This window comes from Martes martes, assembly GCF_963455335.1.
Source record: "Martes martes genome assembly, chromosome: 4".
Taxonomy (NCBI): domain Eukaryota; kingdom Metazoa; phylum Chordata; class Mammalia; order Carnivora; family Mustelidae; genus Martes; species Martes martes.
Window position 1 is genome coordinate 113,737,179 of NC_137891.1, and position 288,358 is coordinate 114,025,536.

The window sequence follows — 288,358 nt, forward strand, 5'->3', positions numbered from 1 at the left end:
AACCAGTAGTATCTACTTATATTTTCTAATTAAAACTCAATGAAACTTTCTTCCCATTTAGAAATTGTTTCCAAAAATGGAGCAAGAAGATCATTATAATGCCAGTGGATAGGAGCTAAGGAAGCCACTTCATACATTTACACAGTTTTATTGAGGGTGACTTACTGATGGGAGGAGGGGGCAGAGAGATCAGGCAGACAACCATGCAGGTACTGTGCAGCTACTCTGCTCAAAGTCTGAAACTTAATCCACAGATTTTATAGAGGAAGTGATGTGCAGAGGTCATTGTGGTGAGGTCAAGGGTTTAACATTTAACAGACCTCGTGCACCATCGGAGGGCCAGAGGGGAAAGAAGGGAAAAGACAACGTTATCTCTGCTGGTTATCTAAGCAACTTTAGGGAAGATCAGAACAAGTCTTCCTTCATTCCATTCAGGGCATACATCCACCTGCAAGGGGCCTGGAACACGTAGCCCAGAGGGAGAGTATTGCATGGACATGAACAAGATGGAGAGCCAAAGATGGAGTAGCATTGTTGGCACTTCTGGGCTAGAATTCTGTTTCGTCCTGTTTTCCATGAAAGAAATAATTTGAGGAAGAATGGAGCTGTAAAATTGTTGAAAATTATTGTTCATTTGATCAAAAACTGAGTTTTGATCTCAATTATGTCGCTACCCACTCTGTAGCTACACCCAGGTGATTGAACCGCCCTGGGGTAAAACACACAACCATGCCAAATGCCCTCATTTTAAATTCATGACTGTGAACTCAAGTAGATTATCGATGATACCTGGTAGTCATACTATATTTCTCTAATGAATTCATTTTTTCACTCCCCTGGACAACTCTTTCATACCTTTTCTTGTCTCCTTAAACTGCCAATATTTTTTCCACCCTCACTCTCAGATGATGACATTTCTTATTTCACCAGGAAATAAGCACAACCGGAAAAGAGTGTCCACAAATTCCCATGAGCCATCCATCTCCATGCTCTCTATCTTTTAACAGTGAGTGCGCTGTCCAGGATGCCGTTTGAGGCGAATTCTTCCCCCTGGCACTAGACTCCATTCCTTCTCACCTATGCCGTGATGTGGATCCTGGAATTCTCCCTCTTCTCCGCTGCACCCTCAGTTTGCCTTCTCTGAGACATCTTTCCCATCAGCATTCAAACACAATGGTATTAATAACAAGGAAAAAATACTTTCTTCAACTACTCCTCCATTTTTCACCTTTCCTTTATACCAAAACCATTCCAAAGTTTTGTCTGTTTTTCTGATTCTACTTTGTTTCCTTAATTTTTTCTTGGACCCACTTTAGTCAGGCTTTTGCCTACACTGTTCCAGCTTATGATCAGCAATGAGTTATATGTTGCTAAATCCTATGGTCATTTCTCTTGACCCATCAATAGCAATTGACTCAGTATTCTTGAAACACTTTTTTTTTCCTCTTGGCTTCCCAGACACTATGCTGTCCTGGCTTCCCTTCCACTTTACCAGCTGCTCTTTCTCAGTCTCTCTCATTAGTTCCTCTTCTGCCCAACTTTTAATTTTCCCCTAGCAAAGAGTTGGTCATTGATCCTCTCCTCTTGTTCATCTATACTCACTCTCTTAATTCAATTTCATGGCTTTAAAAGTATCAGTAAGTCTGATCTCATTTTTAAAAACAAACAAAGGGTAAGTATTCATATACTCAGAAATGAGACCGAAAGGAAATAGGCCAAAAAACCAATGGCGGGAGTGCTTGGGTGGCTCAGTGGGTTAAGCCTCTGCCTTCTGCTCAGGTCATGATCTCAGGGTCCTGGGATCGAGCCCCACATTGGGCTCTCTGCTCAGCAGGGAGCCTGCTTCCTCCTCTCTCTGCCCGCCTCTCTGCCTACTTGCGATCTCTGTCTGTCAAATAAATAAATAAAATCTTTAAAAAGAAAAAAAAAACCAATGGTGATTATCATTTAATCATGAGATTACAAGTGTTTTTAATCTTTGCTTTTCTGTAATCACATTTTACCACAATTAATGTGTAATGTTTCTATAGTCAGGTAAAAAAACGTATTCATGGCTGGAGGCATACAGACTTACCCAATAAACTCTATTGTTATTTTTTTATTGTATTTTGGAATTATTGTTATTATTATTTAAAGATTTTATTTTTAAGTAATCTCTACACACAATGTGCTCAAACTCACAACCCCAAGATCATGCTCTACCGACTGAGCCAGCCAGGTGCCCTATCCAATAAACATTAAAACAGTCTTCTCCCACCCAAAGCATCAGAACATTTTGAAAATAATGAGAAGCATGCAGATTTGAAGCAATCTCTTGGGCCGCCTGGGTGGTTCAGTCGTTAAGCATCTGCCTTCAGCTCAGGTCATGATCCTAGGGTCCTGGGATGGAGTCCCTCATTGGGCTCCCTGCTCAGCGGGAAGCCTGCTTCTCCCTCTCTCACTCCCCCTGCTTGTGTTCACTCTCTCACAGTCTCTCTCTCTGCCAAATAAATTCATAAAATCTTAAAAAAAAAAAAAAAGAAGCAATTTCTTATGGGTGGGAGAGAAGAAGCCTTGGACATCAAAATTATGCCAACTGACTTGCATTATCCAGGAGGGGACCTAATTATATTTTATAAGTGCTGAATCATTGAGAGGGACATTCTCCTGGGGAAGGACAATGAGAAGGTCGAAAGGCTCAAGGATTCCATCCTATCAAGGATCTTAGGCTCTGGAATTTTCTTTGAAGTAGAATAAAAATTCACTGAATGCTTCTGTTCCCTAAAATTGGAATTTCAATAGCATTCTTATTTACAAAATCAGAGTTTTTCTTTAAAATTTTTTTATTATATCATATTTCTAAAAAAAAAGAAAACATCTGTGTGTAATGAAATTCAATGATTAAAACAACAGACTTGAACCTGGAACTTCACTTGGTTACTAAACATTACCAGTACCTTTGCACATATTTGTGCCACTCCTTTCCTGTCCTGTTCGCCTGCCTGTCTCCCCAGAGAAAAAGAACACTAACCTAAATTTATCATTTCCAGATCTATTTTAATAATGGATATTATTATATTATAATAATATATAATAATATAATAATATATTATTGGGTATGCATATTTTCTTAAACAATGTATTATTTAGTTCTTTCTGGAACTTCCTAAAAATAACATCATACCTTATCATGCTTTCTATAAGTTGCTTCTGTAACTCAATATCATGTTTCTAAGGTTCATCCACATTGTTGTATGGAACTGTAATTTGCATTGTTACATAATATCCTATGCGTTAACATTCCATATACATTCACTTATAGAGGATATTTGGTCTGTTTTCAGTTTTTTCTATTACTAACAGTGCTACTATGAACTTTCTCAAACCTGTCTCCCAATACACATGTGTACAAGTTATTCTAGGCCAATAGCTTTTGTGCTTTTTTCATTGCAACCCAAGTAATGAGTACATTTTACTCAGTAATTCAGTATACCTGTATGGCACAGATGGCTCGCTGTTCCTATGCTTCCGTGCTGTAGAGTGACGTGCTGAGAGTTGCCTCTCAGAGGCACTGAGAAGTTTATATTCAAATACTGAGATCTCTGGGGATTAAAATTGATTTCTCTTTTTATCTTTAAGATAGATAAATAAAATTTTTGTTGTTGACTTCTAATTTAACTGCATTTTGTCCAGAGAAAATATTCCATATAATTCCAATTGTTTGAAACTTATTGAGTCATGCCTTATTGACTGAAAAGTCGTCAGGTTTTAGAAATGTGGTCCATGTGTGCTTGAGATGATGAGTATTCTCAAATTATTGGATATAGGTTTCTATCTTTAGGTAATAAATCAAGGTTCTTAATTACTTTGTTTAAATAGAATAATACACATATTTTAAAAGATTTATTTATTTGAGAGTGCGTGTGTGTGTGTACAGAGTTGGGGGAGAAGCAGAAGGCAAAGGAGAAGGAATCTCCAGCAGATTCCCCACTGAGTTTGGAGCCCATCATGGGACTTGATCTGTGGACCCCAAAATCATGACCTGAGCCAAAACCAAGAGCCACTCACCCAAATGAATGAGCCACCCATGCACCCCTGTTTAAATATATTTTTTAAGATTTTATTTATTTGAGAGAGAGAGCAGGGGGAGGGGCACAAGGAGAGGGAGAGCAAGAATCTCTAGGAGACTTCATGCTGAGCTTGGAACCTGATGTGGGGCTTGATCTCACAACACTGAGACCATGACCTGAGCTGAAACCAAGAGTCAGATGCTTAACTGACTAAGCCACCGAGGAACCCCTAAATATATCTTTAAAAATTCTTAAAAGTGAAATGAATTTGCTTTAGAGTATAATTTTATTGAGATAATTGCACATGCAATTGTAAGAAATAATGCAGAGAAATCCCTTCTATGTTTGCCCAGTTTCTCGTAATAACATTTTGCAATACTGCAGTATATCACAACCAGGTTACTAATATTGATAATTTGCCTTTTTTCTATCACTTTAAGCCTTTCCATGTTCTTATATTTCGGGTGTATCTCTTGCAAATAGTTTATCTCAGATTTTATTTCTATTTTGTAATCCAATCTATAACAGGCTAGTTTAACACATTTACATTTACTAAATTAATAACATTCTTACTTGTTTCCAATTTCTACTTTTTCTTTTTCTTTTCTCATATGCTATTTTTCTTCTTTGTCGCCTTTCGTTTTTTACATTAAGGTTTTAAAAAATTGTTAACTTGTATATTATCATATTCCATCTTCTCCCCTTTACTAGTTTGGAAATAGCATAGTCTATTTCTGTTCTTTCAAGGATCACCCTTAAAGCATTCTTAACAATATCCAAAGTTAATATCTTCTTTCCATAACAACATAACGAACTTTGAATACTTCAACTCTGGTCATTCCAACCTGAATGCTGCTATTATTATTATTATTATTAATATTATTTTATCTTTTTCTTAATCCTCCAAATTAGCATGAAACAGATATTTCTTTAGATCTAACTAGATAGTTACCTATATCTTTGCTCATTAGTTCATCTCCCACCTCCCAGCAAAGGATTATTTTTCATCTCTTTTCCTGTTCCTGATCTGAGACCAGCAGCGTTGGCATCACCTGGTAATTACGAGAAATGCAAACTCTTGGGCTCCCTGTGTAGATTTACTCAGTCTACAATATCTGTATTTTATGAAAATACCTTGGTGATTTGTATACACATGAAAGTTTGAGAAGCACTGCCCCAAAGAATTCCCTTTAGAAATTCATGGAATTCTTGTTCACTACGATCTGCCTCACATATCACTTACTTTGTGAAAACTTCTTTGACCACCATGGTATTATTCAAGACTCTTGATTGAGTATGACAGAAACCCAACTCCAGCTACCTCCCCACCACCTCTCCTTGCTCCTCCCTTAGTCTTCCCTGTCATAGTAAATGACAACTCTAAACTTTTAGTTGCCCAGCCCCAAATCCCAGTGTCATCTTTGATTTCTCTCTCTTTATGCCATAGCCAATCTGAAGGGGAATTATGTTGGCTGAAAACATATCCACATTTGCTCACTTCTCATCCTCTTGTTCTTCCCACTCCAGTCCATGCCATCATCATATCTCAATAGCTTCTGACTGGTCACCCCATTTCTACCTTTCCTTAGAGTTGATTCACTGTACAGGAGCCAGATGATGCTTTTAAACAGAAAACATGAGTCAGATCATGTCACTCTGCTTATTTGTCCCATTTAGAGTAAAAGATGGCCAGTTAAGCCCCTTATGTTGTCTGGTTCTGCTCTCTTCCTGATTTCATATCCTAGAATTTTCTATCTGATTCATGCCATTCTAACCACACCACTAGCCTCCTTGTCATTCCTCGGCTTCACTAGGCACATTCCTCCCTCAAAGCTTTTGTACTTGCTTTTCTCTCTGCCTGGGACGTTTGTTGCCAGATGGCTTGCTCTCTAACCACCTTCTTTATGAAGTCTTCCCTGAGTATTCTCCTTAACATAACCCTTCTCCACATTCCCTTTCCCCTTCCCTGTTTCAGTTTTCTCCATACACTTACACCAACCCATACACATTTTTTAATTGCTATTTATGTGTTCAATTTATCATTTCAACTAAGTCAAATCAAGATCCTTTCTCTTCATTCTCCATTCTTCTCTTCCAAGATGATCTAAATTCCTAAGAAGCTTCCTTTTTTTTAATTGTAGAAAAATAGACATAACATGAAGTTTGCCATTTTAGCCATTTTTCAGCATATAATTCAGAGACATTGAGTACCTTCATAATACGGTATAACAATCATGATTATCTCGTTCCAAAACCCTTTCATCACCCCAACCAGAAATTTTGTGTCCTTTTAGCAGTAACTCCTTACTTACCCCTTCCCTGGGCTCTAGTAAACTCCAGTCTACCTTCTGTCTCTATGAATGACTATTCTAGATACCTCATACCAGTGGAATCATACAACAGTTATTCTTTTATGTCTGGGTTACTTCATTTAGCATAATATTTTCAAGGCTCTTCTGCATTCTAGCATGTATCCAAATTTTATCCCCTTTTATGGCTGAATAATATTCAACTGTATGGATATATCATTTTTGGTTTGGTCTCTTGGGTTGTTTTACCTTTTGGCTATTATAAAAAGTACTGCCGTGAACATTGGTGTATCTGTTTGAGTTCCTGTTTCGAATTCCTTTAAGTGGCTTGGAGTAGAATTGCAGGGTCATATGGTAATTTTAGGTATAACTTTTGGAGGGACTGCCAACTGTTTTCCCCAGTTGCATCAGTTTTTACATTCCCACCAGCAATGCACAAGGACTCCAATTTTTTACACATCCTTGCCAACATTTGTGATTTTTTTGCTTTTTTCCTAATGGCAATCACAGTGGGTATAATGTGACATTTCATTATGGTGTTGATTTGCCTTTTCCTAATGATTGATAATATTGTGCATCCTTTCATGTGCTTAGTATACCTTCTTTAGAGAAATGTCTATTTAAGTTTTTTGCTCATTTTTTAATTGGTTTATTTTTGTTTTTGTTGATTTGTAGCAGTTCTTTATATAATCTAGGTATTGATCCTTTATCAGAAATATAATTTGAAAATATTTCTCCCATTCCATGGGTTATTTTTTAACTCTTTTGATAGTGTCTTTTGATGTGCAAACATTTAAAAATTTTAAAAAGATTTTATTTATTTATTTGGCAGAGAGAGACACAGCGAGAGAGGGAACACAGCTGAGGGAGTGGGAGAGGGAGAAACAGGCCTCCTGTGGAGCAGGGAGCCCAATTCGGGGCTTGGTCCCAGGACCCTGGAATCATGACCTGAGCTGAAGGCAGACGCTTAACGGCTGAGCCACCCAGGTGCCCCGCAAACGTTTTAAATTTTGATTATGTCCAATTTATGTGTATGTTCTTTTGTTGTTTATGTTTTTGGTGTCATACTTAAAAATCATTGCCAAATTCAATGTTACAAGGATTTTTCCTTATCTTTAAAATAAGAGTTTAATAGTTTCAGCTCCTGAGTTTAAGTCTTTGATATTTTGGATTAATTTTTCAATGTGGTATAAGGTGAGGATCCAACTTTATTTTTTTGCATGTAGATATTCAGTTTTCCTACTACATATTTTTTACTTATAGTACATATCTGTTTATTGTCTGCTTATTCCCACTATAATTTAAGCTCCATCATGTAGGGTTTGTGTTTGTTTTTGTCACTGATAAGCTAATTATCTATTGCTATTCTATTTATTGCTATTTGTGGTTAAAAAAAAAAAACCCACCCCAAAATTTAGTGCCATAAAACAACAGTAAGCATTTATTATCTCTTAGAGTTTCTTCTTCTTCTTTTTTTTTTTTAAGATTTTATTTTTAACTAATCTCTACACCCAATGTGGAGTTCAAACTCACAACCCTGAGATTAAAAGTCCCACGCTCCACCAACTGAGCCAGCCAGGTGTCCCTCTCTTACAGTTTCTCTGAGTTAGGAATTTGGGAACAGCTTTCTGACTGGTGCTGGCTTAGGGTTTCACATGAGATTCAGACATATGTCCTTTGAAGATGTTCTCTGGGGTGGCTGAACAATCCACTTCCACTATGGCTCAGTGAGTAGCCATCAGGTTTGTCCTCGGTGCTAACGGAATTTTTTCTTCAAAGAGTTCCACACACATGGTGGCTGGCTTCCCCCAAAGCTTTCATTCTAAGAGAACAAGGCAAAAACTCCAGTGTCCTGATGAACTAGCCTGCGAGGTTGTACTCTGTCTCTTTTGCGCTATTTTATTGGTTACACAGACCAGCCCTCATTCAACGTGCGAGGGTCTGTACAAGCACATGAAGAACAGGCAGCAAAAATCACTGGGCCAAAGTAGAGGATGGCTATCACATGTATCTAGAATAGCGCCTGTCAAAATGACCAGGTTTTTGTTTTTGTTTTTGTTTGAAGTTTTTATTTATTTATTTGACAGAGAGAGACACAGTGAGAGAGGGAACACAAGCAGGGGGAGTGGGAGAAGGAGAAGCAGACCTCCCGCCCAGCATAGAGCCTGATGCGGGGCTCAATCCCAGGACCCTGGGATCATGACCTGAGCCGAAGGCAGATGCTCAATGACTGAGCCACCCAGGCCCCCAAAATAACCAGCTTTAGTAAGTATTATATAATGTATATAAGGCTTGGGAAAAGCAGGACTGACTGGAATCAGGGATTCTAATATCTTCAGGATGTTCTCCATCTCATTTTTGTTTCTCTGAATATAGCCTGGGTCTCTGTGTTCATACATTTAGAGCTTCATAATGAGAAGGCAAAGAAAGGGACTTTACTTGTGCAGGTCTGGTTTGAAAAATCCCAGGGCACAACTCTCTCAGACCTACCCCCTTAACGCAGTCAGTGTGGTCTTGGGGTAATATGATTGGTTTAGCTTGTGTCAGGTACCTACACCTATTAATAGAACATGGAAGGGGGTGTGAGCAAATAAAAATAGTACAACTCCTTCGACAGGGTTAGATACTCCCCATTTTGTATGTTTCCACCATAACATATCTCCATATGATAGAATATATCGTTATTGTCTATTTATTTATGTCTGTTTTCTACATCAGACTATATGTTCTTACATTAGAGCCTGAACACCGGTACTACATTTTTGTAACTCTAAACAATATAGGCTTTGTAGTGAAGAGAGACTTATCTTGCATTTTTGCTTTTCTTTTTATTGTCATTGTGACTTTGGATCAGTCTTAGTTTCCTCATCTTGTGAATGGGCCTAATGATGGCTGCCTCACTTGAAAGCACATAATGTTATTGCTGACATGTTGTAGTAAGTGAGGGTGTTAGTTATAGCTCCTCTTCTTAGGAAAGTACTTGACACAACTGTAGATACTTAATATGTTTGTGGTGAATGAATGAATGAATGAATGAGAGTAAATAAATGAAACATTCCTAGTGACTTGCTTGGGATTTACTTGTAAATGAAGATCATAATAGGATTATGGTGAAGATTAAGTGAGAGGATAGATGAAAAGTGCTTCCGAAGCCCAACTCATGGTAAGACTTCTAAAAAATAAGCTATCATTATTAGAGAGGCAATCTTCTAAAATTAACATATCTTATTGGATTTCTTTCAAGAGAATGGGAGAATAATGGAGAATAGAATATGTCCATTTAGCTATTTCTCACAAAGCATATCACTTGCTTCTGTATTTCACAGTAAAATCTCAATTAATAGTCCTGAGTAATACAAATGCAATATCCATTAATAGGACACAATAGCCTGAAGTATTCCAAGAGCCAAAGAGTTAAAAAAAAAACCCAAAAGGTAAATTCTACCAGATTAAGAACATTGTCTAGTGTCGAATTCTAGGATCTGAAACTACTTAATATTTAGCAGCTTCTAGCCCATGCCTCAGAATCAGCACCCCAAATACAACAGTTTATAGACAGCTGTCATTCTGAGACAAGTCAAGTCATTTTTTTAAAAAAGATTTTATTTATTTATTTGATAGAGATCACAAGTAGGCAGAGAGGCAGGCAGAGAGAGAGAGAGAGAGAGGAGGAAGCAGGCTCCCTGCTGAGCTGAGAGCCCGATGGGAAGCGGGGCTTGAGATCATGGGATCATGAACTGAGCCGAAAGCAGAGGCTTTAACCCACTGAGCCACCCAGGCACCCCCAAGTCAAGTCATTTAAGGAAAGAGGGAGAAAGGAAGAAAGGACGGAGGGAAGGTGTGGAGAAAAGGAGAAAGGAAGGAAAGGTGAAAAAAAAAACACCCCCAAATCGATTAGTTTCTCAAAAGACCAAAAAGTGTTGGTTACTGCATTTCTAGTCCCCCACATTCCCAGCTTCCCTTAAAGGTCCTACCTAACAAATGTATAAGGTGGAACCGAAAGGGTGTTAAATGGGTGGATCCCAGTGGCGATGCCATTGTAAACACTCCCTGTGAGTCAGCTATAAATTCAATTCAAATCCCCAGGCTCCGCATCTTCTCTGCTTATCATGGTTACCACCAAAATGACTGCTGCCTTTAGAAATGCTAATGGGAAACAGGTAACTGCCGACAGTGTTTGATTTTATATCAAAACATATAAAAATGTAAGCACTGCAACAGGAAATATTTTGTTACTGAGTTAGGGTTTATATACTTTGCTTAGTCTTCGAAACACAGGAACAGCTTGTTAACACTTCCTCAGTTTTATTTTAAGAATGTTATTGTATTATGGCCATTTGAGGGATTAACAAGAATTTATGGAACATTAGGTTTAATTTCACACCATAAGAAAGGTATTTTAGTAACTGACTTTTTGTAATTCAATACTGTTTCTTTACCTTGCTGTAATTGGCTACTGATTATCTTTTAAGGGTACATTCTCAGAGGAGACCTGAGGAATCCATAAGGCCTTCAAATTTCTCATGTGGAGAGAAAGGACAGCTGAGAAAATGACTGGGTCACCATGGTATTCATTCACAAATTCCATCTGGTGGCAATGTTGAAGGTTGTGTGGTCTTTCAGTGATGACTTCAGCAACCATTGCTTCCCTGTTGTTAGGGGAGCACAGTTCATAATAAAAGCTAAATTAGGGGCACCTGGTTGGCTCAGAGGGTTTAAGCCTCTGCCTTGGGCTCAGGTCATGATCTCAGGGTCCTGGGATCGAGCCCGGCATCTTGGCTCTCTGCTCAGCGGGGAGCCTGCTTCCTCCTCTCGCTCTGCCTAACTCTCTGCCTACTTGTGATCTCCCTGTCAAATAAATAAATTAATTAAGTCTTAAAAATTATTCCAAACTCTCGAGCCAGAGAGCTGGTTCTTTACCACAGCTGTGGCAGATATAGTCTCTACCTGTGCACAAAGAGCCAAGAGATGGCAATAGAATTGTGTGCCTCTTAACAACGTTCTTTTCTAAGATAACAAGTCTAGCAAACAAATGAAATGTGTTAGATGTGAGGTTAAAGCCTTCTTATAACCTCATTACTCTGAGAGGCCACAACTTCGGTGTTCATTGAATTTGGATTCATGTTGTGGAAAGCAATAAGCCAAGTGAAATAGGGTTTCCCTATTTCATCATGAGCCTTTATTTTTCCAAAGCAAGATATTTTGAACATTAGCTGGGAGTCTCAATGGAGTGTTGTTTCTCGTTTTTCTAGAAGAGTGCTGCCAGGAGAACTTTCTGAGAGACGGAAATGTTCTATACCTGTGCTGTCCAAGATAGTAGCCAGTAGCCGCATATGGCTACTACTGAGCCCTTGAAATGTGTGAATGCAAAGGGGAAACTGAAATTTTAATTTAAGTTGAAATGTAAACAATCACATGAGCCTAGTGGCTGCTGTTTGGGACAGTGCAATCCTAGAATGTAACTGAGATGCCCTGGTTCTCTAAGGAAACCCCAAATGCCAGATGCCCAGGGTGAGGGTGGGTGTTGTTCACAAATGGGGTTGACTCCACTGGTGACTTCCTCTTCCGTATACTGGGTAGTTTTTGCCTCTCAGGAGAATACCTCTTTTGCTTTTTATTTCTGTGAGCAATGACTCACATGGCTGACTTATAAAACACCTTTGGCAGTTGAGTGTTCTGAGATTTAACCCTTGCCAGGTTTAGAGAGAATAGAGTTCAGGCCCTCTCCTGTACGGTTGACACAAATCAATGCCAAGGGGGTACAGCATTAGAACATAGAAAACTTTTGAATTGCTAACCGAATTTCCCTCTAATTTAACTTTTTCCAAGCAGGGTGCCACTGCCCACTGCACCCATGCTTCCTCTATTTTGAAGTTTCAGAGTGTGAACAGCAGAGAGGTGGAGAGCTGGAGCAGAGGTGGTGTTGGTGTGAAATTCACACGGGAGAATTTCGCTTACGCAAGTGCTCAAGCTCTTGTGAGAGATCAGAATTAGCTATTTCTCTGTTGGATTGAGCTATTTCAGTGAAAAGTTCAAGTGTAAGCTCTTTCATCAAATAAATCGAGTGAGCAAAGGAAAGGAGTAAACCAGGGAGATTGCTAGAGGGTCAGAGCTAGTGGTATAAGCTTCTCTCCTCAGGCCATTTAAGATAAAATATCTCAGGCATTTAACACAGCAGTGGTTATTTAGGTTATTTGGAATATGTGTGTGTAAATTATATATATATATTTATATACACATATATAAAAATAAGAAGTAGATATCTTGTATACTTACATATACATGTAAGTATGTATATCATGTACGTGTGTGTGTGTGTGTGTGTGTGTGTGTAGGTAGAGACAAGAGCTGACTGAAGTCAGAAGGATGAAAGTTGGAGAAGCTTTCCAGGCACTGAGGAAAACATATGCACAAGCTCTGTGGAGGGAAGAAGATTTGAAGGATCAAAAGAGGCCACTATGGCTGGAAGAGAGACAGCAGGATGGAAGAGACAGCAGTAGTTTTCAAAGTGAGAAGAGGTGGAGAGAAGAGATGCTCAAGGCACCTGACCATGTAGGGCTTGGCTAGTTAGGGGTTTTGTCTAAGAGAATGGGAAGCTAGTAATTGGTTTACCTAGGAAATGACAAGGTCACATACTTTCTGTGTGGTGAAGAGATGAGAGGGGAGCTAGGGCACATATGGGTAAGCCATTGAGAAGACTAGGTTAGGCACTCCTTCACCCTCACCCATGTAGCTTGGACTAAGGTGGTGATGGAGGAGATACAAGAGAATAGATTCAAGGAAAATTTCAGAGCTAAAATCAACAGGATTTGCTGATAGATATACTGTAGGAGGGAAAAGTAGATTTTCAAGATATCTTTTAACTTTCTTATACAAAATGTGTTCCATTTCAATAAAATTGTTGATTGAAGTTAACTTTAAATAACGGCCTGACCTAAAAGTTATGAAAAATTTTGCCTCATAAAATTTCAAGGTTTCAAAGTTTTTTAGCTGGGTGGAGGGCATGGCTCTACTTCCTCTATTTTAGTATTTCCTAAGCCTGTTTTTAAAAAATGGAGAGTTTTTCTTTTTCTGAAATGCTTACTACAGTGGAATCCCTTCCGGAGACTGCAAATTTATATCAGAAAATAACCACGGGCTATCTAATTTCTAGGCAAACAATTTGGAGGTTAATTTTTTTGTGTGTATGCTGATAATTACTCTCATTTTGTAATTTATAAATGTATAATGAAAGTAATTTATACTGCCTTCATTATTTTTCTTGCCCGTTTTTCTTGGTTTTGGACTGGAATTAGTAGATAGTTTCTGTCCCAAACTAAGTACTTCTAAGAATTTCTTCGTTGGTATTGGATGGTTGCCCGGCAGGACTTCATACGTTTGTGCCTATGCTCTGCCCCCTGTCGGACTCCGCACAAACCCAATGCGTCGAGACGACTGAAGGTAGAGGGATATGCAATCACAAGCGCTATTTGCACCTTGATTATTGTTTTTGAGAGTGACCTAGGTCACCTCTCGGGGAGCTCGGAAGGCCTTTCGGAAGCCTGCGCGTCGGCGTCGCGTGCGCGCGGCCTGGGAGGGCCGTGGGCGACGCGGTAGCTCGAGGCCCGCGGCTCCGAGCTGGGGGGTCTTCTCGGGCCCCTGAGGGGGTGTGTCCTGAGCAGCTCTTCCTTGCCAGGGGCGGTCCAAGAGACTGGGGAAGTCTGCAATTTGTAAGGCCGAGGGCTGGCGCTTTGAAAGAGAGGCGGAGGAGGGAGCGGGATTTCCCCGCCCCCGATCCCCACGGCCCAATCCCTTCGGCTTCTCCTTTTCTCAACCGGCCGCCCGGCCCCTAACCTGCTCGAACCCATTATGCGGTAGAGGCAGCTGGTCTCTTTAAGGCCCTGCCGCGCCTGCGCCTTGGGCTTTCCTGACGCGGCGGGTCGGACCCTGTAGGAGCCAGCAGGCGGGCAGGGTAGGGGTCGGGTAGTAGTTAAAGCAGTCGCTGCGCCCGGAGGCGTGCGTGAGGGTCGGTGGCGACTCTGAGCTCTCGAGTGAGCGCGGCGCTCCGGAGCGGGCGGGGAAGGTGGCCCGCGGAGCCGGAGCGGGGCCGAGGCGCTGAGACGCGGCGGCGAGGCTGCCGGCTGGATGGGAAGTTAATGTTTACGGCAGAGTCCATCCAACGTTTCCAAGGTGAGGGGCGCCGCGCCAGGCCGGGCGGGCCGGGAGGCCAGACGAGCTGCGAGCTCGGGTTCTGCGGGGCGCACGACGGGGCCGGGGCGCGGCGGGTGGGGCCGCCACCAAACTTGAGGCACGAGCGGGGCGGGCATGCCCGGCCCCGCCGGGGCCTAAGTTCCCTGAGGCCGCGGCGGCCCGGGACCCTCCTCCCGTGGGCTCTGGGGAGGAAACTCGCCAGCGGGTCTTCCAGGAGAGTCCCCGGGAGGTGGAGAGACCAGGCGGCTTCGGGGGTGCTTCCTCAATAATCCTGTGGCGGGGGGGGTACTGACCTTTCACCCCCACCCTCGAGGCCAGAAGTCCGTTCTCTCTGGGTGTCCTGATGGAGTGAGACCCCCGCCCGCTCCCCTTACTTACAAAGTTGGCGTCTTGATTTGGCCCCCGGGATTCTGCGCAGGGCAGCGCCTCCAGGCAGGTGATGGGCTAGCCAGGTGTGCTAGATGACTCCCAAGGATGCACTTGGAGAGCGTTTGTAACCATCACTGAATCACCTTATGACTAGCGGGGCAAGCCTCAAATTAACCGCAGAATTTCCGGTAGATTGGAGTGTGGTGTTGGTGTTTGCTTTAGAATTGCCGTGATTTCGTTGTGTCTGTCTGTTTTGGGGCATCTTAGATCAAGTCGGTTGTCATCCTTTCACCGAAGAGTTAACCAAAACTTTTGCAATGGTGCCTTTGCTTTTCTCCTATCCATTGCTGTTAGAGGTGACTTTGAAAAGCGTTTTTTTGCAAAGATAATCTTTTCTTTGGTTTACAGTGTAGAACAATAAACTCCTTTCTTCTATGAAAGAAATCCAGTGCTTCTTGAAGTTCAAGAAAAACTGTGGGTTAGTAGTTTTTACCTTTGTTCTGATTACTGACACGTGTTAGTAGCTTTTTTTTTCTTTTCTTTCTTTCTTTTTTGGTTTTTAATTTTATTAGTAAACTTTCTTGAGTTTACCTGAGGCTCCTTTTCTGTTCCAAAGTGCTGGCCCAAGGTCTCTGAGAACTTTGTGTCAAGGAAACTTAGAAAACTTATTGAGGTATAATATACAGAAAAAGTGCACAATCCTAAGAGTGCAGGTAAAGAATTTTAACCGTCACAGATCAAGAAACAGAATATTTCTAGGTTGGGATTTATACCTAGGAGTGGAATTGTTGGTTTGTGAGATATGTGAATGACAAAACTTTAGTTTTAGATACTGTTGAACATTTTCGAAAGTGGTTGAGCTAATTAGCAGGGAATGATAATTCAATTACTCCACATTCTTGCTGCTGCTTGTCAGTTGGAAACATTTTTGCTATTTTGGTAGAGGTGCAGTAATATATTAGTGTGGTTTTATTTTGCATTTTCCTGATGATTGTAGTTTTATCTTTTATTGGCCATTTATATATCTTCTTTTTTGAGATGTCTGAGTCTTATTTTTTTATTTACAGTTTTATGGATAAGAGTTCTTTCTGGAAGGTATGCACACACACACCCCTATCTATAAACTATACATACTTTATCTTTTCTTTTTTTTAAAGATTTTATTTATTTACTTGACACACAGAGAGAGATCACAAGTAGGCAGAGAGGCAGGCAGAGAGAGAAGAGAGGAGGAAGCAGGCTCCCCGCGGAGCAAAGAGCCCGATGTGGGGCTCGATCCCAGGACCCTGGGATCATGACCTGAGCCGAAGGCAGAGGCTTTAACCCACTGAGCCACCCAGGCGCCCCTATACATAATTTATCTTATTCCGCTCTGTCTTTTCACTCTTTTAATGGTTTTTTAAAAAATATTTTATTTATTTATTTGGCAGAGATCACAAGTAGGCAGAGAGGCAGGCAGAGAGAGAGAGAGAGGAGGAAGCAGGCTCCCCATGGAGCAGAGAGCCCAATGCAGGACTTGATCCCAGGACCCTGAGACCATGACCGGAGATGAAGGCAGAGGCTTTAACCCACTGAGCCACCCAGGCGCCCCTTTTTTTGATGGATGAACAATTTTAATTTTAATGAAATATATTTACTGTTTTTCTTTATGAGTACTGCTTTCTGTGGCCTATTTAAGACATTTTGCCTAGCCTAAGAATATGAAGATATTTTCATATGTTTCTTACAGAAGTTTTATTTTGTTTTACTTTCCACATTTAAGATGTACAATTTACAGTAAATTTCAGATGGATTGTAAGGGGTCAATATTCACTTTTAACCAGGTGGATATCTTTTTGACCCAGTACCATTTTTGGAAAATGCCATACTTGTCCCTCTGCACAATGTGGACTTTCATAAATCAGATGACTGTTTAAGTGTGGCTCTGTTTCTGGATACTCTATTCTGTTTTATTGGTCTATTTGTTATCCTTGCACCAGTATCACTGTATTAATTAATGTAACTGTATAATAAACCTTGATATGTGATAGTATAAGGCCTCCAACTTTGTTTTTTAATACTGGGCAGTTCTTGGCTGTTAGCATTTCTGTATAAATTTCAGAATTTTCTTGTCAATTTCAACAAATTTTGGAAATTGGAATTGAATCTATAAATATATCAATTTGGAGAGTATCTTAATATTGGGTTTTCTAGTTTCTGAGCATGGCATATACCTGTATTTATTTAAGGCCTTTTAAAATTTCAATAATTTGGGGGCACCTGGGTGGCTCAGTGGGTTAAAGCCTCTGCCTTCAGCTCAGGTCATGATCCCAGGGTCCTGGGATCGAGCCCCACATCGGGCTCTCTGCTCACCCTCTCTCTCTTCCTGCCTCTCTGCCTACTTGTGATCTCTGTCTGTCAAATAAATAAAATCTTTAAAATTTCAATAATTTGTAGTTTTCTCTGTAAAAGTCTTGGACATCTTTTATTTATTCTTAGGTATTTGAAATTTTTTGGTGTTATTGTAAATGATATTTTAAAATATTTGTGGCCAGTATGTAGAAGTGCAGTCGATCCATGTGTTTAATCTTCATTCAGGACCTAATCCAAATTATACCTTGTATGTTCTACTTTTCCAAGTTGGTTCATTCCTTCTTTCTTTCTTTCTTTTTTTTTTTTTTTGGTGTGGTGTCTAGGACCAATTAAGGAGTTATAGAGTGTTCAGCATATTGACAATCTCCATGTTGCGCCTTTGCTGATACAAAGCTGATTAAAATGCAGCTCCTGCCCTTAAGGGGTTTAGAGTCTAGGAGGGATAAGTAGAAATTCAAGAAGAGACCTTTATCCTCCACTGTAAGTGCTATTATGAAAATTGGTTTGGCAGCATACAAAAAGGACATTTAAATCAAACTGGGCAGGGGTGGGAGTCGGGGAGGTAATCGACTGGCTCCCACTGTTCTGAGGGCTGAGCAGAGGATGTGGCTGTGGGTAGGTAGGGGCTGCTATTCACTATACGTGCTTCTGCTTAATTCTTTGGCTTTCAGCCTTAGCCTCATCCACTCTTTGGAGTCTGGAGTCTCTCCACTTCAGTGTTTCTAGGGAATAAATTTATGAGATGGTATAAATGAAGAGAAACTACAGTGTCTGTATAATACACATTGATGCAGACTTTACATTACTAACCTGTTCTTCAGCCCCATACCTCTCTCCCACTGACCACATACCATCTGGAGACTCCCAACTCTTGAGCCTTCCTGGGGTTTTGTGATTGAGGCATATCAGCTACTTGACCATATATATTCCTTATGCAGGCCTGTAAGTTTGGCTTCATCTCCTCTACCCAATTACATTTTCTTCTCTTTCTCGTTTCATGGATGCCATATCTTATCTGTCTGAGAATGTTAAAGATAGTTTCTTTAAGCTTTCTTTCTTTTTTTTTTTTTTTTAAAGATTTTACTTATTTATTTGACAGAGATTACAAGTAGACAGAGAGGCAGGCAGAGAGAGGAAGGGAAGTAGGCTCCCTGCTGAGCAGAGAGCCCAATTCGGGGCTCAGATCCCAGGACCCTGGGATCATGACCTGAGCTGAAGGCAGAGGCTTTAAACCCACTGAGCCACCCAGGCGCCCCTCTGTAAGCTTTCTTTTCCTTGCATAGTTTGTTTCCTCCAAGTTACTTTTTTTCTGTTTGGTGTAGCCTCAGCAATAAAGGCCCTCCTCAAAGTTTTGATAATCCTTGGTTGGTTGTTTATGAGTGAGAGTGGGCATCTAAAAGTTGATAGGAAGCCCTGAGTTTGTAGGTTGGGCTTACTGACTTTCAGTTTTACTCTAGAATCTGCATAGAACAGTGGTTCTCAATTTTGGTTGCACATTAGAATCACATGGGGGGGGGCTTTAAAAATTCTCTGTTGTGTACTCGTGCGCTCGCGTGCGCACTTGCTCTCTCTCTCTCTCTCTCATACACACACACACACACACACACACACACACACGCTGCTAAACCAAACAGAGCAGAATCTCTGAGGTTAGGACCCAGGTAGCAATATTTTTTAAACAATTAGGTAAGATTGCATTGCAGTTTGATTTTTGTCACGTATATACCTGTGTTACCAGCACAGTATACAGATTATTGTGAAAACCTTAGAAAATTGTTTATATCCCTTTGTTTTTGTCTTCCCCACTCCCCGCCCAGAGGCAACCACTATTCTGATTTCTATCTCCATAGATTAACATCAGTATTTTCTAAAGTTGTCCAGGTGATTCCCTTGTGTGGCCAAGATTGAAGCCATTGGTTTGGGTGGACTGTTTGAAGCTATTACAGTGTCCCTGTCTTTTTGGTCTGGTGGGATTTCCCTGTAAGTCTCTTCCAATTTTTGCTTGGAGGATAGAGGTTTGGTTGCCAATGATCTGAGAACTCAAGAAGGAGGGCTGAATAACGAGCTGTACAACATTTAGTATATAAGATCACATGATTTGCCTCTTTTTCTTGGGATACCTGTGTCTTCTATCATGTATGGTTTATCCTATTGAGAGAATAAATCTCGCATCAGCTGCTACATTGAGGAAGGGCCGCTTAGTAGCTTAGAGGAGAAATGGGGTCTAGGTTTCTAACTGTTCACAGCTTTCACCTGAACCTTTCTTACTTTACTCTCCCCTCTTTGTTCTGGCATCCCTGAGCCTTTTGAGGATTGTATGGTATAAATTGGGCTTGTTCTAAGTTGCCAGCACTGCTGGTTTATAATTTGGCTGTCTTTGACAAAATCAGTTACCACTCCTCCATCTTTTCAGCTTCCAAAATTTTATTGCCATCATCTCTTCCTCCATTCTCCTGTCCTTGTGGTTTATGAGCTAAAAACGAACACAACAACAACATTTTCTTTATCCTTGTTTTAGTAGAGTTTTGGGGAGGGAGGAAAATTAGTTGTATGTGTTCAATCTGCCAACTTAACCTGGAAGTCCATCATCTGCTTTTCTTTATCCAAAAATGTGTTGCCATCTGCTGTTCACTGTTGTATCCTGCTTGGAGGGTTATATCTTTTAAATCTCTTTGTTTTCTCTTAGGCTAAAGTTATACAGTTTAAATTTAACTTCCATTTAAGTTCCATTTAAATTATGTCCATCCTTTTCTGTGCTAAAATGTCCTTTTTCATAAAAAATTTGTGGTGTTTGTTTTCTGTAATGTCCTTATTTGGCAACATAAAAAGCTGGCAGTCCCATTTTACTCTTCAAATTAATTTTTGACAAGTTTTGTGAAATACGAAAGTCTGCTTAACATTGCCCACAATTCCCAGTGGCCTTTTTGCTCCTCCACCAATTATTTTCCTTTTGTTTGCATATAAAATTAAAATATAAATAAAAGATAACATTATCAGTTATTACTATCTATTTTGGTGATTTGCTAGTCCTTCCTCTTGGAAACATGGAGGTTAATTAATGTTTTGTAGATAGAACCTCTTGACTGTGGCCCCATATGTGTTTGCTCAGAAAGGATCATCCCATTTCTCATTATTTAAGATTGCCTGGTGTTGTATTTGTTGCCATTTCCAGCTCTTGTTTTAATAGTATCTTTACTTGAAGAAAGCTCTCCCCTGCCTGTGCAGTTTGCAGTTTATCCCTTAAGTGGCCGAAGTTAATGTGGGTTTAGTGCTTGTTAATTGTTCTTTGAACTAATCCAGCCTTCACAGTTGTACTCTGAAAAGTGTTCCCTGAAGCTGGTCAAACTGGCTATTATCTGGGTCTTCATTGTTGGTTTTGTTATTCATTGTCTTGTGGGTTCATGATTAGGACTCTCCTCTTGAGGAACTGATGGTTCCTGTGTTCTTGGAAGGGACCTTGATGAGAGATAGGAACAGAGCTGGCTTTATTAGCAATCATTGCTCTTTTTTGTTTTTCATAGGAAAGTGCAAGCACTGATGTAAAAGTGAAGTTGGAGATTTTGTCTAACTTTGAGTTGGTGTTTAAATGATTAATTGCTGGGGCACCTGGGTGGCTCAGTGGGTTAAAGCCTCTGCCTTCTGCTCAGGTCATGATCCCAGGGTCCTGGGATCAAGCCCCACATCGGGCTCTGTGCTCCATGGGGAGCCTGCTTCCTCCTCTCTCTCCGCTTGCCTCTCTGCCTACTTGTGATCTCTGTCTGTCAAATAAAAAATAGAATCTTAAAAAAAATGATTAATAGCTGTCTTTTTTTGGCCTGGTGCAGATCTTTTATTATGTCAGAAATGAATCCAGCATTCTCATAGATTATGGTAGTAGGTTTATTAGATTAACATTAGTAGATACTGGATAAAAGCAAACTTGCAATGAACAATTGTGTAATATGATGTTTAAATGAGATACATGAGAGAAAGAAGAAAAATTGATTATCTTCAGGTGTACCAGAAATCAGGATAGTTTAGAAGACATGGTGGTGAGAAGATAGAGCTTTAAGTAAATTGAAAATGAATTTTAGGGAGTAAGCCCATGAGAAGTCTTATGCCTTTGAATGTTTATCTGAAATACATGTAACAGATGAGCATAGAGTTAAAGATTCTACTGCCTTTCTGAAAATGTGGAGAAGCTGCTTTTCTAATGTCAGATGAGCAAGGTTTATAAAGGTTGTCAAGCATGATAGTACATTTCAGTGTAATGTACAGGATTGGAAAAATGAATCAGTAAGTGATCTAGAATTTTAAAGAAGTTACAAAATAAGTTACAATAAGCCATTACAATTATAAGAAGTTACAATAAGCCATTAAGAACCACCAAAGATAACACATATTGAGCATCTCCTATGTGTCAAACATAATGATTTTTATTGGGAAGATAATGGTGATCTATTTTACATAGATAAAATCCTTGCTCTCACAAAATTTACAAACTATGGGAAGGCACAGTTGCTATATTGTTTCTGAGTGAGGTGTAAAAAAAAAAAGGTAATTAAGTGATTAATTTGTCTTAAATCTTGAGGCTTTTTATAACTAGTAAGGGAAAATGCTAAGTGAAGTAGGTTTTGAATCTTAATATTTGCTTTAAAAGTTTTTGGGGTAAATTTATGTATAGTGAAATGCATAGAACTTACCTATACAGTGCAGTGAGTTTTGATAAATGTATATGCCTTTGTGACCCCCCTCCCCCCCCCCCGTAATCCCTCAGGATTCTTTTAGTCAGTTCCTATTGTTCTGTTATTTTTTTTTTCTTTTACCACAGATTAGTTTTCCTTGTTCTTGAACTTCACGTAAAAATAGAATAAATTAATGTGTATTCTTTTCTGTCTGGCTTCTTTTGTTCAACATAATATTTCTGAAATTTAGCTGTTTTAACAGTTTGATTTTAGCTGATTTAACAGTTTTTGTACATACCAGTCGTTTGTTCTTTTTAGTTGGTGTGTACTCCATTGTATTACTATAACATAGTTAATCCATTCTCCCATTTGGCTATTATGAATAAAGGTGTCATGAATGCTTGATTACTGGTCTCTTTATAGACATCCATTTTAATTTCTCTTGGATAAATAACTAGGGGTGAAATTACTGGGTCATGGGGCACATATATATTTAACTTTAGAAGATACTGCTGTACAATTTTCACAAGTGGTTCTATCATTCTATAATCCAATAAGCAGTCTGTGAAAGGTCTACTTAAGTGACAAATCAGAACTGAGCTTCAGAAAGATTATTCTGGTACAGTGGAGCACAGGACTTAAGATAGGGAAAACACACAATAAAGTAATATAGTTGAAAATTAAATGTCTTCTGTTTCAAGACATTGATAGGGTAGGAGAGAATCTTAGGGATTCTAGAGCTATGGTCTGTGGGCTGAGGATAAGAGAGGAATCAGATGACCCCCATGTATCTGTCATAGGCTGCTAAATATCAGTGTGGCAATCATTAATAGATGAAATACAGTTGAAGAGTAGATTTTGGAGGGAAAAGAGGACAATAATTCTGTTTCATTTGTAAGTAGTAATTGGGGGTAAAAGGAGGTAGATGAGATAGCTCTGGGTGTGTGTGTAGTGAGGAGAGACCCAGATTGGAATGGGAATTTTGGGAGCCTTTGACATTAGAGAAATGAGCTGATGAAGAGGAGTCTGCAAAAGAACAGAAGGAGTAGCCACTACAGAAGGAAATACAAATCAGGAAGCTGATTTAACAAACAATATAAATCAGGAAACTGATTTAACAGAAACTATAAGTCAGGAAACTGATTTAACAGAAGTTGAGGACTTTGAAGAAGGAGAAAAGGGCTTGACTGTTGTTACTGTGAGGAAAAAATAAGTATAGCCTTTTTGGAGGTTAATTATATAAATATATATCTCTGTTAAAATTTAAAATATCACTTTTTTTTTTTTTTTTTGAGAGAGTGAGTGCATGTGTGCCCATGCACGGTGGGGTTGGAGGGTGTCAGTGGGGGTGGGGAGGCAGAATGGGTAGTGAGGGGGAGAGGGAGAGAAGGAATATCAAGCAGGCTCCCTGCCTAGTGTGGCGCCTGATACAGGGCTTGATTTCACAGACCTGAGATTATGGCCTCAGCCGAAATCAAGAGTCAGATGCTTAACTCAGTGAGCCACCTAGGTACCCTACATTTCTTCTTCTTCTTCTTTTTTTTTTTTTTTTTCCTTTTTCTTTTTTAAGCAACCTTTACACCTAATTTGGAGCTCTAACTCACAACCCCGAGATCAAGAACTGCACATTTTACCGAATGAACCAGCCAGGCATTATGAAATTTCACATTTCTTGATCTTATAGGTGTGCTTTATGGACTAACTCCTAGAGAAAAACAAATGTGGAAGATGTGTTTCAGAGGTATTCATGGCACCTAGTATATAATAATAAAAAGTTGAAAACAACCTAAATAGCCATCAATAAAGGGTTGTTATAAAAAAATGATAATTTTTATGATAGAATGTTATACAACTAATGTAATATATATATGTTATTTTCCTATTGCTGCTGTACTAAATTAACAGACTTAGCAGCTTAAAACAACAATTTAGTCTCTTACAGTGATGGAGGCCAGAAGTCTGAAGTGTTTTACTGGGCTAAAGTCAAGGTATTGGCAGGGCTGTTTTTAAGGATAGAATCTGTTTTCTTGCTTTTTCCAGCTGTTAAAATTGCATTCCTTGTATTCCCTGCTTTGCATTCTGTGGCCTCTTCCTCCATTTTCTAAGTCAACAGTTTAGGATCTTCACATGGGCCCTATCCAGATAATCCGGATAACCTTCTCATCACAAAATCCTTAACTTAATCCACCAAGCCTCTTTTGCCATTTAAGGTAACATTGGTAGGTTCTGGGTATTATGATGAAGAGCTCTCCAGGAGGCCATTAATCAAGCTACTAAATAAGAACAAGGATAGAAGATCAAGGTGCATTAAAAAAATTCTCAAAAATATGTATAGTATGATCTAAATTTTTGTTAAGTTAAAAAATACATACATTCTTATATGTTAGTATATGTATTTTTTTTTTTTTGAGAAAAGAAATCTTGATGAAGATAGACTCTATTGCTAACAGGCAGTCTTTGAGAATAGGATTACAGAGTATTTAAACTTTTCGTTTTTTTTCTGTGATATTTTAATTCTTAATTAACATGTATTTTCTAATCAGAAAAATCACAATAAAAGGATAGAGTATTATACTGGGTCACATGTTCCAGAGAGATAAACAGAGAGACTCTTGGTGAGTGACTTTGGTAAGTGTGGTTTCAGTAAAATGGTAGGGTAGAAGCCAGATTGCAGTGAAAAAGTAGGAGGTGAGAAAGGGAAGAATGAAAAGCTAAACATCTTTCCAGTTGCTTAATTATGAGGGATGGCAGGATGCTGTGAGACCAGGGATACTTAGAGGGATAAATAAGATCCAGTGAGATTTTTAAATATCACAGAGCAGCATGTTTGAAAGTTGAGAGCTTAAACTGGGAGGGAGAGAGAGATTGTCTGAATTCCAGGATAATTGAAAGAGCCTGAGGTCTTCTGAGTTGATGAAGCAGAAGACCCACTTGCTTAGGGCAGGTGAGACTTAGAGAGGTGTGGCTATGCATAGTAGTTAAGTTTATAATATTTTAGTTTTATTCAGTATTAATCAGATTTTTAAAAAATCCTACATGCTGCTTTGTCATCTTCTGGAAGTCTAAGGTTATTGTGTAACTATGTAAATTTAGTCCTACTAATATACTCTCATTGTTTTGGCTTGTCCCCAAAACTTGTTTGTTTCTGTAGCCTAGCATATGAGTTTCAGAGAGTAAGACCTTAAGTTTTCTAGGTGCAACATTTTGGGATTTTTTTCTGTTATTGAAACTATTGCATTAAAAAAATCTGCTTACATAAGCTTGTATCAATTTTCTGTTGACTCTAGAATATTACAACAGGAAAGCATTGGAGATAACATTCACTTCAACTTTTTTCAAGTTCCTAACAAGGAAAAAGAGTTTAAATAACTTTGGAGGCGCTTAAGTAACTTGTAGAGGCCACATGTATCTTATAAATAGAGCCTGGTACTTTTACCTAGCTAAGATGCTGAAGACCTTTTTAAAATTATTATTTCATTGATACTATATTTGTGCCAGGATTTCCTGATTTTTATATGTATTCTTCTATCCAGTTTTAATTGACATATATTCCCCCCTCATAATTTGATCACTCTTCCTTTATTAATATCAGTGTAATTAAATTAATTAACATGACTAGCATTAAAGCAAAAGTTTTAGGACTTGGCTGTGATCTGTGTATTATTTAACCCATTTGGAGAATTATTTTGAAGATTCTTATTGCCATTTTAGGATTTTTCAGAATGGTGGTAATTCATTTTTATTTCACATTGGGTATGGAGTGACAGCGCTTAACACACTTTTTTAAGAGAGAGCGAGAGAGTACGTGAGCAGGTGGGGGGAGGACAAACTAGGGGGTAGAGAGAGAATCTCAGATTCCATGCCCATTGTGGAGCCCACACAGGGCTCAGCCTCACAACTCTGAGACCATGATCTGAGCTGAAATCAAGAGTCAGACACTAACCAACTGAACCACCCCTTAATGTACTTCTTGACACAGTGCTTGTATATTGTGTATTCTAAATAAAAAATTCATGTAATATATGATTTATTTTAGGAGGTACTTGTTCTGAATTTGTGGTTTTTTCAGACTTCATTGAAACATAGGAAAACTGGTATTTTAGTACATACTCTTGCTGCTGCCAGGAAAAAATTGTGTATGCGGATATATCTTTTTTTTTTTTTTTTATAGTTTTGTGTTTGTAACAATGGAAGGTTGAGGTCAGGGAACAGACTAAGTTCCTTACCCATGAACTTCAGCACCTCAGCTATAGCAATTTTAGATGCAGCTCTGAGAATCCAATTTTTAGTTAGCTAGTACTCTTACTCAGTATATATATATATATATATTTTTTTTTTAAGATTTTATTTATTTATTTGACAGAGATCACAAGTAGGCAGAGGCAGGCAGAGAGAGACAAGGAAGCAGGCTCCCTGCTGAGCAGAGAGCCCGATGCGGGGCTCGATTCCAGGACCCTGAAATCATGACCTGAGCTGAAGACAGAAGCTTTAACCCACTGAGCCACCCAGGCGCCCCACTCAGTGTATTTTAGACAGCATCCTCTCCTCCCAGTCTTAATACAAAAGTATTTTTGAGGAAATTACATTAGTAGTATGGAAGTACAATAAAATATTTTACAGAATAATAATTTCCCCCTTCTGTTAAGAAAAGCAGCCTTATTTTTGTTGACAATCTAGTACAATTCTTTTTTGTTGTTGTTGTTAAAGATTTTATTTATTTATATATTTGACATTTATATATTTATATTTATATTTATGTATTTATTTATATATTTGACACAGAGAGAGAGATATCACAAGAAGGCAGAGGGGCAGGCAGGGGATGGGGGGAAGCAGGCTCTCTGCTAAGCTGAGTCCCAGGACCCTGAGATCATGACCTGAGTGGAAGGCAGAGGTTTAACCCACTGAGCCACCCAGGTGCCCTGAGAATCTAGTACAATTCTGTATTATAAATGATTTCATTATAAGAGTTGATGACTGGAAAAAAAATGTGGCATGATGTAGTAAACAAGCATTTTGCTTTGTCATTTTCATTGTTACTTAACCTCTCTTGGTCTCTTTCTTTACCAGAAAATGTGTAGATCAGATCTACAGATCTGATCTTCCTTATATATTACCTTCCATATAAATTCCATTTGTCCTTTTGGCATTTTTTTAGTCTTCCTTTAATAACATCACAATCACAAAATAATAGCTGCTATTTATATTGAACATAAAACCCATGCCAGCTACTGCTCCAAGTTCTTTACATCTGTTATTTGCATTCCTCATGCCCATGCACAGTAAATATATAAGAAAGATCTGATAGCAAGATTAGTTTCAGTTTTGTATTCAGTTTTGAATTACCAAAATAGCTAGGTGGATTACTAAAACTACCTATAAGATCATTTCCTAATATGTTAGTGTGATTAATGATAGTATCTACCTAATGATTGTTGTTTGATATATTGTGTGTGCTTAAAAATACTATCTTATTCTATGGATGGTTAGGATTGGCATAGTAGCAGGAGAGATTCTAGGTTTGTGTAATATCTTTTATGGATTCTTTGCTGAAGCATATCGCATTAAATAAGACTTCATTTTTTTGGCATGAACAAAACTTAATTCAGATCTATAACTCATGGTAATTTTTGTTATTTGATCAAGATGGTTTAAAGGGGCACTATTTCTTAAGAAATAAGTGTAACCTAGTAATATATGAATTTATAAACAAAAGATATTTTAATACTGGGTAGTAGTTGAAATGGCCAGTAAAAATACTTCATTAATTTTTTTTTTAAGATTTTTAAAATTTACTTGACAGAGAGAGATCACAAGTAAGCAGAGAGGCAGGTAGAGAGAGAGGAAGGGAAGCAGGCTCCCTGCTGAGCAGAGAGCCCGGTGCGGTGCGGTGCCGTGCGGGGCTCGATCCCAGGACTCTGAGATCATGACCTGAGCCGAAGGCAGAGGCTTAACCCACTGAGCCACACAGGTGCCCCTAGAGTTTTGAATATAAGTAAACTTGTATAGTTCTTAGTTTTTAAATGCTAAATGAAGCTAATTCCTCAGGATAATTGCATGCTGTTATCTAGTGCAGTTTTGGATACTTTAAACATTTAAAATGCTAAAATTGAGTGGTTTTGTGTTTGTAACAATGGAACTACTTCATTCACTTGAAATGTTCCAGTCACATAATCTATATCAGCAATACTCAGATGTTTTGCATGGGTTGGAAGAATGTGTGTGTGCGTGTGTGTGGTAACTTTATATGTAGCTTAAGGTATTTCTGAGTTGTCTCTGTACAGTAGAATTAAGGGAATTTAACTAGAAAGCAGTGCACGTGGTACCCTTTAGTAAAGTCCTTTAACAGTGACTATAAATAGAGATTTGCAACTACTAAACCATAAACTCATATAGTTGGAACATTAAATATAAAACATTAGCAATAACCTGACATTTTATATTTAGAAGATTTTTTGAAGAAAACTTAAGTCTGGTAAACAGGTTAGTTGGACTTGGTAGCCTTGGTAAAATTCCATTTCTTCTATTTTCTGTTCATTTTCTTCTTTTTCCTTTAGACACTATTGCCGTAGTTTACAAAATGGGAAGGTTTTCTTCTGTCTGTAGTATTAAAGTCAGGTAAATGTCAAATGTTTCTCCAGGTCTGTCATGCAGATCTGTCCAGTTAATATAAAAAATTAAAGAAGAGGTTTTAATTGATATTTTTGATACTTTTTATACTAGTATAACATGGATTAAAAAAAGATTACATACAGTCTGTAATAGGGCATTTATAAAGAAGGTTGGAATTTTCATGTTTTATATGGACAATTTCATTTTCAAATATAATTTCCATCTCAGTATTTTAGTTAACTTCTTAAATTGGTAATCATATTGGTTGTGGGTAGGCTCTATTCTGTCAAAATCCTTAGGCTCATGACATGTTCAGAGGTACTAGTTTATTACCTTTTATATTCTATAGTTAGTTTTAGCTCACCTTCCTATCAGTGATTTATACTCGTCAAGACATTTTTGTTTGGGGACCAAATGGTTAGTATCCTGGCTCCATCATTTATTAGCTAATGGATCTTGGACAAGTTGTTTAACCTCCACAAACATCAGTAAAACGTGTAGTAGGGTGATTGTGAGGATTGAATAAGCTAATGGATGTAAATCTTCTCACAGTGCTTGGTACATAGTAAAGTATATAGTAGATAATGGTGGTGGCAGCAGTAGTAAGTAGTATATCATTGTATACAAATTTCACTTTTTCGAAATTTAGCTCTAGAGGTAGGAGGGATTAGAGAGAGATGGAAATGCACCATATGCCTACAGAAAATAAATTAACTTGGAAATTTGTCATGTAGACATTTAAAGGAAGGAGACTTGTCAGCAGTGTTGCTCTTATTTCCTGTTTTTTTTTTCCCTTTCACTGTAATATCTGCCTTATTTTTTGATTCCTGTTGAAACCAGTGCTCTATATCTTCCCTTCTTCCATCTCTCTTTAAGAGCTGCTAACTTACATATAATGAAGGACATAGTCTGATATTCTTTATGGATATTTACAGGCTATGTTTTAAAATCTGTGCCCTATATTTATTGATAATACTCAAAATGTGCAAGACATTGCTATTTATAATATTTATTCCCATGTTTAAAGAATTGGAACAATACTTTTTTTATGACATCTGATTTTTATTTTTTAAAGATTTTATTTTAGGGATGCCTAGGTGCCTAAGTTGGTTAAACATCTGCCTTCAGCTCAGGTCATGATCCTAGGGTCTTGGGATTGAGTCCAGCACCGGGGGGGGGGGGGGTCATTGCTCAGCAGGGAACCTGCTTCTCCCTCTGTCTGCTGCTCCCCCTGCTTGTGCTCTCTCTCTCTGACAAATAAATAAATAAAATCTTAAAAAAAATAAAGATTTAATTTTATTTATTTTAGAGAGAGATAGAGAACGCAACGTGGAGGGAAGGGGAGAGAGAACCCCAAGCAAACTCTGCACTGAGCATGGAGCCCTACATGGGGCTTGATCTGAGGACCAGATCATGACCTGAGCCGAAATCAAGACTCAGATGCTTAACTGACTGAGCCACCCAGGCGCCCCTGGAACAATACTTTCTTATAACCTGCTTAAAAAGTTGACGATGTATATTACATTTGTACCAGCCTCAAATCCTACTGGAACAAGGTTGAGTATAAATAATTTTTTTTCTTTTCACACATTTATTCAGTTGAATATCAAGTATTTCATGGGCTCAGAATTCCCAGAACTTTGAAGAATGAAGAGAAGTAACAATGTATACAGGTAAAAGTTAATGATTTTTTGTGTTTACATTGATATAGACTATTTTGAAATTTGAGCAAACATTTTAGAATGTACTTCTAAGTTGGATACCTTGCTGTTTATTTTGGAAGCAAATAAGGAAAGACTTCCCTGGATCCATTTGGCATTATAAATGCTTATACGAAAACCTACTAAAAAAGCATGGTGCTAAAAGTTGGTGAGCTCTGGGATTTGTAATCCTGTATAAGCAGGGTTGTAGTTTAAGTAATGATCCCAGAAATACAATATTCTGTCATTTACCTACCTGCCGGTTTCCCTGTCAATTTATGGATTCCAATGAAACTTACGGTGAAACTTGAGATGCTTGAAATTATCAATTTCAGACTGGAAGTATAGTAGATAATATAAGATGTAGATGGAAGAGCTTGGCTAACTATAGATTTGTCCTTCTCTTTGGTCAGATCAGGTTTTAATTTTGATGTATTTTCTCTTCCCCCCACATCTTACCACCACATAATGAAAGCCAATTTATAACAGTTATTTGTACTTAGTACATCCAATTATCAAGAAAAATTACAAGATATACTAAAAGACAAAAAGGACAGTTTGAAGAGCTAGAGCAGGCATCAAATCTAGACTTAGGTATGGCAGGGATATTGGAATTATCAGACCAAGAAATAATTTAAAATAACTATGATGAAAATAAATACTAAAGCCTCTACATGGATAAAGTAGACAGCATATAAGAAAAGGTAAGGAATGTTAGAGAAATTCTAAGAACCAAAAAGAAATGCTAGAGATCAAAGACATTGTAATATATATTTTTTAAAGATTTTATTTATTTATTTGACAGTCATAGATCTCAAGTAGGCAGAGAGGTAGGCAAAGAGAGAGAGGAGGAAGCAGGCTCCCCATGGAGCAGAGAGCCCAATGCGGGGCCCGATCCCAGGACCCCGGGATCATGACCTGAGCCAAAGGCAGAGGCTTTAACCCACTGATCCACCCAGGCACCCCATACATTGTAATATTGTAACAGAAAAACATTATAACCATTTGGTGGAGTTATTAGTAGACTGGACTACTAATGGCTGAGGAAAGAATCTCTGAGTGTGAGAATAACAATAGAAACTGCTAAAACTGGAAAGAGAAGAAAAAAGGTGGAAAAAACAGACTATTCAATAACTCTGGGACAACTACAAAAGGTGTAACATATGCATAATGACACAAAGCCTATTTTATAATAAAGTGTTGAATATTTCGTGTAATTTATTGAATACTGTAGTGAAAGTGAAAAACAGAACAGTTGTATGGGTGTCGAATGGTTTTAAGTGTATCACTTGTTGTTACTTTCTCTTACGACTGTGCATATGACAGGCAGCTGTGCTCACAAGCGCATTTGTACCACATGTTGGTAAACTGGGAAAAGATCAAAATTTAAAATTCAAGATACAGTTTCAACTGAATGTGTATCTCTTTCACACCATCAGAAAGTTGAAAAATTGTAAGTTAAGCCATTGTAAGTCAGGGACTGTTTGTATAGTAGAGTTACAGGAAAAATGTTAACACACAAAGTCAATTGATTTCCTACGTATATAGGAATGAACAAGTGGGATTCGAAGTTAAAAACACAATACCACTTTTAATAGTATCGCAAAAAATGAAATACCTGTCTATAAATCTAATGAAATTTGTTCAAGGCATGATGTAAATCTAATGAAATAGGTACAAGGTCTACATGAGGAAAACTATGGAATTCTGGTGAATGAAATCAAAGAACTACTAAATAAATGGAGAGATATTCCATGTTTATAGATAGGAATACTCAATATATAAAAAAAGTCAGTTCTTCCCAACTATGTAGATTCAATACAGTCCCAGTCAAAATCCCAGCTAATTATTTTGTGGCTATTGACAAACTGATTGGAAAACATAGGGAGAGGCAGAAGACCCAGAATAATCAACACAGTTTTGTAGGAGAAGAAAGGTGGAAGGCTGATACTACTTGACTTCAAGATACATTCTTAAGCTACAGTAATCAAGACAATAGGATTTGGTGAAAGAATAGGCAAATGGATCAATGGAACAGAGTAGGAAGCCCAGAAATAGACCCATATAAATATAGTCAACTGATTTTCAACAAAGGAGCAAAGGCAATACAGTGGCTAAGACTGTCTTTTCAACAAATGGTACTGGAGCAATTAGGCTTCCACATGCATAAAAATGAACCTAAGTTTAGACTTTACATCCTTCACAAAAATTAATTCAAAATGGATCCAGCACAAAAATGTAAAATGCAAAACTATAAAACTCCTAGGAGATAACAGTAGAAAATCTAGGTGACCTTAGGTTGGTGATGACTTACTAGATGCAACATCAAAGACATTCATAAAAGAATTGATACTTAGACTACACTAAAATTAAAAATTTCTCTCAAGCTACAGACTGGGAGAAAATATTTTCTGAAGACGTATCTGATAGCATACTGTTATCCAAAATATTCAGAGAACTGAAACTCAACATTGAGAACACAACATGATTTAAAAATAGACCAAAGATCTTAACAGATACCTCACCAAAGAAGATCTACAGATGGCAAATAAGCACATGAAAAGATGCTCTACATAATGTGTCATGAGGGAAATGCAGATTAAAACAATGATGAGATACCACTATACTCCTAGTGGAATGAATGGCCAAAATCTAGAACACTGAAATCACCAAATGCTGGTAAGGCTGTAGAACCACAGCAACTCTCATTCATCATTGGTGGGAATGCAAAATGCTACACACAGTTTGGAATACAGTTTGGCAATTTCTTATAAAACTAAATTCAGAAGTTTATATGACTGTAGTTCAGAAGTCCTACTTCTTGGTGTTTACCTAAAGGATTTGAAAAACTATGTCCACACAAAAACCTGCTTTGTTCCTAATTGCTGAAACTTGAACTCAAGATACCTTTCAGCAATTGAATGGATAAATAAACTGGTACATCAAGACAATGGAATAATATTCAGTGCTAAGACAGAATGAGCCATCAAGTTGTGAAAAGACATGGAGGATACTTAAATTCTCCATTCCTTCCTCTACTTTTTTTTTTTTTTAAAGTAGGCTCCACACCAAGTGTGGAGCCCAGTGCAGGGCTTGAACTCACAACCCTGAGATCAGGAGTCAGACGCTTAACTGAGCCACCCAGGCTCCCCTTATATGCTTATTTCTAAGTGATAGAAGCTAGTCTGAAAAGGTTACACACAAGGTGATTCCATTTATGACATTCTGAAAAAGGTGAAACTATGGAGACAGTGAAAAGATAAGTGGTTGCCAGGAGTTGGGGGGAGTGGGGCGAAACAGAGCACAGAAGGATTTTTAGGGCAGTATAGCTACTCTGTGTGGTACTATGATGAGGAATACTTGTCATTACACATTTGTCCAAAACTATAGAATGTACAGCACAAGAGTGTACCCTAATGTAAATGATGGACTTTGGGTGATAATGGTGTGTCATTAGTTTCATCAGTGGTAGCAAATACTCTATCTGGTCAGGTATATTGGTATTGAAGGCTATGTATGTGTGAGGGCAAGGGGATTTGGGAAATCTCTGTACCTTCTACTCAGTTTTGCTGTGAACCTAAAACTATTCTATAAAATAAAGTCTATTTAACACAAAACCAAAACAACCACAGAAATTACAAAAGTATAGGCATACCTCATTTTATTGTGCTTTGCTTCATTGTGTTTGCAGGTACTGTTTTTTTACAAATGGAAGGTTTGTGGTAACCGTGGCTAAGCAAGTCTATTGGCACCATTTTGTCCAACAGCATTTGCTTATTACTTTGTGTATCTGTCACATTTTGGTGATTGTCACAATATTTCAAACCTTTTCATTATTATTTGTCATGGTGATCTGTGATCAGTGATTATAACTTGCTGAAATTTCAGATGGTGAGCATTTTTTAGCAATAAAATATTTTTTAATTATGTATGTGCATTGTTTTCTCAGACATGCTTTTACACACTTAATAGACTACAGTTACAGTGTAAACAACTTTTATATGCTCTGGGAAACCAGAAAATTCATTTGACTCTTTATTGCTGCATTCACTTTATTGCAGTGGTCTGGAACTGAACCCATAATATCTATGAGGTATGCCTGTAGAGGATAGTAAAAAATTTTGAGAATGGAGGTCTTTATTTTTTTTTTTTTAAGATTTTATTTATTTATTTGACAGACAGATCACAAGTAGGCAGAGAGGCAGGCAGAGAGAGGGAGAAGCAGGCTCCCCGCTGAGCAGAGAGCCTGATGCAGGGCTTGATCCCAGGACCCTGGGATCATGACCTGAGCTGAAGGCAGAGGCTTAACCCACTAAGCCACCCAGGTGCCCTGAGAATGGAGGTCTTTAAAACACAAGAGGAAAGTTTTCTCTCTCTGGTTTTATTCCCCTTGCTTAATTTTCATTCTCTTGAGGTGGTTGTAAATAGTTTGATATATAGCCTATCAAAAAATGAAATTATACTGCATGTCCTATTCTTCACCAATAACTGATTGGTTCCATCATATTGGGAATTTCATTTTTTTTTAATGGCTGCATTCTGTTGTATGGTGGTGTCCTAACTTATTTGCTCATTCTTTGATGGACATTGGGGTTATCACCGGTTGTTTGCTATTAGAAATAGTTCTGTGATTAATTTTAGTACATACATCCTTGTTTATTTATTTGGGTAAATAATTCTTTTGGACAGATTCCTGAGTTAGCTTATGTACATGTAAATTTTGTTATATATACTTCCAAATAGTCCTTCAAAACAGCTCTACTAATATATGTGCTCAAAGTAATGCATTTGAAAATACTTTTACTTTTTGCAGAGCATTGATTTTTTTCTTGTAATGAAGTATTCAAACTCAGAAGGTATAAAGAAAAGCGTAATAAATGCCTATATTCCCATCACCTACCTTAACAAAGAAAACAAATGCAATTACAAATGCACTTGTAACCATGGTGCCTCCTCTCTTTCCAAACATAACGTTTTTACACTCATGAATATGTTGTATTTATAAACAATACAACATACAGCCATAAGATGTTACATAAGGTACTTAGCATGGTTCCTGATAACCCCAGCTCCTGATTTACATTCTGTGTAGTTTCCTTCCGCACTAAATAGAACTGATTTGTGGAATCATTAGGTTATTGCAAAAATGAGTGTGACTTAAAATGCAAGGTCATATAAGTTATTACATCTTCTGTGCTCGTTTGTTCTGGGGGAAGCCAGCTGCCACGTTGTGAGGATACTCACCAGCTTTCTAGAGAGGTTCTCATGTGAGGAACTGAAGCCTTCTGCCAATAACCATGTGTAGGAGACATCTTGAAGCAGATCTTCCAGTGCTAGTCAAACCTTCAGAGATGATAGCACTGGCCAAGATCTTATCTGCAACTTTATGATAGGTCCTGAGTAGGATCACTCAGTTAAACTATACCTTAATTCCTGACTTGCAGAAACTGTGAGATGATAAATATTTGGTGTATTTAGCTACTAGATTTGAGGGTAACAGATGAAAGAAAGAGAGAAATATATAGGTAGATGTGGGACACTTGGTCCCATGCTTGTGAATTATTTTCAAGGGAGACCAGGAGGATGAGTATATGGTACTTTTTAGACTTGCATGGGAAATCCCAGAACACTATTGGGGATTCAGATGTTGTGTGGCCAGAAAGAATGATAGTACAGTTGACCCTTGAACAACACGGGACCTAGGGAGTGCTGAACCCCTGCACTGTTGAAAATCCATGTATTACTTTTGACTCCCCCAAAACTTAACTACTGATAGCCTACTGTTGACCAGAAACCTTACTGATAACATAAACAGTTGATTAACATTTTCTGTTATGTATATTCTACATAAAGTAATCTGGAGAAAAGATGATTTTAAGAACATCATAAGGAAGAGAAAATACATTTATAGTACTGTATTGTAAAAAGTCTGTATAAAGTAGATGTATACAGTTCAAACCCGAGTTGTTCAAGGGTCAACTGTAAATGGATTTTCGACTGCATAGGTAGTGTGAGGGTTGGTACTCCTAGCCCCTGTGTTGTTCAAGGGTCAACTGTATATACTTTTCTGTGGCATTTGTCATATTGTAATTGTTTCCATGTTTGTCTCCTCATACTCCATTAGTGGTGAGCTACTTGAGGATAGAACAAGACAGGAACCGTGTGTCTTACTCATCATCCCACTCAATGCCTGGCCCTGTACTTACCCTTATTAAATATTTGTTGAGTGAAATTGATAGAGTTGTATTGGAAGTGAAGAACTGAGAGGGAATATTAAATCCCTGAAGCTGAGGTAGCCAGATTTTTGAGTCATTGTCAGATAGCATGTAAGATCATCTTGTTTCTTCTGAAGAGTAGTCATGGTTAGTTTCTGAACTACTACTTCTACTTTGGCTGTAGGAATTTGGCACTGATTTTGAAGTCATGATATTTGGCTACTTTTTTTTTTTTTTTAAGATTTTATTTATTTATTTGACAGACAGAGTAGGCAGAGAGGCAGGCAGAGAGAGAAGGGGAAGCAGGCTCCCCGCCGAGCAGAGAGCCCGATGCGGGGCTCGATCCCAGGACCCTGGGATCATGACCTGAGCTGAAGGCAGAGGCTTTAACCCACTGAGCCACCCAGGCGCCCCTACTTTTTTTTTTTTTTTTAAGAAAGAAAGAGAGGGTAATGGAGCAACAGAGGGAGAAGGAGAGAAAATCTTAACGAGGCTCCATGCAGAGTCCTATGTACAGCTCATTACCACAATCATAAGATCATGATCTGAGCCGAAATCAAGAGTCTGTGCCTTAACCAGCTGATGCACTCAGGCACTCCAATATTTGACTTTAATATGCTATTGTTCTTTGGAGCTTGGGTTCGAGAATGTTATCTATAGGTTTTAATTTTAGACTCCTAGGCGTATTAACTGAAGTTAAATTTTTTCTTTTCATTTTTCAAAATACAAAAGAATTATTAAGAGACCTATAGGTCTTTTAATTGAGGACTTTGCAGGTATACGTACAGGAGGCATTACTTACCCACCTCCTAATGGATTATTTTTATTTTTGAATTATGGAAGAATAATATATTACCAGCAGAGGGTATTATATCTAATTTTAGAATACCTGGGTTAGTCTTACTTTTAGCATTTATTAGTAAGTGTGAGCCTCTCCGAATTTGTTTTCTATTTGGAAGAATTCTTGATTCTGTTCCATCAACTATAGCACCCCCTGCCCAGTAACAACAGAATGCTAGTCTCTCCAGTCACAGAAGTGGCCCCACTGGTTGCTCAAGTGAAGGTGGATAACACTCATGATTTTTCTTTCTCCTTCACTCTTTACATTCACTTAACCAAAAAGTTAATTTGTGTGGACTTCCATAATATCTTGCATGCATCTGTTTTCTTTGTCTGCATCTATTTTCTTTGTCTCTCCTGCCCCCACAATAGCCTAAACCTTAATTATATCTCACCCATACTTCTGTAATAGTCTTCTCGCTAGTCTCCCTACTTCTGTTTTTTCCTCTGTAATTTGTTGTTTAAAAAGGAGAGTACTCAAAAAAAAAATAAAATAAAAAAAATAAAAAAGGAGAGTACTCTTTTTTTTAAATTTGTCAGAGAGAGCGAGAGCGAGAGTGAGAGAGGAAGCGCACACACGCAGGAGGAGTGGTAGGCAGAGGGAAGGGCAAGCTCCCTGCTGAGTAAGGAGATCCGTGTGGGACTGGATCCCAGGACTCGAGGACCTGCGCCAAAGGCAGATGCTTAACTAACTGAGCCACCCAGGTGTCCCAGAGTTCTCTTTTTGTAAAACAGAAAAGAAAATTTTTCTTTGCATGTTTAAAACCCTTGTGACTGCCAATTCTACTCCAAATAGATTCCAAATTACTTTCTTGTAAGACCCTTAATGATTGGGCATCCATTGCCTTTTCATCTTTCTACACTTCCATTTAAATTACTATGTGTTAGCCATAATTGTCTCCTCTTGGTTCTTCTAACTTGTGTTGTTCGACATGGAGGCCACTAGCCACATGTAACTATTGAACACTTGAGCTGTAGCTAGTCTAAATTGAGATGTGCTGTAAGTGTAAAATACACACTGAATTTCAGACTTAGTATTAAAGAATGTAAAATATTTCGTTAGATATTTGTTGAAATAATGTTTTGGATATGTTTGGGTTAAATAAAATATATAACTTCACTTCCTTTTTACTTTCTCAAGTATAGCTCCTAGAGAATTTAAAATAACTAATGTGGTTTGCATTTGGGGTTAACCTTGTATTTGTATTGGAGAGCCCTTCTCTAACCCACCAAGCTTTTAAATTCCTCATGGACTTTGTACATGTCATTCCCCCCCCCCCATTTTTTTGGCTAGCTCTTTGTACAGGTGGCTGCTGCTTGTTCATCTTCTAGATCTTAAGTTGAATACTGCCTCTTGAGAAAGTCCTTAACCATTCTATCAAATTAAGTTATTGTTTGTTGCCCTTATGTCATATATCTTTTTCCGCATTTGTTTGTTCAGTCTTTTACTTTTAACTAGCTCCATGAGGAGAAAGAACTTGTCTGTTTTGTTTTTGACTATATGTTCATATGTATTCAACACCCAGTAAAGTACTCTTTTAGAGGAGGTTCTGAATAAAGAAATACTTGTTAAATGAGTAATGCTAGACTGTTTTCTTCTCAGATCTGTTTTAAGGATCAGCTTTGTGAAACTATTTTATAAACTACAAAGGTCTGTACCAATTTTATTTGTATGCAGAAAAGCTGAAGAAATTGGTTGTATATCCTTGGAAATTAAGATTTAATTGGATGAAGCAAAATCTGTGAATTTAGCCTGCATTTCAGTGTGTTCTTCAAACTTTGTGTCTAATAGTTGGATGTACTACTCTTGTATTATATTGCCTAGAGTTTTTGAGAGTTGTCGTGTTTTGTAAATAATCTTTAAAAAGCATTACTTCTATTCCTTTCCTTCAGGAGTTTTTTCCTATACTATACTTTTTTTCTTTGTAGGGTTAGTTAGGTATTTTAAATAGTATCAGACCTCAGAAATAACAGGTGCTAAAATATTTGTAAATGAACCCTTGTTCCCTTCAATTTTGGCAGTATATTTTTCTTGGCAATTCCTTAATGTGCTGAGGTTATCAGAATACGGCTCATTATGCTAGTCAGTATTCAGGTATCTCTCTTGCTTAAGTTATGAGTGAAATTCTTTAAGAAATAGTAACATACTGATTTGAGACCATCAGTAACAGCAGAGGTCTGGAGGAGGAGTAGGAATATGATTCTTTGTAAACTGTTAGAGATGGGGACAAGAAACAAGCAAGATTCCAAATATAGTTCTGAAATGTATAGTTAGTTTACGTCTCTGTAAGAAGCAGCTTAGGAGATCTGTTGGGAAGACACGGATGGGCCTTTTTAGTAGTAATCGTAGTAGTAGTAGTAATAGTAGTAATAACAGAGGTAGTAGAGGTAGTAGTATAATAATGGCAAACATTTGAGTGCTTACTATGCCAGGTAGTGTTCTAAGTGTAATAAAATGTTTAATTTTCATGTAAAGCGTATAGGATTGATACGCCCTTTTTTTTTTTTTAAGAGTGTATTCATTTGAGAGAGAGAGTCTGAGAGGGAGAGAAAGTGTGCGTGCCACACTAGAGGGGTGGGGAGGAAGAGAGGGTGAGGGAGAAGCAGACTCCCCTGCCTCTCTCAGGCGGGGGCTCTAATCCCAGGACTCTGGGATCTTGATCTGAGCCAAGGGAGACAATTAACCCATTGAGCCACACTGGCATCCCAATTGATATGCTTATTAATCTACTTTGTCAGAAGAGGGATTGAGGCATTAGCTGGTTAAAGTAAATTGCCTAAGGTCAGACAGCTAGTAAGTGGTAGAAATGCCTAGAACCTGGGTATGGAGTTCATATTGATTCAGCCTAGAATAAAAGAAAAAGTGGCCAAAGATAGATTTGTGGGGACAACATCTGATAGAGCATAGAAAGGATCCAACAAAGGAGAGTCCTGAGAAGTAGAAGGAAAACCCTCAGAACATGTTGTTATAAAAGCCAGGGAAAAGAGAAGAAAAAATGAAAGTAGGAAAATAGCTGCATTTATTGAGTGCTAGGTATATGCCAAATACTTTGTCTACATTTTATTATTATTATCTCTATTTTAGAAATAAGCTGAGGCTTAATATCAGCAGTAAGTAGACATGCTGGAAGTAGAATCTAAGAAAGAGAAGAAATCAAGGAAATATATCATCAAACAAATAAATCAGGAAAACTTCCCAGAACTGAAGTCATGAGTTTCTAAGTTAAAAGAGCCCATCAACGTGCTAAATTAAAAAAAAAAAAAATATTTGCATCAAGGCATTTCATTGCAAACTTCAACTAAGGGACCAAAGAGAAGAGGGAGAAGTTCCGAGACGTGAAGGGAAATAGGATAATTAATGTAAGAGTGGTTTCAGACTCTTCATCAAAAATAATGGAAGGTAAAAGACAACTGAAGGCAGTATCTTCAAAAATCTGAGGGAAAATTATTTCCAATTTGGTTTATAATGCAGCCGTATTTTTAAGTGTTACAGTAGAATAAATATTTTCACATAGGCAGTGTCTTAAATTTACCTTTCAGGAAGCTATGAGAGGAGGTTTCTCACCAAAATTAGAGAATGTATCAAGAAAAAAGAAGAAAGACAAGGGGTTTTGGAAACATTATCCAGTCCAACGAGGGATGAAGGAAATACCTGGATCACAGTGAAGGGAGATCCTCAGTGACAGTTGAGCACCAGGAGTAGCAGGCAACCAGTCCAGAGTAGAGAAGGTCAGAGGGTTTTAAAGTGGTCATGTTCAAAATACAAATTTGATTCGTAATGAAGAGGGTTGTCAAGGATTCCCTGCATCGGAATCTGCTCTGTTATTTTATGGAGCAATTTGTTCATACCTAAGTTTTTCAGAGCATCTTTCTTAATATATAATTCATACACTATACAATTTCCCATTTAAAGTGTACAAGTCAGTGGTTTTCATTACCTCAAAAAGAAACCTTGAACTCTTTAGTTGTAGCTCACTGCCCCTCCACTCTCTGCAGTCCTAAGCAATCACTAATCAACTTTCTTTCTATAGATAATGCCTATTCTGGACATTTCTTATAAACGGAATCATATCTGGTATTTCGTGCCTGGCTTCTTTGACTTAGCATAATGTTTTCAAGATTATCCATGTTAAATCTGTCAGCACTTCATTCCTTTTTATAGCTGTGACCCAAGTTTTTAAAATGTAAATTTAATTACAGACTGCTTTGCCAGTGAACTAAGCTCTTTTGTATATCTTTACTGAAATGTTTCTATTTTTAGTCTCTTAGTGAGAATACAAATATTTATAATAAATAAATAACTTAAAATAAATATAATAAAATATAAATAAATTATATTTATGATTTATCTTATAATGAAAATATTTATAATGAATTAGTTATATCTGTATCACTCAGAAAACAAGATTTTTTTTTAAAGATTTTATTTATTTATTTGACAGACAGAAATCACAGGTAGGCAGAGAGGCAGGCAGAGAGAGAGGGGGAAGCAGGTTCCCCGCTGAGCAGAGAGCCCGATGTGGGGCTCGATCCCAGGACCCTGAGATCATGACCTGAGCCCAAGGCAGAGGCCTATCCCACTGAGCCACCCAGGCGCCCTGAAAACAAGATTTAAAAAAAAAAAGATTTTATTTATTTGTCAGAAACAGCACAGTAGGCAAAGCAGCAGGCAGAGGGAGAGGGAGAAGCAGGTGCCCCACTGAGCAGAGAACCCCATGTGGGGCTTGATCCCAGGACCCTGGGATTATGACCTGAGCCCAAGGCAGATGCTTAACCACATGTCCCAAAAAATAAGACTCTTACTTTAAGAAAATAGCTTACTTGTTAAACAAAAGGCTTTCTTGAAATTCTGATTTCTTGACATTGCTTTAGCATGCTAATCAAAATGCCATTTTAATAGCAGTGGAAAAGTAATGATGTGGTTTAAATGCATTTGACTCTGAGCCACAAATCAATGATAAATTTTCCTAACTGAATTAAATGCTGTTCTCTCAGGCCTCTGAAGCATTAATCTAATTCTCTGGTTCTAATGTCTACTTATATTTCTTAGTGTACTGTGCTTGTGTCTACTTATATCACACTACAGGTATGTAAAAAGATGCTTTTTCTCAACCATCTGAGCCCTTGATCCCCTCAAAAACAAGTTCAGAATGGTGTCTTTGCTAATTATACTTTAATTTCCTGGTTTCATTTCATTTTAAGTCTTGTTAAATATTTTAATTTTGTGAGATAGTATGATATTGTTCCAGGTACTGTAGCTGTATACCAAACCACCATAAAACTTAATAGCTTAAAATAATTGCTTTAGTATTCCGTGGATTCTGCGGGTCAGGGCTTTGGACAGAGCATTAGGAGAAGGGCTTGTCTCTGCTTCAAAAATGCCTGTGAAGCAGAGAAGCTGAGAGGACTTAGAAAGGCTGGGGTTGATTCTTCATCTAGGGTTTGGAATCATTTGATGGTATATTCACCTTCCTGTCCAGTGGTTGATGCTGGGACCCCAGCTGGGCTATTAGCCAGACTGCCTGTACTTGACCTCTCCATGTGGTCCATGTGTGGGCCAGTTTAGGTTTCTCAACAGCTTGGTGTCTGGGTTCCAAGAGTAAGTTCCAGTAATCATTTTTGATATATATTAATTGAGGCAGTCAAAAATCCAAGGAGGTCCAAACCAAGACACATATTTAAAATGGCAAAAAATAGTGATAAAGAGAGAGTTCTAAAATTTGCAAAAGAAAACAGTTACAGACAAGGGAAACCCCATAATACGATCAGTGGATTTTTCAGGAAAAACTTTGCAGGGCCGATGGAAGTGGCATGATATATTCAAAGTGCTGAAAGGAGAAAATCTGCAGCCAAGAATACTCTATCCAGCAAGGCTATCATTTGAAATAGAAGGAGAAATCAAGAGTTTCCTAGGCAAACAAAAACTAAGGGGTTCCTGATCACTAAACCAGTTCTACAAGCAATGTTAAATGGGACTCTTTGAGTGGAAAGGAAAGACCATAAGTAAGAGTAAGAAAAGTAGGAAGCACAAAAGCAGTAAAAATAAGTATGTCTATAAAAACCAGTAAAGGATTTACAAAATAAAAAGATATACAGTATGATACCATATACCTAAAACATGGTGGGGGTTGGGAGGGAGAAGAGTAAAGAATGGGTTCAAACTTAAGTGATCACCAACTTAATATAGACCACTATATGCGGAAGATGTTATATTCAAAGTAGTATCCACAAATTAAATACCAGTTATAGGTATGGAAAAAAGAAGAGAAAGGAACCCAAGTATATCATTAAAGAAAGCCAATTAATCATGAGAGAAGAGAGTAAGGGAAGAGAAGAACAGAGAAGAACTACAAAAAACAACCATGAAGCAAACAACAAAATGGCAATAAATACATAACTACCAATAATTACTCTGAATGTAAATGGACTTAATGCTCCAATCAAAAGATACAGGGTGATGGAATGGATTAAAAAAAAAAAAAACAGTAGAGCAGATCAATGAAACCAGGAGCTGGTTCTTTGAAAAGATCAACAAAATTTATAAGCCTTTAGCTAGACTCATTAAAAAAAAATCAGGAATGAAAGAGGAGAAATAACCAATATCACAGAAATAGAAAGGATCATAAGGGAGTATTATGAAAAATTATATGCCAACATATTGGACAACCTAGAAGAAATGGATCTAGAAACCTACAACTTCTCAAAACTGAATCAGGAAGAAATAGAAAGTTTGAACAGAACCAATGTAGGGCTTGAACTCACAACCCTGAGATAAAGAGTTGCACGCTCTATGGTCTGAGCCAGCCAGGCACCCCCACTCTCATCACTTTTATTCAGCATAGCACTGGAAGTTGTAGCTGTAGCATCATACATGAAGAAAGGAATGAAAGCATTCACATTGGTAAGGAAGAAGTAAAACTGTCACTATTTGTAGAAGACATGATACTATATATAGAAAACCCTAAAGACTCCACCGAAAAACTAGTAGAACTGTTAAAGAAATTCCATAAGGCTGCAGGATACAAGATCAATATTCAGAAATCCTTTGCATTTCTATACACAGATAATGAAGCAGCAGAAAGAGAAATTAGGAAAACAATCCCATCTGTAATTGTACCAATAATAATAAATTTAACCAAGGAGGTGAATGACCTGTACCCTGAGAACTATAAAATATCGATGAAAGAAATTAAAGATGAGATAAACCAATGGAAAGACATTCCATACTCATGAATTGGAAGATACCGATAAATGTCCATATTACCCAAAGTGATCTAGATATTTGCAATCTCTATCAGGATACCAACAGCATTTTTCACAGAACTAGAATAAACAATCTTAAAATTTGGAACCACAAAAGAAACCAAATAGCCACAGCAATCTTGAAAAAGAAAAGCTAGATGTGTCACAATCCCAGATTTCAAGATACACTACAAAGTTACAGTAATCAAAATAGTATGGTGTTGGCACAAAATGCAGTCACACAGAACAATGGAACAGAATGAAGAGCCCAGAAATAAACCCATGATTATGTGGTCATTGATCCTTGACAAAGGACGCAAGAATATGTAATAAGAAAAAGACAGTCTCTTCAGCAAATAATGTTGGGGAAACTGGACAGCTACATGGAAAAGAATGAAACTGGACCACTTTCTTAGACCACACACAAAAATGGGATTAAGGATCTAAATGGGAGACCTAAAACCATAAAAATCCTAGGAGAGAGCACAGGCAGTAATTTCTCTGACATTGGCCATAGCAATATTTTTCTAGATATGTCTCCTGAGGCAAGGGAAACAAAAGCAAGAATAAGCTATTGGAAATACATAAAAATAAAAACCTCTGCACTGCAAAGGATCCAATCAATAAAACTTAAAGACAACTGACAGAATGGGAGAAGATATTTGCAAATGACATATCCAATAAAGGGTTAGTATCCAAAATAGATAAAGAAGTTACACAAATTAGCACACAAATAACATGTAATACAATTAAAAATGAGTGGAAGACATGAAAAGACATTTCTCCAAGGAAGGCGTACAGATGGCCAGCAGACAAATTGAAAGGTCCTCAACATCACCCATCATCAGGGAAATGCAGATCAAAACCACCTCATACCTAACAATGGCTAACATCAAAAACACAAGAAACAAGTGTTAGCAAGGATGTGGAGAAAGGAGTTCTTTTGCAGGGTGGATGGGAATGCAAACTGTCATAACCACAGTGGAAAACTATGGAGTTTCCTCTAAAAATTAAAAATAGGATTCCCATATGCTGCAGTAATCGCACTAATGGGTATTTACTCAAAGAATATGAAAACACTAACTGAAAAGGATATATGCATCCTTATATTGATCGGAGCATTATTTACAGTAGCCAAATTATGGAAGCAGCCCAAGTGTCCATTGATAGATGAATGGATAAAGTAGAGGTGAGATATATCATATATATGATATCTCTCTCTTATATATATATACACATTATATTATACACACATATATCTTATATATACACATTATATAGGTTGTATATATCCTATATATACATTATATAGGATATATATAATATTATTCAGCCATAAAAGGAAGACTTACCATTTGTAAAAACATGGATGGAGCTAGAGAATATAATGCTAAGTGAAATAAGTCAGAGAAAGACAAGTAGCATATGATTTCACTCATATGTGGAATTTTTTTTTAAATTTTACTTATTTATTTGACAGAGATCACAAGTAGATGGAGAGGCAGGCAAAGAGAGAGAGGAGAAAGCAGGCTCCCTGCTGAGCAGAGAGGCCCATATGGGGCTCGATCCCAGGACCCCGGGAACATGACCCGAGCTTAAGGCAGAGGCTTTAACCCACCGAGCCACCCACGTGCCCCTCATATGTGGAATTTAAGAAACAAATGAATAGAGGAAAAAAGGGAGACAAAACAAAAATCAGACTTTTAAGTAGGGCTCTGTGCCCAACATGGGGCCTGAACTCAGGACCCTGAGCTTGAGTGTTACATGCTCTACTGAGTGAACCAGCCAGGCAACCCCCCAAAACAGACTCTTAACTGTAGAGAACAAACTGATAGTTACCAAAGGGGAGGTAGTTGAGGGGTGGGTGAAATAGGTAAAGATGATTAATAAGAGTATACTTGTCTTGATAAGCACTAATATACAGAATTGTTAAGCCACTATAGTGTATACCTGAAACTAATATATCACTCTGTGATAACTACACTGGAATTAAAATAAAAATTAAAAATTAGAAAAGAAATAAAAATAGTCATTTTTGGGAGTTAAGAGCATCCATATAACTTAAAATACAAAGCAATAGAGGAACCATGATTGTTTTTCATTGGAGATGCTATTAAAATATTGTAGTGATATCTAAGATTCCTACTAAACTTTATTATTTTATTAAGATTTTGCTTTTTTTAGAACAGTTTTAGATTCATAACAAGATTGAGTGGAAAGTACAGAGATTTCCCATATACTCCCGGCCCCCTCAACATGCATTCTCCACCAGAGTGGTACATGTGTTATCAGTGATTTACCTACATTGACACATCATAATCACCCAAAATCCTTACTTTACATTAGTGTTCACTCTTAGTGTTTGTTGTGCATTGTATGGATTTGGTCAAGTGTGTAATGACACATATCCATCATGATGGTATTATACAGACTATTTTTACTATACTAAAAATCCTCTGTGCTCTGCCCATTCATCTCTCCCCTATTCCCAACTCCTAGCAACTACTGATCTTTTTACTGTCTCCATTGTTTTGCCTTTTTTGTATCGTTGAAATAATATATTATGAAGTTTCCTGAGATTGACTAAGCCCTTTTACAACTGAGATAATAAGTCACATACCATAAATCCATCCATTCACTTAAAGTGTGTAGTTCAGTGGCATTTAGTCTATTCACAAGGTTGTGTAACCATGACCACAGTCCAATCCCAGAACGTTTTTGTCACTCCAAAAAGAAATCCCATGCACATTAGCAGTCTTTCCCCAGGGCCCTTGAAGCCACTGATCTACTTTCTGTTTCTGGATTTGCCTATTCTGGACATTTTATGTAAATGGAGCCCTGCAATATGTGGTCATTTGTGCCTGATATCTAAGCATTTTTAATGATAGTTTCAACCTTTCCAAAATATGTTCATATTTAAAAATAAATGCATAACCCCTCTATGAGGTAGACAGGAACTTTGTGATGTAATGGCATTGTCAGATTTACTATGTCTTCATGACCTCAGTTTACCATAGAAGATTTAGAGGTGACAGGGTGAAGATTTGGAAAAGTACTGTAGAGTTAAAGGGAAAATAGAACGTGATGGTATATGAAAAATGAATCAGTCCTTTGGGATTTCTAGAACCATGTGTATTAAACTTTATTAAAATGCAACTGCAATGAAATACTTTGGTTATATTTCAGTATTTAACATATGAAGATGAGTTACTGAGCCTTCAGTAGTTCTAGATTGAATCTCGTATCAGCTGAATTTCAGCAAAGTTGAAAGGATGTCAGGATCGTGCTCTTCATTATTCCAGACTCTTTAAATGGAAGCCTGTTGCTACAGTGTGCAGAAGGGGTATGATAAATTTATTTGTTTTAATAAATGAAAGCAAAGTAGGAATCTTTTGCCTTTCCTACAGTTAATTCTAGTAGAGAACTCGTATATAATGGAAATGTGAAATATTAATTTTTAAAAGTTGTAAGCATATTTGAAATTAATGGTTGGTATTAATAAGGGGTAACATTTTTCTGTAAATATATGTGTTAGGTATTCTGTTTACTGTGATTGGGGGATGCAAATTAGTGCAATCCTGATAATTGAATTTGTGGCTGTAATTATATAGAAACGATCAATAGGGTAACAAATCACAATAGGCTATCTTGTGGTATACCATGGCTCTCCTTTCTTTGGTTCCTGTCTGGCTTTTTGCCCTGAGGAGCTGTACTGCTGTTCTCTGCATTGGTGAGGATTTCTTTTGCCTGGAAGCCTAAATGATCTGCCCATTTCTCCTTTTCCTTGGGCCCCATGCTGTATCCTGCTTGTCTTTCTTGGGGATTCTTCCCTCAACAGTAAGAGTCCCCTTGTCCCTTCTATAATACTGTTTCCAAGAGAAGTAAATTCTAAAATATGTTCCTGAAAATGAGAGGTATTCTAAGGTTAATAAAACTTTTGGCCCTTTCAGCACTTGTAATCAAATTTTTGTTTAAGTTCCAGCCTCATATTGAGTTGCTTAACTTTGACCTTAGAATCCCTTTTCCATTTTATCCTTTCCTTACATCAAAGTATCCTGCTGGTTTGAGGGGAGGAAGTGGGGGGCAGAGGGATAGAGAGTCATCTGTGTATTGAGGTGAGGAAAAAAGCCTTGGGTAACCCATGAGGAGAATAGTGATTGCTAAAATTGTCTCAGTGGGGATTATATGCCTTGGTATTTTAATTTCTGTGTGTATGAATTGCTATATATAATTAAGATTAGCTGAGACTATGCTGAATCCGAAAATAATTTGCAGTGCTTTAGCCATTTACCTATGACATAAAATTTAAGATCTTTTCAAAGCACATGAAAGCATGTCAGAGTTTTTAGCCTTAAATATCTAAGTACTTCACAATCAAGGAGCCCTTTTCGTGATAGTTTTTAGAAAATACAGTCCCTTAAAAAGCCTATTAACACCTTATTTTGTAAACTCATTTTAAGAATGTTTAGTTTTATATAGGTATTCAAATATGGCTATTTTTTTAAATTAGTGAAGTGATAATGCCATGTTCAAATATTATTTATGTTTATTTTGTTTTTCATCTGTATTTGTATACATATTTGTATACATATCTCCTTAGGAGATGGGCATAATTTATGGTAACTTAATGGACATATGTATAATTCACTTAATCTTAGAAATAAGGATCTTAATTGTTTTTTAAATTCTGGTTGCCCATTTAAAACAGAAAGTTCTCTTCAACTTCCGACATTTGGTTCTTATAATAGCTGCTTTATTATAGCCATTGGTGGGGATGTCTACTCTTCGTAGGCATCCTGTTCTATTTCAGAATAGTTCTATGTGAAAATTGTGCCTTGCATCTCTCCCACTCTGCTCACTCAACCATTTATCATAATTTTGTTCCTCTAGAAAGAGTCCCTTTTCTACAAAAATACTCTTAGGCTGTTTGGAGGGAGGTGCCACCGGTCTCCTTACATCTTATTTAGGCTAAGCAACCCCAGTTTTTGTTCACTTATTGGTCATGTTACAGCATTTCCCCATCCTCATCACCCAGTGGACATGTTTTAATTCCTTTGCTTTTAAATGTTTTTGACTAAAGAATACATTTTACATCCCAACTAAATATACCCATAAATATATGTACAGATAGTACATAGTTTTAATACATATATGTAAGCTAACAACAATTTCACAAGGCAGTTTATATTTACACTGATATTTTATGTTCTTTTTCATTTTTAAAAATGCAGGTGTTACCTGTCATATTGATTTTATTACTCCGTGATCGATTTTATCCTGTAGTTTGGAAAACACTGTTCTAGTTTGTTCATGTTACAGAACTGAAATATTTTCCAAAAGCCAGGTGTTAGGATAATCGTTGCTAAAGTAGGTTTTGCCTTTATCACCTCAAAGAAAATATTGTGATGGTCATTATTAAGTAAAACTTAACAGGGTTGTCATGTTCTTGGTAATGAATGCAATAAAACTAAAATATATTCAACTTTCATTTTTATCCGTAGGTGGCGACAGACAAGGTTGCAGAAAAGCTGAGTTCTACTCTCTCATGGGTGAAGAACACAGTATCACATACAGTCAGTCAGATGGCCAGTCAGGTGGCAAGTCCATCTGCCTCATTACACACTACATCCTCATCTACCACACTATCTACACCAGCCCTTTCACCATCTTCCCCTTCACAGTTGAGTCCAGACGACTTAGAACTCCTGGCTAAACTGGAGGAACAAAATAGGTGAGTGAAGTTGCTTGGCTTTTCTTTCTTTGCAGTTATATGAGCTCAACTGTCCATTTGTATATATATGCCATAATCAAAATGTACTCATATTGAGTGTTTATTTTCTAGTCTTTGGCTCCTTGTTTATGAAAATTACTTAACAGAAGTATTCAAGTCTTTTTTGGAGGAGTTGGTCTTAAAACTAAAGTTGTACTAAAATTTTCTTCTGGCTCAGATAGCTTTAGAGATTTTTCTTAAGATGGCAAATGCCCTGAATTGTTCCTGAATTTCATAATTTTTTTAAGGCAATAAAACTACCATTTCTTTTCTTTTTTTTAGACTTTATTTATTTATTTGAGAGAGAGCGGGGGAGTGGGAGCGGGAAGGACAGAGAAAGAGAGAGAAGCAGACTGCCTGCTGAGCAGGGGGCCTGATGAGACACGGGGCTTGATCCTAGGACCCTGGAATCATGACCTTGACTGAAGGCAAATAGATGCTTAACTGACTGAGCTACCCAGGTGCCCCTAAAACTACCATTTTTGATTTAAACTCTCAAACTAGTCCCCTTTGGTTAATTTGTAAAGTAATTTAATTTAGGGTAGATACCTAATTTATGGTTTAGAGTGGGAAATCTCTTAATTTATTTAAGAAAGGCAAAGTATCCTTCTCTCTTAATGGGAATGAAATAAAATAGTTGTTATACACACACACACACACACACACATACACACACACATACATACATACATATATACACAGAGAATGTATACTCTGAATCCTGTGTGCACTTCACTATATTATTATCAGAAGCTCTTTTGGCCATCAGCTACAAAAGAATTATTAGAAGAGCCCGTTTGTGTTCAGTCAGGATATATACTACCACTGGCTTTAAGGGTTATAACAGAGACAACTACTTTTTTTTTTTTTTAAGATTTTTTACTTATTTTTCTAATAATAGAGCACAACAGGGGGAGCAACAGACAGAGGGAGAGGGAGAAGCAGATTCCCAACTGAGCAGGGACCCCAATGTGGGGCTCGATCCCAAGACTCTGGGATCATGACCTAAGCCAAAGGCAGACACTTAACCAACTGAGCCACCCAGGCGCCCCACAGAGACAACTTCTAACAGCTTTTTTCATACATAATTGACATAATAAAGTACACATATTTAAGGTGTGCAGTTTGACAGATTTTGACATATGTATGTATCTGTGAAATAATCACCGAACTCAAGAAAATGAACATATCCACTATCCCCTTTCTCATCCCCAGGCAGCCATTAATCGGCTTTCAGTTACTATAGATTAGTTTGCATTTTCTAGAATTTTATAGAAATGGAATAGTGTATACTTTTTTAAAATGGAGTATTTTACTCAGAGTAATTATTTTGAGATTCATCCATGTTGTAGTGTCCATGTGTAGTTCATTTTTTCATTGCTTAGTAATATTCTATTGTATGGATATATCATGTTTGTTCACTTTTTGTTATGAAATGTTGTGAATATTATTTATGTATACAAGCCTTTGTTACATAGATGTATGCTTCATTTCTCCTGGGCGGATACCTAGATTTGGAATGACTGGTTTATATGATAGGTGCACGTTTAACTGTCAAATGGTTTCCAGAGGGCCTGTACTTTTCTCACATTCCCACTATCAGTGTATGAAATTTTTAGTTTGTTTACATCCTTGCTGATACTTGGTATGGTTAGGCTTTAATCTTAGCCATTCTAACAGTTATTGGTATCTTGTATTTTTAATTTGTATTTCTAATGGTGTTGAGCATCTTTTCATGTGCTTATTTGCCATTGATGTGTCTTCTGTTTGAAATTTTTGCCCATTAGAAATTAGGTTATTTGCTTTCTTTCTTCTTTTTTTTTGTTGTTGTTGTTGTTTGCTTTCTTATCATTGTATTTTAAGAGTTGTTTGTATATTTAGGATATGAGTTCTTTATCAGATACATGCTTTTAAAATATTTTTTTCCCAATCTATAGCTTATCATTCTCTTAAATAGTATCTTTTGAAGAATGTAAGTTTTAAATTTTGATGAAGTCCAATTTGAAATTGTTCTTTTATGGATTGCGCTTTTGGGACATTCAAGGTCACACAGCTTGACTCATAATTTCTTACAGAAGTTTTATAGTTTTAAGTTTTATGTTTGTGTCTGATCCATTTTGAGTTAGTTTTGTATATGGAACAAAGTATAGATCAAAATTCATTTTTTGAATATACATATTTAATTGTTCATGTACCACTTGTTGAAAAGCCTATCTTTTACTTCACTTAGGTACTTTTGAGCTTTGGTCAAAAATTAGTTGTTACTGTATGTGTAGGCCTATTTCTAGACTTATTCTATTCCATTGATCTGTTTTCTATCTTAATGCCAAAACACTACTGTTTTGATTACTGTGACTTTATGTCTTGAAATCAGATAGTGTTAATCCTCCAAATAGTTCTCCCATTTGATTATTACTGGAACTTAGCATTCCCATGTGAATTTGGAATCAAGAATTTAGAATTCCCATGTGAATCAAGTTGTTAATTTCCACAAAAATACTTGCTGAGATTTTGATTGGAACTCTATTGCCTCATGTATCCTGCTACCTTGCTAAACTTGTTCTAGTAGGTTATGTTGTTGTGTTTTGATTCCATGAGATTTTTGTATGTAGATGAGCCTGTCATCTGTGAATAAGGTGCTTTTACTTCTTCCTTTACAATCTGGGTGCCTTTGTTTCTCTTTTTTGCCTTACTGCAACTGGCTAGCACCTCAAGTACAAATTTTAGTATAAGTGGTGAACATGCATTGTTGTTTTTCTGATCTTAGGGATAAAGCGTTAGATATGTTAATGGTAGATTTCTGTAGATGGCTTTTATCAGATTGAGGAAGTTTGTTTTTCTTCCTTGTTTGCTTAGAGTTTAAAAGAAATAGGTGTTGGATTTTGTCAAATGCTTTTCTTGCATTTACTGAAATGGTCATATGGTATTCCTCTTATAGTTTAATATAATGAAGTACATTTATTTTTTTTTTATTTTTTATGAATTACATTGATTTTTGAATGTTAAACCAACTTTGCATTCCTGGTATAAACCTGCTTGGCCATGATACATTGTCTTATAAAATATTGTTGGATTTAATCTGCTGAAATTGTATTTAGAATTTTTGCATCTATGTTCATGGTGTATATTGATCTGTAGTTGTCTTGGGATTTTTGACATTTTATGTACTGTCTCTGTCCTTATATTATCTTTTCTAATATAAATGTTTGATGTTGTACATTTATTTTCAAGCCCTGCTTTAGCAATAGCTGTTTAAATTTATTGAGACTTGTTTTATGGTCCTGAATACAGTCTTATTTTGTTAAACATTTTATGTGAATTTGAGAAGAAGGTATATTCAGCTGTTGTTTGGTGGAGTAATTCTATTAACATTGATCAAATAAGTTTGATTGATAATGTTTAAGTCTACTATATCTTTGCTGGTTTTCTGTTTACTTGTGATATCAGATATTGACAGAGGAGTAGTGAAACCTCCAACTATAATTCTGGATTTGTCTGTTTCTCTTTAAATTCCTTTAGTCTTTATTTCATATAATTTGAAGTGTATTATTAAATATATAAACATTTGGATTTGTTATGTCCTCTTGTGAAATGCCTTTTTTATCCCTGGTAATATTGTTTGCTTAGAAATTGACTTTGTAGAATTAATACCTGTTCTTTTGAAGCTGTTTCAAAAAATAGAAATGGAGGGGCGCCTGTGTGGCTCAGTGGGTTAAAGCCTCTGCCTTCGGCTCAGGTCGTTATCCCAGGGTCCTGGGATCGAGCCCCGCATCAGACTCTCTGCTCAGCAGGGAGCCTGCTTCCACCTCTCTCTCTCTGCCTTCTTGTGATCTCTGCCTGTCAAATAAATAAAAATTAAAAAAAAAAAAAAGAAATGGAAGAAAACTTCCAAACTCTTTCTGTGAGGCCAGTATTACCTTGATCCCCAAACTGGACAAAGACCCCACCAAAAGGGAGAACTACAGACCAATATCACTGAGGAACATGGATGCAAAAATTCTCACCAAGATACTAGCCAGTAGGACCCTACAGTACATTAAAAGGATTATTCAACATAAGCAAGTGGGATTTATTCCTGGGCTTCAAGGGTGATTCAACATCTGCAAATCAATCAGTGTGATGCACTACATTAATAAAAGAAAGAAGAAAAGGACAAGAAACATATGATCCTCTCAATAGATGCAGAAAAAGCATTTGACAAAGTACAGCATTCTTTCCTTTTTTTAACTTTTAATTTTTAATTTTTTATAAACATATAATGTATTTTTATCCCCAGGGGTACGGGTCTGTGAATTGCCAGGTTTACACACTTCACAGCACTCACCACAGCACATACCCTCCCCAGTGTCCATAACCCCAACCCCCTCTCCCGACCCCCCTCCCGCCAGCAACCCTCAGTTTGTTTTGTGAGATTAAGAGTCATTTATGGTTTGTCTCCCTCCCGATCCCATCTTGTTTCATTTATTCTTTTCCTACCCCCCAAACCCCCAATGTTGCATCTCCACTTCCTCATATCATGGAGATCATATGATAGTTGTCTTTCTCCAATTGACTTATTTCACTAAGCATGATACCCTCTAGTTCCATCCATGTCGTCGCAAATAGCAAGATTTCATTTCTTTTGATGGCTGCATAGTATTCCATTGTGTATATATACCACATCTTCTTTATCCATTCATCTGTTGATGGACATCTAGGTTCTTTCCATAGTTTGGCTATTGTAGACATTGCTGCTATAAACATTTGGGTGCACGTGCCCCTTCAGATCACTACATTTGTATCTTTAGGGTAAGTACCCAGTAGTGCAGTTGCTGGGTCGTAGGGTAGTTCTATTTTCAACTTTTTGAGGAACCTCCATGCTGTTTTCCAGAGTGGTTGCACCAGCTTGCATTCCCACCAACAGTGTAGGAGGGTTCCCCTTTCTCCACATCCTCACCAGCATCTGTCATTTCTTGTACATTTCTTTGTACATTTCTTATGCAGACTTGTTAATTTTAGCCATTCTGACTGGTGTGAGATGGTATCTCATTGTGGTTTTGATTTGTATTTCCCTGATGCCGAGTGATGTGGAGCATTTTTTCATGTGTCTGTTGGCCAGAAATATGTTGGCCAGAAATGTCTGTTCATGTCCTCTGCCCATTTCTTGATTGGATTATTTGTTCTTTGGGTGTTGAGTTTGCTAAGCTCTTTATAGATTTTTGGATACTAGCCCTTTATCTGATATGTTGTTTGCAAATATCTTCTCCCATTCTCTCAGTTGTCTTTTGGTTTTGTTAACTGTTTCCTTTGCTGTGCAAAAGCTTTTGATCTTGATGAAATCCCAATAGTTCATTTTTGCCCTTGCTTCCCTTGCCTTTGGCGATGTTCCTAGGAAGAAGTTGCTGCGGCTGAGGTTGAAGAGGTTGCTGCCTGTGTTCTTCTCAAGGGTTTTGATGGATTCCTTTCTCATGTTGAGGTCCTTCTTCCATTTTGAGTCTGTTTTTGTTTGTGGTGTAAGGAAATGGTCCAATTTCATTTTTCTGCTTGTGGCTGTCCAATTTTCCCAACACCATTTATTGAAGAGGCTGTCTTTTTTCCATTGGACATTCTTTCCTGCTTTGTCGAAGATTAGTAGACCATAGAGTTGAGGGTCTATTTCTGGGCTCTCTATTCTGTTCCATTGATCTATGTGTCTGTTTTTGTGCCAGTACCATGCTATCTTGATGATGACAGGTTTGTAATAGAGCTTGAAGTCCGAAATTGTGATGCCACCGACTTTGGCTTTCTTTTTCAATATTCCTTTGGCTATTTGAGGTCTTTTCTTGTTCCATGTAAATTTTAGGATTATTTGTTCCATTTCTTTGAAAAAAATGGATGGGATTTTGATAGGGATTGCATTAAATGTGTAGATTGCTTTAGGTAGCATAGACATTTTCACAATATTTGTTCTTCCAATCCAGGAGCATGGAACATTTTTCCATTTCTTTGTGTCTTCCTCAATTTCTTTCATGAGTACTTTATAGTTTTCTGAGTATAGATTCTTAGCCTCTTTGGTTAGTTTTATTCCTAGGTATCTTATAGTTTTGGGTGCAATTGTAAATGGGATGGACTCTTTAATTTCTCTTTCTTCTGTCTTGTTTTTGATGTATAGAAATGCAACTGATTTCTGTGCATTAACTTTATATCCTGACACTTTACTGAATTCCTGTACAAGTTCTAGCAGTTTTGGAGTGGAGCCTTTTGGGTTTTCCACAAATAGTATCACATCATCTGCAAAGAGTGATAGTTTGACTTCTTCTTCGCCGATTTGGATGCCTTTAATTCTTTTTGTTGTCTGATTGCTGAGGCTAGGACTTCTAGTACTGTGTTGAATAGCAGTGGTGATAACGGACATCCCTGCCGTGTTCCTGACCTTAGCGGAAAAGCTTTCAGTTTTTCTCCATTGAGAATGATATATGCGGTGGGTTTTTCATAGATGGCTTTGATAATATTGAGGTATGTGCCCTCTATCCCTATACTTTGAAGAGTTTTGATCAGGAAGTTTTGCTGTACTTTGTCAAATGCTTTTTCAGCATCTATTGAGAGTATCATAGTTCTTGTCAAATAATCCATTCAAAAGAATGGGCAGAAGACATGAACAGACATTTCTATAAAAAAGACATAACAAATGGCTAACAGACACTTGGAGAAATGCTCAATATCACTTGGCATCAGGGAAATCCAGACCAAAACCAAAATGAGATACCACCTCATGGATACTGGTGAGGGTGGAGAGAAAGGGAAACCCTCTCACACTGTTGGTGGGAATGCAAGCTGAGGCAGCCACTCTGGAAAGCAGTTTGGAGGTTCCTCAAAAGGTGAAAATATGACCCAGCAATTGCACTACTAGAGATTTACCCCAAAGATACAAATGTAGTGATCCAAAGGGGCACCTATACCCCAGTGTTGATATCAGCAATGTCCATAATAGCCAAACTATGGAAAGAGCCCAGATGTCCATCGACAAATGAATGGATAAAGAAGATGTGGTATGTATGTATGTATGTGTACACACACACACACACACACACACACACACACACACCCAGGAGTACTACACAGCCATCAACAAAAATGAAATCTTGCCATTTGCAACAATACGGATGGAACTAAAGGGTATTATGTTTAGCGAAATAAATTAATCAGAGAAAGACAATTATCATATGATCTCAGTGATATGTGGAATTTAACAGGATCATGGGGGAAGAGAGGAAAAAATAAAGAGAGAGGGAGACAAACCATGAGAGACTCTTCTTTCTGGCAGGGACTCTTTTTTTTAAATTTAAATTCAGTTAATTAACATACAGTACATTATTAGTTTCAGAGGTAGAGTTCAGTGATTTATCAGTTTTATATAATACCCAGTGCTCATTCCATCTAGTGTCCTCCTTAATCCCCATCACCCAGTTACCCATCCCCCACTTCCTCCCCTCTAGCAAATGCCAGTTTGTTTCCTGATTAAGAGTCCTTATGGGGTGTCTTCCTCTCTGATTTCATCTTATTTTATTTTTCCTGTGTTTCTTTCTTTTACTAACCAGAATCATGTTGTATGTATTGTCCTTTGATGTGCTTGTTGGAGATGGTCTCAGCCTAGCTCACTCCTTTTATTCATTGTACATTTCACAGAATTAGTGTCACTATTTGGGTTGCTTCATTCTGCTGTTATAATTATGTCCACTTTTGTGCACAGACTTGAATACAGGGACCGGAATCTGAGGAGAAGAGTGTCAGTTTGAGTCCTTGTCAATATGAAGTGAAGGCATGTTGACTTGACATTGAGCAGCTGGTAGGCCATGCATGCTGACTTGGGCAGGAGGGCAGCTGGACTGTGAATTTGAGACCCATAGGCTGATAGCATTGTGTGTGACAGGAATATGGATGGTTTTGCTTTTAACTTTTGTTTTTCTGGGAAACTGTCTCTCCTTCTATTCTGAATTAAAGCCTTGCTGGATAGATTATTCTTGGCTATAGATTTTTTTTCCTTTTAGCACTTTGAGTATATCATGCCACTCTCTTCTGGCCTGTGAAGTTTATGCTGAAGAACTCACTGATAGCCTTATGGGGTTTCCCTTGTACGTAACTGCTTTCCCTTCTCTTGCTGCTTTTAAAATTCTTTATCACTACTTTTGGCCATCTTATTTACTTTGCATCTTGGTGCAGACCTCTTTGGTTTGGTTTTGTTGGGGGCTCTCTTTGCCTCCTGGATTTGGATTTCTCTTTCTTTCCCCAGATTCAGAAAGTTTTCAACTATTATTTTTTTAATAAATCTTCTGCCCCCTTTTCTAGCTACTATCCTTCTGGGATCCCTATCATGCGACCATTATGCTTGACAGTGTCGCTGAGTTCCATGAGTCTATTCTCATTTTGAGTATTCCACCCCCCCATCTGCTCTGCTTGATTACTTTCTATTACTCTGTCCTCCAGGTTTTTGATCTGTTGTTTTACTTACTTCCTCTTGTTTGCTATTTATTCCAGGTGGTCCTTTTTTATTTTCATTTAGTGAGTTCAGTATATCTGATTGGTTGTTTTTTAGGTATCCCATCTCCTGGTGGAGGGTCTCATGGATGTCCTGGACTCCTTTCTCAATTCTAGCGAGTATCTTTATGAGCATAAATTTTGTTTTAAATTAAATTCACTATCAGACATATCACTTACCTCCATTTTGTGTAGGTTTCTTGCTATGATTTTGTTCCATTCTTTCATTTGGGACATATTCCTGTATCTCCTCATTTTTGTCTATTGCTCTGTCTCTGTGTGTTAGGAAAGTCAGCTACGTCTCCCATACTTGAAAGTAGTGGCTTTATGAAGAAGAGGTCCTGTAGTGTGCTCAGTACAGTGTCTCCTTTTCACCAGAAAATGGTGCTTCAGAGGTGTCTCCTATGTGTATTGCTACAGGGGTGTCCTACCATTGTGGTGGACCTCTGTTTGCCTTCAGTCCTGTCTTTGATTTGTTCTCTGCCTGTTGTGGGCAGAGTCTGGTACCTGTGTTGTTAGTTGGCTGGCCTGGGGCTGCCTTGGGCTTGAGTTCAGTAAGACCAGATGTTTGCTAGAGATGAAGTGGCACCAAACTGTAGAGCACTTTTCATGTATTGTTCCCTGAGAAGCTTTGTTGGTGGGTGGGGCCTCAGTCAGACTAGCTGCCTCTCCCAGGTGCTGGGCTCACAGACTGGTGTGTGGTTATCTTCCCCTCTCCCTGGAGCAGAATTCAATTTGCAGTGGTGCTGACCATTGTCTGTGGCACTGCTTTGATGGGATCTTGCTAAGAGCAGTCGGAGGGGGTGGATCTGCTTCTCTGAGGCCTCTTGTCTGCGTCCGGCTATGGAGAGTCTGTTCTGCCAGTCTTCGGGTTGCTTTTTTGGGTTATTTATGCCAAAGTAGTTGTTTCTTGGTGGCCATGTGTCAAGAGGTGAGCCAGGGTCCTCCTGCTTTGCCATCTTCCCAACAGCTGTGTTCAACCATAAGAGACTCTTATTAATAGGAAAGAAATTGAAGGTTGCTGGAGGGGAAAGGGCTGGGGGATGGGGTAACTGGGTGATGGATGTCAAGGAGGGCATGTGATGTAATGAGCGCTGGGTATTATATAGGACTAATGAATCCCTGACCTCTACCTCTGAAACTAGTAATACACTATATGTTAAGTAATTGAATTTAAATTAAAAAAAAAAAAAATTCCTCACAGGGAATCCTAAAAAAAAAAAAAAAAAAAAGGAATTGTCCAAGATAAACTTGGTGCACCTGGATGGCATAGTCATTTGGGGGGCCAAGTCTTGGTTTTGGCTCAGGTTGTGATCTTGGCTTGAGATCAAGCCCTGTGTTAGGCTCAGCAGGGAGTCTGCTTGAGCCTCTATCTCTCTCTTTCTTCCTCCCCCCTACCCTACCCATGTTCTTATTTGCATGATCCTCTCTCTCTCTCTAAAAGATAAATAAATCTTAAAAAAGAAATCTGCTTTATCTCATATAGTCATTGTAGCCCTCTTTTGAATAGTGTTAAAATTTTATATATTTTTCAATCCTTCTCTTTTTTCTTTATCCTTCAAGTTTTTCTGCGAGGAAGCACATAGTTGGGTGTTGCTTTTTAAAATATAAACCAACAATCTTTGCCTTTTAATTGGAATATTTAGACCATTAATTTTTTAAAAAATTACACCAACAAAGCTTTATTTCTTCCTTACATTTCATGTTCATCTCAAGCTGCAGATTGAGTACATCTTTGTTCCACACTTCTTCATTCAAGGACCAATGACCTACCCCTGTCCACAAACAATGGGACTTGTAGCAAATGGAAAAGAGATAGAGTGGAAATACTTCAAAGTATCTATTAGGGAGTGATTCACATAACTTCTTCTTAGATTTTATTGGCCAAAGGAAATCACATACCCAGACATTATGGAGTGAAGTGGGAATTACAATCTTCTTGCAGGGATGGATCCGAGAAGATACGTACTTTTTAAAAAAAATTTTTTATTTATTTATTTGACAGAGAGAAATCACAAGTAGGCAGAGAGGCAGGCAATGAGAAAGGGGGAAGTAGGCTCCCCACTGAGCGGAGAACCCTATATGGGGCTCCATCCCAGGACCCCGAGATCATGACCTGAGCTGAAGGCAGAGGCTTAACCCACTGAGTCACTGGTGCCCCGAAGATATGTACTTTATTATTAATATTTCATCTTTTTTTTTATATTATATTATATATTTTTTTTTATATTATATATTACAATATATACATACATACAATATAATATAATATATTATATTATATATATATATTATATATATATATATATATATATATATATTTTTTTTTTATATTATATATTACAGCTTTTTTCCTGTATTTTCATCATAGTGTTACTGTATTTTTAATTTATTCACACACTATAAAATTCATCATTTTGAAGTATACAGATATAGTGGTTTTTGGGTGTATTTACAAAGTTGTGCATCCATTACTACTATCCTATTTCAGGACACTTTTTTTTAAAGATTTTATTTTTATTTATTTGACAGACAGAGATCACAAGTAGGCAGAGAGGCAGGCAGAGAGAGAGGGGGGAAACAGGCTCACCGTTGAGCAGAAAGCCCGATGCGGGGCTCGATTCCAGGACCCTGGGATCACGACCCGAGACAGAGGCAGAGACCCTAACCCACTGAGCCACCCAGGTGCCCCTCAGGACACTTTAATCTCCCCCCCGCCCCCCAAAAGAAAGTATCCATTAGTATCACCTTTTTACCTTCCTTCCAGACACTGGTAATTACTAATCTACTTTTTATCTCTGGGTTTGCCTTTTCTGGACATTCCATTATGGAATCATTCAGTAGGTGGTCTTTTGTGACTGGCTCCTTTCATGTAACATAGTGCTTTCTAGATTTTGAGGAAAATAGGTCATTTTTATTTAATGTGACTATTGATAGATTTATGTTTATATCCATCATTTTGTTTTATATTATTTCCTTTTGATTTTCCTTCCTACTTTTTGACTTAATGGAATATTTTTTAATGATTCTGTTTATTTTATTTTTTGATTTATTAACTATAACTGTTTTTTTTTTTTTTTTTTTTTACTGGTTGCTTTAAGGTCAGTAGTAGATATCTTTAATTTATCACTATCTGCCTTAAAGGGATCTCATAGTATTTCACATGTTGTGTAAGTACTTAGAATAGTACATTTCCATTTCTCCTCTCCAGTCCTTCGTGTTAATTTTTCAAGCATTTTACTTTTATATATGTTGCAAACCCCATGCAATATTACGATATTTGCTTTAAGCCAATTACTTTTTAAAGAGATTGAAATAATAAGAAAAAGTCTCGTGTGTTTGCATATATGGTTTCCATCTTTGGAGCTCTTTGGTTCTTTCTTTAGCTCTAGATTTCCAACTGATAAAATTTTCCTTCTGTCTGAAGGACTTTCTTTAAAAGTTCATATAGTGTGGGACTGCTGTTACATGTTTGAGTCTTTGTTTTGTTTTTCTTTTGATTTTTAAAGATATTTTCTCTGTGTAAAGGTTGACAGTTCTTTTCCCCCCACAGTACTTTAATGATGTTTCATTGATTTCTATCTTGCATTGTTTTCACTGGGAAATCTGACCCTTTCCTTATTTTTGTTCCTGTGTATCTTCCCCCCCGCCCCATCTCTTTTTAAGAGTTTCTTTTTTCTTTATCTCTGGTTCATGCACCTTAATTCTGAGGTGTCTTATTGTGCTTTTTAAAAAAATTAAGTTATGAGAGAGTGTGTGGGTGAGGGAGGGAGCAGAGGGAGAGGGAGACAAGAAGACTGCCCGCTGAGCAGGGAGCCCAAAGCAGGGCTCAGTCCCAGGACCCTGAGATCATGACCTGAGCCAAAACCAAGAGTTGGATACTCAACCGACTGAGCAACCCAGGCGCTCCTGTACTTTTCTTCCTGTTTCTTATATTGGAGTTTTGTTGAACTTCTTGTAAATTTATAGTTTTCTTCAAATTTGGAAACTTTTTGACCATTTTTTTCTTTAAAAGTTTTTGTTGCTTTCCTCCTCTTCAGAGATTCTAATTGCACAAATACTAAGTCCCTTGATGTTGTTCCATAGCTCAGTGAGAATTGTTCATTTTTTGGGAAAGTTTCTACTGCTGTGTATTCAAGTTCACTAATACTGCTTCCTGCCAGGTCTAATTTGCCATTAATCCCATCCAGTGTGTTTTTCATCTCTCACATTGTGGCTTATCTCTAGAAGCTGGAACCAAGTGTTATTTGTATGTCTTAAGTACTTAAATTTCAAACGTACAGAAATATAGTCAAAGTAAATTTTAATGGCCTAATAAGCACTTACAGATAGTGCTAAAGGGAATGAAGTATTTGTAAGTTTCGAATTGATTCTTACATGGAAAAATAGATTGCAAAAAGATAATTTTTGGTGCTGAGTTTTAAGTGACCAGAGTTGAATTTATTTTTATGGTTGTGATCAATAATTATTGTACAACTAAAATATATAAATCACTATATTAAAAATTACTGTGACTGAAGTATGGATATAGATGAACTTTTTTCCAAGTAATTCACAGTTTATTTGGGAATACCAGATGTGCCTTGTGTATATGTTAATATCTAAAGAATAATTACTAGAGTTTGAAGATGCTTAGAAAAGGGGTACCTGGGCGGCTCAGTGGGTTAAATCCTTTGCTTTCGGCTCAGGTCATGATCCCAGGATCCTGGGATTGAGCCCCACATCGGGCTCTCTGCTTGGCAGGGAGCCTGCTTCTCTTCCTCTCTCTCTCTGCCTGCCTCTCTGCCTGCTTGTGATCTCTGTCTGTCAAATAAATAAGTAAAATCTTTAAAAAGAAAAAAGATGCTTAGAAAAGAGGTTTTGACAAGTAAACTTGAAGAAATAAAAGGAGCAGAAGGTTGTCACCCTTGTTCTTGTGTGGATTACTCAAAATCTGTACTCTTTTCAAGTTCACATTTTGAGGCTTTCAGGTTTTTTCTCTTTCTTTTCTTTTCCTTTTTTTTTTTTTTTCTGTCATTAAAACTCAAAATCCATGGGAAAAATTTATGTGTAGACAATGTTCGAATGTAATGACATCTTGTTTTGCTTTAGAACAATCCTGGTGGAAAAACATATCTCTGACTCTAACAAAAAATAAAATGGCAAACACTAGGTCCAGCTTTTCCTCCCCCTGTTCTGCCAACCTGTTAAGTCCAAGGACAAATTATAAGAATAATAACTTATATTTTCTCTGACCACTTCTGTGGTTTATGATGTAGATATGCAAGTTACATAACTAAAGTAAAAAGTACGAGACTCAATTACTACTTGTAACAAGGAATATAAGGAAAACACTTTTATTTAGGCTTTTTTGTTCTTTTCTCCAGATATAGATGAATCTCTGGTTCTGTTACTTAATTCTTTAATTTCAGAAAGTATAAAAATGGCAGTATTTTAGAAAATGATAATTTAAGAAACATGAAAATATCAAAACTCAAACGAACCGTTTTTCTTTCTCATAGTTTTACTGCAATTATAACTTTTAAAATATCAGTGCATGTGGCAACACCAGAAGGATGTGAAGAAATGGTTCAGTACAATATCAAAGATCTTGTTTGATGAAAGTTAATAATTGATAGCCTTAACATTGAAATGGGATACCTATTTTTTTCCTATGTGTTAAATGTGTTTTTCATTTTAAAAATACAAAGGCTTTGGCAGAGATGAATTTAGGAAGGTAAGTTTCAAGTGTGATAGCAGTGCATTTTAATTAAGGAGGGGAAATGTTGCTAATTTAAAAATAAAAAAAAATTTTAAATAATATTTTTATAAACATATAATGTATTATTAGCCCCAGGGGTACCGGTCTGTGAATTGCCAGGTTTACACACTTCACAGGCTAATTTAAATTTTTAATGGGCCATTATTTGTGTGGTTTAAAAGTTTGGCATTGTAACCATGTTTATTTCCTTTTACATTCTTTGCTTTTTAACAGATTTTTGGAGGTGAGGATATGAGATTAAGGAAATGGATAAGTGTTGTTTTAAACTAAAGTAAATGTATTTTATGTATGTTTAAATATAGTAAGCAGGAATCTTTGAAACCTTAATTCATATATCTTTATCCTACCAACATCTGGATCTATATTGTCCAGTTGGTAGCCGTAAGCCAGATGTGGCAGTTGAGCACCTGAAATGTGGCTGGTCTGAATTGTTATGTGCTAGAAAAGTAAAATGTATACCAGATTTTGAAGAGTTGATGTGAGAAAAAGAATATCTCGTTAATTAAATTTTTATTAATGCTGAAATGGTATTTTGGCTATATTTGGTAAAATTATTAAAATTAACTACACTTTTTTTTTTATACTTTGTATGTGGCCTATAGAACATTTAAACTGATAGAAGGGGCTTTCAGTACATTTCTGTTGGGCAGGGCTGATCTAGATGATCTAATTTTCATCTTATGTTTATAATTTTACTACTAAAGCATTATTTTGTTTTCCTGAGGATACTCTCTATAACACAACCAAGAATATTAAGGAATTAAAAAGCTTGGAAGCAAAATAGATCTTTCCAAGTGTCTCTGTTAAAAAGTTCATATATTTTCATTCATAGGAGAGGCCTTTAAGATCTTCACACAAATTCTTTATTTTTCTTTTCATTGAGGATTGTTTTGCATTTTGTATCAGTTGTCTGATTTCCTAAGGAATTTGATGATGTAATTAAGAGAATTTATTGAACTACATTTTCTTTTGCAGCTAGCTTAGCTTCACATGGTGTTCTTAAATTAAGATATCTTAAAAGTTAAATCCGCTATGCTTGTCTGTCTGGAATGTCTACATAAAAGTAATTCCCAAACCATCAATTTCTGGTCAGGATATTTGGGAGGGAGGTGCAAGTCTCCAGTGTTTGCCTTCTCTGAGACCTCATCTTAAAGAAACAGAAGCAAAAGAAAAACCCTCATGCTTTCAGAACTAGAGAGATCCCTGTCATGTAGGCACCCCACTGAGAGTTGTCTCTGAATTGTTTCCTGTGCTAATTCCTTGTGCTTTCTCTTAATTCTCCCCTTTTTGTTTTTTTTCCTCTGAGACTTGAATTTGTGCTTGATGATGTTGATGTGAAAAAGGGTGTGACTACCTTGTGAGTCAGGCAAGTATTTTGTTACTGCTGATCTGCTGTTCTTTTAGCTTGCTAGTTGCTGTTTTTCTCCCAGTACATTCATATCCTGTTTCTTTGATGTAACATTACAAGAGATATTTGAATCCCATGTTTGGAAAGCTGATTCCCCTGCAGTAGTTGCCAGTGCATTTAGCTTTCCAAGTGTTTTTCTTATATAGCAATTTTTTACCTTAGTTTTTCTTAGATCTTTCCTTGGGTCTTTGTAAATTATCTTAGCAGTTTACACATTTCCAAATGGTATGATGACCTGTTGCTGTTGTATCCTGATCTTTTAGTTCTGGTATCCATAGGAAAGTATTATGCTGAGTACAAAAGGGAATTAACAAAATTTACTATGAACTCTTCGCAAGTCGGGTAGTTCCCCATTGTCTGTGGAGGATACATTTCCAAGAATGGCAGTGGATGTCTGCGAATGCAGATAGTACTGAACTATGTATATACTGTTTTTTCTATACATACGTACCTGTGATAAAGTTTAATTTATAAATTGGGCACAGTAAGATTAGCAACAATAACTAATAATACAATAGAACAATTACAGCAATATAGTGTAATAAAAGTTGTGTGAATAAGGTTTCCCTCAAAATATCTTAATGTACTGTTCTCTTGTGGTGCTGTGAGATGGTAAGATGCCTACCAATGAAGTGAGGTGAGTGACCTAGGCATTGTGACATAGCATTAGGTCAGTGTTGACCTTCTGACCATATGTCAGAAGGAGAATCATCTGCTAATGGACCCCATTTGATCGTGGGTAACTGAAACTGCAGGAAAGTGAAGCTGCGGATAAAGGCGGGGGGTGGGACCCTACAGTAATTGCCAAATTTCCATTTGTAGGCTTCACCTCTCTTCTCAGGTTCACACTTGTCTTTTCCATTGCTGTGCTTCTTACCTATACTGATGTCCCCCAAGTACTCCATACTCTCAAATACCCAAAAGAGAACCCATTGTTTTCCTTCTCCTCTACTGTATTTTTCAGTCATAGTATTATTGTGAGAGGCGTTTTCTTTGATGTTCATCAAGTGTGCACTGCCACACACAAGCTACTCCTTTTTTTCTCATATACCCATCATGAAGTACACACTCTGTGGTTTTCCTTAGATAGGTGACCCCTGGTAAGGATAAGGTTCAGTTTTCAGTAGCAAAGATATGGTGAAGTAATCTGCCCCCAAAAATAAAACTCTGTGTTGGCATATTCCCTTGTTCTCAGTTTAGTCACGAGTTCTCTACATTAGGAACTGGAAATGCTTTTTCTCTGCCAAGTCTTCTAAGCTCCTGGAAGCAGCCAAACCTAGTCTTTCTCTATCTTTGATGCTACTTGAAGTGAAGTCTAACTGAAAATTAGCTTTAGCACCCCCATCTCAGATAATGTGGGGCTATAGCCATTTTGAATGCTGTCCTTAGAGTTGGAGCTACTCTAACAAAAACTTGGAGTTGCTTACTTAGACTGAGGGTTATGTATTCTCCAGGCAGTGAAGATCCAAACTCTGATGTCTTAGTCTGACAACATTCTGAGAGATGAATAGATTTGGGCTTGTGAATTACTGTATAGCAGTGGCAGGTTAAAAAATGTCCAGGAGGCCACCCAGACCTGTGGGTAATACCTTTGATTGTAGCATACAATATTCCTGCTTGGGCCAGTATTCTTTTCCTTGAATCTGATAGATTTCTTCTTATATTAGTCATATGGAAATTACGATGGGATGGAAAGGTAGTGTCCTTTTTTGCAATAAATCTGTGCAAGGCCATGAACCCACTTGCTCTGGAAAGAGAAAAGCAAGTACATTTTGAATAGACTTCTCAGTAGTCCAAGGACCTATGAGTAATGCAGTATTACCATTTTCCCAGTTGCTGGCCTGAAGTCTTTGGAAATTGTTGACATTTTCAGGTAGTACACACCCTCTGCTACTGTGTCAGAATATTTCAATTGTATTGAAACTACGTAGCAACCAGTTTAGGAGTCTTCCTGAGTTGTTTCATCACTGTACTTAGCAAAAAGGAATAAAAATACTTGATTCTAACTACACATTCTATAAAGTCTACATTTTCTTTCTTCCCCCCCCCCCCCCAAGATTTTATTTATTTGAGAGAGAGAGAGAGAGAGCATGAGCAGGGGGGAAGAGGCGGAGGTAGAGGGAGAAGTAGACTCCCACTGAGCAGGGAGCCTGATGTGGGGCTTAATCCCAGAACTCTAAGATCGTGACCTGAGCTGAAGGCAGACGCTTAACCAACTGAGCCACCCAGGTGCCCTACGTCTACATTTTCTTAATGAATGTGTAAATTCTTTTCCTGTGTTTCATGACTTGGAAGCTCAGCGGGGAGAGTCTTGACAGCATCAATTCAAGTATTAGTTCTGGAAAATGTTCCAACTCTCTAACAGAAGACTTCTTCATTATACCTGTAGCATTGAAGAAAATTCTAAATTTTATCTTTAGAAAAATCTGAAATTTGCTAGAATGACCAACTATTTAGAAAAGGAAAAAAATGGAATAATGGTCATATTTTCCTTTCTTTACACAATAGATACATTTAGGGGCACCTGGTGGTGTAATCGGTTAAGAGTCTGACTCTTGGTTTCAGCTCAGGTTATGATGTTGGGGTCCTGGGATCCAGCCCCACGTTGGGCTCTGTGCTCAGCATGGAGTCTTCTTGGGATTCTCTCTTTTCCTCTTCCTGTGCCCCTCTGGCTCATGCCATCTCTGTCTCTCAAATAAATAAATCTTAAAAACAAAACGAAACAAAATAAATACATTTAATATATTAAAAAAAGTTCTTTTCAAAATAATAGTCATTATTTTAAAAAAAAGTTTTAAAGGGCTTTCAACAGTAGAAAGCAGTAGTTTCTCACCTAATTGTCACTGCTTTTAGTGTCATTAACCACAGACGGTATTTTCTATAAATTTTTATAAAGTTGATATATAATATGCTATCAGAGAAATGCTCAGTCCTTTTTTTTTTTTTAAAGATTTAATTATTTAATTGACAGAGAAAGAGCACAGGTAAGCAGAGCGGCAGGCAGAGGAGAGAGAGAAGCAGGCTCTTTACTGAGTGGAGAGCCCGATGTGGGGCTCAATCCCAGGACCCCGGAATCATGATCTGAGCTGAAGGCAGCTGCTTAACCAACTGAGCCACCCAGGCACCCCAGAAATGCTCAGTTCTTAAGTATAGTTTGAGTTTTGACAAATTTGTGTATAACCCACATGCCCATTAACACATAGATGATTTTTATCATGTTAGAAAATTCCTGTCATCCCAGAAAATTCCCTTGTGCCCTTTCTAGCAACTTCACCCCACTGAAATTTCTCTTCTGATTTTTATTGTCATCGATATATTTTACCTGTTCTTTTTTAATATAACACTTTTTTGAGCTATAACTCATATACATACAGTTCATCAGTTTAAAGTATACAATTCAGTGTTTTTTCACATATTCAGAGTTGTATAATCATCACTACAAGAGAGCACATGTCTATTAGCTGTCACTGTCCTTTCCTTCTTGCTCCTCTCACTTCTACTCTAGTTCTCAGCAAAAGCTAATCTACTTTTTTAGTTCTAGATATTTTATATAGGAAACCTACAATATGTTTCCTTTTGTGACTTTTTCACTTAGCATGTTTTCAAGGTTTGTTCATGTTGTTGCATGTACCAATATTTTACTCCTTTTCATGACCAAATAATATTCCTTTATATGGCTACATGAGTGTTTTTTAATCCATTTAACAGTTGATGGACATTTGGGTTGTTTCCACTTTATTGGCTAGTATGAATAATGCTGAACATTTGTTGTGTAAGTTGTGTACCTGTCACTCCAGGAAACTGCACGTCCATTAGCAGTCACCCCCTATCCCTTCCTAGGCACAGATTTTCATTTCTCTTGGTTATATACATAGGAGTGGAATTGCTGGTTCACATGATAATTCTTTGTTTAATTATTTGAAGAATTACCATACTGTTTTCCAAAGTGGTTTTACCATTTTACATTCCCATAAGTGGTATCTAAGGGTTCCTATTGTCTCCATTTCTTCACCAACACTTGTTATTATGTTTTTTTGATTACAACCATCCTAGTGGTTGTGAAGTGGTGTGTTATTATGGTTTTGGTTTGCATTTCCCAAATGACTAGTGATGTTGAACAACTTCTTATGTGCTTATTAGCCATTTGTATATCTTTTTTGGGAAAAATGTCTATACTGGTTCTTTGCCCATTTTTTAGTTGGGCTTGTTTATCTTTATCACTGAGTTGTAAGTTTCTTATATGTTCTAGATATAAGTCTTATGGGTTGCCGATATTTTTTCCTATTCTGTGAGTTTTCTTTTCACTTTCTTGATGGCATCCAGGAAGGTGTGAAACATTTTTTTAAATTTTGTTAAGTTCAGTTTGTGTGTGTGTGTGTGTGTGTGTGTGTATAGATTTATTTAGTCACTTGTGCTTTTGGTGTCAAATTTAAGAAGGCTTTACCTAACCCAGAGTCATGAGGACTTACTCCTGTTTTTTCTTCTATATTACACTGTTCTTGAACTTAATATATGCAGAATCATGTAGTATATGCTTTTTTGCATCTGGCTTCTTTCACTCAACCTAACATTTATAAGATTCCTCTGTGTTATTATATGTATCAGCAGTTTGTTTCTTTTTATCGAGGAGTAATATTGCAATGAATAAATATATCATAATTTGATCACTTATTTTTTCTGGATATTTGGTTTGTTTCTGGGTTTTAACTATTATGAATAAAGCTTCTGTGAACAAGTCTTTCTCTTGTTGGATCATATGAAAATGTATTTAGTTCTAAAAGGTGGTTGAAGTATGACATCAGTATATGACAGTTACAATTACTCCCATCCTAGCCAACACTTGTTATGGTCAATCTATAAAATAGTAGTCATTCTACTGTATACATAATTTGATTTTAACTTGCATTTCTCTGACTAATGATGTCCCATTGCTTATTGGCCACTTGATTATCTTGTTTTGTAAAGTATCACTTTCAGTCTCTTACTCATTTAAACAGCTATGTTTTTTGCCTTCTTAATTATTGATTTTAAGAGTTCTCTGTATATTCTGGATACTAATCTTTTGTTAGATACATATGCTGAGAACATTTTTTTCCCAGTCTGTGGCTTACCTTTTCATTTTCTCAGGGGTATCGTTTGAAGAGCAGAGTTTTTAAGTTTGATAAAGTCCACTTTATTTTTTAATCAGTTTTCTCTTTTATGGTTAGTGTTTCCTTGTGTCTCATTAACACATTTTGTCTCCTCCAGGGTTGTAAAGGCTTTTTCCTGTTTTCTTCAAGGAGTTTTAGTAGTTTTAACAATTATATTCATGGCTGTTGTCCATTTGAGTCATTTTTGTATGTCATGTGAGTTAAGTCAGGGACAGTATTTTAAATAACATATCTTTATTTGTAATACTTCATTTATACATTTTTCTTACCGTTCTGTGTATTTGTTTAGTGTTATTTCACTGTCCTCTGAAGATAAACTGCTTTACCCTCTTCTCTAACTCACTCATGATTGTACTTGGCTTTCCTGCTTTTACCAGAAGTTACAGCTTGGCAATTTTTGAGACCTTTCTGACTCTAAAAGCCTTCTGTTTTAAGCACTTTTTAATCTATACTTCCATTATATCTCAAAGTTATATTTAGCTTAGGAAATATAGTTATTTTCTTTTTAACGGCATGTCTCTATTGATGGTAGCACTGTAGTTTAATTACTTGGCATATAGCAAGCACTCAATGAATAATGATCTGAAAGACAGGACTTAGGTTCAAGTTGTTTCAGTAAAGTTTGTTTCTCTATCCCATTTAGAGTTCTGAGGGATTAGACTCATACATAAAAGTATTTACATATATATACTAATTTTTCCATAGGATATATTGTGGACTTACTGAAATAGTATCTAGGGAAAAAACAGTGTTTAAGTAAACATCATTATTTTTTTCTAATAAAGAATATAGCAAATAGTTGGCCCTTAATTAGCTTGGTTGTATAAATTTTTCTGTTTCTATCAATATTTTGGACCTTTTTTATAAATTATTATTGAAATGGAAATGTATTAAATTATCCCATCAATAAGGTTAGAATTTGTTCAATTTATGTTACTACGTTGTATTATTGAATATGATATATTTGGGATTTGAAGTTTTTTTTAATATGGGAATTTTGATTTTATTTCAACTCAGTCAATATTTATTTACTTTGAATCAAGTTAAATGCTCTTAGGGATATAAGGATGAGTAAGTTATAAATCTCCCCATACAAAGGGTGTTTCTATAGTCTGTTTAGTAGAGTTTGGCACATATGTATCTTTTCTTTATTGGTTTTTATTTATCTTAAATTACTACTGGGAGCATTTCTTATATCCTAAGCAGATGACTTTCTCAAGAAATTACTGGAAGTAAATAGTAGCCATGTTAAAAACAAATAGATCTTTTAGGACCCTTATTTGAAATACATGTAATTTACATCTTTATAGTAATGGAGCCACATTTTCTAAGCTTTCTTTATAGACTGTTTCTTTATGAAAGAAATAATGGGTTTGATGTTGTGGTAAGTCATGAAATTGGTCTCCGAAATTATCTTAATTCATCTTTCAACAGATAAGAAAACACAAAGGTGATAGGGCCTTAAGAGTGAAGAAGTGTTAGTTTGAGAGTGCGAACCCAGTGATAAATAACAGCTGTTAGAGGCCTGAGTTTTTGAGAGAGAGCAGGGATTGTGGAGATGGAGTGGGTTAAAGTCCTCCATCTAAAGGAAGAAGCTCTTACTTTGCTATACCTTGTTGTTCCTATGCAGAAATATGGGTCTGGTTTTGCCCTGTCTTTTTATTTTTCAAGAGAATCCCCAGAATTGTAAATAAATATAAATATATATGTATATAAACAAATAAGTGAAATCTTCTAATTTTAATATTAATAATTGTTGAATTTATACAAAACACTGCATGGCCAAATGAAACACTTTGTTTGGGCAGATTTATATATGGGTAGAGAAAAATAAAAAGAGAGAAGGGATTTGTATGATTGTATGGCTCTGCCTTGCTTTTTTCTAGCCCAGGACATATTCTAAACATGTTAGAGTTAGTTCTTTCATAGAATTTTTATACTTGTTCCAACTGTAATTTCTTTTTTCCTGAAGCCCCTTTCCCCAACTATTTTTCTTACCAGATTTCTCCTAATTTGTATTTGTAGTGGAGATGAAGGGAAATTATGATGGGACTAATAGCACTAAAATATTTAACGTAATTTACTGTCAAGTTCTGAAATTGTGGGGCGCCTGGTGACTCAGTCAGTTATGCATCCAACTGTTGGTTTTGGCTCAGCTCATGATTTCAGGGATGTGAGATCAAGCCTTATGTCAGTCTCTGTGCTCAGTGAGAGTGTAGAGTCAGCTTAAGAGTCTTACTTCCTTCCTCTCCCTACCTTGCTGCCTCACCCCAGCTCTCTCTCTCTGTCTCTTAAATAAATAAATAGTCTTTAAAATGTTTTTGAAATTGCTATGCTTAGATGAAAAAAATTATAGCAGTAATTTTATTGATGCCAATCAGATATTATTGAAATTATGCATATTCTAAAACCATGGCTATAGTGAAGCTCTAAATATCATCATTGCTACATCTAGTGTCACTGTGAAATTAGATTTTGAGCAGTTTTTAATTATGTTTTAGATTATTAGAGACGGATAGTAAGTCTTTAAGATCTGTAAATGGGTCAAGAAGAAACAGTGGCTCCTCCCTTGTATCAAGTTCATCAGCCTCTAGCAACCTCAGCCACCTTGAAGAAGATTCTTGGATTCTTTGGGGAAGAATTGTTAATGAATGGGAAGATGTACGCAAAAAGAAGGAAAAGCAAGTTAAGGTATTCATATTCCTTGTTGAAGTTCTTCCTCTTATTCCAAAGGGGCATCAAGGCATGGATTAATAGAAGATTTAAAAAAAAATCAGATTCTAGTACTTTGCAAGTGCTGTAATAAAGAGCTCTACTTTATATGTTTTCATTTATTTGTGCCCATTAAAGTTTTGACTTACAGGTATCAGTTTTTATAGATGCCCCCTAATGGTAGAAATATATAACTGAAAATTATTTTGGAGATTAAATCCTCGCATTTTATACATTCAGGAATGAAGTTGTACCATCTGACATCTTTGAATTATTGGTATTTTACTTTTTTTTGCCTAAAACACCTCTTTGAAGGGTAATGGTTACTGTGCTTTCATTCACAGCTCTGCAGATTATCAGTTACTTCCTTAATAGCTTTAGAGGCCATACTTTGGGAGAAATGTCAAGAATTTATCCATGGGATTGTAGCTCTCTGACCAGAATAGGACACACCCAAGGGCCAAGTCTTAGCCTTGGGTAAAAGGTTCCCTAGTCTTAAGAGTAGCTTTGTGAATTATAAATTTCATAAAGTGTTCTACCCCATTCCAACACCCTCCCCCGTAAGTCTTCTTTGGCTTTTAAGGTAGGAGACTTAAATGGTTCATTTAAAAATTTTTATTTTACTTTTTTATTTTTAGGAGCTTGTTCGTAAAGGGATACCCCACCACTTTAGAGCAATAGTTTGGCAACTTTTATGCAGTGCACAAAGTATGCCAATCAAGGATCAGTATTCAGAACTCCTGAAAATGACCTCACCGTGTGAAAAATTGATCAGAAGGGACATTGCTAGAACTTATCCTGAACACAACTTTTTTAAGGAAAAAGATAGCCTTGGACAGGAGGTTTTATTTAATGTAATGAAGGTAAGTTCTGTTTATTCATTTTTTGAAATGAATTCTCAGAAGATTGAAATTATACATATAATGAAGCATGAACCTTCACCACAATAATGAGTTTCTTTTGCAAAAATTTGTTGTTAGCCTAATTTCTGCTTTATTTTAATATGATGCTACATTACTGTCTAGTTTGGAGAACTTAGAAAAATCCATCACTTTACTTTGTACTTGTTGGTTGAAATCAAATAACCTGTAAATCACTATATACCATAGAACGATCATCTGTGAAAATGGATAATTTATCTTCTGTGAGTTTTACAATCCAGAACAAAATTTTCTGCTTGCTGTGGCCAGCACTGTTAAAATTTCTTAGCCCTTAAAAGTGTTTGCCATTGTAATTTTTTCTTTCAATATTGCCTTTTTTCTTCTCATAATTCCTTTCCCTTTCAACTACCTCTGCGAAATACTAATTTCTTCTTAAACCATTTCAGTTTTTCCAATGCTTTACCATAACCTTACTCTGGTTTTATCTCAGATAAACATGTTTTAAACTTTGTTACTTCACTGAGTACAAATTCCTTTATTTTCTTGTCCTTAGGAGCTGTCAATTTCTAATTGGGAAATTGTCAAAAGAAAATTTTATATAATCATTTACTTTTATATTTATATATTTAATGAGTATTTAATATTTAATTAAATATAAATATTTAATTTTTATTATTAACTATTTAATATTTAAATATTTAAATATAATATAATATTTATAATTATTTATAAATATTTATAAATTTATATAATAAATCATGTACTTTATAAACAATTGTAGGATAACCTGTATAACAGCATGCAAAAGCTTTTGTAAGAAAAATGTTCTTTACTCCACTATGTCATGATTGTTTGGTTTTTAGAGAAGGAAGATATATCATATTAAAGTATTCTGAACGTTTTTTACTTTTTAGGCCTATTCTTTAGTGGATCGTGAGGTTGGTTACTGTCAAGGAAGCGCTTTTATAGTTGGATTGTTGCTTATGCAGGTAAGTTTAGTATAAGTATTCAATGTCTGATTAAGTTCTTTATTGAAGTTGGATTGGAGAATTTAAATATCATCCTTGTTTTTATTGAGCATTAGATAGTGGGAATTTTTCCCTAGGCATAATTTAAATAGGGATATTTAGTTTGCTGTTTAAAATATTAAAAGTGTTGAAAATAACATGTAAACAATAATATCCTGCTACTAAACAAAATTTCAACTTCTTGGTATCTACATTTGGACCATAATATTCCACTAAAGCCTCTATCTACTTTTAAATCTTAACTTATATGTCAATATTTAATAAGAACTCATCTTTTCCGAACCAAGGAGGACATGACTAAAGTGTTGGTATAAAAATCTTACTAATATCATACATCTTTGCAAATTTGCACAGAAATTTTGGTTGTCATAGAGTTGAGAGCTTGTTATGCCTATCTTGGTATAGGCTCTAAAACAGAGGTCCTCAGTTACTCTTACTGTCGCAGAGATAAAACCTATATTTCCATTACAGGCAAATAATTTTGGAGTGGGTTTGGGTGGGATGTTTTCAGAGTCAGGGACAGGGTCATCAATTTATATCTTTGAAGGGAAATGGCAAGTAGTGTTTTCTTTTCACCTTTGTTGAAATTTTTTTCTCAAGTCCATCATACTCTATGTTATTCTCATACTAAAATGTAATCTGAAGAGAAACCTTGGAGATAGCTTGATTTGAGTCATGTATATATATAGGTGCTGGTTTTTGCATCTCAGTACTGCCCTGAATTCTTTGAATGTGGACTAGATTATTTAATCTCTCTCTGAGCTTTAATTAGGTAATACTGTCTACTTTAAGATTCATTGTGAGGTCATATGAGATAATAAATATAAAAACCTATTATGATGTTTGCCACATAGTAGACATGCAATAAAAGTTCAGGGACTTGCCCAAGATCACTTTCTTTGGTAGATAAAAGCGGAGTAGGAATCTGAAACCCTTCCCCTATACTTTCTTCAATTTCCCAACAGTTCTGCCTGAGTTTTAAAGCTCTGTAATAGTCACACTACTTTTCTGAGTAAAAAAACCTGATGTTAGAGACACTGATGTCAGATGTCCATTTCTAGGTGACATTGGATTGTAAATAATAAAAACAAAACTAGATTTGTTAATATCGAGGTATAACGGTTTTGTACAATTGTGATTGTTCTTAATTTGTAATTGGTTAATATTGGTAGGATTTTTACTCTTGAACTCAAGCATTCCTATTATCAGTCCAGTGATTTTTTTTCATAATTCTATGCCTTTTACTTTCATATTAGTTCCAAAATAATCTTTCTGTAGTCATTTCTATTGAGGATTTAAAGAGCAGCTTTTCCTTACCTGAGTTAGGAATCTCATAACAGCAGATCTAGCTCTGTAGGAATCCTCAGGAGAGATCACATTTTCCTTCAGGATACTGTAGGCTTGTAGTGGTACTTTTATTTAGTGATGAATTTACTTAGCTAGTATTCAGTGACAGCTAATACATTACCATAGTAATAATTTTCCAGCCCAGGGTTATAAGCTAGAAAGCACAATGTAGCCAGATTCGAAAGCACCCCGTCTTTGTTTCTAAAGCTTATTCTGTTATACCCTTTGCTGTATTGCCTCTAACAGCTTGGCAACACAACTTGGAGTCTGAGAAAAATTTTTTGCAAAGTTAGCGTAATTAGTGTATGTTGTTTTAAAATAGCTAAAAGTGGGGCACCTGGATGGCTCAGTGGGTTAAAGTCTCTGCCTTCAGCTCAGGTCATGATCTCAGGGTCCTGGGATTGAGCCCTGCATTGGGCTCTCTGCTCAACGGGGAGCCTCCTTCCCTTCCTCTCTCTCTGCCTGCCTCTCTGCCTACTTGTGATCTCTGTCAAATAAATAAATAAAATCTTTAAAAAAAAATAACTAAAATTGCTGGATATATGCTTTGTGTGTGTGTGTGTGTGTGTGTATATATATATATATATTTTTTTTTAGGGTTCATTTGTTTATTTAGAGCTAGGGGAGGGGTGTTTATTTAGAGCTAGGGGAGGGAGAGAGAGCACATGAGAGGGGAGAGGTGAGAGGGAGAAGCAGACTCCCTGCTGAGCAGGGAGCCCATTGTGGGACTCTAATTGATCCCAGGACTCCAGGATCATGACCTGAGCCAAAGGCAGTTGCTTAACCAACTGAGCCATCCAGGTGCCTGCTTTGTGTATATTTTAATACTCCTATAAAATTAGGTATATTTTTGTTCCCATTAGACCTTTGCAAAAGGCATGGATTCTTGTTAAGTCAGTGTCATGGAGAAAGTATGTAGTAGTGCAATTGATGTGAGATTCAAGGGCCCAGATTCTAAAATAAATGAGTGGCTATAAAACAACTAGGTGATTGTTCTTCATATTTATATTTTACTTGGTGTCACACTTTTTCATTTTGTGACCATTGTTTCAATCTTTTTGAGAATGGCCCACTGATTTTTTTTTTTTTCCTTTTGGGCTTTTATTCAATTACTTCAACTTACTTTTAATTTTTTTTAATTTTTTTTTTTTTAAAGATTTTAACTATTTATTTGACAGAGAGAGATCACAAGTAGACAGAGAGGCAGGCGCTGGGGGTGGGGGGGGGAAGCAGGCTCCCTGCTGAGCAGAGAGCCCGATGCGGGACTCGATCCCAGGACCCTGAGATCATGACCTGAGCCGAAGGCAGCAGCGGCTTAACCCACTGAGCCACCCAGGTGCCCCTCAACTTACTTTTTAAAACATACTGTCAGTTCCCATGTCAGTACTATTGCAGAGGAGGAAGAGAATGAAACTTTTTTTGATATGTTCTGAAAAGAAAAATTTCTTATAAGACAAAAAAATTTATTCATTCCCACTGTGACTAGAATGAGGGGTGGTAGGGGCAGAATGCAAAGGGAAAGATAGTGGGAGGAGAAGAGGTTAGAGAAGTAGTAAGGGGTCATGTAATGTAGGATCTTGTAAGGATTTTGGCTTTTACTGAGGATATGAGAAGCCACTAGAGTATTTTGAGCAGTAGAGTAAAATGATCTAATTCATGCTTTGAAAGAATCACTCTGGCAGCTCCACGCTGTATGGGGAATAGACAGTTAGGAAGGAAGCACAGGGAGGTGGCAGAGTGCCCCATGAATAATGTAGGAAAAATACTGGGTTCAAAGCCAACGGCCAGGAAAGAATTCTTGAGATGTCTTTGGTGCAAAAGATGGTTTTATTAAAACACAGGAACGGGACCCATGGGCAGAAAGAGTTGCACTGGGGTCATGAGGAGTGGAGGATTATATACTTTCAAGTTGGGAGGGGTTAGGGATAGTGTAAGTCTCTAAGGAATTTTGGAAATAAGGTTTCCAGAACCTTGAGGGGGCTAGCTTGTTGAAAGTTTTCACATCTCACATAAGGCAAATGTCCACATCCTTTCAGTGGCTTCTAAAACCCTATGTAATTTGGTTCCCTGTATTTCTCCTTCATAACCTAACCGCCACTTGTAGAATTCCTCCTAATTAGTAGTTTCCTATTTGCTGTTCCTTGAACATGCCAATTGTGATTCTACTTCAAGGTCTTGTGTTATTCATTCTCCCAGCACTGTTCTTTCCTCAGTTGCTCCCTTATTTCTTCATTATTCTGTTCAAGTGCTTTCTTATCAAGGGGCTTTCCTTAACCTGCCTACATAAGTAGCAGTATTTTCCAGCATTTCCTGTTACCCTACTCTGTTTTATTTCTGTAGCACTCAAAACCATCTGGCTTACATATTAATTGGTTTATTACGTGTATTGTCTCTCTACCCCCGGTAGGATGTTCAAGTTCCATGAGGGTAAAGTGTTTATTTTGTTCACTGGTCTGTACCCAGAACAACAGAAGTATCTGGCTCTAAATGAATATTGGTTGATTGAATTCATGAGTTGGGCAAGTGAGGCAGTTAGTCTCACAGGATATAAGATTTGTTTGATTTCTCATTCTAAGAATGGGAGATTAAAACCTTTTGATTCCTCCTTCATTGTTCTTAACAGTGTATCACATGGCCACTTAAAACAGTGTTTATATAAAGATAAGGGGTACTTAGTTTAAATAGAATTTAGCTTATTTGTGTATCACAGAACATTAACCTGTTTGCCTTTTTTTCCCCTCCTAATGTAGATGCCAGAAGAAGAAGCTTTCTGTGTATTTGTTAAATTAATGCAAGATTATAGACTTCGTGAACTTTTTAAACCAAGTATGGCAGAATTGGGGCTTTGTATGTACCAGTTTGAATGCATGATACAGGTAAAATTGTAGTGTTAACAAAAAGGCATATTGCCTTTATATTTGCATCATCTTGGTTTGATTGACAACTAAGCAAATTTAATGTTAAAAGCATTATAGCAATTGAAAAATTAGTGTTTTAATCATGTGATCATTTGTTGATTGGTTAACACAATTTAGGCCTACTTTCCAGTTAGATGCTGTTTGCAAGTAGATCACAGTCTGGAACGTGACGGCCGTTTTCATATTCAGACTTAAAGCATTTGTACCAAATCTCTCACAACCACATTGCCTAAATGCATGAGTTTCCTTTTTATGCCTTATTGTATTCTATTGTTATGTAGACTGTGCTGTCATAGGAGCTCATGACATGACACTGACATCCCTTAATTTCCTTTGAGACTTGTCTGTTCTGGTTCTTTCAGTCATTTCTCCTGCCTTTCCCTTTTTATCTCACTCTTTTGCTAGCCTGTAATCTTTTCTTAAAATAAGGCTTTTATGTTGCTAGTTTAAGACTGAGTGTCTAGTGACTGTGTGAGGGTGTATAGAAGAGAAGGAGAGGAATCAAAATAAAGTGAAAAATATTTTTTGGAATATTTTGCCTTTCTGGAGTTAATTTACATATATATGTAGTAGATTAAGATATATATATTATTAACTAATACATATATATTGTATAAATTAGCTTACTGTATTATCCGGTAATATAATGGTGTAAATATTTTCATTTACTTAAATTTCAGTTAGATAAGCAGAACTTCAAGAATATGGGTTAATGATTCAGCTGACATAAGAGCTTTTTACATTTTACAAGTCTCCTTTCCTGGGGCAACCTTACCTATAAGAATTTCAAAATCCTTACTTCTGTATGTGTCAGCGGGGAAAAAGGGATATGCAAAATGTTGGCACATTTTAAAGAAAATAACAAAGTAGGTCTTGAGATGACTCTTAGTTAAATTTTTCTTTCTGAAATGGTAGGATTTTTTAAAAAAGATTTTATTTACTTATTTGAGAGAGCGCACGAGTGCACATGAGGAGTGGGGAGGAGTAGAGGGAAAGGGAGAAGCAGACTCCCTGCTCAGCAGGGAGCTCATTGTGGGACTGGGAGTTCAGACCTGACCTGAGCCACCCAGGCACTCATGTAGGCTTGTTTTTAACCAACCTTAATCTCTCTTGGTTTATTTTCAGTTAATGTGTCATTTTTGTTTTGAATTACTAGAATTGAGGAAGCATCTGTATTTTAGGTGAGATGGTAGGAAGGTAAGGATAGGTAATCAATGGTAGGTAGGTAGCATCTGAAAGTATTTGAGCATAGCATTTGCTTCCTTTAAAAATTTTTTTGGAATAATTGTAGTTTATAGAAAAGTATTGAAAATATCAGACACCCATGTTCCTACCAATATGATCAAACAAATATTAAAGTTTTATTTACTTGTTTTGTTATTTTTATTAATAAATGTTACAGGTACAGACTAAGTTCTAACTCCCCTTCCCTTCCCCTGATACTAACCATCATCCTGAATGTATCAATTTCTGCATCTTAACTTTTCCAAGTGATGCCTGATCTTCGTGTTTGGTATGCGCTTATCTAGTGTACACAGAGTAATCTGGTTTAAAATGGTCAAGTTTACTGTGTTTTAATTAATTCTTTTCTTCTCTTTAGGAGCATCTTCCGGAGCTCTTTGTGCATTTTCAGTCTCAGAGTTTTCATACCTCAATGTATGCATCATCCTGGTTTCTAACGATCTTTCTTACGACTTTTCCATTACCAATTGCAACAAGGATATTTGATATCTTTATGTCTGAGGTAAGCTAATGGGCAGGCTGAGCAAAGGAATTGTTGGGTTAATCATTAGTGCAGGGCAGTGAGAAGAGTAATAAAGGAGATCCATGTGTTCCATACTAAACTACTTACTGGATATTCTCCTTTAAACCTGTAACAACGCTATCAAGTACTGTTAGTACATTTAATAGATGAAAAATGAGGAAGCTGAGACTTAGAGGAAGGTTGAGTAGCTTGTCTGTGGACACACAGCATGTAAATAATGTAGTAACCATTGTTCAAATATAGGCAGTCAAAACCTGGAGCCTACACTCTTTTTTTTTTTTTTTTTTGACAGGCAGAGATCACAAGTAGGCAGAGAGGCAGGCAGAGAGAGAGGAAGGGAAGCAGGCTCCCTGCCAAGGAGAGAGCCCAGTGTGGGGCTTGATCCCAGGACCCTGAGATCATGACCTGAGCACCTCTGCAGAGGCCTTAACCCACTGAGCCACCCAGATGTCCCTGGAGCCTACACTCTTAAACCTCTGTATCACTTCCTGATTGATTCAGTGAGAATTAGTGAAAAGTGAAATTTGCCTTACAGCTAATATTATTGCTCTGCATCTGTTACCAAAAGAGCAAGAAGTAGTGAATATAATTTTCTTCTACTTAATTTTATTGTAGGTAGTCCTTTTAATTGTCATTGTCATGTTGTGATCATCCTTTGTCTTTTGTTCTGTATTTTGGATGAGAAGGTAGGCAGGTAAGGTTAGGTGACAAATGGTAGATAGCACTTGAAAGTGTTATTAATTATTACTAATAATATCTGGCTGGCCCAGCCAGTAGAGCATGTGACTCTTGATCTCAGGGTCGTAGAGCTTACTTAAAAATAAATAAGTAAATACATGAATAGAACATCTTAATCAAACCCAGTATTAATTTTGTTAATTACATCTTGGGAAGATTAGTTTATATTACCTAGTAAATTAGTTTAGTTTGGAGCCAGCAAACTGTGATTTGTGTACTGACCATCTGGTTCAGGTACCAAATCTGTCCTTCCACTTATTTTGTAGTTTTCTTGAAACATAGCCATGCTGATTTGTTGTGTTATCTCTATCTGCTTTTGGTCTTAGTTGGATGTTTATGACAGTAACCACATAACCCACAAAGCCTTTAATATTTGCTATCTGACTCCTTACAAAAAAAGTTTGCCAATTTCTAGTAAGATCCCTAAATGTTTACCTTAGTATTCTTTTGAATGATTAATTTTTGTCAATGGAAGAGTAAAATAAATTTGGCTTTATAAAAATGTTTTTCCACAGGGTTTAGAAATAGTGTTTCGAGTAGGATTAGCACTTCTTCAGATGAATCAGGCAGAACTGATGCAACTTGACATGGAAGGGATGTTACAGGTAGGTCAGTTCATGATTCCTTGAGTGTCTTCAGATTTTACTGTTAATTAGTTAATAATAAATAACTAAGTTTATAATTATAGAAATAACTTTATATAAATGTATTTATATGAATTTATGGTTATATAAATAAGTTTATAGTTAATAATAAATAACTAAAACACTAAGTAGTTCTTGTACTTTTCTTTGATTGTGTTTTATTAGCACTTTCAGAAGGTCATTCCACATCAGTTTGATGGTGGTCCAGACAAATTAATCCAGGCAGCTTACCAAGTCAAATATAACTCAAAAAAAATGAAGAAGTAAGTATTTTATAATTTTGGTGTTTAGTCATGGTTATTTGTTGAAGCATATAGGAGAATAAATAGAAGTATCAAAATAGTCCAGTGATAAGTGCAGTATTCTTCCTCAGTTTATAGAACTATAGCTCTTTATTTGGTGGTACTGGTTTCAATATAACATAAATTTAATGTTGGAATTTCATACGTCTCTTAGTAGTGGTGCTTGGGACCATTATGTATTACCTGTGAAACTCCTCTTTCCCATTCTGCATTGACTGGAATTAGGCACCTGGTAAATGTATAGCTCTGAGTGTGCTGTTATTTTGAAAACCACTTCTGTGGTGTGATCCAACTTCACTGACATTCTTTTCTGCTCAGCCCCAGAGTGTCACTTAAGTTCAGGATTAGCCTAAACAACAAGATAGGCATGAGGCATAGATTGAGAGTTTAAGTTCTTATTTTATTGTGTATTCTTTTCTTTTCTTTTTTAAGATTTTATTTATTTATTTGACAGACAGAGATCACAAGTAGGCATACAGGCAGGCAGAGAGAGAGGAGGAAGCAGGCTCCCCGCTGAGCTGAGAGCCCGATGCGGGGCTCGATCCCAGGACCCTGGGACCATGACCTGAGCCGAAGGCAGAAGCTTTAACCCACTGAGCCATCCACGTGCCCCTGTGTATTATTATTATTATTTTTAGAAGATTTATTTATTTATTTATTTATTTGTCACAGAGAGAGAGAGAGAGAGGAGCGAGAGTGAGCACAAGCAGACAGAGTGGCAGGCAGAGGGAGAAGCAGGCTCCCTGCCGAGCAAGGAGCCCGATGTGGGACTCGATCCCAGGACGCTGGGATCATGACCTGAGCCGAAGGCAGTGGCTTAACCAACTGAGCCACCCATGCGTCCCGATTTTCTAATGAAACTTTTCTTGATATATATTTAATGGAAGTTCAAGGTAACCAGTCTTGGCTCCCAAAGATTAATTTTTTGAAATGTGATAAAGGTATTAAGAATGACAGCTCTTGTTCCTCCAGCTTCCAGTATTTAAACAAATCTTAGCCAGAGGTCATAATTACTATTCCTGACACTACTTTCTGTGGTACAAGATACTTTAAAATGATAACAATACTGTATGCTAACATTTCTCAATGTCTTCACTGCTGTAACATAAAATTCCATTCATATGTAATACATACTCCCATGGATGTTCCTACCCCAGGGAGTATATTAAAATATGATTGATAATTATGTTATTAAAATTAGCTCTAGCAGGACCTGGGTGGCTCATTCTGAGGTTAAGCGTCTGCCTCCGGCTCAGCTCCTGATCTTGGGGTCCTGGGATTGTGCCCTGCATCAGGCTTTCTGCTCTGCAGGGAGTTTGCTTCTCCCTCTGACCCTCCTCCCCACTTGTGCTTGCTCTCTATCTCTCTTTCAAATAAATAAATAAAATCTTAAAAATAAATAAATAAAATTGCTCTAATTTGCAAAAGCAAGCCAATTTATGGGCTTTCACTATTATTAATAAATTACTTGTGAACTTTCTAAATTACATTACACTATGATTTTGAGACATTATTGACCAAAAAGCAATTCTGTTCTATAATTGATAAAACTTTTAGGAGCCATGTCAACTTCCAGCTCTTGGTAAAACCACATTTAAATCACACTAGCCAAAAAAAGAATTTATTTCACTTCAATTACAGAGAACAACATAACTGATTTTCCTTTTGATTTTTATTTATCACCAGTATAATCCCATTTCTGAAATTTTAGTTACTCTATTTACTTTTCAAACTTATGACCCTTTAGTTCTTTCACTTTCATTCTCATACAATGTCTCTGTTCCACTTTAGGATCTCTACTCTGGTGTTAAATAGCCTTCCTCTGATCCAAATAAGTATATCTTGTCTGATGTCTTGGACCCTGTGTTCATGTAGCCAGGTGTTGGAGAAAATTGCATAAACAAATTGCTGGCATTAAGTTCTATCTCTATTGCTACTTCATGTATATTTTTATTGACCTTGGTTAATTCTCCCATTCCCCATGGCGATTATTTCAAACTTTGTCATTTTTCCCAGATTCTGTCCCATTTTGCCCTATCTAACTTTTTGGCAGGTTATTTTGCTTCTTAATTCATCAGCCATCATTTTTCAAGCACTCTGAACTTCTCCTGTGACTTCCAGCTTATAGAGTTAGCCATATTTCTTTTTTTCCCTTTTCAGAATATAGTATATCTATGCCTTTACAGGGTTAATTCAGGATGTTATTTCCATCTCTTGCAGGTCCTTCCTATACTAGCTGTTTCTACTTCTATCTTCATCCCTTCTTTCTGTTTCATTTTCTTCAATGTACAAAGGTATTTTTGAGTTCTGACCTGAAAACAACAAAATAAAACCTACCTCAACATAGCATTTCATTCTTTTATGAAACTCAGTTGTGAAGGAAAGAATAGTTTACTCATTAGCTCCACATCATATTCCATCTGCCATTTTTTTTTCATTCGGGACGTTTTTCAAATATACAGAGAGACACTGGAATAATAAATATCCATATGCTTATCATCAGATTAAACAGTTAATATTCATCTTTTTAAAGTTTTAATTCTGATATAGTTAACACATAGTGTTAGTTCCAGCTAGGCAATATAGTGATTCAACATTAATATTTTGTCATTTACTTCATCTACTTTCAGACCCCTGCTGAATCCTCTCTTTTGTCCACTCCCTACCCCTCACCTCCTGGGTTTTGGATCTACTTTAAGTACTCCAGGATCATGTATTGCATTAATTGTGTCAGATCAATCTCCTTTAATCTCAAGCACTCCCTCCACTCTTCTTGTATGTCTTGACCTTGATATATTTGAAGAGTATAAGCTAGTTATTTTGTGGACGATCCTGTAGTTTGGGTTTTTCTGATATTTCCTCATGAGTAGATTTAGGTTGTACATTTTTGGCAGGTACACCAATGATGTATCTTCTCAATTAATCATGCAGTAGGTATGTGCCGTTGGTTAATCTCAGAATTGATGATGATATCTCTAATCACTGGGTTAATAAGGTGATGTCTGCCAAGCTTAACTACTGTAACATTATTACTTTGTCTTCTATTATTGTTTGTTTCCAGATGCTTTGAGATTATATAATATCTTGTTCTTTACCACACCTTCCCTCACCACTTATGATGATTTACATCCACTTATGATTTTCTCACTCTCTCATTCCTTCTTTATTAATTGGCATTCTACTGTAAGGAAGAGCTTTTCCTTTTTGCTAATATATTTATTCATTTATTTATGTAAGTGTGAATTTGTAGGCTCTTTTTTTATTTGGTGAATTATAATTCATTACTCTCCATTTGTCCCTGCTTTGTCCAGTAGGAGTCCTTTCAAGCTGACTGTTTTGTCCTTTTGACATGTCCCCATGATTCTTTGAGAATTTCCTTATTTTAAGACAACAAAAAGCTCTAGGATCATCTTATGCCTCACCTGCTCCTGCACAGGAGCAAATCATTTCTCCAAAGAGCCTTGATTTCTTTTAGTAAGCCTTTAAAATGCAGCCTGAAGGTAATGTTTAGACACTGAAGCAGTTGGCCTCTGGGAGTGGCATGATCCATATCAACATTGTAAAAATGTCATCCTGGCAATAGTGTGCAGAAAAGATTGAATTATGAAACTGGCAGTAGAGAGAACAATTATGAGTATCCTCTGGTAATTAAGGCAAGGTATAATGAAGGCCTAAAACTGCTGCTAATAAAAGAATGGTGTAGCTCTATAGCTACTTTGAAGTCACTTTGTAGAAACCTTATAAGCACACCTTGGCCCACTGATCAAGTTCAATATATCAATAGTGATATCCTGGTGATAATTTGTACCCTTGATACAAATGATCAAATGAAAATGGGACTGAAAATGGGACTGACTTCTGTGGTCTTCCTCCAAACCTCAATACACTCACAAACACAAGAGAAATCCCAACTGAGGAATATTCTTCAAAATACCTGATCAGTACTCCTCAAACAATCAAGGTCATCAAAAACCTGGAAAGTATTAGAAATTATCACAGCCAAGAGGAGCCTAAGAAGACGTGGCAACTTAATGTAATGTGATTCCCTGGATGGAATCCTAGAATAGGAAAAGGACATTAGACAAAAATTTAGAGATATGAATTTAGTATGGACTGTAGTTAACAGTGTATCAATATTAATTTATTAATTGTTACAAATGTGCTATACTAATGTAAAATGTTAAACATAAGAGAAACTGGGGATAAGGTATATGGGAACTCTATACTCTTTTTACTTATTTTGTAGATGTAAAACTCTTCTCAAAAAACAAAGTTTATTAAAAAACCTCTATCATTGCAGTTGAAGGAGGAATAATGTATTTTAGAGCATTGTTAAGAAGGTTGAATTGAATGTGGTTGGTGACTGAATTGGGAAGCAAGGATTAAATGATGATTTCTGGTATTTTGTTTTAGGTGTATGAGTGAGTAATGATAACATTTATCACCTACACATAACTAAATATTCCCTTCAAAGTAGGCACTAGTGAAGTCTGTAAACTTCCAGCAGTGCAGCCATTGTTCAAAACACTTTGTACCTCTTTAGAGTCTTCTATAAACTTTTTAGGATGTGCTATCCTTGTAGGTATACTAAAGTAAGAGACATGGTAGTACAGCAGTCAAGGGCGTGACCTTAGGCAAGTTTCTCAGTCTTTCTTAGCATCCAAATGGGCATAACAACCTGCATTAAAAAGTCAGATTTGAGGGAGGATTGTGGGAAGATGGAGTAGAGGGCACCAGGAATCTGTCTACCACCAAAAAAACAATTGCAGTAGCAGAATCTGATGGGACTGTTCTGGAACCCTGGGGCTTACTATAAACCTTTGAACTTTTAGGGGAAGCCTTTGATGGTAAATTGTGGTTAATTTGGTCAGTTTTAACTCAGCGCATTAGCACCCCTTAGCACTATCCTCTACCCTTCAGCCTCATGGTAGGCAGCTGTGCTAGTATTTCTTGAGCAACCTTCATGCAGTTGTGGGAACCAGGGTTGGCAAAAATGACCTTGTCTTGTAGATATCAGGGATCTGTGTGCTCTGATCAGTGATTGTTATGCTGTTCCTGATCAGAGGTGCAAGGAAGTGAGCAGCCATTGGTGTTGCACCACTCCCCATTGTTGCAAGTCCCCTCTTCCTCTAGCTGACATAACTGCTAAGAGATTTAAAGGACATCATCCTTTCTCTTACCTTTATTTTTCTTTTTTTTGCCCTTTTGGGAGACGGACAGGAAAGATTGGGACGTTCAAAAAAACTGCATATTTGAGGGAAATGACAAAGTGACTGTGCATGCCCAGGGAAAGTCTCAGAAAAGTCCCGAGACAGTTTACAGCTCAGGTTCATCTTCAGACAAAGGTAGCCTATAACAATCAACAAGACAAAATCAATAACAAAAACCAGCAAGCTCTGAGGAGAGGGGAGACTCTGATTTTTTGTGTTACTACATTACTAGATTCAAATGGCTAGTTTTTTTTTTTTTTAAAGATTTTATTTATTTTTTTGACAGGCAGAGATCACAGGTAGGCAGAGTGGGGAGGGGGGAAGCAGGCTCCCTGCTGAGCAGAGAGTCCGATGTGGGGCTTGATCCCAGGACCCTGGGATCCCACTGAGCCACCCAGGTGCCCCACAAATGTCTAGTTTTTAACAAAAATCACAGGCGTATGGAAAAAAAGAAAAGTATGTCCCAAAGGAAAAGAATATTAACCCTTGAACAACATGGATTTGAACTGTGCTCATCCACTTATATGCAGATTGTTTTTGATAAACGCAGTACAGTATTGCAAATGTATTTTCTCTTATAATTTTCTTAGTAACATTTTCTTTTCTATACTTACATTCATCATAAGATTACGGTATATAATATATACAAAATATATGTTGACTATGCTATTGGTAAGGGCTCCAGTCAACAGTGGTGAACTTTTTAGAGAGTCAAAATTTATACACAGATTTTCAACTGTCCAGGGATGTCAGCACTTCTGATTCTCATGTTGTTCAAGTTCAGGTCTCTCTGAAAGAGACTTGATGGCAGATAAAGTAGACAGAGACTTTAAAAGAAGCTCAAAGAACTAAAGGAAGATATGGGGAAGATTGAGAAAAAGATAGACAAACAAAATGGAAATACCAGTAAAGAGATAGAAAACTTAAAAGGAAACAAAAATTCTGGATCTGAAAAGTTCAGTAACTGAAATGAAAGATTCATAGAGTGATTAAAAAGCAGATTTGAGCAGGCAGATGAATAAGTGAGCTTGAAGACAAAATATTAGAAATTACTGAATTTGAGGAACAAAAAGAAAAAAGATAAAACTGAACAGAGCCTAAGGGGACCAATATACACATTGTGGGAGTCCCAGAAGAGAGAAAGAGTCAAGAGAGACTATCAGGCTGTCTGCTCGGTGGGAAGCCTGCTTCTCCCTCTCCCACTCCTCCTGCTTGTGCTCCCTCTCTCGCTGTGTCTGTCTCTGTCAAATAAATAAATAAAATCTTAAAATAATAAAAAGAAAGATCCTAATTAAGGTAAACACATGGGCAATTATAAAAGCTATTATTTTAACAGTGGGTTGTAACTCCACTTTTTGTTTTCTACATGAATTAAGGTTAATATGTTAAAGAAAACTGGGGTGTCTGGGTGACTTGGTTGAGTGTCTGACTCTTGATTTTGGCTCAGGTCATGATCCCAGGGTTATGGGACCGAGCCCTGTATCGGGTTCTGTGCTCTGGCACAGAGTTTACTTGAGATGCTCTCCCTCTCCTTTCTCCTTCCCCCTCTGTCCCTCTCCCTGCTTGCTTGCTCTCTTCCTATCTCTCCCTCTCAAATAAATAAATGAAATCTTGAAAAAAGAACAATTACTGGTCTCAAAGCAAGTATTAATGTAATTTTTGTTTTTAACTCCAAAGCTTGTTTTCTACATTGTATACTGTATACGTGAAGCTAATATACTGTATACTGTATACGTGATACTGTATATGTGAAGCTAATATAACACTTTGTGTTAACTACACTGGAGTTAAAACTTTAAACATTTAAAAAATATCTTACAAAGTGGTTATGGGGCACCTGGGTGGCTCAGTGGGTTGGGGCCTCTGCCTTCAGCTCAGGTCATGATCTCGGGGTCCTGGGATCGAGCCCCGCATCGGGCTCTCTGCTCAGCGGAGAGCCTGCTTCCTCCTCTCTCTCTGCCTGCCTCTCTGCCTACTTGTGATCTCTGCCTCTGTCAAATAAATAAATAAAATCTTTAAAAAAAAAAAAGTGATTATGGCCAGTGCACATGCACACAAAGACTAAATCACAAAGGAATGGAAAATCAGAGTAGATCTATAACTAGTAAGGTGACTGAATCTATAATCAAAGGTTTCTTAAGAAGAAAATCCCTGGATTTGTTGGCTTTACTGGTGAATTCTACTACACATTTAAAGAACTAATATCTTTTTAAACTTTTTCAAAAATAGAAGGGAATACTTCCTAACTCATTCTATGAGGCCGGTGTTATTACCCTGATACCAAAACCAGATAAGGACAGATAAGAACACTACAAGAAAACTATACATAAATATCCCTAAAAACATTGATGCAAAAGTCCTCACAAAATATTGGTAAACCAAATTCAGCAGTGTACTAAAAAGACTATATACCACTAGCAAATGGGATTTATTCCTAGAATGCAGGGATAATTCAACATACAAAAATTGATCAATGTAATACACCACATTAACAGAATAAAGGGAAAGAAAAGAGGATCATCTCAGTTGACAGATAAAATGTATTTGACAAAATTCAGTATCCTTTCATGATTGAAACACTCAACAGAGAAGGAAAAGAAGGCAACTACCTCAGGGCGCCTGGGTGGCTCAGTGGGTTAAAGCCTCTGCCTTCGGTTCAGGTCATGATCTCAGGGCCCTGGGATCAAGCCCCGCATCGGGCTCTCTGCTCAGCAGGGAGCCTGCTTTCCGCCTCCCCCGCCCCCCCCCCCGTCTGCCTCTCTGCCTACTTGTGATCTCTGTCTGTCAAATAAATAAATACAAATCTTTAAAAAAAAAAAAAGGCAACTACCTCAACATAATAAAAGCCATCCATATATGAAAAACTGACAGTGAGCATTTTACTCAGTGGTGAAAGACTAAAAACTTTCCCTCTAAGGTCAGAAACAAGGCAAGGATCCTTGATATTGCCATTTCTGTTCAACATAGTACTGGAAGTAGCAAAAGAAATAAAGAGGAAAAGAAATAAAAATCCAAATTGGAAAAGAAAAATTAAGATTATCTCAGTTGACAGAGAACATGATCTTTTATGTAGAAAAACCCTCTACAAAAAACAGCTAATGAATGCAGCGAAGTAGTAGGTTACAAAGTCAGCCCACAAAAAGTTAGTTGCATTTCTATACCTTAACAATGAATAACATAGAAGGAATTAAGAAAACTATTCCATTTACAATAGCATCAAAAAGAATAAAATATGGAGAATTAACCAAGGAAGTGAAAGATGTATACAATGAAAACTGCAGACATTTCTGAAAGATATTAAAGAAGCATAAATAAAAGCATATTCTATGTTCATTGATTGGAAGACAATATAATATTGTTAACATATCAGTATTACCCAATATGATCTATGGAGTGAACTGAAGTCTCTCTTAAAATGCTATTTTTTGCAAATATAGAAAACTCCATCCTAAACTTCATTAGTAAACTGAAAGGACCCAAATAGCTAAAACCATCTTGAAAAAGAACCAAAAAGCTGGAGGACTCATACTTCCTGATTTCCAAGCTTACTATAAAGCTATCATAATCAAAACAGGGTACTAGAATAAAGATAGACATCTAGACCAATGGAATAGAACAGCACTCCCAAGAAATAAGCCCTCACATATATGCTCAGATGATTTTTGACAAGGGTGCTAAGACCATTCAGTAGGGAAAGGTCTGTCTTTTCAACAAATGATGCTGGGAAAACTGGATATTCACATGCAGAAAAACAAAGTTGGACCCTTTTTAAATATCATATGCACAATATAAGTCAGAATGGATCAAACATTTAAATGTAAGAACTAAAATAGTAAAACTCTTAGATGAAAACATTGGACAAAAAGCTTGGAATTAGATTTGACAATGACTTTTTGGATTTGACACTAAAGGTTCAAGTAACAAAAGACAAAATAGACAAATTGAACTTTGTGAAAATTTAAAAATTTTGCACATCTAAAGACACTCTCAAAAGTGGGACAAGATACTTACAAAGCATGTATTGGATAAATGATTAATATTCACCGTGTACTGAGAACTCCTAAAATTCAGCAGCAAAAAACACAAGTGGATTCAAAAATTGGCAAAGGACTTGAATAGACATTTCTCCAAAGAAGAAATACAATAAGCACATAAAAAGGTGCTCAACATAGGTATAATATAGGTGAACCTGGGGGACTTTAAGCTGGGTAAAATAAGCTACTTAACAATGGTACAAATACTGTGTGATTCCATATATATGATATACTTAATGTCAGACTTATAGAGACAGAATGTAAAATGGTTGTTTCCAGGACCTGGTAAGAGGAATGGGTTTTCTTATTTAAGGGTATAGAATTTCAGTTGATGAAAAGAACAGAACAATGGACATGATGGTGATGGCTGTACAACATTATAAATGTATTTAATACCGCTGAACTGTGTAGCTAGAAATGGTTATGATGGTAAATTTTGCTATGTGTATTTTATCACAGTAGAAAAAGTTACTGTGAGTTAGGTTTTATATATAGTAAATAATAGGTTTTTCTCCTTTGAGGGAGATTTTTGATTTTTGATAGCTCTAAGTTTTGGGGGCCTAGGTTTTTAGTATTAGGAGTAGTTAAACTTGTTATTAACATTTTGGCCCAGAGTAAGATCTAAAAATTACTTGGTGGGAATAACTTTTGTATGGCCTATAAATTTTTGTAAAGATAATTTTATACTTACAGTAGTATAAATGTAGTACATTGCATTTGTCATTTCTTACTCTTCTATAGTTAGTGACAGTTCTTCAGTTCTTCAGTTTTATCTTTCATGACCTTGATATTTCTGAAGTGAGCCAGTCAATGGGTTTGCTGATTTGAGTTTGATGATTTCTCTTGATTAGATTGAGGATATACATTCTTGGGAAGGATATCATGGAGGTGAGGTACCCTTCTCAGTACATCTTAGCAAGGGGTGCTTGATAGCAATATGTAATATTAGTAGTATTAACCTTGATCAGTTAGCTCGGGTGCTGTCAAGATACTGTAGTACAAATCTACTGTTTTTCCCTTGGTAATATCTAAATATTTTGAGAGATACTTTAAGACTGTGCTTACACTTTTTACCTACTAATTTTAGCTTCCATTGTTTTTTCTTGCCTGCGGGGGTTTTCTTGCTTACGGGGCAATTCTAATGGTGATTTTTAATTTATTTAATTTATTTTTATTATTACTATTTTTTCATGCCGATTTTTTATTTGCCTCATTCTTTCTATGTTCAGGAATCCTTTTATTGGAAAGAGCTGTTCCGGGACACTTGGGTGGCTCAGTCAGTTAAATGTCTGCCTTCGGCTCAGGTCATGATTTCAGAATCCTGGGATTAAGCCCCACATTAAGCTCCCTGCTCATTGGGGAGCCTGCTTCTCCCTCTCCCTATGCTGCTCCTCCTACTTGTTCTGTCTCACTCTGTCAAATACATAAATAAAATCTTTTTTTTTTCATAATAAAATCTTTAAGAATTAAAAAAGAGTTGTTCCTCTTCCCCCATTATAACTTTAACACCATTTTTAGTACTTTTTTTTTTTTTTTTTTAGTTAAAGTGGATTTTAACCATTGTACTTTAAGGAAGAATGGTAGTTCTTTTTATAAGTTTAGGGCTAAATAGAATCTGTAAACTCAGTTCTTAAATGCCTTATATATTTCACTTTCCAAAGTTTGTTTGTTTGTGGTTCTCATTTTTGTTATTTGTGAAATAGTTTTTTAGGTAAGAATCCATGTAATTATTCAGATTATTTTTCTAATATCAAGTATCTCAATTTGTAAGTTGGAGGTACTTACTGGAATTATATTTTGTGTTAATAAATAGGTTTAAATTTTATAATTTAGTAACTGAATAAAAACATATCCTTAATTTTTTTTTTCCTTCTTAGGCTTGAAAAGGAATACACTACAATAAAAACTAAAGAAATGGAAGAGCAAGTCGAAATTAAAGTAAGCATCCCAGGACTTTTTTAAAGTGCCAAACATAAACTTATTAAAGTCAGTCATTTGGTTATGTTGGTATATCTATTTCCTGTAACACATTTAACAGCGATGTTTGTTATTACTTACTGATGAATTTATTTATCATCCCACTACGCTATAGTTAAAAATAGACATTTCAAAATCCAGAATAATGCAACAAGTGGTTTTCATTCTAGTGTGAGAACAGCTGTTTCTAGATTTGTTGGTGGGTCGTCAAGAGAAAATACTTCTACGGGGAAGATAATGACCACTTCATTTAAGCATGTTTTTAAAAATGCGGAGAAGTCTATCTATAATGTACATAGACTAGCAGCAGTGTAGTCTGAGGTACACCAAATAGAGCAAATCACTGCACCAGAACGAATTACGGCTGCCTTAGAGCTTCAGGAAACTTGGGCTAATTCAATTTTCTAATCTCTAAGCAAAGGTTATACTTTTGAACTCTCCACAGGAACCAGGTATATTGCCAGTTTTGAGGGATATATAAATTCCTATGTATACCTTAAAATTTTTATTTGTACCCCCTATAGGTCAGAAGTTCTTAAGTTGAGGATCTTTGGCATTATTCAGCTGGAAGTTAGGGAAAGTTCTATAGGTTTTATGTTGACATTTCAGGATGGAGATAATGAGTAGAAGCAGGAGTTAGTGAAGAAACTCAGTGACTTGCTGATCCAATTTCTTATCTCTTTGTCTGTAATTTTCCCCTTCCAAAAAAACCACAAAAACCCACAAAAAACGTAAAAGAACAAGTTTTGAGTGACTCTCCCCCCCCCTTTTTTTTTTAAGATTTTATTTATTTATTTGACAGAGAGAGAGATCACAAGTAGGCAGAGAGGCAGGCAGAGAGAGAGGAGGAAGCAGGCTCTCCACGGAGCAGAGAGCCCGATGCGGGGCTCGATCCCAGGACCCTGGGATCGTGACCTGAGCCGAAGGCAGAGGCCTTAACCCACTGAGCCACCCAGGCGCCCCTCTCCCCCCCTTTTTTTAAACTCTACATTTGGATGTGTCTGAGTTTTGATTTGAACCTGGCAAGACATTAGATGACCACCTTACTTATGATTATTTAGCCGTGACTTAATCACTTTTGCTATAAAGTATCTCTTCACTACTCACATCTACGGGCCCTTTTTACAAGTAAGGGAATGAGTTTTATGAAATTGGTATTCTTTCTTGCCATGGTCCTTCTCAAAAGCCTCAAGCCTCCTCAGAGAAACTTCTCCTTTGTTTCTGTGTGACCTGTCTCTCGTCTATTTCCCTTTTCTAGATGTTTTATTTTCATTTCTATCAGTATTCCCTATTAATTGGAAATAGATACTTATACATTTTTCAGAGAGAAAGAAAAGACCCTTGTGGTTGTTTGTCCCTCCTTTTTAAAAATTATGTTACCCAACTGCTGCTCTACTATTTGCTTTTCTTTTAGGTACCATGAGTAAGAGTAACATTAAATCATACCCTCCACTTCAACCTACTGAAAGTAGAAAAGTACGTCATCCTGATGAGTGGGGAGAGAGTATGGGTTATCGCATACCACGAATATTCGGAACTGCAAATCAAGAATCTGAGGATGGGAAGCCATCCTGTTCATTTCACCATGCTATGTCATTGCAAAAAAAAAAAAAAAAAATCACAGTTCTATGAACAATCTTTGCTCTTAAAGAAGTTTCTTCTAAAATTAAATCACATGAATAGTAGGAATACCAAGAGGCCTTTTCAGAAAGATCTTTAGCACAATTTAGCTTGTATTTGCAGTTTTTCTGAAACTTCAGTTTTGGGAGAAATTTATGGTTAATATACCTCACAGAATCCTTCTGAATGCCAGCTCCATGTGTCTTGGGAAAAAACAGATGGCACAAAGTGTTTATAGAGATGAAAGTGGGGGGGCGGGGAGAATGAAAGTTCAAAAAGTTAGTATCACATTGGGTAAATAAAATCTGCTGATCTCAAAGGTAGTTTGTTCTTTTTACAAAATTTTGTTTCCACATAGTTTTTTCTTATTCTCAAACCATTTTCATCTCCTTCTTTACCCCTCCTGCCACCGAAAAGGGCAAAGCCATGACCATTTTTGTAGGACTGCACTTTCTTTTTTTTACTTTATATAAGCTTGGGTATGTCTGATTTTTGACTTGGACCTGGCAACTCATCTCAGTCATAATCAGATGACCACTGCATTTACAGATAGCTAGCCATGTATTATTGGAGGCTTTCTCTAAAATGGGAAATGCCACTTCCTTAGTCACACTCTCTTCCCTTCTTTCCAGGGTCCCTTATAAAAACAAGGGAATGAGCTCTCTTAAACTAATGCTTTCTTGCCTTAGTCCTTCTCAAAGCCTTCAGAGAGATAATCTTAAACTGTTTTTTATACAGGCAAATGGTATGACTAACAAATTATTTGATGTTTTGGTGTGGAAGTAAAAAATCTGCCATTGATAAAGTTTCCTTTTTTTTTTTTTTTACTTAAAATTCTAATACCTTTGGGTTGTGGACCTTTTTGTCTGAGAATTATATCTGGAAGCTCCATGATGAAGGTGTAACTTTTAAGTACTTTCCAACCCTTTTCTGAAAGTGTTACAGAAAGATTTTGATAATAATTGTTTTATATGGAGAATCTTACATTTTATTGTGTGAAATTTTTTATTAATAGAAACAGCTTTCTCAGTATCCTTTCCCAATCTATTGATCTTTCAGGTGAGGGTGAGGAGTTAAGAAAAATTAAAGTTATAGTTTATATTAGGGTACCTCACAAATCTTTAAAGAAAACCCTTATTCCCCCATTCTATTTAAGACTGACAGTTGAGCTGATGATCTAACATTTATATTTAAATTTTGTGCTTTGGGATGTAGAGATTTAAGCCCTGCAAATGGGAAGAGTTAGAGATTCTGACTGGTTTTTAGTCAGAAGTTCAATTTTTTTTTTAAATTTAAAAATTATGAAGTGTTCCAGATATGCTGAAAAAGAGAGAATAATATAAAAACACTTGTGTATTCACTGTCTGGTGTAAAAAAGGAAAACATGAGAAATGTTATATGAGTCATCCAGGTGTTACATTTAACAATCAGTATGAAGTGTTAGTATTGACACGTTTATTTAACACTTAATATGTAAGGGGTCATTTACATGTATCGTCTACTTTTTTTCTTTTAATAACCTTATGAAAGGGTTCTTATCCTTGTCTTTTTGAGCTTCAAAAAGCTCAAAAAATATGCTGGTGGTCACATTGCTAGAAAGTGGTGAAAGTCAAGGATTTTGAAATCTGATTTATGTTTTTCTAAGACCCATACATACTCTTCAATGTATACACTGTGCTGCTTTCCAAAAAAGACTTAATACATTGTGATGTAAGAAAGATTCAGATGCCCATTTTTCTGTGGCATCATAAACTTTCAATAAAAAATGAATGGCTGTATAATAATATCCAATGGGGGTGATACAGTAACGTAATTTATTCAAGTCATCCATTTAATAGTTATTTGTAGAACCTACTACTATGTCCAAACACTATTCTAGGCACTTGAAACGTTTTGCAGAAATAGACCAATTTCTGCCCTCATGGAGCTTACATTCTAGTATGGGAGTCAGATAATAAACAGAAAAGTAAAATATATAATATTTTGATGAGGTTGAGTGTTAAACAGAGAAAAGAACACATCTGGGAAGGGAGAGTAAAATGGTGGTATTTGGATTGAAAATTTAGAGAAGTTGACTAGATTACTTTTGAATAAATAGCTAAAGGAAGTTAGCGTGCTAGGTAAATAGATATCTGGACGGAGAGTAGGAATGTGCCTGACGGACAGTCAGGGGTGTGCCCAGGGAGAAATAGTAAGGAAACCATTGTGGATGGGACAGTATACATGATCAGGAAAGTAACAGGAGTTGGCAGTTGTTGAACATGTGACGATTTTGAGTTTGAACCTAGAAAGCCATTTGGGTTTTCAATGGAGGAGAAGGTATGTTGAGAGTAGATTGCAGGGGAAGGAAGACTAATAAAGGCTGATAAAGTACTGCAGGCAACAGATGATGGTGGCTTGGACTGAGGTGGTTAGAAGTGATTGGATTCTGCATAGACTTTAAAGATAAAGCTGACAAGTTGATTGTGGAAATATGAGAGAAATAGGAATTAAGCATTTTGGCTTTAGTAGGGAGAAAGTCAGAGTTCCCAGTACCTGAGATGGGGGAGTCTGCAGGAGGTTCTGCTTTGAGAACGAGTATCAAGAGCCTAGTTTGAGATATTTTAAGAATCAGATGCCGAGGGGATATTCAGAGTAGCTTCTTGAATATTCAGAGTTGAATTTAAGATAGGGCAGGCTCAAAATATAAATTTGGAAGTTATTGGCAGAATGATGATAGTAAAAGCCTTTAGAGTGGATGACATTACTTGGAGAATGAGTGTAGATGAGAGAAGAGAGTTCAAGAATTGAGCCTGATCATAAGCCAACATTTAAGTTAGAAAGATGAGAGCAAAACAGGAGAACACTAAGGAAGTTTAAGTGTCCTAAAGGCACGAGAAAAGAGAGTTTTAGAAAGAGAAGGATTTTTCTGTCAGTGCTAAAGAGTATTCTTGTGAGTTGAGGATGGAGAAATAATCATTGAATTTGTCAGCATGGAGGTAAGCTGGAAAAGAGCAGAGAAATAGTGGGAACTAAAACTTGTTTGAAACTAGAAAAAAATGGAGATAGGGAGTATAGATATCTTTCAGGGAATTTGCTATAAAGAAAAGAGAAATGGGACAGTAGCTTAGAGAGGGTCATGATGTTAAGGGGATTTTGATTTTTTCTTTACTTTTTATTAAGATGGGAAAAATAACTACGTTTTCATGGTGATAACCAAGTAGGAAAAACTGGTGATGTGTGAATGGCAGGGGGTATTTGCTAGGGTCAGCACAGTTAGTTTGGGATTTAGCCCATAGTAGGAGATTAGGTCTCCTAGTGCAGATAGTTAATCCATAAGAACAAGAGAGAACCTAAAATATATGGGAAAAATGTAGGTAAGAGGTAGGATGTAGTTGTGGGAGCTTGCAAAGTTTTGTTCTTACTGCTTCAGTTCTTTCATTGAAATCGGAAACAAGGTTATCATTTGAGAGTGACAGTGGGATGAAGGGATCCTGATTTGAAGAAAGAGGAACAAGTATGAATTAGGGGTCTGAGAGCTCTCGCTCTTCATTTTCTCTTTTCTAATTTTTTTTTCTCTTTTCTAATTTGATAGGTCAAAAGTCTCTCCCTCTTTTTTTTAAGTATGTATCTGTCTTCCTCTTTATGGTTTTCACTTTCAAGTAATAATCGATTTCTTTTTTAAATGAAGAGAGTATAGAAAACTCTCTTCATTTACTCTGGCAAATGTAATTAAAGAGATAGGTACTCAAAAATTAATGAGAATTCAATCAAATGATAGATTTTAGTCATCAATTTTCCTGTGTATCAAAATATCTTAGAAAAAGGGTACCTGAGTGGCTCAGTTGGTTAGGCGACTGTCTTCAGCTCAGGTCATGATCTCAGGGTCCTGGGATTGAGCCCCACATCAGGTTCCCTGTGCTCTGCAGGGAACCTGCTTCTCCCTCTCCCTTTCCCTCTGCCTGCCGCTCCCCCAGCTTGTGCTCTCTCCTTCTCTCACTCTAATAAATAAATAAAATCTTAAAAAACAAATAAATTTAACTTAAAAAATATGTATCTTAGAAAAAGAAATTCCTCTTAAAATAGGAATAAAAACATCTGGGAAATAGGATAGAACCTAATAAATTATCACTGAAAAACTTGGCATAAAGGCATTTAAAGAGGATGAATGAAGAGGAGAGACGAAAAGAACTCTGTGTTAAATAAAGTTATGATTTCCCCCGTCAGATACACATTAACAAATCCAGTCATTTAATTTCTCCTGGTTTTGCAGAGCATTAAAATATTCTAAAGAATAGTTATAAGCAAAAGACAAAAATTGTAAAATAGTATTCATGCCTGGCTTCAAGAATATTATGAGCAATGCTTATCATTAATCAAGTTTTTGGTATTATGCTGTCTCATTAATTCTTCCCATGTCATCGTAGGTTTTATTACTCTAATATTCTAGGTGAGAAAATGTATGGTCTACAATATTGAGTAACAGTAAACATAATGAACAGGTGTTAATTTTGTAGTGAGGATTTGAGCCTAAACCTACCTAACTTCAAAACCCACTGTCTCAACTAATTTACTATACTAGTACTTAAGGTTAGGGGAGGATAAACAAAACAATATAAGGATAGGGGAAATTAGCTCTACCAGACATTAAAGGGGACTACAAAGCTATAATTAACAAAATATTGTGGTGCTAGTCCAAAAAAAAAAAAAAAGATGGAAACACTTGAAATTTAAATAGGTAATCCTGAAATAGTCTTTAATAACTGATAAAATCTATTATATTTATCAATTTATGATGAAATAGATGTCACATAAATGAGGAATTGGTTTATTTAAAAAGTGGTATTCAGACATTTGGGTAGATGTTTGGGGAAGAAACCAATTTAGATTTTTATTTATAGCAAAATTTGAGAAGATTTAAAGGGAATGGAGAGGGAAACTCAGGTAAATGTTTTTAGTTCTAAGTTTTGTAATATTTTAGCATCATTTCTATTGTAACATTAACTATATTTACTCAATTGTCTGAACTTTCTAATAAGTCATTTAGGATAAACAAAATTTTATTTTTTTGGTAAAGTGTGTTAAGAACATTTTGAGAATCACATTTGTTTCTTTGGATTTGCAGATTTTAAAACCATTTAGTAATTGCTTATTTGTCTAGACCACTGTGCTACACATAATAAAATAGCCAAGAAATGAGAAACATTTTCTTCTCAAATTCAAACTATTTTGTAGTCAGAAATCACTAATCAATTTCTTTTTTAAAAATTTTTTTAATAATCGATTTCTAATTATTAAAATATATTCTAAGTGAATAGAATAAGAAAATCTAATTTGCAAATCTTTCTAATAACTCTGATTTATTTGTTCCAACTTGTGATTTACTTAATAAGATATAATAATTCATAGAATCTTTATTTCCTTGGTGTGAGACTTTTTTGTTATATAAACTATATTTTAGTCTTTACTGGAAAAATGATAGTTTGACAATAGAAATTTCTGAGGAAAACTTTTTTTCTTTTTCTTTTTTCTTTTTTTTTTAAGATTTTATTTCTTTGAGAGAGCGCGTGAGAGAGCACGAGATGGGGGAGGGTCAGAGGGAGAAGCAGACTCCCTGCTGAGCAGTGAGCCTGACAAGGGACTCCATCCTGGGTCTAGGATCATGACCTGAGCCGAAGACAGTCACTTAACCAACTGAGCCCCCAAGGGGCCCTTGAGGAAAACATTTTTAAAAGCAGGAATTTAGAGGATGGTAGGGTTGGAAGAAGGCTGGGTTAAGTTCTGGGGTAAATTTGTATAAAAGGTAAGGGAAATTTGAAATTTCAATGATGGCGAAATGGAGAAGTAACTCCAAGGATTCTAAAATGAAGGTATAACATATCAGGATTTATATGAAAATGTTAATGGAATATGCAAGAAGATGACTTTTTTATGTAGAGTGTTTTAGTTTTAATACTTAATAGTAATTTGATAGGGTTTGGGGAGTCAGATATTGAATGGTTAGGTGAAGATTTTTTTAAAAAATCTGGTTTTACTTTCTTTTTTGTCATTTAAAGATTTATTGTATTTGAGAGAGAGAGTGTGGGGGAAGGGGGGAAAGGGGAGAGGGAGAAGAGAGTCTTAAGCAGACTCTGTGCTGAGTGCAGAGCCTAACACGGTACTTGATCTCAGGACCCTGAGATCAGGCCCTGAGCTGAAACCAAGAGTCAGTCTCTTAACCAACTGAGCTACCCAGGCGCCCCAAATCTGGTTTTGCTTTTTGAACTATAAGAAAATACTAGTAATCAGAACTGTTCATTTTTTTAAGTTTGGTATTTTTTAAAAAGTTTTTACTCTTTTTTTGAGTAGGCTCCATGTCCAACATGGAGCTTTGATCTCATGACCTTGAGATCAAGTCCCATACTCTACCGACTGAGTCAGCAAGGTGCCTCCATACAACTCATAAATAATTAATTCAATGAAAACAACTCAATCTTTATATTTTCAGAATGTAAGGAATTTTGTAGCTTTGCATATATAAGGCATAGATGAAGGCTGGTCTAGTTCTGAATATCCTATGAGCTGCATTTTTCAGATTTCTTATTTGTTTATTTGATAAACATTTGAGTACTGTTTGTATAGATAGTATCTGCAGGAGGTAAATGAGTTAGAGTCTTTTCTATCTAATGGGGATGTTAAGACAGATAAGAAAATGCTGATTATGAGTCATGGTAGGTACTTTAAAGAAAGGGGTTATTTCTACATGTACCGTAGCTTATATTTAAAATTCAGTCACAGCTGGAGTGATAAATTTCATTTCCTTTACTATATATTTCCTACTTTGAGCCTGTAGGAGTTTGACAGACAGTAATGTAACCAACCATTCCTTAGCTTTCCTATTTATAAAAGGTGGGATATTTTAAGGATTACGATTTAAGTATCTTTTCCTCAGGAATGCTTGCAAACAAACTCTTTTTTTGTTGTTTCTTTTTTTTCTTTTTTCTTTTTTCCTTTTTTTTTTTTTTGCAGAGGTTACGCACAGAAAATAGACTTTTAAAACAGCGCATTGAAACATTAGAAAAAGTAAGTAAATAACTACTTATGCAAGTTTCTGTTGAATGCACAGTACTATTTTCTGTTTATTTGAATAAAGTTACAAGAAATCTATCATGTCTCCAAAGTGGTGGTATTAACTGCTTAGCTTGCCTAGCTTACTACTTAACTAAATAACTTGTCATTAATACAAATTGATCACTATGAGTCCTTGAGCTTTAAGGTTAAAGTTTTAATTAAGGTTATTATTAGAGTAACATATTGATTTGTTTTCTTTACATATAATCTCTAAAAAGTACATTCTTTAGAGGTAACCTAATTGAGAATTCATTCTATATAGTATTTTAAAAATGACTTTCAAATGTTACCCTGACTTTCTAGCCACATATTAAACGTGTCAGTGATTAAGGCCTAGGATTCCTTTTCGTTTAGTCAGAATGACTGACTGATTTCTCATATATAAATTCACCATGGTGTTGATTTTCAATTAAAATTAAATTAAACATTTGGTTCTCAGACTTACTTTGATACTGCTTATTACCTCTTTCTTCCTTTCTGTTTCATATAAAATAACTGGGCAAATGTGGAAAGTTTTGCATTATTTTTAATATTGTGCTTTTGATGTAATGTCTGTTACAGTCTTGTTCTGATGCTATAAGAAAATATTGAGTAATAAAAGTATAGTCCAAGAGTTTTGGTTTATTAAAAAAACCTGAATTCACAGTCTTTTGGTGTTTGGAAGGGCTTTTTTTTTTTTTTTAAACAAAAGATGAGAGTAAGTAGGTTAATAAATGATATGGTTAAAATCTTCCTTGAAAATCTACAGATCAATATTCAAGAGAGAAAACATGAAGATATGGATAGTTTGGTTATTTGTCTTTTGTTTGAAAGCATCACACCACACACAAGGATAAGATGTTTATTTCATGTCTTTTGGTTGTATAATAATTTCAGGTACATTATATTAAGTCAAAAATAGTTTTCCTGTATTTCCTTCATCTTATTAGAGTTGCTTTGAGAATAATTTTACTCTTTCGGTGACTCTGTAAAAACGTTGAGCTTATTTTAATTAAGTTGTTCTAATTGCATATTGTTTTTTCCACTCAATACTCAGTTTATAATATCTGTCTTCTTAGGTAGTCTTTTATCTTTGGAATGAGCTATTTTCACAGAGAAAATGTTTTTATTTCACTGAACCGTCAGAAAGATAAAGGTGCTGTAGGAAAGTGTTAAGTTTGGATTTTACTTCTAGAAAATTAAGTACCTTTCTACTGGCTTACATAGCCTAGGTCTGTCCTGTAGCACTTCAAATTCTATAAATACTTATGTATCAGTTAAATTCTGTAACCAAAATGTTTAATTATTGAGTTATTGCTATAGTTTATTATGTTGAGCTCATTATTTTCATTTGTCATATTTTCCTTGCTTTGCTTCTTTGGAAGTTACTGTTGTACAAATTGCTGTCACACTTTATAAGTGGAATTGCTTACTCAAATTCCTTCTCCCTTTCCTATAAGTTGTTTGACAATATGGCTGATTCCAAACATGAAGACTTAAAAGTATTCTTTAAAAAGAAGCTATTTGCTTGTCTCAAATGATGAAAAACATCTTGGAATTTGTGTTTGGTCTTCTAGAAGCATATGATTTTCTGAGGTCTATCCTTATTTTGATATATTTTTCTTAAAGGTTAAGAATAATAAACACAGTAAATAGCCTTAAAATCAAATCTAAATATCTATCTTAATTACAATGAAAAGTAGATGGAATTTGGGTATGCTTTGTTTCTTCTTATTCCTAATTTTATGCACCTTTATTTTATTTCTTTCTCTTAAATTTCTATCTGAATTTTTCCTTTTGTAGGAAAGTGCTTCCTTGGCAGATAGATTGATACAGGTATAGTTTTGTTTTTGTTTTTTAGCATTTTCTCTAACTTTACTTCTAAGGAAAGTCCTAAACCTAGAAATTCACATTTTAATGCATGAATTTTACATGCATTTTCCTAGAAATAATTTTTTGGGCTGGTATATATGTGTGTAAACTTAATTTTTGATAACAATGTGTTATCTTGGTTTATTAAACACCTTTTGCACGTTTCAAAGCTAACCTTAAAGTATTTATTCCAAAATGTCAATCAGTGGCTTCTGCGAAATTAACTACTATACATTGAAAATTTTAGTCCTGCATGTACAACTCAGTAATATTGCATGAATTGAATTTTTATTGACTGAACGAAGAATTGTTCTTAAGATTATCAGATAATTTTTTAAATTTAGTTTCCCAAAATTTGCTGGAGCAATAATGAGCTGCTGGTTAATAATTACTTAGGTTGTTCTGTTCTCTGAGGTGTTTTTTTTTTTTTAACATATCACAGTAAATAATTAAATCTCACAAAGGCAGTCTTTCTTGAATCTATCCTAAATTGCTTTACACACACACAAATTATGTCCTAAGGGACAAGTGACAAGAGCCCAGGAGGCTGAGGAAAACTACCTCATAAAACGGGAGTTGGCCACCATCAAACAGCAGAGTGATGAGGCCAGTGCTAAACTGGAGCAAGCTGAAAATACCATCAGGAAGCTCCAGCACCAACAACAATGGGTAAGGAGTCTGGTAGTGCTTTTTCTCACCTTTCTCATCCCCCTTCCCTTTAAGCTTTTTTTTTTTTTTTTTTTTTTTAAGCACAACTTCTGTGCTCTTGTTTTAAGTAATTTTGTTTTCTACTTCAAGTGAATTCTTAATCAGTTTTATATTCTGTAATACTTAGGGGTCTTACTGTTGTCTAAAGACTCTTCATTCTAACATTCTTTCTCTGTCCACACAGTTTTGTTAGAAATAGGTAATATTTTCTTTGCTTACATTATATTTTAAGTAACAGAAAATAAGTGATGTTGGTCTGACCTGCTTCTTAGGTTTTAGAAATCTGTTTCATATTAGTATTTTACCATGGGTAATTTTTGATTCTTAACTCCAGCTAGTTCTTGTTAATTGTGCAGATGAAATATTATCCACCATGAAGAATATATGTAATTATCTCACTAAAGTTTGATAATGTGGGGATTTATGTCTTATGAAAAACTACAGCCTTAACTTCCTACATCAAGACCTCAAATTATGGTTTAAGATATATGTTTACATTTTTTCAAGAGAAGAGAAATTTCAAAATGAAAAAATGAACTTTTAAAAAGTTATGTTAACTAATTTAGGTTACTAAACAGCTATTCTCAGGTATCTTGCAGCTCAGACAGCATTTTCCATTGGCAAATTCAGACTAGTATAATCTTAATCAAGGATATGAGGGCTAAAAAGAAAAGCCAGCTGTTTATTTTTAAAAAGATATTGTTTCTTGTTTCAGTTTTCTGTTCTCAGGAGTTAGACTGTAACAGGAGTAGGCAGAAAAAGTTATGTTAAATCTAGACCTCTATGTGGGTCAGGAAGGCAAATAGAATTACTTCAAAGTTGGACATTACTTTTATTCAGTAAAATTAAGAAACACCATCATAACCTGGCTATGGATATCAGAAAACTGAAAGCAAGAAGAAATTGACAACCGAAAAAAATAATTTTTTTCTATAATGTTAATGAAGATCATTAAGAAAAATGAATAGAAAGGTGGTAAAAGAATATTAAAAAGTTGGGAACACAAATGTTTTGTCCTGCCTTTGTATGAAGTGTCAATATCAAAGCATAAAAAATAGAAGAAACAGAATTGGGGGTTTCTGTTTGGGATTAGGTTAAACTGAGTTATCAGTGTAATGTGCTTTTGTTATAGGGAAAGATAGTAAGTGTTATGTTTTCATTTAGCATAAGCTACAGTCATAATCCATTAGAATCACGAATTACTAGCTTTTTTTGCATGCTTTTTCAAATATTGAGACTTATAGGACATAAAAATAAGAAAGCTTGTTTATGATGAAAAAAGTAAAATGGGCAAGCAAAAATGGCCAGAATGAACTAAAACTTTAGAAAATAAAATATAACAAAAGAATCTCTGTGCTGTTTCAGAGACAAGATAGACTCACATTGTGGAGCTAAAATATAACAAGTAGAATGCAGATCTCTACTTTGATTTTGTTTACATTTTTTTCTCACTTGGCAGACATTCTTCTAAACTGGAATAAAATGTAAAACAAACATATAAAGCAGTGATGTACAAAACAGGCAAAAGTAACAGAGCCTTGGTTAAATTTCTAACTTCAAAGCAAATGCGTATTTCTAGATAATAAAATAATTTGCAAAATACAGGAATACAGGAATATTATTGTCTTTAAAGGATTTTAGAAAATAAGAGATACTGGAGACTTTGAGGTGGGCAAAACATAGCACTTTAAATAATAATGTTTAGATATCTGAAAAAAGAACCAGTGACTTTGATGATGCTTCATTTAAAATTCCTAGAACATCTGGTTTGTAAACAATTGGAAAAGTGACTTTTACTCTTTAAAAGGGAATTTACTATGTATAAGTCAAAACTGACTTTGTTTCTGCAGTAAAGAAAAACTTTAGAACGCCGTAAGTGTAGTTTTAAAAGTAATTTGTTAGGTACTCTCATAGTATCTTTCTGGTTAAGGTAGAGAAATATAGATGAAAATAGTAAATTTAATTGGTTTTATATATGATTAACTATGTCAAGAGGTTATCCATGTTGAAGCAAAAATACATCAGAGATGTCTTTGTCTCCTAAACCTATGTTCCAAGTATTTTAATGTTATTAAACCCTTATATTCAAGGTATGTTTAATAATTTTATACATGAAATATTTTAGAAATGTAGCTAATATGTTACACAGTGAATAAAGATTCCAAAATATGTTTAAAGTATATTCAGGGGTGCCTGAGTGGTTAAGCATCTGCCTTTAGCTCAGGTCATGATCCCATGGGATCAAGTCCTGGTGTAGGGAGGTTGCTTCTCCCACTGCCTCTGCCTCTACCTCTCTTTCTCTCTATCTCTCTCTCTCTGTCTCTCATGAATAAGTAAATGAAATCTTAAAAAAAAAAAAGTATATTCAGAATAATAAACAAAAATAAAAGGTTATTTTACAGAAATAAATCTATAGCCTTGCCCTTAATTTTCAAATTCAGAGAGATGTCTTAGTGATGCTTTATATAACAAAGACCTAGGAATTTTAATTGATAGGAAATCAGGAATTGGCCAGTAATGCAATACAGTTTACCCTCCCCACCCCCATCCCAAGTAGTCTTCCTGGAAGATCCAATTTAATTCTAAGTAACTTGCAGGAAAAAAATTTGTAGTGTTGTTTTTCCTTTGAAAACCAAAACTTCGGGTGCCTGGGTGGCTCATTGGGTTAAAGCCTCTGCCTTCAGCTCAGTCATGATCCCAGGGTCCTGGGATTGAGCCCTGCATCAGGCTCTCTGCTCAGCGGGGAGCCTGTTCCCCCACCCCACCCCCCACCCTGCCTCTCTGCCTACTTGTGATCTCTGTCAAATAAATAAATAAAATCTTAAAAAAAAACCAAAACCAAAACTCATGTGCATTGTCTACACACTGCATTGTGGCCAGTGTAGGAAAGACTGTGGCAGCTCTGGATATTTTTAGACTGTACTAAAGAAGACTTCGTGAGAACGTCATAGATAGAGTCATTTACAAGTATTTGAGGAGTGATCTTATGGAAATGTGAGTAGCCTTTTTTGATACTGCTTCAGAGGGCAGAATGTGTTTAAGGTCCATGGATGCAAAATCTTACTCATTGGAATTTTGACAAAAGGAGTAGTTGCTTTGCAAAGTAGTGAGCATACGAGTGGTAGGAAGTGAACATATGTTGCTATATGTTTTGATTTCAACCTTCCAATATAACCTCATGAATATTTCAGAACTCAGAATAAAGGTTTCAAACCTTTATTCCAGGAGGAGGTATTGAATTACCAATACAGTCATCCACCACCATCACCCTCTATTACAGTAGTGTCATGTTATATGATCTAAAGAGCTTTGGATTTCATTTATGGGACTGAATTCTAGTCAGACTGTTTCGCTAATTGTGTGACTTTTGATATTCAAGGACTCAGTTTTTTTTTTCTCTAAAATGATTACATAGGGCTAGACCACCTCAGGTCTCTGACTATTTAAATGAACTTTACTGAAGTATAATTTACATGCAGTAAAATTCATCAGATTTAAGTGTATAGTTTGATGTATTTTAACAACTGTATCTAGTTGTATAACCATCACCACAATCAAAATACAGATTATTTCTATCACCCCCCAAATTTTCATCATTCCCTTTGCAGTTCATCTCTCCACTTCCAGCAACCATTCTGCTGTCACTGTAGTTTTGCCTTTTTAAGAATTTCATATAAATGGAATCATTAAGGTATGAGGCTTTTGTGTCTAGCTTCTTTCAGTTAGCATATTCACTCTTTTTGGCAATTTTATTCTTTATTGTGGTAAAACAGATAAAACATAAACTTACCATTGAAGTGCACAGTTCAGTGACACTAAGTACATTTACAGTGCTCTGAACGATAACCACCATTTATTTCTTGAACTTTTCCATCATCCCAAACAGAAGGCTTGTACCTATTAAAAAATAGTTTCCCTTTCTCCTTCCCCTGATAATCTCTGTTCTACTTTCTGTTACTCATATGAATTTGCCTCTTCTAGGTAACTGATATAAGTAGAATCATACAGTATTTGTCCTTTTGTGTCTAGCTTATTTCACTTAGCATAATATCTTCAGGGTCATCCCTTTTGTAGCATGTATAATAATTTAATTAGTTTTTATGGTAGTTGCATAATACTCAGTTTTATGTTTATACCACATTTTGTTTATCCATTCATCAGTTGATGGTCATTTTGGTTTTCTGCCTTTTGACTATTATGAATAATGCTGCTGTGATCATTAACATACAAGGATCTGTTTGAATCCCTGTTTTTAATTCTTTGGTATATATCACTAGAAGTGGAGTTGCTGGATCATATGGTAATTCTGTTTAACTTCTTGAGGAACCACTAAACTGCTTTCCACAATGGCTGCACCATTTTACATTCCCACCAGCAATGTACAAGAATTCTAATAAATTTCTTTACTTCCTCACTAACTCTTATTATTTTCTGTTTTTTGGGGTTTTATATCTTGCTTTTTAGTAATAGCCATCCAGTAACTGGAGGTGATATTTCATTGTGGTACCTAGGAATACATTTAACCAAGAAGATGAAAGACTTGCACTGAAAAATATGAAAAAACAACCTATGTTTATGGATTAGAAGACTTAATATTGTTAAGATATGAACACTACCCAATATGATCTACAGAACTCTGTCTTTTGCAAAATTCTGTTTTTTGTCCTTATGAAATTCATATGGAATTGCAAGGAGCCCTAAATATTAAAAACAATCTTAGAAGAACGAAGTTGCAGAACTCACACTCCCAATTTGAAAACTTACTACAATGCTAGAGTAATCAAAACAATATGATACTGTCATAAAGATAGACAAACAGATCAGTGGAGTAGAAATTTTGAGAGTCCAGAAATAAACCCATATATCTGTGGCCAGTTGATTTTTGATGTGGGTGCCCAGACCATTCAATGAAGAAAGAATAATCCCTGACAAATGGTGCTGGGAAAACTGTATATCCTCTTGAAAAAGAACTGGGACCCCTACCACATACTACCATATACAAAAACTAACTCAAAATGGATCTAAGTAGAGATTTTATAGTTTTAAAATAAAATCAGCGATCTAATTAGAGATTTTACTGTTCTAATATAACTTTTATGGTTTTAAAGTCATATAATATTCTTAAAACACATATGGATAAATCTTCATGACCTTAGATTTGGCAGTGGGTTCGTGGATACAAGTTCTTTCACACCAAAAGCATGTACAACAAAAAGAAACCAGTAAATTGGACTTCATAAAAATTAAAACCTTTTGGGCATCGAAGGGCATTATCCAGAAGATGAAAAGCAACTTACAGAATGGTAGAAAATATTTGTGTATTACATATTTGATAGGAGTTTAGCATCCAGAATATATAAAGGTCTCTTAAAAACTCAACAAAAAGACAACACAGTTTTAAAATGTGCAAAGGATTGCTGCATTATTTATGGCAACCAAGACATGGAAACAACCTGAGTGTCTAATGGTGATGGATACACACACACACACACACACACACACACACACACACACACAGAGGAATATTACCCAGCCACAAAAAGGAGTGAAATCTTGCCATTTGCAACAACATGGATGAGCCTTGAGAGCATTATGCTAAGTGAAATAAATCAGAGAAAAACAAATACCATGTGATCTCACTTTTAGGTGAAATCTTAACAAAATAAAACAAAAAACTCTTTGAGAACAGGTTGATGGTTGCCAAAGATGGGGTGTGGGAAGTGAAATGAGATGAAGAGGAGTCAAAAGGTACACAGTCCCAGTTAAAGTCATGGAGACTTAATGTACACCATAATGACTGTAGTTACTGTATTGCATATTTAATAAGAGACTAGATCTTAAAAGTTCTCATCACAGGAGAAATTTTGTAAACTTTTGGTGATACGTTAAATAGACTTACTGTGGTGATCATTTCACAATATAAACAAATATTAAATCTTTACATTTTATACCTGAAACTAATATATTGTATGTCAGTTGGCCTCAAAAGTTTTTTTAAAATGAAGAAAGGACTTGAATAGCCCTTTCTCCAAAGAGGATATACAAGTGGACAACAGGTATATGAAAAAACACTCAACATCATTAGTCGCTAGGGAAAGGCAGACCACAATGAGGTACCAATTCACACTCACTAGAATAGCAATTAAAAAAAAAAAAAAGTTGGCAAGGAGATAGAGAGATTGGAACCCCTGTACACTGCTGGTGGAAATATAAAATGGTTAGCTGCTGTGGAAATTAGTGGCTCCTCAAAAAGTTAAACATAGAATTATTACATGATCTGCAATTCATCTTCTGGGTGTGTACCCCCAAAGAGTGGAAAACTGGTATTCAAACAAGTATGTGTACACATGTTTGTAGCAGCATTATCCACAAAAAAGTGGACATAGCCTAAAAGTCTTTCAGTGGAAGAATAGATAAACAAATTATGGCAAATACAATGAAATAGTCAACCACAGAAGGGATTGAAGTACTTACACATGCTTTACTATGGATGAACCTCCAAAACCTTAAGCTAAGTGAAAGAAGCCAGACACAAAGAACACATATGATTTCATTTATATAAAGTAACCCAAACAGGTAAATCCGTGCAGACAGAGAGCAGGTTGGTGTTTGCCAAAAGGTTGGAGTGGGAAAGGGTGAGAAACTGCTTAATATGTAAGAGGTTTTACTTGGGCTGATGGAAATGTTTTAGAACTAGGTAGAATTGGTAGTTACAGAACATTTCGAATATCCTAAATGCCACCTAATTGTTCACTTGAAAATGATGGTTTGAATTTTGCCTCCATAAATTGTTTAAAGAAAGAGACTATAGAAATGAAGGAATGAAGGTGTGTATTAGGCTCAAGGAAATAACACATTTAGTTTGAGTAATTGCAGTAGATGGTGGGAATAAGCGAGAATGTATTACGTCGCAGTGCTGGAACCCATTGGTTAAGGTCAGGGTAGGATTAGAAGCAAGTGAGCTAGCTTTGTATGAAGAACCTGAGAAGAATGAGGGCTCCCTCAGGGCTGGGGCTGGGCATGTCTTAATTGTGGTCACATTGAGATGAATATTAGAAATTAAATAGCATAATAGTTAATGAGGGTGACTCCCTCACAGTGAATTTTCAGGAATGAAGGATCAAGGTGGTCTGTCTATAACTGCTGGATACAACACACTAGTTACAATTGGGGAAAAAAATGGAAAAAGATGGAAAAAAGATGCACTATGCAAACACTAAGTGGAAGGCTGGAGTGTTTATACTTACATCTCATAAAGTATACTTCAGAACAAGAAATAGTTCCTAGAATAGAGAAAATCATGATGGTTATAGGGCCAGTTCACAAAGAAGATGTAACTATCTTATTTAGGATTGTGTGTGTTTATAAATACACGTCTCCTAACGTGTGTGCTCCTAACAATAGAGGAGTGTGAAGCTGGACTGATAGAACTGAAAGGTGAAATAAACAAATCCACAGTTAGGGTTGGAGTCTTCAGTACATCCCTGTCTCAGTAACGGATGAAACAAGTAGTTGGAAAATCAGTATAGATGTAGTAGACCTGTGCAAGGTTATCAACCAACTTGACCTGCTTGTCCATTTATGTAACATTCTACCTAGTAACAGTAGAATACATATTCTTTTCAAGTGCACATAGAACATTTACAAAGATCATATTCCGGTCCATAAAACAAATGTTAACAAATTTAAAGTTACTGAAATCATACAAAGTGTCTCCTTTGACTCTAACGGCATTCAGCTAGAAATTAATAATAGATATCTGGAAAATCCCCCAAATATTAGGCAATTAATACATTTTTATCCATGTATCAAAGAGAAAAATCTCAAAGGAAGTTAGAATATAGTGAATTAAATGAAGACACAACATTATCAAAATTTGTAGGATTCACCTAAAGCAGTATGTAGTGGAAAATTTATAGCATTGAATGCTTATATTAAGAAAGGAAATAAGTCTCAAACCAATATTCTAAGGTTAAGAAACTAGACATATAAGAGGAAATCCAACCTAAAGCAGGTAGAAGGAATAAGAAATAAAAAGTAAAAATCAGTGAAATTGAAAACAGTACAGAACAAAAATAGAGGGGCGCCTGGGTGCCTCAGTCGGTTAGCTATCTGCCTTGGTTGGGCTCAGGTCATGATCCCAGGGTCCTGGGATCAAGCCCCACATCAAGCTCCTTGCTCAGTGGGGAATCTGCTTCTCCCTCCCCATGTTCATGCTTTCTCTCAGTCTCTCTCTCTCAAATAAATAAAATCTAAAAAACAACAGACAAAAATAGAGAAAATCCATGAAACCAAGTGCTGGTTCTTTGAAATCATGAATAAAGTTGATAAGCTTCTGTCTAGACTGACTAAAGGGAGAAGAAACAGTAATCAATGTCAGGGATGACTGATTTCTGACAGATGGAGCCAAGTTGTCTTGTCTCATTTTCTGGAGTTGTTCTTCATGGTGTTATATTTCCTATAAGTTAGATTGAGTTAAAAAATGTTAACATCTAGTGATGGATAATGTTGTGAATTTTATTTTGCTTTAAATCAGAAAGCACGTAAGTTGTTCCTTCTGTAGTAATACTGAGTTTGATTACCATGCTGAGTTTGGTTACCACAGCCTCTCTGCCTTGTAAAGATAAGGTTTTTTCTATGCAACTATTTAAGTAATCTTTTGGGAAATACTTCTGTATCAAATAAATATCTTCTATTCAGTTTTTACTTAATGGTTTTAGCATCCACTGACTGGGTTTCCAGAATGGTGATTTTCATATTTTCTAAGTTTTTCCTACACATACTAGCTAATGTTCCTCTATGAAGAGACCTTTCTCTTTTTTCCTCTTTAATCTCTTATACTCACTCACTATGGACTCTCATATCACTCCAGATTCATGGACTTGTGTTTGTTCAATGTTTCATATGATTTTTAATTATTTTTAATGCTGTTGTTGTATAGTTATATGCCATACTTATTTCACAATAATATATAACTTTTGAGTAGCAGTTTTTAAAAGGTAAATTTTTATTTTTAATTAATTTTGATTATTGATGTTTTTTAAAAAGCATTTCCTTCTCTTTTTTTTCTTTAAATATTATGTTAGAGGTGGCTGGGTGGCTTAGTCGGTTAAATATCTGCCTTCAGCTCAGGTCATGATCTCGGTGTCCTGGGATCAAGCCCCACATTGGACTCCCGGTTCAGCGCAGAGCCTGCTTCTCTCTCTCCTCTCCACTTGTGCTCTCTCTTGCTATCTCTATATCTCTCTTTCTCAATAAATAAAATCTTTTTTAAAAAAATTATTTTAGGAGCACCTGGGTGGTTCAGTGGGTTAAAGCCTCTGCCTTCAGCTCAAGTCATGATCCCGGGGTCCTGGGATCGAGCCCCGCATCGGGCTCTCTTCTCAGTGGGGAGCCTGCTTCCTCCTCTCGCTGCCTGCCTCTCTGCCTACTTGTGATCTCTGTCTGTCAAATAAATAAAATCTTTAAAAAAAATTATTTTAGAGAGAGCACACATACACGCAAGTGGGAGAGTAGCAGATTGGGAGGGAGAGGATGGGGGAAGAATCTCAAGCCGACTCTGCACTGAGGTAGAACCTGACTTGGGGCTTGATATCACAATCCCAAGATCATGACCTGAGCCAGAACCAAGAGTTGGACACTCAACTGACTGAGCTGCACAGGCACCCCTAAAAAGCATTTCTGCACTTGCAAATAATGATTGTGTTTGACAGGTCATTTTCATTTTATACTGACCCTGATAGCTTGAACCTGATATTGTTGGTTTTCGAAAGTGATCTAGTGAATTTATTAGAAAATTTAGTATTTAGTACACTAAATAAAATTTAATACTTAGTATTTAGTAGTAGTATGTTAAATATTAAATATTAAACTAGCCATAAGATAAAACCAGGCATTAAGATTAAACCGTCCCTTTAAGTATTTGTTTTATGTGTTCCATGCAGTGCATAGAAGTAGAAATGATCCACTGATATTTCATACAGTTATATGTTTGACTCTGACCCTTTTGAGTGTGGTGGGACATGAATAGATTTTTAGACAAAGTTTCCTGGTAACCAACTGTCATTTAGTCTTGCTTGATCTATTTAAAAGTTTTTTGCCCTATACATGAGTACTTATCATTTAGGTAATTCTGAATAAGCAGTTTTGTCCAGCAGTTTGTTGGCTAGGATCAAGCATAAATAAGAATTTTAACAGTTAAAGCTGCTGAGTGCTAAAATGACTGACTTTTGAAGTTCTTAGGACCATTGTACTAGGAAGTACTTAAGGGGAGGCTAGAAAAGGTTTCTTCTGACATTCCTTCCTTTTCCTATAATTCCAGAAGAAAACAGGAAAGAATTATGTGATACTTTTAAGAACCAAGGATTTGGGGCACCTGGGTGGCTCAGTTAGTTAAGTGTCTGCCTTCAGCTCAGACCATGATCCTCAGGATCCTGGGATTGAGCCCCATGTTGGGCTTCCTGGTAGTGGGGAGTCTGCTTCTCCCATTGTCCATCCCTGCTGCTTGTGCTTGCTTGCTGGCTCTCTCTCTCTCAAATAAATAAATAAAATCAACAAAACCAAGGATTTGATATGAGGAATAAAAACTAATCTTATTTAAAATGAACACACAAGTGGTGCCCGGGTGGCTCAGTGGGTTAAGCCTCTGCCTTCAGCTCAGGTCATGATCTCAGGGTCCTGGGATTGAGCCCCACATCGGGCTCTCTGCTCAGCGGGGAGCCTGCCCCCCCCACCTGCCTCTCTGCCTACTTGTGATCTCTGTCTGTCAAATAAATAAAATCTTTAAAAGTAATAATAAAATGAACCCACAAATAAAGGTTAATAAACTAAAAACCAGTTTCTCAGTGGAAGTTGTGAAATCTAGATAATTTATTTTAGAAAAAGTGTTTATTCAGCAGCATTGGGAATTACCCCACACCTGATTTACCTAGTGGGTTTACTTGTCTTTATGAATATGGGAGTTAATGTTTAACATATCTTCCTGCATTCTAAACCTTTAGCTCTACCTCAGTGACATTTCAAAAAAAAGCCATTTAATTTGTAACTGCTGGTAAGTTTACCTAAGTCTTTCTAAAAATTCAAATAAAGTAATGACTTTACACATTTTGTAAAGTCTTAAACACTGTTCATCAATATGCCTATAAATCTGGACAGAAGTTTTCTTTCAAAACTAATTTTGATATTAGTCTAAAATTAAATGTTTTATATTCATATGTAGTCATCTTTTCTTATCTGCTTAAATAATAAATGAGCCTTCACTTTAATGGAAGTATTGTTTTCTTAACATTTTCTTCAGCATTAAAAAAAAAATCTTGCAGTTTGAGTATATAAATAAGCAGAGACAAACTTCTGCCTTAAAGGATGTATGTGTTTTTTAAGATGTTGGGAACAAATCATTTTAGAAGGATATACCAATTTTTCAAAAAAAATTCAGTGTGGTAGATCTTTAAATAGTACATCCATATTGCTTGAAATTTTTTTTTTCATATTGCTTGAATTTTTTTTTAAAAATAGCTATTGGGAGCATGTGGTACAGAGGATTACAGACATCTTTTTGGGGTCATATGCTGAGGGTGAGAGCAAGATATAACTTTTTTTTTTAATTGAAGTACAGTTGACATTAAGTTAGCTTCAGATGTACAACAGTGACTCAGTAATTCTGTACATTACAAACTGCTCATCACAATAAAAGTGTATTACAATGTTATTGACTATATTCCTTATGCTGTGCTTCTCATCCTGTGACTTATTTATTTTAATACTGGGAGTTTGTACTGCTTAATCCCCTTTACCTAATTCACACAGCCCTCCTCTACGCCCACCTTTGGCAAACAGTCCTATTTATGAGTCCGTTTCTCTCTTTGTTGTTACTGTTGTTGTAAGAAATGATTTTTTACTTAATTTTTTCTGCTGTGATTTTGTTTTGTGGTACAGAATCCTAGTCTGGACTACTTGCCTTGTATAATAATAGTTTTTTCAAGTGCTTTATTTATTTTTTTTTAAGATTTTATTCATTTATTTTTGACAGACAGATCACAAGTAGGCAGAGAGGCAGGCAGAAGGGCAGGGGGAAGCCGGCTCTCTGCTGAGAGCAGAGAGCCCAATGCATGGCTCTATTCCAGGACCCCAGGATCATGACCTGAGCTGAAGGCAGAGGCTTAAACCACTGAGCCACCCAAGCGCCCCTTTTCGAATGCTTTAAATGTGACAGTAGATATGTACCATATTTCCATACTATTATAAATTTTATTTGTTTTTGAAACAAATAGATTTTATAGGTCATTTTTGCAACATTCAGTTACCCTGTGCTTAACATACAGTATAGAGGTCTATAATAATAATAGTAATAGAGGGAGGGGTGTTGTTATTTAATCAAAGCACAGTTGACATATTAGTTTCAGGTGTACAACATAGTGATTCAAAAATTCTATGCATTATGAAATGCCCGCTACAGTATGTGTAGTTATCATCTGTCACCATACAAAGTTACTATGATTGACTGTATTCCCTGTACTGTTCTTTTCATGTTGTTGATTTTTCCTTCCCTTTTTTTGGTGGGGGAGGGACAGAGGGAAAGGGAGAGAGAATCTTAAGCAGGCTCCATGCTAGGCATGGAGCCTGACATGGGGCTGACATGGGGCTCAATCTCATGACCCTGAGATCATGACCTGAGCCAAAATCAAAGAGTCAGATGCTTAACTGACTACACCACCCAGGCATCCCATATTGTTGTTTTTGAACCAAGAGTTGACTACTTTATTCAGCAAATATTGCTTGCTCATTTACTATGAAAATCACAGTTTAGTTCTGACAGTACAGTAGCAAATAAGCCAAACTTTCTGGCATTGCTTGTATATATAGAGATAGATATTTTACAAATGAATTGCACAGTTAGTTATTTAATTAGAACTGTGGTATATACTACAAAAGAGAAAATAGAGTTCCATGAAATGTGTGGGTTCCCAAACAGGATCTATAATTATCAGGTTTTGAACTTAGTTACTTAATTTATAATTAAATTCAGGGAATATTTGATATATCTGTGTAGACAATCCTTTTTCCAGTTGGAATTTTTTTTTCACTTCATAATATAAGAAACCTCTCCAAATACAAATTTTTGCTTTTCACTGTATCACTCATATATCCTTCAAATATTGAATGTGAGAATTTATTTTTTTGTTTTACTCAAAACACAAGCAAAAAAGATAACTAAGGGTTTTACTGTAACTCATCTTACCCTTTTAACTTTTGTAACACCAGAAAAACATATGGGATTGAAAGGCAGAGACTTCACCTGCTAAAAACAATTTCTATTTCATTGGAGAGGGATTGCTGGTATCATAGAAACAGAAAGAGATTCATTGACTCAAGTGATGTTAAGTATAGGGAAGTCTTTCATTATTTATAGACTTTTGAATAAATTGTTCCTTATTGGCTTATTAGCCATCATAATTGTAGCAGTTTTCATTTGATAAGTCACATATTTGTCCAGGTAATGAATGTCAATGTGAAATAAACTTTTCTAAGAATTTATTATAGGGGCACCTGGATGGATCAGTAGTTAAGTGTCTGCCTTCGACTCAGGTCATGATCCCGGGATCCTGGGATCAAGCCCCATGTTCGGCTCCCTGCTCAATGGGGAGCCTGCTTCTCCCTCGCCAGCTCCCCTGTGCTTGTGTTCCTTTTCTCACTGTCTATCTCTCTCTGTCATAAATAAATAAAATCTTAAAAAAGAAAAAGAATTTATTGTAAGAATGTTACATGAGATGTTTAGATTATTTTTAGATGCTTAGATTTTTTAAATTTTTAAATTATTTTAAAGTTTTTTTTTTTCTTTTTATCCATTTGAGAGAGAGAGGTGAGAGAGAGCATGAGAGGGGAGAAGGTTAGAGGGAGAAGCAGACTCCCCGTGGAGCCGGGAGCCCAACGTGGGACTCGATTCTGGGACTCTGGGATCATGACCCGAGCCGAAGGCAGTCACTCAACAACCGAGCTACCCGGGTGCCCAGATGCTTAGATTTTTAATATTATGTCATTAATTCTTAAAATAGTATATATTAGAACAGTATATTAATTTCTTAAAAATAGTATTTCAATCCTTAAATGGCTTAAAAGTTTAAAAACATGGGCCCTGCAGCCCATACTCCAATTAAAAGAGGTGGTAATTGCTGTATGACTTTGCTAGGTTTTTTTAGTTTTCTTCATAAAAACAAACTAACTAACAAAAAAACCCTGTCTTATAAATAACACTTTCTTTTTTCCTGTGTAAAATAAAAAAAAAAAAAAGAAATGAGAAGTTTATAGTCCACAGTAGCATTTTTTTTTTACATTTCTTAATTTTTTAAAAATTTTTAATAAACATATAATGTATTTTTAGCACCAGGGGTACAGGTCTGTGAATCACCACGTTTGCACATTTCACAGCACTCATCATAGCACACACCTTCCCCAATGTCCATATCCCTGCCACCCTCTCCCATCCCCCCTCCCCCCAGCAACCCTCAGTCTGTTTTTTGACATTGAGACTTCTATGGTTTGTCTCCCTCCCGATCCCGTCTTCTTTCATTTTTTCTTTTTCTTCCCCCCAGCTCCCCCACATTGCATCTCCACTTCCTCATATCAGGGAGATCATACGATAGTTGTCTTTCTCTGATTGACTTATTTCGCTAAGCGTAATACCCTCTAGTTCCATCCACGTTGTTGCAAATGGCAAGATTTCATTTCTTTTGATGGCTGCATAGTCTTCCATTGTATATATATACCACATCTTCTTTATCCATTCATCTGTTGATGGACATCTAGGTTCTTTCCACAGTTTGGCTATTGTGGACATTGTTACTATAAACATTCGGGTGCATGTGCCCCTTCGGAGCACCACGTTTGTATCTTTAGGATATATACCCAGTAGTGCAATCGCTGGGTCATATGGTAGCTCTATTTTCAGTTTTTTGAGGAACCTCCACGCTGTTTTCCAGAGTGGTTGCACCAGCTTGCATTCCCACCAGCAGTGTAGGAGGGTTCCCCTCTCTCCGCATCCTCGCCAGCATCTGTCATTTCTTGACTTGTTAATTTTAGCCATTCTGACTGGTGTGAGATGGTATCTCATTGTGGTTTTGATTTGTATTTCCCTGAAGCCGAGTGATGTGGAGCATTTTTTCATGTGTCTGTTGGCCATCTGGATGTCTTCCTTGCAGAAATGTCTGTTCATGTCCTCTGCCCATTTTTTGATTGTATTATTTGTTCTTTGGGTGTTGAGTTTGCTAAGCTCTTTATAGATTTTGGATACTAGCCCTTTATCTGATATGTCGTTTGCAAATATCTTCTCCCATTCTGTCAGTTGTTTTTTGGTTTTGCTAACTGTTTCCTTTGCTGTGCAAAAGCTTTTGATCTTGATGAAATCCCAATAGTTCATTTTTGCCCTTGCTTCTGTTGCCTTTGGCGATGTTCCTAGGAAGAAGTTGCTGCAGCTGAGGTAAAAGAGGTTGCTGCCTGTGTTCTCCTCAAGAATTTTAATGGATTCCTTTCTCACGTTGAGGTCCTTCATCCATTTTGAGTCTATTTTTGTGTGTAGTGTAAGGAAATGGTCCAATTTCATTTTTCTGCATGTGGCTGTCCAGTTTTCCCAGCACCATTTGTTGAAGAGACTGTCTATTTTCCCATTGGACATTCCTTCCTGCTTTGTCAAAGATTAGTTGACCATAGAGTTGAGGGTCTATTTCTGGGCTCTCTATTCTGTTCCATTGATCTATGTGTCTGTTTTTTGCCAGTACCATACTGTCTTGATGATGACAGCTTTGTAATAGAGCTTGAAGTCTGGAATTGTGATGCCACCGACTTTGGCTTTCTTTTTCAATATTCCTTTGGCTATTCGAGGTCTTTTCTGGTTCCATATAAATTTTAAGATTATTTGTTCTATTTCTTTAAAAAAAATGAATGGGATTTTGATAGGGATTGCATTAAATGTGTAGATTGCTTTAGGTAGCATAGACATTTTCACAATATTTGTTCTTCCAATCCAGGAGCATGGAACATTTTTCCATTTCTTTGTGTCTTCCTCACTTTCTTTCATGAGTACTTTATAGTTTTTTGAGTATAGATTCTTTGCCTCTTTGGTTAGGTTTATTCCTAGGTATCTTATGGTTTTGGGTGCAGTTGTAAATGGGATTGACTCCTTAATTTCTCTTTCTTCTCTATTGTTGTTAGTGAAAAGAAATGCAACTGATTTCTGTGCATTAACTTTATATCCTGACACTTTACTGAATTCCTGTACAAGTTCTAGCAGTTTTGGAGTGGAGCCTTTTGGGTTTTCCACAAATAGTATCACATCATCTGCAAAGAGTGATAGTTTGACTTCTTCTTTGCCAATTTGGATGCCCTTAATTTCTTTTTGTTGTCTGATTGCTGAGGCTAGGACTTCTAGTACTGTGTTGAACAGCAGTGGTGATAACGGACATCCCTGCCGTGTTCCTGACCTTAGCGGAAAAGCTTTCAGTTTTTCTCCATTGAGAATGATATTTGCAGTGGGTTTTTCATAGATGGCTTTGATAATATTGAGGTATGTGCCCTCTATCCCTACACTTTGAAGAGTTTTAATCAGGAAGGGATGCTGCACTTTGTCAAATGCTTTTTCAGCATCTATTGAGAGTATCATATGGTTCTTGTTCTTTCCTTTATTAATGTATCACATTGATGGATTTGCGGATGTTGAACCAACCTTGCAGCCCTGGAATAAATCCCACTTGGTCGTGGTGAATAATCCTTTTCATGTACTGTTGGATCCTATTGGCCAGTATTTTGGTGAGAATTTTCACATCTGTGTTCATCAAGGATATTGGTCTGTAATTCTCTTTTTTGATGGGATCCTTGTCTGGTTTTGGGATCAAGGTGATGCTGGCCTCATAAAATGAGTTTGGAAGTTTTCCTTCCATTCCTATTTTTTGGAACAGTTTCAGGAGAAAAGGAATGAATTCTTCTTTGAATGTTTGGTAGAATTCCCCTGGGAAGCGGTCTGGCCCTGGACTTTTGTTTGTTTGGAGATTTTTGAGGACTGTTTCAATCTCCTTACTGGTTATGGGTCTAGTCAGGTTTTCTATTTCTTCCTGTTTCAGTTGTGGTAGTTTATATGTCTCTAGAAATGTATCCATTTCTTCCAGATTGTCGAATTTGTTGGCATAGAGTTGCTCATAGTATGTTCTTATAATTGTTTGTATTTCTTTGGTGTTGGTTGTGATCTCTCCTCTTTCATTCATGATTTTATTTATTTGCGTCCTTTCTCTTTTCTTTTTGATAAGTCTGGCCAGGAGTTTGTCAATCTTATTAATTCTTTCAAAGAACCAGCTCCTAGTTTCATTGATTTGTTCTGTTGTTTTTTTGGTTTCTATTTCATTGATTTCTGCTCTGATCTTTATGATTTCTCCTGCTGAGTTTAGGCTTTCTTTGTTGTTCTTTCTCCAGCTCCTTTAGGTGTAGGGTTAGGTTGTATACTTGAGACCTTTCTTGTTTCTTGAGAAAGGCTTGGACCGCTATATATTTTCCTCTCAGGACTGCCTTTGCTGTGTACCACAGATTTTAAACCGTTGTGTTTTCATTATCATTTGTTTCCATGAATTTTTTCAATTCTTCTTTAATTTCCTGTTTGACCCTTTCATTCTTTAGAAGGATGCTGTTTAGTCTCCATGTATTTGGGTTCTTTCCAAATTTCCTCTTGTGATTGAGTTCTAGCTTCAGAGCATTGTGGTCTGTAAATATGCAGGGAATGATCCCAATCTTTTGATACCAGTTGAGACCTGATTTATGACCCAGGATGTGATCTATTCTGGAGAATGTTCCATGTGCACTAGAGAAGAATGTGTATTCTGTTATTTTGGGATGGAATGTTCTGAATATATCTGTGATGTCCATCTGGTCCAGTGTGTCATTTAAGGCCTTTATTTCCTTGTTGACCTTTTGCTTAGATGATCTGTCCATTTCAGTGAGTGGAGTGTTAAAGTCCCCTACTATTATTGTATTATTGTCAAAGGGTTTCTTTGATTTTGTTATTAATTGGTTTATATAGTTGGCTGCTCCCATGTTAGGGGCATAGATATTTAAAATTGTTAGATCTTCTTGTTGGACAGACCCTTTGAGTATGATATAGTGTCCTTCCTCATCTCTTATTGTAGTCTTTGGCTTAAAATCTAATTGATCTGATATAAGGATTGCCACCCTAACTTTCTTCTGATGTTCATTAGCATGGTAAATTGTTTTCTACCCCCTCACTTTAAATCTGGAGATGTCTTCGGGTCTAAAATGAGTTTCTTGTAGGCAGCATATTGATGGGTTTTGTTTTTTTATCCATTCTGATACCCTTTGTCTTTTGATTGGGGCATTTAGCCCATTAACATTCAGGGTAACTATTGAGAGCTATGAATTTAGTGCCATTGTATTGCCTGTAAGGTGACTGTTACTGTATATTGTCTCTGTTTCTTTCTAATCTACTATTTTTAGGGTCTCTTGTTGCTTAGAGGATCCCTTTCAATATTTCCTGTAGAGCTGGTTTGGTGTTTGCAAATTCTTTCAGTTTTTGTTTGTCCTGGAAGCTTTTTATGTCTACTTCTATGTTCAATGATAGCCTAGCTGGATATAGTATTCTTGACTGCATATTTTTCTCGTTTAGTGCTCTGAATATATCATGCCAGTTCTTTCTGGCCTGCCAGGTCTCTGTGGATAGGTCCGCTGCCAATCTAATGTTTTTACCCTTGTATGTTACAGACTTCTTTTCCCGGGCTGCTTTCAGGATTTTCTCTTTGTCGCTAAGACTTGTAAATTTTACTATCAGGTGACGGGGTGTGGACCTATTTTTATTGATTTTGAGGGGCGTTCTTTGCATTTCCTGGATTCTGATGTTTGTTCCCTTTGCCATATTAGGGAAATTCTCTCCAATAATTGTCTCCAATATACCTTCTGCTCCCCTCTCTCTTTCTTCTTCTTCTTCTGGAATCCCAATTATTCTAATGTTGTGTTGTCTTATGGTGTCACTTATCTCTCGAATTCTCTCCTCGTGGTCCAGTATTTGTTTGTCTCTCTTTTGCTCAGCTTCTTTATTCTCTGTCATTTGGTCTTCTATGTCACTAATTCTTTCTTCTGCCTCATTTATCCTACCAGTAAGAGCTTCCATTTTTGATTGCACCTCATTAATAGCTTTTTTTATTTCAACTTGATTAGATTTTAGTTCTTTTATTTCTCCAGAAAGGGCTTTTATTTCTCCGGAGAGGGTTTCTCTAATATCTTGTATGCCTTTTTCGAGCCCGGCTAGAACCTTGAGAATCGTCATTCTGAACTCTAGATCTGTCATATTACCAATGTCCGTATTGATTAGGTCCCCAGCTTTCGATACTGCCTCTTGTTCTTTTTTTTGTGGTGAGTTTTTCTGCCTTGTCATTTTGTTCAGATAAGATTTGCTTTCTCCTCCTCTGGAATTCCACTGTTCTCCTTGGTGAGTGAAGTTGGTCTTGGCTGGGTTTCTTGTTGATCTTCTGGGGGAGGGGCCTGTTGTAATGATTCTCAAGTGTCTTTGCCCCAGGCGGAATTGCACCGCCCTTATCAGGGGCTGGACTAAGTAATCCACTCGGGTTTGCTTTCAGGAGCTTTTGTTCCCTGAGCGCTTTCCGTAGAGTTCCAGAGGACAGGAATGAAAATGGCGGCCTCCCAATCTCCGGCCGGGAGGAGCCGAGAGCTCAGGGTCCCGCTCCTCAGTGTTCCCTCAGAGAAAAGCGCCCAACCGCCCCCATCTCCCTGGCCTCTGGTCGCACTTGGAGAAAAGCGCACAATCGCTCGCGCTTGGAGAAAAGCTCTCGGTCGCTTCCATCTCCCTGGCCTCCAGCTGCGTGCTTGGAGAAAAGTGCTCAGTCACTCCGTCTCCCTGGCTCCGGCTGCTCTCCGAACTCACCCAGCCTGTGACCAACCAGTTCAAGGTAACCCCGAGCTAAGAGCTCACTCCTCGGCTTTGTTGCTTTAGCTGGCTTCCCCGCTCTAATACCTGCGAGCTCTGCGACACTCAGACACCCCCGTCCTTCTGTGATCCTGCGGGACCTGGGGTTAAGCTGACCTCGCGTGGGCTTCCCCCCGGTTTAGCGTCTGGAGTGATGTCCCTCAGTGGAGCAGACTTTTAAAAGTCCTGATTTAGTGCTCCGTTGCTCCCCCGCTTGCCGGGAGCCGGCCCCTCCCTCCAAGGTCTATCTTCCCGTCACTTTGGATTCACTTCTCCGCAGGTCCTACCTTTTAGAAAGTGATAGATTTTCTGTTTCTAGAATTGTTGCTCTTCTTCTCTTCGATATCCCTTTGGATTTGTAGGTGTTCGCAATGGTTAGATAAGGTATCTAGCTGATCTCCTGCTACCCGATGTCGTCTAAGCCTGCTACTTCTCCTCTTCTCCATCTTGACTCCTCCCCCTCCACAGTAGCATTTTTTAACATTGTCACTTAGATGCCAATTCTTCCAATCACAGGTTATGTGTACTTAGACAAGTTACTTAACTTCTTTGTGCTATAGTTTGTCCTGTTTATCATAGAGGGTTGTTAAGACTTAAGGGAGTTGGTACTCTAGGGTAATGCCTGGCACATAGTGAGGGATTAATAAATGGTATACCTAATATTAGGATTAGTATTAACATTATTCTATTATTATTATTCTACCAGCTTGCTTGGCAAATGTCATAGGCTGCTAGTAGTAAGAGCTAAAACAGACATGGCAAAATTTTCAGTAGACTAAACATTGACAGAAGTATCACTTTCCTATTTAGATATGCAAAAATTTGAACCAAGAAAATTGGAAATGGTAGGAATAATGACCAAAACCAGATTCAATTGCAGAAGCTCTAATGGGTCATATTTGAAATGGACCAAAACCCAGACAAGAATAAAACTTCTAAATCACTAAATTTAATCTTATTTGTAAAATTTATCGTACACTAGTCAGAGTTCTCCAGAGACACAGAAGTAGTAGGGGAGACACACACATATGCACAAACACACAAAGAGTTTTTTTGAGAGTAAATGGCTCATACCATTATGAAGGCTGAGAAATCCCATGTCTGCCATCTGCAGTCTGGAGACCTGGGAAAGCCAGTGGCATAATTCTAGTTACACTTCAAAGGCCTAAGAACCAGGGAAGCTGATGGTATAAATTCTGGTCCAAGGGTAGGAGAAGACCCATGTCCCAGCTCAGGCAGGTGGGCAGGGAGTGAATCCTCCTTTCATCCTCCCTTCGCTTTTTGTTCTCTTCTGGCCTTCAGTGGTTTGGATGATGCCCACCCACATTGGGAGGGCAATCTACTGAGTCACCTGGAAACACCCTCAGACACACCCAGAAGTAATGTTTAATCTGGGCCCCATGGCCTAGTCAAGTTGACACACAAAATTAACCATCGTAAGTCCAACCTTTGTCAACTTGACAACCATACTTAGTCTCCACATAAAGACAACAAGGTCATAATTCTGCCTAACATGATACAATTAGCCTGTGCACAGCTGAAAATGCACTGATGCCTTCCCCAGAAGAGAAATAAAAGTCTTTCAGTGATGTTTTCTTGATATCTTAAAACTTAAATACTATGATGTAAAATTAACAATTCTTAAATACTTTGATATAAAATCATTTTATCTTTGTAAGGAAGTAAAAGAGGAATGAAAACACCCATACACATATTCATAGCAAAATTAGAAGGGAATACTCATGACAGTTACAGTCCACATTTCTGTCATGTGGTCATAGCTACTATTGATAACTGCCATCTTCCACTATCCACTCTATTCCCTTTGCTTTCAACAAGCACTTCAGCTGATTGTAATTCTTTGTCTGGTGAGATAACCCAGACCTTCATTCCTGAGGAGTCCGGGCCATTAGTAATCCTTCCTAATTTTTCATTGACCTTAATCACAGGGCATGATAATACTAAGAGACACCTTAAAGGATCTTCTGTGTTCCACATATTTTCTTCATTTCTACCTCTTGATTCCTGGATTAGTGAATTTCGATTGTGGGAGAAAAGGCACCATATATTGGACGCTGATTCAGAGCACATTCATTATCTGGAGAACCTTGCCCCAGACCTCTAAGATACTTAGTTTTCAAAAGGTTGTTCCACCATTCTGTCAAGTCAGCTGCTTCAGAATGTTAGGAAACATGGCAAGACTAGTGAATTCCATGAGCATGGGCCTGTTGTTGTACTTTTTTTGATATTAGGTGAATTTTTTGATCAGAAGCAATGCTTTGTGGAATACCATGACAATGAATAAGGCATTCTATAAGTCCATAGATAGTAGTTTTGACAAGAGCATTCATGTGCAGGGAGGGCAAATCCATATCCAAAGTATCCTTAACAGTAAAAACAAAATGCTTCCCCTTCCATGATGAAAGCAGTCCAGTGTAAGCAACATGCCATGATAGCTGGCGAGTCACCTCAGGGAATGATGTCATATCAGGTGCTCAGGGTTAATCTTTGCTGCTGGCAGATTAGACTCTCAGCAGTGGCCATAACCTCAGTGAATAGAAGTCTTTGTTGCTGAACCCATGCATAACCTCCATCCCTACCACTATGGCTGCTTTGTTCATAAGCCTATTGGACAGTGATGGGTGGCTGAGAAAAGAGGCTGAGTGGTATCCACAAAATAGGTCATCCTATCCAATTGATTTTTAAAATCCTCTGTGGAGGTCACCCTTTGATGAGCATTTCCGCGGGGCACAAATAAATATCTTCATGTTTTTTAGCCCATTCAGAGAGGTCTCTCTACATCTTCTGTGGATTTCTTTGTCATCACTTTTCCCTTCCTCCACATTAAACCAAGGCATATCTGGCATTTCCAGTTCACTCACAATGGCCACCTTCTGGTCCATGTTTCAGCCAACCAAACAAATGCTAGAACCTTCTCTAACTCCCTAAGTTGCAACACTAATGCAGAATCTCTGCATAGTGAGCCTGTATGCTTATTAAGAACTGATTCCCATGAAAGTACTTTTTGTCCAGTAAAAATGCACATGAATATAATTGGACAGGGCTAATTGCCATTTAGAAAATTGATAATTGGATGAAACTGACTTAGTGGAGTTAGATTCATTCTGAATATTTAATGTATGCCCTTTATGCCTATGCATATAGACTATATTAGATAGTAGACGAAATCACATAGGATGAATCTACAAAATACAAAAACCGAAGATTGATGGAAAACACCAATATTGAAACCCTGGGGACTGATAGACATACACATGTACATATAGTCATACATACCTATGTGAAGTAGTAGAATTGGCAGAGACAGCAGAGAAGATAGGTAGTAGAACTATGGAGGAGTAGCACCTCAAAATCTATGTAAAAATTTTAAGGGTGGTCAGTGCTGTTAAATTCCATAGACTGTCTAGTGAAAGTAAGAGCTGAATAAAAGGGCTTATTTACCGTTGAGTTTTTATATCATTACTACATATTGATGTTGTTAGTGATGAGAACAGTTTCAATATGGTTGAGAACTAAAGCTAGTTTACAGTGGATTGAGGAACAAACCTCCATTCAGTGGGAAGTATGAAAGGAGAAATAACATGTATAAACTATGGAATTTAGAATTTATCCCTTGAATAATAGAGGGCAATTAGAAGTTTTGTAAATTTTGTAAATTTTCTTGGTAAAAATGTGTTCCCAATATTAGTACCGTTTTTGAGGGGTTTGGGGGGTGCTTGGTTATATCAACTGGTTTATACCAGATCCTGTGATTCCATTCTCATATGGGCTGCCTGGGCTTGGTGTTTTCGTGGGGATCCCCTGGTAGAGGATCTTGGCAAACAAATGTGGACTACAGGTGTCAGGCTTTACACTAGTGCAAAAAATTCTAGTATTACTCATGAAATAACCATGAACTCATTAAACAAAAATTATGGCACCTGCCTTTTGGATGTGGTCATTCCAAAAGAGAGAGTGCCTTTTCCCTATTTAGTAAGGTAAGTAATTACTAAAGTGACGTACGTATTGTAGATGTACTCCTTGTATAGAAATACTGTTTTAATAGTACCAGAAAATTCCTAGGAGAAATAATCTGTAATACATTGAATCAAAAAGTCCTCACTTTTTAATAAGTAAGCTATTCATTTAAAAAATCATCTTTTTGGGTAGCTGGAAAAGGGAGTATCATATTTTAATTAAACATTTAATAGTTTTCAAATAAAGTTTTATTTTGACATCAGTCTTATTCCTAATGTATTAAAGAGTGAGAGGAAATATTCTTTACTCAAGCTAGTTTAATAGGAGATGACTTTCTGTGACTATTTTGGAATTTTGAGTTGTTTCATTTCTTTACTGTGTGAATTAAATGTGAACTGATAGTTTCTTTTAGGAAGTCTTACATAATGGTGAATTGATGTTTTTTTGCTTTTTTTGGAACAGCTTTTTATAGAAACTGGTTTAGAAAGGGATTTCTTAAGTGGCTGCATTGGTATTCACATTAAAGAGCAGGAAAGGAAATGGAAAGGTTTCGTGCTTCCATGGTTATTTTCTTTGTAGGCATCTTCTTTATCTGTTTCCAGCAGTGATTTTCATGCATATCTTTGAAGAGCTCTGCATTCTAAGAGTAAAGACATTTTTATTCTGTTGGGATTTAGGATGGTTCATGTTATTATAGATGCCTTATTTTTATTTAAACATTTTTATTTGAAAATAGAATTTTCAGTAAATGCGTATTTCTTTTTTTTTCAGTAAATGCGTATTTCTGTGGTGTATGACAGTGTTGTCCCATAGCAATATAATGTGAGCCACATAGTATTTTAAAATACTGTGTTAAAAGGAGTAATAATTACAGACAAAATTAATATTCTTAAACTCAGTGTGTGTAAAATATTATTTTGACCTGTAATCAGTATAAAAATTATTGAGATATTTTGCCTTTTTATTTCATATGAAATCTTCAGAATTCAGTTTATATTTACAATTACATCCTTTCTCATTTGCACTAGCAACATTTCAAGTGCTGGGTAGCCACCATGTGGCTAATGGCTACACTGTTGTCCAGGGTATGTCTGTAGAGTCGGAACAAATTCTTCGATCTGGATGGATGGACAGATCAGAGGGGATTTTATCTTCCATGAATTGGATTTGATTTGTATAATAACCAGTTACCAACATAGAATAATGTGTGGCATCAGTAGATACCAAGCCTGGACTTTTTTATTCCTTGGAAAGTTATTTGGAGTAGATAAGCTAGAAGCTGTGGGTAGTTGGAACTTTTACATTTGGTTGCTCATAATAACTGTATTGTGTAACTGCATTTATTTATATTATATGTACATGTTCCTATTGCTACAAAATTTCATTATATGTAACTTATAGCATAAATGCAATTCCAACTACAATGAAGATTTTGTGCTGCAACTGGAGAAGGAATTGGTCCAAGCCCGTCTGAGTGAAGCTGAGTCTCAGTGTGCACTAAAGGAGATGCAGGATAAAGTCCTGGATATAGAGAAGGTGAGAACAACATAAATACTGTCACTCCCAAATTAGAAGGGACATGTGATAGATGTACTTATTAAATAGTTAAATTGGAGTTGGTGTTTTTATGCATTGGAAACCTTATATATTAGTAACTAAGAGAGGAAAGGAGAAAGAAAATAAGATTCTTAATTATTCTTTGTTGCCATACTACTCAAAGCCCCTTTTTTAAGGGTAAAAAAAAAAAAGGAATAGAGACCCCTTAAAGGAAGATAACCAGGGTAATTTGATATGGATAATATTTAATTATTGAAGAAGAGAAACTTAAGGTATACATGATAATGGTTGTCTTCAAATATTATACCTTCATCTGCAAGAGGTAGGATATGACTAATACATAAACATTTCAGAAAAAAATCTCATCTGAGTGTTACTGTTAAAACTTTCCAAGCTACTGTAAGCCACCTCAGGATATGTGGGAAGATCTTAGCCTAAGGTGTACTTACAGAAGATAATTTCCTCTTTTCAAGATGACTAAAGAACTTTAAGGATTAGATAAGAAACAGAAATGCTTTTAGGTTTCTTAAAATTCTCAGACTTGAAAGTCTGTGTTCTAGATCACAAACCCTGAATCTCTTTTTTGTCATCTGTAAAATTATTGATGGCTTGGGCTTTATGTTAAGTTTGTTCTTCTCACTATTAGGTAGTATCTAGCTATTGAATCAAAGCTTTATACATAATGAACATGACAGCCTCGAATTGAAATAAAGCAGGGTCTAACTACTTGTAAGTAGTAATGAAATAATTTTGCTAGAAATATACTTGCTATTTTTATGTTATTTTTGGAGAATTTATTCTCCTGTTTGTTGAGAAAAAGCCAGCAAGAATGCCATAAAAAAAATGTATAATAAAATACTGGGTTTCTAAGTTAGGAGTACTGTGGGTACCATAATGTAGATAAGAATCTTGATCTTTCAGTTTTGAATATTTGGTAGAAAAAAATGCCCTTGGATCCAGTTTAAAAATGAATTTCTTAAATAGCATTGTTGGTATTTGTGTTATATAGTAGAAAGGAAATTAGAAGGCTTCATGCTTCCTATGGTTAATTTCTTCATGTAGGATTCTCTTTTTATGCATATACAGTAAATTTCTGGTATGCAATTGAGAAAATATTTAGTCCATCATAAAATTGTATAGTTGGCAAGGATAGCTTTATTCATGATCTCTGTGGGCTAAATTTTTCATGTCCTATTTTATAGTCATATTTTAGAAATATTTTAGAGTTGTAAAATTCATAGATTCGGTACTTGAAATCTCAGTAGTGCCTCAGTTGACTCAAGGAGCTTTTACTAGGGCCTAATTTAGAATCTCTTGGTCATGGCCCAGAGTAATAAGGGCTATCCTGTATCCTAAGGTGGGTCTTTCAGTAGAGCAGGAGATTAGTCTAAATCTTGTACTCTTTAAACAAATATTTAGATCACCTTGGTATTAATTTCTTAAGTATAAATAATAACTAATGTTTAAAGATTTTATACTCCTTTCAAAGTGGCATGCTGAGAAAATACAACAAAACAGGCTTTGGACAATTCGTTTCCATAGATCTTTAAAATATGAGTGATGTCCATGCTTTGTTTGGAGTCCTAATCAGGGGTTAGTAAGCTTATTGCCATGTTGAGAAACATTTTACTCATGTTGCTTTAAAACTCTGATTACTGTTTTATTAAGCAAAGCACAGTTAGACTTTTTGTGTCCTCAAAATTCAGTACAGTTACCCTCATACATTCCCTGTGGAAATGTAAAACAGTAAATCTGCTTTGGAAAAGCTTGACAGTTTCTTAAAAGTAGCAGTTCTGCTCCTTAGTATAAACTCAAGAGAATTAAAAATATAGGTCCAGAAAATAAATAAAAAATTTAATTAAAAAAAATTAAAATTAAAAAAAAATATAGGTCCACACACTTTTACACAAATGTTCATAACATTTTCATAATAGTCAAAAAGTGGAAACAACTCAAATTTCTGTCAGCTGTGAATGGATAAATAAAATATAGCATATACACACAATGGAATATTATTTGTCAGTAAAAAGTGATGAACCTTGAAAACACTCTAGGTGAAAGAAGCTAGTCATAAATGGCCACGTATTGTGTGATTCCATTGATATGAAATGTCCAGAATAGATAAATCCATAGAGACAGAAAGTAGACTAGTGGTTGTCAGGGGCTGTGGGGAGGGAGAATGTGGGTATAGGGTATAGGGTTTCATTTTGGGGTGATTAAAATGTTCTGAAATTAGATTGTGGTGATGGTTGTACAACCCTGTGAATACTCTTAAAACCACTAACTGGTGCACATTAAAAGGGTAAGTTTTATGGTTTGTAATTTATATCTCAGTAAAAGTGTGTAAAATTAAGTATAGTTACATGTGGGACAAAATAGCTCTTACTACATATGTTTTATTTAATTTTATTCTTTAAATTTAAAAATTCCATATTGTATTTTCTCTTGCTTCAGAGAAACAACTCCTTTCCTGATGAGAATAACATTGCAAGACTTCAGGAAGAGCTCATTGCTGTGAAACTGAGAGAAGCAGAAGCTATTATGGGATTGAAAGAACTTAGACAACAAGTCAAGGATATAGAGGAACACTGGCAGGTATATCATTATATTTTGTATGTTTTTTAAAAAGCAGGTGAAACCTGAATACCCAGTTTGTGTGAATTTGAAGTAGCTGATGATCAACACTAGAATTTGAGTTTAAAATGAGAAGGACTCTTTCAATACAGAAATCTGAGAGCATTTATAAGTTGAAGGTACCTTTAAGCTCTTTCTCCCTTTTTAATTCATTTAAAAAAAACGGATAAAATAGAGATCAAGTCGTGTATCATTGTGATTTATATAACTTCTCTAAAGAATCAAAAAATTTTCCTTTATATAGGGCATATTTCTTCTGTTGATATTAAATCCATTAGTACGAAACAACAGAGGGTGACACTAACATAAATTTGTCTATACCTTTGTAAACTTTTGAAAATTGGTTATCTCACAAAATCAGGCATTTATATGCCTGCAAATTAATTCACATATGAGGGAAAGTGTTGACAAGGAACAAACAAACAAACAAACAAAACGAGTCTAGAAGATAGAGCAAGAAGGGAGAGAGGGAAGAAAAAAAACGCTATATACCATTTCAGAATAGTGACTTCGATTTGAATTTGGGGTGGGGCTACAGTTAGCAAAGACTGAAATTAGTCCTTAACATTGCCACAGCTTTTTTCTTTCCCCAGAAATGTTAGGCAGCAATAAACTGGAAATTAAAAACAAAAGAAAACTAATACTTCACCATGGATATTTTGAGAACACTCCTAATACTCCTTCCTTAATTCTTGAATGGCCCCATTTTTTTTTCTTGGGATTTCATTAAAAATGTGGAAATCTCTCTTATAATAAATTTAGGGTAAAATTGTATTCTTTACAATTTGCCACAGTATAAACAGATTTGAACTATATCTGAGCTTGTATTCCAGATCTGCCACTTTTTGGCTATACTGACCTTTTGAAGTTACTTAATCACCACCATTTCCGTCATCTAACCTGGATAATGACGATAATAGTGCCTAACTATTAAGGTTTTCTAGGGATTAAATAAAATAATGTATATACAGTGCTAAATATAGTAGTGGGCATGAAATAAGTGCCAGGAAAGTTAGCTCTTATTTTGATAGTGAGAATATTTGTTGCAATATAATTTTTTTTTGTCTTTTAGCGCCACTTAGCTCGTACTACTGGGAGGTGGAAAGACCCACCTAAGAAAAATGCTGTGAATGAGTTACAGGATGAACTGATGACCATTCGACTTAGAGAAGCTGAAACTCAGGCAGAAATAAGAGAAATAAAACAAAGAATGATGGAAATGGAAACGCAGGTATGATGGGAAAGCCTGGTAGCTTTAAAAAATACCATTAGCGGGGTGCCTGGGTGTCTCAGTGGGTTAAAGCCTCTGCCTTCAGCTCAGGTCATGATCCCAGGGTCCTGGGATCGAGCCCCACATTGGGCTCTCTTCTCAGCAGGGAGCCTGCTTCCTCCTCTCTCCCTGCCTACTTGTGATCTCTGTCAAATAAATAAATAAAATCTTAAAAAAAAAATACCATTAGCATGGGGTGCCTGGGTGGCTCAATTGGTTAAATACTGGATTCTTGATTTTTGGCTCAGGTCATGAGTTCAGGGTCATGAGATCAAGCCCCACATTGGGTTCCAGGCAGATTGTGAAGTCTGCTTAAGATTCTCTCTCTCCCTCTCTCTCTCTCTGCCCATCCCGCGTCCCCTCACATGCTCTCACTCTCTCTCTAAAAACAAAAACAAAAACTATTAGCAGATCAAAAGTTTATGCACGGATTGTATCATCCCTAAAATAGAGCTAAAAGATGGATATATGAAACCATCTAGACTAATTTCCTAGCCCAAAGAAAAAGGGCTAAAAATTATAGTCTTTGATATCAGAGATTTAGTGTCTTCTTTGACCTATTCCACAAAGTTTGAACAAGTTATAAAACTACATTTAACTTTGTTCCCTTGTTTCATAACTTGAGAGGCAATAGTCATGCAGAGCAAAATTTCTCAACCTTGACTATTAAAATAGGTTTTGAACCCAGTAATTCTTTATTTGGGGGACTGGCCTGTGCATTGTAGGATGTTTACCAGCATCCCTCTACCAACTCGATCCCAGTATCACTGTACCCCCCACTCCAGGTTGTGATGACCAAAAGCATCTCTACACATTGCCAGATGTCCCCTTGGAGCAGAATTTCCCCTGGTTGAGAACAATTGGTATGGACTATAATGTGAATGATTCTTCCTTATGTGTAATTTGGTGACTCTGGGCATTAATTCCAAAGTTATACTTCTTCTCAGATATCCCCTTTCTGTAATAAATTCTACCTTAAATATACTTGATTTAAGATCTGCAAAATCCTTTTTATGGAATTCATTTGGATTATAAACCACATTTGATTTTTATGTGGTACATTTGTGTGGACCGTATTCTGTATTCTCTGTAATGTTATTTGGTTTTCAAAATATCTAGTCAGTAGGGGGCATAGTTAACTCAGGTATCATTCTGCATATCTTTGTGTAAAATGATCATCTGAACTTGAACATGATAACAAGAATCTGTAAATCCTTTAGGTTAAATATATCTTGTTTTACATTGTTCAAAGTTATTTTCTTGTATTTTTCATTAAAATTAAAAATAACAGTAAGATTATGAAAATTAGAAATCTAGCTTTTTTAATGGGAAGTTTTATTTTTATAACAGATTTTATCTTCATGTACGTATTAAAGATGCAAGCACAGCTTTTAAGCCATTGTTCAGATTTTCTTCTTTCTTTCTTAAGACTTTATCTACTTATTTAAGAGAGAGCATGAGAGAGCACAAGCAGGGGGAGGGGTATAGGGAGAAGGAGAGGCAGGATCCCTGCTGAACAGGGAGCCCAACAAGGGGCTCAATCCCAGGACTCTGGGATCATGACTGGAGCGGAAGGCAGACGCTTAACAGACAGAGCCACCCAGGCACCCCAGATTTTATTTAAGAGGGATAAATGAATCAAATTCATAAACATTGTTTTGAGAACTTTTGAATACAAAACACTGTCCAGCCATCAGAGAACTTAACACCTAAGAAATCAGGCATGCACAAAACTACGTTTAATATAATCACTATGTGACATGATGGTTATTAATCATTCCTGATTAATGTAAGTCAAGTCATTATGCTGTATATCTTAGACTTACACAGTGCTCTGTATCAATTATATCTCAATAAAATCTAAAAAAATGTATAATTCAGAAATTTGGTAATTAAAGAGTTTGATGAAAACTACTGTGGAAAATAGGAGGGCAAAATTAATTCCTTCTAGATGGTTTAGGAAAAGGCTTCCTAAGGATTTGTATTTTGAATTGTACCTGATTAAGTGTGATTTTGGATCGATTTTGCTGGAAGAAAAATCACATAAAGTACTTTTTCCTAAATGCCAATGCTTGAACTGATGATGGTCCATATCGAGCATCCAGATTAAGAGATTTGTTCTTGTTGATACATTTCAGCTCCTTCATTGCAGTGCCTTTTAGAAAATACCACCTAGGGAGTCCACCTTAGTTTACTGAGCCCCACTCTTCTTCCTGTGTACCAGTTTTTGCTCTTATAGATAGTGCTGCTCTGAACATTCTTATACATGTTTCCTTGTGGATAGCTCTGAGAGTTTCTTCAGGACAGGGATTCTTATCTCTTTTTATACTATAAACTCCTTTGGCAGTCTGAACTCTCTGGACCCTTTCTCAAAATAATGTTTTTTAATGCATAAAGTAAAATATATAGGATTGCAAAGCAAACCAGGTATATTGAGGTACGGTTATCAAAATACTGAAAAACAAACAAGTGTATGATACAGCACACATACAGAGACATACATAACACATTCAGATGGCTAGATTCAGGCTTCTGATATTTTGGATTTTTCGTATTCTGTTGTCATTCTGTTTTTGTTCATCTGCATGTAATCTGTTTGTCCCGCTGCTCACCCTTAAGGTTTTCTGTCTTAGTTTTAGCGGTTTGAAGATGAAACAATTTGATGTACTTTTTTGCTTTTTTTTTTTTTTTCCTCTGAGTTTCTTGGCCCTCTGGCTTTGTGTCTACCATGAAATTTGGAAAATTCTTGGTTATTTCTTCTTCAAATATATATTCTGTCCACCCATACTCTTTTCTCCTCTTTGGATTCCCATTACACATACATTAGATTATTTGATATTGATAGTAACTCTTGAATGTTCTCTTCTTTTTTCCCCCTCATTATTTGTTCCCTTTGTGTTTCAGTTTCTCTTGACTTAAATATTTCTGTTGACTTACTATTAAGTTCACTGATTCTTTCTTCCACTTTGTGAGTTGTCTGATGAGCCATTGAAGGCATTCTTCACATATATTACTGTGTTTTTCATTTCTAGCATTTCCGTTTGATTCTTTTAGTTTTTATTTCTCTGTCAATACTAACTATGTGATCTTGCATGGTTTTCACTTTTCTATTAGAGCCTTTAGCATATTAATCAGTGTTACTGTAAATTCCCTGTCAGGTAATTTAATATCTGTGTCATATGTGAGGCTGGTTCTGTGGATTGCTTTGTCTCTTGGTAGTATTTTGTTTTTTCTTACCTGTTCCTATGCTTTGTAATTTTTTGCTGAAAACTGAATATCTTAAGTAGGACAATAGACTAAGGTAGGTAGTTTTTAATGCCTGGAAATGGGCATATCTTTTCCTCTGCTAGGCCTTTAATGTGGGGGATTTGAGTTAATATAGTCAGGAGTTGGGCTGGGTTTGAGGTTTGTTGTTTCTGTGGTTACCCTCATTGCACCACAGGCTTCAAATTCCTCTAGCACTATCTTATTTTTAGATTGGGGGCTGGTTTGCCAGCGGGTTTTCTCAGTGTCTTTAGGTCTTCCATTTACACTGCGTTTCAGAGAGAGTCAGTCTCCAGGGTGTTCCACTGTTACTTGTTGCAGGAAGTTGGAGGGGCAGAAGTCTTCCCCATTTTTCTGATAAAGCCTCAGTCTTAGGCTGCATTTTGTCCCTGGATCTGGAGTGTTTGACTTTCTTAGTGCTCTGCCTGACCAGCAGCATAGTCCTAGGCCCACAATATAGTCCTGTCCCATTCTCAGGTGTAGTGGTTTCCCAGGGTTTCTTGGCCTGTGAAGCCTGTGAAACCTTTTATTCCCTAAAGGAGGGAAGGTTTAGTGCTCCTTCTCCATTGCCTGCTATTCTCCTTCAAGCCTATGCTGTGGAGATCTCTTTCTCAAGACTCTCATCAGTCTTTTTTGTGTGTACCTTTTTCGGTACATGAAGAAAAAGTGTTTAAGAGCTTGTGAACTCTGCTGTTCCCCTTGGGCTCCACACTCTCTAGCCAGCCAACACTTGGCCACAACCAATTTAGTAAGATTCTGGCTGAATTATTCTTAACAACCTCTGGCTTCATCTGCCCTGTCTGTCCTTAGATTTGGGGATAGCTGGCTGCCTTGTAACCTTTCCTCTCTGGTTTTAACAAGAATCATGAATTTAGAATTTGGCTTTTTTTTTTTTTTTTTAAAGAATAGGAGTAGTGCTCTTTATATTCTACAACCCCATCAGGAATCAAAACTCTTCATTATGATTTATCTATTTAAAATTATTTTCTTTTTTCAATTTATTTCTTCCCTTTTTTCTATTTTTTTCCCCTCCTTCCTTTTTTATTGGATTAATTTAGATGTTTCTTTTTCTACTACTGGTTTGACTTTTATGATTCCTTTTCCGCTAGTGTTTATTACCTGAAAAAAATAAAAAATGCTCACCTGACTGAACAAAGTTTGATGTTGATATCATCTCTGTCTTCCTTCTAAACTGTATAAGGGCCTTGGAAGATCTTCATGTGCTTTTCTTCCATTGTTGCTTTATGGAGTCAGTGCTTATTTGGATTTGTCTATCTATTTGCTAACTTTTTGCTCTCTGTTACTTTTATTTAACAGTTTCTTTCTGATTTCAATCATGCATTATAAACTCTCACTTTCCTAAAGGTAAATGTACTTTTTTCCTCACTCTGGTATGATAGTTTAGCTGAATATACTATTGTAGGATGAAATTTATTTTTTTAAGCACTACAAACTTTTCCTTTTGAGATGTCTGCTGAGTATTTCACTTCCCCCCTTACTAGATACTCAGTTTTGCCCTTGATTTATCTCTTCTTTTTGTGAGTATTCTGTTTTGTTAAAATGTTTCTTAGTGAGGGTTTATTTGTATTTATCCTGTCTAAAACTAGTTGTGTTTCCCAGAATGTGGATTCATATATATAATTTTTCCAGTTGTAAAAATTCTTAAGTATTGTCATCTCCTAGACTATCATAGCTCACTTTTTCCTTTGTTTTCTGTTTTATTCTGCAACCTCCATTAGGTATATTTTGTACCTCCTTACTCTCGTCTATGTCTCTTGACCTCTTCTGGAACACTATTTCTTCAGTGTAGCTAATTCTCTGCTTAACCCTTTAATTAATTTTAAACATTAAAGGACCCTGGGATCATGACCTGAGCCGAAGGCAGAGGCTTTAACCCACTGAGCCACCCAGGCGCCCCTTTGCTCCCTCTTTTTATGTCTTATCATTTTAAATAAACTATTTTATACAAAGTCCTTACATGATTATTATCTAGAGTTTTTAAAGAATCTGTTCTTGTTATCCTTTTGTCTACAATTTCTCACTCATTGTCAATTTTCGGTTTTATGTGTGAAGTTTTATAATTTTGAATCATGGACTTGTAGTGAGGGGTCGAGGGAGGGGTTCTATCTGTGGGAATTCTTTGCAGCTTATGTTGAATTTATGTCTTCTGAAGTGTAGTTATTTGTTCAGTGGTAAAAGCGAAGACAGTAAAAAGAAGTTGCAGAACATTTTGAATCCAAGTACTGAGTACTAAGAAGATCACTATTTTGTAGACAAATACTGAGTCAGGAAGAAGAGTAAAAGTAAAAATGAAGAAACTCAGAAATGGTAGAAAGTTTTGGAGCTTAAAACTGTTACATGATGCAGATTTTTAAATAAAACTGGAGACTGGGTCGTTTTTATTGAGTGAGGTAGAATAGGTGTAATAATAGTAACAACCAAGGATTTATTAAGTATCTGTTTAATTTCAGACATTATGTGAGATTCCTTTCATAAACTTTTCTCATGTGATTCTTACAACACAGCCTTTGAAGTCTAGTCATAATATATGTGCTTGTACCAGTGTACTGGATTTGATGGGATTAGGTAAATTTAGCAAGGTTGAAGAACTGTAAAATGAGGAACCCAGATTCTTCTGTCTTCGATTGTAAAATCCCTACTGTTTCTTTCAGACCCCTAATAGAATCTTAGGGTTGAAAGAAATCAGGCTATGTGGAGCCTGCATTGGGAAACTACTTCATGTCAGTCAAATTAAGGTCTCTATATATTTTTTAGCATGTTCTATGGTTTTAATACATCAAACACCAACATTTATTGAGTTATTTCTATATATTAAGTGCTGTTCCATGTAATCTCTCATTTAATACTGAAGAGACCTGAATGAGAAATAGGGAGTATTTTTATATACATTTTTCAAATAAAAAAATATAAATATTATAACTAGTTTGCTTAATCACCAAATAACAAGTCAGAATTCAAAACCAGTTCATGTTCCTTAAAATGACTGTGCTGTACATTGGAATACAGAAGTGCATATGACATATTTCATGACATAAAGGATTTTAACTAGTAAATGGTGATGGTACTTTTCAAGCAGTCTATCCTTTTGGGAATGGGAAAGAGGAGTTAAATTCATCATATTTCTATGTCTACTCATTTGTATGATACTGTCTATTTCAGAAATTAATACTTCAGGGTCTGTGTAAACATTCTTTAAGTTTGTAGATAGTTATTGTATAAACAGAAAGTTAGGAAGAGTTTCTAATATAGACCTTAAGTATCTTCTGGATGACTCGATTTTTAAAGCACATTTATAATTTTTTTTAGCATTTAACTATTATATGTTAAATAAAATCCACCTGTAACTAATGATAGCATTTTATATAATGTTATTGAGATATAATGGGGAGGTAAAAATTTGTAGATTTTTTGGGGGTCTTTAAAGTCTGAGTATTTATATTTTTAATAGAATCAGATCAACAGTAACCATCTTCGAAGAGCGGAACAAGAGGTGATTAGTCTGCATGAGAAAGTGCAGTATCTTTCGGCACAGAACAAAGGACTACTTACTCAATTAAGTGAAGCAAAGCGCAAACAAGCAGAGATTGAATGCAAGGTAAATATATTGGCTACCTAATGTTTTTGTCAATATAATAATACCTTTTTGTTTTGTCTCTTCATTATTTTAAAGGCAATAAAACCAAAAAGAGCTAGTTTGATTTCCCACTTTTCCTGGATTTGGTTTGGTGATTGCTTTCAGACAGGGTTAGCTCATCTTGCTGTGAAGTGGATTTCAGGCTGAAAATTCGTATCTCTTTATAATTTTTCTTTTGACTTGTAGCTCTTTAAAACCAAAGCTTTTAAAATCACAACCAAAAAGATAGGTAATTTAGGGAGATTAGGGCAACTCTGCTTTGATCAGTATGGTATAGTATGCACTCACTATTGATATATGTTTTCTGGGTAGAGAGCAAAAGAAGTGTGTTTGCCCATGGTTTGGGAAAATTGTGTACATTTCCCATTATTATTTTAATCAGTTTTTCTATTTTTTATGCGTGAAGTATTTGGATTTATAAAGCTTCAAAAAGTATTTGAATGCAAGTAAATGTTTTCCTGAAGTCAGTTGCCGTGCAATTGTGGTGAGAGAGTGAGGGGATGAGGAGTGGGGTAGGATGAGGAGGAGGGTAGAACAAGAGAGAGTGAGTGTGAGAGAAAGAGAAAAAACTAAAGATACGACTGTGGTCTCAGCATTAGAATAGATTACTAAGGACAAGTTACGGAATTTTAAAAATAAAGCAGGCATCCATCTTTCCATGGTGATACAGCAGGAATGATGTCCTTTAAGATTCTATCCTTATTATTCTCTGATAAGAAATAAGACTTTCATTGGTACAAATGAAGCTGTAATTCCATCAACTTGTTCTGGTGTCATTAAAAACCAGGAGTGAAGCTTGAGTGGTTTATCAGTGTCACTGAAATCCAGAGATGAAATTACATCCTAATAAATATGCATGGCTATTGCAATTTACACTGACAGAAATCTGTAGGCAGTACTGAAATTTGTGCTAACTTAAAATTAGTCCCTCTAGAAGGATGTGACTAGACTAATTTAAAAATAAAATGATATGACATGAGGTTATATCAGTTTGATTTGTCTTTCTAATATGTGATTAAATTTTTATGATGCCATATTGTCTGTGCTGACTTATTTTTAGTAAAGAGCTAAACTTAATCTCTTTTCAAATTATTGGGGTTTTTCTTAAACGTAGGTTGATAACACTGTTACTGGATTTAATATTGTTCCTCAAATGCCTTAGCACCTTTTAAGGAAAGTAAGGTGTTCTTTGGAAATAATTTTTGGGATTTGCTCATGAAAATATATATATATATACACATATGTATATGTATATATGTATATATATAATTATTTTTCAAATTTAAGTAATATGCTCAGATTCAGAATTTTAGAAAATTTTAGGAGCCAATATTTTATTTTATTTTTAACTGTTCAGTAATAAAATCTGTGAAATTTGTTATAGGTGCTGATTCTTATATCTGTGCGTGTGTTTAGCCTGTATATTGATTTATTCAATGTTTTGTAATACCTTTTGTAGATTTTGAGAATGCCCAGTGTGTCATTACCGTAGCACCTAGTACATTGTAATTAAGTAATATATATTTTACCTTGTTATACTGGAACACTTCAGGAATAAACCCTAACTTTTTCGAGGAAGCTAGTCCTTCAATTATGGAAATCTGGTTCATTTTCATTTAGTTTTTTTTTTAGATTTTATTTATTTGAGAGCAAGAGAGCATATATATAGGTATGCACACAAGTTGGGCAGAGGGTTAGAGGGAGGGGAAGAAGCAGACCCTCCACTGAGCCGGGAGCCGGACTCTGGGCTCCATCCCAGGACCCTGAGATCATGACCTGAGCTGAAGGCAGACACTTAACTGATTGAGTCACCTAGGTGCCCACCCCTCATTTAGTTATGTATGATTATAGCTTGTAATTTGTTGATAAATAACTATTAAATTTCATTTTATTTTTCATTTATGTAATATATCAGGATACTGTTTTTAGTATTAATGTTATTTTCCTTCTACAACTGAATTTGAATGTTCCTGCTTAAAGATGAAAATAGTATAAGTCTGTAATCTCCCATATGAAAATTCAAAACACTCTGAAACCCAAACATTTTCTCATAAATTTCACAGAAATTCATTTGGGTGGCCATTTATAATTTTTGTTTTATCCCACTTGGTGTGAATATTTATACTTTACAGTTTCATTGGGTTTAGTAATGAGCAAGGTATTTCATTATGGATGCAACCTTGTGGATAATACTAATGTATGGTTCATGTATCTTATTATTTTTCTAAAATCTAAAAAATAAAAAATTCTATGACATATTTAGTCCCCAAGATTTTAGTAATGAGATTGTGGGATTTCCTACATAAATCTAAATTTGAAGAGTATAGAAGGATTTTATATTCTCTAGTTCTACATATATAAAGAGAGATACCAATATAGATATGTATATATCCATGGAAAAGGTATAGTACAGTAATTCATATATAAACTTATAAAATTATATGATAAGTAATTTTAAGTAGGAAAGTCAGAGTATTTTACTATGATTATAACATTGTACATATTTGTAGTAATGACAAGAAGGAAACAGGAAGAAAATAAACCTGGTGCTTATGTATAATATAAACCTTTTTTTTTTTAATTTTATATATTTATTTGTCAGAGAGAGAGAGAGTACAAACAGGGGGAGTGGCAGACAGAGGGAGAAGCAGACTCCCCACTGAGTAAGGAGCCTGATGCAAGACTCAATCCCAGGACCCTGAGATCATGACCTGAGCCGAAAGCAGATGCTCAACTGATTGAGCCACCCAGCTGTCCCTAATATGAATTTTAATAGCTTAATACATACGCATTTTTTCATAATGCTTTGATTTTTTAACAGTATAAGTGAAAGCATTGCTCATACTCTTTCCCCTTTTATCTCATTCTCTTCCTGACTCTACCTTTATTTTTTTTGCTAGGTGACTGCTTTTATTTTCTGATATGTCCTTTGAGAGTTTTTTTTTAAAAGATTTTATTTATTTATTCGAGAGAGAATGAGTGAGAGAGAGCATGAGAAGAGTAGCAGGGGAGATAGGGAAGCAGACTCCCCACTGAGCAGGAAGCCTGATGTGGGGCTCCATTCTAGGAACCTGGGGTCATAACCTGAGTAGAAGACAGATGTTTAACTGTCTGAGCCATCCAGGTGCCCCTCTTTCAGAGTTTCTTTTAGGCAAATACAAGCAAGTAAAAGTACATAATTTTTCTTTTCACTTTTTTTACATAAAAGGTAACATACTGTGTGTTCTTCTCCTTGCTTTTTCTTTGTCACTATGGTTTTTTTTTTATGTCATTATGTTTTATAGAGCTTTCAATATCAGTACTTCAAGAGCCTTATTAGTTTCTAGGGGTACATTGTTTTCCATTGCATGGATGTATCGTAGTATACTTAACTAGATTCTTGTTGATGGGCACATGGATTGTCCCCAGTGTTTTTGCTGCCACAAGCAGTGTAGTGAATAACCCCTTGTACATATATAATTTCAGACATACAGAGTTATATCCACATTCTATACCTATAGAAGTATATCCACGTGTTCCCTTAGATTGGTCAATGGGTAAATGCATTTGTACTTTCGTAAAATTTTGTCAGATGACACTTCTTGGGTTGAACTGTTTTGTACTCTGACCAAGAGGGCATGATAGTACCTGTTTCTCCATTATGTTACTTACAAAGGTACTTACAAAGTGTATAGCCAAACCTTTTCATTTTAAGTAGATGTAAGTTGCATATTTTGGAACAGTGATTCTCAAATAAGGGTGGGAGGAGGTGAGATTATGAGACTTCAAAGAATTATGGCATCTGTTTACATATTCATCAAATACTTGGGCAGCATTTATTTGTTAGTATTATAGGCACTGCGGACTCAGTAGTGAAGAAAGTGAGCACAATGTTTATTGAAACAATAAATAAAAAGTACATAAGATCATTACTAATGATGTACTGTAAAGTGGGAGGTAAGAGGAAGTGGTGATTAAGATGGAGTGCCAGGAGGTGGTAACAAAGCTGGGATGTGAAGAATAGGAAAGCAGCAGCCATGTGAAGAGCCAGGGGAAGATCCTCACCATGAAAGGGTCGCAGAGTTCAAGATCCAAAAGCAGAAAAGAAGTTGGTTGCTGAGTCTTGTATAAAGTAAAAAGCCAATGACATAAGAACCAGGGAAGTAGGTTGGGACTCCACTTCTTACCATATAAAATTTTACTTCCCATACTAATGACTTTGGGTTTTACTCTTAAGTGCTATGGGAAGCCATTGAAAGGTTTTAAGCAGAAAATCAACTATGACTTTTTCTGTTTTGCTATATTTCCTTCAGGTTGTTTTTTTTTTACGTTTAATTTTGGCATTTTTTGTTTACAGAAAAGCAGCAAAAATAGTACAGTTACCATATAACTTTTAATCAGCGTCTCCTAATGTTTACATTTTATATAACCATGATACATTTATCACTACTAAGAAATGATTGAAACTACAGACTTTATTCAGATCTCCCCATTAGATCTCTGTCTCCTCTAATCTGTGACAGTTTCTTAATGCTTTCTTATCTTTCCTTAGACCTTTATTTTGAAAAATACTGGTCAGTTATTTTGTAGAATATCCCTCAGCTTGGGATTGTATGTTTTCTCATGACTAGAGTGAGATAATGTATTTTAGGAAAGAATACAGAATAGAAGTGTCCTTCTTAGCACATCATGTTAGAAGGCATTTTGTATTAATATGTTAATGCTGTTAACCTTGATCATTTAAGTTGGTGTCTGCCAAGTTTTCTCCGCTACAGAGCTTTTTTCCTCTCATACTCTGCTCATTGCAAGTAAGTTACCAAGTCCAGCCCAGTCTGACAGCAGGTAGGGATGTTAACCTACACCCCCTCAAGGAAAGAGTGTCAAAAAACTTGTGGACATATATTAAAACCACCACAGTAATTAATAAATATTTTGGGGGAACTATTTTGAGGCCATGAAAATATCCTTAAAGTTTCAGCAACTAATTTTAGCATTTGTTAGGGGATATTGCTTATAGCAATTAATGTAATTATTTTTCAAAAGAACACACATACCACTATGTGTAGAGATAGGTTTGGCTGGGGTTGGAGACAGATTTCTTATGAGATCTTCAGGAAATAGTACAAGACAGATACTAGCTTAGGCTCAGGTATTGACATTTAAATAAAGAGAAGTAGATAAATTCACAATCTGTTTTTTGTACAGAACCAACAAGACTTGGTGATTAGATTGGAGAGGGAGAAGATTAGGGGGAATTTTTTTTACATGATTAACGTAATTTTGTATAATTTATAATATTTACATTTGTAAGTATTACATATATTATGTATGTTGCATATAATATATACATTTATAAGTATTATATATTATAAATAATATAATTTATTTGATTAATATAATTTTTTATGCACTGTTAACTAAAATTAGGAGACTATAAATGTATTAGTTATCTATTACTATTTTTAAAATTACCTCTAAAACTTAGTGGCTTAAAATAGCAATAAGCACCAGTATCCTAGAGTTTTTTCTGGGTCAGAAATTCAGGAGCAGTTTAACCAAGTGGTTCTGGTTTAGAGTCTCTTACGAGTCTACAGTCATCTGAAGGCTTAGCTGGAGCTAAAGGATGAGGTGTTTTAGGTGGCCCTCTCACAAGGTTGAAAGTTGAAAGTTGGTGCCAACTATTGGAGACATCACTGCCCTCAAAGGGATTTCTCTTAGTAAAGGATTTAGACAAGTACAGAAACAAGCACAATGCAGTATGAGTAGTGCTGTAATTGAGGAGGTATATAGGACACTATAATGGGAGTTTAGTGTTAGGATAATGCTTCAAGAAAGGCTAACTGAGGAATGATTGAGCTAAGACATTAAAGCTATGTAGGAGTTAAAGAAAGACAATAAATAGAGTTCACTGGACAGAGGGAATGGCATATGTGAAGAATAAAAATAAGAAGAAAGAAGAGGTTGCTTGAACTAAAAAAAGTTCATTGTAGCTGGAGGTAAGTATCATAAGGAATACTGGTAAGATATGAGGCTGGAGCAGTGAATAGGGAGTGAAATCATATACAATCTAGGACACCAGTATAAGAACCTGAGTCATTATCTCAAGATCTGAGATAAATTTAAATTTAAATAAATTTAAATACTTTAAATGCCATAAAGTATTTAAACTAAGGGAGTGACAAAATGAGGTTTGAATTTTATGAAATAGAGACACAGAGATTTGCTGGAGCCAGCCAGTAAAGGCTTCCAAGAACCAGTTGTTAAATTTTTAGGAATTTTGTGACTCTCTTGTTAAAACAGCCATATGAACAATTAAGTCATATAACATAATTAAATTGTGATAGGACAAAGGTAATAAGTAATCAAACTTTAACATTTTCTACTTATTTTTACATTTTACTACTACCTGTGCTTTTGAGGTTATTTAGACCCCTTGTATCTGTTCGGTGGAAATACCATATAATAGTGTTCCACTGTATATTTCTTCCCAACTCATCGTTCAGTAATGTTAACGTTGATAGCTTGAAAGGAGCCACGGTGGGAGGATTTACATCACATTAGTTGTCAAACTACAAATCGGGACTGGATTTTTTTATTGACTATCTAGACCAGATGTTGGCAGACTGTAGCCTAGCCCATAGCTCAAATCTGTCTGGTTGCCTGTTTTTAGAAGTAAAGCTTTATTGGAATACAGCCTTGCCTGTTTCTTTATGTATTGTCCGTGGCCACTTTCACAGTGCAGCAATGGGAGGTACAATATTGGTGATACATTATATGGCCCATAAACCTAAAATATTTACTATCTGGCCTTTTAAGGAAAGGCATTTGATGCCTGTGCTTGATTTTTAATGCAGATAAAAGTTTAAAAATATGTTGTATCTTCAGCCTATGCATTATGACTAGCACAAAATTTTTAAGGAAATTTCCCTTCTGTATTTGATTACTGTTACCAGAATCAACAAAAAACTTGCTCACATTATTAACAAATGAGTGAAATTGTAACATAAGTCTTTGTTGTTTCACTTTCATCTTTTCTCTAACAAAAATATTCAGTCAACATTTATATCAAAACTTTACTTTTCCCCAGTTTCAACCATTGATGGCTCATGGATGCAGTAGTTTAGAAAAAAATCAGTGGAAGCGTTCTGTGAGAATACAGTGACTGTACAGAATGGGCAATGAGTATTGTATATCTTATTATCTATATGTTATATTCTATATATCCTCTATATCAGTTTATATTAAAAAATATAATAAACTTATTCATGAACACATGTGTACACACACACACACACACACACACAAACAGCCCTAGGAGAAAGCTGATTGCTAGACAATTTTTTTTAATTAACATATAATGTATTATTTGCCCCAGGTTACAGGTCTGTGAATTGTCCAGCTTACACATTTCACAGCATTCACCATATCCCATGCCCTCCCCAATGTCCATCACCCAACCACCCTCTCCATACTCCCCTCCTCCCAGCACACACAGTTTGTTTTATGAGATTAAGAGCCTCCTATGGTTTCTCTCCCTCTGGATCCCATCTTGTTTCGTTTTTTTCCTTCCCTACCCCCCAAACTCCCCACCTTGCCTCTCGAATTCCTCCTGTCAGGGAGATCATATGATAATTCTCTTTCTCTGATTGACTTATTTCGCTAAGCATAATACCCTCTTGTTGGGTGCCTGGGTGGCTCAGTGGGTTAAGCCGCTGCCTTCGGCTCAGGTCATGATCTCAGGGACCTGGGATCAAGTCCCGCATCGGGCTCTCTGCTCAGCGGGGAGCCTGCTTCCCTCTCTCTCTCTCTCTGCCTGCCTCTCTGCCTACTTGTGATCTCTCTCTGTCAAATAAATAAAATCTTTAAAAAAAAAAAACCCTCTTGTTCCATCCACATCATTGCAAATGGCAAAATTTCATTTCTTTTGATGGCTGCATGGTATTCCATTGTATATATATACCACATCTTCTTTATCCATTCATCTGTTGATGGGCATCTAGGTTCTTTCCATCGTTTGGCTATTGTGGACATTGCTGCTGTAAACATTCGGATGAACATGCCCCTTCGGATCACTACATTTGTATCTTTAGGGTAAATATAGTGCAATTACTGGGTCATAAAGTAGCTCTATTTTCAACTTTTTGAGGAACCTCCATGCTGTTCTTCAGAGTGGTTGCACCAGCTTGCATTCCCACCAACAGTGTAGGAGGGTTCCCCTTTCTCTGCATCCTCGCCAGCATCTGTCATTTCCTGACTTGTTAATTTTAGCCATTCTGACTGGTGTGAGGTGGTATCTCGTTGTTGTTTTGATTTGTATTTCCCTGATGCTGAGTGATGTGGAGCACTTTTTCATGTGTCTGGTCTCCATCTGGATGTCTTCCTTGCAGAAATGTCTGTTCATGTCCTCTGCCCACTTCTTGATTGGATTGTTTGTTCTTTGGGTGTTGAATTTGATAAGTTCTTTATAAATTTTGGATCCTAGCCCTTCATCTGATATGTTATTTGCAAATATCTTCTCCCATTCTGTCAGTTGTCTTTTGGTTTTGTTGACTGTTTCCTTTGCTGTGCAAAAGCTTTTGATTGTGGTGAAGTCCCAGTAGTTCATTTTTGCCCTTGGTTCCCCTGCCTTTGGCAATGTTTCTAGGAAGAAGTCGCTGTGGCTGAGGTTGAAGAGGTTGCTGCCTGTGTTCTCCTCAAGGGTTTTGATGGGTCCCTGTCTCACATTGAGGTCTTTCATCCATTTTGAGTCTATTTTTGTGTGTGGTGTAAGGAAATTGTCCAGTTTCATTCTTCTGCATGTGGCTGTCCAACTTTCCCAACACGATTTGTTGAAGAGACTGTCTTTTTTCCATTGGACATTCTTTCCTCTTTGTCAAAGATTAGTTGACCATAGAATTGAGGGTCTATTTCTGGGCTCTCTATTCTGTTCCATTGATCTGTGTGTCTGTTTTTGTGCCAGTACCAGTCTTGAGGATTATAGCTTTGTAATAGAGCTTGAAGTCTGGAATTGTGATGCCACCAACTTTGGCTTTCTTTTTCAACATACCTCTGGCTATTCAGGGGTCTTTTCTGGTTCCATACAAATTTTAAGATTATTTGTTCCATTTCTTTAAAAAAATTAATGGTATTTTGATAGGGATTGCATTAAATGTGTAGATTGCTTTAGGTAGCATAGACATTTTTACAATATTTGTTCTTCCAATCCAGGAGCATGGAATGTTTTTCCATTTCTTTGTGTCTTCCTCATTTCTTTCATGAGTACTTTATAGTTTTCTGAGTATAGATTCTTTGCCTCTTTGATTAGATTTATTCCTAGGTATCTTATGATTTTGGGTGCAATTGTAAATGGGATTGATTCCTTAATTTTTCTTTCTTCTGTCTTGCTATTGGTGTATAGAAATGCAACTGATTTCTGTACATTGATTTTATATCCTGATACTTTACTGAATTCCTGTACAAGTTCTAGCAGTTTTGGAATGGAGTCTTGGGTTTTCCACATAAAGTATCATATCAGCTGCAAAGAGTGAGAGTTTGACCTCTTCTTTGCCGATTTGGATGCCTTTACTTTCTTTTTGTTGTCTGATTGCTGAGGCTATACCTTCTAGTACTATGTTGAATAACAGTAGTGATAGTGGACATCCTGCCATGTTCTTGACCCTAGGAGAAAATTTCTCTGTTTTTCCCCATTGAGAATGATATTGGCTGTGGGTTTTCCATAGATGGCTTTGATGATATTGAGATATGTACCCTCCGTCCCTACACTTTGAAAAATTTTGATGAAGAAAGGATTCTGTGCCTTTTCAAATGCTTTTTCAGCATCTATTAAGAGTATCATATGGTCCTTGTTCTTTTTTTTTTATTAATGTATTGTATCACATTGATTGATTTGTGGATGTTGAACCAACCTTGCAGCCCTGGAATAAATTCTGCTTGGTCATGGTGAATAATCCTTTTAATGTACTGTTAGATCCTATTGGCTAGTATTTTGGTGAGAATTTTTGCATCTGTGTTCATCAAGGATATTGGTCTGTAATTCTCCTTTTTGATGGGATCTTTGTCTGGTTTTGGGATCAAGATAATGCTGGCCTCCTAAAATGAGTTTGACACTTTTCCTTCCATTTCTATTTTTTGGAACAGTTTCAGGAGAATAGAAATTAATTCTTCTTTAAATGTTTGGTAGAATTCCCCTGGGACGCCCTCTGGCCATGAACTTTTGTTTTTGGAAGAAATTTGATGACTGCATCAGTCTCCTTACTGGTTATGGGTCTGTTCAGATTTTCTACTTCTTCCTAGTTCAGTTTTGGTAGTTTATATGTCTCTAGGAATGCATTCATTTCTTCCAGATTGTCAAATTTGCTGGCGTATAGTTGCTCATAATATGTTCTTATAATTGTTTGTATTTCTTTGGTGTTGGTTGTGAAATCTCCTCTTTCATTCATGATTTTATTTATTTAGGTCATTTCTTTTTTCTTTTTGGTAAGTCTGGCCAGGGCTTTATCAGTCTTATTAATTCTTTCAAAAACCCAGCTCCTAGTTTCGTTGATCTGTTCTACTGTTCTTTTGGTTTCTGTTTCATTGATTTCTGCTCTGATCTTTATGATTTCTCTTCTCCTGCTGGGTTTAGGCTTTCTTTGTTGTTCTTTCTCCAACTCCTTTAGGTGTAGGGTTAGGTTGTATACTTGAGACCTTTCTTGTTTCTTGAGAAAGGCTTGTATCATTATATACTTTCCTCTCAGGACCATCTTGGCTGTGTCCCACAGATTTTGAACAGTTGTGTTTTCATTTTCATTTGTTTCCATGAATTTTTTCAGTTCTTCTTTAATTTCCTGGTTGACCCATTCATTCTTTAGTAGTATGCTCTTTAGCCTCCATGTATTTGAGTTCTTTCCAACTTACCTCTTGTGATTGAGTTCTAGCTTCAGAGCATTGTGGTCTGAAAATATGCAGGGAATGATCCCAATCTTTTGGTACCAGTTGACACCTGATTTGTGACCCAAGATAGGTCTATTCTGGAGAATGTTCCATGTGCTCTAGAGAAGAATGTGTATTCTATTGCTTTGGGAGGGAATATTCTGAATATATCTGTGATATCCGTCTTGTCCAATGTGTCATTTAAGGCCTTTATTTCCTTGTTAATCTTTTGCTTGGATGATCTGTCCATTTCAGTGAGGGGGGTATTAAAGTCCCCTATTATAATTGTATTATTGTTGATGTGTTTCTTTGATTTTGTTATTAAATGGTTTATATAGTTGGCTGCTCCCATGTTAGGGGCATAGATATTTAAAATTGTTAGATCTTCTTGTGGGACTGACCCTTTGAGTATGATATAGTGTCCTTCCTCATTTCGTATTATTGTCTTTGGCTTAAAATCTAATTGATCTGATATAAGGGTTGCCACCCCAGCTTTCTTTTGATGTCCATTAGCATGGTAAATTTTTTTCTACCCCCTCACTTTAAATCTGGAGATGTTTTTGGGTGTAAAATGAGTTTCTTGTAGATAGCGTATTGATGGGTTCTGTTTTTTATCCATTCTGATACCCTGTGTCTTTTGATTGGGGCATTTAGCCCATTTACATTCAGAGTAACTATTGAAAGATCTGAATTTAGTGCCATTGTATTGCCTGTAAGGTGACTGTTACTCTGTATCGTCTTCTGTTCCTTTCTGGTCTACTACTTTTAGGCTCTCTCTTTGCTTAAAGGACCCCTTTCAGTATTTCCTGTAGGGCTGGTTGGTGTTTACAGTTCTTTTAATTTTTGTTTGTCCTGGAAGCTTTTTATCTCTCCTTCTATTTTCAATGATAGCCTAGATGGATATAGTATTCTTGACTGCATATTTTTCCTCATTTAGTGCTCTGAATATATCATGCCAATTCTTTCTGGCCTGCCAGGTCTCTGTGGATAAGTCTGCTGCCAATCTAATATTTCTGTCATTGTATGTTACAGACTTCCTGTCCCAAGCTGCTTTCAGGATTTTCTCTTTGTCACTAAGAGTAGTAAGTTTTACTATTAGATGATGGGATGTTGACCTATTTTTATTGATTTTGAGGGGGATTTTCTGTGCCTCCTGGATTTTGATGCTTGTTCCCTTTGCCATATTAGGAAAATTCTCTACTATAATTTGCTCTAATAAACCTTCTGCCCCTCTCCTCCTTCTGGAATCCCAATTACTCTAATATTGTTTCCTCTTATGGTGTCACTTATTTCTCGAATTCTCCCCTTGTGGTCCAGTAGTTGTTTATCTCTTTTTTGCTCAGCTTCTTTATTCCTCATCATTTGGTCTTCTGTATCACTAATTGTCTCTTCTGCCTCATTTATCCTAGCAGTAAGAGCCTCCATTTTTTATTGCACCTCATTAATAGCTTTTTTTATTTCAAGTTGGTTAGATTTTAGTTCTTTTATTTCTCCAGAAAGGGATTTTATTTCTCCAGAAAGGGTTTCTGTAATATCTTCCATGCCTTTTTCGAGCCCTGCTAGCACCTTGAGAATCATCATTCTGAACTGTAATTCTGACATATTAGCAATATTTGTATTGGTTAGGTCCCTAGCCTTCGGTACTGCCTCTTGTTCTTTTTTTTGTGGTAAGTTTTTCTGCCTTGTCATTTTATCCAGATAAGAATATATGAACGACAGAATAAAATACTAAAAGTTTGACAAGACCCTAGAAAAATGTATGCTAATGAATTCAGAAGAGACCCAAAACCGGGGGGAGAAGAAAGGGAGATATATATATGTGTGTGTGTGTGTTTGTGTGTGTGCGTGTGTGTGTGTGTGTGTGTGTGTGTGTGTATGAATGACTGGTGAATAGAACAGAGCCACCCACTTGATTTTGGGTGTATTCTAGTCTCTTAGAACAAACTACCTCCCAAAGTTTTAAAGAAAGAAAGACTTATATATCTATAAAAATAAGAGTAAACACAATGAAGGGATAGAATATGACTGTAAAGTTGAAAATTTAAAAAAAAATTATAAAAAAGGAATTGATAAGATAAGTTGGTTGGAAAAAGAGAAAAAAAAAGAGGAGAAAATGTGTTCAGACTGGAGACTAGAACAAAGCCATGTGCTAGATTTAGGGTATATTTTGATCTATTAGAGGAAATCGTATCCCAAAATTTTAAAGAAAAAAAAACCTGTACATATACAAAAATAAGGTTAAATATAATGAAGGGATAAAATATAACTATAAAAATGAAGGTTTAAAAAAATATATATTATTTTTAGAAAGGTATTGTTAAGATAAACTATTTAAAAAATGCTAAAAGAGGAAAGAGGAAGGGCGCCTGGGTGGCTCAGTGGGTTAAGCCTCTGCTTTCGGCTCAGGTCATGATCTCAGGGTCCTAGGATCAAGCCCTACATCGGGTTCTCTGCTCAGCAGAGAGCCTGCTTCCCCCCTCTCTCTGCCTGCTTTTCTGCCTACTTGTGATCTCTCTCTCTGTTAACATAAGGAAATAAAAAATCTTTCAAAAGAAAAAAAAAAGAGGAAAGAGGAAAGGTTAAAAAAAGAGAATAAGAAAAAAAAAAGTTAAAAAATATTTAACTTTGCAAGACTGAAGGAACACAGGGGGAAAGCCATGAATTCCATGTGTTGCATTCCTCTAGCTCTGGAGTTCCACAGTTCTCATTAGTGAACTTGGTCTTGGCTGAATGTTCTTGCTGATCTTCTGGGGGAGGGACCTGTTGCCGTGATTCTCAAATGTCTTTGCCCGAGGCGGAATTGCACTGCCTTTGCCAGGGGCCAAGCTAAGTAATCTGCTCAGGTTTGCTCTTAGGAGCTTTTGTTCTCTGAATGCTTTCCATAGAGCTTTGGAGGACAGGAATGGAAATGGCAGCCTCCCAATATCCGGGCCTGGAGGAACTGAGAGCTCAGGACCCCACTCCTCAGTGCGCCCTCAGAGAAAAGCAGTCAATCTCTCCCGTCTCCCAGATCTCCTGTTACACTCTTTACTCACCTGGCCTGTGACCAAGCATTTCTATCTCTGGCACATGGCCCCATTTGAAGTCTCCAAACCCAGCAGATTACTGCTGCACGTTTCTGTGCCACTCCTCCTGGAGAAAGAACGAGGGGGTCTCTCTGGATCTGCCACTATGGGGTCCCTGCTGGAAGAGCAGTGGCCCAACTGTGCCTTGGATCATGGTTTAAGGTAACCCTGAGTTGAGAGCTCACTCCTCGGCTCTGTCTCTGTATCGGCTGCCCCGCTCCATTACTTGGGAGCTCTACCACACTCAGACATCCCTGATCTTTCCGTGTCCCCGCGGGACCTGAGACCACACTGTCCCCGCGAGGACTCCACCCCCGCTTAGCCTCTGGAGTGATGTCCCTCAGAGGAGCAGACTTCTAAAAGTTCTGATTTTGTGCTCTGCTGCTCCACCGCTTGCCGGGAGCCAACACCCACCCCCCCGCCGTGGTCTTTCTTCCTGTCATTTCGGATTCACTTCTCCACACATCGTACTTTCCAGAAAGTGTTCAATTTTCTGTTCCTAGAATTGCTGTTCTTCTTCTCTTCTATCTCCTGTTGAGTTTGTAGGTGTTCGGAATGGTTTGATAACTACCTAGCTGAACTCCTGGGACCTGATGTCATTTCAGTCTGCTACTCCTCTGCCATCTTGCTTCTCCCCCTAGACGTTTTTTTTTTAATGAATTTATTTATTTGTTCGGGGTGGGGGCATAAGGAGGGGGAGTGGGAGGGAGGCAGAGGGAGAAGCAGGTTCTCCACCAAGCAGGGAGCCTGACATGGGGCTCAGTCCCAGGAACCTGGGATCATGACCTGAGCTGAAGGCAGATTCTTAACCTCTGAGCCACCCAGGTGCCCCTGATTTTTAGACATTTATAAGCACAGCACAGGGTACACATGTGACCATATGCAGACTGGCAAAATATTTAAAGCAGTATCTGCTTAACGTGAAGCAGAAGTATCTAAGATACAAGAATAAGTAGTTTAATTATTACACTTCTAAATTTGTTATATTTAGAAATTTTGGTATTATAGTACTGTCAGGTGCTAAATTTCTCCAACGATCACCGTGCTGTAAATTTTTGATATAAATGATTGCTACATTTCAACTGGAGTTAATAGAAGAGAAAAATATTTTGCATACCCTACTTTTCTGTAACATATTTTCTTCATATTTTGTTGTTTCTGGATCAGTATTAATTGGCTATGGTATTGTAGAATACAGTTTTGGGGTTTTTCTTTGTGAAATTTTGAGGTGGTAGAGTTAAGTACTAGGCTTTTCCTGGGAAGATTAGAATTATGATATAATTGAACTTCTATTCTCTTTTGTAGTGTAATGTAAATGTTCATTAACATTTATTGCTTCAGAAAGAATATAATCATTAAATATTATCTAGTTAATATACTCTCTTAGTACCCATATTCTCTGTTAATCTATTGTCCAAATTAAGTGTTTGAAAGTTCTCAATTTTTGTTCTTGCATAAAAATGAACAGCTCTCAGGGGCGCCTGGGTGGCTCAGTGGGTTAAAGCCTCTGCCTTCAGCTCAGGTCATGATCCCAGTGTCCTGGGATCGAGCCCCACATCGGGCTCTCTGCTCAGCAGGGAGTCTGCTTCCTCCTCTCTCTCTCTCTGCCTGCCTCTCTGCCTCCTTGTGATCTGTCAAATAAATAAATAAAATCTTAAAAAAAAAAAAAAAGAACAGCTTTCACAGTCACCAGTGATTTGAATTGTTTTAAGGTTAAGTTCATTTTTAATTTTAACTTTTTATGCAGCACTTGTTTATATGAGTGTTGTTTCTTAATGCTTAAAGATAGAATGTTATTCTGTATATTTGGTCTTCATTTTATATCAAGTTCAGGAAATAATGGCACTTTTTTTCTCATCTAATCATGAATCTATTTGTTTTCAAAATTTGAAGCATATTTTACTTTTATCACATGGTTTATTTTTGGTTTGTTTTGTTTGCCGCCCTAGAACAAGGAAGAAGTGATGGCTGTAAGGCTCCGGGAAGCAGATAGCATAGCTGCTGTGGCTGAATTACAGCAGCACATTGCTGAGCTGGAAATCCAGGTACCATATGAAAATAATAAAGTACACATAAAAATAATTTCTCTCTGTACCTGAAGAGTGACTTTTATCTATCTTCCTCTTAATGACTGTGATTCTATTTTCAACACATATTCATTTCCAAGTCCTTTTTTTGGTGGTAACATAACATATAACATAAAATTGACCATTTTAAAGTGTAAGTTCTATGACATTAAGTACATTCACATTGTACAACCAGTCAGTCTCCAGAACTCTTTTCGTCTTGCAAAACTGAAAATCTCCCTATTGAACATCTCCTCATGCCCATCTTCCCCGAACCTCTGGAAACCACCATTCCGTTTTTTATCTCTGAATTAGACTAGTCTCGGTACTGCATGTAAGTAAGACGATATAGCATTTGTCTTCTTTTTTAAAGATTTTATTTATTGTCAGAGAGAGAGAGAGAGAGAGAGTGCACACAAAAAGGGAGAGCGGCAGGCAGAGGGAAAAGTAGTCTCCCTGCTGAACAAGGAGCCCCATGCAAGGCTCCATTCCAGGACCCCGGGATCATGACCTCAGCCGAAGGCAGACACTTAAGTGACTGAGCCACCCAGGGGTCCCTGTCTTTTTTTTTTTTTTAAAGATTTTATTTATTTATTTGAAAGTAAGAGAGTTGAGAGAGAGCATGAGAGGGGAGAAGGTCAGAGGGAGAAGCAAACTTCCCATGGAGCTGGGAGCAGATGCGGGACTCAATCCTGGGACTCCGGGATCATGACCCAAGCCAAAGGCAGTCGCCCAACCAACTGAGCCACCCAGGCGCCCCTCCCCCCCCCCTTTTTTTAAGATTTATTTATTCATTCTAGAGAAAGAGAGTACACAAGTCAGGGGAGGGGCTGAGGGAGAAAGAAAGAGGGAAAGCAGACTCCTCACTGAGCAAGAAGCCCGACAGATCAACCTACAAACTGACCCACCTACAGACCACATAGCTTAATCCCAGGATGCTGAGATCATGACCTGAGCCAAAATCAACACTTGGCCACTTTAACTAAGCCACCCAGTTGCCGCAGTATTTGTCTTTTTATGACTGGATCTTTTCACTTAGCATAATGTCATTAAGGTTTATCCATGTGTAATGGATAATATGTGAAAAATAATATATGAAAAAATTTCCTTCCTTTATAAGACTGAGTAATATTCCATTGTATCTGTATACCACATTTTGTTTGTTTATCCATTGGTAAACACTTGGTTTGCATCCACCTTTTGGCTATTGTGAATAATGCTTCTGTGAACATAGTTGTATAGATGTTGTACAGATCTCTTTGAATCCCTGCTTTCATTTCTTTGGGATTTGCCCAGAAGTGGGATTGATAGATCATATGGTAATCCTGTTTTTAATTATTTGAGGAATTGCTGTACTATTTTCCACAGCAGCTGCACCATTTTACATTCTTGCTAGCCAGTGCACAAGGGCTCTTATTTCTCTGCGTCCTTACCAGTACTTGTTAATTTTCTGGGGTTTTTGTTGTTGTTTGTTTTTTTGTGGTAGCCATCCTAATCAGAATGAAGTTGTAGCTCATAGTGGTTAACATTTCCCTAATTAGTGATGTTGACCATCTTACCATTTGCTTTTTGCTATTTGTATATCTTCTTTACAGAAATGTCTGTATGAGTCCTTTGCTCATTTTTTAAATCAGGTTTTTGAGTTATCGAAGTTCCTTATATATCCTTAGGGTCAATCCCTTATCAGATAGATAATTTGCAAATGTTTTCTCCCTTTCTTTGGGTTGCCTTTTTGTTCTGTTACTGTTTTTTGATGCACAAAAGTTTTTATTTTTGTTGAAGTCCAACTTAACTTAGTCCTGTTCTTTTGTTGCCTCTGCTTAAGTCCACATTTGATAGTTTACCATATTTGTACATTGCCAAAGCAATTTTTGAAAGAAGATTCAAAACTCAGTATTTTGTCACCCTATGTCCTATTTCTTATTGTATTTATAAGGTAGTAAATTTCTAATATGGGAAAAATATTGTGTTTAAAATCTTATTTCTTTCAAAATGTGTTATATTTTATTCCAAGCCATAGTACAGTTTTTGCTGCAACATCTAGAATTTTCTTTCCACTTAAAATATCCTTTGAACAAAATTTCAATTTAAAATTTGGTTATTTTCTAAGACTTACATGTATTATAGCTTCATCTTTTGATCTGGGTCAAAAGTAATCATGATACATTATGATTTGTGTAAGTTTATTAAAAAATTAGCCTTTATGTTCTGTTGCTAATATTCCTTGTAAAATAGCACATACTCAGAAAAACTTCAAACATGAACTGACTTCATGACATATTTGTAATCAGTAATTTAAAATCATGCTATCATATTCAATTCTAGTTTAAGCCTGGAGTTTTCTAACATCAAGAAAATTGTGAAATTTTGCTACATTTCTATGCATGTTAGTCACAAACAGCAAGATTTATATCATTGTTTTTATTTATTCTGAAATACTTATGAAAGTGAAGAGCCTGATATGCTGCAAGTTTTATTTAAAATGGAATGCAGCAAGTTACATCATTTCTGAAAATAGAAAATGCATGAAATTTTTACTATCAGGAATATGTTGGCATCAAATGGCTCTTGATTAAATAATCCCTGGAATCCTAATTGCTAAATTCATTGGTATTTTTTCAGTATTTATCCTGCTTGAGTTTATCTCATTTATCGTTGTTGACCAGTCATCCTCTTTACATTCTCTCCTCCCATAGCTTTCCCACCACAACTCACTTTTGCCTTACTTCTTTCTTGTTTATTGTTTTAGTCTTCTTATCATCTCTGAATGTTTGTATTCCTCTGAGAATCCCAAGTTTTTGGCCTTTTAAAGGCTGTATTCAAATGAAGGATCTCACTTACATGGCTTTAGGAGCCATCCGTACAACAGATCCTAATGTAACTCCAGCTCTTACATGTTTCCCCCAACCAATAATTTTTAAACTTTTAAAAATATTATTAGCACAATATACCAAGAAGTTCATAATACAAAGCTACATTATAATATGGGTAAACATATTACCCATATAGTCATGGCGGAGGTCAAGATACAGAATATTGCCTGTATCCAGAAGTCTACCCAATCACACCTGACTCCCTTGTCCCGAGTTTTGTGGTAGTCTCTCCTTTGCTTTTTCTTATAATTGTGTCATCTTCATATGCCTCTCTGATTTGTACAGTTTAGTTTTCCCTGTTTCTGAACTTTGAATAGAGTGTTCTTGGATATCTTTGTTTCTTCTTTCTTTGTTCAACATTATTTTAGTAAGAGTAATCATTTTTATTGTCATGTGTTCCCATTTTATGACTATATCACAATGTATCCACTCTAGTATTATTGGTCATTTGGGAGTTTGTGGATTGGGACTGTTTAGAACAGTGCTGTGATTATAAGCAATCTTGTGCACTATTCTGACTACATGTACATGTTTCTCTAGTGTGGAATGTTTGTGTCACAGAGCATGCAAATCTTCAACTTTATTTTCCAAAGTGCTTGGTACCAGTTTAAACTCCCAAGAGTTTGAAAGTTCTTGAAAGTATGAAAGTTCTTGCTTGTTCCATATCCTTCTTAACATTTGGTGGTGTCAGATGTCTTAACTTGTGCCATTCTGGTGGGTATGCAATGATATTTTGTTGTGGTTTTAATTTCCATTTACCTGATTATTAATGAGGCTAGCCATTTGGATTTCCTCTTTTGTAAAGGTCTGCTGAAGTCTTTTTATATGTATTTTTCTGGTGGGTTTTTGTCCTCTTGGATGTATAGTTATTTACTTATTGATGTTATGTTTTGTAAATACTGGTTCCCACTCTGACTTGTCTTTTGTTGTTCTTTAACTTATTGTGTCTTTTGATGAGTAGACCAGTAGTTTTAATGGACTCTAGACCACTCCACCTGGAAGTTGCGCAGGCACTTCAAATTCAACATGTTTAAAATTATGTGTTCCTGTTTCGTCCAAATTTTTTTTTCTTTCTGTATCTCTAGTCTTGATCAGTGGTAGCATCTCTTAACAGATTGTTCAACCTAGTAAGAACTTCACTTAGTCCTTTCTTAACTCTCTACATGAAGGCTATATAGAGAATATGTAAATGTTCAACTTTACTAGATAATATCAAATTCTTTTACAAAGTGCTTGTGCTAGTTAACATAACCAACATTTTACCTTCTCACATACTCTTGTAGTTTTGCTTTCAGATAATTTTTTAAAGATTTTATTTATTTATTTGTCAGATAGAGAGAGAGCACAAGCAGGCAGAGTGGCAGGCAGAGGCAGAGAGAAGCAGGTTCCCCACTAAGCAAGGAGTGTACTGTGGGACTCAAACCCAGGACCCTGGGATCATGACCTGAGCCAAAGGCAGCTGCTTAACCAACTGAGCCACCCAGGTGTCCCACTTTCAGATAATTTTTAATAACTCATGAAGACTGAAGTATCTTGCCCAACTCCTCAGTTCCTTCAAAAGAGGAAAGTCTGGAATAAATCTAAAACTAAATCAAAGGTGATTTTAATTTCAGAAACTTTTCTTTTAATCTCTTAGCCTTTCTGTTCCCCTGGCCATTCCCTGAATTATTCTGTCTGCAGCCTTACCTGAACTATTATAGTAACTTCCTAGTCAGTTTCACTTCTCCAGCCTCAGCTCTTCCACAGAGCTATCTGAGTTAGCTTTCTAAAAAATAAGAATTTTTACTGACTGCCTTTTACCTAGCAAATCATATCAGAATTTCTCAGCCTAAAATGCTTACCTTTTCATTGTTTCCCAAACCTGCATTGCCCATCTCATCTTTCAGCATTATCTCTTCATACTCCTTCCTTACCCCTTACACACACACCCACGCACACACACAGAGTTTTCAAAATTTTCACATATTTTCAAAATTCTGTACCATTGTGCAAGCTACTGTATCTTCCTAAATTGTGTTTCTCTGTATCCCTAGTCCTCTGCTTTTAAGGTATTTCTTTTTACTGAGTTGGCTTTGCTACCTTACTATTAATACATTTAGTAAATGTGTTTTCAGTAAATGTCTTGATGATTCAACTTTCATGCATTTATTTACTCATTACATGCAGATCCATAATAGATCTCTTGCTAAAATCTGAAACTCCTTTCTCAATTATAAGAATAGTACATTTTAGGTTATTCTTAGTCATGGAAATACTTTAGATCATTTTCAAGTTCCACTAGGGGGAGAACTCTGTCAAATATTTTGTACTTCATATCTCTTCAGATCAACTCTTCCAATTAATATTACTCTCTTGTGAATAAATTTTTTCCCTGTAAACCAGTTTCTCTCTAACTCTTCATTTAATAAATTATGTTATTATGTAATCTGTTGATATGATTAAGATCTGCTTTTTAAAGTATTTATGAAAATTATACTTTTAAAAGTATCCTATTTAGATAAGGAAATACATTAGATGAACAAATATTCATTTTTATAAACACTAACATTCAGTGGTAGACACACTTGTGAGGCTAAAGTTTATTAAATTCAATTTCAAAGATTTTTTTAGTCATCTTGAAACCTTCACTCTGATTTAAAGTTTATAATATTTCCCTATGTTATTATTTGAGGTATTTGTATCTGTAATATACTTAAGATTTTTATAATCTTTTCCTCCTTGTCTTTGGAGGAGCTGTTTTATATTAGTGTCTCACAGTGAATTTAACCTTCTTTAAGTGTAGCAATTTTCAAATTTTAGCCATTTTCTTAGAACTATTTGAGAAAGTTATTAGCTAGGTTTCCTCCTCAAACAAAATGCCATTTTACATCAAAATGATGGATTTTAGTCATCATTCTATTATAATGCTTGTTTCAAGCAGATATACACCTATAAAATTAAGAGGTTAAACTCTAAGTATTCATTAAACATAAAAATTATACCATGTATGTCATTTTAATATCTTTTGGCCATTCAGAAGTACCATTATGAATTTTAAATACTATATAATCCTTTCATTTCATTCAGATCTCTATGATTTTATTAGATAAAACTCCTTTGGCTATATTTCTATCCAAAATAATACTACTATTCTGATCACTGTGCTCTTCTGCCACTTCATGTTTCATCAAAACAATTATTTCTTGCCATAAAATATACCTTTCTTGTTATTCTTGTTGTCCACATTCTCCACCAGTGGAAGCTCAGTATGAGGAATTTCTAGCCAGTCATTCAATTGCTGTATATCTCAGCACTTGGTATATAATGCTTGGTACATAGCCATCGCTCAACTATTTGTATTAGATGTTAAAGTAATACAATAATTCGCTCATCTGCTGTTTCTACAAGTGACTTTTACTGTATATACTTTGAGTATTCCAATTTTTAAAGTTCAGAGATTATCACTGTTTTCACACATGCATCAATTTGCATATATTTTTTATCATTAGGTCACTGGTGAGGATGATAGAATGATCTCAAGACTCTGTCTAAATGCATTTGTCATCTTATAGAAGGAGGGACTGAACATCGGTATCTTCTTTGAAAGGTTGTTAAATAGAATTTAAACCTCTGAAAATTCGCGTATATTTATTGTTGGCGTCAGTGGCTTCAGTTACATCTGAGTTACTCTGAGGTGATGTGAGTTGTTACCTTTTAAGGGAGAATTTTGTTTTTTTCTTCCTATCTGTACATATACTTTACAAGCTGATTTTCTGGTTTCTCTATTTAAATAGCCTACAAAAATAAATATGATAGAAACTGATCAGAATAAAAAGCTTCAAGAAATTTAATTATTATTAAGAACAAGCAGATTTTAAATCCTAAATGACTCTGTGGTCACAACTTTTTGTCTTTTTGTTTTCTCATTATTGCTAGAGATTTTGTATTTGTTAAGAATATAAGATTTTGAAGTCAAACTACTTACTAAGTATCTTTGACAAGTTACTTAACCTATCTTTTTATTTATTCATTCAGAACAGAGAATCTGAAAGTTTTCTGCTTTAGAGCTGTTGGTATTAAATGAGAAAGCGTTTGTAAGTCATGCAGATTTGGGGAAAGAATTGTCTGCTAAGGTACCAGTAAGGGCAAAGAGCCTAAGGCCAGGAGCATATCTGAGTAGAGTCCCTGCGTGAAGTAAGAGAGGAAGTAGAGGACGTCTGAGAGGTAAATAGGGCAGATTATGTAGGGCCTAAGAATTTTGGCCTTTCTCTGAGTAAGATGGAAAGTCATTAGAGGATTTTGAGCATAGGAGTGATCAATTAGTAGACACTTAACCTATTAAGATAATTTAATTGAACTTGATTCAGAAAAAAAATTTCTTATAAGAGTAATTCATAGTATTTAGGAGGGAGGAAATGGTGGTTAAAAAGTGTTTCCTCCTCTTGGTGGAATTTTCCACCTTTATTCTATTGATCCAAATGTTATTTTTTAGTCCAAGGCTTTATTTTTATATTCACACTGAATAAAACTTGATCTGCTTTGCGGGTGGTGGAACAAAACACAGAAAAATTAATTTTTGCTCATAGTTGAGGAAAACACGTGGGAATTGAACTCAAGATTTCTGATACTTAACCCAGAATTGAGTTTGTATTTTGGTTATTATAAAGATAAGCATATTAATTTGTCATAACCATTTTAAAAGCTTCTGTGGGTCAAGCGCATCTATAAAATTAATGCTGCTTTGTTATAAGTAATGGAAAATTTTTAAGCTAAAACTGTATAGTTCTACTCAAATCCAACTTTTTGTTCTTTTCCTGGTACCCAGTAACATTTACCCACTTTCGTTAGTTTGCCCAGCAGATAACCTCTAGGGATGCCTCAGATGGGCAATACCCCAACCACTCTAGGCTTAAGAAACACCCACTCAAAATTCTGTTCTGACCTAAAATGAATGAGTTAGGTTTAAATCAGTGTGCCCAGATCAGTATGCAGTTTTGGCAGAGATGGAGAGGAAGTGATAAAATCTTTGTCACTGTACTTTAAAATACATGTTTTAATAATGTTAAATTGCAGTGACATTACTAAATGATGGAGTTTATCATAAAGTTTTGTGATCAGTTTGTGCTTTTCAATTTCCTGAGCTAATTTGTTAATAGTTTCACAACAGGTGGTAGTTAATATGCCAACTCTTGGCTAACAAACTTCTTTTTGGAAGATTTTTTTTTCCCCTTTAAGTACAATGGTTTCCGTTTTGAGCAACTTGCTTGAAGTATTTTTCATTTTTCTTAAATAATTTTCTCAAAATTTTAAACACTTTCAAATTAAAAAAAAATTAGCTATTCTCTAATTTTATCTAGTTTTAACAGTAATTCTCAACAGAAGAAGTTAGGTATGTAGGATATTTTATTCAGCTTGCTGTGTAGTCGATTAAGGATTATAAAATTCAGTTAAAATTTTATTTACTTAAGTGCTCAGATTCTTTGGTACCCAAATTTAGTATACAGTTAAATATAAAGAAATTAGGTACCTAGAAGCTTTTAAGGTATTGCTGTATTTAGAAATGAAGAATATCATTCAGATACCCAAGAAGAGCTCATTGTAGCATCTGAAGAATTAGTGATGGAGGATTAGACTCTTAAATACCATAATATCAGCAATCATCTTGGTGTTAATAAAAGTTAATTTGTGTACACCTAGCATACACATCTTGGTTTCTCATACCATTCTCTAATGAGGGAAACCAAGGCTCCTCAGAGAAATAGCTGATTCCAATACTGGGAGAGGAAATACAGTAAGGACAAAGATGAGCCTAGACACCTTGTAATACTAGAGAAAGGAAGGACTTAAAAACAAAACAAAACACTACATTAATAGGAGTATCTTAAAAGGACAGAAGAACCAACAGAAAGAGTTCCTGATGGCCAAAGATAGGACAAATGAGGAAAAAATGCTTAAAATCATAGTAGATTTTAATTCACAGTATAAAATAAATACCCATGAGTCCACTGATATAAATAATGATTAAATAAATTAACAAGTGGGAAAGAAGAGATAAATTTCTATACAGAAGAATTCCAAATAATTGTTGTAGATATTGTATTCTTAAGGAGAGGAAGAAGAGGTCCTTTTCCGTAAGTGTGGACTGTGTACAATGACTCCCTCAAAGGGTATAGTATGGAAAGGGCAGGAAAAAAAGAGTAACTTTACATGGAGAAACTTGACAGACACTGCCTCACACAGATAATCAAGGTCAACATCAGTAGTTATCAATCATACTGATAGTATGTACTATGGTGTGATGAAAACAGTGCTTCTGTAGTCTTCCAGTAACCCTTAAATCCCAGTCTTAACATGAGAAGAAATACCTGACAAATTTCGATGGTGGGGCATCCTACAAAATACTTGACCAACACTCCTCAAAGCGCATCAAAAAGAGGTGAAGTCTGAGAAACTATCAAGAGGAACCTAAGGAGAGGAACCTAAGGAGACATGACAGCAAAATGTAATGTAATATTGTATTCTCCATAGGATCTAGGACAGAAGAAGGACATTAGCTTAAAAACAAACAAACAAAAAACTAAGAGAATTTGAACAAACTATAGACTTTGGTTAGTAATAAGTTATCGATATTGGTTCATTAATTGTAACAAATTTACCATACTAATGGAAGATATTATTGATAGGGGAAATTGAGTGCAGAAGGTATATGGAAACTATCTTCTCATTTTTTCTGTAAACCCAAAACTGTTCTTTAAGAAGTCTGGTGTAAAAAATATTTTATGTAATTTCATGGTTTTTAAGGACCCCTGGAATTCTATAAATTTAAGTATTTGTCACGAAATTGCTTTGCTTTTAATTAAACTATGATTTAAAGAAATATAGCTTTTGGACCTTGTGCAAATGCTCATTTTTCATGTGGGCATGTAGTTGGTCCTATAAGAAAGATCACTTTATTTTATTTTATTTTTTAAAAGATTTTATTTATTTATTTATTTACTTGACAGACAGAGATCGCAAGTAGGCAGAGAGGCAGGCAGAGAGAGAGGAGGAAGCAGGCTCCCCGCGGAGCGCAGAGCCCGATGTGGGGCTCGATCCCAGGACTCCGGGATCATGACCTGAGCCAAAGGCAGGGGCCTTAACCCACTGAGCCAACCAGGTTCCCCGAAAGATCACTTTAAAATATGTGTGTATTTGTGTGTTTCTCTTCTCAAATGGAATTAAGTCAGTTTTAGCATTAAAAAAATTTTGAATTTATTCTCTCTCTTCCATACTTTTACAAATTACCTTATTATTTTCTTAAAAATATTTATATGTACTTTTTTTTCCTAGTTACTAAACCATAAAAAATATTCAAACCTTTTTGTCCATGACTTTAAATTACCGGAAACTGTTTTAGAAACTTAGAATGGTACGTGATATGAGTATGATTTGTCTTTAGATGTTTCAAATGAGTCACCTTGAAGTCACAGGGAGGCTACCATTTACCACATTTACTATTATGATTAACTTTTCTTAGGGCAAAGTACAAATCAGTAATAACTTACTAAAGCTTAGTGGTTGCTATTGATGTTTCAGTAAGGTTATGTTGATTAATCACAGTGATTACTTATCAACTGTCAGGGATTTACTCAAATCATTGGTTTTCTTCTACTATAGTAATTTCATATGCAGTTATAATTTGCTTAATACATTTTGCTTTAATATATGCATTGAAAATATCAAATTAGAACTTAAAAATTGTCCCCCTGCTACAAGTTAATATGGTTGCTTCTGTGACCGTTGAACATAGTTTCATAATATAGCCTTGAAAAAAGTATTATTTAACCTTAAAAACAGTCAAGATAATGCCTTCTTAAGGTATCTGAAATAGTTTAACTTTTACAAAGGAGAGAGAGAACTTGATATATTTTTAGCATAGTTTCTCTTTGTGTTACATTTTTCATATGTGAGTGTAATTTAAAATATTTTTAAAATGTAAGCTTTACACTTGCATTTGAGACTAAGCAACCTGCATTGTGTCATGACCCTTCTAATACCACAAACTTTCTGTAATACTACTCCCAGTGAAAAACCCACATCCTATGTATAACCTTAGATTTATTTTGAAATCTCTATGAAGAGAGCATAGAGAGATTACTAATTGTTTCTGTTATTTCCTTTAAGGGTGTGATGTCTATTTGTAAACTATGTTTTAAGTTTTAATATGTGAGGCTTAAAATGTTAAACTATATTAAGTATTGATTTCCTAAAGTTATAAAAATGTAACTATACATTTTAATTGAGAATTGGGTGATATATTACACATCTGCAGAACATTAAAAAAAGAAAAAACAACATTACTTCCAGTAGCCAATACTTCTGATATCACTGGCTAGAAGAATACTAATAAGCAAATGCAAATTTAATGATAAGCCACTTTTTTTTCTGTCTTATTGCTGTTCTTGTTTTTACTATTTCCTTCCATTTTAGAATTATTTTGTGTTCTTTATGTAACTTCTTAAGATGGATGCCTAAATCCAACATCATTTTTATTATTTAAAAATATTGGTAATTACTCATCAATAGGAGAATTGTTAAGCCATAATAAATCCATTACGAAAGAATAAAGATCTGCAAGACATAGTAAATGAGAACAACAAGTTATAGACAGAATGTAAATCATAATTCCATGTGTGTTTTTAAAAGTATATGTGTGTGTATTACTTGTTTTACACATACTTAAATACATCAGGGTGTCTGGTGTGATTCCTGTCAAAGCTGTTAACAGTGTTCCCTCTGGGTAGAGTAGAGGGCTTGGTGCAAAAGAGTAAGGGACCGGAATTCACTTTTTACACTATATGAACTTATTACTATGTTAATTTTTAAAATGAATACACATTTAAATAACTTTTAAGGTAATCATTGCTAGAAAGGAGATAAGATTAGAACTTCCAAATAATCATAGGAAAATAGCAGCAAAGACAACTTGATCCACCTAGCAAAAGTGCCACACTCATTCTACGGTCTTGACATCCCTGAGTTTTCTGGCTTCTGCCTACTTTTCTGACTACAGTATCATCACACTCTGCTTCACATGTTATGTTCTAGCAACCTCGTCCTTCTTTTTATTTCCTGAACCAAGGTTATTCATTCCTAATTTAAGGCTTTTGTTCTTGCCCTACCCTACATTCGGAACATGCTCCCTGAGCTTCCCCTGGTGGTTCCTTCTCATTGTTTTTATCTCAACTTAAAAGTCACCCACTCAGAGTTTTCCTGACCACCTTTGTAAAATTGGCCCCTCACACCATTACTCTCTATTTCATCATCATGTTGTATATTATTTATGACTCTTCTCAGGGTCTTTAATTATCTTCACCTTAAGAATTAAATCACTCCTACATATAATATATTAGAACTTTGTTTATCTTATCTACTGCAGTTTTCCTTTTGGCTGGCATATAACAGGAGCTGAAAAAATAATTGCAGGATGAGGGTGCCTGGGTGGCTCAGTGGGTTAAGCCTCTGCCTTTGGCTCAGGTCATGGTCTCAGGGTCCTGCGATCAATCCCCGCGGTGGGATCTCTGCTAAGCAGGGAGCCTGCTTCCCCCCCTCTCTGCCTGCCTCTCTGCCTACTTGTGATCTCTGTCTGTCAAATAAATAAATAAAACCTTTAAAAAAATAATTGCAGGATGAATCTTAGGACAGAAAACAGCCGTGTGTAAGGGAGTTTGATATTCTATGCCATAAGAGGTGGTAGAATGTTCTAAGAACTGTATATGTAAAGATTTATTTATTTAAATGATGCTGCCCCAGAAGTAGATTGAAATTGATCCTATAATTTCCTATCCAACCATCTAACAAAATAGTAAATAATAGGTTTTTGGTTTTTTTTTTAAGGCAAATACTTTTCTACTGAAAGCAGCCTGAGAGGAAAAAAGAGCAAAACCTAGTACGATAAACTTTAAACGTGACAGCTTAAGAAAGAAATAGACTAGACTAGAGCAAAGAGGCCCAGCAGGGCTTGGCTTCTAACCTGAACTGTCTCCTCCTGTCCCTCACCAAGCTGTATAGGTAAGTCAGCAAAATCCTCAGAAGTATCGATTCATCATATCCCAAACGTGGAGAGAAAGAAAATGAGTATGTAATTTTCTGACTGAGGAATTGTAAAAATTTCTGGAGGGTACAACCCAGTCAAAGATATTAAAAAGTGAACTTCTGAATTTTAACTTATATGAAGACCTTGGGGACAACACACTGAATTTGGGGAACTATATGACTCCTAAACCCAGGTTTTGACATATATCCCCCCAGTTAGGTAATACAGATATTTAACAAAATTTTGGAAGAATAAACAGAGCCCTTGTTTAGCCATGTTCTTCCCTCCCTGTGCTATCCCTCAGACTATAGAAAAGTCAAAACAAACTTGAACTTGGAGGACAAAGAAAATAGATTTTAAATATGGTGGAAGGGGAGTTAATAAGTAACCCATATTCTTAAAGCATTAGGAATATCTGGGTAGTGACCTAGCTATGAGAAGAAGAAATGACATGGCAACTTGATTTATATTATTATAGCAGAGAAAGTGAAAGAAATACTATTTTAAAAAGATCCCAGCCAAGAAGAAAGGTAAGTCAAGGATAAGAGAGGAATTACAGTTGGTGCCCACTATAAAACAACCATGGATTCAATAAAATTAAGAAATCAAAAGATACAATGATTTTTTTTTAAAAAAACCCAGATAAGATTTACTGCTAAGGAAACAAATTGAAACCCAATATATCATTGCGGAAACAATAAAAGAATAGTCTGTTCAATATATAATGCTGAAAAGCTTGAGATAATCATAGTGAATGCAGAGATTAAGAATGTAAAACAAGTATAGCTAGCAGGTATGGATGAAATGTAGATAATCTAACACATAAAGATAACTGGTGTCCCACAACAAGTGGAAAGAAGATATATTCAAAAATATGAACAATCCCACATTTGAGTAAGATTGTGGTACTTGTCTTCCCTTAACCAACTTATTTCACTTAGCCTTCTACTCTTTGGGTACATTGGCAGGATCTCATTCTCTTTTTTTATGACTGAGTAATATTCCATTGGGTATATGTACCACATGATTTCTCACATATGTGGAATTTAAGACCAACACAAGGACACCTGGCTGGCTCAGTCAGAAGAGTGTGCAACTCTTGATCTTCGGGTCATAAATTCAAGCCTCATGTTGGGTGTAGGGATTATGTAAATAAATAAATAAACCAAAGAAAGAAAAAAGAGACAAACCCAGACTTAAATACAGAGAGCAAACTGGTGATTACCAGTGGGGAGAAGGGTAGGGGAATGGATGAAATAAAGAGGATTAAGAGTATACTTACCTTCATGAGCACTATGTAATGTATAGACTTGTTGAATCACTGTATTATACACCTGAAAATAATATAACACTGTATGCTAATTATACTTCAATTAAAAAAATATATAGACAAGAAGTCATCCCTGAAATTCAGAAAGATTCAAATACACAAATCAAAAGAATACCCTGTGTTCTAGGAAAATTTGACAGAATACTCCATAAACACTTAAAGCAGATTATGCACAAAGTTGTAAGGAACATTAAGACTTGTCCACATCTCTCTCAGCATATTCAATGCCAGAAACCAGTGGAACAGTGGCTCTGTTGCATTGATAGGCACTAGCCACATAATGGGTGATTTAAATTTAAATTGATTTAAGTTAAACAAAATTAAAATCAGTCTCTCAGTCATATAAGCTCAGTAACCTCATGTTTGGACATTTATTTGGAAAATTAGAATTGCAATTCAAGGGACACAGATTTAGGTAGAAACCTGACTCATGTTCCTTGTATTTTCTATCAATTTTAGCTAAAATTTAAGATTTAATTTTCATCTTTATATTTTTTCTTTTGTGTGAATTATTTAAGGTAAACCTGTATAACTTTACAGAAACAATTATTTCTCTTTTTTAAAAAAGCTGGGTGTACATACTCTAGGATGTTAACATTGATCATTGAAATTGTTTTTCTTTACTTTTTTCCCCTCAGGTCTTTAAATTCCTCTATATAACAGGTGAACTCCAAATCATAAGCTAAAGGTGATGAATATTTGATGGAGGAGCATATACAGGGGGAAAAAAATGACTCAATAACTGTACTATTCACAGCCAAGCCAAACCATCTCATTGAAATTGTTGAGAGAAAATTAATTTTATAGTATTAGTTAATAATCTCAAATGTATAAAATATTATTGATACTATCTTTATATGGGCTGTCTTTGATTTTATACCTTGTTCTCCCTTGACTTAATATGGGAAGGAGTTACTGAATTGATAAATAATTATAATTTGGTTTTTCATATTGGCCTTCTCCTCTACATGATAAAAAATGGCTGGCTCCCTGTCAAATTCTAGTATTATAATAATGTAATAAGTTGATAAAACTTCTTGTTGGAAAAATCAGCTCTTTATGTTTCTTTTAAACAAATGAGAAAAGAAATGTGCAGCCAAGAATATTCTATCCAGCAAAGCTGTCATTCAGAATAGAAAGTGAGAGAAAGACTTTCCCAGACAAAAACTAAAGGAGTTTATGACCACTAAACCAGCCCTACAAGAAATATTAAAGGGGACTCGTTGGGAAAAAAAGACCAAATGCAATAAAGACTAGAAAGGAACAGAGAACATCACCAGAAACACGAGATTTACAATGGCACTAAATTCATACCTAACAATAATCACTGCAAATACAATGAAATATTACTTAGCTATCAAAAAAAAAAATCTTGCCATTTGCAACAATGTGGATGAAGCTAAAGTGTATTATGCTAAGTGAAATAAGTCAGAGAAAGACAAATAACCATATGATTTCACTCATATGTGGAATTTAAGAAACAAAATGGATAAACATATAGGAAGGAAAGAGAGGGAAGTAAGCCAGGAGACTCTTAATGATAGAAAACAAACAGGGTTGATGGAGGAAGGTAGGTGGGGATGCATTAAAATGGGTGGTAGGTAATATATGTTAATTTTTAAAAATTTAAAAAAATAAATGGGTGATGGGCATTAAGAAGGGCACTTGTTATGATGAGCACTGGGTGTTATGCATAAGTGATGAATCACTTCATAAATTATATTCCTGAAGCGAGTATAGCACTATATGTTAACTAACTGGAATTTAAATAAACATTTGGGGGAAAAAAATGAGAGAAGAGCACGTGGTATCAGTGAGATGAATATATAGGAAGCTGTCTAGTCATTCAATGCTAAGGAACACATGACAAACTTTGACAGCTAAGGATTGTACTCCCCAACTTTGGTTGAGTGTCGCTCTTTATGGAGGGTCTAGGAAAAGATATATGAATCAAACATAAAATTATCAACATCATTTTTAGAAAAACAATTCTAACACATAATCCTGCCGTGGTTTGTCTCACAAATATGGATGTAGGCTCGAAACCTGATTTCTACCAGCTTTTCCCATGGGATCCTTGATACGTTAGCCAGTGAGTCTGTTTAGTCCTCTAGTGCTGTTGGATCTAGGCCATACTTAGGTCAAGCCACCTCTGAGGGTAATGCACAGGTACAGGGGCCATGTCAAAAAAGAGGACAGCTTATTTATTTATCAGGCTGGAGAAAATGCTGCTAAGAGAAAGAAGTGGTGATAAGAATCCAGAGTATGAAAACAATAGTCTAGAGCAAATGGTTTTTAAGCTAACAGAAGAGGATCTCGAGAAATAACAATGCTGGGTAATAGAATGGCAAGAAGATGAAATGATGTATACTTAGATTTAGAAAGGCTTTTTGAAACTAATTCTTCAAAAGTCTCAGTATCCCAAGACAGCACTCCCAAAGGACTTGGCAGGTCTTAACCCAGCCTAGCCTGACAGTGTTTACCATTAGTAAACAGGGTATCATCATCTATCCTTTCCTCATAGGCAAAGGAGCAAGACAAAAGCTGCTGTATGGTGCACACCTCTTTGGTGTTTAACTTTGTGGTATTAAAAACAAGAACAAGGGGCGCCTGGGTGGCTCAGTGGGTTGGGGCCTCTGCCTTCCGCTCAGGTCATGATCTCAGCGCCTGGGGATCTGACCCCACATCGGGCTCTCTGCTCAGCGGGGAGCCTGCTTCTCTGCCTACTTGTGATCCCTCTGTCTCTGTCAAATAAATAAATAAAATCTTTAACAAAACAAAAAACAAAAACAAAACACTAAGCCAAGAAACAAAAGCAGAGATGAATCTCTCACGGAGATGATAAACCCTCATGACATGGAATATGAGGATATTAAAATAAGACGTTCCAGCCATCCAGCAGATGTATGACATTTTTTTCAGCTACCATTTTCTCCAGCTGTGAGCACTGTCTCACTGAATGAGGTAAAGCTTAATAAGTGGCTGTTGGATGCTTTCCTTTTATGACAAGTCCTCTCTCTCAGTGATTTCTCTGTGACTATCCCTGTGCTCTTCCCAGAATTCAAAGTCATCTGTCTACAACAGAATTTTTTCACGAAGACAGCAAGGCTAAAGGGCTTTTGTGTGTTTAAAGTGATGTGAGGTATGGAGAGAGTTCTTTGGATCTCAGAAGAATTGAAGAGTTAAACTTATTGGTTTGCTTCTTAATAAGAGGCAAAAAATATAACTACTAATATTTGTTATGTTTCTCATTTATCAAATATCTAAAAATAATAAAATATAATTATATAATATGCTATTAATAATAATATAATAATAAATAATATAATAAGTAAATGTTTACTGAAATAATAAATAAAATGCTGTCTTCTAGTGCTATTCCTACATATTTTCTTAGTCTTTGACTTCAGATACCTAAGTTTCTGTGCACCTATGTTCTATGCTTCCTCCCTTAACCAACCATTAAATATACACTATATTGGGTTTATCCTGCTGCCTATTTGGTTTGAAAAGAAGGAATAAAAACAGAACTGTACTTGCAGTTTGGTTGGAATGGGAGATTTTTGTATTTTACCTTGCATAATAGAGTCTCTAGACTTGGACTTTTAAAAATATTAACAGAGTCATGACCAAAAAAAAAAAAAAATCAGAGGGACTATTACAGATTAAAAGAGGGCAAAGAGATATAATAACCAAATGTAACCATAAACCTGAGTTTGATTCTGGACAGTAGTAATCCATTTGAGGCCCTTTTAAGGGAATTTGAATGAGAGCTACATATTCAATGATACTGTGGAATTAAACTATTTAAGTGTGATAATGGCATTTAGTTACATGGAATAGTTCCTTATTCTTAGGAAATGCATGCTGAAATATATAGTACTGAAATGTCATGTCTGCAGTCTACATTCAGATGGTTCAGGAGATATCTGTACATCCAGAGAGAAGGAACGAAAGCAAATATGGCAAAATAGTGATGAGTGAATATAGCTGAAATCATACTATTTCAGCTCCTCTGTAGATTTGAAAATTCTGAAAACTGAAAAGCTAAAGGAAACTCTTGCAGGATGTAAATGATAGACTAGGTGCTTTTATGTTTTGTATTTTCAACTGCCTCAAATATGCATCTAGTACATTAACTGGGTATTAACTGGTTAAATTCTCTAAGAAAACCCAGAAACTTCTAAGCAAATTATTCAGTCACACAGAGTATTAAAAAGCCTATGGCTTGAACACAGCTTTTAAAATCTGCTATCTTCCTGTCTCTAAGGAAGTGTCCTTCCTGTGGCAAGATAGGGTAAATTATACCCAGCATTAAAAGCATAGATAAAGAAACAAACACGAATGGACTCTTAGACATGCCTATTACAATGTCATTTTAAAAATTGAAGCTTAATTTGTGAGTTTAAAGAAACCTGAGCCTCTGCCTCCTCTTCTCTCACTTCCACAGTATTTTTCAATATTATATGCTACTAAACCCCACTTTTTTCCCCAGTTGTTTAAAGCAAGTTAACATATTCGTCTCAGTTTTGCTACAATATGACACATGAAAAACAAGCTGCTTAGAGCTATAGAGAAAACGTTTCACATTTTTACTTAATTCTTCTAGCTTGATCCACCAACACATTTGATTATTCAACTTCTTAAAGAGTATGTTGGAGTGCAGCAGATGTAGGCCGATGATCTCTCCAATTAAAATGTCCACTTTCTACTGTGACTGTATACACATTGCACAGATAAATACTCATTTCTTTTCTGCTGACTATAGCATGTACTGATTTTCCAATCAACTGTAACAGAATATGGGACACATCTTGGGCGTGTTCCATCTCTACCACATCCTTTCCTGGATTACAGCTCCCCATGGTTGCAGGGATAAAACAGATGAATGTGTATACCTAAGGTTATTAAAAACAGTGCAGGTAGTCAAACACCAGAATCACTGCTCTTTTTTGCTAAATATTTTGCTAAATATTCCTCTACACACATTATGGTTATATTAAAGAACATAACATGGAGGACATGGGGAGATGGAGAAGAGAAGGGAGTTGGGGGAAATTGGAGGGGGAGTCCAATTTCCACCCTGAGAGACTGTGGACTCTGAGAAACAAACTGAGGGTTTTGAAGGAAGTGGGGTGGGAGATTGGGTGAGCCTGGTGGTGGGTACTATGGAGGGCATGTATTGCATGGAGCACTGGGTGTGGTGCATAAACAGTGAATTCTGGAGCACTGAAAAGAAATTAAGTTTTTTGACTGTATCAACCCGTTAGCTAACAAAAACTGTAGAAAATTGGATCCCTTATTTATTGGCATATGTCCTCATAGATGCTGATACTTTCATGTTTTTCAGTAATTATTCTGCTGGTCCTCAAATCTTTGGTTTTTCTTTATTCTTTTGAACAGTTATCTGACTATTCAGTCATAGGGGTCATATATATGGGATTTTTTCCCTGATCTTAAACATTATTTAGTTCCTCATCATATATTACTAAGCTTTAAAATAGTAATATCATCTGTTTGAGAGCTAGGTTAACCAAGAAAGGGATTAGAGTTCAAAATGAACCACCCTCTGTACATAGGGAACTGACCGGCTGAAACTTACAGAAATAATATGAAGTGAAACTGGTAGCAGAATTGAAAAGAAATTAATTTAAGAAACCTTACCAGTTTTCCTTTGTTTTAAAATATATTCACTCTGGGAATATAAAGACTATTTGTTTATGAGTCTTGGTCATTTACCACATTTGCCATTGTGGTGGTAGTTAAAAGAAATATTTACCTCTTTTTTATGTATAAAAATATACTAAGTAAATTCTGTAATGAGTATAGACTTGTAAAATATTATTTGGGATTCTTAAAATATAAAAGTACTTTATAACTGGCATATAAATACATTTTTGAATTTCTGTTTAAGAAATAGTTCATTTTCATAGGTGGTACAAACTAGTGTCTTTCAAGTATAGGTCTACACACTGGCTGTATCAGGACCACCACTCGTGTAACTTTCAAAGTGTGCAGATTTTTCAAACCCCATTCACAGATATTTAGAATTCATTAGGTCAGAAATAGATTGTCTTAATTGGTGTTTTTACAAAACTCCCAACCATAGTCATCTTTGGGAATAACAATTTTAAACATTTCCTGGGTTATGTTGTTTATATTATTGTATTCATTTACTTAGCCATATTTTTAAAAATATCCGTTAGGATGTTTTTTATTGCAGATAATAGAAAACTACATTCTGCGTTTATTTATGGCTTAAATAATAAAGGGGATTTATTGGCTCAGGTGCCTGAAAAGTCCAGAAATAGGATATATTTCAGGAAAAGTTTGATTTGGGTTCCAACTTGTTGCATTAGGCATGAGTCTGAAGGTTCTGCTCTGCTTGTCATTTTTTAAAAACATTTATTCATTTTTTTAAAGTCAAAAATCTAAAATAAATAAAAATCTATTCATTTTAGAGAACAATTGCATGTGAGTAGTAGGGGAAGGGGCAGAGTGGGGGGAGAGAAAATCCTCAGGCAGGCTCCTCACTGAGCATAAAGCTGGATGAGATCCTGAGATCATGACCTGAGTCAAAATCAAGAGTCAGCTACTCTTCTGCTTCTCATTTTTTATCCTTAGGAGGTTTTTCTCATTGTGTTAAACTGGCTAACAAATGAGCCTTGCACCTACTTGTCATAATATCCAGAATAAGAAGCTATAACCCAGAATTTCCAGTAAAAGTTTTGAGAGTCACACTATTTGAGCAAAACCTGAACCAACCAAAGCGCAAATGTGTGATTGTCCTGTTTGGCTTAAACCCTACCAATCAGGGCCTTACCCTTGGGTTAAGGATGGGGATAATTCCTATTGTATGACCACTATGTAATGAAGGAGAGAAAATAGATCTCGATGTAGCAACCATAAAATCTACTCTAAAGTGTTATAGAGATGAACTGTAACTCAGCCTGGTCTAAAATTATATTGTTTTAATGAAGTACTAATTTATGATTTAGTGTTTTTCAGTTTCTTACATTTCTAGTAAAATATGAAGAAATACTAATCTTAGAGCAGAAGGTAGATTTTTAGATGAAGAATCAGTAAATAACCTGTGGGAGATAAATACCTCTCACACATGTAAATGAACTATGGTATGGACTAAATGCTTGCTTTCTAGTGGTGGGAGGGGTGGGCTTGTATTGTTTTCTTATTGATGACCTCTTCCAGTATTTTACTATGAAAATCTTCAAGCACACAAAAGTTGAGTTGTACAGTGAACATCCACCACCTCCATTCTGGAATTAATATTTTTATATATTTCTTTTATTGTTGCTTTATTAGATACTTACCCATCTACCACTGAAGGTGTCTTATTTTTTGGTGCATTTCAGAGTAAGTTAAAGTAAAGTAGTTATACTCTGTCCCTAATCACTTAAACATGCACATCTTTAGGTTTTTGATGACCTTTTGACTAAGAGACTCATCCATGGAACTCTATAGCATAAGGCTTTAATATGAATTAGGTTATTATAAACATCATGAAGGTAATTGCTAAAATAATTACTGAAAGATCCAAGAGTGAAAGTGAATTTAAGCCTTTTATAAGTATTACTTTATGTTCTCTCAGTACAGAGTTTTCTTTTATCGCAAGACAAAAAGGTATATATTTAAAGTCTGTTCACTGAAATTACAGAATTACCAAACTTGTTGATGTGTTGGAGCTCTTTAAGTTTGTCACTTACCTAATTAGTCTTGCTTAGGAAACCACTTAACTGGCAATCTGTTGTTGTTATCAGCTAGACCAAAAGAAAACATCCAAGAAAATCCAGGTTACTGGTAAATTTATTAGGATAGCTGACATTTTCCCACCTGCTTATCAGAAAGAACCATGTGGACTTGCTTGAAAATAGAAAGCTATAAAAATGTTTGCAAAAAAGAATCTTAAACATTAGGTAATCGAATAAACTGTCTCAAAAGTGAAATTCAGTTGCCCACTTTTTAGAATATAATAGTTAACTGGGTATTTTTTGGCATTGTAAATGTGTTTAGTTACCTTTATCAAGGACCCTAAAGAGCTTCAAATCAATATATTTAAGTGAGAGCCCATTTGCAGAACATAAAAACCATGGACTTTTAGATAAAATGTTATTTATATATTTTAATTTATGAAATAGCATTTAGGACATCTCTCAGATTACTCTAGTTTTTGAAATACCAGCTATATTCCCTTAAAGCAAACTTAAATCAGAATACCTTATGCAGAGCTTTCCAGCTGGTGTGTCTGTCACACTGGTATGCTTGCTACTAATGTGTGACAACTGTGCAGGGATGGGGTCACTGCTGGAGCACAGAGCTGCTTAATTATCCTTCCTTTGCCCTCAGTTTGTCCTTACAAATTGTTACTTGGGTATGTGTGTGTTTGTGTGTGTCTACAGAAATAATGGTTTAATGGGCATCAGAGATTTATTTTGGTAAACTTTTGACTTTTTGTATGTAAAAGCTTTCCAGAAGAACCCTTTTATTAACCTTATATACAGTTATATTTAAATTTAAAGGAACAATTATATGCAGTTGTGTTAGTCAAATATATAAAGTTTTTCTCTTTGAAATTCTGCCTTTTTTCTACAATGAATAGAAATTCACGGAACACCTGGATTTTTTTAGTCATAAATTCTTAAAGAGGGCTTCTTTGATTTTCACAAACACCTTTCAGGAGTCTTTTTGTTTCCCCTAAGTTAAAACATGCCTTTTCTTTATTGTAAAATTTCTCAATTGCTCTGTTTTTTATTAAATACTGCCTTTCCTCTAAAGAAATCAAGCTGTAAAATTTTTGTCTAAACCTTACTAAGATCCACCTTTGGAGAAAACAGATCTTTGGAGTCACTTAGTCACTTTTTGTAAAACAGGTTTAGTGATTCCTATCATGCCAAATTTTTATTTCATACACGTTTCCTTATAGGAAAGAATTGGTATTAATTCTGGTTATGGTCAGTTGACAGCCTTTCAAACCTAAAGTATTTTGCATTCTTGAATGACTGTCTCACCACATTAGAACTTACTACCTTAGACTTTGTAATTTAATCACCCTGAGAATTTTATTTTGTCCTGCATGATATTCATGCTATGGGATATCCAAAATCCTTCAGAACTTCGCCTTCACTGGGAACCAGATTTAAAGGCAACTTTTGTAAATCTGATTTCAGCCCACAAATATCTGGCCTTTCCGTCTCATCCACAAGGATTTCTTCCTAGTAGTTGATTGCACTTTCCATTTAATTAATGATTTCAAGGCAATTAATATGGCACGATGCTAAAATTAGACTCAAAGACCATCAAAGAAGACAGCTGAACACATACCCGAAGGAGTGATTCTCATCAAATTAGTCCCCTTTGGAAATATATCGACCTACTCAGTTGTGGCTGTTCTTCCTCACGTCACATATGGGATTTGGAAAATACATTCTTTAAAAATAATGGCTTCCTTTGGAGTGCCTGGGTGGCTCAGTGGGTTAAGCCTCTGCCTTTGGCTCAGGTCATGATCTCAGGGTCCTGGAATCAATCCCCACATCGGGCTCTCTGCTCAGCAGGGAGCCTGCTTCCCCCTCTCTCTGCCTGCCTCTCTGCCTACTTGTGATCTCTTTCTGTCAAATAAATAAATACAAATCTTTAAAAAAAAAAAATCTGGAGATGTCAAAAACAATTCAGTTTCATCCTCTAATAAGCCCTATGTCTTTGTTGGTTTTTTTTGTTTGTTTTTTGTTTTTTGAGAATGAGAGAGGGAAGAAGAGAGAGAGAGCACAAGTAGGGGGAGCGGCAGATGAAGAGAGAGAAGTAGACTGCTGGCTGAGCAGGGAGTCCGGGCAGACTCAATCCCAGGACCCTGAGATCATGACCTGGGCCGTAGACAGACGCTTAACCAACTGAGCCACCTGGGCGCCCAGCCCTATGTCTTAAAATTCACATTTGTTTTCAAATGGTAAAGGAAAAGGCAGCTTCTTCCCTCCCAATCTGTATGCCTGGAAAATGATCACATTATGGTTCTGGATATAGCTGTTAGTATTGGAGCACCTTTTAATTAGCTATATCTAGGACTCCCAATATACATTCCTAAGTTAATTAAATAGAAGAGATTCAGAGCTCTCCTTCCCCTTTTAAGAGTGGTTTGCAGAACCTTTCTTTTTTCTCTTCTGTGTTCACCAAGCAAAAGCTGACTCCCAGTGTAGCTGTGGGAAGCTTACTACCTTCTCAACTAAACGTTGAATCCCTTATGGTATGGATAGAAAATCATTTGTGCTCAAGGTAACTAGAATGCCTTTGAAATTCTAGGGTAGTTTTTTCACTCTAGACTCATTCAATTGTTGGTTTCTAGGAGTGTCTCCAAAAATACATTTTATAAGTTGTATGTGTTGTAAACAGCTTCCACTAAGCATTATTTAGAAGTATTTGGTATAGTTTACTATAAATTACTTTCCAGAGATAGTTTGAGAACAGATTAGTTCAGAATTTAGCCATTTAAAGGATATGCCCTTATCCTGTCCTATATCTTCAAATATTTGAGTACATGCTGTGAAATTTGTCTTTTGTTTTTGGTTTGTTTTATTGTCACAAAACAGAAAGAAGAAGGAAAGCTTCAAGGACAGCTTAACAAGTCTGATTCTAACCAGTATATTAGGGAACTGAAAGATCAGATAGCAGAGCTGAATCATGAGGTAAGTGATAAATTTTGATCTTCACATATTTCTTTCTTCCTTCCTCTGTATTGTAACAACACTGTATTACTGGTTTAGTACTGGTTATGACTGACTCTTTCATGATAAATATTATCTGTAGATCACTGATTATAATTAAATAATAATATTTTAGAAAATTGTCTTTTTAGTAAGAATTGTTCTGTTCCAATATTGAGAATTAATTTTCCTCAAACCTTTTTATCATGATCTAAAAATGCTCAATTAATATTTGCACAGCAAATATTTTTTTTATTGTGATCTAAAAATCTTTGATAGTTTGTCCAGGTGTCATTAAGTTACTTCAATTAAACTTAAGTTTTCTTTATACTTTTAAAATAGATTTGTGTTATTCACCGTTGTGGATAGAGGGAAGTCTTTTTACTCTTGTCTTCTTATTCCCCTATGGTGGTATTACTGAGATTGCAAAAAAGGATACTTGCCTAATATCAGTTAACAGATTTCTTAGTATCTAAACACTTTTTAAACTGGCACTACCTTGAATCTGTGAGATTCAACTCATGAAATTGTCAAATACTATTATTAAGTACTCCAAGTAATTCAAATTAATGTGTTTGATTAGAAAGATACTTTTTGTTAATGTGGTTCCAGGTCAGTTTCCTTGTCCTTTATTATTTTCTAATGATAAGGACTTATCCAAACATTAATATAAAAGCATGTTTCTTATCTTGAATTATTTGTACAATAAGGTTTATTCACAATGATAAGATTTGAGTGGGTAATACAACCTCATTTGTTAAGAAAGAAACTCATTTTGACCCCTAAATTAATTTAAACCTCAAAGGAAAAAGTTTGGACATTACTCTTTCCTGGTATTACACCCTTCAGTTAAAGCTGGGTGTTTTGGGTAATACCTCCCGGAGGTAGTCAATCCAAGTTAAGTTCTGAATGGAGAAACAAAACATTAACAAAAATGATAAATCTTAAATGTGGTTTAATGTGACTTATCCTGAAATTTTGGGGGTCATTCCTGTGATTTTTCAACCATGATAGCATTTAAGGGATTCAGGATTATGTATAATCTTTACTTATTTGTGTGCAGTTTTCATAATCTGTTCTGATCTAATAACCATGTGTAAAAGAACAAATTATAAGTAAGATGTTCTAGAAATTCTTATTGTTTTGAGAACCCTAGGAATTATTCCTTGTGTTCAAAAGCTTTTCTCAAAGGAATTTTTGACTACAATAAAGCCATCTTCCCTTTATAATTTTAACTTAGAGTGATTAGGAAGCTTTAATGTTGCTGAATTAAGAAAATTGTATGGGAATTGACCTTATTTCCAAGACTCATCTAAAAATCAGCCAACATTAATTTTGCCTGTCATGTACCTTAACTAAAAATAAGGATAATCTCCTCATCAGGACTGGCAGAAAACAGTTTATGAGAGGTCTCACTTTAATGTCACTTCTGTATGTGTGGGCTGTGAAAGTAATCTTTTGTGTTGCATGAACATGGAAAGAAAATTAACTGAGTAGAATTTTGTACCGTTAAAGTCAAGAGCTAGATTGTGTAAAGTAAAAACTAGAACAGTTTGTGATGAGATGCTAATTGTGTTATTCAAAGTACGCCGGTCCTGGGCTTAAGTAGGCCCCAGTGAGAAAATGTGTAGAGAAGAGGGTAAGTACAGTGCAGCTGGGGACCACACAAGAGTGCAGAGGTGAGAGTAAGCCAGCATGGGTATGGGATTTAGAGCCCAGACTCGATTAAAAATTAATGTGATTAGGTGGTGGGAAGTGAGGGCAGAGTGAATAGAACCAGCTTATGGTGAATCTTCAAAGCTAGACAAGATTAAATTTACTAGATAAAATGAAATCATTATAGGTCTTCAGTTAGAGGTTCCTTTTCATTATGTTTTCAGAGCAGATTTTAGTACATTGACCTGTTTCAAAGTTTTACAACTAAAGAAAGGTTAAGTGAAAACAAATGAAATTTTAAACCAAGGTAATGGTTGTAAGTGCACTAACTATACATATACTATTGGTTAGACCAGCTTCTTAAGAGGGTTACATAAGGTATCACTTTTTTATTCTAGTGATTTTCATTCTTGTTCTATAGCACTTCACACTGGAGAAAAAAGCCCATAATCAACGACAGTCTAATCTCTCCAACTTAACTTTTGCCTTCTGTGTTAGAATTTGCCAGAATCTTTAGCTTTCAACAAAAAATTAACTTTCAGATATTAAGGTTATATGTGAACATGTGACTGTTTAGTAGTCACTCTATTATACTTCTTAAAATGTTGAAGGAAATGTTGAGAGAAACTTTGCAGGTCTATAATATAACAATAGTAGTTACTGTTTATTGAATACCCTCTACTGGTCAAGCATTATGTCAGATACTTCACATATATTACTACGAACCCTCATCATATTCCCACATGATGGTAGTATTCTCAGTTGAATAAATAGGAAAACAAAGTCACAATAATTCAGTAACTTGCCCCAGTTATACAAGTAGTAAATGGTTGAGCCAGGATTGAATCAAGTTTGGCCTATCCTTTTCTGTGCTGTTTACAGACATTAGATTAGACAACATGTCATCAATATTTAAAAATCTAAAGAATGGCACTTAATGACAATATTTTAACTGTGTTGTTCCTCCCTGAAACATTAGAAGTGAATTCTGCAGTTGACCTAGCCCCCAGAGCTCCCTCTCCCTCCCTGTCACGTTGCAAATGGAGATTTATCTTCACTTACTGCAGTGTACTGTGATCCATCCAAGTGCCTTCTCTGACTTCTGACCCCAGCAGTTCCTACTGTCACCACCTAGCTAATAATGCTCTTAATTTTACCTACTTCACATTAGGATGTTTTAACTTAGAGCCTCTTACACCCTGCGAAGACCCTCATAGAAGCCACTGTAGAAACGCTTGCTGCCCCAGATCTGGCAAGAGCCTTGGTTAAATCCTCCCCTATCTGTACATCCTGTCCTCATGGCATACATAGAAAAGAACCTGGATCCCAGTTCAAGTCTTTCCTTATTCCATCTTCCCCACCTCCTGCCCTCCCAACCATCTATCATTATAGCACCTACTAGGTGCTGTGTTTAGAACTAAAGATACAGATTGAAACACAACTCCTATCCCCAAGGGGCTCACAGCCTAACAACAGAGATCAGTTTTCAAATAAATTATAATACGTAATGAAAAATACTGCCTTATAGTAGTTACCATTCATTTAATAGTCACTCTGTACCAGACACTGTCGTGAATGTTATATTTATATCGTTTCTTCATGACATTCCTATGAAATAGGAAGCATCATCATTATTTGTGTTTTGCATGTAATGAAACTAAGGTTCTGGGGTATTAAATAACTCCCATGGTCATACAGTAGTTAGTGATAGAAGTAGGAGGTTAGTTCAGACTATAGGACTCCAAGCCCATTCATGCACTTAACTACCATATGCTATGCCTCCTTTGAAACATATAGGAATAAAATGGTAACAGCATCTGGATTGGGTTTTGAAAAATGAGAAGAAATTTGTCACACAGATTGAGCATCAGGAACATATAAGTCAGATACATAAACCAAAATTGTAGGTTCCAGGAATGAATAAACCATGTACTTTTGCAACATAGGTCTGTCTTCTTATGGCTACTGACCACTGAAGACAAAGAATATTTTCTAAATGCCAGGAAAGGGAGATAGAAGGTAGAAAGTTATTCTCATTTAGAAGCTAAAAGAAATATACTCAGGACTCATGTAGGTATAGACATACTGAGAAGTATAATCTTATTGTTCACCCAACTATTACCAGTTGACTGGGGTTCTCTGGGCCCTTTGGAGCCTTGCTGCCATTTACAGTACTATTTTGTAGGAAAATGCATACTAAACAGCTGATTTGAATACGTTTTTGGATATAAATTATGTCTTTACTTGCTCTTGATGTGATATATTCTGGTAGATGTTACAGGGATAAGTAAATTTATTCCAGTCTAAAGATAATTCACTTATGCTAAAAATTAAATCTTTTTTTATTAAACAGCTTTGCTGAATTTTTTTTTAAAGATTTTATATATTTATTTGACAGAGAGAGAGAGAGACAGTGACAGCAGGAACATAAGCAGGGGAAGTGGGAGAGGGAAAGCAGGCCTCCCGCTGAGCTGGGAGCCCATGCAGGCTCAATGTCAGGAACCTGGGATCATGACCCGAGCTGAAGGCAGTTGCTTAATAACAACTGAGCCATGGGGCGCCTGGGTGGCTCAGTGAGTTAAGCCTCTGCCTTCAGCTCAGGTCATGGTCTCAGGGTCCTGGGATCGAGCCCTGCATCGAGCCCTGCATCAAGCCCTGCATCGAGCCCTGCATCGAGCCCTGCATCGGGCTCTCTGCTCAGCAGGGAGCCTGCTTCCCTTCCTCTCTCTCTCTGCCTGCCTCTCTGCCTACTTGTGATCTCTGTCAAATAAATAAAATCTTTAAAAAATAATAATAATAATGACTGAGCCACCCAGGCACCCTTGCTTTGCTGAATTTTTGTGTCATAATAGTTTTAATGTGCTTTATGTCCTTAAAAATCTCAAAAAATTAATTCTAGTCATATTTGCTTAGTAAGTTTTCTACATAGAGCAAATTTTCCCTTTTTTCATTAAGCTTTCTAGTAGTGTTGCTAGACTGAGTGTAAATACTTAGGATGATTATTTTAATCTTCACAATTATCTTGTGAAAATTATTATTCCCATTTTATATATAGTCTCAGAGAGGCCAAATAACATGTCCACAGCCACCTATCAGTAAGTAGCAGAAGCTTGAAGCAGGACTTTCATTTGACTGCAATGTACTAAACTTAGAATATGAAGGCAAACAAAACAAACCATATCTTTTTAAAAAGAAAGAAAAAATCTTTAGAGCATTTTTGTTCATTAATAAATACCCTGCCTTGTTCGAGACATAATGAAGCAAGTTTGTAAATGATCCAAAATAGCAAACTACAATTTTGTGAGACAGAGTAAAGAAAACTATAGGAATGTAATGTGGGAGCCATGAATAAGACCCATACAAAAGCGCATACCACAGGAGTGTCTAATATTTCTTATAAATGGACTTAAACTTGGCTCTAAAGTTTTCAGGAGTCTACACACAAAAATGGGAAACCTGGTCACTTTAAACATGTCAGAGTGAATGTATAATGAAAACAGACCAATTGTTAGGACAGACACAACTACTTCTGATGGCAAGATCAAACCACAGTTTCTTCATTGCTTATCTGTGAACGAAACCTTCTAGTATGATCAGCTATTATAGACCAGCCTATTATCCTTAACATTCTATAATAGAATGGGTTCATAATAATAAAAATTGAACAATTTAAAGAATAGACTCTTTGAAGACCTCTTATAGAAGTACAACATGGAAGAGAGTGCCCAGGTGACAAGTTTAGAGCTCAATAAATTATCACAAAGTGATCACACCCATGTAACTACCCCCCAGGTCCAAGAAATAGACCCAAAGCCCCATTCATACTCTCTTGCAACCACTACTCACTCCATCCTCTTCAAAGATAACCATGATCTCAACTTTCATACACTAGTTTAAGTCTTTGAATTTTATATAAATAGCTGCTTATAGTATATATTTTTTTTGTGTGTCTTGCCTCTTTGGCTTAAAATTGGGAAATTTAACCATGTTATTTTAAAATGTAGCTATAGATTATTCATTCTCATCACTGTGTAATTTTTCTTTGTATAAATATACTACAATATATTTATCTTTTTGTTGGTGAACATTTGAATTATTTCCAGTTTGGTCTGTTAAGAACGTTGCTGCAGGGGTGTCTGGGTGGCTCAGTCAGTTAAGCATCTGCCTTCAGCTCAGGTGGTGATCTCAGGGTCCTGGGATTGAGCCCTATATCGGGCTCCCTGCTCAGTAGGAGGCCTGCTTCTCCCTTTCCCACTCCCCCTGTTTATGTTCCCCTCTCTCACTGTCAAATAAATAAATAAAATCTTTAAAAAAAAAAAAAAAGAAAGAAAGAACATTGCTATAGGCAGTTATACCATTTTACACTCCATGAGCAGTGTAAACAGTTCTTACTCTGCATCTTCATCAACATGTAGGATTGTCTGTCTTTATCTAATTTTGGTCATTCTTTGGCTGTGAAGAGGTTTCTCATTATGGTTTTAATGTGTACTTGAGTAACTCCACCCCGCAGCCAGTACAATGTTGCCCTGTAATGGATACTCCATGGGGAAAAAAATTTAATAAATTATTTCAGAAGACTTTGCTAGTAGGGTAATGTAAAAGCTGTGATAGGAATGCAAAGAAGCTTCCTACTGTGCAGAAAATCAATGGAAAGAACATTCTGGGCAGAAGAAACAACTAGTACAAAGACCTTGAGGGAAATGTAGTGGACTTCGTGAGAAATCATACTAAAATGTGGCTGGAGTATAGTGGAGGGTGGGGAAGAAAATGGTATGAGATAAGATTAAAGAGGTAGTTGAAATCAAATCCTAAATAGCGCTTTATAAGCCAGGATAAATAGACTGTTTTATTCTTGGTTCAGTGGGAAACCTTTGGATGATTTCAAGCAAAGAGTGATGTGATCTGATTTGCCCTGCCTGCTGTATGGTGAATTGATTATAAGAGAGGAAGAATAGAAACAGGGAAATGGAGGCTGTTAATATAGTCTAGGTAGGAGCAAAGGTGGCTTAGAAAGATGAGAGTAGTGGAAATGTTAGCCACATCCTTAGAAGGATGGGAGAAGTGGAATGTATTAAAGATAGGTTTTTGAGGTTGAGAACTTGCTGATGGATTGTATGAGGGACATAAGATAAAACAGTCAGTGACTCCAGAGATTTTTTACTTGACATCTGAATGATTGGTTGGTTACATTTACTGAGGTTGGGAAGGGTAGACTATCAAGACGTCTGTTTTGTTTATATTAAAATTAAGATTCCTATTAAACATTAAAATGAAAATATGGAATGGGCAATGGATATGTATGATGTTCCAAAAAAGATGTTGGAGCTAAAAATAGGTATAGTAGTTATTGGCCTATAAATGTTATTCATAGGTAAAGGGAAGGGGTTCTAGGAGCAAGTCTGTGGTACTCCTGACCTATAAGATCAAGAGAGCCAATAAAGGAGATCAAAACTACCAGTGAGATGGGAGGGAAACTGGCAACTGTAGATACAGGAGCCCCAGAAAGGAGACTTTCAAGAAGAGAGTATTTCAACATAGTTATTTTAATTAAATTATAAACTTCTCTGGTCCTCTTAAAGAATGAATGTATTAAGAAAGATATCTTCAGCATTTTTTATTACCATTTATTAGAGAATGATGGATGATTTATGAAAGAACTTGACAGGAGGAATTGTCTGTCACTGAACAATTACTGAGACCCCCTTCCTGAAGAACTTGAAGAAATGTAAGCTATTTCAGGACAAAGCTGGGCAGAAACAAAACTACATAAAACACTATTATAGGATGCTATAAATAACATACAACCCAGGTAGATGAAGCCAACTTTCATTTAAAGGATAGCCTCTGTGCTCATTCCCAGTACTCAGGGCTTTTATCATCCTGTCTTCTTTGTTAAGGAGACAGTTTTTTAAGTTACTGTATGTTACAAGAATCTTTTATTTCTACCAGCCAAGTACAAAATTAGGAGTTTGAGTAAATAAAAGGAAATCTAAAGAATGTCCATTCTGAAGTTAGCCTTAGAAAATGTTTATATGTGAGTAATCTTTTTTCAATTCTGATAAAAGTTTATGCTTGAGCTATAGATTTAATAAAGTATCTATCAGAAAGTATTTTGAATGTTCTGTCCATTATTAATATGTTTAATGTGTATACTCACTTGTTAAACTAGAAATTTTTTTAAAATATTTTATTTATTTATTTGACAGCAAGAGAGAAAATGCAAGAACGGGGAGTGGGAGAGAGGGAGAAACGGGCTCCCCGCCAAGCAGGCAGCCCAATGTGGGGCTCGATCCCAGGACCCTGGGACCATGACCTGAGCCAAAGGCAGAGGCTTAACCAACTGAGCCACCCAGGAGCCCCAAAACTAGAATTTTTAAAATGAGGAGCTTTTATAATCAAATGACAGACTACCCTTTTGTAACTGTGTATCTTTTTTTCCTTGCTCTACATTCCCAGTTTTGTTTTTTTTTTTAATAAAGGTTCTATCTATTTATTTAACAGGCAGAGATCACAAGTAGGCAGAGAGGCAGCCAGAGAGGGTGGGGGGAAGCAGGCTCCCCGCTGAGCAGAGAGCCCGATGTGGGGCTTGATTCCAGGACCCTGGGATCATGACCTGAGCCGAAGGCAGAGGCTTTAACCCACTGAGCCACACAGGCGCCCCTACATTCCCAGTTTAAAAGTAGTTAATAAAATCACTTGAATTTTTTTTTTAATATTTTATTTATTTATTTGAGAAAGAGAGAAAGAGACAGCAAGAGGGAGCATGAGCAGGGAGGAGAGGGAGAAACAGAGCTCCAGGCGGGGCTTAATCCCAGGATCATGACCTGAGCTGAAGGCAGAGGCTTAACCCACTGAGCTACCCAGGCACCTCCCAGTGTGGCAACTTTTTAATAAAAGAACATATTTCCTTAAATTTGTTTTTTCTCTAGTTAAAGCAATGTACAGTATCATGCAGGAGCTCACATAAGCCTTTCTGTAGGAAAATTGGGATTTTTTGCTGCTGAAGGTCTTATGTAGATAATGAGAGATTGTATTTGTACTCCTATGGAAATTGCTTTAAGGCTCTTTAAATTAACTGTTTTGTTCTGGCCACCTGGATGGCTCAGTCATTTAAGTATCTGCATTCTTGCTCAGGTCATGATCCCAGGGTCCTGGGATCGAGTCCTATGTCAGGCTCCCTGCTCAGCTGGAAGCTTGCTACTCCCCCTACTTGTGCATTGCCTTGCAAATAAATGAATAAAATCTTTAAAAAATGTTTAGCACTGTTTTTAAGTCTTACAACCTCCATTTAACTTCCTATTAAAAATTCATTCTTTTTTTAAAAAATATTTTAAGACTTTATTTATTTGAGAGAGGTAGAGAGCGAGCACAAGTAGGCAGAGCAGCAGGCAGAGGGAGGTGGGGATGCAGGCTGAGCAGGGAGCCTGATGCGAGGCTCGATCCCAGGACCCCGAGACCATGACCTGAGCCGAAGGCAGACAGACAACCGACTGAGCCACCCAGGCACCCCTAAAAATTCATTCTTAATGACTTCCTTAAATTGGTGTTGTTATTCCTATTCCTTTTATATATGCCGTTTAATCTCAGATAATTTATCTTATTTAAAGTCATAAGTTTAAAAAACTGTACAGTGTACAATATTTAATGTCTGCAGTAATATTACTCTGTAGAAGACATAAAACTGAGATTTCAGATTCACATTTTTTAAAGCCAGGCATGTTCTTGAAATTTATCTGGTTTTTCACTTGATAAATGAGGAAGCTGAGGGCATAAGCATTACGGGACTTACCCAAAGTTACACAGCTAGTTGGTGGCAGAGCCGGAACTACTGCTCAGGCATTCTGACTTCTGATCTGCTACATCCCACTGTCCTACCACAGTCCTGCCGACCCATTTAATTGTCACATGTTAGATGTAGTAGGGGTTCATAAGGGTTTAATTAAATTAAATTAATTATTTCTCTCAGAGGGGAACCTAACGTCTACTTAGTAGAACTCTACTACCATCTAGTATTCTTTACTTTTCTTCCAGCATCAGGTTCTGGATTTCTATTCCTTCTGAAACTGGGGAATTGGTGTGACTTGACCCTAGAGATTCTGCTTCAGTTTCCAGTAGGTGCTACTGAAATCTTAACTTTTAAATATTAGATGATTTTCTGAAAACAGAGGCAACTGAGATTTTCTCGCCAAATTTGACATTCCCAGAAACATAGAACTAGTTAAAAATAGTTACCCCATTTCAGATATACCTATTATTTAAGAAAGACAAGCTTACCCAAGGACATAAATTAGCTCAGCTATTCAATACATTCTGCTACAAGAGTTTATTATTTAACTTGTAACCAAACTTCCAGCAGTTGTTTCTAGGTTAATTTCTTAAAATCTCCAAGACTGTATATCTTTCCATTCATTCTTTGCCCCCAAAAAGAATATTAAACACAGAGGAAAAACTATAATAATCCCACACAGGGTACTCTACTTTTTATTTAAGACTTTTAGACCACATTCCAGTTTTATGCTATATTCATAGAAGGGGGGCAGTGTTTGACCCAATTATATGCCTCTCTGTATGTATCCTATTCCTACTATAAGTCAAAAAAGATGTTGAAATTTGCTGATGAAAATATGTGTTTCTGATGATGATAATTTCATTGAAGAACTGGAGTTGAATCCTCAGAACATGACCAAAAAGATAGGTCCAGTAGAAGAGGGTAAGGTGAGATAATGAAATCACTTAAAAAAGGGAAATTAAAAGTAAGAAACAAGGTAAGAGAAGGATTTAGACCCTAGAGAGGATGAGATACCCAGGAAAGAAGCCTCTTTGGGGCATTGACTAGGGAAGGATAAGCCTCAAAAGAGTTAAGAGATTTTTAGGATAAAATCTGGGTGAGCAGCCAAATTAGAGAATAAAGAGTCAATCAGAAATGGGGGATTTGCATCTGGTACTCAGAACTGAAGGACCAAATAAATAACCTTAAGAGACAGTGTTCTGGGGCACCTGAGTGGCTCAGTGGGTTAAAGCCTCTGCCTTCAGCTCAGATCATGATCCCAGGGTCCTGGGATCGAGCCCCACATCGGGCTCTCTGCTCCGCAGGGAGCTTGCTTCCTCCTCTCTCTCTGCCTTCCTCTCTGCCTACTTGTGATCTCTGTCTGTCAAATAAATAAATAAATAATCTTAAAAAAAAAAAAAAAAGAGAGAGAGAGAGAGACAGTGTTCCACTGGCCAAGGAACAGAACCAATTAGAATTGTAAAGTCAGACTTGGATACAAGACTATGTCCGGTGGGCTATTTTTCTGATATTGTGCTATGCAAAGTACAGTGTAGTCTCACTCTCAAGGAATTTACAATCTTCTGGGGGAAAGAGGAACACTTAATTTAACAAAGACTATATGGTTGATACTGATAGTGAGTACTTAATAGTTCAGAAATGGGAGATAACACAGCACATAATTTTGCTTATTTTTTTAATGTTTTTATTTTTTTTAAAGATTTTATTTATTTATTTGACAGACAGAGATCACAAGGAGGCAGAGGCAGGCAGAGAGAGAGAGAGGAGGAAGCAGGCTCCCGCTGAGCAGAGAGCCTGATGTGGGGCTCAATCCCAGGACCCTGGGACCATGACCCGAGCCAAAGGCAGAGGCTTTAACCCACTGAGCCACCCAGGCACCCCAATTTTGCTTATTTTAATTAAAGGTTGTTATACTGTCCTTGATGCTTAGGGACAGGTTAAACTGTGAGTTCCTTGAGGCAAAGACTATGCCTTAGTCAGCCTTATATTTCTTAGAGTCTTTCCAAAATCCTAACACAGGACTATGAACTCATGGATTCAATCAGTTCTCTTGGTAATCAAATTATCCTGAATTTGACCAGTGGAAAGTCTTTCAAACTTATCTCTCTCTCTCTCTCTCTCTCTTTTCTTTTCCTTTTTTTTTTTCTGTTCTTCCTTTCTTTCCCCTTCCCTTCCCCTCCCCTCCCCTCCTTTCTATCCCTCCCCTCCCCTCCTCCCCTCCCCCCCCTTCTTTTCCTTTCTCTTTTCTTTTCTTTTTTCTTTCTAAAACCCCATTAGTCTTTGAGCACTTCTGTGTTTTCTGGTACTAAGTGGCAAGTTTTTTTGTTTTTTGGGGGGATTTTGTTTTGTTTTAAGATTTTCTTTATTTGTTTGAGAGAGAGACACACACACACAAAGAAAGAGACAGAGAGCACAAGCTAGTAGGAGCAGGGAGGAGAGGGAGAAGCAATCTCCTCACCAAGCAGGGAGCCCGATGCAGGACTCAATTCCCCAGGACCCTGGGATCATGACCTGAGCCGAAGGCAGATGCTTAACCAACTGAGTCACCCAGGTGCCCCACTAAGTGGCAAGTTTTTAAATAGTACTTTACAGTAAACGAGAATAGCTAGATTTTCAAATGCATTGTGGTGAGACAGTGCCTATTAGTGCTAATCTATAAATTGCTTAATAAATGGTTCCAACAATTAGAATGGAAATGTAAGTCATAAAAAAAACCACTTAACGGATGGGGCGCCTGGGTGGCTTAAAATAGTGGGTTAAGCCTCTGCTTTCCACTAGGGCCCTGATCTCAGGGTCCTGGTATGGAGCCCCGCATCGGGCTCTCTGCTTGGCAGGGAGCCTGCTTCTCTCTCTCTCTCTTTCTGTCTGCCTCTCTGCCTACTTGTGATCTCTCTGTCAAATAAATAAATAAAATCTTAAAAAAATTTTTTTAAAAACCACTTAAGGGAAACTGGATTTCAAATACCACTTAGATCATGAAAAGTAAAGACAGGTGATAAGCATCTTTTTTTTTTTTTTTCAAGACTGATTGATTGATTTTAAGGAAACAGAGAGTGGGAAAGGGCAAGTGAGGGGAGGGGCAGAGGAAGAAGAAGATAGAAAATCCTCAAGCAGACTCCTTGCTGAGCATGGAACCCAACTCAGGGCTTGATCTCAGGACCCTGAGATCATGACCTGAGCTGCAATCAAGAGTCAGCCACTTAACCAACTGAACCACCTAAATGCCCCAATAATAAGCATTTCCTAAAGGAACTAGAAGTAACTATAACACCTATAGTGACAGGTTTGCTTAGAGCAGTTCTTAAATAGATTTCATTGACTAAGGATAGGAGAGACTTATTCCATTAGCATTCCCATAAAAACACCGTCTAATAGCATATTCTTCAGTCTTAGATACGAGAAAAATAAGATATGAATGCTCAAACTATTTCAGTGGCACCTGAGTGGCTTAAGTCAGTTAAGCCTCTGACTCTTGATTTCAGCTCAGGTCAAGATCCCAGGGTTGTGAGATCAAGCCCCATATTGGGCTCAACACTGGGTGTGGATCCTGCTTAAGATTCTCTCTCTCCCCTACAGTGAATTACATGGTTAACTGTTGACTTATACTGCACAAAATAAACCATATAATTTTTTTAAAGAAACCATTTCATCAGTATGTATGATACCAGTAAGATTTTAATGTGACTATAGTATTAGAAGTACTTGTTAACATTTAAGTGAAACTAATAGGTTATGCTTAAAGATTTCATTCAGCCTGATTTGGGCAACCAAATGAGCTAGAGTCTGAAAATCCAGTGAACTTACTCAGATACTCAGGTTTTAAGACTTGTGTACTCATTTTTAAAATGTTTCATTTGTTTAAAAGCTGATTATCCTGGGGCTCCTGGATGGCTCAGTTGGTTAAGCTCCCAACTCTTGATCTCAGCTCAGGTATTAATCTCAGGGTCATGAGTTCAAGCCATGTGTTGGGCTCCACATTGGTCGGGAAGCCTACTTTAAAAAAAAATTTAATTAATTATCCCTACTCTCCATCTAACTCTTACTTTCTCCTTTCATTATCATGCCAGTATTTCTAAACACATCCATAAAAGGGAGAAGAGAGGAAAAATTATAGATATATGTGCAATTTATCAAATTCTTAATAACAGTTCTGGATTTTTGTTTGTTTTTTAATTTGATGTTTAGTTTTGTTTCTGAATTTTGTGTCTTTGTTCTCCGAAAGGAACTTACTGCACATGGTTGAGAACTATCAGTTTTGGAACACTGGGCTTAGAGTCAGGAGACCTGGATTCTAGGCCTGGTTCTATCACTGGTTAACTGTGTGCCCTTAGGATGCCAGTTTACTTCATATAGTCACTCAGTCAGTGAGCATTTAGACATCATTTAGCTCCCACACATGCTTCAGGCCTTGCCTCATTTACTGCATCCTAAAGCAGTCATGCTAAGTAATCTTTAAAGTGTGTTCCATCCCAGTCCTGCGCTGGTTATCTAGAAGTCATAGTCCCACTTGTGAAGGAATTCAGACTGGTAGGGAGAATAGTCTATATGGACAGCACTGTGGTAGAACCATGAGAAATTCGTCCAAAAGTCTCTGGGTGTGGGGCTACCTAAACTGTGTCAAAGGAGGAGTAGAAGATAGCCAGGAAGAGGAGAGTAGAAGAGCGTTTAGGCAGAGAGGGCATCATATACAAACGTTTGGAGGCAAGTAAAGAGCTCAGGAGAGAGAGAAGCAGCAGCTATAAAAATAACAGGGAAATCAGTAGAGAGGGGCACTTCTGAAACCAGAGACTTAGCCTGATCAGTTTGTCATGTGTGGTTCTGAAAACAGCATTCAGAGAGATTGATTTGATGGCTGAGAATAAAGCTTTCTTACATCAAACAAGAGGAAATCCATAAAACAGAGTCTTCTTCCCTGATTATGTTTGGAATTGTGTTCTCTTTAAGACCTTGGCCCAAACAAAGCATTTGAGAGCCAATTTGAGTCTTTTCCGTTTAATTTAGATACTCTCTTCCTGTTACCCAAGCTACCCAATACTTCACACCTATTTTTTTAGTTCTATATATTCTTAAATCTAAAAGTCCAGTTTCTTCAGCTATGTCATGATCTTGAAATGTAGCTAGTCATTTTTAAAACCTTATTTTCTTTTGCATCCAGTAATTCAGTTTTAAAATGCTTGTTTTTAAAAGAAACCGTGACATAGTATTGACAGTTTTTCAAACTAGGAACATTTGTAAATGTGTTCTACAAACGTACTAAGTGTCAACAAAAGGAGCATTGATAAAAGATGAACTAGCTCCCTCAGATTTACAGAAACTAAAAATTTTAAACTGTGGTTGGAAGTTTTTAGTGCAGTAAATCATGTGCTTTTTATGGACCCTATCTCACAGATGCAGTTGGACTTGAGATAATCAGATTTTCACTCCCCACGAACTGGACAGCTAAAATGTCATACCAATAATATGTGTCAAAGACTTTGTGCTACTTTGCTGCCTGTCTGATTTAAGTTGTTGTGGTCAGTCTGAGGAACCTGTGATATGATAAGATAGCATTCATGAGGTCATGTGGTTTACAAATGCCCAATCTTAACTAAGCAGCCTATGAGCACCTCAGAATGAGGAAGAAAGGGATACTAACCTTTTCTGTTTGATACTTCATTTTGTGTTCAGTGACAAAAGAGTGTAGGTCTGTGGCTATATATGTATATTACGTATTTTTAAAATTAGTTTCTGGAAAAAACTGAATGCTACAAATGCATTAATCTCATTTTACTTAATACTTCTGTCTAAAGCATTAAACTTTTTACTGCAAATATTTTCTGCCTATTAAAATGAAGCTGGAGAAGGTAGCCACCACTTCTTTTTTTGTTGTTGAGGAAAAAATTGGATGTTGAAGATTCTCATTGTTGATGAACTTTTTAAAATCAATTAAATTTTCTACATTTCCTGAATAGGAAATTATTTAATTTCAATGTGGCAGTATCTCCATTGGAAATATACCCACCAAATGGCTATCTGATTTATATACATCTATATATTTAAAACAGGTTTGAGAAATAATTCACATATAATACAATTCACCCATTTTAAGTGTACAGTTCAGTGGTTTTTAGTATATTCACGGAGTTGTGCAGCCATTACCACAATTTTAGAATGTTTTTATCATTCCATTAGCAGTCATTCCTCATTTCCCACAAGCTCCCTTCCCACAGCCCTAGGCAACCACTAATCTACTTTCTGCCTCTACAGATTTCCTGATTCTGGACATTTTGTGTAAATGGAATTATACAATATGTGGTCATCTGTGACTGGTTTCTTTATTAGCATGTTTTCAAGGTTCATGCATTTGTAGCATGTATCAGTACTTCATTCCTTTTTATTGCCTGATAATATTCCATCAAATGGATATACCACATTGTATTTATCCATTTATTGGTTGATGGACATTTGGGTTGTTTTCACCTCTTGACTCTTATAGATAATGCTGATGTGAGCATTTATGTACAAATTTCATTGTGACCATATGTTTTCATTTGTCTTGAATGTTACTTACTAGTGGAATTGCTGGGTCATATTGTCACTTGTATGTTTAATCGTTTGAAGAACTGCCATATACTGTTTTCTAAAGGAACTGTACCATTTTACATTTCTACCAGCTGTGTATGAGGGTTCCAGTTTCTCCACGTGCTTGCCAATAGTTGATATTATCTCTCCTTTTTGTGACAGCCAACTCTAGTAACTATGAAGGTCATCTCATTTTGGTTTTGATTTGTGTTTTTCTGGTGGCTAATCATTTTGGGCATCTTGTCATATGCTTATTAGCCATCTGTATCTTCTTTAGAGAAATATTTACCCAGATCCTTTGTCCACTTTGTAATTGGGTAATTGATTTGTAGAAGTTATTTATATATTTTAGATATAAGTCCCTTATCAGATAAATGATTAAAATTTGGGTAATTAGACTGATAAAACCCATGACTTAGCTTTAGAGATGAATGATTCCTCTTAACGATTCAGTCCAGATAGAAAAGAAGTACTTTGTTTTGACGAGGATGTTTTGCTAAACATTTGAATTTTTTCAGTGCTTCAGCTGAAGGTTAAATCAAATGAAATGTACTTTGATGTAGCTTTAAAAGTACAGAGTGAAACAAGTGTGAAGTGATTTATTTCCTGTAATTGGTCATAAATTTACATAGAAGCTCACATATTCCTAACCTCATCACCATTGACATTAGAGTACCTTCTAAATAATGTTAATGGTTTCAATTTTATCAAGATGTGTCAGCTGCCAGGAAGAGTACAATGCAGTTTCATTTTGTTTGCCGTAGTATGCTGGATAAATCTAAGTATACGCTATAGAAAGACTTAGAGTTCTTTGTAAATGACTTACTTCTTCCCCCTCTTTCCTTCTCTGGTAACAAATACACAGTATAAATTTCTTCAGTGCCAGACTTTTCTTTCTACCTATTTCACTTCTTATTGTGGGTACATATTTTTTCTTTGCTTCTAAAAGCATGCGTTTTAACTATTCCATTTTATACATGTTTTTACAATCTGTATGTTTTTAAAATTTAAATGCTTTATCTGGTTTTTAAAAATAATGTACTTAGCTTAAAGCCAGAACCATTTCCAACATTGTCTGTTTTGTATTATTTCAAAAAAAAATTCTTAAACTTTTCAACTTAATCTACTCTTGAGTATTCTAGGTCTGAATTTTTGCTCCTGTCTATATAATACAATGATCGAAAAGTCATGACCTCCAATTGATTGCTTTTATTGGTTTCCTGTTTTGATTCACTGGAAATCTTTTGGTTTGGGTGCTTATGGCTAGTTTTAATCTTTGTCATGTGTACGATTCATTTTTGAAAGAAGCTGTTAATTGAGAATTTAGCACATCATTTCCCTTTTACATTTACAAACATTTACATTTCACAAACTGAAAAATCTATTAAAACTATTATGTAAGGATTTTATCAAAATTACCAATTATACTTTGGAGAAAGAAAGCAAAGCCCCTAGAACATAGAAATACAAATCTTTGTGATTATTGAACTTTGTGTCCATCTTCTCATGTAAAGGTTAATGTTATTTAAAATTGTATATCTTATACATCACTTACAGACATGTTGCTTTAACAATGATAGTTCAGTGTTTTACAAAGATTGATTATATAAACCCAAACGTACAAATAGAAGCTTTTATAATCTGATATGACTCAGTCTTGGAAACTTACTGCATCTGTTTTGCAGTTCACTTGGTATCACATGACTCACTTAAATGGTTTAAACCCTGTCTAGTAGTGATCAAAGTTCATTTGGTTAGGGGTTTTTTTGGTGTGTGGATGACTTTTTTCCACTTTGTTGTGGACTGATTGTCTTTCAGAATATTCAGTGGCAGCGCTTCTTATTCTTTTGAATCTCAGAAAGTGGTAGTTGTCTGTACAATTCAGCCTCCAGTCACACATGGGGGGGAATTTTTTTAACTACTTGAAATAATATGCATGGAAGCACTTTTAACTATAAAACCTCATATAATTACAAAGGTTTATTATTAATTTTATTACCCCTACACATTAAAATTGAGGAAGGATAACCTGTTGTGTCTCTTTAAAATCAAATGCAAAAATCAACCCAAACCTTTTCAAGTTCCCAGTGTTTATAATTTACTGGAAGAAAGCAAACACATAGAGAACATGTACACTCTCTCCACATGGACACTGGCCCGGATCAAATTTCTCAGCACAGATTTCTCTATTATTTATTAGGAAATTATATTTAAAGGCTACAAATCTCTAGTGCTATAACATTTCCCCGTTTTACAAAAGAAACTTCTGTCTTAACCTCTAGAGGTTTAGCTCATGAAGTAGACTAATGAACAATTTTTTAAATACTTGTGTATCTTTAATGATTATAAAGTCCTTTGGGCCTTCAGAACATTCATTCCTGCAGATTCTTCTCCCTGCTTTCAAATTTTACTGATAATTTTTATGTGAAATAGCTGTAATAGGTTTTAATACTAGTTTTTAGTGTTTGGATTTTTACTATCATGCAGTTAGAAACTCTGCTATTTCCTGTCAAAACCTACGTTCATCAGACTATGAACATGACAGTTTCCTGTTTTCTTATTAGCTATACTGCCTCTTGTGCTATATTCTTTATAAGTTGTATAATATCTTAATACTTTCTTTTTCTAATTACTAAATACTTTCTTTGGGTCAGCATTGTTGAATACATGCAGAGAAATCTTAAAATCCAATCTCTTTGAAGCTCATGAGAGGTTAAGATTTTATTAGCTTTTTAAGCTATAATGAGTATGTCAGCATATCTTAAGTATTATTTAAACAAATTCTGTATGTTTTTATTTCTTTACTCTGTCTCTTCATGCATAACATGATGAAGCAGTCCATATCAGGTAAGAAACAGTACATTATTGGCGTCTCGTATATTAGCACTCCCCTCTGAAATGAATAATAAGTACCAGAGGGCTTTCTCAAGAATCCTGTTATCTTTTCATTGTAGTTCATCTATATTTCTTACGTGCCCACTCTTGTCCAGTCAGAGTGCTGAGTTCTAGGATACAAAAATGATTAAGAAACAGTCACCATCGTCAGAGGCTAACGGAAGTGGTAGAATATATGTAGAGCAGCCATCCAGACAATGCTGATTTTAAGAATTCATTATAAATTGGAAAAAACTTATCTATAAATAATACACTCCAATATATTTGTGTGTCAATCAATACAATATTAAATTAATATCAAAATAATACCAGAAAACAAAAAAGAAATACTTTCAAATGTAAAGGAAGCAGTTATCTTTTGGGGTTTTTTTTCCATTGGATTATTTGGAGGTTTTGTTATGGTGAGTCTAACTCCTTATCAGAATGGTCAGCTACACATGAATTTGGAAGTATTTTTGAGAGATTTTATTGATGACCTTATTTTTTTAATGTACATGTTTTTTATTATGGAAATTTTCAAATGTTCACAAATGCAGGGAGAATAAGTTTAATGAACTTTGTGTTATCTATCACTGAGCTCCAAATTTTTCTCCTTTTTTTGCTTGTTTTTAAACTGTTTTTTAAAACTATTTACATGGAACCATACAGAATAGACTCTTTAATATCAGGCTACTTACAGGCACCTGGGTGGCATAGTTGGTTAAGCAACCTGCTCTTGGCTTTGACTGGGTCCCGATCTCAGGGTCTTGAGATTGAGCCCTGCATTGGGCTCAACACAGAGTCTGTTTGAGTTTCTCTCTCCCTCTCCCTCTTTTCTCCCCCTTCCTATAAGATAAATAAATATATCTTTAAAAAGAAGAAGAAGAAGAAGAAGAAGAAGAAGAAGAAGAAGAAGAAGAAGAAGAAAGAAAAGAAAAGAAATCGTTTTTCTATCAAGGGTTTTAAAGCTAGAACTATACTCCCAAGGTTAGGCATGTTATCCTTCAAAAGGTATAGTTTGTCACCTGAATATGAAGCTGATCCTCAGAATACTAAGTTTGAATTTGAAGGTTGACATTTGATAGGAGAAGGAGAAGAGAAGGCTCTGATTCCTGAGTCCTGCCTGATGGATCCAGGTGTCTGAGAGGAGAGCCCAAGAGTCTATATATTTTTAAAACAATCCCAGGAGATTCTTGTATGTAACACAATTTATTAATTATTGGTCTAGAGAATTAGGGAGTCAAAGGGTGCTGTTAACATCAACATTCTCCCCAAAGTAAGGACTCCAGAGTGACCTACTGAGTTGAATAGTCTGTGAGATCATCTCTGTGGTAGTTTGTGGGTCTTTTAACTGATATTTGGAAAATGGCAAATCAACTTAATATCTAAATTTTAAATGTTATAGAACTAGAAGGCACTCATTAGAAGGAAACATTTTATCATACAATAAGCTTGTTTTTACTATTTTATATATTCATGTTTGAGAATAATATAATCTGAAGTACAGAATAAGATTATGTATTATATTTTTCTAAAACATCTAGTTTAATAAGCTAATGTTATTTAAAAACTGTATTTCGAGAGAGAGAACAAGCCAAGAAACAGACTCTTAATTACAGAGAAAAAACTGATGATTACTTGGGGGGGGGGTGGTGTGGATGGGTAAAATAAGTGATGGGAATTAAGGAGGGCACTTGTGACGAGCAGTGGGTAATGTATGGAAGTGTTGAATCACCATATTGTACACCCGAAACTATATGTTAACTATACTGGAAAAAAAGAAAACCAAAGAAAATCTCAACCATCTCAGCAGTAATCAAAGAAACAAAATTACAATAATAGTGCAAATTATGATGGAGAAAAATATGTAATGGTCATGCTGGCCAAGGCTGGATATAATAGGCATGCTCACATATTCCTGGTGGCAGAATATAAGCTATTGAAAATAAATGTGATCATACTTATCAAGAGAAAAAAACCATAAAAATAAAAATCCTTTTTCATTTGCTTCCAGATAGCTAGATGATGACAACATGGGAATCCATAAATTATCCCATGTATTTAAAGTGTCTTTTAAGATAATTTCAATTTTTTAAATGTATGTTGGAAATTTTTCCTCAGAATTTTTGAAGGCCTTGCTCTATTCTGTTTACAGTTGAGAAGTCTGATATCATTGTGATTCCTTTTTTTTTTTAATTTTTTTTATTTATTTGCGATAGAGCCAGAGAGAGCACAAGCAGGGGGAGCAGCAGAGAGGGAGAAGGAGACTCTCTGCTGAGCAGGGAGCCCGATGTGGGACTCATCCCAGGACGCCAGGATCATGACCTGAGCCGAAGGCAGGCTTAACCAACTGAGCCACCCAGGTGTCCCTATCATTGTGATTCTTAATCTTTTATATAAAATATTTTGTTTTGGCTGGATGCTTTATCTTTTCTTGTTCCCAGTGTCCTAAAATTTCATTATGAGGTACCATTGTATAAGTCTACTTTTATCCATTGTGATGGATACTTGATAGGCTTTTTCAAATTTCAAAGCACATGTCTTTCAGGTCAGAGAAATTTATGTCTGAAACCTCTTGTAGAGTGTCCTGGGTTTTTTGGTTTTGTTTTTTGTTTTACATGGATGCAGAGGAAATAAATGCTTTTTAAAGAGTTTTCTTTTTTCACCAGTAGTCTGTTTCCTCCTAGTTGCCTTCCCCCCACCCCCACCCCCAGCATCTTTTAGATGATTTTTTCAAATACCCGACTCCCTGCTCAAACATTAGGCCTGGAGAACTTAAAAAGCTAACAGGAAGTTCTGAATGTCTGGATAGAGTTTGTTGACTATGTTCAACTGAGACCCTTCTTTGGGGAAATCCCAAGATCCCACGAGAGAAGAGTCCCTTTGCTTAAAATTCTAATCCTTGGTGAATCTCAAAAGTATTTCCAGTCACATTCAGTGCCTTTAAAACCTATGTCTCATTTCACCTAGAAAAATAATACCTTTTAAATCTTTTTCATGATAGGAGTGTGTTACTGGCATTTCACAAAGTTTAGTTGTTTTGTTGTTGCTTTATAAAGATGTTCTAACAGTCTTTAACCAAAACTTAGAAAAGACAAGGGGCTGCAGAAGGGTATGCTAAAATACATATATGTACTTTTCAAGAAAGAGTGTCAGTAGCTTTTGTCAGATTCCTGATCTTATGATTGATTCATAGGAGACACCAAACAAAGCCGAACAAACAGACAAAATGTTGCCTGTAGTAGTGGTCCTTACTCTGGGATGCACATCAGAATTATTCAGGTCTTTTGAACATACGTATTCCTGGATCCTACCCTATGCCAGGAGAAGGTTTCAGGAAAAGGCATTTAAACAGACTGCTCTATGTTTCAACCATCAGGTAGTGGATTTGGGTCTGAACAGCTTGCTTGTACTACTGAACGGTGGTATCCATTTCTGTATACCAGATACACAGGCAGTTGTTCCCTGTTCAGGAGCACTTTTACTGTGAATAAGAGTTCCATTTCACGTAAATCAACTCCTTTTTGACTCAGCCTCATTTGGTTTGGACAGAAGATCTACCACAACAACTGTGAGGTATCATGATCTCCTCAGATGCTTGTAAAATTGTTTCACTCTCGGGGCGCCTGGCAGGCTCAGTCAGTGGAGCCTGTCAGTCTTGATCTCAGGGTTGTGAGTTTGAGCCCCACGTTGAGTGTGGAGATTATTTAAACAATTAATAAATAAACTTCAGCCTATGTTTCGCTCTCCAGATTTTGATGCCTTAGATCGGGGTATGGATTCTGAATTTTTAATAATCATCTTTGGTTATCCTGATAGAGATAATTAGTGGACCATATTTTGAGATATGCTAATCTAAGTGCGCTACCAACAATAATATCCATGGAAGTCTTTTTGGGGGGTGTAGGTTGAGAAAATTGTCTGGTTTTTGTTGTTTAAATATAATTAGCTTCAAAAAAAATAAATATAATTAGCTTCTAAAAGTCTAGTAATAGGATCAGTAGTACAGCTCTCAGATCCAGACACCCAAGACTATACATTAGAAGCCCCAGCTCTGGCCGTCCTCTAGCCAAACCTCTCTCCACAGGATGAGGAGTCCCCCAGGACATCCTCACCTGAAGTTCAGCCCCTTCTAGACCACGTGATGAGAACTCAGTGAGCAGATGTCCGTTTTCAGGACATACACAGGCCTCCCTCCCCTCAGAATCAGTGTGCACACTTTTAGGTCTAAGAGGTAACTAAGGGGCAGCTTCAGTTTTACCAGAGAATCCCTTACCTTCACCTTTTTCTTCTCCAAAATTCCTTTTTTGCTATTCTTTATTAGCAGTTTTCAAATATAAAGAAAATCTAGTTGCATCCCCTTTGACATTGAGGAAATGACCCCTTCATCTAGAATTAGTTTTATTTAATATTTGAGGTCTCTTATGACATCTGATAAAAGAGGCTGCAGTTTTTTAGCTGCAGTAAAATTTGTTAGAGCTACAGCTTTCCAAATAATTGGGAAGTTGTGGTTCCCCTGCTGTACTCCTTTGGTAACAGCCAGGGAAAAGGAAGACACATGTTCTGTATTATTTCTTCAAAAGGGTTTGGGAAGAAAAGAAAGGAAGAGATTAACTGACTTAATCTAACACTTGGAGCACTAAATCGTGTGTTGCAATGTGGTGATAGGATGTTGCATCAGAACGTGGCAGTTGTAGTATTGCTATGGGTATCACAGCTATGGGGAGGTCCTTGTGGTGCTCTGAGCCCTTTCCCTAAAAATTCACCCTCGAGTTTAGATACTTTCTGCCCTGCCAAGGGAGACAGTGTTACTTAAATTACATTGCACATCATTGTAATTTTGTTCTCTCCGCCTAGGGCATAGGGATTTCTTCAGGATTGAAGGTTGGCCTGAGGCAGACATCACTGTTCAAAGTCTCAGCATCCTTCTTGTTTCCCGTTGTTCACACACCAGCAGGGAAGTGCTGACATTTCTTCACCTCTTCCTGGAAGTCTGTCAGGATAGCTGGCAGGTGTATGGCAAGGCTGTAATGTCTTTACTTTCAGAACCGTTAGTTTTGAAAGTATATGTAATATTTCCTGAATATTTCACACAGGCTTTATCTTAAGATTTGAAAGATAGTGAGTGACCAGGAGTTTGTCCCTGAGAAACAAAGTTGAAGGGTAATAGTAATGATAAGGGTAGGAGGCATGGGATCTCTTTCAGCCAAATTCTTGCAAGTGAAGGTAGATTTTGGTAATTAGTTTTTTCAGTTATTGTTTTGGTGGTTTTGTTTTTAGCTCTTCTGCTCTATTGTGGGAGAAAATTCATGGTGTGTGGGAGAAAATTCATGGTGTATGGGAGAAATTAAACAAGTGACAATATCAAAATTAGATTTCCTATTTAAGACATAAGCTCTTGAGGACGGCAGGGCTGATGTCTCAATTCTATAGTAGTAGAAGTGGTTGTATCCATGGCAGTGGGTTTGGGAGTTTAAGGTAACTGGGGCAAAGAAGTGGGAGATGATAGAAAGAAGTCACCTTTAATCCTGAAAAGGCTGGTTTTGGAGAATGTGGTTTAGATTTGTGACAACAATGGGTTTTTCATTGCTGAACTCTAGAATTAGTCAGACTTGCCCAGCCAGTAACAGGGAGCATATGATGTCCCCATGAAGGTGTGGCCATGGAAAGCTCTGGGGATAGCCAAAACCTCGTTCTGAAAGGTAGAAAGAGAAGAGAAATAGCTGAGCAATACATGCCATTCCTCTCCCCTATTCCCTCATTAGGGAAGTTGCTCCTTCTCCCTGGGGAGGAGTAGGGGAGAGAAGGCAAAATTATATACTACTGGCATTCCTTCCTTGCAGAGAGAGATCTCATTAGTAGAAAGAAGCATTCCTGCCCTGAGTGAGTGAGTGAGTGATAGTGGTTTGGTGGTCTTTGGGATATTATAATAGGGTGGAGATTCATAGCAAATTTTCATTATTTGTAACTGATTTTTATTATTATGGGGACATGCTCTTGAGACAGTGTGTGTGATAGTTCAGAGTATGGTCTTAAAGTCCACATCTTCTAGAAATGCATGCTGAAGTATTTACAGGTAAACTGATAGAATGTCTGGGATTTACCTCAAAGTAATCCAGAGATAGGAGAGGTATAATGTAATAAGATTGTCCATGATGTTAATTGTTGACATTAGATGATGGGTGCATGGAGTTCATTATATCATCTGTAATATAATGAAGGTTCAGTTTGAATCTAAATTTTGCTATTACGTATGTGTCCACAGTAGTACCTCTACCTGAGTTTCCATTTTCTAATCTCTAATGAAGATGATAAAATCTACCACGTAGGACTGTTGTGATAATTCAGTTAAAATAACAAGTTACTGGGGTGCCTGGGTGGCTCAGTGGGTTAAGCCTCTGCCTTCAGCTCAGGTCATGATCTCAAGGTCTTGGGATCGAACCCCACATCAGGCTCTCTACTCAGCGGGGAGCCCGCTTCCTCCTCTCTCTCTGCCTGCCTCTCTGCCTACTTGTGATCTCTCTCTCTCTCTGTGTCAAATAAATAAATAAAATCTTTAAAAAAAAAATAACAAGTTATGTGTCCATTACATAACACATAGGAGGAGTATAAAAATTGGTAGTTACTATTTTATCTACAAATGGCAAAAAAAAAATAAAAGGTAAGTTATCTTCTTTTTTAAACATGAAATGTTTGCTTTCTTGGTGTGTGTGTTTCCCCTAGTTGAATATATTAACATGGGTTTTGTTTTGACAGCTCAGGTGCCTAAAAGGCCAGAGGGTCTTCTCAGGCCAGCCTCCTTTTGATGGAATCCACATTGTCAACCATTTAATAGGAGATGATGAATCATTCCATTCCTCTGATGAAGATTTTATGGATGATTCCTTGCGGGAAAGTGGCATTGGTTTTCCTTTGCACAGAAAGTCTGGCCCGATGTCTTTGGACCCTGCTGTGGCAGATGGTAGTGAAAGCGAAACAGAAGACAGTGCGTTGGAGACCAGAGACAGCAACCAAGTGGCTCGAAAGGAGCAGCCCCCAAGAAGAGAGTCATACTCAACCACTGTCTGACCATCACTGTGACCTAGACTGTGGGGTTTTTTAAGGGATCAGTTATCATATGATTAAGGGTTTTGGGAACATACTTGTTTCATATGTACATATGTATATACATATATATATATATATATATATATTTTACAGTCTTATCTCCCTTTTTATCTTTGCCAAATCTTCACCACTGACTACCATTGCCATAAAATAGACTGGTATATGGTTAATGGGAAAAATAAGGTTCTAACAGTATTACTGAATATTAATGTTTCTTATTTAGAAAATGCAATTTATATGTGGGAAGCATTTTGAAGTTCAGGACTATGGAAAATTGAATTTTCTTCAGACAAAACTGCTCTGGTGCAATATTTCATGCTCATTTAACAAATTGCATATTTATCAATTTGTTTTCAGGGCAGGTGTCTACAAACATTTGACCAGGATATACATCTAATTTATCTTGGGTTTTTGTGTTGGGGGAGTGTTTCTGGGTTTTTGGGTTTTTTTTGTTTTTTGTTTTTCAGTTAAAATTACTGCTTTAGTAGTGGGCCGCTGAAAGCTCCCAAATACAAAGCTTTTTTCCCCCCATATAATTTTACAAACACAAGTGAACAGTCATCTGTCTTGAGAGTTTTAAGTTGTGTTTTAATTTCTAATTTTGATGTGCATATGATGCTTCCATGTATTGCCTACTAGTCAGAGTAGTAGGTGAACTACAGATAAATTGGGGGTTTTGTACATATTTATAAATCTACATCACCCACATTGAAAATCATTTTATATGGAGAATGTACATGTTGCAAATGACTGCCTTCAGCATTCTAACAGGACTTCTGTAAATACTAGGTCAAAAGAAAATTGAAAATAAAACCAAACACTAATATTTTAATAGCTTTAGTATTTTGCTTGGCATTCAACACTAGCAGATTCATGAGTGAACTAATGCTTCTTCAAAACACTATTGGTGACATATTTTGCTTCATGTGTATAAAACAATAAATTTTTCATGATTAAAGAGGTTATAGCACATATTACTTAGTGCTAATATCTACTTAATGTAATTTAAGCAATGGACTGAGGTCCAAGATACACAAAAACTATACCTGCGAATAATCTATGAACATTATCTTCAGCTTCTCTAGTTAATCCATAGATAAAGCCATAAGAATTCTTTCCTACCAGTTCTTCCTTTTTCCCTCGAAACCTGAATGCCTGTCATTGATAAATTGGTGGAAACACCAAATTACACTGAGATGACGTAAAGATATTAGGAGTGTGTTGACTGGATCCTTTCCACTTCCATTTTCATCAGCAGCCTGTGAAAAAATAGCCTTCAAGGATAAGAGGAAAGTAGAATTCAGTATATATGGAGGTACAATTTTGCACAATATGTTGCATGCAGAAAAATAATTTACATGACAGAGTGGAGTAGAAGAGACAAAATCGTTTTTTGTCTAAAGCCCGAGGTCAGGCTTTATGGTACGTGATAGATTAGGCTTTTCCAGCAAGCCCTTTGTAGCTATTTGCTTGAGAAACAAGATTGACCAGATGCCTGTTGTGTCCATATCACCAGGTCAAATTGTAGTGGTTAAGTAATTTACCTGTGGTTACAAGTTTAGTAAGTAGCAGAGCCAAAATTTTACTCAAGATCTCTCTGACACCAAGCTGAAAAGGTTCAGCTAATGAATTTCTCAATTCTCTGCTTTTCTTCAATTAATGTGATTTAAATGTGTTTCCTGAATATATATAGATCAGTATCTGTGTATAGATGTATCAACACTCATAAACTCTGCACAGCTCTACTGGAATTGTCTACTAGAATTGTCTGGTGCTTTTAGAATTCTCTTTTGGGGTTCATTACTGTCAGCCTAGGGGCTGTTGATGCCCAGGTAAAATGAGATGAGTCATGGCCACATTGCTTTCACCCCCACAATAAGAAATCTAGTGATCTAGACCAAGGATCAGCAACTACAGGCCATGAGGCTATTCTAGCCAGCTTCTTGTTTTTACATGACCCACAAGCTAAGAGTAGTTTTTAATATTTATAGATAGTTGTGTAGGGGGAATCAAAATAGCATTTCGTATCACATGAAAATCATATGAAATTCAGTATTGATAAATAAAATGTTCTTGGAGCTTACCCATGCTTATTCATATACATACTGTCTGTGGCTGCTTTCGTGTACCATGGCAGAGTTGAGTAGTTACAACAGAGACCGTAGGGCACAAACAGCCCCAAATATCTACTGTCTGGCACTTTAGAGAAAAAGTCTGCAGACCCTCTAAAATGCAGGTTTGCGTCTTAAGTTTGTCTCAGTAGAAGATCAAACTATTTGCTTCTGGTGTTGAACTAATGGTTTTGAAGACTGAAATTTGCTAGTGGATCTTAAACTCGTAACTATCCTAAATGGAAAATGTTCCAGCTGTTTTATATCATGAAGTCTTTGATGCCAAAGACAAATTCAGAAGGACATCTCTACCTTTGGAAATGGAGAAAGAAGGGGAAGAATTCCAGAATCCCAGCACTGCTCTCTCAAGCAGGCACGTTGGCCTTTAGGGTATGCGTCAATGAGCCGATATTATAATTTGACTTAAAATAAGAACATCTTTCTAGAATCATGTTTGAATTCTAAATCTGAAAGATATTCTTAGAGAATTTCCTAAGTACTATTTTCTGGTTAGGAATTAGGTGTTAAAAGAATCATGGTAACTGAACCATAACCCATTGATGTTCTTGTAATTTGGGAAATGGGAAAACTAGAAACAACAATCATCTCATTCAAGAGCTTTGATTCAAATACTCCTTAGAAGGGTTTAGAATCTTCCTGGTTTTTAGTATGCAACAGGATACTAAGCTCTGATTTGACATTCAAATTAAGACTTAACGAGGTATTGGAAAATGTCCTCTTGATAGATTTTATTTAATCCCTGACACAATTACTTTGTATCATTTAATTGTTATTCAGTTAAACACTTAGAGCTGGAGAATATTCAGGGAGGAATAAGTGAATAAATAACAAACACACACACACAAAAGTACTCTCTTAGGATAGTTACTTCCTGGTGGTGTTGCCATCTAGGTTGAAAAGCTAAAAGTAGAAGCTACAGAGTGATCTGAATAAAATGGAAATCACACTGATGTGATGAAACAGAACTTTTAGATCAAGCCAATATTTCAACAGCCTTTTAAGAATCAGTGGTAAAATATTTTTTTCTCCCTGAAAAAAGTGGTTAAAGATACACATTACACAATCTCTGCCCTTTCTATTGATAGATATAGGTACTCAGTATTTGATGACTAATTGAGATGTCAAGTCTCACCTAAGAAAAAACAAAAACAAAAACAAAAACTTAGCTCTGAGTGTGCAGCCTGTTACTCTCCGGATAGTGCCTTTGAAAACAAGGTCTAGACCTTTTTAAGTATTTCTAACATCATGAGAAATGAATTGGTTCCATATTCTCCTTTATCTTTTACATAATACACTATCATTTTCAGATTTAAAGTAAAATAAATATATGAATTGCATTTGAAGTAAAGCCCTTTCATGGCCAGCTTATTTATCATGTAGTATGAGACGTCAACAGCTAATGTTTTATGAAATCAGTGATTTACTTTATTAAAACAGTGTGCTTTAGCCTGAAGGTTATTGCTGCTCCATCATTAAAAAAACTAAGTTTTTTAAACTAATTAATTTTACTTTAATTCATTCTCCTGAAATTAAAATTACTGGTTAAAAGTGGAGTGAATGCTATTTCTAATCCAACTTTTTACAGCACATCCATTGATCTGCCTATCCTGTCTTTTCACTCCAAAGAAAGATGATAGAATACTAAATTAGGTATACTGTAGAGATGCAAGATTATAATGTTTTTCATTTTACTGTTGGAATTTCTTTTTGTAACATTGTATGATAACCTGAAATGTTTACTTGTGCCTTTGCTTTAAACAATTATTAAAGTTTTTCATTTTATAAGAATTTCTGTTTCCTTAAACTATTCAACTTAAAAGGGGAGAGGCATCAAAACACTATTAACAATGCTTGGCCTAACACCACATGTTTATTAGTGAGGTTTGTGCTCCGTGGGTACAAGGGCCCATATCCACCTGGTCCACCCATGTATAATTAGTGCCAGACAGAGAGCCTGGTACATGACATTTTTCAGTTTAACGAAAGGCAAGACATCTAGATTTGCTATTTCCTCCAGGAACATGCTAACTTTTTGAAAATATTAATAGCGATAGTTTTATCTCACATTATAGTTTAGGTCACTGAAATGATTAGCAATGAAGCCAATAAGTATATTCAGATATATAATTTGAATACGCTGTTGTGAAAAGGAAGTTATGTTTTCTGCATCTTTATCACAATGTTAACATTGCTTACTTCAGAAGCAGTAGTTCACTACATATTCTGCTTTGGTCCTAAAGGATTGAAGACACTTTATAAAGGTACATGAAATATGAATAGATAGTTGTAACCCAGGGTCTGTCCACCTTGGCACTATTGGCATTTGAGACCAAATTGTGGCAGGAGGCTGTCCCACACATTGTAAGGCTGTGCAGCAACACATGTGATTTCTACCCACCAGATGCCAGTACCACCCCTCCTTCAGTTGTGACAACCCAGAAGATCTCCAGTTGTTGCCAATGTCCCCAGTAAGGAAGATTGAGAATGGAAATTACCCCTCGTTGAGAATCTGTGGTATAAATTTAGAAGTGGGTCAAGAAACAATGAGCACCCTAGGGCCAAAGCTAAAAATATATGCATCTATTGCAGACAGATCGCAAATTTGACTCTTTCTAGTAGTAAGTAAGAAAAGCAAAACCTGAACCAAAATGGGGTGCCAGTCACACTTATTAGGATGGCAATTTTTAAAAAAAAAAGTGTTGGCAAGGATATGGAAAAATTGGAACTCATGCATTGTTGGGAATGTAAACTGGTGCAGCCATTGTGAAAAATTTTGGCAGTTCCTCAAAATAATTAAACAGAATTACCACGTGATCCAGCAATTCCACTTGTCGGTATATACTCAGAAAAGATTCAAACAGATATTTGTACACGAGTGTTCATTATAGCATTATTCACAACAGCCAAAGGATAGAAGCAACATGACCATTAGTAACAGGTGAATGAGTAAGTAAAATGCGGCATGCATACCATGGAATATCACTCAATGACAAAAAAAGAATTTTTTTAAAATTTTATTTATTCATTTGAGAGAGAGACAGAGGGAGAGGGAGAAGCAGACTCCCCGCTGAGCAGGGACCCTGAGGCGGGGCTCGATCCTGGGACCATGACCTGAGCCAAAAGCAGACGCTTAACTGACTGAGCCACCCAGGTGCCCCCAAAAAGAAATTCTAATACATACCACAATGGGGATATACCTTGAAAACATGCTAAATAAAATAAGGTCAATACATAATATGGTTCCACTGATAAGAAGTAGCTAGCATAGCAAATTCAAAGAGACAGAAATAGAGTAGCTGTCACGAGGGAAGAGGGGTGTGGGACAAAGGGGAGTTATTGTTTAATTGATTCAGAACTGCTGTTTGGGGTAATGAAAAGTTCTGAAAATGGACTTTGGTGGTGATGGTTGCAGAACATCAAATGTATTTAATGCTGCTGAATTGTACACTTAAAAATTGTTAAAATGGTAAAAAAAAATTAGACATGTTAATAATTTTAAGTCAGCTTCTAATTAAGTATGCTTAAATAAAGATAGAAGGGAGAAAAAACTAAAACCTGAATAGTTATAAAATTTACAGTGCCCATGAAATAAAATTTTTTAGATGTAGATTGCTAACACTAGACTGGGACTCAAGCTTTGTGTTAATGAAACCTGGACAAATCACATAATTCTATGGCTTCCTTGTTGTTCCTTGAATACTACACTCCCATCCAGAGCCTTGCCTATCCTGGACTGGTGTTTGGCCATGTTCCCCAAAGGCTAGCTCTCCACCTCCTCCTGGTTTCTGCTCAGGTATCACCCCCAGAGGAGGCCTTTTCTGACCATTCGTTTTTAAGTCTCTTCACAGATTTACTTTTCTCCATAGCATTGACAACTGTCTCACATCCTACACATTTTACGTCTTCATTCGTTTTTGTTGGCCCACTCGAGATTGAAAGCTCTATCCCCAGTTACTCAGAATAGTGTTTTAGCCCACAATAAATGTTTGTTGAATGGATGAATAGTTGAATAAATCATATTACCTCAGTTTGTTTACTTTTACTATTAAAATGGGCTAAACAACATCTTTGGAAACATAAATGTCAGTGGAAACTCCAGAATCCCAAAGCAGCCACCCTAGCTCCCAGACCTCTAATTACTGAACACTGCTTTGGCACCAGACATCCAGCAGGCTCTGAGGAGGAGGCCAAAGACGAAGCAGACCAACCCCTGTCCTCACACACAGATACAATGTCATGAGAATTCAAAGGTTATGTCTAGCGTAGGACCCCTTCCCCTGCTCCCCACTCATCCAGAAGCCCCATCTTGCCCCATGGCTGGGCCTATGATTCCTCACAACTGCCTGGAGTGCCCCACTATCTCCTATCTAATGGCCTGCTCATACCTACGTGCTGATATCTCCTGATTTGAGCGCATGGCCACATCCCTCCTGCATTTTAGATTTCACCATGGATATCTAGAAATGAAGCCTCTTCAACCAGTATGCGGGATTTCAGGGCCAGAGAACCATTCTAAATCCTCCTGAATGGACTCTCACAAGGTAGCGGCTACCATGTCCATGTGAGATCTATCGACTGTTGTGTCCTCACCTCCTTGTCACCCGGGCTGGCCACTTGTCAGAGACTGAGAGGGATCTTCTCTGAGGCTGTCCTCAGTAACAGGAGAGATCAGAGCTAGTTGGGAAAAAACTAGTTGGCTTTAAAGATGTTGTTTCTCTGATTTTTTTTTTAAAGGAAATGCATACTGTACACATGAGAGACTCCAAGGCTGAAAGATGCTGTGGCAGTTGAGATGCACCTGGGAGCCCCTAACTGTTCTTTGCCTCTGCTTCAGGGGGTGGGACCAGCAGCCACCGCACACAGCCCTCCACAGAGAGTGGAGCACAGCAACCCGTCAAGTCACCAAGCCTTGAACCTGGAGTCTCCTCCCTGGCCAAGGGCTCTTCTTCCTCTTCAAGCAGAGGCCCTTCTGGTCTCTGGTGTCCCCTCTGCCCCTCCCACCCCATGACCAGACCAGGTGCCCCTCTCGGTGTTTGCTGCACATCTACCTTCAAGACACAATTGTGCGGGGCCCTGCCTAACCTCGACCAGGCTGACTCTTCCTGTGGGGAGAAGAGATGGCCTCTATTCCCCACGGCCCTGCATTGTCACTTCTGTGTTGTATGTCTCAAGGTCCAGCTTCTGTCCCTGTGTCCGTCACCAGAGCTCAGGATCGGACCAACCACGCTCCATTTACAAAGAGTTTAAAATCTTTGGTGCGTGAATAAATAAATGTTCATTTCTGCAGCCTCCGTGCTCCTAGATAAGCTTCCAGTCTGGCTTAGGCTGCTTAGCCTAAAGAGGTCTCTGAGCCAGGTCCCTCCACTCTCCCTCCTCAGCCTGGCTGAGGGCCAGCCCATTCTGCAAACTGCCGGGTGAGGAGGTGGAAAACCAAACAGCGGGGAGTCATGATGTGAAGCATAAACTTATAAATATAAAGGAAAATGTCATGCATTTCCCCCTCCCAGGTACAGTCCAGCTCTTCCCTTTCCTGGCAAACTACCTTCCAGTTGTGCTCTTTGAAGGGATGTTCATGGCGGGCAGCAGCCTGGGCCAATGCTGGGATTTGAGTAATCACAGGGCCAAGTGGGGCATGTGGGAAGGTGTGCTGTTTGGTCTGGCTCACAGCCCTGAACAATCTGTAGCTATTTTAAACGTATCCCACAGCCTTTCATTTGCTTCACTAATTTCTCTAAAATAGAATTGTCTATTTGTGGGTCAAAATTGGAGAAGCTTCTTGTTCATCACCAAACTGCTCTTTGGTGAGACAGGAGACAATACATGTGCCAAAACCCAAAAGGACTAGGCACGTAGTGAGTAAGCGATCAATCAATGGTAACTAAAAGAGATTGTGCGTCACATCTCTGAATCCCCAGAACCAATGGATACAAGCCCCTCAGAAAACAGTTATTGATTTGAATGTTCCTTCTCCTGCCTTGACTTCCCCGTTGCCTTTCAGTTCTGTATTCCCACTGTCAACAGGGTATTTCCACATAAATGTGTTGTTTGAAGAGCTGGCCTGACCGTCTGTTTCTTATCTCTGCCAGTAGTGGTAATAATAACAGTTGTTCTTTTTGTTGTTTTTGTTGTTGTTACCACATATCCTAAAATCTCAGTGGCTTACAGCATCTTTTCTCATTCCTGCCCCATGTGCATCAAAAGTTGCCCACTGCTCTTCTCTCCACTGTTTTTACTCTAGGACCCCAGCTGGTGAAGCCAGTTCTATTTTGAACATTGCTGATTGTTATGGCAGAGGGAAGAGTGATATGGTAAACATCATGCTCCCAAAACTTTTGCCAGAAGTGATACACTTCACTTCCAGCCATATTTCATTGGCTGAGGTAAGTCACATGATCCAGACTCCTCCAGAGAGAAGCGGTGAATATTTGGAAACATGGTACTTACTTTGTTAACTATTCTAAATACATTTTTTAAATTTTTTTAAAAAGATTTTATTTATTTATTTGACAGAGAGACAGAGATCACAAATAGGCAGAGAGGCAGGCGGGGGGGGGGGGAGGTTGGGAGCAGGCTCCCTGCGGAGCAGAGAGCCTGATGCGGGGCTTGCTCCCAGGACCCTGAGATCATGACCTGAGCCGAAGGCAGAGGCTTAACCCACTGAGCCACCCAGGCGCCCCTAAATACATTTTTTTAGATTTTTTTTTTTTTTTTTGACAGAGAGAGATCACAAGTAGGCAGAGAGGCAGGCAGAGAGAGAGAGAGGGAAGCAAGCTCCCCGCGGAGCAGAGAGCCCGATGCGGGACTCGATCCCAGGACCCTGAGATCATGACCCGAGCCGAAGGCAGCGGCTTAACCCACTGAGCCACCCAGGCGCCCCTAAATACATTTTTTTAAAAAACAATTTTATCATAAGTCACATACCAAAACATTGGGCCTTTTGAAGTGTAAAGTTACATAATTTTTAGTATATGTACAGTTATTCAATCACTAATGACAATGGCTCACACCAGTTTCGGAATATTCACATCAATTTCAGAATATTTTCATAACGCCAAAAGGAAACCCCATACTCATGAGTGGTCCCTCTCTATTCTCTCCTTCCCCTAGTCCCTACTGTTACTAGGCAATTACTGGTCTACTTTGTTTCTATAGATCTGTCTGTTTGATACATCTCATATACATGGAATGAAACCATAGATGACCTTTTGTGAGGGATTCACTTAGCATAATGTTTTTGTGATTCATTCATGTTGTAGCATATATCAGTATCTCCTTCCTCCCCCCCCCACCCCAACATTCCAGTGTATGGGTACACTACATTTTGTTTATGCCTTCATCACTCGATAAACATTTGGGTTGTTACTGTTATTCTTTGCTATCATGAATGATGCTACCGCTGTATAGATGTAGGTTTTTCAATTCTCTTGGGTACATGCTTAAAATTGGAATTTCTGGGTCATATGGTAACTGTTTTTTGGTAATATTTTGAAGAACTAACAGATTATTTCAAGTGTCTGCAGTATTTTACAATTCCACAAACAATGTATGAGGATTCCAATTTCTCTATACCGTCATCAACACTTATTATTGTCTGTCCTTTTTATTTTAGGCATCCTACTAGGTGTAAAGTGGTAGCTCATAGTGGTTTTGATTTGCATTTCCCTGATGACTAATGATGTTGAGCATCTTTTCATGTGCTTAATGACTCTGTATATCTTTTTGTGTGGGGGGGGAAAGAGTCTAGATTTTTTTCTTATTATGTTCGGTCAGCCAATATATAGTACATCATTAGTTTTTGATGTAGTGTTCCAACAATCCATTACTTGCATATAACACCCAGGGCTCATTACAACACATTCCGTCCTTAATACCCATTACCCCCTACCCCCAACGCCGTCCCTTCTGTAACCCTTAGTAGTTGTTGTTGTTGTTTTCCGGAGTCCAGTGTCTCTCATGGTTTGTCCCCATTCTGATTTCTTCCCATTCAATTGTCCTTCCCTTCCCCTGTGGTCTTCCATGCTATTCCTCAGGTTCTATATATGAGTGAAACCATATGATAATTGTCTTTCTCTGCTTGACTTATTTCGCTCAACATAATCCCCTCCTGTCTCATCCATGTTGACACAAATGGTGGGTATTCATTCGTTCTAATGGCTGAATAATATTCCAATGCATATATGAACCACATCTTCTTTATCCATTCATCTGTTGAAGGACATCTCAGCTCCTTCCACAGTTTGGCTATTGTGGACATTGTTCCTATGAATACTGGGGTGTATGTACACCTTCTTTTCACTATATCTGTATCTTTGGGATAAATACCTAGTAAAGCAATTGCTGGGTCATAGGGTAGCTCTATTTTTAACGTCTTGAGGAACCTCCATACTGTTTTCCAGAGTGGCTACACCAGCTTGCTTTCCCACCAACAGTGTAAGAGAGTGTCCCCTTCTCCACCTCCTCTCCAATATTTGTTGTTTCCTATCTTATTAATTTTTCCATTCTAACTCGTGTAAGGTGGTATCTCATTGTGATTTTGTTTTGTATTTCCCTGATGGCTAGTAATGTTGAACATTTTTTCATGTGTCTGTTAGCCATGTGTATGTCTTCTTTGGAGAATTATCTATTCATGTCTTCTGTCCATTTCTTGACTGGGTTACTTATTTTGGGGGTGTTGAATTTGGTAAGTTCTTTATAGATCTTGGATACCAACCCTTATCATTTTTTAGAAATGTCTATTCAAAGCCCTTATGCATTTTTAAATTGGGTTTGGGTGTTTTGTTCTCGTTGAGTTGTAAGATTCTTTATTCTGCATGCAAGTCCTTTCTCATGTTTTGATTTGCAAATATTGTCTCCTATTCCATAAACTGTCTTTTCACTTTCCAAATGGTATCCTTTGAAGCACAAAAGTATTTAGTATTGATAAAATCCATTTTGTCTATTTTTCCTTTGGTTGCTTGTACTTTTGCTGTCATACTTAAGAAGCTATTGCCTAATTCAAGGTCCTTATATTTTCTTTTAGGAGTTTGAGAGTTAGCTCTTAAATTTAGATTGATGATCCATTTTGTATACCATATGAGGTAGGGGTAGAGTACTTTTTAAAAAATCTAAACCTTTATTTTGAAATAATTTAGATTTACAGAAAAGTTGTAAAGATAGTACAGAGAGTTCCCCTATAATCTTTTTTTAAAAGATTTTATTTATTTATTTGACACAGAGAGAGATCACAAGCAGGCAGAGAGGCAGGCAGAGATAGAGGGGGAAGCAGGCTCCCTGCTGAGCAGAGAGCCCGATGTGGGGCTCAATCCCAGGACCCTGGGATCATGACCTGAGCTGAAGGCAGAGGCTTTAACCCACTGAGCCACCCAGATGCCCCAAGTTTCCCTATAATCTTTACCCACCTTCATGTAATGTCTAACATAAATATTGTGCATCTGTCAAAATAAGAGATTATTAATGTTATGATAGTTTTAACTGAACTGTAGGCTTTTAGATCCCACCAGTTTTTCCACAGATACCCTTTTTCTCTATTCCAGGATCTAATTCAGGATACCACACTGCATTTAGCTAAGTACTTTTCTATGTTAAATCATTTAATCATCACAATAGTGTAATTCACTTTGCAGATGGGGAAATTAATGCATGAAAAGCCAAAGTCACTTGCCCAAGGTTATATAGCTAATAAGAGATGCAATTTTTCTTATCTTTATCATCAATCCCAAATTGTAGATAAATTATACTACATCCTCTAGTTATATCCCAAGGAAGGTGCATGGAGTTAAATGTGATGTTACTAGCCTGAAAATATTTTTATTCTATGTGATTGACAGTTTGGGCAGTTTGACAGAGACTGTCCAATGTCCCCCAATGTCTTTGCATTCTTTCACAATGCTGTCCTTTGGTATAGGGTTTTTTGTTCACTCATTGCGTTGTGCTCTTACTTGATCCTTTCAATAGAGAGACTTATGTCCTTCAGATTTGGAAACATTTTACTTATTTCTATAATAATTTTCCTTCTCATTCTGTTAGTGAGATGCTGGGGCCCCTGGATTTATCCTCTAATTTGCCTGTCTTTTTCTCTCTTGGTTTTCTTATTTAATGAGTCATTTTCCAAAATTTGGGATACATGTATACATTGTTATGTGATGATTTTTTAACTTAACTTTTTTTTTTACATATTTTAATGGCTGAAACAATCTTAAATTTATTTAACCAATGTTTTATTTGGGGGCATGTTATTATTAGTTCCTGTTATTGCCATGGAACTACTTAAAGTAACTTATAACACACATCATTATTTCCTTATGGTATGTTACTAAAAACTGAATTCTGGGGCGCCTGGGTGGCTTAGTGGGTTAAGCCTCTGCCTTCGACTCAGGTCATAATCTCAGGGTCCTGGGATTGAGCCCTGCATCAGGCTCAGCAGAGATCTGAAAGATAGCTTCATACACCATAGTTATAACATATATTAACACTATTATGCTTCTAACCACCCTTAGAACAAATACTCCAGATTATACGTAGAGTTATCTTTTCTCTGGCTTAATGAAAAACCTCCTTGTCCTAGAGCTGTGATACTGAGGCATTTTACTAAAGTGGCCAAAGCACTGAGGAGAGTAAGGTGGCCAAGAGCTTTCAAATACCTAGTGATTCCCATTAGCTGAATTTTACTTTTTACTTTTGAATTTTAATTCTAGTATAGTTAACATACAGTATTATATTCGTTTCAGGTATACAGTATAGTGATTCAACAATTCTATAGATTACTCAGCGCTCATCACCATAAGTGTACTCTTAATCTCCTTCATCTGTTTCCCCATCACTCCACCTACATCCCCTCTGACAACCATCAGTCTGTTCTCTAAAGTTAAGAGTCTGCTTTTTTGTGGGGCACCTGGCTGGCTCAGTTGGTACAACAAGTGATGCTTGATCTCAGGGTTATGAGTTCAAGCCCTATGTTGGGCATGGAGCCTACTTAAAAAAAAAAAAAAAATCTTTTTTTTTTTTCATTTGTCTCTTTTCATTTGTTTTTTAAATTCCATATATCAGGGGTGCCTGGGTGGCTTAGTTGTTAAGAGTCTGCCTTTGGCTCAGGGATCAAGACCGGCATTGGGCTACCTGCTCAGCAGGAAGCCTGCTTCTCCTTCTCTCACTCCCCCTGCTTGTGTTCCCTCTCTCACTGCATCTCTCTCTGTCAAATACATAAATAAAATCTTTTAAAAATAAATTCTGGGGGCACCTGGGTGGCTCAGTGGGTTAAAGCCTCTGCCTTCAGCTCAGGTCATGATCCCAGGGTCCTGGGATTGAGCCCCGCATCGGGCTCTCTGCTCAGCAGGGAGCCTGCTTCCCCCTCTCTCTCTGCCTGCCTTTCTGCCTACTTGTGATCTCTCTCTGTGTCAAATAAATAAATAAAATCTTGAAAAAAAATAAATAAATTCTGTATATCAGTGAGATTATATGGTATTTGTCTTTCTCTGACTGAGTTTATTGTACTTATTGTAGCATTGTACTCTCTGGCTCCATCCATGTTGTTGCAAATGGCAAGATTTCACTCTTTTTTGTGGCTGAGTAATATTCCATTGTGTAGATGTATACCAACATCCTTATCCATTTAAATATTGACAAACACTTGGGCTGCTTCCATAATTTGGCTATTGCAGTAAACATTGGGGTGCATGTATCTTAGTGGTTTTATATGCTTTGGGTAAGTACCCAGTAGTGGAATTACTGGATATTAAGGTAGTCCTAATTTTAATTTTTTTGAGGAATCTCTATACTGTTTTTCCACAGTGGCTGCACCAGTTTGCATTCCCACTAACAGTGTGTGAGGGCTACTTTTTCTCCACATCCTCACCAGCACTAGTTTCTTGTGTTTTTTATTTTTGTCATTCTGACAGATATGAGATGATACCTCATTGTACTTTTGATTTGCATTTCCTTGCTGATGAGTGATGTCGAGCATCTTTTCATGTGTCTGTCGGCCATCTGGATGTCTTCTTTGGAGAAATGTCTGTTCATGTCTTCTGTCCATTTTTTAATTGGATTATTTGTTTTTTGGATTCTGAGTTGTATAAGTTCTTTATATATTCTGGATACAACCCCTTTATCAGATATGTCATGTGCAAGTATCTTCTATTCAGTAGGTTGTCTATTAGTGACTGTTTACTTTGCTGTGCAGAAGGTTTTTTTTTTTTTTATCTTGATGTAGTCCCAATAGTTTATTTTTGCTTTTGTTTCCCTTGCCTCAGGAGACATCTAGATAAAAGCAGCTATGGCCAATATCAGAGAAATTACTGCCTGTGTTCTCTTCCAGGATTTTTATAGTTTTAGGTCTCACATTTAGGTCCTTAATCCATTTTGAGTTTATTTTTGTGCATGGTGTAAGAACGTGGTCCAGTTTCATTCTTTTGCATGTAGCTATCCAATTTTTCCAACACCTTTTGTTGATGAAACTTGTTACCATTACATATTCTTGCCTCCTTTGTTGAAGATTAATTGACCATATAATTGTGGGTATATTTCTGGGCTCTTTATTCTGTTCCATTGATGATTATTAGCTGAATTTTAAACAAACTGCTTTGGCTGTAGAAAACTCATAACCAGTGTTCATCAGAATTAAAGGTATCACCTTCCTAGACCTGATTCGTCATGGACTAGAAGATAGCCAACAAAATCTTAGTAGGCTTAGTGATGATTAAAACAAAACAAAATAAACAAACAAACAAAAAAAAACAAAACAAAAAAAACCCTAAATCTGGAATAACCACCTAACCTCACTATAAAAGTAAAGATCTTCTATAATTTTTCTTTGCCTCAACAACTATTGCTAATAAGTGTCCTTATTCTTTATAGATGCATCCTGAAATATTTACAGAAGAAATGGTATGATATTTGGGATTTACTTCAAAATAGTCAGGGGGAGAAGGGGAGCAGTGGGTGGGGAGGTATGTTTAAGACTGACCGTAAATTTATGTTGAAGTCCATGGTGAGTACAGAGGGTACATTTTACTATTCTCTCTATGTATGTTTGATATTACCCACAACACACACACACACACACACACACACACACGCACACAAATAAAACCTCCTTTTCTGTGAACATGTGGGAGAAACTGTTTTAGGCCCTTAGATTTGGCAATTTAAACATAATCTCTGAGGCAAGACGATGGAGTTGTGGCCCAGATGTGAGTTGGCTCATGGGAGGCTCATTGTACCTGACTCTACAAACCATGGTCGATGGCCTGGATTTTTGTAGCTCACAAGCCAGTTTCTAACTGGATTCAGTAATGGTCTTCCACTTGAAGCAATTGGTTTAAAAATATGAATTCAGGGTGCCTGTGTGCTTCACTCAGTTAAGCACCTGACTCTTGATTTTGGCTCAGGTCATGATCTCAGGGTCTCAAGGTCAGCAGGGAGTCTGCTTGAGGATTCTCTCCCTCTCCCTCTGTCTCTTCCCCTACACACTCTCTTTCTCTCTCAAATACATACATCTTTTAAAAATATGAATTCAATAAGGTACCTGATTTGCTGGAAATCTTCTAGATCTTGACTTAGATGTTTATTTATGTAAAAATTAACCAAGCTATTTTACTGTATATAAATTATACATCAATAAAGGTCTATAAAAGAAAATAAAGCACCCAAGACTATTTCTAGAGTTGTTTAAGAATTACTGTAATTACAAGCTCTGATCCTTATAAACAAGTGGTATTACTTACCTGTTCCGTCTACAGGCATGATCACACCCAGCAGAATAACATCATTTATCTCATCTTTTATAAAGCCTGCCTGAATAAAAGACAATTTAGCATGTTTGCTTCCTATAGGGGGACAGCATAACAAGAGTTAGAAGTCTGGGCTTTAATGTCAAAATCACTTAGGTTTGAAAGCCATTAAATTACTGTGTGACTTTGGGCAAAATTTCCCTACCCATAAAATAGGAATAATAGTAATAACAGTGCCTATCTCAAGGGTTGTTGTATTCCATGAGATGATATGGTGAAAGAACTTGGCACACTCTCATAGTTAACAACCAATACAAATTAGTTACTAGCTCGACTGACAAATATTGAACCCAGGTTTATCAAGCTAATGTTGAGTACATGAGGACTAGGCAGACTGGAGTGGCTGAGTGGCTCAGTCAGTTGAGTGTCTGCCTTTGGCTCAGGTCATGATCTTGGAGTCCCGGGATCAAGCCCTGTGCTGGGCTCAGGCAGACTTTTTTTTTTTTTAATTTTTTAAAAAAGATTATTTATTTGAGAGAGAGAGAACACACACACAAACAGGGGGAGTAGCAGAGGGAGAGGGAGAAGCGGGCTCCCCATGGAGCAAGGAGCCTGGTGTGGGTCTTGATCCTAGGACCCAGGATCATGATCTGAGCTGAAGGCAGATGCTTAACCGACTGAGTCACCCAAGCACCCCCCAGGCAGACTTTAGATAGGAATTTTCTGTTCTCTCCCAACATTCTACTATTTATTGCTTTGAACTTTCTCAGCCTTTGGATCTGTTGGCAGGAATTGGTTATGGGGCCAACTACACAAGTTCAACACAGGCACAATCTATTCTGCTGCCCCCTATTAGCACTTATATTCAATCTGAAAGAACCTGTGCAACGAAATAGTTTTTATAGATGAGTAAGGTTACTCTTTCCGTTGTCAAAACTGAAAGGCAAGCACTATTCTATGTGCAGATAAGATAATTCTTACTATCTCAAACTCAGAGCTCCTGATAAATCTCTCTTGACTAATCACTGCCTGAAAAGTTAGATATTTGCAAAATAAATTTACATTTCGTAGGTACTTGGTGGATATTTCTCATCTTGTAACTAGTTTATGATAATACAATAATGTTATATAAGTTATTTGTTTAATTACCTATGGGCACACCACAAATACTTGATCCCATAAGATGTGGCAGGATGTAGCAAGCTGTGACTCCTGGGCGTGTTTAATTAAGATTTTAATTTGGTGTTAATATTTTTTAAAAGATTTTTTAAAAGATTTTATTTATTTATTTAACAGACAGAGATCACAAGTAGGCAGAAAGGCAGGCAGAGAGAGGGGAAGGGAAGCAGGCTCCCTGCTGAGCAGAGAGCCCGATGCGGGGCTCGATCCCAGGACCCTGACATCATGACCTGAGCCGAAGGCAGAGGCTTTAACCCACTGAGCCACCCAGGCGCCCAAAAGATGTTTTTATATTAAGATTATGTTGATGCTAAATCCAGCTGAAATTATTTGGATGTTCATTATACTACTCTTTGAGCTTTTCTGTATGAAAATATAATAAAATTGGAAGAATATTATTTTGGCCATGTTCTATGGCAGTAATGTTTTAGGGTCTCATTTGTGTGCTATGCAGACTCAAAACAATTTCCTTGAGAAAACCTTACACCTGACTTCAGTTTTCCCTTGTAGGTGAGAAACACCTTTAAAACAGCTAGCTGTCCTTCATACCTCAGCTTTCATAATAGGGTATACTCAACTCTGAATTGTCTATTAAGGCATATGTGTCTGAATTTTGACAACTCAGAACAGCTACAGTCCAGGATTTAGCTGGGAGTATAATCTCATTTTGTCATCCAATATTTATTTAAAAACTCAGTAGGGAGAAGCAGTTTTCAGGGAGGATTATTTAAAGTATACACCAGCTTATGCATTTTTTCCAAACAATCTAGGCTAAAACATATCCATGGATTAAACCAGATCAATAGACAGCTGGCACCTTGCTAGACAGTGTCATAGTTTCCCAAAGCATATGTATTTTACCTAATTGTACTTTTGTGTGACATCAACAATGTATATCTAGTGTTATGAGACATAGCAACTTTTGTTGCATCTATTTTAAGGATATCTGAAAATGGTGTTTATTTCTATCACAATAACCATTTTTTTTAGGATCCCAGGGAAAACTATATCTGATCTTGGTACCAAAAATAGTTAATAGTATTAATCTCAATTTAGAAATTAAGAAAGAAAGAGAAAATTAAAGAAAGAGAGAGAGAGAGGGAAGGGGGGGGAGAAAGAGAGGGAAAGAGAGAAAGAAAGAAAGAAAGAATTGTCCATCCACCCTCTCTGACTCCTTCCTCAGAGAATCCTAGCAAAAACATTAAGTTTTGGTAAGAGAAGTATGGAATATGCTGAAATCAATGCCTTTCTACAATCCAAACTGCAAAATACTTCTTCCTAAAGCAGATGCAAAAATATCTTTATGCAAAAAGTAGATCACATTCTTCTGAAACCAGCAGAATATTTTGATGCTCCAAAATCCTAACCCCTGCTTCATATTCCTTGAGTCTCAGATCTGTAGCACAAGCTGCAACGGGTCAACTGGTTGTATTAGTCAGGGTTCTCCAGAGAAGCAGGATCAATAGGATATTTAGAGACATACAGGTTTTCCCCACTATCCTGAAGTAGAATATTCATATGAAACCTTTTGTAAGCTGAGATGGTATAAAGCAAAAAAGCAATTACCATTCATTTATATTGAACATTTTTTGAGTGTTCCCAGGCCCCAAAATAACCTCTCTTAGGCTTTTCTAATACCTTAGGACACATCTTGCTAATGGATAAACAAATAAGTCCAGATAAAGCACAGATGCTCACAGATACTGTTTGAAGCTATGGCAACTTGGGACACCTGGGTGGCTCAGTCAGTGAAGCTTCTCTGACTCTTGGTTTTGGCTCAGGTTGTGATCTTGGGGTTTGTGAGATCAGGCTCTGGGCTAAGCAGGGAGTCGCCTTGAGATTGTCTCTTCCTCTCCCTCTGCCCCTCCCACTCGAGCTCTTTCTCTCTCTCTCTAAAATAAATAAATCATAAACAACAACAACCAAAAAGCTATGGCAACTTGATGCTGAGATGCTGAGTGCAGCTCCTGAGCAAGGAGCTTGGTGGGACCACTCTTACTCCTCAGGGTCTGTAGCCTCTGTAAGTGCTTGATGCAAAATATGTTGAATACTATTTTCGCTTTTTAGTCTTTTTCATATCCTCTTAAACAGCCCTAGAAATAAAGTCGTTGGTGCTTTATTCTTTTTTTTAATAAAATTTTACTGTATGTATAAATTATATACAAACAAAAGTACGTAAATCTTAAGATTCTAGCGTGGTTAATTTTTGCGTAGATAAACGCCCAAGTCAAGATCTTCTTCAGATTCCTTTCTGTTAGCAAAAACAGGTACTAACTAGGTCTTTTGTAAAAGCAAGAGGCACAAAGCAAACTTTTGAAAAGCAGGGGATACCTGTATATAAGAAGAGATTTATTACAGGAATTGGCTCCCACCATTATGGAAGCCGAGAAGTGCCACATTCTGCCAGCTAGAGAACCAGGGGAGCAGTGTATAACCCATTCTCTGTCCAAATGCCTGGAAATCAGGGTAGCTGATGGTGTAACTCCAGTTACACGTGAGAACTGGAGAACTGCTGGTGGACCTGGACCCTGAAGGCCCAGAACCAGGAGTGCAATAGAAAATGACCATCCCAACTCAAGATAAGAAAGATGGATATAGACAGAGAGAGAGCTCACCCTTCCTTTCCACCTTTTTGTTCTATTAGGGCCCTGAATAAATTGCATGATGCCAACCAATGGTGAGGGCAATCCTCTTTACTCAATCTACTGATTCAATGTGGTTTGGTAGAAAGAGACAAGATTTGGAATTAACAGATTTGGTTGGGTTTTAGAAAGCTGATAGTTATCAGAACCTGGGCTTCTTAAACACGGGTGTCCTTATGCGGGAAATAAGAGAGACTCTGATGCCTGCTTCACAGATCTCTCAGCCTTCCCTTCTCCTCCACGAGGTCAGCAGAGCAGCAGCTGGGCTAGAACACCTAGTGGGCTGCACCTCCTACTAGAGGTTCATGCTGTCTGCCAGGGGTCTGCCTCTCAGGGTGAGCCTGGGGGAGTCATGTGAGCCTCAGAGCTTACCTAAGGTTTCCAGGATCCCCAGCTCCTACCTTCCCTTTAGGTATGGGGTCAGACATTGCCTCTAGGGGAGCTGTGTTCTGTGAATAATTTTTAAAATTACAAGATAGAGTCTTTTCTGTTTTAAAGGGAAGTGTTTCATCTGGGGTAGGGTAAAATGATAACCAAACATCCTGGAGGAAATGATGAAAAACTCAAAAGAAAAATAATTCTACATTTCTCTCTCGTTACATTTTCCATTCACCAGTAAAATCTACTCCCCCTTTTTTTTTCCATAAAAGTTCACGCTGGGTATGCTTCTATGAAGAGTCATCTCATACAGCCCACACAGAAGATGACACTTTATTCAGTCAATCTGTTCTTAGGAACAATATAAAAATATATATGTGGTGAGGTTAACAACGTTCTTATTTGAACTCTGAACACCAAAGCTGAGTGCCTCTATGTCTTCAGATGTTTGAAATCCTTACTGTAAAAGTTTAAATTTTTCATAGTAATGGAGTATATTTTATAATATGACAAATTTAAATATATCAGTCTCAAAATGTTTATTACAAGAAAACAGTGTTTTTCTTTTTGTTAGAAAATGTTCCAAATATTAATACAAGATTAGGTCTTACTCATAGCGTAAGTCTTACATTAATTTGTTTATCTCCAAATTTCTCCTTTACCCCATTTCCCAATTTTTGCATATGTTGATAAAAAAGCATTACCCATTTTCCATAAATGATGATACCATCTAATCTTATTTTGACTTATAAGTGTCATTTGAATTTTATTTTGATAGCCTGCCACTCAACAAGAGTAGAAGGAAGACAATTATATTACCTAACATTTGAATTAAGTATCACAAAATTATCACTCTGCATTTATTTTCTTTGAACTGATACAATTTAGAAAATATGTAAAACTTGTATTTCTATCTGACTACACTCACCAAAACAGTTAATCCAAAGACAAGAGATAAATAATTTTTTTAATACCCAGAGGAAAAACCATGGCAATATGACAGGGTGTGACCACTGTCTAGCGAATGGTTCTTGTGTACAAAATAAAGACCTGTTCTATGTCTGGTCTTTAACCACCATCTAACTCTTCCATAGTTGATTTCTATAACCTGTTAACTGTTTGTTAAGTGATATGAATTCTTTTGGCATATGCATTACATAAATATGCTATCCAAAACACTTTTTTTCTGGTATGTATCAAGAGCCTTAAAAATATTCATTGTTAGACCCAGAAATTCCACCCCTAAAAATATAGCCTAAAGAAACAATTTAAAATGTGGGCAAAACTATATCTGGAAAACTTTCCATTGCATAATTTAAATAGTAAAAACTGAAAATAAGCTAAATGCTAAGATGGGAGTGATTGCATGAATTATAGTAATCTAGATACTAGAATCCTATTTTGGCAATTGAGAATGATAGAAGATAGTATTAAAGAAAGGCAAATGATTGCTATGATTTTTATTTCAGTAATTTTGTTATTTTTTACTATTAAAGAAAATCCAAGAAATGAAGAAAATAGAAAGAAATATGATTATAATATTCACTGAAAAAAGAACACACTTTTGTAGCTATGATATGGTTATAATTATGTGGATTTTTAAAGGCAGAACAAAAATACTAGAATGTTGTTTTACTGGGGCTTCTTCTTTTTTTCTTTATCAAATTAAATATATGATAATTTATAGTCAAATTATTTTTAAAATATAAGCCACTGCCTTCTTATACACAAAATCTCTTGTCTGGCTTGTGAAGAAGCTTCATGTCCAGTCCCATCCTGTGATTTTTTTTTTTTTTTTTTTTTTTTGCTGTGTTTCTTAAACATTGATTTTTACTTTCAGTATGTCTTCCATAGCTACTCTCAGCCAATAGCTCAGGGTATTTGACACATGGGAGGAATCTCATTTTAAAGATGGGCATGCTAAGTCCTGACAGTGACTCTCTTAACTTCCCCTAAATAAATCTATAGAATATTTAGAAGTGGAAATTGATCCTTGATTCATTTTCCTCTGACCTTTGATTAAAAAAAAAATCCAAGTCCCTGCAAATTACTATAATGAAGTTTACTTATGCAAATTTGAATAAATTGAAGCAGGACGTGGAACAAGAAGGCTAAACCTAGGCCACCCTCCCTGGGAGAATTCTTCTATTCTTGGTGTGCAGAGGAACCCATGAAGACTGGGTATCACAGGGCTGCTCCGTGGTCTTATAAGGTAAGTAGTTATTCTGAATTTCCAGGTGAGAAACTGAGGCTGGGAGGATTGAGCTAACTTGCCCAAGCTCACAGGGCTAGTCACTGGCAGAACAGACTTGTTTCCACAAAAGACTGTCTGCAAAAAGCCCAGACTCTTTCCCCTCCTGGTAGCCCTGCTATGAGCATCAAATGAGGCAAACATTACAGAAAAGTATGCTGGAAATGGAGGCATTGCCCCTCTCTGTGGTTTCAAGAACCCCACTCTTCCTATGCCTATCCCAAATAGAAGAGAGAAGGTAGCTGTAAAGCTTTGTGAAAATACAAACAATACACTGGTAATAGCCTGTTACAATTTACATTACTTTCCTTCCTTCCTCCCTTCCTTCCTTCCTCCCTCCCTCCCTCCCTCCCTTTCGTTCTTGTTCTTGTTCTTGTTCTTGTTCTTGTTCTTGTTCTTGTTCTTGTTCTTGTTCTTCTTCGTTGTCGTCGTCGTCGTCGTCTCAAATCTTTTGTTGTAGGGGAATTCTGATCTTGAGATGCTGCTTGAAATAAATGGGCCACAGGCCAGGGCTTGGAAATGTTTGTGATATAAAGAACATCATTTTATTTTGGCATCTACAGATGTTATTATTTAATAAAAACAAATTACAGACAAAAATAGCAAATATTACACTCTCTTTTTGGAAAACCAGTATGTATAGAAAAACTATGCTCCAAGCCTAATACTGCTTACCATCTATTTCAGTTCCAAAGGAGCACACTGGGAGAGGGATTCTTTCTAGCTTTCGAAAATGTGTACTCTGGGGGCAGGGGTGACTTAACTGTCTTCATTCTCCATTTAGTGGTAAATGAGAGGTAGTTTGAAGTAGCGGGAAGCCAAGTTCATTGTATCATCATTTCCAGTGCTAGCCCTTAGCTGCTTCTTGGCATGTTTCTTAACCTTTCTGGGTATGCTTCTTCTTACTTTTCTCCTCTGTTCCCCCTAAGTGTGGGAGTCAGGACCATATACCTGGGAATGACCTGATCTCTCTAGTCAGATATTTTTATGTGTATTTTTTTGAATCAGTAATACATCCATCCATATGGTTCAAAACTTAAAAAGAGCATAAAGAGAAATTCTGTGCCATCTCACTCCTGCCTGCTTTTCTCTGGATGTCCCCGTTCCAGACCTCAGTTTTATTTTGCAAATTCAGAGGATGTGAATGGCAAACTAAGCAAGATGACTAGATTTAATCTGAATGAAAGGGATTTATTCTAAAGTGATATTATACAAGGTGATTATTTGTTCCCTTCATAGCCTCCCTCAAGTTTTCTGAGACTTCAAACAGCAACACTCAACTAAACTACTAGTCACAGTGCCTTTTCAAGAAATTTGAACTTGCTCATGTGCAAAGGAAATGGTTCAACCTTTTCTCTAGAACTTGGTTGATAATAAATTTTCTTTTGTTCCATTTATAATTTTCTTTTGAAACTTTGCCTTTTTCTACTGTTGCGTAAGATAGAAGGAATAAGGGAAAGATCTGTTTTGGACTGCTTTGAGATTTTTATACTTTATGCCAGGACAAAACATGTAAGAATTAAGTTTATGTACAAAATGCCTTAATTTCTCTTCAGTTTATTCAGTATGTTTAATTCTTATGGTTAAGATTGTTTACCTCTGGGTGCTAACCAATTTATAAGGAAAAGGGTATTTGAACAAACGAACAGTCCTGTAAGGAAAATAGCTAAGCTGACTATTAAGATGTGTCTAATCCAGCACCTGGCGCACAGTAGATGTGGGACCACTGCTTTGTAAAATGTCTAATCTATTAAAACATGCTTGGACTACTGCCATGGTAACCAAATATTTTCTGTAAATCTTCCGGTTTACAAGACAAATTAAAAATCATTCTAAAAAACATTTCTCTCTAGCGAAATGGCTATAAGGATCGTATTTTTCCGTGACAACTTTGGGTTAATCTAAAATATGGTACGTTATTTTGCAAGAACTAAGGAGCAACACTCCCTTCTCCCGGGATCTGACATTGGAGACTTACTGTGCACGAAGTAGTGACCAAAAGCTAACTCAATTCACTTAGGTAAGTAACGTAATTACAACGATAACCACCCCCCGTCAGGAAAGGGTTCAGGTTTAAGCATACACAGTAGGCCACCCTCTTTGGATCATGGCAGACATCCTAGCGTTGGAAGTTGCTGCATTTGTTTATTTAGGGGTGAGGTTTACATTTTTTCACCTGTTGTATTAATAGAACTAACTCCATTTATTCATTTATTCAGTCCACAGACGTTTCTTAAGAGCGTACCAGGGAAATAATAGTGAAGATCCGTGCCTACCCTCAAGGAACACACAGCCTGAGCGAAAATTTACTCTTCAAGAGTCATCAGGGTGGTGCCTTTATGGCGCCGTATCGCTGCTCTCAGGACCAGGTGCCCGAGGTACCGCTCTCCCGGAATGGCCCTGGCAGGGCGGGGTCAGCCGAGCCAAGGCCATCGCTGCCTCCGTTGCTGCCCCCACTCTCTCCGTCCGGCGCAGTCTTTTTAATTTCGCAGCTCCGACCACCGGAAATTAGCCGCGGGCGGAGGGGACCCGGCAGAGCGCGGGTGAGCACCGCGTGGGGAGGGCGCGTCCGCCAACCTAGCCGGGCGCCCGCGGGACGCGCCGCCAGCGCCCTCTCCGCCGGGGGCTCGGCGCTCGCCCACCTCTTCCAAATTTAACCATTACCTAAATCCGAAGGGAAATGAGCAAACCTCTCGGATTGGGTGTCAAGGTATTTTCAGCCTTGTTGGGCGTATTTATCCCGAAGTGTTTCCACAACAAGCTATTTCGGGGCAGCGGGGCAGGTTTCGCTCTGCGGACGCCGCGGCCACTTGCCGGGCTCCAGGCCGGCGGCACCACCGGCCGGTGATTCAAGGCCCCGACCCGGGGGCGGCACTGCCCAAGCAGGCGGCCGGGGTTGGGGTTGGGGTGGGGGTGGGGCTGTCCCGGGCCAGAGGGGCGGGGAGACCTCCTCGGAGCTGGTTCTCCAGTCAATCTGTGTCCTGAATCTGTGACTTCTTCTCGCTGCGGAAGTCTCCCAAGAGCCAAGAATGGTTCATTTTCTTTTGAGTCATTTCTAGTGCCCTCCGGGTCTCCCCATCCCCCGCAGTCCCACACAGCAAAAACGCGGAGGACCTCCTGGGAGAGCGGCTGAAAAGGCCGGGTCCCCTGTCCTCCTCCTAGCCCCTTGCGCAAAGGAGCGCGCCCAGACTGGGGGTTGCGGGGGGGCAGGTCTGAGAGGTCTAAGAGAGCTACTCCTTAACGCTCAGGAAGTGAAGCTTGTGGTTTTGGGGGCTGAGCTCGGAAGGAGATTAAAAAAAAAAAAAAAAAAGTCAGAGACAGCGCAGTCTCTCCCGAAAGCAACTGAGTTTGAAAACTCTCGGAGCGCAGTGCCCGCGCCCTGACCCCGCAGGTAGGTCCGCTGCGCCTGTTCTGCGCCTGCCCCCCTGCTGGGGGCGGCCGCGGGGACTAACCGGGCACCGCCACTGCGGGGGCGACCAGAGGGCGCTGCCGGGTTCCCTGCCCCCCGCTGCTGGCCACTGTGCAGGAGCCCCCGAGAACCCTATCCGCAAGGGATTTTGGCGCAGGGGAGCAGGATTCATCCGGGAAGGAAACATCTGGTGGGGAGGCGGTGGCAGCTGGGCTCGGGAGGCTGTCCCTCGGCGCCTCCACTCCCGCCTTCCCGGGCCCAGACGGTGAAGAGAGGCCTCGGCCCGCGTGCGCCCCGGGGCCGCCCCGCCCTCCCGCCGCCAGCTGCTGCGCGAGGTAGCCTTCCCACGCGCTCAGCCCTTGTCCCTACCACCCCCAGTCCATTCTGCTCTCCCAGGATCGGGTCGGCCCAGCCAGCAGGAGAGAGAGGCGCGGGGCTCGGCCTGGGTGGAGAGGACGCCTCTGTGCCCGCCTGATCCTGCGCGGCCCCAGGCAGCACAGGCTCAGCGCCCGAGAGGACAGTTCCTCCTCTGTTCCCCCCTCCGCCCGACTTCGCGCCGACGCAGACCCACACCTCAGCAGGGCCCTCGAGACCGTTTCACCCCATTTTCCTTTACCTCTGAGTTTCACGGCTGTCTAAGGAATTCGTTTTTGCATTTGTGGTGTCTAATTATACGGCCGAAGTGGCCGCTCACGCAGAGGCCCAGGGGAAACTGTGGTGGCAGAACGGCGTCCTGGGGCAGCCCCAGCACCTCCAAGCCTCGACCTTAGGGGCGGACTCAGACGGGGACAGATGGCACCCCACCACAGTGGGACGTGGAATGCCCTCTAGGGAACCAGTCCCTGAGAACTCGTTTTGAACTCGGAGCGCCAACGGGCAGACTTACTTTGGTCCTGCATCCTGCCCTGAGAGCCGCGCTGCTCCTAATCTGGCAGCCTCAGCCTCGCGAAGGCCAAGGACGAGGGGTCTTGCTGCGACCCCAGCACCCTTGTTTCTGAACTAGACAAGACCATGGACAGCCGCTGTGCCCAAAGAGCCTGCGCTCCCCTGTGAACCCGGCCTCCATCGAGAGGAAGGCAAATTCGTTTTCGCCAGACCTAGGAGCGGGTCTGGTTCCGCCCCCAGCAGCCCCGCGCTGAGCAGGAGGCGCTGCCCCGCCTAACCGCCGCGCTCAGGTTTCGACCCCGGGATTAGGTGAACTGATTGGGGGTTAATGACAGCGGCGCCGCAGGCTGCTAGCTCCCTCTCAGGCCCCCGCCTGGACCCCCGCGCTCTGGCCGCGGCGGAGCACCCTGTGCTCTTCGGGTCCGATACACTGTTGGTTCTCCTTGGACTCCAGACCCCGCGCAGTTCACAGCCGGCGCGCGCGAATCGGGCTCGACTTCCCCTAAAGAAGGTTTTCGGTGAGCAGAACGAAAAGTGCTTTTTCCTAGGACTTGGTTTTCCGAGATTAGGTCTCCATGATCTGGAATGTCTTGCCCCAGACTTTGCCTGCCTCCGCCGCACCTGCGTCTCCAAACCAACATTTTCCTCGCATAAGGCACGAGCGAGGAGGGAGGGAGATCACCGGGATGCGAGCTCCACCGGGGGCCGGGGTCGGTCCTCTGTCATACCCCCTCCTACCACCTTCCTGTTCCTTTTCTCTCCTGGCTTTTTTCTCCAGCCTCTGCTGCCCTCAGCCCCTCTGCTGCTGTCACCCGACCCTGCTCCTCAGCCGGCCTAGTGCGCTCCTCACCTCCCACCCCCCCACCAGTTTCTAGCGGGCTCTTGGAGGGCTTGGCTCCTAGCCCCTTCCCGGTCACCACGACCACATCTCCCAGCCCTAAATTGATCAGCGCGTCCCTGTCCTCCTCCCCAGGCCGAAAACAGGGCCAGGCAGGCAGTGAGTGGTCGAGTTGAGGGTAACTGGACAGTTGGGGACATCGGCTCTCCGGAGACTTTGATTGTGAGAGCGAGTTTTGCTAGGGAAGGGGAGGGGCCAAAGGGGTGTGGGCAGGGCAGAAGGAAGAGGCCTGAGCCTGGGCCCGGGGACGGGTTTTACCGCTCAGCTGTGGCGGCGGCGGCGGGCTCGCGCCACCTGTCCGAGTGCCACCTGGTGAGCGCGGCGCAGCGGGGCCAAGCCCCTCCTCCTGCGGGCCTTCCTCCCTCCTCCCGGCCGGAGCTCTCTCTCCACCGGGCTGCCCAGTCCCGGGCCCCGGGGCGTTCGGACCCGCGTTTCCATCCGGTTCTTCTCCTCTCGCAGGTCTGCGGAGAGCTGGGGCTGAGTAAGCACTCAGGGTTAACAGTGGACTGACTGTGGCTTCAGGGAGCGGAGTGGAGAGCGCGCCCGACCACCATGCCGCGTTCGTTCCTCGTCAAGAGCAAGAAGGCTCACAGTTACCACCAGCCGCGCTCCCCGGGACCCGACTATTCCCTCCGTCTGGAGAATGTCCTTGCGCCAGGCGGAGCAGGTACGGAGTGTGAGGGCCGGACGGGGCTCCCAGGGATATAGATTCTGAGCCCCGCCACACCATCACCCAGGAACCCGGCAGGGAGACCCTGACACCCCCTTTGCTGCCTTTTCGTTTCCTACCGTCCGCGTGCCTTCCGGGATTGTCGCCGAGGTGCTACGGCCTCTTTGCTCCCGCCAGGTCTGGGAAAAGAGGAGGACGCTGGGGTGCCACGGTCTGGGGGGCGCCACTTGAGAACCACTGGGCCCAATCAGGCCCAGCCTGAGCTCCTATCTTCCCTCTTCTCCTCAGGCAGCACCTCGAGCGCAGGCGGGGCGAAGACGGAGCGCCGGGGTCGTCTGTCCCCCGAGTCACAGTTGACTGAGGCCCCAGAGAGATCCTCCGTATCCCCCGGCAGCTGTGAGGGCAGCGTCTGCGACCGGAGCTCAGAGTTTGAGGACTTCTGGAGGCCTCCGTCGCCTTCTGTGTCTCCAGGTAGGAACCTGTTGGGAGCTCTGGGGCCGGGGCAGCAGGGAATAAACTGAGGCGGCTGTGGGTGGAGAAATGTTAAATGGATGGCGGAGAGTCTTTCCGAGCGGAGAGATCTTGTTCATGGGGTAAAGGGCCTGTGGGGGAGGCATCTGGCTTCTCTGGGACTGTTTGCTGCTTGGATCCGAGGCGGCTGGACCCGGGTTGTTCATTCCTAACATTCGTTCGACGGAGACCGTTGGGGAGAGAAAATAAATAAGTCGTCTTGACAGACAGCAACCTCGATATTTCGTTTTCTCATCAGTTGGCTGTTTAGAAAGAGCTGGAATCCCAAAACCCAGATCCCTGACTCTCAAACGGAGAACTGGGCAGTCTTTAAAACTTCCTCTGGCTCCCGCAGCATCGGGCCTGGTGGAGCTGGGCGCCAACCGGGAGGGACGGGTGGGGACGAAAATCTCTGCCCTTCTCTGAGTCTTCGTTCGCGCGGATTGGGGGACTGTTTCAGTTTTCGTTCTGCCGGGTTGGCCCAGCCTTGGGGACCAGGCCATTGACTTAATTTCTATACAGCAGCTGAGGTTTGAGCAAACGTTGGGTGGGAACAAGTCTTGGGTTCTGGCCAGGGAAGGAGAACGCAAACCAGACAGATTCTGCCAAGTGCCTGTTATTTCCAGATTGCACTTACTAGTTTTAAAAGAGAGCCCCAGGGGCGCCTGGGTGGCTCAGTGGGTTAAGCCTCGGCCTTCGGCTCAGGTCATGATCCCAGAGTCCTGGGATCGAGCCCCGCGTCGGGCTCTCCGCTCAGCGGGGAGCCTGCTTCTCTCTCTCTGCCTGCCTCTCTGCCTGCTTGTGATCTCTGTCTGTCAAATAAATAAAATCTTTAAAAAAAAAAAAAAAGATAGCCCCAACCCCATCCCACACTCAGTGTGTTGACTTGGCTAAAGCCATAACTCCAGAGAGTGTGTCTGGGAGCCTGCGCCTGGAGGATTCCAGTTGGCTGTTCAGGACAAGGCCTGCAAGACTGGATGCCACCAGAATCTCTCCGACAGAAATCTGGGGTGCAGCCTGTCACACTAACCGCTAGCCTGGAGTGTGCGCTGGAAACAGATTTGTAAATCCGTATGCAAAATGGAGAAAGCATAGCTTGGGTATTTGGTTTTATAAAAATTCACGTTGGGCATGGCGTGCAGAAGGCCACGAATATGGGAAAGCTATGTCCCCGGCAGGTGGTGGCTAAACCATTATTGTAAATTGTTATTATTCTCTGAGAAATTTGGGGTCCCACCCATATAACTACGACAGTAATGAGAATAATGAGTATTTGGCAGGCAGTTCAAGCTCCAAACCCTCTTCCCTCTGCCCCTTTGCTACCTGCACTGGCTATTTAATAACTGTTCGGAATGTTAACACCTTCCCGTTTTGTGTTTTTTGTTTTTCAAACAGATGTCTTCGCCAGGCCAGGCTGTATTTTATTGGTCCTCTCCTTCCCTCCTTATCTATCCCGGAAAGTAGAAGACAGAGTGGGAACCTGTAGGGCCCGGGAGAGTGTTGGCGCTGGACGCTGAGTCCTCTGCGTAGGAGCACTGTCCAGACGCTAACGGCAGCCACCTTCTCCCGCTTAGCTCAGCTCAGAACATTTTTGCAGCACAGACAGCTTGGCGCGCTTTTCTCTGCGGGACCGCGAAGTGCTCGGGTCCCGCCAGAAAAGACCCTCCTAACACTTCCGCTCCCCTGGCGCCGAATTTACCCATCTCCTCGACCGATGTCATTTTAATTATCCGTTTGCCGCCCTGCCGCCTCCAGTGATCCTCGAGGCCCCAGAGACCCGGTGTGCGTTTTATCCTGGGGGCGTTATGGCACCTAGCGCGGCGCCGGGCGCACGGAGTACTCCGCCAGTGCCCGGCGACTGGCAGACGCCACCGGGCGGCCTCCGCCCCGCCGTCTGAAGACTAACCCGACGCCCCCTTGTGCCTCCACAGCCTCGGAGAAGTCGGCGTGCCCGTCGCTGGACGAAGCCCAGCCCTTCCCCCTGCCCTTCAAGCCGTACTCCTGGAGCGGTCTGGCGGGTTCTGACCTGCGGCACTTGGTGCACAGCTACCGGCCGTGCGCCGCACTAGAGCGCGGCGCCGGCCTGGGCCTCTTCTGCGAGCGCGCCCCGGAGCCAGGCCACCCCGCGGCCCTCTACGGCCCCGAGCGGGCTGCGGGCGGCGCGGGGGCCGGGGCGCCTGGGGCAGGCAGCGCAGGAGGCGGCGCTGCGGGCGGCGCGGGCCTGGGGCTATACGGCGACTTCGGGCCCGCGGCTGCAGGGCTGTACGAGCGGCCGACGGCGGCGGCAGGAGGGCTGTACTCTGAGCGCGGCCACGGGCTGCACGCGGACAAGGGCGCTGGCGTCAAGGTGGAGTCGGAACTGCTGTGCACCCGCCTGCTGCTGGGCGGCGGCTCCTACAAGTGCATCAAGTGCAGCAAGGTGAGGCTCTCGCGCGCCTGGCTTTGTCGGCCCCGCGCCCGCGCCCCCGGCCCGCGCCCCTTGGCCCCTCTCAGCGGCCTTCTCCCCGGCCCCACCCGCCTCAGGTGTTCTCCACGCCGCACGGGCTCGAGGTGCACGTGCGCAGGTCCCACAGCGGCACGAGACCCTTTGCATGCGAGATGTGCGGCAAGACCTTCGGGCACGCGGTGAGCCTGGAGCAGCATAAAGCCGTGCACTCGCAGGTAAGCGCGGCGCGCATGGCCGCGCGCGGCCCTGTTCAGGTTTTCGCATTCGGGGGTGTTCTGCTTCTCCGTGCAGCACCGGCCACTCTCCTAGCAGCTTTTCACTTGGGTTTCCCCGGACTGCCCCCAGTCTCCTCCACCAAGTCCCTTTGCCCAGAGGTAGGTGTGTAAGGAAAGGTGGCTGGATCTGGCTTCGAGGCAGCCCTGGAGTTTGGTGTTACATCATTGTTAAGCCTCCAGAGGGTGATCCAGATCACAACTCTGGGTTTGAGGAGGGTTTCTAAGCCCTCTTGCTGCTGATATAACAGATTTATTAGCTCTGGGTTTTTTGGGTTTTTTTAGATCTTATTTATTTATTTGACACAGAGAGAGATCACAAGTAGGCAGAGAGGCAGGCGGGGGGGGGGGAGGAAGCAGGGGAGTCCCCTCTGAGCAGAGAGCCCTATGTGGGACTCGATCCTAGGACCCCGAGATCATCACCTGAGCCGAAGGCAGAGGCTTAACCCACTGAGCCACCCAGGCGCCCCGGCTCTGGGTTTTTTTGTCTTTTCACTAAATGGCTGTCACTTAATCTTTATTGACCCCTCCCAACTGAAAAGAAGGCATGTTCGCTCATTTAGAGCATCCAGTAGCATATCTGTCCTGTTATTACTTCATGCATTCCTTTATTAGTATTTGTTGTCCAACTTCCAGCTGCTAGGCTCTTGAGAACCCTATAACACACCAGGTCCCTGACAGGGTGCCACTCCGGAATTTTTCAGTTTAGTTGAGTGACAGAGGATAGATAAGCAATTAAGCACACAAGTAACTATGACCAGCAAATGCTTACTTACAGAGACTTATTTACTAAAAAGAGTACTATTTTTCCATCTCAACAGGAGCTGGAGGGGGCGGTGGTCTCAAGTGACTGAGGTCTAAACCCCCTGTTGAGGAGGGTGGAGAAGTGTTTGTAAATGGGTGTCAAAAAAGCAGGGTGGGGATACGTTTTTTGCTGTGGGGTGTGGAGGGTTGTGGGTGAAAAGTGTTTGGGTAGAAAAAGTGTTAAAGGGGAAGAGGCTGGGGTGGGGAGGGCGAAGGCTGGAAATAAATCTGGGGAGAGGGAAGATGCGGCAGGCTAAGTGAAAGGGGAGCCGGAAGTAAGGGAGAGCCCTGGTTTTGGGGATTTTGTGGTCGATGTAGTGGTGAAGAAGATGGCAACCTTCATGACTACAATAGGAATGCCACGTCTTTCTACCCACAGGAACGCAGCTTTGACTGTAAGATCTGTGGCAAGAGCTTCAAGAGGTCATCTACGTTGTCCACACACTTGCTCATCCACTCAGACACCCGACCCTACCCTTGTCAGTACTGTGGCAAGAGGTTCCACCAGAAGTCAGACATGAAAAAACACACCTTCATCCACACTGGTAAGCTGAAGGCCCTTGGCTTGTCTGAAAACACCTGGTGAAGGCTGGCATGGAAGAGCATTGTTCTTCCCCCTGACGCCAATGTAATTCACCTTTGCTGTGATATTCTGGCTACAGAGTGAGTGGTAGATGAGGCCTTCTAGACAGAGTTAATCATTGCAGTGTGTTCAAGAAAACAAGGAGGCGGATTCTCTTAGATTCATTTACATACAAGGTTCTCCCCAGAGGGGACTTGGTGTGGGGTTGCGTTTGAAGAACCACTCAGCTGGTCAACCTCAGGTTCTCCATCTTTGCAAAGACTATTTTCCTCTAGTTTAGCTGCTGCTCCAACTGCTGCCCGCTCTGGGTGAAATACTAAGCTCCAGAAAGTGAGGTCTTTCCCCAGGGCTCCCTCCCAGCCTTTTAGGAGAGCAGGAGGCATTATGTGTGGTCTCTTGGCTGAATTTCTTGCAGTCTAAGCGCTTACTCTGATTGAGGAGGGAAAAATAAGGGTAAATATTACTAAGCTGTCTGCTAAGTATTTTTTAAATGCATTATCTCATTTTATCACAAGAACTCTGGGAGGTAGAGACTATTCCTTATCCCCATTCTAGAGTTGAGGAAAGTGAGGCACAGAAGGGTCAGGTAACCTGTCCAGGGCCCTGGCCCTGACAGCAAGAGGCAGGGCCAGGACTTAAATTCAGGTCTTTCTGACCTCTAATATCTATTATCTTGATGACTACTGTTTTCTATTTTCAGAGTCATTAGAGTTGGTAGATATAGAAAGCTTCTGTTCACTTACTGCCTTTTTTGAAATATCAGCAAGTTCATGCCATAATAATGGTAATTCTTTACCTATTATAATACTTTATAATTTACAAACTGCTTTGAAACCTATTCCTTCTTTAAAAAAAATCTTTCCCTCCCCTTTTTAAGATTTTAGTCATTTATTTGAGAGAGAGACAAAGAGGGCATGGTGGGGTGGGGAGGGGGGCAAGCCAACTCCCCGCTGAGCCAAACATGTGGCTTGATCCTAGGACCCTGTGATCATGACCTGAGTCAGACGCTTAACTGACTGAACCACCTAGGCACCCCATCCCTTCTTTTGATCTTCACTCCCACCCCAGTAAGTAGCCTTAGGGTGATGAAACCACGATGATGGAATGATTTACTAAAGATCAGACTGAGAGTAACTATTAGGGCCATGGAACGCTCTGTATTCCAATCCTGGGATCTTTCTCTAACATTTTTTGATTGTATATCAGTGGGAGTTTTTATGCCAGGAGCAGTCTCTTTAATAGTAAATAAGACAAGTACAAGAGACCCAGAATTTTACTTTATTCCGGAATATGAATACTGATTCAAAACAAGATGTGTTCCAAACACCTACCTTTGATGCTTATAAATATGTTTGGACAGTGTAGATATCCCTTTAGAAAACCCAGAAAAATATCCTACTTTAATCATGACCCCTTACCTGAAATTTCCTTGTAACTCACTCCTTTTAAGTAAAATATTCAAGACCCTTACCAAAATGCAACTAGGATCATGACTCAATGAAAAATTAAGTCTTTATCAAGCATTTACCTCATAGCTAGAGTTTGTTTCTCAGATTTGTTTGATCCTAAGGGGATAAGCTAAGTTTTGATGGGTGGTTCCTTATCAAAGAAGTCAGAAGCATGAAGACAGAAAGGGGCACAGCAAGAGGGACAGAAGTTTCCTCAAAAAAAAACCTCATCTATTTTGTGCACTTTTCTAAGACCAAACCCTGACCGTAATGCCATGCTGAGGCTCTTTGGAAATTCATGCTATTTACCCAAATATTAAACAACACATGAATTGCGGGGAAAGACAAAACTTTTCCTTTTCCTTTTTTTTTTTTAAAGATTTTATTTATTTATTTGACAGATCACAAGTAGGCAGAGAGGCAAGCAGAGAGAGAAGGGAGGAAGCAGGCTCCCTGCTGAGCAGAGAGCCTGATGCGGGGCTCGATCCCAGGATGCCGGGATCATGACCTGAGCGAAAGGCAGAGGCTTTAACCCACTGAGCCACCCAGGCGCCCCTCCTTTTTTTTTTTTTTTTTTTAAAGATTTTTATTTATTTATTTGGGAGAGAAAGAGAGAGAGGGTGGGGGGAGGGGAGGAAAAGGAAGAGGGAAAGAATCTCAGGCAGACTCTGTGCTGAGGACAGAGCCAAACAGGGGACTTGATCTCAGTGCCCTGAGATCATGACCTGAGCTGAAACCAAGAGTTGGAGGCTCAACCAACCAAACCACCCAGGCGCCCCTGAAGCTTTTTCTCTTCGTTATTTATTAATTTATGGTGAAGACTTGCTATAAAGAATCCTTATAAAAAGAAAGTAAAATCAAGTTGGAAAGGATCCACTATTTAAGAAATTCTTTGTGACCCAAATGTGGATTTTTAAAAATAAGACTTTGAAACATGTCTATGCTTCAGATACATTCTATTGTCCTTCAAGAGCAAGAAAGAGTGCAGGCTCACTGGTCCATACAAACCAACACCCACTTGGAAACACAGATTTGAAAACTTCCTCTGAATTAGAGCAGAGTCACATGGCCCCCACCCCCACATTGAACATCTGCTGCGGGTGCTCTCTGCTTCTAAAGTCAGGGGTGTCTTGCCAGGGTGGATTCAGCTGTGAGTCTGGGCACGTGGCCTTTGCTGTTTCCGTTTAGCAGGAAACGGTTTGAGGCCTTTTGCTGGGAGCCCACACTCAGAAAGTCTCCCTTTCACCTGGTGCACCCGTCACTTCCCAGGACTTGGTTGCAACACGTCACCCTCCAAGTCCCTTGAAGGCCTTAGACTGTGATGCAGCCAGCTGCTGCCAAGAGCATGTGGGCCACTTTGAGTCCCCTCTAGCTTCATCATAAACTCACACTTCCTCCCCTCCCCTCCTCCATTCCTCGCAGGTGAAAAGCCCCACAAATGCCAGGTGTGTGGGAAGGCATTCAGCCAGAGCTCCAACCTCATCACCCACAGCCGTAAGCACACAGGCTTCAAGCCCTTTGGCTGTGACCTGTGTGGGAAGGGCTTCCAGAGGAAGGTGGACCTCAGGCGGCACCGGGAAACCCAGCATGGGCTCAAATGAGGGCCCTGGCCGGCTGCAAGCAGCAGTTACACAACACTACAGAGGGCAGCCTCCCCACTTGCTACCGTCCACGTCTGACTTCTCAGGCCCTCCAGTCCAGTCCAGAGCTCCCAGCAGGGTGAGCTCCTTCACCTTACTTCCGGGAACTGCAAGAAGGAATAAGTTACCTTTTCAAAGTTCAGCCCAGAGGGGGAACCAAATGACTCACTGGGCTTTGGACATGTCGAATAGGCTCCCGGACACCCGAAGCCTCGGAGTCAAGAGGGGATCAGCTAAAATCTTGGGCCCTGCAGTTCTTCCCATTCCCAGCCCTGCTCCACAGACAGGAAAGTCCTTCGAGTTTTTTCCCTCCTCTTGCCCCACCCCAGATACTTGTGTGGAGGAGAAGTCATCATTTACAAGGTGGACACGTGCTAATGCTTTTATCTAGAATGAAAAATGAGTGTTATTTTTTTTCTTTCTGGGGAGTCTGTTAACCCCTTTCTACTGGGTGCTGCCTATAAATCTTGGAGGAATCAATTCTCCTACTCGAAGACTGGTTCAGGAAATGATTTGGGGAAGGAGCTTCATACTTTTGAAATTACAAAGTACCCTGGGCAGCCTGCAGGCAGGAGCAGAAGAAACATGGACTTGGTGGGGGAGAGGAGAGGAGAGGAGAGTCCTCTCTGCAGGAGGCTTGTGAAGGCTCCATCACTGGAGGCGGAAGGACAGAACACCACCTCTAGACAAGATCTCATCCCCTCATCCAGCAGGTGCTTACTGACCACCAGGTCCCAGGCCTCTGCTAGGCATTGGGGAGCCAGAGATTAAAGTTACGTCTGTGCCCCTGCCCTCAAAAGCTGACCGTTGAATCCCCAAGTGACTGAATCTGTTTTTTCCCTCCTAAGGAATTCAGAGAAGACCAAACAAAATCTTGACTCTTCTTTTCTGACACGTTTGGATTTTATCAAACATAAACAACAACAAAATAGCTGAAGAGATACTTCCAAGATCCGTGTGTATATTCAGTTTTTTACTGTTAAGCTGATATTTTTAAGATGTCTAAGCTAGCAGGCATGTGGAGTGACCCTTCATGTGTACTCTAAAGAAAAAAAGTGGTATTTTTACTTTGATGAGGTTTGTAAATGTTTTTAGATCTTCTGGAGTGCATTATGTTTGTTAATACGTATTTATTAGAATGACGTTTTAAGTTAATAAAGTATTAAGACTCTGACCTATTGCTTTTCCTTCAGGCAGGGAATTTGGAAAAGACCTTTGTTTTAGTCTGTGGCAGGAATTGGCACTGAAAGAAACCACAGTGGGGGATTAAAAGCAAAGCAGACAAGCCAATATCCAGAAGAGAGTAAAATCCAATCGCTCCGATTTTCATTTGCTTTCTCTTTCTATACCTCTAGGATCCTTTCTTTCTTAACAGAAAAACTAGGTATACAAAACTAAGCTCCTACCTTATAAAGTCACTAGTGGGTCCACATGAACATAGGTGCTCCTGAGGACTTAGGGCTGCTTTTGTTGGTTGGTTGGTGGGTGGGTGGGTGGGTGGTTTTGGGTTTTGGTTTTTTTTTTTACAGGCCAGACGGCTCCAGATAAATAAAGAAATCACAGGTCTTAGGTCCAGAAATTGAGTGTTAGTCAAAGCTCTGTCACCAATATGTTGTGTGACTTAGGCACCTTCTTTGGCCTCCCTGCTTCCAATTTCCTTGACCATAAAATGTGGATATGGTTCTGTCATTCCAATCCAACCCTGTCTATTTGATTCTGGTGAGACTGGAAGGGAGAGAAAGTATGTGATACTGGTTAGTTGCCTCACCTAAGGCAAGTCTCAATCTAAAGACCCATCAGGGGCAGTAAAATTGGAATTTGGGTTATTTCTGGTTCTATCCCACTTGTGGGAGTTTCTTGCATGAATCAGTCCTTTATGAGAATGAAACCAGAATAAAGGAATAAGGTCCTGACCTAGATACCGACTACCTGTGCTCATTCTAACCAGCCAAGCTATGCATGGTTCAATGGTGACCATGACTGTCCATTTCAATTCAAATCAACTTAACACATATTGACTAAGTACCTAACATGTGCCTGGCACTGTTCTAGGTGGTGGGGACATAGCAGTGAGCACTGTGTCCTGTGGAGGTTTATTTATCGGGTCACTGCTGAGTCTTTAGCTCCCAGAACAGTGCCTGGCACACAATAGAAGATCAGTAGGCATTTGCTGAGATAATAGGTAAATAAGCAAAGAAAATAAATCCTGCTTCATCTTGACAGTCAAGTCTTTACCCACGTCTGCTTTCTAGAGCACAATCGGAAGAGAAACTGGTCAAGACTTTAGGAAACCAATTGAACACAGGACTCCCTTGAGCTCGTGGGTAAGGGGGCTTCGACACTGCTTTTCTCCATTCTCACCAAATCTCAGTCCTTGGTTGTGCTCACCTGGTTTTCAACACCACGTCTTTCCGTGTCAGTTTACTGTCATTCAAAATTTAAATTTGTCTATAATGCAGTTTAAGATAATTTTCCAGAACCAATGGGCGAACCAGTACAGCATCCATGAACCTCTTCCTAGTGTCCTGGGAAACAAAATTCCCAATGAATAAAGATCATAAAACGTCCCTCCCACAGAATTCACTGTGCACACTAGTTGATTATTTCCGACCTGGTTTGAAAAGTAGAGAACTTGCATCGAGAGGTAAGTAGACTGATTGAAATCTAGTTATCTGTCCTGTCCTTCTCTTATGACATTTAGAACTTCTGGGCCATTTTCATAATCCTTGTTTATGCTATAATGAGAAGTTGTAATTTTGATGTTAACAGTATGCTTTTTTAGGGGAAAAAACCACATCCTAATATCCTCAGTTCAGAATCAAAACAAATTACTGTGACTGTTACCGTGTGAAATTTGAAGATTGCAGATATCTCTTTTAATGTTATTACCTGACTCCATTAAAAATAGATCGTGAATATTCCGTGTCACATTATTCATGAGGCAGGCTCTATGCCTTTTGTCTGCCGGAGTAACAGTAGAAAGGGTAACAAGAGACACCAGAGCACACCTTTGTTTCTTTCACTAAATTTTTAATAACACCTCCAGCTAGCCAGTTGGTGAAGCTCAGCTCTTGCATAAAAGTGGAAAAGCACAGCTATCTCAGAGAAGACCAGCTCTTTCACTAGCTAATTTGAGTTTGCGTTCATCTACACCAGAGATGATTAAATTACCTATCAAGTGTGCCGAGCTATCAGGATTCAGGCCACGTAAAAGGTGAATTTCATCTGATTGATTTGAGACACGAATGGAACAATTGAGTTTTAAAAGGCCCACCTTAATTAAAGGCATAGCAAAGTATCACCACTCCCAGGTAAATTCTTGAGTGCCGTCGCCCTTGAAAAATTGGGTGGCGATAGTGATTTGACCCACATCATTTTGTTGTGTTCCTGTTTGTTTAACCTGATAATTTAACAGAAAGAAGAGAATTTAGAAGAAGGCCTGAAAGGACCTGACTACTTTGTGCTGTACGTTTCTAGAGAACTGTTGTTTAAATCTCCGCAGCTATATTATTTCTATGGAAAAAACTTTTCAGAAAATACATAATACACTTATTTTAGCAACATTTCCTTTACTAAGTCAGATTTTAAAAATTAAAAAATTAAAGAAATTTCACCCCAAACCCTTCTAGCTTAGAAGTTTATGTTTATTTTATTTTTAGTGCTGCTTTTCAATCTTTACCCACGTATGTGTATATTTAGATTTTATGTTTTAAACCCCGTGATTTGCAGTTTATGTCTAGATAACTCATATTTATTTATAATATGGACATATACTTAAAACTGAAATGTCTATATTTTACAATGAGAATTTTGACAGTTCTAATGATTACATTTTATTGAAATGTATTTTCATTAGGATTTTATCAATCATTAAGATAATATATTTCCCGATTTTACTTTGAAGTTACTCACTTTTAAAATAAAACATTTCAATCATATGAGAAATAGCAAATAATAAACATAATTCTGCCATGTTTACTGCAGGGTTTATTTATTTATTTATTTTATTTATTAAAAAAATTTTTTTTTTTTTGACAGAGAGAGAGATCCCAAGTAGGCATAGGGGCAGGCAGAGAGAGAGGGGGAAGCAGGCTTTCTGTTGAGCAGAGAGCCCAATGCGGGGCTCGATCCCAGGACCCTGAGCTGAAGGCAGAGGCTTAACCCACTGAGTCACCCAGGCACCCCCAGGGTTTTGTTTTTTTTTTCAGGGCTTATTTTTTAAACAAAATATTACAGACATGGTTGAATATCTTGATGGAATATGTTCCTTCCTAACCCTTTTCCCTTTCTTCTCTCGTCAGCGGGGTCCACTATACTGAAATAGGTACATACCATCACCATGACTATTTTTATACCTTTACTTACACATATTACCGTAAACTACATGTAATACTATTTAGCATAAATTGTATCATAGTGTATGTATCCTTCTGCCACCTTACCTTTTTTTTCACTCAACACTTTTTGAGATTTGTCCATTTGGTACATGCAGTTTTGTTCATTTAACTGCTGCATAAAGAATTCCATAGATGAGTACTTGGCGATTACTTTCGTATGCTCCTGTTGGGAGAGTTTTGGTTATTTCCAATTTTCCTATTACACACAATTCTGAAGTAAGCACTCTTTCACATATCTCCTGTGAGCAAGATTCTTTAGGGTATATTCCTGGGAGTGGAAATCATGGATATTATCAAATTGCTTTCCAAAGTGGTTGTACCAATTTACATTCTGACCAATAATGTAGGAAAATTCCTATTTCTCTGCACCTTACCAACATTTGGTATTGTCAGAATTTAAAAATGTTTGCCAATCAGATGGAAGTGAAATGTTACTGTAATTTGCATTTCCTGATTTCTAGTGGGGTTGAGTATCCTTTCACAAGTTTATTGGCTTTACAGCTTTCCTTTCCTGTGAAATGCCTGTTCATGTTCTTTTTCCATTTTCAGTTGGGTTGTTTGCTTTACATCAATTTATATTTTATTTTATTTTTTTAAGATTTTACTTATTTATTTGAGAGAAAGACAGAGCATGGGTCAAGGGAAGAGCAGTGGCAGGAGGGGGAAGCAGACTCCCTCCTGAGCACAGAGCCCAACACAAGGTTTCATCCCATGACCCTGAGATCATGACCTGAGCCACCCAGACGTCCCATATCAATTTATATTTTAAAATGTGTTCTAAGCACTCACTGTTCTGCAAGTTTAAATGTGTTGCCCACATCTCCCAGTCTGTAGCTTGCCTTTTTGTTTTGGTTGAAGGAAAGCTTTGTTTTTGTGTGTGTGTGTTATTGTAGTCAAATACATCAGTCTTCTGGTTGTGGTTTATGCTTTTTATATCCTAAATAAAAAACTCTTCCCAAATTGGTGGTCATAAGCTCATTCCCTATAGTTTTTTTCTAAAAACTTTAAAATGTTGGCTTGTAACATTAGATTTTTATTTTTTTATTAAAGATTTTATTTATTTATTTATTTATTTATTTTTATTTGAGAGAGAGAGAGCGTGTATATGCATGGTCACACATCTGAGTGAGAATGGAGAGGGAGAGAATCACAAGCAGATATCAAAATGCAGGGCTTGATCCTACAACCCTGAGACCATGACCTGAGCTGAAACCAAGATTTGAACACTCAACTGAAATAACCACCCAGGTTCATTAGCTTTTTAATCTACTTATACGGGTATGAATAGAATCTAATTTAAAAAATTTTCTCACATAGATAACCAATTACTCCAAAATTATTTATTGCAAATATATTCTTTTCCCACTAATTGTAAAGCCACCTCTGTCATATGTCAAGTTTCTATTTCTGTATGGTTTTATCTCTGGGCTTCCTAATCTGCTCCATTGGTCATTTGTCCATCTGTACGCCAAAGTCATCATGTCTTTTTTTTTTTTTTCTCACAACATCTTAATTAAACCTATAATAAACTCAGTAGCTAGTAAGGAAGGTTTCTCTCTGACCTATTTTGTTCTCTTCAGGATATCTTGGCTCTTGCTTATGAAAAACTCTGTTGGATTTTCCATTTGTACTTCATTTATTATTTAGTTGGGGGGAATGGAAATTGTTTTGATATTAATCCTTTATATCCATAAATAAGGTATATTGCTCGTTTACTTAGGTCTTCTTTTACATCTTTTAATAACATTTACTAATTTTTGGCGTAATTTTTTTTATTTGTTCATTGCTATTGTAGGTTTTTTATTTTTATTTTTTTATAAGATTTTATTTATTTATTTGACAGACAAAGATCACAAGTAGGCAGAGAGGCAGGCAGAGAGAGAGGAAGGGAACAGGCTCCCTGCTGAGCAGAGAGCCTGATGTGGGGCTCGATCCTAGGACCCTGAGATCATGACCTGAGCTGAAGGCAGAGGCTTTAACCCACTGAGCACCCAGGTGCCCGGTAGTTTTGTTTGTTTGTTTGTTTGTTTTGTTTGTTTGTTTGCATTTTCTAACTATCTGCTGCTGGTATATGGGAACAAAATAATAATAATGATAACAATAATAATTATTATTATTATCATTATTATTATTTGTATATTGACTTTGTGTCTTGTAACTTTGCCGAAACTTCTTTTTAGCTTGTTATGGATATTTCAGATTTTCTATGTAAGATAGTCATAAAATATGCAAATGATTATAGCTTTGTTTGGTTATTTTATTTTATTTTACTTTCTTCATTTGACAGAGAGAGCGAAGCAGGAACACAAGCCGGGGGAGTGGGGGAAGGAGAAGCAGGCTTCCTGTGGAGCAGGGAGCTTGATGCGGGGCTTGATCTCAGGACCCTGGGATCATGACCTGAGCCAAAGGTAGACGCCTAATGACTAAGCCACCCAGTGCCCCTTGTTTGGTCTTTCTAACATACTCTCCTTGACTTGCTGCGCAAGACAAGGTTGTATTGAACAAAGACAGAATAAGAGGCATCCTTCTCTTATTCTTCCAGGGAAATGCTTTTAATTTTTCATAATTTCATTTGATACTTTGGGTATGTTTTGGTAGATAACTTTTTAAAAATCAGGTTAAGGGGGTGCCTGGGTGGCTCAGTGGGTTAAGCCCTTGCTTTTGGCTCAGGTCATGATCTCAGGGTCCTGGGATCAAGCCCCGCATTGGGGGGCGGTCTCTGCTCAGCAGGGAGACTGCTTCCCCCTCTCTCTCTGCCTGCCTCTTTGTCTAATTATCATCTCTCTGTGTCAAATAAGTAAATAAAATCTTTTTTTTAAATCAGGTTAAGAATTTCTATTTCTATTTGGTAAGAACTTCTGCTTGTGTGTCTGCGTATTTAATTTTATTGTATGATTTTGGTTTATCTGTTGAAAAAAGTGTCTTAATTTCTAAATCTGATGGCTTTTATTCTTTACTTTGTCAGTGTGGTGAATGACATTTATAGATTTTCTAATGTTAAATTATCTTTGTATTGCTGGGGGGTGGAATAAACCTCAACTAGGTTATTTTGAAAATCTATGTTACTGATTTGGTTTGCGGAACTTTATTTGGGATTGTTGCATTTATGCTTTTAACGTTTTTTTCTTACACTACTCATAAGTTGTTTTGATATCAAGGTTTAACTCATTTCAAAATGAGTAGACAGCATTTCCTCTTTTTCTGTTTTCTGGAACAGTTTGTGAAAGATTGAGATTATATGTTCCTTGAATGTTTGATAGAGCTCATTTGGGCCTGTGTGTGTGTGTGTGTGTGTGTGTGTGTGTGTAAAGGGAAAGGGGAGTGTATATTTTAAGCTTTCATTATAATAGTTCTATTTAGACTTTTGCTTTCTTCTTAAACCAGCTATAATAGATGACATCTTTCAGGGAATGTTCTGTTTCCTTTAAGAAGTTAATTGCCACTGTATTTAAAAATCAATACGAAAACAGTATGAAATAGTATATGCTTTATTTTTTATTATTTAAAAAAATTTTAAAGATTCTATTTATTTGAGAGAGAGGGAGAGAGGGAGAATGAGAAGCAGACTCCCCACTGAGCAGGGAGCCCGATGTGGGGCTTGATCCCAACATCTGAGATCAAGACCTGAGCTGAAGGCAGATGGCGACTGAGTGGACAGTTTAAAATAGTATAAAAAATCAGAGTATTCCCTGATTTCAAAAAAATCTCCTCTATACCTAAAATTATGTTCAGGACTTCATAGTAATATTTTTTGTGCCATTATCTTTTCCTTGCCAATTTTGTCAAACTTCTCTATTTTAACAGTTTTTATAGCATATTTTCTTTGTCATTTATTTTCACATTTTATCTAATAAGATTTCTTAACTTGACAGAGGTAGTACTTGGAAGTGCCTTTAAAATTTCCAATCATTGGCCACCTGGGTGGCTCAGTTGGTTAAGCAACTGCCTTTGGCTCAGGTCATGATCTTAGAGTTTTGGGATCCAGCCCAGCCTCGTGGGGCTCCCTGCTCGTGGGGACTCTGCTTCTCCCTCTGACCCTCCCCCTTTTCATGCTCTCTCTCTCATTCTCTCTTTCTCTCAAGTAAATAAATAAAATCTTTAAAAAAATAAATAAAATTTCCAGTAATTTTTTCCAGTAAAAAAAAACTTTGGTTTCTGCAGCTGTTTGATTTTGCGTGTGTGCACACTAGTGTGTGTGTGTATGTGTCCTTTTGATCACACACACATTTAGAGGAAAAAAGTACTCGATTACTCTGTGCAAAAGAATAAGATACTGCTTTACTCTGCCTGTTCATTTTCTGGTATTCAAGGAAAAAACCTAGTTTTCAGTTTTTTAAGCCTAAATTTATGGTAACTGTAGAGGACAAACGAAAGCAGGAAGTTAGATTTGCTTCTTGATGTTAGTTTTATGAACTTCATTGAGAATTTTTTTTATTTTTGGTAAAATAGGAAGCATAGTTTCAATTCTGTCTTTTAACATGAATTAGACAACTTCTAGGTTGCACTTTCTGAGAAATAGAACTGAATGGCTTGCCTCTATAAGATTTTGCTGCAACTTCAATTCCTTAGTTGTTTTTAGGATAAGGAAGGCTAACTGGATCTCTCCTATGACTTTTTGGAAGAGTCAGAAACCAATCTTTAATTACCTTTTGGAAGACTTGTCGGTATTTCATCTCTTGGACATACATTCCCAGAGATTTCACATAAATTCAACTTCCTCTTTCTTTTTACTAAAATTGTTCATGGGACTCCAATAATCAAGAGCAGCAAGTTCTTAACTCAGCCAAGGGAATCCCACGACAGTATCATATTTTTGCATACCATCTTTCTCATTTATCTTTGCATGGTCATTGGCTGTATCATGTTTAGGTACTATATAAAATAACATTATATATTAATTAATTGAATTTAAATTAAAAAAAGAAAATATAAAATATATAAATGAAATGAAATTTTAAAAACGCCATAAAATAAAAATTTTAAACTAAAGATAGAATCAAGTGAACTCTAAAATTTTTCCGAAGTTTCTCTGATTTTAAGTCCTTCCTTTTTTTCTAAGGGTTTAATCTAAACTGACAACTACAGAGGCACAGTTCAGGAGTGTCCAGCTAAGTCCTTTTACTCCTTAGAGAGTTAATATCAGGGAGCTATGAAAAAGAGATCCAGATTGTTCCATGTTGCTGGTTGACCAAGGATGGAAGCTTGTGAGTCGCTATTCCATCTGGAAATCTGTCTCTTCACCTGTGATTCAGAGAGGACAGGAGTAAGCAGTTCTAGTCAGTGGACGCTTATAAGTTTGTGTTACTGGACTGTGGTTCTATGTTTGTACCATGTATGGGTAAAATCAGATTAGACCAAAGTCATACTACACTAAAACTTTACTGAATTTTTACTTGATTCACAAATTAAACCTTAGGTCATCATTGGTATGTAGAAGTACTGATCAAGATAGAGTTCTCTAGGGGCACCTGGGTGGCTCAGTCGGTGAAGCACCCAACTCTTTTTTTTTTTTTTTTTAAGATTTTATTTATTTATTTATTTGACAGAGAGAGAGAGAGAGAGATCACAAGTAGGCAGAGAGGCAGGCAGAGAGGGGTGGGAGGTAGGCTCCCTGCTGAGCAGAGAGCCTGATGCAGGACTTGATCCCAGGACCCTGAGATCATGACCTGAACCGAAGGCAGAGGCATAACCCATTGAGCCATCCAGGTGCCCCTGGACTCTTGATTTCAGCTTAGGTCATGATCTCAGAGTCCTGGGATCAAGCCTGGCATCAGGTTCCATTCCCAGCATGAGCTTGAGATTCTCTCTTTCCTTCTCCCTTTGCTCCAGCCCTCTGCTCTCTCTCTCTCCGGAAAAAAAAAAAAAAATAGAGTTCTCTAGCTGACAGACTGCTGGGCACATGTGCCCTTACAGGCACACAAAATAGTGGACAGTAGACTGGAAGACACCTTACAGTCCAATCACTAGTGTCAGAGGTGTAGCTGATCCCAGGGCACCCATGAACTTATACTTTGTATATCCCTAAGGATCCCCTGGCATCCACATGGAGATTTATTTTTCACTGGTCACTCTTGGTTCAAGATGGGGAGGTTCCAAGTATGGGAAGTGAGTATGAAGTTTCCTGAGGAATCTTGTCTCTTTTAGCTTGGAGAAACAGTATAGTTTTGTGAAGAACACCATTGAATCAGGAGTCAAGAGGTCTGCTGTACAGGCTCTATATAAATCAGGGTTCTCTAGAGAATTGGAACCAATGAGATCCATCTCTGTCTCCCTCTGTCTGACAGTGAGAGAGAGAGAGATTGAGAGATTTACTTATTATGAGAAATTATCTCATGGGATTATAGATGCTGAAAAGTCCTAAGACTGGCAGTCAGCAAGTGGAGACCCAGAAAGGAGAGCCCTTGCTGTAGTTCCAGTCTGATTTCAAAGGCCTGAGAGCCAGGAGAGGTGATGATGTATATTCTAGTGCAAGGGCAGAAGAAGACCAGTGTCCCAGCTCATCAGGCAGGCAAAGTTCCGTTGGAGTCTTCTGGTTCTATTCAGTTGGTTTGGTCTTCAACTAACTGGGTGAAACCTTTGTGTATTAAGAATGAAAATCTGCTTTACTCAGTCCATTGATTCAAATGTTAATCTCATCCAGAAAACTCTCACAGACAATCCAGAACAATGTTTGACCAAATGTCTGGGCATCCAGTGAGCCAGTTAAACTGACACATGAAATTAACCATCACAGTCTCTAAACTTCCAGCGTATGTGTATGTCAGAGTAAGGAGCACTAGTTGCTACACCTGCTCCCCAAATCAGTGGCTTACACAATAGCTTATTTTTTGGTTTGGGTGTGCTCAGATTGCTGCTTTCACAGGTGTTTGAGACATCTCCACCTGTGGTGGAGAATGGTGGTTGAATGGTGGTCGAATCTGTGGTCGAATGGTGCTGCCATCTTCTAAGGATTTCTTGGGATCCTCTGCTGAATTATCTGCATTTAGCTGACTGATGATGAAGCTAGAGAATATTTAGAAAATCATAAGGGGACTTTATAAAGACAGACTGGACAATGGGATAGGTCACTCCTGTTTGCATTCCATTGGCCAGAATACCAACAAATGATTCCAATTTATCTCCAAAGAAGGCTGGAAAATGTAATCTTCCTTTGTGCCAAGGAAGAGAATATGGGGACTGGTGAGCATCTAGCCAGTCAGTGCCAGAGTCCTAACTAGCTTCTGAACTTGGGCTTATCCCCTCTCTGAGCCTGTTTCCTTCTCTGTACAGTGAGGAGGATGGACTAAGTGCTCTCTCAGGGACTTTCCACCTCTGACCATCTATGTTCTGTAATCCTATCAAAACCCTTGGCCGGGCCCTGAAAACACGAAGCTTGGAGAAGATCTCGGACAGTCCAATAGTGAAGAACAGTGATCAGGGTTGTCCCCAAGGATTTTATTCACCAAGAAGTTTATTCAGTTCCTGAAGTTCCCAGAAATCAAGGTGACCACCTCTCCCAGGGTGTAGCCTTACCTGGACCATGGGGCCAGCCCAATTTTACCAGGTTTTTTGTGCAAATATTAATGTGGCCATGAAACTTCCTCTTCTTTGAAAAGCGATGGCCATTTGGGCTTCTTCCCTAGGATTCTAGAGTACCAGAGGATCAAGACTATATACATCTAGCCCCAGACAGTCTAGAAGAGGGGTTCACAAAAGGCTGAGCTATGTCAAAGTAATTATGTTCACAACTTTTCTTCTTTTCTGCATTTTCTGATGACTTGCAATTTGTTTTCTTGTTTATTGCCCGACTCCCTGTTGGATTTTAGACTCTACGAAGTCAGTGATCATGTCTGCTTTACTTACTACTGCATCCTCAGCTCCTGTAAAAGTGCCTAGCATATAGCAAATATTTTTTGAATGAAAAAATTTTAAACCTTGTTGAAGTTTTAGTCTAAGTTCAGGGCAATAGAATTTCTTGGGGGGGGGGAGTATGTTAGTAATACAATCATATGTTTACCTACTGAGTAGGGTTTTAATCTTGCCTGAGTCTACTATCAACACTAAGAATTTCAGAATAATGAGCAAGCGGCTAGTAACGGACTATCCCTCATGGTTTAACTGAGGTGTGGGGGCCCAGAAAGGTTACCGTTAAGAGTACAAGTACTGTTTCTCCAGGCCACAGAGCATCTGCTGTCAGCATTCAGTTGAGCGGCACTTTCTCCACGTTATCATAGAAGAGCGTGTGCCAAGCTGTACCTACACAGGATGATGGCAGATTTCAGAGTATAAGCAGCTGTCTTGTAACTCAAGAGTGTAGCTGTCTTTTTTTAGTCCCATGGTGTATAAGAATTAGCTTTATTCCTTATTTGTGTATCAAATACACTGTGGATATCCAAAAGCTCTTTTGGTCCCTGAGAAAATGGTGTGATTGATCTCTCCTTAGCTTATGCTTTCAGTTTCACTGTGATCATTATCTCTTTGAAAAATCTGGTTTCCTTTACTCACCACCCACCTTACAAATTAAACACATGTATAAGATAAATCTAGAGCAAAAATAAAAAAGGAGCAAAAATATCACATTGTATATGTCAAGAGTCTGGTACAGAAAAGAGCCTCAATAAATAGCCCTGTTATCATTAACATTTTTATTGTTATTGTTATGTTCTAATATTAGTAACTACCACTTATTAAGAATTAGTCTGAGATGTGGCTGGGTGACTCAGTCAGTTAGGCAACCGACTCTTAGTTTCATTTCAGGTCATGATCTCAGGGTCATGCAATCGAGCCCCACTCTGGACATGGAGCCTGCTTAAAATTCTCTCTCTCTCCCTCTGCCCTCCCTGTGGCATAAGCGCATGTATGCACACACATGCATGTGTCCTCTCTCTCTCTCTCCCCCCAAAAAATTACTCTTTGCAAAAACTGCGCCAAGTTCTCAGCATGCATGCATTTTCTCATTTAATTCTAACAACATTCCCATGAAGTACTTTATTGATCAGGCTGTTTAGAGAGACAGAACCAGGCAATCTGGCTCTCAAGGCTGATCTCAGATGATTTGCACCCTTCTCTGGGGCCAGCTCATGTCACTGATCAGTTTTATTTTTCAATTAGGTCATGACAAATTTTTATTCTGGAAATCCTGATAATCTGACTTACTAAATCAAAAACATTCAGTTAACAGAAGTGTATTTCTTCTTTCAAGCAATTCACGAGGATATATAAAAATTAGCTACTCATTTCTGAGACCTGTAGTTTAGACATCTTCCCCAGCCTGAGACTATTGCCCTGCTTGGTGCCCTTTGATCCCATCACCTGAGTTATTTCCACCTACCTGATGGAGACCTGTGTCCCTGTATAAGTACAATTGTATGAGACACCTGATCCAGGGCTTTACTGATGTCCAGAGGTAAAGCTACACTCTCTTTTTTCACTAACTTACTGATTCTAAAATCAGAAAAGCAAATATGTTTCTGGCAGCATTTGGTAAGTGGGACTACGCGTATCATTTTGATTGCAGATAAAATCTCCTTTTAAATATTGATTATTCTCTTTAATTGTTGTGGAACTTACTGAGCCATTTCCAATTCACTTTAAAATTTTTACTATGTAACATTTGTTACATAAAGAAGAACATATGTAACAAAATTGTAAGTTGTGGGTATAATAATTAAACTGAACAACTATGATCCCAGCCCAAGCTAAAAAACTAGAATTTAATCAATACCATTGACTCTACCTGTATATTTCTACCCCTAGCCCATTCCCTTCAGCATCATGCTTTATTTCTTCTTTTATTTGTATACATTTAACGTAAGACTAGAAAGAGCTGAAACATTTTGTGACTTTAAAAAAAAATCAGCTCTAGTTCTCTCCACAAACTTGGAAAAAATAAGCATGATCTCCATGGCAGGCACCCCCCTCCCCAAACCCTTGCTTCCCGTACACTTAAATATAGGCTACAATTATTACTTCTCTATTTAGAGATTATTGTGGTTTCAGTTTTCATTGTGTCCTTGTGGGTTTTTCTGTTTTGGTTGCCATTATAAATGTCTCTTTTATTCCCCCATGTGGTCACTTTCTTAAATACCTCGTTTAGCACGTCTTCAATGGAGTGTGGTTTGACTGCATATATGCCAGCCTCGGGGACACTCAGATACTTTTGTTCCATTCCAAGTATAGAAGACTCACAATGACAATTTAGGCTCTGTGAACCGTGGGGGAATGGAAAAGACATACATCTCTTAAGTGCTAATAATGTGTCAAGTTTTTGCCTGTATTTTTCCAATTCACCCAAACCCAGAAAGATAGTTGTCCAAGGTCACACAGGTACTAAGTGTTGGAGTCAAGACTTGAAGTCTAGTCTTCTGTGGCTGTGATGGGTGAGGAGACAGTTCAGCCTAATGAGAATCAGCAGTCTCATGCCTACATATCTGCCCCTACCCCTTTCTCTGTGGGAATGGTAATACCAATACTACTCATTCATTTCACAGGGACTTTGCGGGATTTAGGGAAGCAATATTTTGGATTTCAGAGGATAGACACTATAGCTATCAAAAACATCATGTTATTTTCTGATGGTCAGGCAGTGAGTGGTGGACATTGAGCTCTGGATCATCATTGTTTGTGGAGACCAGCAAAGCTGAACCTCTCTAACTCAGACATGATCCCTAATTTCAGGCCACTCCTGTGCTCACCAATTTCTCTTTACCAAATCTGCTCACGCAGACTGACTTGTGCCTTTGCCCCTTTCCTACCCCGGTCTTCTCACCAAAATGAACAAAGACAGGACCCTAAGGAGGAAGGCCCAGAAATAAGACTCTTAGCACCCAAACTCAGTAATAAGCTTTTATTTTATTTTATTTTTATTTTTTAAAGATTTTATTTATTTATTTGACAGAGATCACAAGTAGGCAGAGAGGCAGGCAGAGACAGAGAGAGGGGGAAGCAGGCTCTCTGCTCAGCAGGGAGCCAGATGCGGGGCTTGATCCCAGGACCCTGGGATCCTGACCTGAACCGAAGGCAGAGGCTTTAACCCACTGAGCCACCCAGGCACCCCAGTAATAAGCTTTTAAAGATATGTTTAATTTAAATTTATTTGACATACGACATTGTATAAATTTGAAGTGTACAGCATGTTAATTTGATACATTTTCATATTGTACTATTATTGCCATTACAGTAATACTTAGTACTTCTATCATGTTGCATAATTATCCTTTCTTTTTAATCATTGGAATAATTAATCAAAAAATTTAACAGTATTTAAAAGTGGTATAAATATTATATCAATACATATAAAAACAGGTTAAGTCAGCACAGAGTTTCAAAGTGTAGCTATCAAGGAAACAACTTTAAAAACAGAATGGTGGGGGTGCCTGGGTGGCTCAGTGGGTTAAAGCCTCTGCCTTTGGCTCAGGTCATGATCCCAGGGTCCTGGAATCGAGCCCCACATCGGGCTCTCTGCTCAGCAGGGAGCCTGCTTCCTTCTCGCTCTCTGTCTGCCTCTCTGCCTATTTGTGATCTTGTCTGTCAAATAAATAAATAAAATCTTAAAAAAAAATAAAAATAAAAAAATAAAAACAGAATGGTGGTCAAGTTTTGGGAGCATTTCACAAATGAAAAAGCTTGTATATAATAAGTGGCACCAATCAATGCCATTCCTGGCTCTCTTTGGCCAAGGAATCCGCATATCTAAAAATGATGATTCTTCTCCAACTTCTCTCTGCCTCTGGTATTGGGTTGGTTTTGTTTTCTTCAACAACCTGCTGACTGGTCATGGCAATGAGAAACAGTGTGTGCGTGTTAGCATTTTGAAGGTGGTTTGGAGATTTACTCCCACTGAGTTGATAAACTTCCTCCTTCTTAACGGTTTTCTAGACTCCAATACTAATCATTGCCTTCTTTCCAAATTCTCTATGTGTGTTGCTCAGGAAATAAAAGTGCTTGTAAACCACAGAGGTTGGTTCTCACCAACTGTTGGATTCAACCTGTAGAAAGAAAACTGGACAAAGTACAGTCAACCCTTTCGGGACCCCAGAGCAACTCCAAAGTGAAGAAAGTGAACTCAGTTTGTATTGTGTAAATTGCACCCTGAGCAGTCTCAGGAAGTATCACAGCTTCCTGATTGCAAACTCAGATAAAGTCGAAGGCCACAGCTGCTAAGGACAAAAGCCACCAACCCCCAAAATGAAGAAAAATGACATCTATAGGCTGCAGTTATGAGAAAGTCCCATTAGGTGTATTAGGGTCTAAGACAGAATTCAGATGAAAGAATTGGTTTTGTGTCTCACACAAATAAAGACCACTTGGAGCTTTGGAAATAGAAGGGGAATGGGGAGATCTGAGTGTTCTGGCTTCTAATGTTATGAAGCAAGTTTCTGCATGGCCGTTTCACTGCATAGCATTTGGAATCTGATGAAGTGTTTCAGGGATATGGGGTGAAATAACAGGAGCCTACATATTGGGAAAATCGTATCCTTTAAAATCTCTTCTCTGCTCAACCTGCTTCCACTGCCTGTTGTTAAATTTAAAAGCCACCGTGTATTTTCAATATTAAGAGAAAAGATTCTGCAGAGTCAAAGGGAGATCAGGTTTGACTGCAAAGAGCAGAATTCAAATTCCTTTGCTGACTAGTTGTGTGACTGGATAATTCAATCCTCATTGCTTTATCTGTTCAATGGAAAGAATAATACCTGTTTGTAGGATTATTGTGAAGATCAAAGATTATATGTGCAAACTGCCTGAATCACAGCAGGCATTCAACATGTAATAGTTATTATGCTATTAGGGTTAACAATTGGCTCTGAAATGTATCACCTAGCGTTCAATTTGAAAAATAATAGAGCTGGAAATTTCCATTTCTTGTGGTAGTATCATGGATTAAATATCCTGAACAACGCCTCCAGTTTGAAGCAACTAAAATTCTGGGTAAGAATATTTTTAAATAATTGTAAATATATCCAAAGTAAAGAACTTGTTGATTTCAAAACCAGTAATGAAAGTAGGAAATATGGTCAGGAAACAAGTGCCAAGCCAGCTATCATCAGACTTTCCTCCTTGACAGCTGTATGAAGCAGAGCATGGAGCCAGGAGTTACAGGAGGCAGACAGAGGTGGAGAATCTGATAGGAAAGCTACCTTATCACACCCTCAGTGCAAGGTTGAATAAGAAATCACACTGCACAGGAGATAATGAAGAAATGCCTATATTGACCTTGGTGCTGGTGGAAGGGACAGAATTCCCCCTTGAGAATTCATAAAGCCAGTTGGTTCTCACATGTGCTTTTGTCAAGATTCATGTGCTTTTGTCAGGATTCATTTTAATTTAAATGGGGGAATTTTAACTTAAAATTTTAATCTAATTATAGTTCCACTTTGGTAGCACCCCAGGAAACTGATAGAAACAAATGCAAATTTCTCAGGAGGAATTTAACTTTAGTTCAGATCTCAAAAGAATTCCTACTGGTTGATTCCAATGAAAATGGACAGCCTTAAAAAAAAAATCACAAAATATACAATGGAAATAAGACACTATGAATGAGAACCATTAGAAACAAATTCCAGCAAATAGAGATGCACAAACATTTCAGATGTTGGAACTGACACAAGATATGAAATATCTATGTTTAATATATTTAAGGAAATTAAATGACTATGTGAAATTATGAACAGAGAATAATGACAATAAAGAATGACCAAGCAGATCTGAAAGCAAATAGAACTTCCAGAAATAAAAAGAGAACAAAGAAAAGATAGGATAAGTAGAAAATAAATAGCAAGATGTGAGACTCCAACCTAACCATATCAGTAATTCCATTATATGTAAAGGTGAATGATTTAAACCAGTGTTGTCCAATACACCAGCTACTAGCCACATGTGGCTATTGAAATTTGGCTAGTGTGCCTGAGGAACTGATTTTTAAATTTTAATTAATTTTAATAGGGATAAGTGGCTAGTGGCTACTGTATTAATAGCACGTTTCCAAAGAACCCAATTAGGAGAAGCCTGGGTGGCTCAGTTGGTTGAGTGTCTGACTCTTGATTTTGGCTCAGATCATGATCTCAGGGTCATGAGATCAAGCTCTGCATCAGGCTCCAGCCTGCTTAAGATCCTCTCTCTCCTTCTTCCTTTGCCCCTCCCCCTCCATTTGTGCTCTCTTTCTAAAGAAAGAAAACAAAAAACAGAGAAAAACAACAAAAAGCAAAGATCCCAATTAGAAGTCAGAGATATCAGGGTACTTGGCTGTCTCAGTCACTTACGTGTCTGACTTCCTCTCTGGTCATGATCTCAGGGTCCTAGGATGAATACATTCATTGGGTTCCATGTTAGCAGGGAGTCTGCTTGTCCTTCCCTCTCTCCCTCTGCCCCTCCCCCTGCTTGTGCTCTCTCTTTCTCCCAATCTCTCTCAAACAAATAAATGAATAAATAAAATCTTTTTAAAAGTCAGAGATTATCTGAGTGGATAGAAAAAGCAAGTTCTAATTATATGCTGAATTTAAAAAAAGATTTTATTTTTATTTTTTTAAAGATTTTATTTATTTATTTGACAGAGATCACAAGTGCTCGCTTCGGCAGCACATATACTAAAATTGACAGAGATCACAAGTAGGCAGAGAGGCAGGCAGAGAGAGGAGGAAGTAGGCTCCCTGCTGAGCAGAGAGCCAGATGCAGGGCTCGATCCCAGGACTCTGGGATCATGACCTGAACTGAAAGCAGACGCTTAACGACTGAGCCACCCAGGCGCCCCAAGGTATCTTGAAATATCCAAATATTTAGAAACTAAATAATACACTTCTAAGTATCATGTAAATCAGAAAAACTAAAAGGGTAGTTAGAAAATATTTTAAACTGATAATGAAAATACAGCATATCAAAATATGTGGAATTCAGCAAAACTGTGCTTAGAAGGAAATTTATAGCACCTATATTAGAAAAGAAGAAAAATTTTAAGTCAATAACCTCAGCTTCCACCTTAAGAAACTAGAAAAGGTACAAATTATACCTGAAGTAAGCAGAATAAAGGTCATAATAATGATAAGAGCAGAAACCAATGAAATGGAAAACAGAAAAAATAAACTTCTTACCACACTAATCAGAGATAAAAGAAGACAAATTGCCACATCAAGAATGAGACAATTATCATATGGTTTCACTCATATGTGGAACATTAGGAATAGCACAGAGGACCATAGGGGAAGGGAGGGAAAACTGAAGGGGAAGAAATCAGAGAGGGAGACAAACCATGAGAGACTCTGGACTCCAGGAAACAAACTGAGGGTTACAGAAGGCGGGGGGAGGGGTAGCCAGATGATGGGTATTAAGGAGGGCACGTGTTATGATGAGCACTGGGTGTTATACACAACTGATGAACTGTTGAACACTACATCAAAAACTAATGATGTACTATATGTCGGGTAACTGAACATAATAAAGATAAAAGAATGAGAGAGGTGTTGTAACTACAGATTCTATAGATATTAAATGATAATAAGGAAATTATGAATAATTTATGCCAATAAATTCAACAACTTAAAAGTGGACAAATTCCTTGAAAGACACAAACTGCCAAAACTCACTCAAGAAATAGATGACTTGAATTAGCTCTTTATCTACTTAAGAAATTGATCTTAGGCCTTTCTGAAAGAAAACGGTGCTCATGACTGGCATGACTGGTAAATTCTACAAAAATTTATGAAAGAAATAATACAGATTTTATAAAAACTCTTTCAGACAAGTGAAGAGGAGGGACTACTTCTCGTAACATTCTATGAAGTCTGCATTATCCTGATACCCAAACCAAAGAAAGACATTATAAGAAAACTACTGACCAATATTCCTCATGAACACAGATGTAAGACTTCATAACAGTTTTACTCAATCAAATCCAACAATACATAAAAAGAATAACAGGGGCACATAAGGGGTCATTCCGGTTAAGCATCTGACTCTTGATTTAAAATACATAAATTTATGTTGAAAAAAGATTGCTATTAAAGTTAATATAATTCACCATATTGACAGGCTAAAAAAATAGAAAACCAGTTGCTTATTTCAGTAGGTGCAGAAAAAGCATTTTGACAAAATTCAACATCTATTCCTCATAAAACCTTTTAGCAAACTAGTAATAGAAGAGAATTTTCTCAACCTAATAAAGGACATCTATAAAAAATTTACAGCTAATATCATGCTTAATGGTGAAAAACTGAATTCTGGGGTGCCTGGGTGGCTCAGTGGGTTAAGCCTCTGCCTTCAGCTCAGGTCATGATCTCAGGGTCCTGGGATCGAGACCTGCATCGGACTCTCTGCTCAGCAGGGAGCCTGCTTTCCCACTCTCTCTCTCTCTGCCTACCTCTCTGGCTACTTGTGATCTCTGACTGTCAAATAAATAAACAAAATCTTAAAAAACGAAACAAAACTGAATTCTTCCCCCTAAGATGAGGAATAAGACAAGCGTGTTTGGTCTCAGCACTTCTATGCAACAATGTACTGGAGTTTCTAGTCAGTGCATGAGTCAAGAAAAAGAATTGAGAAATTAAAGGTAAATGGATTAGGAAGGAAGAAAAAAACTACATTTGCCAACATCCTGATTATCTTTGTGGATAATCCTATGGACTCTACAAAATAACTTAGAAGAATTATGTGAGTTGAGTACATTTTTAGGATACTTGATCAGAGAGCAAAAATCAATTTTATTTCTATATACAGTTGACCCTTGAACAAGACAGGGGTTAGGGGCACCGACCGACCCCTCACATAGTAAAAAATTTGCATATAATTTTTGACTCTCCCCAAACTAAAGTACTAATAGCCTATTGTTGACTGGAAGCATTACCAATAACAATAAACAGTTGATAAGCATATATTTTGTATGTTATATGTAGTATGTACCGGATTCTTACACTAAAGTAAGCTAGAGAAAGGAAATGTTATTAAGAAATTCATAAAGGAAAAAAAACCACAGTTACAGTACCTGTAAAAAATCATGCATAAGTGGACATACATTTCAAACCTGTGTTGTTTAAGGATCAATTATGTAAGTAGTGAAGAATTAGAAATAAAAATTACAAAAGTGGCGTGCCTGAGTGGCTCAGTGAGTTAAGCCTCTGTCTTTGGCTCAGGTCATGATCTCGGGGTCCTGGGATTGAGCCCCTCATTGGGCTCTCTGCTCAGCAGGGAGCCTGCTTTCCCTCTCTTTGCTTGCCTTTCTGCCTACTTGTGATTTCTCTCTCTGTCAAATAAATAAAGAAATAAAATCTTTTAAAAAAATTACAAAAGCAATACCACTTACAACAGAATAAAAATATGAAATAGGAATAAATTTGACAAAAGATGTACAATAACTATATAATGATGACTATAAGACATTGGTGAAAGAAATTAAAGAAGACCTAAAAAGATGGAGAGATAATATATCAAGTTCATGGAATAGAAGACTAGAGATTATTAAAATACCAATCCTCCCCAAACTGACTTATAGATTCAACACATCCCAATCAAAATCCCAACAGACTTTGTTTCTTGAGAAATTGACCTGTGGATTCTGAAATTTATATAGAAATGAAAAGGACCTAGAATAACTTAAACAACTTTGAAAATAAGACAAACAAAAACAAAAAACCAAAAATAAAGTTCTAGTACTTACACCACTGGATCGCAAAACTTATTTAAAAACTACAGCAATGATGGGGCACCTCGGGGGCTCAGTTGGTTAAGTATCTGCCTTCAGCTCAGGTCATGATCCCAGGTTCTGGGATCGAGTCCCATATCAGGCTCCCTGCTCAGAGCGGAGCCTGCTTCTCCCTCTGTCTGCTCTGCCTGCTCTCCCTGCTTGTGGCTCACATTCTCTCTCTGACAAATAAATAAATAAAATCTTAAAAAAAATAAAAAACAAAAAACATCATGACTATAATAAAGAACATCAATAAATGGGAGTCCATAAAAATTAAAAGCTTTGGCTCTTCAAAGAACACAATTTAAAAAATGAAAAGATAAGCTACAGACTGGGAGAAGATATTTGCAAAATATGTATCTGACAAAATTCTTTTATCTAGAATATGCAGAGAAGTATTAAAATTCAATAATAAGGAGATAACCCAATTTAAAAATAGGTAAAACATTTATTTATTATAGTTAAATTTATATAATTCTGATATTCGATTCCTAAATACTTACCTGAGAAAAATGAAAGCATATGTCCATAACAAGATGTACCTGAATGTTTGTGGCAACTTTATTTGTAATAGCTAAGAACTGGAAATGTCCAATGACAAGTGACAATATAAGAAGACTATGGTATAACCATACAATGGAGCACTACTCAGCAATAAAAATAAATAAACTATATATAGATCTAACAATGTTCATGGATGAACATCATAATAATTTTGTTGAGTGAAGGAAATCAGACCAGAAAAAAAGGAGGTATACTATATCATTCCATATATATATAATTCTATAAAATTCAAGCTGATCTATAGCAATAGCAAGTGTTACTTGATGAAGGGTAGTGATAGAGAAGGGCTGGAGAAAAGCAGTACAAAAAGACATGAGGGGGACACCTGGGTGGCTCAGTTGGTTAAGCCACTGCATTCGACTCAAGTCAAGATCCAGGGGTCCCGGGATCGAGACCCATATCAGGTTTCCCCTGCTTTGCCGGGAGCCTGCTTCTCCCTCTCCCTCTGCGTCTCCCACTGCTTGTGTGCTTGCTCTCTCTCTCTGTCAAATAAATAAATAAAATCTAAAAAAAAAAAAAAAAAAAAAAAAGACATGAGGAAGGACACCTGGTTGCCCCAGTTGGTGAGTGTGCCACCAAGGAGTTGTGAATGTGAGCCCCACGTTGGGCATAGAGATCACTTTAAAAATAAAATCTTAAAAAAAAGACATAAGAAACTTTGAAGGGTAAAGGATTTATTTATTATATTGGTTGTAGTGATGGTTTCATGAGTGTATGCATGTGTCAGAATTTATCAAATTGTACACTTTGAATATGTGCTGTGTATTGTATGTTGATTATGCCTCAGTAAAGTTGTACAAAAATACCTCAGTGCATTATAAAGAAACCAGACACAGCTGAAGAAAGAATTAGAGAACTGGATCTAAAGAACCTATCTACATGTAGTAGAGTGAGATAAAAATAAGACTAGAGTATGAAGATCCAACAGAATTCCAGAAGGATATAAGAACGAGAATGCAGGGGCACCTAGGTGGCTCAGTCGGTTAAGCATCTGTCTTTGGCTCAGGTTATGATTCCAGGGTCCTAGAATGGAGCGCCACATGGGCTCCCTGCTCAGTGAGGAGCTGGCTTCCCCTTCCTCTGCTGCTCTCCCTGCTTGTGCTCTCTCTCACTCAGTCTCAAATAAATAAAAATCTTTTTTTAAAAAAATGAGAATGTAAAAGAGCTAGTGTTTCTTAGATCCAGAAAATTCAGTGAATCTCTAGCCACATATGTAAGAAAAAATTATCTCCTAGACACATCATAGTGAAACAGCAGAATACAAATGAATCTGTGAGAGACAGAGAGAGAAACAGAGAGATCTTAAAGTAGCCAAAGAGAAAAGAAAACCACCTATAAAAAAGGGCAATTAGACTGACATTTCATTTTATAAGAGCAACTAAGGAAGAGAATACAATGTGAGACTGTCCTAAGTGTGTTGAAAGAAAATAGCTGTCAACTTAGAATTCCACATTCAATGAAGCTATATTCCAAAAAAAGGATTGTATAAGAATATTGTTTCCAGGCAAACAAAAGAGAAAACCAATAAAAACAAATCCTCCCCTTCAATAACTTGAGAACATGCATCACTCAAAGACAATCACTAAATGAAATCATAAAGGATATATACATTAGCAGAAAAAAAAAACACAAAAAAACGAAAAGCCTGAGATGTAAAGAACAAAACAAAACAAAAAAACACATGGAACAAAAACATTTTGGTAAGTATGAGGGCATATCCCAGCAAACACTGGCTATGGAATAACATAATGTAACAACATACTCTAAATTTTTGAAGGGAAAATAGACTAGAATTAAAATATTGGGCTTATCTACTAGCATTAAGATAATCCAAGGTCCTTTAGGAGTAAGGTAAAGATATGAACTTCAGATTTTGTTAAATCGGTATGCTAAACTAGCTAGTTTAATTCCTGAAATAATAAATACAAGCACACATACTTTCCAACCGGTTAGAGAGAAACAGAATTAGAAAAAGAAAAAAAAAATCAATTCAAGAGAAGGCAAAACAAGAAAGAGAAAAGAAAGTAACAGTAATAGCTGGGGTGCCTGGGGGGCTCAGACAGTTAAGCATCTGCCCTCAGCTCAGGTCATGATCCCAGGGTGCTTGGATTGAGCTCTGTGTCTGGCTCCCTACTCAGCGGGTGAGCCTGCTTCTCTTTCTCCTCGCTGCTCCTGCTCTCTCTCGCTATCTCTGTCTCTCTCCCTCAATTAAATAAATATTTTTTAAAAAGTAATAGTAATAGCATCTAGAAGATTCAGAATGGCATCTTGCATGTTATCATTTTATATTTATTATATGGTATATGACTGTTATTTCTATTTTGTGTGTCATTCTTCCACAGGGGCCATGCTAATCTTCTCTGTATTGTTTCAATTTTATTTTATTTTGTTGATTGGTTTATTGAGAGGTTCAAATTGGATGGTTCTATACTTTCAAATCCTCATTAACTGAAAGAAAGAGGAAATCTCCAAACAGGTTCAGAAATGGTTTTTGCGGGCATGCCTGGGTGGCTCAGTCAGGTAAGCATCTGCCTTCCGCTCAGGTCATGGTCTCAGGGTCATGGGATCAGGCCCCGGGTCAGGCTCCCAACTGAACGGGGAGTCTGCTTCTCCCTCTCTCTCTGCCCTGCTCCCTCACTCAGGCATGTGTGTTCTCTCTCTCTCTCTCTCTCTAATAAATAAGTAAAATCTTAAAAGAAAAAGAAATGGTTTATCGAGGTGAGTGGCCATCTTGCATTCACAATAAATTCGGGTCCCACCAGGTAGGAAGCAGGGCTCTTTTCACTCATACTAGAGCCTGACAAACTTGGAGGCCACTGAGCAGGGTCAAAGCAAAGCCTCCACTCAGAGGAGACATGTTAAAGACAACTTTCCTAGCCAGGGTGGAAAAAATTCCAGAGTTCCTAAAAGTAGGCTCAGAGGTCTGCATCAACACACTGGGGTTGGGCTGTTAGTATGTAGGCGGCCCAACAGACCCACTCTCCTTTCCCCGGGTTACACAGAGTTTTCAAATACCCCTCGCCCTGCCCTCAGCTGACTGTCTTGAATATTAAACTCCTTGAATCTCCCAGTCATCATTCTAATTCATAGATGCGAATGCCTACGCTTCCTGCATTTTACACACATTGTGATACAATGTCCTCCAGGCCTACTTGTAACTCGCATATGGAAGATAACTGGCTCAGCTTCCAAAGATAAACCTGGTAGGTGTGATAGCTGCTAAGGGAGGAGCGCAGGGAGCCTCCTGGGAAGTTCCTTTGAATTTGGGTGTGGTGTGAGTCCTTCTGTTCCCAACTATGGTTTTTATCTAATCTGCATTGAAACTGCTCTGAGGATCCACTGTTTTTATCAATAAAAAACTGCTGAACTAAAGTTCCTTCTTTGAAGCTCTTAAAGATTGGGTCTGCCCTGTCGGAAAGCAGTGTCATAGCAAAAGGATATGTGTACAACATTGTTCACCAGGGCATTGTTTAAAACTGTGGACTATCAGTAACAACCCATCAGCAAAGTTGCCGGCACATCCTTATATCATAATGCTAGGAATCTGACTTTTTGCAAAGCAAGTCTCTGAGCGGCATATAAACTGCGATCCTATTCTGGAAAAAATCAATAGTAACAATAATAAAGTTAGCACATGCAGGCAAAAAATGGAGGAACATGTGCCAAAATGTTAACAATGATTATTTGGGATTGGGGGAAGTTGGGATGGAATCTGAGGAGAAACATTTCTCCATTCCCTGACCCCCTGGGCTTGATGTTGTACCCTCTCAGTAGCCAAGGTGAGGTTTTGGTACCTAGCAGCATTCACGTCAAAGGCTTTTTCCTCCAGACAGACATTTCCTTTCCCTACCTGCAGATATTCCACAGTGTGTAACAGCTGTTCATTGCCTTCATTCATTTGTACTGTTCTGTTCTTAGCAGGACATGTACCTGTAGGCATTTGCATATTCAAATACGTGAGGTAGCTCACTGTAATATTTGACCACCACATTTGAAATTTATTTATGTGTTATTTTTGGTTAAATTGATAAAGAAGTCATGTTATTTTTTTTCTATTTTAGAGTTTAAATTTTTAAAAAGTACTCAATATGTGAGGATATTTATTGCAACTGAGAATTTCAAAGTGCTGAGATTAAAATCGGCTTGTTCAAAACTTTAAGGTTCCTGTGGCTCTTTAAATTTTAAACAGGTCTAACTGCATACAACTAGAAAAGTTGGCCCCGAATATTGCCTCAGTTTCCTCGATGTTACTAAGGAGTGTATGTCCTTTTACTTTGTCTCGAGACCCAGCCTAACAAAGCTTGGCATATTTTCATAGGTTTTTTTGGCTTGAAATTTATTTCATTCATTCCACTCATTCAATAAACATCTATGATTATCATCATTGGTATTAAAAACAATAGCTCACATTTAATAGGTATTTTCTACCTGCTGGTAGTTAATACCAGCTAACATTTCATTTCCATTTATTACCTGCTGCTCTTAAAATGCCTTCTTTTTGCCTGGCAATGGGGAGGGTACAAAGATAACCTGGACCCTGAAGATATATGAATAATCCAAATACAGTTCTGCACTCAAAAGCAGGGTCAGATGTGGGGAATTGACTGCAAGCTGACATGGTCCTTGTAGTCAAGGGAGTTTTGCCGAGGGCTAGCTCCCGCAATCCCTGCAGGTCACTCACTAATTGGTTTGGCTTACATAAGCACTCTGGGTCAAGCTGACACGGTCCTTGAGCTCCTCTGTAAATATGCTTGAGTAAACTCTTTTGTTTTTAAGCAAGGCAGTCACGTGGGACTTGTGGTCCTCTCGCCTCAAGCTCCTTGATAAACATTCTTGTTATTGAAGTATAAAATAAAGTCTCTCATGCATGTTGGGGCTCCACTGGGTCATCAGCCCATCAGATCACCGCCCAATCCCAGCTTTCTGACTCTTGTTTTTCTTTTCTTTTTTTTTTTTTTTAATGATTTTAAATTTTATTTTTATTTTTTAGATTTTATTTATTTATTTGACAGACAGAGATCACAAGTAGGCAGAGAGGCAGGCAGAGAGAGAGAGAGGGGAAAGCAGGCTTCCTGCCGAGCAGAGAGCCCGATGTGGGGCTCTATCCCAGGACCCTGGGATCATGACCCGAGCCGAAGGCAGAGGCTTAACCCACTGAGCCACCCAGGCGCCCCGACTCTTGTTTTTCTTAACTCCCCACCATTCTCTCTCTCTCTCTCTCTCTCTCTCTCTCTCTCTCTCTCTCTCTGTCTCCCCTGGGACTTCTTGTGCTGGTCCCCGACAGTCAGATACCAGGTTAAAGTAATTCCTAGACTGAATAACTGACTTCCCAAGAAGGAAATCAAGGAAGTTTCATGAGGGAGTTGGCATTATATTTGAGTCTTTGAGTAAAGGATTTGGTCATCTGGAGAAGAAGGAGGGACATTCCAGATAAAGGCAGAAAGGCAGAGATAGAACTCTGCAGGGCATGTGCTGGGTCCTCGATATAGTGGGGGCTAAAGCACATGGTACATGAAGGGAATGCACAGGAAAGAAGTCTTAAGGGGCAGATGCAAAGAATCAGCAAAGGACCAGCAAATCATTTATGCCAACACTCATTTTACAGATAAAGACACTAAGGCCTACAGAAAAGGGAAATCCCCTCAGTTATTCAGTAGTGGGGATGAAATTAGACTTTGAGCTCTCTTGGCTCCCATGACTGAGCTTCCAGTTACAGTGGGACAGATCAAGGAGTGCCTAGAATGCCAGGCTAGAGGTACGTGGTCATCTCAATGCAGAGGGGAAGCCCTGAAAGTTTTGAGGAGGTTGTGACTAGCAAAGGTGACACAGGGACTAAAATAATTGGAAGGTTTCTAGGCTAAGTATCTGGAAAGCTGAAAATTATATTTTGATAAATGGCTTGTTAATAGAATCAGATTAAAAACCATCGGTCGTTCTCAAAGTAACTATTTGATTAATGTAATCTCTTTTAAAATGTCGTGTGTTTAACATTCTAGTTAAAGAGTAAGTTAAGGAAGGTTAGAGCAAGCAGCATAATCTGTAATGGGTGTCAAATGCTCAATTTGCCTCCTCTGATTGTTTCTGCCCTTGGGAGACAAAATTTCTATCACTTGAGTCCACAACTTCATATAATTTGTATTCTCTTTACATTTGAAAAAGAGATAAAATATTGACTCTCTCATTTTAAAAGTTGTTTTTTTTTTAAGTAGAAGCTTATTTTAGTTACATTTATTTTTAGTTCTGCTTTCCTCACAAGCAGCGTTTCCTAGTACTGCATGAAATAGCAAAGAGGATCAACCTAAGAGGTCACCTTTAGCCACAGACATGTAACCTCCCCAGTCGGCAGCATGAATCTCATTCCCCTCATCTGTAGAATCACAGACCAGAGATGCACCTCACTATCACCAGCACTCTCAAAGGGAGGCAAGGAGTGGATTGTCAGACTGTCTGGGTTCCAATCCCAGCTTCACCAGTCATGAGTCCTGAGGTCTTGGAATCAAGTTATTCCGTGTTTCTGAAGATGATTCTTATCTGGAAAATAGAGCCAGCTAATGATAACTCATCCCGGGTTTGCTGTGGTTGTGAGAATTGCTAGACAGCGGGCCAATAATGCTGACCACAGTGCCAGGCGCATAGTAAGCATCTTGCTCAACCTTAAGTTCTGTGAATTGTCTCGCCCACACCCCAGGACAGACAAGCGGCTCAGAAAGCAGCAGCATTCCTGAAAGGATTTGTCGATTCCCAAGTAACTAGTATCCTTATTTTAGATGCACTCTAGAACTAAAGATGTAACAAAACCACTTCACAGTTTACTTCTCCTGGGTAAACTGTTTTGAGAACATTTCCAAGAACCTTTAAGGAAGATGTCTATTTCCACATCTCTGATTTATATAAAACTATCTCTGATTTATATAAAACTATCCGCCCAATGCAAAACAGACCCCGTCTCACTCTCTCTCTCCCCCAGTCTGGCCTGCTTCCCAGCTGTTCACATTCCCTACAGGATTGTTAGAAGCTCCACACGCTGAGCGGGAGGCAGAGGAAAGTAAATAGTTTAGCCAGGCAGGTACCCCACCCACCATTTTATTTTCCTAAATCACTCCTTTAGCTAATATTTCAGGGACAGACACGCGACGCATCTGGCTCCAACCAAATATTTTCAGTCAGTCAGATTCCAAGGTAAATATTTGCCACTTTGATTGCAGCAACAGTGGTAGCGTGAAACAAGGAGCCACTTATCAACCTTCAATCAGGGCCCGCCTGGCGCTTGGGTGACTTGACCTGCCCCCTCCCCGTGAGCCCTTGCGCGGGTCCCGCCTCCACACTTCCGGTCTTGAGGACTTGGTGTCTGAGCCTTTCATTTTTTTAAATTTTTTTTTTAAAGATTTTATTTATTTGACAGAGAGATCACAAGTAGGCAGAGAGACAGAGAGAGAGGGGGAAAGCAGGATCCCTGCCAAGCAGAGAGCCCGATGCGGGGCTTGATCCCAGGACCCTGAGATCATGACCTGAGCCGAAGGCAGAGGCTTTAACCCACTGAGCCACCCAGGCGCCCCGGTGTCTGAGCCTTTTTGAGGCGTGATGGGTCTTCAAGGTGAACCCTTGGTAAAAAGTCAGGTTGTGGGATTGCTGAGCTGCTGTCTTTGCCCAGATCCTTTCATTTTTAGCAGGTGTTGTCTTTCCCACTGTTCACGACTGACTTGTCCAAAGGGTATTGGTTGTAGATGAAAAAGACAAGGGAGGGGTTAAGGAAGTCTCCTAGATGTGTTATTTGGGGGTGGGATGGGGCGGGAGATGCCCCTCTGAAGCTTGTACCTATTACTTAAATTGCGTCCTTAAGAGACTGTTTTTTTTTTGTTTTGTTTTTTTGTTTGTTTTTTTTTAAATTAGAGCGCGAGAGAGTGCCCGAGTATGAAGGGGGAGCGGCAGAGGGAGAGGGTGATGCATACTCCCCGCTGAGCAGGTAGCCCCGTAGGGGCTCCATCCCAGCACCCCGAGATCATGACCTGAACAGATGCTTAACTGACCGAGCCACCCTGGTGCCCCAAGAGACTCTTTACATTGGCCCAAGGCTTTTGAGCTAAGATGAATAAACTACTACAGGGTTTATGTCTTATGTCCTTTGCACTTCTGTGAGAATGAATATATTAGTTTTTTTCTTATAGATGCATATTTTGTGTAGGAAGAATAATAGAGAGTGATGAACACACAGGAAAATGGCAGGTGGGTGGTTTTTGCCTCGTTCTATGGCAGGCTTTTTTTTTTTTTTTTTTACCTTTTTGGAGTCTTTTTGAGACTGTAAAAATTAAAGACCCATTGTTTTCCTAGGAAAAGATATGTGAACACAGTATTTTGCCTATAACCGAAGGAGATTCATGGATTCCCCAGAACCCATCTGTGGACTTCCATGGGGGGAACCATGAGCCCAAGGTTAGGAAACATGGATTTTAGGTGCAGATGCCTTGATGAGATGCACCTGACGTTCCTTGTCTTGCTCAGGCTGGACTAAGGTGAAAAAAGTGAGGCACTAGCCTTGGGCATAAAATTTAAGGGGGGCATCAAAAAGCTCAGAAATCAAGATAAAATTTTATTTTAAGAATTTATTTATTTATTAGAGAGAGAGATAGCAAGAGGGGGAACACAGGCAGGGAACTTGGGAGAGGGAGAAGCAGGCTTCTCACTGAGCAGGGAGCCTGATGCCGGGCTGGATCTCAGGACCCTGAGATCATGACCTGAGCCGAAAGCAGATGCGTAATGACTGAGCCATCCAGATGCCCCAAGATAAATCATATTTTAATGCAGTATTTTATTAAAGAATCAAATCTGAAAACTATGGCTGTGGCTTGTCAAACTTTTTTTGTAAACAAAATTTTACTGGAACCAGGGCCAGGATTAGAGCAAGATGGATGAGACATGGTTGTACAAATGCAGGTTCAGATTGTCTTTTACAGTTTTTATATTTTGTATTTTGTTCAATTTATTTATTTATTTATTTATTTTTAATTTTATTTTTTTATTTGACAGAGAGAGATTGAGAGTGAGCACAAGTAGAGGGAGCGGCAGGCAGAGGGAGCAGCAGGCTTCCTGATGAGCAGGAAGACTGACTCAGGGCTCTATCCCAGGACCTTGGGGTTATGACCTGAGCTGAAGGCAGCCGCTTAACCAACTGAGCCACCCAGGCGCCCCTCAATTTTTTATTTCTAAATAGTTCATTAAAATACTGTTTTGAATACTGAGGTTTTTTGACCCCCTCTTGTTTAATTTTGCACCTGGCACTAGTGTCTCCTTCACTACCCTAGCCCTCAGCCCTGCTTGTGTCCAGGATGCTGTTCGAGTAAAATCCAAATGTAATTGATCACTTGCTGTGTGCTAGGCCCTGAGTTCCCACATTTCCAGACAGCTAGGGTAGTGGGAAAAACTCTGATCTATCAAAATGGTTGATGTTTAGTCCTGGCTCTCATGTCCTGCTGGATGACCTTGACCAGTGAACTTAGCTTTTCTGAGCCTCTTCTTAATTGCAGAATGAGAGGGTGAGACTGGGTACTTTCCAGTTCTGGCAGTCTGTGGTTCTTAGGACTTTGAAAACGGCAGCTAAACCAAATTGTTCCCCAGAGAACAGAGTCGTTAATGAACACCCAAATCCACATGCCAGCCCTCTAGACTTCTCTTGATTTGCCTTCTTGATGGAGGCGTTTTGCATTCTACAGACTTTCATTTGTCTCAGTGTGAGGGCCCGGACTGTCACATCTCTTCAACTTGAGTAGTGATTGCTAGAGTCAAAGATCTTGAGAGCTGATGAAAGTAAAATGCAAAGAGATGATTTAGTTTTGAGGAGAATGAGGCTCAAACAGGTGAAGTCAGTTGGCCAGGGCGGCACAGTGTCAGATTTAGAACTAAAACCCCAGTGCCTGATTGCCATCAGTTTCCTTTTCACTTCACCTTGGGTGGAGTATGATGCATGCCTTTCTACTTCCCTCCAGAGAATTTCCTAAAAGTACTTTGAATTCTCTCATAATATTCTCTGTGTTTCCTGTGTTTTATTAGTTTCCTTGTTATGATGCTGCTCCTAGTGCTGGGAGATTGGAAGCCAAAATTCTTGATCAGTGTCTTACCCTTGGGTCTTCTTCCCTCTCCGAGCCTCATCTTGGATTTAACTTCTGTGGGGATTTTTTTTTTTAAACTGCTGCAAGGCATATAATCTTAGAAAGCTAACTTCCTCTGTGTTTCTTTTGAAAGATATTTTTAAAACTGGAGAGAAGAAGTGATGTGTAACAATCTATAAGGTAGGTACTGTTATTATTGTTATTTTACTAATGAGGAAATTGAGGCACAGAGGACTAATTAACTTGCCCAAGATCTACAATCTAAGTATCAAAAGCAGGATTCATATCTGGGCATCCTGACTCCAGGGTCTGTACTTTTTTTTTTTTTTTTTTAAACTAGCGCCATGTATGGCTTCTCTTGTGCACCATTTCACCTGAGCTTGAACAATTTCAAGGGATGGAAAGTTACCTCAGGAGATCTAGTTCTGTTGCTGGGAAACCTCTTTTGTTGGAATGTCTTCCTTCTGTTCATTGGAATGAGCCATAGACAGTTATCCAAAATGGTTTTCTGTTGTCTAAATAAGAAGGTAAAAAAGTGAGTGAAGGGGGCGCCTGGGTGGCTCATTGGGTTAAAGCCTCTGCCTTCGGCTCAGGTCATGATCCCAGGGTCCTGGGATCGAGTCCCACATCGGGCTCTCTGCTCGGCAGGGAGCCTGCTTCTTCCTCTCTCTCTCTGCCTGCCTCTCTGCCTACTTGTGATCTCTGTCTGTCAAATAAATAAATAAAATCTTAAAAAAAAAAAAAAAGTGAGTGAAGAACATAGAGTAAAATCTCACAATCTATCCTGTCTCCACCAAACATTCCTGACCCACTCCCAGTTATGTGGGCTTCCTGAAAAAAACACAAAATTCCCTCTTTCAGTTTTGAGTCTATTAAAAGTAAAATCCCCACCCTATGTGTTTGTACCTTGTTCTGAGAAAGATTTAGGTTGGCCTGCATAGGCTAGAAAGTATGATTAAGTAGCATAAATTAAAAGTGTGTGACACGATCCAGCAATTTCACTTTTAGGTATTTTTCCTTCAAAAAGAGTTCTAAGAGCTTACTAGGATAAATATTCAAGTGATTTTATTTCATTTTTGTAATTGCACAAAAATCATAGGCAACTTAGATGTGCACAAATAAGGAAGTGGCTAAATAAAATAATAAATTAATGGAGTCGTGAGAGGATTTCAATCTAAAATTGAACTGGAGGATATGAAATGGAGACTCTCATGCATGCTCCCCCAGAAGAATGGAATTTAACTGAGAGACTGATTTCTTGTAAATGTCTGATTTACAGAAGATCGAGGCATATCTCCTGACCAATGAACATCCACCAAGAATCTCCCTGGCAGGCCTTCCCCCTCCTTGCACTCCTTACTCATAAGTACAGCCTGCCTCAAATCCTCAAATGACTCATTGATACAGCATGTTTCCCAAATTGCAGTTCCCTCTGCAATTCCCAAATAAACTTGAATTTCTCGTAATTTGACCTTGCCTCAGTTTACCTCCCTGTTTAGGTTAATGGAGTACCTTTTAACTATTTTCAATGTATAATATTAAGATAAACTGCATCATTTGCTCTGAAGAAAATCATCACTGATATTTAAAAAATTGGTGCTTGGTGGCATATCATCTCCATTGTTATCCCATTGGCAATACAACAGTTCACAGAAATAAACATGAGGCACCTGTGTGGCTCATCTGCCTTCGCCTCAGATCATGGTCCCAGGGTCTGGGGGTTGAGCCCCGACATGGGCTCCCTGCTCAGTGGGGAGTCTGCTTCTCCCTCTGCCTCTCCTCTCTGGCTTGTGCTCTGTCTCTCACTCACTCTCTCTTAAATAAGTAAACGGAATCTTAAAAAAAAAGAAAGAAATACTTTTTTCTCATTTCAAACGTTATTGAAGAAAACATGGAAAATAATAAGAAGGAAAGAAGTAAAGAAGGAAACAAAGAACCTGTAATTCTGTACCCTAAAGATAACCACTATGAACCTTTAAATTGACTTCTTTCCCATCTTTTTTTCTACGTGCAGTACTTTTTTAATAGATTTTTTGTGATAAAATATATATAATATAAAATACATTATTTTAAACATATTTAAGTGTACAATTCAGTGGCATTAAGTACATTCACATTATTGTGCCCCTATTATGACTATCCATCTCCAGAAGTTTTTCATCATCCCAAAATGAATTCAGTTTCAATCAACAGTAACTCCCCCATTATTCTCTCCCCCAGCTCCTGGTAACCACTATTCCACTTTCTATCTCTGGATTTCACTACTCTAGTTACCTCCTGTAAGTGGAACAATACAATGTTAATACTTTTGTTCTTGGCTTATTTTACTTAGCACTATATTTTTAAGGTTCATCCACATGGTAGCATGTATAAGAATTTCCTTGTTTTAGGGCTGAATAATAGTCCACTGTAAGTTCATTCCACATTTTGTTTATTTGTTCATTGATGGAAATTTGGGTAATTTCTACCTTTTGACTATGGTGATGAACATGATGTACAAATATTTGTTCCTGATTTCAGTTCTTTTGGATATAGTCCCAGAAGTGGAATTGCTGGTTTATATGCTAATTCTGTGCTTAATTCCTTGAGGACTACCATATTATTTACCATAGCAGCACCATTTTTTATTAACATATAATGTATTTTTAAAATTAACATATAATGTATTATTTGCACCAGGGGTACAGGTCTGTGAATCATCAGGCTTACGCATTTCACAGCACTCACCATATCACATACCCTCCCCAATGTCCTTAACCCAACCACCCTCTCCATACCTCCCCTCCCCGCCAGCAACCCTCAGTTTCTTTCATGAGATTAAGAGTTTCTTATTGTTTGTCTCCCTCCTGATCCCATCTTGTTTCATTTTTTCCTTCCCTCCCCCGAAACCCCCACCCTGCCTCTCAAATTCCTCATATCAGAGAGATCATATGATAATTGTCTTTCTCTGATTGACTTATTTCGCTCAGCATAATTCCCTCTAGTTCCATCCACATCATTGCCAATGGCAAAATTTCATTTCTTTTGATGGTTGTGTAGTATTCCATTGTATATATATACCATATCTTCTTTATCCGTTCATCTGTTGGTGAACATCTAGGTTCTTTCCATAGTTTGGCTATTGTGGACATTGCTGCTATAAACAGTTGGGTGCAGGTGCCCTTCAGATCACTACATTTGTATCTTTAGGGTAAACACCCAGTAGAGCCGCACCATTTTAAATTCCTATTTGCAGTGCACAAAGGTTCCGATTTTTGTGCATCCTTGACAACATTTGTTATTTACCAATAATCTTTATCCTAAAGGGTGTGAAGTGGTATGTCATTGTGGTTTTGATTTGCATTACACTAGTGATTAGTGATGTTGAACACCTTTTCATGGGCCTCTTGGCCATTGTTTATGTTCTTTGGAGAAATAGCTATTCAAGTCCTTTGCCCACTTTTTGACTGGATTATTTTTGTTGTTGAGATATAAGAGGTTTTATAGTTCCCTTATTAGTCCCTATATCCGTCCCTTATCAGGTAAGTGATTTGAAAATATTTTCTTCCATTTTGTAGAGACATGTGCCTTTTCTTTCTATTGTAGTGTCCTTTGATGCACAGTTGTTGTTTGTGCTTTTGGTGTCATAGCCAAGAGATCATTGCCAAATCCACTGTCATGGAGCTTTTCCCTATATTTTTAAATTTTTATGTTTCATATTTAGGTCTTTGATCCATTTTGAGTGAATTTATGTATATGGTGTAAGGTAAGAGCCCAATTTCAACCTTTTGCATGTGGATATCTAGTTTTGCCGCACTATTTGTTGAAAATATTTTCACTTCTCTGGGTTTTTATGTTTTAGAGCTTTTTTGATTCCAGACTTATTCCTGTTGGAACCCAAGCTGCTTCTCTGGCTTCTCCTCACTCTCACTGATTTGTACTCCAGGGATTGTAAAGTTATTTGACTGGGAACAAAAGGAAGATAAAATGAACCTGAATCTAGTGCAGAAGCATGGTGGTCTAGCAGAGCCTAGTGAAAGTGATAGTTGAAATATTGACTATAGTGATCTTGCTGTAACCTTGGCTAAACCTATTTCATTTGTTGTGAATTGGAAATAGTGATAAGAAGACCCACCTTATTTTGCCAAACAATAGCATAAACCCTGGCACATTATTATGGCCAATAGTCATTATTGTGGTTAATGTTTATGGGGAGAGTACTCTGTACTGCTCTATCTTAAATGCTTCACATTTATTATCTCATTTAATACTCAAAATAGTCTTATGAGGTCAGTGCTATCATTTTCACTGTTTTGCCACGTCTGAGCTTCTCTTGTTGTCCGTAAAATGAAGAAAGTTATATCTGCTTTGCAGAACTATTGGGAGGATTAAATGAGAGCAGTGAAAATAAAGGGCCTAGCAAAGAACATGCACATAGTAGATGCTTAACAGATGGTAGCTGCTTTCCTCAGTCCAGGAAGTTATTCCAGTAAGCACAAACCATATTAGATGAGGATTCTACTTTGTTCTAACAATCTTGAATTTCCTGATACTTCCCCTTCAAGGTGAATTATATTGATTTATACTGGTCATATAGGAAAGTCAGATACCATTTATTTATGAAACAGGAATACTTTCTAGTTATCTACCTGCAAGGATGAAGCAAAGAGACTGTTTATTGTCAGACGCTAGGAAGACTTCTATAGATACTCATCCAGGGAATGAACAAGCACCAGCAGCCCTGGAAACAACTGGCTATATATTGTGCACCAATATATTAGTGATGTTTTAACACTCATCATTTTGACTGGTAAAGTGTCATTTCCCTAAATCTTTCTTCATTTTACTACCTTTTCCCACTTCCTTTATTTGTCTCTTAAAATAATGATTACAGTGAAGATGTACAACTGCCTGAGACCAACTAGAAAAACAGGGCTTAAATTAGTTAATACATTAATATAGTCCTTAGTGTTGCAGTTATTCGGGGTCATATTTTCTGGATATTATTTGGACATTCATTGGTTAGATCCAGGCTGTACATTTTCTCTTTGGCTGCAGCTAATACATTAACTGGCAGTGGGATCAAGTCCTGCTCCTCACTGGCAGCTGGGCCCTCCCTTGGAGCCTCTCTACAATCCCTTCACTTACTGCTAATTGACTTCCTAATTCCCTACAGCAGCTGTCGTAAACCTTTTCCACTCTCCTCCATCCCTTTAATCTCCCTGTTGTGCACACACTGAGGGGCAGGTGATCATGCATCCGTGATCACGGCTCTTTCCCACTGTCTTTTGGTTCTCTGCCAGCTTCACCTCTTCCCCAGGATCCCCTTTATCTCTGAGAGCCTGGCTCTTTCATTTACTACCTCTCTCCTAGCTTCAATCTTTCCTCTTCCTTTCCCTTCACACGTAAACAAACTCAACCTAGAAGAAAGCCGGCCATATTTCTCTTGGTTAATCGTGTTCTTTTTTCATTACTGGCAAGCTGTTAATTTTTTTTCTCATTACAAAAACAATATAGTAGGAGAAAATTGGGAAGTACAAAACTCCAACCATGTCTCAGACACCCATAATTACACTTCTAGAGGTAACCACCAATGTTAACATTTTGGTTTATATCCTTCTAATCTTATTTCTTAGGTTTTGAGATCTATTTAGAGGGCATTCTGGATGTTCTCTTTTGTAACTTGACACTTTTCCTGTGTCAGTATTTTTCTAATCATTGCATTAAAATTTCCATTGTATGGGAGTACCAGTTAAACATCAGACTTTTGGTTTTGGCTCAGGTCGTGATCTCAGAGTCATGAGATGGAGCCCCGAGTTGGGCTCAGCTCTTAGTGCGGAGTCTGCTGAAGATTCCCTCTCCCTCTCCCTTTGCTCTTTCCCCCTGCTCTCTCTCTCTCTAAAATAAGATCTAAAAAAATTTTCACTGATGGATACAGTTTTATTTATGTAGCCATTTTAAATCATATAACATGATTATTTCCAATTATTTGCTATAATTAAGAAATAAAGAAGAATATAATCTTTGTAAATAAATCTTTTTTTTTTTAAATGTTTTATTTATTTGACAGACAGAGGTCACAAGTAGCAGAGAGGCAGGCAGAGAGAGAGGGGGAAGCAGGCTCCCTGCTGAGCAGAGAGCCTGATGCAGGGCTCAATCCCAGGACCCTGGGACAATGACCTGAGCCAAAGGCAGAGGCCTAACCCACTGAGCCACCCAGGTGCCCCTAAATAAATCTTTGCATATAGTCCTGATTATTTCTTTAGTACAAATTTCTGCAGAGAAGTTCCTAAATGCATATTTTCAGTATTTGGATACATATTTTATATATGTATATAAATATAAAATATAAACATTATAAAATATAAACATTTTGATAAAGTAGTCGACTGTCGTCACTTCAGCTTTTAACTCCAGGTTACTGAATTCTAAGCAATCCTGGCTTTTCCACCATCACTGAAGCGGCTCTGTCAGAGGTCAGGGTCAACATCAATTACTAATCACAAGTCTTCTCTGAACCTATCCTGCCTAATCTCTTTGCAACAGCTGCCATTTCATATCTTTTCCCTTTTAAAATGTTTTTTCCTTCTATTTTACTCGAGTTCTTTTACCTCTCTGGTAACACATTTTCAGGCTCTTTCCTGGTTCCTTTTGTTCTGCATGATCTTTTCCTTATTCTCAACTTACCTCAGATTTTTAACTGTTGAGTTCATGACAGTGCTACATAGATTTCAGCACAGATCTGACCTGAACTGGGGTCTTCTGGCCTCTCCCTCTCATATCTCCCCATTCTTCCCTGACTGCTTCCTCCTCTCCCCATCCCTACTTTATGCTTCAATCATTCTGAACTACTTGCATTTTCTATGCCTTTGATCATTTGGTGCTCTGTGCTTGGAAATTCCTTCTCCCTTTCCTCACCTGATAAAGCTTCACTTCTCTTTCAAGATTCACCTCTTTTGGGAATCTCCGTAACAACCTTCACTCCCACTCTCTTTTGCCCCTTTGTCCTCTGACCTGGCCAAGTAGAGTGACTCTCCTCTACGCTGTCACGATCATGCTTCTCTCCTTTTGCTGGGCTACGGTGACTTTTTTCTAGGCTCTAAGCTCCTGGAGGGCAGGAATTGTGACTGTATGTATTATCATTATTTTATTTAACAGTCATGTGTGTTATGTTTCTTATGTGCCAGGTGCTGTTCTATGTGTTTTATAAATATTAACTCATTTAATCATCATCTCAATTTTATGAAGTAGGTACTATTATTATGCCTATATAATGTCAGAGAAAACCAATAGACGGAAAGGCTAGATAACTTGCCTGAGGTCACACAGCTCATAAGTGGGGATTTGAAGCTGGGTTTGTATAGTGGCACCAAAGAAGGGCTTAAAGAATAAGGCTTTCTCTGAAGTCAGACAGCTATTCAGTGTGATATCCTTTCTTCATTGTGTTTGAAATCTAGCTCACAGTAGGTCCTGTATGTGGATGCAGATTAAGGGAGTCATTCAGGCAGGCCTTATGCTTTCTTACCCATGGCTAATTAACACAGAGCCTGTAATCTCTGAGCAAGCTTTTTACATCAGAAAATCAGATTTTTTAAGTGTTCCCTGCTCAGAAAAAGTGTCTCTTCATGTGGTTTATCAGATCATGGACTATGGGAGTTGGAAGGGGGCCTTAAAAATGATTCCCTCTGCCCTCCAAATTACTAATGGAAAAACTGAGGCCCACTGAGGAGTGTGGCTTGCTCAGGGTCAAAGAGAGAATTAGGGTTGCACCAGGATGAGTACCTCTCCCAGGATGCCCAGGTGTTTGCTTGTACTGGCCCTTTCCATTTGAGGAGACTCTCTAGAGCTCTAGATGTACCAGGCCATGCTGAGACTATAGTGACAAGATTTGGGTCCTGTATCATTGATACTAGAAAGCAAAGGGCAAATCTTGGCTCAGATACAGCCATAAGCAGGATGAAGACTCCATAGCCTATCCCTCCTACCTAGGATCATTCAGAGTGAGACCTCCCAGGAAACCCAGAGATCTTGTTGGGCATGTCAAGGTCACTTTTTAGTCCGCAATTCCATGACCTCTGAATATCTATTTTCCCTCATGGTCTCTGTCTCAGTAAAGTTACCACCACCTACACAATTCTGTAGTCTTGACACCCTTGACTTCTCCTTCTGCCCATCCTCATAGTGACTTCTCAGGTTTAGAACTTCACCACCTGCAATAGCCTGATAACTGGTCTTTCTGCCTTAGACTTACCCCACTCTAAGCTGTTCTGTGCATTGTAGCCAATGTTCAAGTATTTGGCAAACAGTCCCTCTTCCCAACTGTTTTTCCTCCAAGGAACCTTGACCTCTTAGTTTTTTTCCTACTCCTCTGGCTTTTCCTTTTCCTTCTATGACACCTTATGTTCTTTCTCCATCTGAACCCTCTCTTTCTCCCTTGCCATACTCTTCCTGGGGACAGACACATATCATCTGTCTTCATCATTTTTATGATTTACATGCTGATACTTCTCAAATTCATATGTCCTATCTGCAAATGTCAGACCCATATATTCAGGTTACCAGCTGGGCAGCTCTGCTCGGATATCCCATGTTCACGTCAGTGACCATAGGGACCAAACTGCTCTCATTGTCTCTACTTTTTCTGCCTTCTAACTCAGATCTCTTTTCCCTCGTGGTCTCTGTCTCAGTAAAGGCACCACCCACACACAATTCTACAGTCTTGACACCCTTGACTTCTTCTCCTCATCCCCATAACCACTTCTCTGGTTTAGAACTTCACCACCTGCAGTAGCCTTATATCTGGTCTTTCTGTTTCAGACTTGCCCCACTCTAAGTAATTCCATGCATGGTAGCCAAAATTAACTGTTCTACATTTTCAATTATAAAATTAATACATACTTGTAACAATTTGAAACAATGTAATGGGATATAAAGTAAAACCTGGGGGTGTCTTGGTGGCTCAGGCAGTTAAGCATCTCCTTCAGCTCAGGTCTTGATCCCAGGGTCCTGGGATTGAGTCCCACATTGGGCTCCCTGCTCAGTTGGGGGTCTGCTTTTCCCTCTCCCTCTGCCCATCCCCCCAGCTTGTGCTCATTCTCTCTCTCTCTCTCTCAAATAAGAGAAATTAAAAAATCTTAAAAAAAAATAAAGTAAAATCCGAAAGACTCCCATCTCCTATATTTCTAACCTTAATCTAGGTAAACAGTTAAGTGTACTCACCATCAGACTCTTTTCTATGCTTATCCAGACACAACTGGGCATATCCTATAGGCTGGATGCCACTTTATTATTATCCTATAGGCTGTATGCCACTAAAGGAAGCCCAGAACTGCCCATTTCTTTGCACATTCCAGGTTCTGTGTCCTTTCCTTAATTTGCTAATGCTTTCCCCTCGGCTCTTTCCTCACCTTCCTTCCTCCAGCTGGCACCTACTTATCCTTTTAAGACTTAACTCCTCTGTCATTTCCTCCCTGATGCCCCCAGACTCAATAGGTATGTCTCCTTTTACCTCTAAGTTATTGTGCTGTATTATTATAAGTTCTTCTGTACCACTTCATCCCACTGGAGCAGAGCTTCTTGAGGAAGAGTCTGTGCCTTATTCTCCATGGTATCCCCCATACTTGGCATAAAACCAGGCACAGTGTTCAATTCACATGACTGAATTCAGTTCACTGCCTGAGTCTCCTAAAGTGCAAGTGCCTTGGGTTGGGAAGCAGTTATTCCAAGAAGACAGGACTATGAAGCTTCCTGACAGTGCTTTCACAGGAAGAATAGGAGACAAGATAGGGTCTGAAGAACAAGAGAAAGGATCCAAGGTTAGGGAAAGGAGACTGGTGGCATGAAGGGAAGGAAAGGAGCTAAAACGTACAAAGAATATTCACATCTAACACCTCATCTGTGTTACCATATCTTCTCAACACTACCATCCCCATTTTACAAATAAGAAAATTAAGAATCAGGATGTAAAGTGCCTTGCCCAAGGTCACACAGTGAGTAGCAGAGCCAAGGTTCAAATCCAGTTCTGTGTTCAAAGTCTAAGCTCTTACACACTATGCATGTTTGTCATCAGGTGGGTATGGTATGGTTAACACTGGCCATTTCCCTAGACCCTTCATGGGTGCTTGGAAAAAGTCCGTGTCCTGGAGCTTCTGAACAGAGATGCCTAAAGGCCTTCAGCCTCTAGGGAGATGGTGTGACAAACCCAACATCTAGACCTTCAGACACTGTGGGCCTTTTCACTTCCATATGCTTTGAAAAGGGTGCTAAGGCTCCAGAGTGTATGCTGGAGGGAGTTAGGTTCCCAGGCTTCTGAAGGAGACCAGCAAAGGCTTTGGGAAGTCTCACTCAGCCAGCTTTCTCCAGATTTCCCTCAGGCAGCTGTGACTTCTTTTAGTCTTCTCGTAGGCCCTCCCCAGCCCTCCATCAGCTCTAGTTGCTGTGTCATTTCAGGATCTGGTAGCCAGAGTACATTTATGGGGCAGAGTCATCTCTGGAGGCTTTATGTCTAAGCTTTGGGTGCTTTTTGGCAGTTGTGGGTTCCTTGAGATT

General features: G+C 37.7%; 2 protein-coding genes across 5 annotated transcripts; both read left to right on the top strand.

Annotated features, from left to right (window-relative positions):
- The first annotated feature begins 14,082 nt into the window (after positions 1 to 14,082).
- EVI5 (ecotropic viral integration site 5) lies at positions 14,083 to 213,158 on the top strand. 3 transcript variants are annotated; one of them, XM_080800425.1, is made up of 20 exons: positions 14,083 to 14,527; positions 50,044 to 50,273; positions 73,626 to 73,815; positions 74,475 to 74,699; positions 75,632 to 75,706; positions 79,843 to 79,968; positions 81,611 to 81,754; positions 83,029 to 83,118; positions 83,323 to 83,420; positions 94,581 to 94,641; positions 103,288 to 103,341; positions 105,172 to 105,204; positions 105,763 to 105,909; positions 131,297 to 131,431; positions 133,907 to 134,047; positions 135,159 to 135,317; positions 142,090 to 142,236; positions 158,180 to 158,275; positions 183,149 to 183,244; positions 208,899 to 213,158. In XM_080800425.1, exons 2-20 carry the CDS (start codon positions 50,125 to 50,127, stop codon positions 209,208 to 209,210), a joined length of 2,478 nt encoding a protein of 825 aa, XP_080656551.1. In that variant the 5' UTR covers positions 14,083 to 14,527; positions 50,044 to 50,124; the 3' UTR covers positions 209,211 to 213,158. The 3 variants fall into 3 exon arrangements, with proteins under 3 accessions (XP_080656551.1, XP_080656553.1, XP_080656552.1); XM_080800426.1 differs by lacking the exons at positions 14,083 to 14,527; positions 50,044 to 50,273 and adding an exon at positions 64,467 to 64,521; XM_080800427.1 differs by lacking the exons at positions 103,288 to 103,341; positions 105,172 to 105,204; positions 105,763 to 105,909; ... (5 more) ...; positions 183,149 to 183,244; positions 208,899 to 213,158 and adding an exon at positions 96,095 to 96,616.
- Positions 213,159 to 237,287: 24,129 nt separating this feature from the next.
- On the top strand, positions 237,288 to 246,293 carry GFI1 (growth factor independent 1 transcriptional repressor; the record flags this gene model as incomplete). Of its 2 annotated transcripts, none has more annotated exons than XM_080802309.1 (6): positions 237,288 to 237,414; positions 237,706 to 237,888; positions 239,859 to 240,346; positions 240,451 to 240,588; positions 241,829 to 241,994; positions 244,903 to 246,293. In XM_080802309.1, the coding sequence occupies 6 exons, from the start codon at positions 237,300 to 237,302 to the stop codon at positions 245,079 to 245,081; spliced, it is 1,269 nt and encodes a 422-aa protein (XP_080658435.1). In that variant the 3' UTR covers positions 245,082 to 246,293. The 2 variants fall into 2 exon arrangements, with proteins under 2 accessions (XP_080658435.1, XP_080658436.1); XM_080802310.1 differs by having other exon boundaries at positions 237,300 to 237,421; positions 237,710 to 237,888.
- Between the last annotated feature and the right edge of the window lie 42,065 nt (positions 246,294 to 288,358).

Excerpts from the sequence above, each read along its gene's own strand:
- EVI5 (XM_080800425.1), top strand. The coding sequence starts at position 50,125 with ATGGCCAGTCAGGTGGCAAGTCCATCTGCCTCATTACACACTACATCC. Across the intron at positions 94,642-103,287 it reads AAGAGCAAGTCGAAATTAAA|AGGTTACGCACAGAAAATAG; the intron begins GTAAGCATCCCA and ends TTTTTTTTGCAG. Across the intron at positions 105,205-105,762 it reads TGGCAGATAGATTGATACAG|GGACAAGTGACAAGAGCCCA; the intron begins GTATAGTTTTGT and ends TTATGTCCTAAG.